At 43.3% G+C, this 236,564-nt stretch overlaps 3 protein-coding genes across 17 annotated transcripts in view; all 3 read left to right on the top strand.

Annotated features, from left to right (window-relative positions):
• Window positions 1-9,549: 9,549 nt before the first annotated feature.
• On the top strand, window positions 9,550-18,090 carry eno1a (enolase 1a, (alpha)). 2 transcript variants are annotated; one of them, XM_026154183.1, is made up of 12 exons: window positions 9,550-9,632; window positions 11,673-11,767; window positions 14,105-14,200; window positions 14,677-14,735; window positions 15,107-15,176; window positions 15,494-15,627; window positions 15,774-15,996; window positions 16,368-16,565; window positions 16,932-17,133; window positions 17,214-17,322; window positions 17,423-17,481; window positions 17,573-18,090. In XM_026154183.1, exons 2-12 carry the CDS (start codon window positions 11,683-11,685, stop codon window positions 17,634-17,636), a joined length of 1,299 nt encoding a protein of 432 aa, XP_026009968.1. In that variant the 5' UTR covers window positions 9,550-9,632; window positions 11,673-11,682; the 3' UTR covers window positions 17,637-18,090. The 2 variants fall into 2 exon arrangements, with proteins under 2 accessions (XP_026009968.1, XP_026009966.1); XM_026154181.1 differs by lacking the exon at window positions 14,677-14,735 and adding an exon at window positions 14,321-14,379 and having other exon boundaries at window positions 9,575-9,632.
• Window positions 18,091-20,828: 2,738 nt separating this feature from the next.
• rerea (arginine-glutamic acid dipeptide (RE) repeats a) lies at window positions 20,829-151,293 on the top strand. 9 transcript variants are annotated; one of them, XM_026153750.1, is made up of 23 exons: window positions 20,829-21,167; window positions 54,780-54,860; window positions 80,058-80,568; window positions 88,155-88,225; window positions 112,782-112,887; window positions 115,374-115,470; window positions 117,090-117,194; window positions 124,950-124,998; window positions 125,982-126,106; window positions 128,024-128,123; window positions 128,813-128,911; window positions 135,834-135,914; window positions 144,713-144,875; window positions 144,998-145,090; window positions 145,634-145,833; window positions 146,012-146,173; window positions 146,268-146,381; window positions 146,477-147,855; window positions 148,493-148,715; window positions 148,816-149,536; window positions 150,322-150,492; window positions 150,602-150,782; window positions 150,891-151,293. In XM_026153750.1, exons 3-23 carry the CDS (start codon window positions 80,202-80,204, stop codon window positions 150,922-150,924), a joined length of 4,641 nt encoding a protein of 1,546 aa, XP_026009535.1. In that variant the 5' UTR covers window positions 20,829-21,167; window positions 54,780-54,860; window positions 80,058-80,201; the 3' UTR covers window positions 150,925-151,293. The 9 variants fall into 9 exon arrangements, with proteins under 9 accessions (XP_026009535.1, XP_026009539.1, XP_026009538.1 ...); XM_026153754.1 differs by lacking the exon at window positions 54,780-54,860 and adding an exon at window positions 28,974-29,019; XM_026153753.1 differs by lacking the exon at window positions 54,780-54,860 and adding an exon at window positions 28,971-29,019.
• Window positions 151,294-167,887: 16,594 nt separating this feature from the next.
• Window positions 167,888-236,564, top strand: part of samd11 (sterile alpha motif domain containing 11) — an 82,674-nt gene continuing 13,997 nt past the window's right edge. The window contains exons 1-10 of one of the 6 annotated variants that reach the window (XM_026154762.1): window positions 167,888-167,918; window positions 168,919-168,974; window positions 169,827-169,887; window positions 170,741-170,840; window positions 173,355-173,462; window positions 202,567-202,658; window positions 214,693-214,868; window positions 224,643-224,752; window positions 231,811-231,903; window positions 235,025-235,189. In XM_026154762.1, coding sequence (XP_026010547.1) covers window positions 202,587-202,658; window positions 214,693-214,868; window positions 224,643-224,752; window positions 231,811-231,903; window positions 235,025-235,189 — 616 coding nt within the window. In that variant the 5' untranslated portion in view covers window positions 167,888-167,918; window positions 168,919-168,974; window positions 169,827-169,887; ... (1 more) ...; window positions 173,355-173,462; window positions 202,567-202,586. Of the gene's footprint in view, window positions 167,919-168,918; window positions 168,975-169,826; window positions 169,888-170,740; window positions 170,841-173,354; window positions 173,463-200,180; window positions 201,425-201,486; window positions 201,709-202,566; window positions 202,659-214,692; window positions 214,869-224,642; window positions 224,753-231,810; window positions 231,904-235,024; window positions 235,190-236,564 lie in introns of those variants that run through there. The other 5 variants (XM_026154761.1, XM_026154760.1, XM_026154759.1 and 2 more) reach the window with 5 other exon arrangements.

Raw genomic sequence — 236,564 nt, 5'->3', positions numbered from 1 at the left:
TTATCTTACCTTTATATGTGATTCTGTGTAGCTCAGATTTAAAATATTACTTAATATTCGTATAGGATTTTTTTTTAATCTGCGCAGAACTAAGGGTCTACAGACCTTTCTATTGGCCAGACAGAGTCTTCCCTTGAGTCGTAAAATGGTGCAGAGATCACAGAAAGTCTCTATCCCTGTGCAGAGAAGATTCATGCACATGATAGGCCTGTAAAACTTCAGCTTCAGTTGTTTTTTTTTTAAATTTAAACTTTGCTTCCTGTATGGATAAAACACAAAAAACAAATGATGCATTGTGTTATCTTTAGACAGAGCCGGAGCAGCTGTTTATCCTTGTTTTCAGTCTTTGTTCTAAGCTAATGCTGCCATTGATCTTCTTAAACAGTCAGGATTTGACCTGTCGAACAAGGTTAAGATCAAAGTATAAGGTGACGTAAGTTAAGAACTGAGAAGTAAAACTGATGAAAAAGAGACCTCAGAATGACACAGATCTCTGCACTGGTAAATCTGTGTGTGTGTACGTGTGTGCCAAGACCTGATTAAATTACAAAGTGATCAAAGGACTCACCTTGATTTAAGACTTTCATTGTTCCAGGCATATCCTTCCTCTCTGGACTGCAGTCCGCAACCTCTTTACGGCCTGCACTTGATTAATACCAGTTGTTTCCAGTGTTTGACTACCAACACCCAAAGGCTGATAAAAGATAGTTGAGGAAACGGAATTGACCTTTACGGGTGAAGTAGCTGGGGAGGTTTCTACTCAGACAAACACTGAGATCATTAAAAAAAACCACAGATACGAAGCCCCTCAGGTCTTTACTTAAACACACCAAGGCTCAGAAATGAAGCAAAGCTGTCCTCTGCCACAGTAAATCACTAGGTTTATCATTGCCTTGAGGTAAATAATAGTTGTTACGGTACTGGAGTCTAATGATGTAATGATGTCCAGAGCAAGCTGGTCATTTAAAGCTTACATGTGGAGAGGGTGACATGAAGGATTCGGCTGTAAACAATCTGTACATGGAGGGAGTGAAGAAGTAAAAAGCTTCAAAGTCACATTTATTCTGGGTATAATTATTTAAATATGGGATAAAACTGCAGGCATCTTTGTGCACTTTACATTTCAGATACGCATATTCCTTCCTGTTTTCAAACTCTCCTGACAAGCCCGCCGTTAGGTTACAAACCTGAGGACCTGCTGGTTAGTTGTAACCACTAACTTTGACTTTACTGTGTATACAGTCACGTGAAAAAGGTTTTACTGTACATATCAATACTTTTTTTTTTAAATCATCTTGTCCTTACAGATGACTTAAGGTCCTAAAGCTGTTTATATGAACAACAACATATGATCTATTCCACCTTTACATTATTTATTTAAAAAAAAATGAAACCATAATGCAGAAGCAGTGTTAAAAACGATTCAGTAGCTTGCAGAAACACTTTAGCAGCAATACATTTTCTGTGTGACTTTATCAGCCTCTCACATTGTTGTGGAGGAAATTTGTTCTCTCATCTTCACAGCGTTCATTCAGTTCATCAAAGTTAGCAGACATTCGTTTATGCACAGTTCTCTTAAGGTCCCACCACAGCATCTCAATCGGGTTGAGGTCTGGACTTTGACTATGTCATTGCAGCAATCTGATTCTTTCAGTCATTCTGTTGTCACTTTGCTGCTGTGCTTGGGATCATTGTCCTGTTGTATGACCCAATTTCAGCCGAGCTGTAGCTCTCAGATAGACAGTTTCACATTTCTTGAAAAATTATAGTTATAGATATACACGGGAGTTTAATGTCACCTCCGTGACAGCTGCTGTAAGGGGGGTTGTGATAATCTGTGTTTGCTTTTCTCCAAATCTGGTGCTGTGCACTGTGGCCAAACATCTTTCACCTCAGCCTCGTCTCTCCACAGGACATTGTTCCACAAGCCCTGTGGTTTGTTGAGATTTGCCAATTTTGCCAACCTAAGCCATGCTGTCATGCTCTTTTAGAGAGAAGAGGCTTCCTCCTGAGAACTCTTCCAAACAAGCCATACTTGTCTTTTTCCAAAAGTCATGAACTTTAACATTTAAAATGCTAACAGAAGCCTGTAAAGTCTGAAATGTAGCTCTTTATGTGTTTTTGCTGGTTCGTCTGACCACGGTCTAACCTTGGGGTGAATTCATGAGGACTTCCTCTGTTTTGAATGTTTTCCACTTATGAATAAACATTCTGGCTGTTGAATGATGCCCTTATAACCCTTCCCAGACTAATGGGAAGCAAAAAAAGTCACTATTGTTGTCTTTGTTGGTATTGTGTTAACCAACACCTGAATGCTTCAGACCTGCAAACTTCCAACACTTCTGATTTCACAGAGATGCTCACAATGGCTGCACCTGGCTGCTACTTACCCTCTAAATTCCTATGGAACCAGGAAAGGTGTCTCATATAAGCTGAGGCAGTGTGTCTACTAATCAAAAGATCAGTGCATCAGTCCTTGGTTCCTCCCTGGTTCCTCCTGTCCATGTGTTGAAGCATCTTCAGACATGCTACTGAACTTAAGTTTGCACCCAGTGCATCCATCTGCATGTGAATGTTAGATAAAAATGCTTAGGTATATACAAAAGCACTGTATGAATGCGTGTGTGATTAGGTGAATTAGATTTGTAGTAGAAGCTGCTTTGAATGCTCAAACTGAGTAGAAGGGTATTATGTAAATACTGGTCCATTTACCGTTTAGTTATTCCCATGGCTATTTTTCATTTTACACTAGGTTTTGTTAAATCAATAATGACACAGTGTAACACATCATGAAGATTTTATTTAACTCATTTTAGAACCTGGTAAGGACCAGACTGTATTTTCATTATGTCCTGATATGTCAAACCTTAGAATTAAAAGAGGGTGTACTTTCTTTTTTACATGCATCAGGACTACCTAATGCTCTCTAATGCTGTTGAAACAGCTGTTTGACGGTTCAGCAGTGAGCAAGGCCACATGCTACCCTTTGTGTATGATATAGGAGTATGTTAATGTTAATTTTTATCTTTTATTTCTTGTGACTTCTTCTTTTTTGCATCTTTACTTTGTCTCTCTATTTGTGGCTTCAGCTCACACATACATTGTTGTAAAATATGTGTGCAGAGAATGGTCTGTGTCTTGTTCTGCCGTTAAAATTTTAACCGCGTTTTCAGATTGCATAATCATCTTAAAGAAGTCAGGTGTTTGACAAGAAAATGCCCCGCATGCCATACTGCTTCACGTGTAACAAGGTAGCGCAGGTGAAGACGTGCAAAATATTTGATTTGAGTTGTGCAAATTAATAAATGACCACCGTTTTCATTCTCTTGAAGAATGGTAATAAAATGAGGATTCCTTTTAGACACTGGCCTATCAGATAAAAAACAACAAAACAGAAATGCAAACTCAGATAAGAGGGGAAGTTAAGTTACTTGAAACCACACAGTTGAATGAGTATGAGATAGTTATGTGAAAATATATTTGCTAATGGGGCAGCTGTGCAAATGGAAATAACATGGTAGAAAGAATCAACAGGCCTTTGCACAAGGAAATAGCACGGTATAGGAAGAACGAAGGCGTCAAGTCTTTATTTAACATTTTCAGCCAGGCTCCACTGAGCATGAAGGCTCTTCCCCAGTAAAACCCTGCTCACACAGATCCACTCGCTCATACCTGGAAGCTGCCCAGTACAAACACAGTCTGAGTCAGCTCCACTTGAGCAAATTCATTTAGGTCAGCTCAGCAGTGGCAAAACTGAAGATGCCTTCCTCTAACCCTGAGATGTCAAACTCGGACCAGACCGGTGACCGGTGACTGGTGAAAGTCCCCTTTCTGTCAGCGTGAAGAAGTTTAGCTACACATTTAATCCCTGACGTATTTGAATATAAGAAAAAGAAGGGCACTTCTTCGTTTTTCTACATGATAAATAAATGATGCTGTGGTAAATGAAAGAAATGTGTCAGCATTCAATTTAATTCAATTCAATGAAACTTTATTGATCCCGAAGGTTGGCCCCGAAGGAAATTGATTGATTCAAATTGTAAAAACGAAATATTTAAATATACAGAAAAAGAGAAAGTATCAGTTAATTCGTAGAATATATCTGATTGTTTTAGTGTAGACCCAGGGTAAGAAAACAATAAACAAAACAGGAAATTTTCTGTCATTTAGTTATTTATCTGTTAATTAATTACTTTGGTGTAGTATGAATGACCATAATCGAAGGTCTTTATGAGTAGGAGAAGCTTCAAAATCTATTCAAATGCAATTACAAGTTTAAAAAAAAAGTTTATGCCCTCCTTCTTATTTTCCAAAGCTCTGCAGTGGGCTGGATTGGCGTCTTTGCCAGGCAGATTCTGGCCCTCGGGTCTTATGTTTGACACCACTGTTCTAGCCAAGTCTGTGGTTTGACAAACACTGTTTTAATTGTGTGTCTGGAAGACATTAAACTGCTGACGTGCCCACAGATCTCACTCTTCTCATAGCAGTGGATATTCTACGTCACTGCAGAGGTCACCTCTTTACTAGGGATTTCTTGGAGTCAGAGGATGAAAACAGCTCACAGGAAACAAAATAGAGCCAAATGTACAAGAGAGCTGGTTTAGTACAATAGCAAAAGACCTATCATGCTTCATGAGCTTCTTATTCATTCTTCAGCGAACTATCCTCACAGTGTAGAGAGCCTGGGCTTAGGTTGTGGGAAAACATTTAAAACTGGCATGCAGAAACGATCAAAAGCATCAGTTCTCTTATCACGCTTCCTCACTGCCAGGTGCAGCTCTAGAGAGTGGCAGTGCAGCTTCCTCCCACCGTTTCACAGGTAGATGGCAGGAGAGAGGACAGGAAGCCTCTGTGACATATATATGCAAGATGCCACCAACAGGTAGAGATGCTGCGCCCGATCAAGAAATAGTCTGCCACATTACCATAAAAAGGCAAAGTCATCTAACTCTTGGCAGGAAGTAAATAAACAGACCTTACTCTCATTTCACATTTCACACACTAAAATGCCACATCTTCCCCTTTTAAGACTGAAACTGTGGCCTAATGACCAAATATAAACTTTTAAAAAGCTGCAATTGTTGCAAAACTATTACAAATCAACCTTTCTGAGGAACTTAATTGTAACTAAATGCTAATAATACACCTGTTACCGATGCATAGGTTATACACCATTTATTATTAAAGAAGAAAATTTGAGTTTCTGGGTTTTACTGTTGATTTTAAACAAAGTTGATGGACTGAGTAGCCGCTGAGTAGTTCTGAGGAATCGAAGAGCTAAACGGAAACAGGAAGTGAAACAGTCAACGAGGGAGAATATCACAACCTGGGTGTCCAAACACTAATGAGTCACCTCTGGACTTAAAAAAAAGTCATGGCTGAATCATTTTTTAACTCTTTCAAGAATTATCGTGCCCATAATTATCCTCTCAGGGATCAGTGTATACAGAAGTCTTGTTTCACAGTTTGAGCATTTTCTGATAAATGAGGAAAACTAATGACCTTTGAACTGTTACAGGTGCTTTCACTGAAACACCTATAGTGCTGTGCAAAAGTCTTGACCCACCATCATTTCTTCATATTGGAAAATGGAAATATGTGCAGCAGTTAATTAAGACATGCACAAGCATACATACAAATACAATATGTAAGGCAAAAACACAATTCTAAAGAGCTTGTAAGTCAATATTTGGTGTGACCACCTTTATTATGCAACACAGAAGCTCTCATAGGCAAGGTTTCTTGTCATTTCTTCCAGCGACTGCACTTCCTGAGATGACTGAAGAAGGTGCGCCTCCCCAAACCCATCCTTAACACCTTCTACAGAGGCACCATAGAGAGCATCCTAACCAGCTGCTTCACAGTCTGGTATGGAAACTGCCATGCATTGACCACAGAGCCCTCCACAGGTTTGTGGGGACCGCTGAGCACATTATTGGCAGCTCTCTAGTCTACAGGATATTTACACCTCACACTGCATTCGTAAAGCCACTAGCATCATGGCTGACATCACCCCTCCCTCCAACTGTTTATTCCTCTTCCATCCGGGAGATGACACTCCAGCATCAGGAGCTGGTCGGTGAGATTGTGCAATAGTTTTTTCCCCCCAAGCAGTCCGGCTCCTGAACACCATGCTGCCTCCTCCACACTGGACTCTCTTCTCCAGACACTTCTTGGACTATATAACACTCTCCTCTCACTTCCAATACTTGCACTACTCTGTATTGCACTGTTCCACTCTGTCTCTGTACTATTGCATTTATTGTATTTATTCTGTGTACTATTGTATATATTTATTCTCATTCTTTTCTATTTCTTATTCTATTTCTATTCAGGCACAATACTGTTGTACTTATTCTTAATTTATCTTATTTCTTTATAGTTGTATATATGTAATTTTTATTTTTATTTTTTCAGTTTGCACCTTTGATCCAGGAGGACGATATTTCGTCCCATTGTATACTTGAGTGTATATTGTTGGGTTGACAATAAAACTCTACTCTACTTGACTTTAAGCAGTCTTCAGGAATATTTCTCCAGACTTCTTGAAGCACATCCAAAGCTCTTCTTTGGTTTTTGGCTGCCTTTAGATGATCCCACACTGCTTCAATAATGTCGAGGTCCAGCTCTGGGGGGAGGCCTATCCATAAATTATAGACTTCCATTGTGTGTATTTCTATAATGGTATGCTTTTACTGCATGCTTGGGATCATTCTCATGCTGAAAAAATTAATCTGTTGCAAATCTAATGCTTTCCAGATGGTATTGCACGGTGGCTCATAAATGCACAATAACTTTCTGTGTTCATAATTCTACCAATTTTGACAAAATCCCCAACACTACATGACAAGGCATCCACCTTGTTTTACAGATGGTTACAGACATTCACTGCTGTCAGCTCTCTCGACTTTCTTGGTATATATTGAGAACAGATTTGATTCATCTCACTATAAGACCTGTGGCTACTGATTTTTTTAGCCCAGTTCTTGTGTAATTTGGCATACCTCAGCCCTGCTTGACTTCCATAAGAACAGCTTCTTGACAGTCACCCTTCCACTGAGACCGTTTCTGATGAGGCTTCAGTGAACAGTAGATGGATCAATTGAAGGGTCATGAATCCCTGAGGTCCTGTGTCAGTTCTTGATGACATGACTCCCAGATGTTTTTCATACTCAGTTGTCTGCAAGCCATGCTGAGATAAGCTATGTTTTTTTGGCTAACACTTTTTTGGGTTTTTTTCTTTTAACACTTTTTTGTTAGAAGAAGTGTTAGCCGCTTCTAGCTACTTCTCCCAAGATAACGCAGTCTGCGTTATCTTGGGCATTTTTTATAGATTCGGCAGAAGAAATGGAAACACATTATGTTTTGGGCTCCAGCTCCCATGCATGGAGTGATGGTGTGTTCTTGTGACAGGCTGCTAGTAACAGGGTGCCTAAAGATACAATCTAATATTGTTTTCTAGCTAAATTGTGTGTGTCGCGAAATCAATCAATGCAGAGCAGTGAAACAAACCACAGAGGCCCCAGAAAAGTGCAATCAAACGATGAGTTTATTAACACACAGGAGAGAAAACATCAGCATATGTCTTCTGACAAAAATACATGTTGAGAACACTTTTAAAGCAGTGAGGTATCCGCCCCTCCATGGCGTAAAAATAGGTTAAAGACGTTAGTTACAGTAAATGGTACATCTTAGATGGCAATAAACAGACATAGAACTTCTCATTTCTATAACACCTTCCAAACAAGGCAATAACTTCAAGCCTTCAGGGTGTCTGAGGGCTGGTTATCGACTCCAGTCATCTGTTACCAAGTAGAATAAAATGCAGTTGGAAGCTAAATGAGTTAAGGCCTCAGGCCTGACACATTTCTAGACTATATGTGCATTGTAAGCATGTATTGCAGTTATCCTTCTATGCTCCAATCTTTAACACAATAGATTGTGAAGACATCGCGCCTCACAAAGCTCACGACCCTCTGTAGACTGAGCAACAACTCTGAATGAGGACAAATACTATGCAATGTGTATGAAATACTTCTGGCCGTACCAGCATTAAAAGTTAACATAATGGAAGGATCCTTAAATGAACATCTTCAATAAACAACTTCAACCCAATATCAATACTGTAAGAAATATTATTAAGGGGAATAATGCTATAAAGAATGTTATTAATGCAATTATAATGATGCAGGTTATATGGCAGCAATAAAAGACTTTCTGTATCTCCACGTGTGTTATATAAACACAGTACTGGATAAGTTAGGTGAACAGCATGGTTTAGGTACCTTTTTATGCTTGAATGATGGGTTAGTGTTAATTGACTTAGCAAACAAACAAAAAATACTAATCTGAAATGATAAGGTGCAAGAGTGGGTCTGAAAATGAATTTAAAAAAGCAGCCAATGTCCAAAGGAAAAAATGTAAATGCCTTCTGAAAGACTGGAAAACTACTGCTCAAGATTTCTTTTAAAAAATTACTGGCTGCTTGGAAGTAAAATGTTTTCTTGTTTTGTTTTTTTAAATAAAGGCTGGCTTAAGACTTTTTTTATTTTAGAATTTGAAGTCTTCTTGGATACAATTTCCTTCCATCTAACGTAAATAAATGTCATTCACAACTGAAAATATCTGCTGTTCAGTATCTGAGCAGCAGATGGCGCACTTGCACATGAGTGCCACACTGACCGTCTCAAGGTCACTGCAGCAGGCTCTCACCATCACGCTCTGATCTGTCATGGGTGCTGCATTCCCTCCACTGCGCAGCTGCATGAACCCACGTCGTGAAATGACGAGGAGTCACAGCACAGACGTGTGGGGGAAACCCGGTACTCACTCATTCATGCCGTGATTCATTACTGCAGTCTTGATATTGATAACTAGTGCAGCCAATCTTTTAAATGTATACTGTGGATATCCAAGTTTACACCTTCTAACTCAGTGCCAGGACTAATAAAATCTTCAAAAAATTCTATATAGTTAAGTAAGAAGACTTTCAGCCCTGATGGTGAATTACCATTTCTATTCTGAGGTGCCTGCTGCAGTCTCTGTAACCCGCACGATGGCTCACTGTGGACTGGGTCTTGTGTAAAATGCATGCGCCCCAAATTTGCCATTCATTTATGAAATCCTTGTGGGGGAAAAGTCGTTGCCAGGAAATGTGACCGTAAGTGACGTGTCCAGCAGCGAAACACCCCACCGGAGATCCCTGCCTGCTTTTCTGCACGTACTCATCTCTGCGTCATCTTTCCGCATTGCAACCGACTCTTTCATTCTCGCAAAATAAATAAAAATAAATAAATAAATAAATAAATTTCCCAATAGACATCTCTATTAGAAACGCACACTTTATCGTTGACTGTCTACATGCTGATTTTATTAAGGTGATGCTGAGGTTTTAAAACAAATCCGCATCCTCTTCATTTTCAAGGTCTGCCTCCTGACGGTGGTGAACGTGCGTCGCCTCTCGCAACCGTCTGCACTCGTGAGTGAGCTCCAGCCAATGGCGTTGCGCCGTTTCTCAGTTTCTTCCTGATTCCATTCGCTTATCATCCAACCCGAAGCGTCACGAGCGCCTTCTCTGCCTGCCCGCACCAGAGAGAGACAGCTTCGTCCTTGCACACAGTTAGGCCGGAAAGGTAACTCATTTCAATCTCTTTTGGCTTTTTATTCATACTTTTAAGTCATTATGATGATGTTCGTGATTTAAAGGGCCTATTCTAATGACAGCGTTTATTAATATAAAGTTTTTTAGTTTTCATATCATAGTCTAAAGAGTGCTCTTCATCCTTGATATCCTCGAAGTCTTGTCCTTGTGTTAGCTTACACTTCGGGCGCTTATTTCTCATTTATACGCCCACTCATTAAACCCCATTGATGGGTCGGTGGCTCACAGGCTGGAGCAGTTTGTAGCCCACTGTCTATTTTTAAACCACTGCCGTCAGCTGGCGAGATGTCTGTCCATTTAGAGCTGCAGTGTGTGGAGGAACAGGGCGTCATGTTGCAAGCCCAGCTTCCTGCAGCCTGTGTTTGCTGTTTGTTATTAAAGAATCACTTTTAGGGCTGTTTTTGCCTGATAACCTCAAACGTGCGCCACTTCAAGCATTCTACGCTGGCTGAGGCTGTGGGTAAGCTACCAGTTGCTTGCAGCAGACTGGAGGTGTGTCCACCGAGTAAAGGAAAATTACCGTGTGTAGCAGGATTACACGACCTTTAATGTCTCATTTTTCCCCTTCAAGTCAATTTGAGTCATTTCTGTAGCCTCGTAGTATTTTTATGAATCACTCACTCGGTAGGTTATAAGATTACTGATGCAGCTTTAAAAGTTTTTTTCAGGTTTCAGACTAGTGTATATGTAGGAGGCTTGCAACACACATCAAGTTTCAATCCTTAATTATTCATTTTTCTCCAGGTGCCATTATACTCTCATCTTACATGTTCGCTCCCGGAGTTTGCAATGACCGTGCACCAAAAACAGCAAGATTACCAAATATTAGCTATTCACGTGGCATCCACTGCTTATTATATTGCAGAATTTTTGGTAGCTACAAATATGATGATTAGTTATTTGCTCCAAGAAGGCTAAAATGTATGAAGTCATATCAAATATACTTTCTATATGACTAGCTGTCAAGAACCCAAAGGGTATTTAGCCTGCATGAGGATGGATGATAATTGATGGATTATCCAGTTGATAGCATTTTGTGTAACTCGAGAAATATTAACCTTTGAAGAAAAAAAAAAACTAACATGCTGGTAAAACACAGGAAATCTTACCAGCGACATGCCTATTTAAAATGGCATAAATCTTTAATTTGGTTAGTCAAAAGGTCCCCAGAAGTTATATAAATGATTTTATGTACCTAAAGATTTTTTGTAGGCACATGCAATTGTGCTTCATCACTGTCACCTCTGGTAAATTTCCACACAGATCTCTGGGGACAGAGGATTTTCCATTGTTTCTGCACTCTGACACAGCTTTCCAGGCTGAACTCGGGAGTTCATTCAGGCACTCAGTATGTGCAGATGTGCAAGACAATAATTGGAATTGGGGCACGTTGGATAAAACCAATGTAAATCAATAGTGCTGCAGGCATCATGGGCAAACAGTCTCTCTTAAAACCTTCTCTGACCTCTGCTCCTGAAATTTCACGAGATAATGAAAGGCTCCATGAGATTAGACCACATCTCGTGCCTGTAATATCATTGCAGTGAAAGCAAAAGAAACAAAAAGAAGTCAAATAGGTTTTCTGCTAGGTCACTCTCTTATTGTCACGTACAGGGATTTTTTTTTTTTTTTTTTGCAAACATTTTGCAATGCTGTTTTATAGTCTGATGTAATAAGTAAACTAAAGGAACCCATACAGATTTTCCTCACTGCAGTAGCCACGCCTGTCTGCTATTACCTCTGCCCTCGCAGCCAGTACACATCAGTTTAGGTGGTCTGCACAGCCATATACTTAATTAGAGAACCATCGAGAAGATTTATTGCTGTTTTCTCTGAAATCCATCTTCAGATTATTTACTTGTTATTGTGAGTGTGTCGCCGTGTATCCCAAGTTTATTGCCACCTCTCTACTCAACGCTTTAATTCGTAAGTAGAAGCTCTAAAGGGGCCCGTCTGCTTGACCTGTGAAGGAGTCCTACACTAATCCCTCTTACATTTGTTTCTTCTGCAGATCCAGAATCATGTCTATCCTGAAGATCCACGCTCGTGAGATTTTTGACTCCCGTGGCAACCCCACTGTGGAAGTTGATCTTTACACTAAGAAAGGTACTGTATGGATAAACTACATGCTTTCTTGGACTCGTTTTATATGAATTAAAGGCTTAAGAAGAGAAAGGTTCTTTTATACCTTGCAGCTTGTAAAACCTGATCTTCTAGTCAGTGGTGGCACGGCTCACAACCTAACGTGCATCTACAGTTAAATGCAAGACATTGTGAAGCCTTTGGCTGTGAACCACATGCAAACAGCTGCACTTGTCATGTCTATATTATAGTATGAGTACTGACTCATAGGCTATGCTGGAAAAAGTAAGCAAAACGTTTTCCTAACAACTGTTCCAAGTAAGGAAAGGAGACTGAGTGGGGCTTGTAGTGGTGCCCCCACCTTATGAATAAAGATGTACAAAATCTCTACAACCTGCTAAAAACCACATCTGACGATTGCAAAAGCATACCTACATGTTTCACAACCCTTCTGGCACAATGTTCTGTTGGCACATAAGACAGCAGTTGAACTTTTGGGCAAAAATATCACGTTAGGAGTTAAAGAACGATGAACACCCAATACAAAATCCTTATTCCAGCTTTAAAGCATGGTGGAGGGGGCCTCACAGTCTAGGCCGGCTTTGTAGCCTCTTGATGGACCACATTTTATGAGTAATCCTTTCAGGAAGTCTGGTGACGTAAAAGGGGGACTCATAAACCCACTTTCAAATGCATGTGTTTAACAGGTAAATTGAAATCGTGTATAACCTGCACATGAAATTATTGTCTGCTAACGTGTGTATTTAGGCAGTCAGACCAGCAACTTGGTAACCTACACTGTTGCCGTCTTCAGAGTGGCCCTCGCTGGATCAGATCAGATGATGGATGTGTGAAAATAGCTCCTGTAAAGTCACACTGCCTCTGCAGCGCTCTGTTACTGTAATGGTTCCTGTTTGGAAGCAGTTGTAGCTCATACAGTAGGTGCTTCTGGCAAACCAGCGAGTTGAGTTGAATCTTCATTTTATGTAAAGTACAGGTGTCAGGGAAATTAAATCTACAGTTCACGTCCCTCTCCTTATTGTGTACCAGTTAAGATAGTTAAGCTGTTGACCATAAAGCATCCAAACGCTGCACTGTTCCACACGTATGCTGGAGGTTGAGATCAATTTTATTTTAACTAACTAAAGGGCCTGGCAAGGGTTTGAAGTTTTTTTTGGCAAGCTATTCTGTTATAAGAGCTCAAATAAAGGAACAGCTCAACCCAGTGAAATGTCCTGAGAATTTTAACGAAGCAACCTGAATGGTCATTGACACGGAAATGTGTGAAGCCGGCTACGCTGCCTTGAATGCACTGGTTTGAATAGATTGTCTGCCCTTTTCTGCTGCCCTTCTGTCTCTTCATTAGTTTTGGATGGTTGCTACGTGCTCCAGTTTACTGTAAATAGCACCCTTATTCTTCTTGGGCCCTTTTAAGTCCACCAGACTTGTTTTGACATCATTAACTGCACAGACCAAAGCGAGCGTGCTGCACCCAGAGTATGTCGGTCATAGTAACCGAGATGTGTTTTTGCACTGTTATGTAACCAGCTTCACAGTCATATTAGATAACCCACTATGCTTGTTGCCCATCATGCCATCTGTGTGATGGGCTGTTGGCACAAAAAAAAAGGAATTCACTTTTACTGTAGGTACTTGAAGATTTGCTGATTCATTGCTTTTCTCTACGGCTCTCCTTTTTATTGTGTTCAGCCAGAAAGCTGTTAATAATGTGACCTGGATATTTGGCAGCATTCCCCAAAAGCATCCAGGTGATGTCTTGATGCAGATGATTCGTTAAGCTTGAACTCACTGCCTTGACAGTGGCTGTGTCCTCTTGTGCTAAGCCCTAAATCCCCTCAGACTCACACCATCATTGCCGCTTCACAGAGCAAGCTGAATAGATTTTTTTTGCTCTGCTCCAATTTCCAATCACTTGGGTGAATCTGAAATGGCTATCCTCTTATATATGGGTGTGGCTTGCTATCATCCCACAGATGCACTGCACATGCTCAGTTGGCCATCTGGCTTTGCCTGTTACATCACAGATTTTGCAGCACAGCCGTTACAACTTCCTCCCAACATGGTTTATTTCATTTTGGAGCAGGAGACGCCTTTAGCTGATACTCACTGCTGTCCCTTGTGTACCAAGTAGCCCCTCCTCTGCACTTGTTGTCCTAACAAACATGTTCCTCTTTGTGAAGACAGCATGTAGAAAGCACAAACCCAAAGTCAGGAAGTATGGTATAATGGTGAAATCAGATTTCAACATATGTCAAAGTCCAGGCAATCTTTTGTTGAATATCTGTGACGTGAAATAGCACTTAAAAGTAACAAATGTGAAATGTCCTCTGTGTCTCCAAGGTCTCTTCAGGGCTGCAGTTCCCAGCGGTGCCTCCACAGGCATCTATGAGGCTCTGGAGCTCCGTGACAATGATAAAACACGCTACATGGGCAAAGGTAAGACATCTCTATTTATTTTACAATCTTTTGTGCCATTTCCACTTTACATTCTGCTCTCTCGCTCCTCATCTTTTACTACTTCATTTCTGATTCCTACATCTCTCTCCCTCCTGTTAGGAGTCAAAAGAGCAGTTAAATATATAAATGATTTTTTGGCCCCTGCATTATGTAACCAGGTAAATAAAGTGTGGAGTAACGGAGTGACTCTTTACATATTGCCGTGCACAGCAGCATGAAAAATGAGTTTGGCTTTTGGAAACTAACCTCGTCGGGCACAAGCAGATGATCACAGATCTAAGAATAAAGGGAAAAAAATAAAAGAGCAAAATAATCACTGGGTAAATTACATTTTACCACTAATTGCTCACTCACACACTGTCTCATACAATTGGATGCTCTGTGGTCATCTGTCTCGCCTACTCTGCATGGTCTTCTTCTGTCTGAGTCAGTCATGGTCTGCTTGTTCCTTGCAGGTGTCTCAAAAGCAGTTGACCATATCAATAAAACTATTGCACCTGCACTGGTTAGCAAGGTAGGACCATTTATTGTTTGACTAATATAACTGTGTTCTAGTGTCAAATGAATTGTGTTAAGAAGTTAGAAATGCAGCAGTAAATGAAAACACAAAAGTGTGTTATTGGTAGCAGTAACTGGGAAATGCATAACTGTATGCACTGAACAGTTTGTTGTGACTGAATTCTACATTAACCTCATGATATACCCAAAGCATCTATAAACCCGTCTATACTAGCAGAACTTCAGTAAAATAACTGACATGGTTTGATTACTCTAACATCTTTGTAGTGTGATCTAATGAACTATTGATTTAGAAATAAACCAGTTTAAGTTCAGCCTCTTTCCCCACCCAGTCCAATTAAACCTGTCATGTTGTGTTTAATCCAGGATGTGAACGTTCTGGAGCAGGAGAAGATCGACAAGCTGATGCTGGACATGGATGGCACTGAAAACAAGTGTAAGATACCAGTGTACTTTACAATATTTTGTGAGGACACATGTATAAATAAAAATATTTAAAGATATTTTTGGTAAATATTGGGCAGTGCATAGGACCATTTAAACAGTATTTCTGCTCCAGTGATGGTTATTTGTTTGTAACCTCCTGAAAGTTTTCAGTATGGAATTGCATATATTGTGTTTGGAGATTTTAATTAAACAGTGTCTAAACCTCAAAAATCCAAAAATGCTCTCCACAAACAATGGAGAACATCACAAGCTATGTCTTGACAGTATATATTATATTGTGAATTATTTGTGTTTACTATTCTGCAGCTAAGTTTGGTGCTAATGCCATCCTGGGCGTCTCCCTGGCTGTGTGCAAGGCTGGTGCTGCAGAGAAGGGCGTTCCCCTCTACCGCCACATTGCTGACCTGGCTGGCAATCCTGAAGTCATTCTCCCAGTTCCTGTGAGCGTCATAGCACAATTATCCAAGGCCTTTTACACTTTATTGATCAATAGGCCTCATAGACCATTAATATCTAATTCAAAGGGTCATTGTATTCATCCATGATTGCATTAGGCTAAAAGCTGGTCCTCTCTGCTTCCTTTCAGGCTTTCAATGTCATCAATGGTGGCTCCCATGCAGGCAACAAGCTGGCTATGCAGGAGTTCATGATCCTGCCCGTTGGTGCTAGCAGCTTCAAGGAGGCCATGCGTATTGGTGCTGAGGTCTACCACAACCTGAAGAATGTCATCAAGGAGAAGTACGGAAAGGATGCCACCAATGTAGGAGATGAGGGTGGCTTCGCCCCCAACATCCTTGAGAACAAAGAAGGTTAGAGAAGTAATCAGCTATAACAGTTATTTCACACAGAGTAAATGGTTATCTTTGCAAACATTTAGAGTCAAAAGTTGTTACTGTACACCTTGAATATTCCTAAAGGGTGTGTCTTGAAAGCATTGAATTCTTAGAGCTTCCAGGAAAGTATCTCCACTTATGTCACTGCTGAAGTTGACATACGGTTTCTAAATTAAGGTCTCAACTCAGTACTGCTAGCATGAGCCTCCAGTGTCAGGTCAATGTGCTGATATGGCAGCTGTCCTAGTTGTGCAGAGCTTTCAGTGGTGACTCATTTTTCAGAATGAAAACTTTGATTTAATTGTCGACAAATGCAGTCACCCTTTTATTGTATGTTGTTTTATCAGCTCTGGAGCTGCTGAAACATGCCATCGCTAAGGCCGGCTACTCCGATAAGATCGTCATTGGCATGGATGTAGCTGCTTCTGAGTTCTACAAGGGCGGCAAGTATGATCTGGACTTCAAGTCTCCCGATGACCCTAACCGCTACATCTCCTCCGACAAGCTGGCTGACCTATACAGGAGCTTCGTCAAAGATTACCCCGGTGAGTTTTAAGTAGATACTTTTTTGTCGTTGTTTGTTTTGTTTTGTTTTATTCAGTGAGTACTGCTCCATGACATTTGAATCCTCATCAGATCATAATGCCCTGTTGCAACTCTATCCATAGTTGTTGCACATGAATGATGTATAGATATGCTCTGCATGTCTATGCAGAGAATCATACATGCCATGCATCTGCAAAATGCATTGTACACTGTCGTCAAAAGCGGAGCAGTTACAAACTTGTTTCTGCTGCCACCAAGTGGCCAACAAAGAGAATAACCAATTTAAGGTTTTAGGTTTCTGTATTTAAAAAAACCCTGTCAGATTAGCCTTTTATTGACTGAATCATTAATTCCTATCCTAACAGTGGTGTCCATTGAGGACCCTTTTGACCAGGATGACTGGGAGGCATGGACCAAATTCACAGCCAGTACCAGCATCCAGGTTGTGGGTGACGATCTCACCGTTACCAACCCCAAACGCATCTCCAAGGCTGTGTCTGACAAAGCCTGCAACTGCCTGCTGCTTAAAGTCAACCAGATCGGCTCCGTCACAGAGTCTCTGCAGGCGTGAGTGTCCACAGCACTGCAACACAATCCCACTCATTTACATAAAAGTATTAGTTGGCTTATTGGGTCTTCTCTTTTAGCTGCAAGATGGCCCAGAGCAATGGCTGGGGTGTGATGGTCAGCCACCGCTCTGGAGAGACAGAGGACACCTTCATCGCTGACCTTGTGGTTGGTCTCTGCACTGGACAGGTAAAACTATATCTTGTTGTTTCAAAGCTGACTTTACACTTAGTCAGGTAGTTGCTTGCATGTTACAGACTTGCTCTTATGTGTCTTTATTCCTTCCCAGATCAAGACGGGTGCACCTTGCCGATCTGAGCGTTTGGCCAAGTACAACCAGCTCCTCAGGTGAGTCCCTTCTAAAAACATGCACATTACCGTTGTTGTTTTACAGTTACATGGAAGTCCACTTTAACCAACCATGATCACTGTCTTTTAGGATTGAAGAGGAGCTTGGCGACAAGGCCCGTTTTGCTGGCCAGAACTTCAGACACCCCATCTGAGCTGGTCTTCCTCCTTGGGCCTCTGTGTGTTCATTGCTCATATATAATCCTCACACATACAGTATACGCCACACTAGGTTGCCTACCCTGTTAAAGAGAAGATGGAGAGAAACACCACTGACATCTAAGGTCTAAGTCTGTGGCGTAGGGAGGGGACAGCACGTCCCAGTGAAGTCACAGTTCAGCTCATCTTCAATCTCTGCTTTAGTTCCTGAATAGTGTTGGTCCTTGTGTTTTTGTCTGTGTAACTGTGTGAGAGATTTTTGTTCAGCTTTTCGTGAGTTGTAGTGAATTAGGTCCTCTACTGAGTAAATGAGCTACTGTAACATTAGTGAGGCTCTGCTCTAAGCATTGGTAAGACTGTTGTATGTGCAATGTATCGCATCTGACGAGGTCTTGTGTTGATGTACACGTCTGCAGAAACGTGTAATAAATAATATAGTTTGAAAAGTTATTCTGAAGTTTTAATTTTGTTTCACTTAAATGCTTTATTATGAAATTATTAACACACACTAAATGCACAATGGCAAGAAAACTCCCTGAAACAGTTGTGAAATTGTTGCCACTTATGCTTACTGCATCTCATAATGATGGTCACTGTAACAGTTCATTAATAATTCATAACTTTCCTTCAAAGAAAGTCAGAGCATCTACAGTAAACGGCTTGTGCTCCATAACTGCTCCTACCTATGTGGCGTAATCTGAAAGCCACCAAGAAGGCGAAATATGAGCCCAGAGCTGTAGGGCGCCATTTGTTGTCCCCTGGGTAAAAGAATCCAGAAGCTCGAAGCAGCCTCTTTCTCTACTGAGCCTTGCCAAGATAAATGAGACTCTTTTCACCAGGGGTATGGTACCGCAGGGGATTGCCAGCTGGGTTTGTGCCACACCAATTTACTTTGTGTGAGCCCTTTCTGAACCTGCTTCCATTGTTTAGGTGTCACCAAGGAGATGTATTACAAATCACTGATACAAAGACGCTACCTGTCACACATTGCAGACTCTGTCAGCTGAACCACTTGGCAAGAATTGCGTAAGTTTAATCATTCTCACACTTAACCTTAAATAAATGTTTTTCACACAAAGTTAATCCTCTAAGAAAGTAAATGTGGGAGACTGTAAAGTGATATTACAGCGTGAATTATACCCAATGTTTTCCTTTTAGACCTGCTCCCTCTAGTGTTCAGATGAAACGGTGCACCTTTCTGAAAAAGGTAGAGTCTTGGCACTCAATTAAATTCAAACGTGAGCACATGAAAAGTTGAAAAATTAAACAGTGTTAAGCCAATTAAACAAAATGGCTCCGTGTTAATTCCAATTTCAAAATAAATCAACTTAGTAATTTTCATTCAAACGACAATAACCCCTAATAAATTAAAGTTTTGTAGCATCACATTTATTTAGGAAAGAAAAAACTGTTTTATATTCTAAAAGCAAAACTCATATTTGTTCTGAGAAAAAATAAACAAACTTGTGGCTTCAGATGTAGCTGAATTTAACAGTAAAACTAATGAGCATTAAATGCACAGGACGCATAACTGTTAACTCTACCCGACATGAATTAAACTAAACTAAATAAATAATTCCAGTTCTCCAAATACATAATGTGCAGGTGTGGAGTGGACAGCAGCCCAGTGGAGGCAATTATATGGGATTAAACTGTGTTAATTTTGTGATCATCTCACTTGAAGAGTTATATGTCTCTTTTTTTTTTTTTTTTTACCTTTAATGTACTCTAGAATTAGTGTTGCATATGATCATATTTTCTATTCTATTCTAGTCTAGTCTAGTCCAGTCCAATCTAAAACATAATGACAAAATATATATATATATCCTAGTGCAGCTTTTCTATAAATGCATATAGTTAATCTGCTATTATTCTAAAGTCCTTACTGTATGTTATAGGGTCTAACGAGATATTCTATTCTGTTGTATTCCATAGTTCTTACCCTAAATTCAATTATTACAAGATGTGTTCTACTCTACTCTGTATCATAGCCTCTACTGCTTATTAAAGTGTCAGCAGCAGTATAATATTCTATTCTATTCTATGCTAAAAAATTATTATAATAAAAACTTCTTATAGTGCAGCTATTCAATAACTACAAATATTTACTCTGTTATTATTCCACAGCTCTTTCTGTATATTTAAGTGTTGAAAGAGGTATTCTATTCTATTTTGTCCTCTTGTATTGTAATCCACAGTTTCACTGTTAATATTCTACTGTACTCTACTCTAATAATAATAAAACAATTCTAGTAAAAATTTCTCCTATTCTATAAATGTATATAGTTACTCTGTTATGATTAAAGTGTCTAAAGAGCTATTCTATTCTATTCTATAATTGTAATAAGAACGTCTTCTACTGATGCTATTCTATGAATATCTCCAGTTACTTTTTTATTTCTTTCACAATTTCCTTTGTAACAACAAAATAGTAATCTTTTTATTCTATTCTATTCTATTCTTAAGCAGTTTTATAGTTTTTTCCATATTGCTGCTATTGAATTTTGTTATTATTCTACATTTTTCCTTCATGAATAAAAACAGAATCTAATGTAACCATTCTATAAAAGTATATAGCTACTTTGTATACTTTCTTATTGTTTCACAATTTCACTGGCAATAACGAAACATAAAAGTAGAGTATTTTCCAGTATCCAGACCATTCTGTACTATTCTATTCTATTGCGAAACCTTACTATTGTTGCTTAAGTGAGATGTTTAAAAACACTATAACAGTGACAGACAAACATTGTATTCTATTTTCTATTCTATTCTATTTTATTTTGTGTATTTACACTAGGTTTATATCTATACAATACACAAAAAAGTCATTATTATATATATTATATTTTATTCTTATGCAGCATAGTATCAAGCTGTTTATCAGTTCAAGCAAAAAGTATGTGCAAATAAATGGTCTGTCAGCATTTTGTACTGATATAGTAACTGCCAAATTGTAGTCTTCCATTTCTGTCTTTATTTACAATATGCTTTATAATGTAACACTTAAATTATTTAACCGTAAATTAATTTGTCCCCATTTGAATTCTATCCTAATTTTCTGAGCTAAAGGATGAAGATGGACCAAGTGTTGCTACAGAATAGACATCCAGAGGACTCCCAGTGTCGCTGGATGTTTCCAGTTTTGGCCAGTGGGTGACGATATTTTACCGGTTGAACTTTGAGAACCCCCCAACTGTTCTCACCCCAAGATGAAGAAGGATGCTGTCATGCTGAGTGCCTCTCACATACACTAGTCTGAGCATCCCGGCAACGATTACTCTCTTTATTCTGAAGTCCATCATTTATGACAGCGTTATACCAAACGTGGTTCTCTCGGTTATAGCTATATAACAAACGATATACAGGTGGCACTGCAGCTGTTGTACTACTCTCTGTAGTGGCGACACTTGGCTAACTAACGTTGGCTAATTGCCCCTGCTGCTGTTGCTGCTGCTGCTGCTATTGTTTGTTGTTGCAGTCTCTCATCAAACAAATCACAGATGTTGTAGATCAAGCTCTTTAAGGTAAGTGCTGTGAGCTGCAATCAGCAGTCTTTTTGCATTTGATGTTCATCAGCAAACGAGGGAGAAATGACACAAATTAACGGAAGAGTATGTAAACGTTGGACTGTTAACGTACATCATCGCTTGGTAGCTATTTGGCTAATTTGCTTATTAGCATTAGCTAGCTAGTTAGCTGATAGACTTGGTTGCCCCTTGCTGTTGGTGTTGCTGGTTACTATGAACTAACATTAGCGGCTAGCGCCAGTGACTAGCACTGATTGGGAATGCCAGCTAGGAGCAGAGTAATGTCTGGATACAAACAGCTCGTTGGCACCGGTTATTACAGAGCCCGTCCAGTACACACAACACGACTTTAATTTATTAAACACTTTGTGGTATGACAGCACAGATAACATCGCAGTACCCCATAGCTTGCTTTTCCCTGTTTTGAAATACCCAGTGTGCTATGTCTTTTCCAGGGAATAGTCTTAGCCATTCAGCTATTGTCACTAGCCCTTGGAAACGTTAGCCAGCGAAGCTAACTAGCTGTCTTTTGTGTGTTTTGACTTGTGCTCAATTGTTGTTATCTAGATCGCAGTTCGTGGTTATTTAGGAGTGTGGTCTGGCCTGGTTTTAAACACCGGATGAGAGCACATTCGTGCTGCTGTGAGAAAATGAAAGATGTAATCTACACTGAAGATATTTGTCAACAAATACAACAGCCAGAAGTGGGTTTAAGACTTCACTTTCTCCTGAGAAACTTGAAAGCATTTAAGAGACTACATCAGGTGAAGGTTTCTTGGTGTTTGGAGAGGTCATACTTTTTGTTTTTTATCAGGGGGCATTTTGTTTTTTGCAGCGTTAAGCCAAAGTTTGCAATTGCAAGTTTGAAAATAGTAAACAAACGAGTAGTGTTTGGCCACAAATATGTTGCACAATTCCTCCTTGAAAGGCAAGAGTTTCCAAATATTATGCAGTCCATGCACATTTTACTACCTCTAACTTTAAAAGAGAAGAACCAGCAGGAAAGTGTGTTTTTATTTTTATTGAGTGCTTGTGACTCATACTTGACTCTTTTACCTCACTGACTACACAGCCCTGAACAATTGAGGGCTTCACAATGCACGAAGAGAGCGCACTATAGTAAATGATCAAAGGAGTGTGAAAATTTCGTTTGCTCTGTAAATGCTACGCTATTTTCAGTCCACTGAAAGAGTCTAAATGAATTTAAGGACAAAACCTACGTTTCCTCACTTGTCAGAGTGGCACAGTGTTAGGCTGGGCATAGGGAAATCATCAATAAATGATCTGATATCCTGATAGCAATGCACTGTAAAACACACCCAGCACCACGTTAAGTTTAATGGTTTTACAAAGCTTGGTCTGGATAGGTTTTGTTACTTTGCTGCCACCACATCTATCCAGTCATTGCAGCTTGTTCAAGTCTCCTGATAGTGACGTGACACTGAACATAGAGGTCAGACAAACTTTGTGTGTTTGTTATAAACAGAGAATTTAGCAATAAAGCAATCTCAGATACAGCTATGTTGCCAGAAATGATTTGTGTCTATAGAGCATTACTTAAAGACTGAAGATTATTGTTGGTCATGTCTTTAGGAAAAAGGGGGAAAAAACTGGGATTTTGCTAATCCTTACATCTTGCATATTCCCATCTGATGTTTTGTTGGCTTTTCCTGCTGCCAGTAGCTTAGTGGTTTGTGATTTTCTTTAACTACCACTTAGCCTGTAAACTTGCTAGGCTAGGGTACAGAGGTCTGCCATTAGAGGCTATATGTTGATTACTACTTCAGCGCCGCTTTGGCTGAAAAGCACCTTAATGTTTGGTTTATGGTTTTTCTAAAACAGTATGTTTTAGGTCCGGCCAAGAGAACAATTCAGAGTAGCAGAAGGCAGAAGATTTGTGCTGTTCCTTTTTTGATTCTTTCTGTCATGTTACTCGCAGAGCTGCTAAGTGGTCAGGGTGTTTTATAGTGTTTCAATTTGAGTGGGATCTCAGGAGCAGCAGTGGGTAAAATTACTTGGAGTCACCTATCCAATGACACACCCCGTCCATCGAATGTTAATCTAGCTGTGTGGCTGTAGTAGCAGCAGCAGCAGTGCCAGCAGAGTAATGATAAGAGAAGTGTAATAACCCTGCTATTTTCCTTTAATGACTAATACGCGTTTGAGTAATGGCAGCTTCCTGCAAATAATGTGTGGCAAAGGCCAGGCAATGCTGAGGAAAAGCCCGTTTCACTGTGCTCTGACGCCTCTTTTGTTGGATGATCTTTCAATACACATGCGCTGCAATTCAGTGTTTACATGCCGTGCTCAAACGGCATCTCGCTGTTGTCCTCTACTTTGTCGTATCTTCGTGAATCCCAATAAAGAAGGATTCTCCAAGTCTTGTCTCACAGCCACTTTATTGTCAGTGCTGGAGGTTTGTTTCTGCCGTGCTTGACGCCATTTGAAGCTGTCCATATGTGGCTATCGTGTATTTCACATTCAGAAAGGTTGGGGTTGTGTTTCAAAGAGGGGTGATTAGGCTGATTTATTGTTTTGTTCGAGGCCGTTCTGCTCAAGGGTTTCATATACAGTATTTGATTATGCTGGCGAGAGAGGTTGGTAAGCAGCGAAATGTCTTCTTTTAAAGAGCCGGCACAGGAAATGATGTGTAATCAAGCATCTACATGACATTTGTAATCAAGCAAGTGCATTGCCTTGTATTTATATTCTAATGACTGTGCACACTTGAAGCAGCATTAAGAGGATGCAGTGGACAAAGAAGGCAAGTGGATAAACTGATTTAGCTTTTTACTTTTACAGTGCTTGATATCAGTTTCTTTGCAAGATATCTGGTTGTTACATAGAAAATTAATGCTCTGAACAAAGGAGCAATGTTCGCTCAAAGACCGCTTGATGGGCCATTCAAGTGCTGTATATTCATTAAAAATAACAATCTGTCAGCACTTACTGACAGCACGCGCAACAAGCCAAGCTCTCTTTATTGTTCTCCGAAGATGTTTTTCAGTTCCCGTGCCAAGAGCTGGGTAATTGGCTGTAGCAAAGCCTTGCATGTGTTGTTTTAAGATATTGGACTGACACGCACAGGGCACACTGGCAGAAATGAGGCAAGCACACTCCCCTTTCCTCCTCCTCCTCTTGTTCTTCTTCCTCCTCCTGGCTTCTGCCAGCAAGTCAGAGGAGGCAAGATGCAGGATGTTGTTTTGTGTTCCCTGACAGCTTCCCTTCACCTCTCATAAGAGGAGATCCAAGCACGCCGCATCATATCTCATCTTTGTTTGATTCAGGCCTCTGCAGCTCCACAATTGTGCCAAGGAGATGGTATCAGCAAGCGCTGCTCGTGTTAACAATCGTGAGCTGTCTTGCTACATACTGCTGGTGGTATTTGATGTGATCAAATCTGCTTTCTGCACAAGCTCAGCCGTGGCGAAGTTGGTCTCACTTCATCTTTACAAACGCTGTGTGTTTCTTATTGGGCTGGGTTTGCGTTGACTCACATCTTAATTAATCAGATATATTTTGTCTGGTGTTATTGCTAAGCATCTCAAGATATGAAAGAAACTTTTCTACATATTTCATCGAGCAACTGTCAGTGCACTTTGTGCTTAATGTGCACAAGTGGTTGGACAGTGGAATTTGTAGAAATCGACTGGAAAAGGAGGCTTTAGTAGTATATGGGAGTTTTACGCATTTGCTGGTTTCCTGTGCGCGCGCCTTACTAATTACCATTTAAAACGCAACATGTAGGGACAGGCCTAGTTTGTCACTTTATTGGCAGGACCTATTAATAGCACTTCATGCAAAAAAAAGAAGTGTGAATTAAAAAGGAAAGTTAAAAAAAATAATAGTCAGCCATTTGCCATCACAGTAAAGGAGGAAAATGAAATGGTGTAGGATCAGCTGGCTGGCCCCTGAGGAGAAGGAGAGGGGGGGGGGGGTGATGATGATGAGGAGGAGGAGGAGTACTTTGCTGCTGTGTGTGTCAGTGCTGATTAGGTAAGAGATTGCCTCATGTAATGACACGGCATGGCGCTAGTGGTGCAGAAACACAAACAATGCATACCAGTGTTTTTTACTGCGCACACCCCCTGCAGCCGCCTGCCTGAAGATGTTTATATAGACATATACACTCTAACCAGAATATTTCAACATCTTAGACAGAACCCCCCCCCCCACTCCCCGCTCCCTTTCCAGCGACACGCACATTTATTGCATCCGGGAGCCGATAGCCCTCTTTTCTTTTGTAGCACAGATGAAAGATGGGGGTGATTAAAGCAAAGGGGGCACAATGGAGCCTGTGCGGTTTCTCGATCAGTATATGCTGTTAGTATTGACAGCATTTATTTAGGCCTACATAACCCGCCAGTTTTATCTGTTTCTATCAGTTTAAACCTAAAGCAAAACGGAGCATGTCATAATTTCCTCCTGCTTGTGACGGTTAAGGTTTCTGTAGATGTGTTGGACCTATTATTATATACACAAGTGTGTACAGGGTTTTGATTCATTAGCTTGGTTATTAATAAATCTGCTTCAGGCTTAGATTCAGCATGATGTATCTTTTGATAAAATGTTATGAAAGCATAAAGCAAAAAAATAAAACCAGACAAAAAACTGATTATGGTAAATGGCCACTACGTGATACTTATCAGGGAGCCACTTTGATTAGCTAGTCTAAGTGATGCAGTTGGTTTAATTGATTGTTTTATAGAGAGATGTGTCAATAACAGCTGTCTGCTGTCCAGACAAACATGCTTTTGTCATTAATTAAAAGTGGCCGTAATGGCTCGTTATGCTGTGTTTTTCTGCACAACACTGGGTATGCAGGACATTGATTTTCAACAGTGTGGATGAGACAAATTGCACATAGATCTTTTTATAATGTGCTGGCTGTGCCGCTCTGCCTCTGTGACTAACACAGATATCGCACTGATGTTGCGGCTACGGCTGCACACGAGGCACAGTTTGCAGGGCTGGAAAGCCTGTGAGTGATGTTTTAATGGAGACGGTCACGCAAGTCAGCGGTGATCTCAGGGTTCACACTGCCATAAGGAAACGACCCGGGTGACATTGTGGCTCTCCGCTCTCCTGTACACAAGATGCCTCGGGTAAACTGTGTCCTTGCTTGCCCTTGCAGGTTAGGAACACCTATTGAGCCTGCCGAGCCTTCAGTTTAGACACTGGGACTTTGAGCTGGATCGACTGGGTTTAAAGATGGACATCTTGTCTCTGTACCCCAGTTCCAGCAGCCGGCACAGAGAAAATGAGTTCTGAGGATTGGGTTTAGATTTGCCACTGTAGCACTTCCACTCTGATACACTCTAGCTACCATCAGGGGAAGGTTGTCAGAGAGAGCGGGAGCGAGAGGGAGAGAGAAAACAGCGAAGCACAGCAGTGCTATCTAATAGATCAATTTGTAATAAATCTGTTGCCTCAAGCTGTTGTTGTTCGCTTCAACTCAGTAAAAGGTGTCTGCGTTTCTCAGGCAAGAAAATGCTTGTCAGGCTGGGCATACAGAGCTATCAGTGAATAAGACGCGCCTAAAGCACAGTAAATCATTTTCTCTGTGCTCAGTTTACATAGGTCGAACACACGGCTCTTATCAGCGCATTCCATTGGCCAAAAAAGGAGGGTTATGACCAATCAATAGGGCTGAGCGCTGAAATCAGGAAGTAACGCTCCCCTCACATTAAATTTCCCCCCATTATCCAATATGAACCATTAATCATGATGAAGGAGCTATCGATTAGGCTATGAGCCAAGGTTGGTCAATTTATTTGCCAAAAGTCATTGAGTCGGGGCAAGGATGTGTCGACGAAGTGCCGATTTACAAAAACCAAGCGACAGAATTAAAACGACCCCATTATTATGACAACAGTTTGATCTTTAGGGTAACAAAAGAGCAGGCCTCTATAAAAACCACATGGGACCTCTCCGGCTCCTCCTCCACTAGCAGCCATATGGACCGTACTAATTGTGTTTTACGCCAACCATTTTCACCGATCCATCGGGGACTTGTGGAAGTGCTGTAGCTATAATGTCACCAGCAGTGGGCTGGCTCATGAAAGAAACATTAGCAAGCAAGATGAGAAGACAGGAAGGCAATGCACTGCAAGTGTACACAATTATTGATTTTATTCAAATGGAATCTGTGCTTTTCTGTTCAGAATCCGATGTCTTTTTAATAATGATTTCTATTATAGCTTTCCCTAGATGGAGCTTTTGTTTGAGAGAGGCATTCAGTTTAGTCTCACACTTGCACCTTGTCAGAAGGTGAAATCTAATATCTAGGCATGTTGCCAGTGTGTAAAGATATAGCTTTAAAAAGGAGACTTGTAATCCCTTGTATTATCCAGTTTACACCATAAATATGTTTTATCCAGTGATGTGATAGATTTGTTTGTTTTTTTGCACAGGGGTGGGGGGTCGGGGGTTGTGCTGAGCACTAACAGATCATCTTTCACTCATTTTTGTTTTATGGCTACACAAATGCTTAGGTTGAAGTATTTCCTTTGCCCTTCAGGCCAGGGAGTGGTTATAAAGCGTTTAGAGTGCCAAGTGTGACTGAGGCAAATCTGTGTGTGTTTTAACGTGTCTGTGGCATGCAATCATGAAAAGGGCACATCTATGGAAATTAGATCCCGTGAAAGAGGGGAGGAGCTTTGGAGCGGTGAAGGTGGGGAGGAGGGAGGGGGGAAAAAAACCACACTCTCGTTTCATTGTGTCCCCTCTAACAGTTTTCTTGTAATTATTGAAATTGATGTTTGCTGTGGAGCTGTAAATCTGCAAGATCTCCTGTTAATAAAGCGGCAGAGGCAGCCGAGCCGTTAGGCTGGGAAATAAAAGGTAATCAAGCCTCCAACATCCTGTCCCTCGCCCCAAAATGAAGCAGCAGAAATCCTAATTAACTGAGAGGATGAGGAGCTCTTACTACACTGCTTGGCTAGTCGATGCCAGAGCTCTGTGCTATACTGTAATGAAGATGCACTGCTAGTTTCCCCCAACCTCTCTTCTTTTTTTCCCCTCACTCTCTCCCTGCCTTCCAGCTCTCTCTATCTTGCCTGTGGTATTTTTCCCTCTCCTCAGCTCCTTTCCTTCTCTACCTCCTCCTCCCTGCCTTGTCTGTGAAGTTGTGGATGTGACCATTGCTCGGAGTGAGAGGCGCTTTTTGTAGCCTGGAGGTTTCTGGAAGTCCTGCACAGGAAATCGGTGAGCTAGATGACGGCCTCTGTGATGGTTATTGCTGCTTATGTAAAGTGCCGTGAGAGCGAGGGAGAGGCGGCATTGATCTCGTCCCACTGATTTCATAGATCCTCTTTAAGATGACAATACAGTTGTCTTTCTGTGTCATCTTCAAGTGCTCCTGTTTTTCAAATCAGCGATGTAGCAAATGACTCCTGTCATCAGCCGCACATGCTCAAACGGCGTCGTGTCAGCTTTGGGGAGCTGAAAGTCAGGTCAAAGCTTGCTTTGCACATGTGATTTACTGTATTCAGTAATGTTGTTTTTTTTGTAGTTTTTTTTTTTTAAAATTTGGTTTTTTTTGCTCTGTAACTCTGGTATAAAGCAGCAGCAAGACATGCTCCTCGAGGTGAATGTCATGTTATTAACATCTTTGTTTTTGTGGAAGAGTGAGTGATCATCGATTGTCTGAAACCCGAGCTTTCCTCAGCCCTCCTGCCAGCTACTCTTCACTATTTACCTGTAAACTTGTCCTTTTGTCTCTTGCTTTGTCTGTTGATGGCCTCAGAGCTCTTTCTTTGTCCCTACCCCCTACCCCCACCCTCCCTTGTTGTACCAAAGCAGCCCAAAAGCCTCCAGGGATGAACAGACAAATAGAAGACAGCTACAGGTGAGGCTCCGTCCCTACATTCTCCCCATCTGTCTTTCTCCCCTGTGAGCACTCTGCCAGACAAGTTTTCAGGCACTCAAAAGCAGCAAATCGACTCACTGTAGGATTCACTGTCACTTAGTCGAGCTGGGGCACAGCAGCTCACTGGGAGGCCGGTTTCTCTTCCTTTCTCCATTTCGCCACTTCCTCAAATGAGGAAAACGATATTTGGCGTGGTTCTTTGCATAGCCGAGCTCGATTCCAGCTCCTCGCAATCCTGCTTTGTTTCTTCGTTTATGCATTAGTGTGGCGCTGCAGATGACAGCTTGATTAAGTGCTTGTCACATCTCAAATAATTCCAACTGGATGGGTCCAGTCAGCTGCGCTCCATCTCGATTTGCTCCGGTTAATTTTAAACAGCGCGACTGACGGGCGAGATGGTCGCACGCCGTCGCACGGATCCCTAGTCAAAGTGGTGGACGGTTTTGTTTCCCGTGCACATGTTTCATGATTGCGATTGAGCACGGGGAGAGCGCCGTCAAAGAGTTTCAGTCTCTGCCTTTTTATTCTTGGCACAAAGCAAACGATCTGCTCGGCACAAAGCCAGCAAAAACTCCGGTAGAGAAAGCTGGCATCTGGCTTCACATCGTGCGTGTGCACTCTGATGCATCCACGAGAGCATCGACATGCGCCCTTGGTGTAATGAAAGCCAAAAATTCTCATAACAGTAGGAGTTTAAATTTCTCTCCTAAGTGCAGCGGCTTGCTCACAGGGAAGAGATTCACCGGCACCTCTGACAGCCCTCAGAGACCCTTTCCTGGAGAACCAGCAGTCCTCCCTTTCTTCTCCCTGTTTCCCTCTGTATTTAGCACTCAGCCTTTTCCTCTAATCAACAACAGGCTTGTGAAAATCTCTACATAAAACACACAGTGCTACTTTTTTTCCCTTTCTCTCTTTTCTTCTGCCTGATTCTTCCCCAGAGTTCTTTTTTTGTCTTGCCTGTGTAGCTGCTGCTATAAAGAGGATGACAACAGGCAGAGGAAACTAAAAGGACGAATTGTCTTTACCTCCCCCCCTTTTTTTGCTTTTCACTTTATCACTCTGCCTCGCTAATGCAGCTGCTTACATTACACGGGGCTCGTTCACTTTATATTTGCTGTCGCAGGGAGATAAAGACGATGAAAGTGAGAAATATACGTGGCAATCTTTGGGAATTTAGCTTAGGAATGTGGATACATGTAAGAAAAGAGATCATACTGGCTGGTTTTTTTCTCCTTTTTTCAAATGTGTATTTTCGTTTTTTCTTTTTTTTGTTTCATGGGTAAATGGAGCTCATGGGGCACGGGAATCGACAGGCGCGTTTTAATTGTTTGTGACATGTGAAATGAGAAACAATAACGTGCGACTACTACAGGGCCCATGAGATTACAGTCTGGTCGGCTGCTTAAAGGAGTGTCAGAGAGATGCATTACCACATCTCTGTTTCCCTTTCTGCCCTCTGAGCCATAAACCACTCACAAGCATTTAGCCAGCAGTGATTTCTCCTCCGCTCACCTCCTCACCCTGTTTTGTGATCCTGTGGAGAGCATACCGTTAGAAAACCTCCCAGGCTTCCTAAATGAATCCTCTGTGTGTCTGTGTGTCTCTGCTTGCAGCCTTGGTACTCGGCAAATATCTGCAGCACCACCTGATTTGACTTGGTAATGGGGCATTGATGAGTCTGGGGGGAAATCGGGGGGGAGAAAGAAGAAGGGAAAAAAAAAAGGCACAAAATCGTACAGCCCCAAACCCACTACAGTGAGGCGGCACCAAACACGGCGTCAGTTTCTCAATAGCAATTGACAGAAATGGAAAAAAGAGAGGGTGAGGTAAAAATGGAGGACTATAGAGATATAGCTGTCATCTGTTGATGCCTGCAGCTGCCTGCTATTGCTACAGGGGGAGAAAAAAGCCAAGAGGTGGAGATGAGCTTCAACACCCAGGCTTCAACTCGATTTGTTTTTTTGTTTCTGCTGTTGTTGTTTTGTTTTTTTTGCCTCCACTGTCCTGAAAAAGCAGGTTTTCTAAGCAGAACAGCAGATTATTTACATCCTTTAGCAGAGCTCATTTCTCACAGAATACTGAGTTGTGTGTGGAGGACATAAAATGCAGCCAAGCCAGGCAGAGCACAGGAGATAAAAGCAAGATCGCTTAAGCACTCTCTGTTACCTCTAAAGCACATTTCTATTGCTGTTGATGTAGCCACTAGTCTAATAATTCATCTTCCCTAGTCTTTTTTTTTTTTAAATCACGGCTAGCCTTGTGCACACACACACACATACACGCACACGTGCCCACACACAGTAACCGCTCTCAAACACAAATTCCCCTCTCTGCTGAGGGTAGACCCCTTCTAATATAAAACAAGCAATTCAAAGACGAAATGCTCGTCATCCTGCCGTCTCACCACGGCCAACAGATGAGTAGTGCTGCTAACAAAAAGCAGGGACTGACTGCGCCCAGCTCCCTCGCAGGGGCATCTTGTCTATGTTATCACTCCAGCTAGTGCTGCAATTAATATTAATGTGCTTTAAAGCACGCTCCAGCAGCCCCGCTTCCCTCGCTCCTCTCTCGTTTGCTCTGTGTCTGTGTGTGTGCGCATGTGTGTTTGTTACTCAGGAGGAAAAGAGCAATAAAGCCAGCATGGGATAAGAATCTAGGCAGGATATGACAGTCCTCATGTCAGCTGTCGTAGAGCTGGAGGGATATGTGGATAAAGACAAGAGATGAAGCTGAATCCCAACCAGCCAAACAGGCAGGTAGTACGGCTTGTAGGTAGAGGCTTCGAGTGTTCACAGCGGCTGGGCTGGGGGCTGTGCACAGCCTGTTTATTTAGTCATGTTGTAATAATGCTTGACCTTTTCTTTCAAGTCCGCAGGCTGACCTTTAGCACCTTACTCCTCTGCAAATCACACACACACACACACACACACACACACACACACACACACACACACACACACACACACACACACACACACACACACACACACACACACACACACACACGCAGAGGGAGAGTGAGACAAGCACCTCCTTTGCAGGGAGCTTCATGGTCTGCCAGCTCTAGGAGTGGATTGTTCCAAATTAGTATGCATTAGGTGGTTAGTGCAAAGCATTTAATTATGCGAGATGGCACTAAACTGTCTATGTTATGATTAGCCCAACACGTTACAACTTTAATCTCTTCATCCCCCCCCCTCTTTCTGCGGGTGAAGAGGAGATACATTGGGGGATATGTGAGGTGGTGGCTTATTAGGGATAAGTTTATGATTTTTCAAGTCTGTCTTAAAGCAATGCTGATTTGCCTGTATTCTCATGAGTGTAGGTGTTGATCTCGGTAACAATTCCCGCTCTCCACTTTGGACCTTATGCTTTTCCCTGTAATGCAGTTACACTGTAAGAAATTGGGGGTAAATTGCATAGCCCTCTTTCAGTGCACATTAAATTCCTCTGTGGCACATAATAAGCCTCAACAGTCCCGCTATGCTAAATCTAGCTGGTATCTTTTTAGAGTTAATATCTATTTAGCACAAATTTCCTCCATTTTTGTTTCTTAAGTTGGCTCCCTGTGGAGCTCCTGTGGGAGGACACTTTAAAGTAGTTCTGTTCTCATCACTAACTTGGAAGTCAATGTATCCAGCAGATGTGATAGCATGAGTAGTTTTTTCCATATTTGTAGTTTGGGACAGAAACAATTAAGTAATAATGTGTCTAATTGTGTTTGGAGTATGGCTGTGTGACGACATTACTAGCTGCCCGTTACGCGGCTAATACGGTGGGTGTACTGGCGCTTTAAGACCTTTCCATTTGTTTGCCTTAATTTCTTCTTTTATGACGTAGTATTTTTATGTGCTTTTATAGGGGCTCTATAGTGTAGTGGTAATAAGCAGACGGTAGCTGGTTTGATCCTCGAAGGAGACACAAGCCCTGCTGTAGTGACCCTGCTTTGAATAAGGGAGCAGCCAAAAGTAGCTTTTATTTTTTTTGTGCTTTTATCTGAGGTGTTGTGAAAGTAAAAGGCGATCTCGTAAGACGTTCCTTAGAGAGATCAAGAGTAGGGCTGCCACGATTAGTCGACTAGTCACGATTATGTCGACTATTAAAATCGTCGACGACTAATTTAATAGTCGAAGCATCGTTTGAAGCTTTGTAAGATCACAAAGGACGCAGGAATGAGTAGTAGGATTTAAGAGTGTAATAACGGACTGAAACAGAAGATGGCAGCACTGCATGTACAAGGATGCCAGCTGCCGTTAAACCCCGAAGAAGAAGAAGCTGTGTCCCAGAATTCATAGCGCAGCCCAGCGCAGTTGTCAACAATGGCGGCAGCTAGTTAGTTTTAACTTTACTCTTATTATTCTTTCTGGGTCACAAAAAAAACGTTTAACATATTTTCAGGCGAGAATGTAGCTGTGTAAACCTCAAATATCTGCTCAGTTTATCAAGACACCACATATTTTCAAAAGCGCTCCGACGTTTTCGGAGACGTCTGTTACCCACTAGCTCGTTAGCTAGGCGGGGGCAAGGCTAACTAGAGCCGTGAGAACACCGGACTCCCGGCAAATCGTTTTCAAACCCACCGCCGTCTTTCGCTAGTCAGGTTAAACATATATATAAGTCACTTAGATAACTTAAAAATGTTATTGTTTGGCTTTCTTTAGTATTTTATTTGTTCCTGAGTAAATCGGTTTGGCTGAGATTAAAGTTATAGTTTTTGCACAGCTAAAACTGTCAAGCAGACAGCTCATTATCAGAAGCGTGAGACGCTGGAGTAGGGTTGCCAACCGTCCCTTAAAATACGGAATCGTCCCGTATTTCGAAACAAAAGTACACGTCCCGTATTGAGCTAATAAGGGACGCACTTTGTCCCGTAATACAGTGAGAATCAAAAGTAGTCTATAAATGTTAATGGAATTAACGCTTTGTTTGAAAACATAATTCCCAGCCCCTCTCCTGCTTTGTGACCAATGAGCTGACAGCACACTTATGACAATTCGAGTATGACAATTCAGATTACCGCTCATCTCATTGGTCGAGGAAAGGTTGCTTACGGAGAAAATACCGGAAGACAACAGATGACCACAACAAGAAGCATGGCCAACAGGGAAACAAACGCCGACACGGCGGTGCAAGTCTCGGACGACAGTACACCTAAAGCTGGGCAAACACTGTGCGATTTTTTTCAGTCACGTTATTCAGCTCCTGCTCAAACTGCACGATTGACTCGCAGGGGTTAGAAGTTGGTAGGTCACGATGCAGGGTCTCACACTATACCGCCCGATGCTCTGATGCGACCTGAGTGCTCACACTGTGCCTCCATAACACGAAGGTTATAACAGAAAATCTGTCGCGCTCTCTCTCTCTCCGTCTTACACTCACACAGACACACACACCACCACCATCAACTTTGCTAAATTGCTAATGAAAAACATGATCAGGCAGCTGTGATTGAGCAGCAGTGTAAATCCAACTGTTTTCACGGTTGTTGTGGTCGTGATAATTTTGTGATGCCACATCGAAAAGGCTCGGATGAGCTTTCCAAAGTTCTACAAGTTGTGCCTCCATCGCTTGTGTCCAGATCACACGCTGCACAGCCGTGCTGCTCCATCTTTTACACCAACGTTTACGTGTTTGCGCGCGAGCAGTGTGAGTGGCTGTGATGAGACCCTCACGAGCGATTGATGATCGGGAGCTGGTCGTGAGGTGTTAATCACTTCTCGTTACCCCACGTATACTACACGATGCACGATGAAGGCCAAAATCGGTCAAAAATCGGCTCAAAATGGGCCTAAAATCGCACAGTGTGAGCCCAGCATTAGAGCAGCAATGTTTGTTCCCCTCAGAGAAAGGGAAGAATGGGAAAAGGAAAACACCTGGCTGGAAAAAGTTAATATGGGCATGTGCAATGAATATCAGCGCTATGTGGCCAGAAGTGTGATAATATAATTTATTTTGTGTAATAAACAACTGCAAGGATAGATGATTACAACAAATAGATGACTAATACATAAAAGTAATACATAGATGAATAATGATGATGAGTTAAGATGCGTAATCATGGGAACAAGCGGGTTTACAAACAGGAGCAGCTGATTAGCATTAGAAAAGCTGAAATAATATTTCAACTGAAGCCGATTGTACTAAATGCACTAAATGTGCACTGTTACAAGAATGTTTTTCTTTCTATTGTTTTCTATTATTTTAAGTTAAGCAGGACAGAGTTCTTTTAAAAAAAGATTTACTTATATTCTCAAAAGTTAAGCATGACAGGCTTCTGTTTAAGAAGGAGACCTGTTTTATTGTGTTAATGTTGTCATTTTGAGCTAAAAATAAATGGCTAAATGATCATTTGTTTCACATGTGTTCATATCACAAAGAATACACATCTACTTAAATCAAATTCAAGTCAAAGGGTTAAAAAAATAATTTCACACACAAAAAAAGAGCTAGAAAATTCACCACACTGGGAAGGGTGAAGACAACTGGGTCGCCCGGCCCTGGCCACGAGGTGTCCCTTATTTATTTTTCAGGGAGTTGGCAACCCTACGCTGGAGAATATACTCCGGTGTCCTGTTATATTTTAGAAAGCAAGGAGTTTATTAAACTTCACCGAAACAATCTGCAAATTTCATTAAAAATTAATAAACTACCATCTTGTCTTTATTTTTAGTTAGCACAAACACTTAAAGCTGCAAGCTAATGATAGTTCTATAAGAGCAGATGCTGCTGGTGCAATAAGCTGTACGCTGTACGTCCAATGGATGATGATCTGATTAGTCGACTAATCGCAAAAATAATCGGTGACTAGTCGACTATCAAAATAATCGTTTGTGGCAGCCCTACTCAAGAGCGGACCGTGTTGCTACTGTTGGAGAAAACTGACATAAATACACTGCTGGCACAGCTGAGCTGAGCTTGGAGAAGGATTGCCACAGCAGGAGAGGTGCTATGAGAAGAAGGCTGAAAAGCACAGCTATGTCATCATAAGCTGACCTACCAACAAAGAAGAGAGTGTTAAGTGCAAAAAACCCCCAAAAAACTAGATGTGTTGGTAATTATCAGTCAGCCAGCGTAATATGGAGAAGTAAGGGCGAGATGTTGCTAAAAAGGCCGCAGAGATTACTTTCCAGTTAGCAGCTCATTTGTTACATTATTTGCCTCACTTATATAGAATCGCATCTACAGTGTCAGTGAGTGTATCTCCCAAGAGCATGTATTGATATGGTAATCGAGAGGTTGTGATCTTGATCTATTTTTGTATAAATCTCTTCTTAAATTCCAAATCCACACTTGACATCAGTTCTCTTTGTAACATGAGTGATAAGTCGGCCAACAAAACCTACACGTGGCTACTTTAAGGTGTCCATCCTCCAAGCTTGGCAAGGAAGAAATAGAGGGGAGTTTTTGCTAAATAGGCTGTGTTTCTGAAATATTGGCATTTTACCTCGGACAAACTTGGCAGTGCATTCTGTCACCTATTTCTTAGAGCGTTGTTGTGTTCTGGGGAAAAACCTTTGGTGCCCAGATGGAGAGCAGCGGAGAGAGTCACAGCTTCTCACATACACGTGGGTACATCAGTTTTATTTTAAGTCACAGAGTCTTGAAAAATCCCATCCTTTAAGAAACGCTGGCATATTCCCATTAGATGTCACAAGTATCCTCACTATCTCTGCAGCTAATGCTTTCTCCCTAGAAGGAGTTTGGTATTTCGCTTGTCTCCCCTCCTTCACTCCCCCTCAGATACTTTGTCAGACGATATTGAATCAAGCCTTTTATGTGTGTACGTGCATATCCCCGCTCTCTGTTTTCACTGAGCCGCTTTTCATGGAAGGCAGGCCTTTTTAATCTTGGGCAGCAGTGGCAGAAGCAGCCTGGGCAGAGTCGGAGCGAACCAGGCAGCCATCCAGCCAGGCAGTCAGTCGCTGCAGCGGAGCCCCAGCAGCTCCCCGGAGGAACCCATTATACAGGAGAGATATCAAACCATGAATCATTTACGCCAATCCTCCCATCCCCTCCCTTCACCTACCTTTGCACGCAGCCCTGACGCCCGGCCCCGGCCGCCTGCTTGCCGCTGTCTGCATCATTAATGAATGATTATTGCATTTCATAAACATGGAGCTACAGTAATTAAAGTGTTATCGATCCCTTCCACGTTGACTCCAAGGTGAAGAGAAATGTTTGCGTGTCCTCCACTTACACATTTTTTTGTCACAATGCTGGGTAGAAAAAGTCCTTCTAGGAACAATAGGCAGTGATTTATTTAGCCTGAGGGCATGATACATATTTTTTTTCTCTGTTTAGACACTTGAGATGTAGTCTTGAATCAGAGAGGATGATGAAGATAGAGCTGGGTGGGGTTTGCGGGTTGCCTCTCATTGTGCAGCGTGTCGGTGGTGTTGGAGTGTTTTCCTATGTTAGTGTTTGGTGTTTTGCGTAAAAGGTGGAAGGACACGGAGGTTAATGTGCTGGAAAAGAGTGATTTAGGTCAGTGGTCGTGTCTGCATCTGTCACTCTGACAAGCTGGCGCTTTAGGAGGCTGTGTGGTGTTGAATAAAGGAGAGAGTGAAAGACAAGTGAGGAGAGAGCCGGCTCTTTCAAATGGAAAAGAGGAAAACCTGACTTGACTGTGATTTGCGCTCTCAGCGACAGGCACAGTGTTACAAGCAGCCGTTTGATATAAACCTAATCAGTTTCGCCTCTTTATTGAGGATCAAGACAGTTAAAAGTCTCTGCAAATAAGTGCACGTGTCCCTGCCTCCCTTCCATCTGTTTTCCTTCCTTACTCCCTCTGCCCTGCTGTCATTTCTCCCGGTCATTTTTTCCTCCTCTCATCTCATTTTCACCATGCTTGTCTCTTTTGCATTCTTAACATCTTTCCACTGTTTCCTCATTCCTCAGCCGCCACCTCCCTCCCCCGACCGTTTCAATCAGGAGGGCACTTCAGCGTAAATATCACAATCGCTTTAGGGGGCAACAATTGTGTAATTCTAGACTGATAGCGATGTTTAAAATAACAATTTGGCCAATAGCAGTGGGAGACATTTGTTTTTTTGTTTTGTTTTTTCATTTTGGGTTCCTCCTTTTGTTTGCGGGAAAAAATGAAATCTCGATTATGAATAAATAACTGTTTGAAAGTATTTCGATCTATCTCTACATGTTACAAATGTGCAAAACTGGATCTCCAAGGACACACAGTATGTAAACACAGGCCACAGTCAATAGGCTGATGTCACTTATTTGACGTCGTTCCAATCAGTGAAGAGAAAAGAATGGAGAATCCATTCATTAATGAATGGGATGTTTGTTTGTTTTGGGTTTTTTTTTTATGCTGTGTCCCCTTTAGCTGTGTGGATTACATGCAACTTACCCTCCATAGTTATCAGTAAAATTTCCCTTTCCATTTCAGCACCTAAATGGATAGTTTCCCTGGAATTATTTATTTTCATAGACGCAGATTTTAATAGGCTCTTTGTTAAAACTAACTAAATGTTTATTCACAGCCGTTGTTTGTTTTCACCCCCAAAAAAGCGCTAAATAAAGTCATCACAAATACGGAGTTGTTAAGGACGACGTACAAATGCGAAAAGCAGATTGATCGAGCCATTAAGTGCGAGATAGCCCGGTTCAGCAAGCTCGTGCTGATTAGTAGCCTTTTCTCCCTGCCCTGTGCCTTGTCCCTTTTGTTAGTGAGCCACATGGCTCTCTACAGGGCTTAGTCTAATCAGTGCTAAATATTCAGCGGTAGCCCGTAGCCTAATCAGGCAGAGCATAATCATTGTCAACCAATTGCATTCCTCTTGACCTCCCAGATGGAGGTAAACTGCACAGCCTCTCCATAGCACCGCCTCAATTACTGCAGTAGTAATGGTGATAAAGAAGAGCACAAGCTCAAATGAAAATGGCTGATTGATGTGGACACACATGGCTCATATTTGGATTATAAGGAAGAACATTACGGGTGTTAGGGTCACAGTCATGGTGCGGGATTCGAAACATTGACCAGGTATTTCGTGAATTTTTGCCCTGTTGTGAAATACGACAGCATCCCCAGGGGTCTTGCCACCTAAAGCACAACCCTCTTGTTCCTCCTCTGCTGCAGTGTCAAGGGGGTGGGACTGTATATCTAAAATGCTCATGTGTGCTGCCTGTGACTGGCCCTCTTATGCTAGTGACAGCTGTGGGGTCAGAACAAAAAGCTGTCTATTTCCGAAGCCGCCATCCCTCTTCTTTCTCAGACACACACACACAAAGAGAGAAAGAACCAGTTGGAGATTTGCGGAAATTGCTTGTTTTCACTGTTGAGGCATTCATCAATTATGGCTTCCAATCAAAGAATTAATAATGTTTCAGTGTGATTTGTTTATATTTTAGTTTGTCTGATTAACTAAAAAACTGAAACATAATTTTTGTTAATAAAAAATACTCACATTTTGAGAAGGTGTAATGTTAGTTGATGAATTATAGTTTTTTTTTTATTATGCTTTAATACATTGATTGATTTGTTTAAGGACTTTGAATTTATTATTTTGCTGATGGGCAGTTCAGAGCTCTTCTTGTTGTCAGGCTGCTCTTCAGTTGTTTCTGTTGATCCAGGCTGAGAGCATGAATAGAGGGATGTAACTAATTGACCCTGGCACCTTAAGGGGGCTGAGGTAGAGTTGGGGAGCAGGTGCTGAGTGGGTTGCCCACCGTCTCTCACGCCGGTCCTCGTCTCAGCGTGCGTATCCCCGCTGAGCACCAAACACTCCCCGCTGACCGATTGGCTCACACGGCTCTCCGTAAGTGCAATGATGCTGGATGCCTTAGCCTGCGTGAGCAGCATAATACCGACTAATGCCTGAAGGAGCGCTCTCCCCATTTTTATATCACCGCTTCCCTCAGCTGCTGCTTAGCCAAGCCTGGCCAGTGCAGTGCAGAGTGGAGCTGAGTGCCTTCCTTTTCTGCTCTCACTCTGCTCCGCCTGGCAGTTTATTAAAAGGAATACTAGCTTTTTCCTCGCGCCCGGGTGTTTGATTTCGACAGCAGCAGAAGCTGTCACGGCAGATAAAAGGTAGCGGGCGCCAGAATTACGGTGCACACAGCATCTGTATTTACTGCGTCATTCTCCCTGCCTCTGACAAGGGAGGAGGAGGAGAGGAGGAGAAAATGGAGGACAGGCTGCTGCGTTCATGTGTCTTTACATTGACATGTCTCATCAGGGAGAGAGGTGGACAGACAGTCTGCAGTGAAGCCATCAATCAGCCCTTTTCAATACATCTGTCCAGTACACTGTAATGCTCACACATAAAGACTGACAAAGGAAGGCATTATTGGTTCTGTTGACATCTTTTTTTTTTTTTATAAACCACCTTTCAGATGGCTTTTCAGATGGAGTAAAATAGCAGGGTGATTGCAGTGTGCTGGCTAAAAATGTCAAGGAGGCAGTTCTGGATTGATATGATTGCTGGCTTGTTGCTTTGAGTTTTGTTTTTTCAAAATTAGCAAGCACACAACACAACGGTAAATATAACAGCGATTCAGCTATCTTATGCATTTGTATAATGAGAGGTTCTTTGTTCTCACCGCGGGTGTCGTTGATTCCTCCGACGCCGCCACTTAAACCTAATCAGTTAATTGTGTAAAATGATTTATTTTCGACTTCAGCTTTTGTTTCTGAAAGTATTCTCTCTGTGTACCTCTCCTTGAAAACAACTCAACGGAGAGATCCATTTTCCTGGCTGTATCCCTAACTGAGGCTGTGGGTCATGCTAATTTTTCATCGGCATCATTTCATTGAGCTTTAATTAACACAACAAGGATTCGGTGTCCTCCAGTGTCATCTGCTCAGACAGCTAATACAAACTCATTATCTCAGCTCCCTCTAAAACAGTACTGTATTACCCTGCATACTACTTGGGCATACATAAAAAAAAAAGAAGAAAACCCCCCAATACTGATGTATTCATCTGTGTAAGATAAGGGTTTTAGATCATGTCCTGTTTTAACCTAACTCTGCTTTAATACATTAGTATCCATGTGCTCGTTTGCTTCACCTGCTTCAGCAGCTGTCTGTCTTCTTCATGCATCTCGATGCTGTAGCCTGTGGTGACAGCAAGACTAATGTATTCACGGCACCGCCACGGTGAGAGGCATTACTTTACCTCTGCTTAATTGAGGGGAAACTCCCCTGACACCTGCTTAGTACAGCACTAAGCTGGGAGAGCGGCCAGACTCAACCCTAGGAGCATGAGGCCACTGAACCCTGACTGAGAAATAACGCAACCCCAGACCACCCAGGGGCTGCCGAGGGAAGAAATGATTTAATAATACTGATGAGATATTACACCGACTCTTCCTCCACTGTCTCCCTCTCGTTCGCTCTCATTACTTTTTACCTGGTGAGGGAGACAGCTCTGACTCTGTGCCTGAAGGTGTATTTAGATGGGGCTGCTAAATATTTCAGACCCTGAAGACAGAGACTCTGAGTAAAAAGAAGAAGCAAAGAAGGGAGCAAGAGGGGCAAAAAAAAAAAAATCCGTGCACAGGGGTTTGACATGGATTGTGGAGGGAGGTTAGGGAGTGTAGTCAAGGGCAGTCAGGGCAGGCCTGTAATTGGCTGACACTGGAATATAGCAGTGGATTTGTGTGTGTGTGTGTGTGTGTGTGCCTGTGTGAGTGTGCAGTCAGGCAGTGTCTGAATACTGTAAGGCCAAATATATCGCTCCAGCCAGACTGCATTGCTTTCAGAGTGTTGATATGCTGCCATCACCTTGCACTAGAGTGAATGTTGATCTCAAGTACAACAGACACTAATATTATTTTCTTTGGGCTCACATACCAAACTCCCCCTACGTCTGGAGCCTTATAGGCAGGGTGCCATCTGAGACTCGGCATGACAGCTCGACTGAGCTCCTGCCTCGTTTTTAATTGTCCCAGGCCCCAGGGGCTGCTGGGAGCTAGCTGGGCGGGGCTGAACATTTTCTCCAGGGGGATGTGGAGAGGTGGGTGACAGAACACTCGCAGTGTCAGATGCAGGTGCAGAGAAAAGAGATGGAGAGGGGGCTGACAAGCTAACCGTGGGGAGCCAAGTAGTGGGAAGCCATTCACTAAAATGAGAGAGGAGAGGGCTTTATATAAGAGGAAAGCTCACAGGAGGCATCCATTTTCCTGCTCCAGCACCGCTGCACACACAATATGTATTATCCGTGCAGTTATCAGCTGGTCTGTTAAATGACGTTGTTGCTAGAATTTATGTAAAGAGCACAATATGGCCGCGGCGTTATATCAACAGTACATTTTTACAATGTGACGTTTAGTAGCATTACTTATTCAGAGGATGAAAAATGTGCTCCCTCTTGTGTAGTTGTCCTGTCATCATGACCCAACACTGGCTGGTGGATCATAATCTTCTATTCCCTGCTATGGTTCAGCTTGGTGGTTGTGATTAGGCCTGGAGTGAACAATGTGGCTTCAAGAATTGCAGTCATTTTGAGTAGAATCACAATTCATGACCTCAATCACAGTTCTCACTACAGATGTAGTTGAAGCCATGTGATCTTACATGTGGTCTTTGCAGAAATGTTGCTGTGTTTAGTCCTTTTAAATTGGACTGAATCTGTTCTCCCCTTCAGTGCAGTTTGCTTGTGCAGTTGTGAACATGCTGTCCGTAACCAAAACCACTATCAGACCATTTGGAGGGCATGATCTTGGTCTGGTTTTAAACTAACTCCACAGCGGTTGGTTTATGGTGTGAATGTAATCTGACACAACTGCAAAATGAGTGCTGTCAAAGTGCCAAATGCCTTCCTATAGTCAAGTATGCTTTACATTCTGGGATCTGGCAGGGTACCATAGATGAGCAGGGTACACAAATAGTCAGTATTGGCTAGAAACTAGCTATAAATTCTCCTTTTTCTCCGTTAGGCCAGCTAGCTCGTGATTGTCTATCATGCAGTCATGGAATTGGTGGCGACATACCGTCTTTGAAACCGTAACTGCTGTTGTACATTAATAAAATAGGAATAATACATTTAACTGAATAGTATTTCTGTAATTGACTAGCTAGGGCAGCAATGTTTAGACATCTAGTCGACCAGTCATGCACTTTCCTAATTATATGCAAGTATTTTATTTTGAAAGTTGGCCTGAGCTTGTTTATCCTTACCTGCTTAGGAGTCAGAGGGAAGTCCAACAAGCTAGGCTTTTTTTACATTATCTGGCTGGATGAAACCTAAAACCCCAGTTGGAGACAAAGAGTTTCTCAATTTTCTCTGTTAAGCCACACTTTCTAATTCAAACTGCCTGTGTGGTCACAAAAAGTGAGGTTTTCATACATCACGTGAGACAAAATGATCCCTATGAGTGTCACCTACTCTGATGAGAGATGATATCAGATGATGATGATAAAATGTTGATAAAAATCTATAGAACATAAAAACATAACCATAAAATGCAACACGGTTATGTTTTTATGTTTTATGCTGTAAATAAGATAAGAGATTAAAGCTCCAGAAAATTGTTAATCTTCAGATTTAGTTCAGTGATTTAGCTTTCACAGCTGCCGTTTATTTCTACGTTACCATCCAACATCATAATGAAGGAGATGTGGAAGTCATTTTAGTTTAGGGCTGTGCGATATAACGATATATATCGGATGATGATATAAAAACGTCTATCGTTTCATTTTACGCTATCGTTTCTTTCGTGGTGTCGCAAAATAAACTGTTTACGGCAATATTTTTTCATGGTTTTGATGGTCACTGTAGTGGCTATATTAATTTCTTAAAGTTCTCTCTTTCTCTTATATTTTATATAACCACACTACGGACGGACAAGCGCCTGTTTTTATGCGTTGTGGTTAGCAACAATGACGGTAACAGCATCGCGTGTCCGCTTGTTTATGTTCCACATAAACCTTTCACAATAAAGCTCAAGATTCTGTTGAGACTTTTCAAAAATATACTGAATCACGTGAAAGAGCAGATTATTTCCGGATGAGAAGTAGAAAAGAGCCGTCAGGTGCTAAAAAATAAACCTTAGACTCAAACGTTAGAACAGACTTTTCCCCGCAGCACGCCGTGTAATAAATACTCACAAAGAAAACGGCGGCCGTTACAACTTATGTCTAAAAATGTATCGTTTCAGGCAGTGGTTAAAACACTCGACTCCAGCTACACGATGCCCAGCTGGAAACACTTCCCGCAAGTCGAGCTGCCCAAGATTCACAGAATTTACAGAAAATGTTACATTTTTGTGATTTATATCGTTATCGGACGATAGAATTCTTATATCGGGATATGAGATTTTGGTCATATCGCACAGCCCTACTTTAGTTTGTTGGCAGATCAAAATGAAAGTAACTGTATTGATCGCACAGGTCTTCTTGGTGTGTGTTCTTTCTTCTAGTAGATCACATACCAAAATAGGGTTGTTGCTGGCCAGGCTGCGTCAATTTACAGAAAAACATTCAGAAGTTGTTGCAAACCATTTGCTGGGCACAGGTTCAAATATGTGAACAATTTTCTCCATTTACATTTTTTTGATTATAATAATTAATATGAGATTATTAATTTGAAAATGCTCCTTTGGGTTCCGGGAAATGGTCACAGTAGGCTCTTTTTTTTCACAACAAATCAATTTATTGATGAAAATAATCTTCATCTTAATTGATAATGAAAACAATTATTTGTAACCCATGTGTGATTGTGTAATTGGCTACACTCATATAGCACCACAATTGAGCCTATTCTCCAGAAGTATTTTATTAATTTATTTCTTCCCGTTTTTATGCTGCGCACCAAAGCCCAGTAAATATCTTTGGACTCCTCCTCCATGTTATGTTGCAGCGTCAGTTTCTTCCCAGTGCTCAGCCTCATACCATATTTTTCTGTGATGTTGCTACTGCCTTGCCACACATTCTGCAAATACACCGCAATTTGTACTATTAATCTGGCAGCTACATGAAAGCTGAGTCAGATGCTAGAGCCTCTTTTTGTCAGGCAGTTTTGATTGCTGCAATACACTGTCAGCTCCAGTTATGATTCATCGCTCTATTAAGGTGAACATATATCCAAAATGCTTCTGAATAAGGCAGTACATGCCTTAATGTGATTACACTTCCTCTGACTTTGACCGTATTCAGGTTAGGTTAATTGGAAAAGAATGTCTACATAGCAGTTTATTGTTCAGAGTATTGTCCCTATTGGGTAAATTATTGTACAGCTACAGTCCTTGTAAATATACTCGTTGAGCCATTGAGGTTTTTTTTTCGTTAGTAAATCATTTGAACAATTGCAGAGCTGTTAAGGGCTGCTGGAATAAAATGTTGTGCAGCTGATAGGAAGCAGTGGCATGAATTCGGGTCTTGCTTTTCCTTTGCTGCAGGCACGGAGACGTCATCAGCCCAGCCTCGCTGGGGTCAGAGTCTCTGTAAATAGCCCTGAGGGGATTCAGGCTGCACTGATAGCATACCTGCTGTTACCCTGAGACGTTATCCAACTGCATGCCATCCCAAGCCCAGGCTCCCTCCCAGCTGCTGTGCTCTGCTTTGCATTGTTCTGCAATACCTCACACAAAGATGGAGTGGGGCCATTATACCTCTGGCTCTGTAACGCTCCCTGCAGACACACATAAACATACACACTCATGCTTGCTTACACCTACACCAACAAGCACGCACATAACTGCAGCTATTCACATTTGTCGCTGGGTTTAGGTCTTCATATGTTTGTCATTGCACATTGCAGGTACAAATCTTTGCACAGCCATATGAGACACCCCCCCCCCCCCCCAACACACACACACACACACACACACACACACACACACACACACACACACACACACACACACACACACACACACAAATCACACTGGATTGGGCTGTCACCACAAAAAGCTCTGCAGCGGCAGCGCTGGCTGGCTTTTTCGCAAAGGGGTCAGAGTGGACTGCAAATTACAGCTGGTGGCCAACCACGGCCTGTGATGGGTCTCAATGCGCTGTGTGTTTACCCACACACCTGCACCTCCTCGGATGGTAGAGGCGGCGAGCACAGCCGAGAGCACACAGCCATTTTGTAACACCTCAAGGAACTCTCCTTCTTGTCTCCCTCCTCTCTCTGTATGAGGAATAGATGAGGTGGTGCCATTAAGTGAATTTGCTGTTATTTCCCCAGGCTCTTAGCTGAAGATGTCAAACCTCAGCCAGTGAGGCAGCCAAGTATGACGACTCAGGCAGAGGCTTACACACACAAACACACACACATACACACATTGCACTCTGCTACGCACATGATCAGCTTTCATGCTTCTGTGTAATTTATCAAATTGCTTGGGCATGTGATGAATGGGTCTAGATCTCAAAAGGAAAAAAAGGCATTAGGTTTGCATTAGGTTGCTGTTTTCCCCGTGTAACTGCTTAGAATTTAATTACAGTCAAAGGTAAACATCGTATTCACATTTTCTGAAACAATAATTCTGTAGGCCTAATTGCTTTGTAGTTTCACAGACTACACTTGAGCGCTTACACGAGGGGAATCAGCTTGTTAAACAGAAACCGCTCAATCCCATTACATATACTGCAGACTGCTACATTCTTAGTGTGTGGAATGAGCAAGTAGGCTTAATATTCTCTACATTTTCTCACAATTGTCCGCACTCACACATCCTTACTGTAGAAGAGGCTGGTTCTCTCCTGGTGATTTGTCACAGTTCCCTATTGTATCACACACCGCCTCTCCTTCACACTCCAAATCCCCCCCCCTTCTTTCTTTCTTTCTTTCTTTCTTTCTCTCTCTCCCTCCCCTCCCTCGCTCCCTAAATCATTTCTTTACATGTGTGTGGGTGCCCCCTCTTGCTGTGATTCTGATACTTCATAACGGCAGGAGGAAATTGAGCTGACCTTGAGGCTGCCGAGCTCCTTTATAATGCTGATGTATGGGGCCGTGAGCGCAGGCAGCCAGTAAGTGAGAGGCATGTTTTTATTTGCTGGGGAGCAGGGCCCAGTGTCAGGACACATAACAAGGTTCATTTCTCGCCCACTCGAGCTAGCTAGTACGCTGGGAAGCTTAGTGTCAAGCATTCAAGTCCACTAGGTGTGATTTAACTGCATTAGCCTTTGTATACTGGAATAAGTTGCATCATGCTGCCTAAAGGATGATGATAAGCAGACCCATGAAAAGAATTAACCCTCTCCCCTGGATATACAGAGTTCTCTAAAATGTGACTTGCATGGGAAAAGTGTTACTGTTGACAAGACCCTTAGCTCAAGGTTGAAGTAGAGATGATTTCATATTGGATTGTGTCTTTCTTTAGGTGAGTACACAGTGGGCAGTGTTGTAAGGGTGATGCTATCTGTTTGTGTTACCTTTGGGTTGTTGTTCATGTCATATTATTATCATTAGTTGTTCAGTGTAGATGGCCCACTTTCCTTTCTTCAGCACCTCTCTGCTCATCAGCGCAATCAGGTACCTCCGATCACACAATCCGACTGCTCTCAAATTGTTGTCATGATTGAGACCAATTCAGGAGCAGGAAACAGCAAGAGGGCTTATGATTTAAGCATGAACACTGTTCAGGAGGTGGACCTGATGAATTAATAACTGCAAAAAAGAGATGAAGAAATAGTAAATGCAATGCAAAGCCCTGCAAAAAAAGTGAAAAAAAGATGCATTTATATTTTCTAGAGTTTGCTGGCTTTAAAGTAAGTGAGGAGGGAGGTTGTTACATATAATTTGTTGCACGTTGTAACATAAATGAGGGTTCCAAACAGTGTTAAGAGATGTAAGCAAGTAGTTAAAACACATTAAAGAGATTTCTATTGCTGTTGTCTTCCACTCTGACATGGGTGTTTAATTCTGTTGTTTGTTTTAAACTTCCATTGTTGTCATTCAAATTCTTTGGTTTTTGATCAGATTCTTTTATTTTCAGTCAAATTCTATTCATTTCATTCTAATTCAGTTGTTTTCATTGAAATTCCGTTGTTTTCATTCTAATTTTACTCTTTTAATTCAAATTCTATTGTTTGTTTTAGAATTCTGTTGCTTTCATTCAAACTCTGTTCTGTACATTCTAATTCGGTTGTTTTTATTCTAATTCCGTTGTTTTCATTCTAATTCCGTTGTTTGTTTTAAACTTCCATTGTTTTCATTCATATTCTGTTGTTTTCATTCAAATGATATTGTTTTCATTCTAATTCTACTCTTTTATTCAAATTCTATTATTTGTTTTAGAATTCTGTTGCTTTCATACTGTACATTCTAATTCTGTTAATTTCATTGAAATTCCGTTGTTTTCATTCAAATGCTTTTGTTTTCATTCTAATTCTACTCTTTTTTTAATTCAAATTCTATTGTTTGTTTTAGAATTCTGTTGCTTTCATTCAAACTCTGTTCTGTACATTCTAATTCCGTTGTTTTCATTCAAATTCCGTTGTTTTCGTTCAAATTCTGTTGTTTTCATTCAAATTCCATTGTTTTCGTTCAAATTCCATTGTTTGTTCTCAAATTCTGTTGTTTTCATTCAAATTCTATTGTTTGTTTTAGAATTCTGTTGCTTTCATTCAAACTCTGTTCTATACATTCTAATTCCGTTGTTTTCATTCAAATTCCATTGTTTTCGTTCAAATTCCATTGTTTGTTCTCAAATTCTGTTGTTTTCATTCAAATTCTATTGTTTGTTTTAGAATTCTGTTGCTTTCATTCAAACTCTGTTCTGTACATTCGAATTTGGTTGTTTTCATTCAAATTCTGTTGTTTGTTTTAAACTTCCATTGTTTTCATTCATATTCTGTTGTTTTCATTCAAATGATTTTGTTTTCATTCTAATTCTACTCTTTTTATTCAAATTCTATTGTTTGTTTTAGAATTCTGTTGCTTTCATTCAAACTCTGTTCTATACATTCTAATTCCGTTGTTTTCGTTCAAATTGTGTTGTTTTCATTCAAATTCCATTGTTTTCGTTCAAATTCCATTGTTTGTTCTCAAATTCCGTTGTTTTCATTCAAATTCTGTTGTTTGTTTTAAACTTCCATTGTTTTCATTCAAATTCTGTTGTTTTCATTCAAATTCTACTCTTTTTATTCAAATTCTATTGTTTGTTTTAGAATTCTGTTGCTTTCATTCAAACTCTGTTCTGTACATTCTAATTACATTGTTTTCATTCAAATTCCGTTGTTTGTTCTCAAATTCTGTTGTTTTCATTCAAATTCTGTTCTGTACATTCTAATTACATTGTTTTCATTCAAATTCCGTTGTTTGTTTTCAAATTCCGTTGTTTTTATTCTAATTCCGTTGTTTTCATTCTAATTCTGTTGTTTGTTTTAAACTTCCATTGTTTTCATTCAAATTCTGTTGTTTTCATTCAAATTGTGTTGTTTTCATTCAAATGCTGTTGTTTTCATTCTAATTCTACTCTTTTTATTCAAATTCTATTGTTTGTTTTAGAAATCTGTTGCTTTCATTCAAACTCTGTTCTGTACATTCGAATTTGGTTGTTTTCATTCAAATTCCGTTGTTTGTTTTCAAATTCCATTGTTTTCATTCAAATTCTGTTGTTTTCATTCAAATTCCGTTGTTTTCATTCTAATTCTACTCTTTTTATTCAAATTCTATTGTTTGTTTTAGAATTCTGTTGCTTTCATTCAAACTCTGTTCTATACATTCTAATTCCGTTGTTTTCGTTCAAATTGTGTTGTTTTCATTCAAATTCTATTGTTTGTTTTAGAATTCTGTTGCTTTCATTCAAACTCTGTTCTATACATTCTAATTCCGTTGTTTTCATTCTAATTCCGTTGTTTTCGTTCAAATTGTGTTGTTTTCATTCAAATGCTGTTGTTTTCATTCTAATTCTACTCTTTTTATTCAAATTCTATTGTTTGTTTTAGAAATCTGTTGCTGTCATTCAAACTCTGTTCTGTACATTCTAATTACATTGTTTTCATTCAAATTCCGTTGTTTGTTCTCAAATTCTGTTGTTTTCATTCAAATTATATTGTTTGTTTTAGAATTCTGTTGCTTTCATTCAAACTCTGTTCTGTACATTCTAATTACATTGTTTTCATTCAAATTCCGTTGTTTGTTTCCAAATTCCGTTGTTTTCATTCTAATTCTGTTGTTTTCATTCAAATTCCGTTGTTTTCATTCTAATTCTGTTGTTTGTTTTAAACTTCCATTGTTTTCATTCAAATTCTGTTGTTTTCATTCAAATTCTACTCTTTTTATTCAAATTCTATTGTTTGTTTTAGAATTCTGTTGCTTTCATTCAAACTCTGTTCTATACATTCGAATTCCATTGTTTTCATTCAAATTCCGTTGTTTTCGTTCAAATTGTGTTGTTTTCATTCAAATGCTGTTGTTTTCATTCTAATTCTACTCTTTTTATTCAAATTCTATTGTTTGTTTTAGAAATCTGTTGCTTTCATTCAAACTCTGTTCTGTACATTCGAATTCGGTTGTTTTCATTCAAATTCCATTGTTTTCGTTCAAATTCCATTGTTTGTTCTCAAATTCTGTTGTTTTCATTCAAATTCTATTGTTTGTTTTAGAATTCTGTTGCTTTCATTCAAACTCTGTTCTGTACATTCTAATTACATTGTTTTCATTCAAATTCCGTTGTTTGTTTTCAAATTCCGTTGTTTTCATTCTAATTCTGTTGTTTTCATTCAAATGATTTTGTTTTCATTCTAATTCTACTCTTTTTATTCAAATTCTATTGTTTGTTTTAGAATTCTATTGCTTTCATTCAAACTCTGTTCTATACATTCTAATTCCGTTGTTTTTGTTCAAATTGTGTTGTTTTCATTCAAATTCCATTGTTTTCGTTCAAATTCCATTGTATGTTCTCAAATTCTGTTGTTTTCATTCAAATTCTATTGTTTGTTTTAGAATTCTGTTGCTTTCATTCAAACTCTGTTCTGTACATTTTAATTACATTGTTTTCATTCAAATTCCATTGTTTTTATTCTAATTCTGTTGTTTGTTTTAAACTTCCGTTGTTTTCATTCAAATTCTGTTGTTTTCATTCAAATTCCGTTGTTTGTTTTCAAATTCTGTTGTTTTCATGCAAATTCTTTGGTTTTTGATCAAATTCTGTTCTTTTAAACATGATGGTGACAAAGAGACAGTAGAAAAACATATACAATCATTACATTGTTTTGACTTTGTTAGAAATGTTAAACTGTTGTTTGGGGCTTTGTGTCCAGCAGTAGTGGCTGTGGTTGACATTATGAAGAGCAGAGGGAAGCTCACCAGCCCTGCCAGTTTAGTTCACTTCTTATATGGCACAGATCCACTTGCCTAACCCCATGTCTGGATGCCGCACTCTGAAAACAGGCAGGGACCCAATTCATTCACAGCCCATCCAACAGCACATCGACTGTGTGCGAAATATGTTTCGGCAGCTTAACAGCAGCAGACTCATCAATTGATCCAAATTTTGCCGTCCATTGATCTTGGCACACGGTGGGTCGAGATAATTACAGTGCATGTATGATAATGATATCATTAGCGGCCCGTGGTCAGTCTATTAGGACAAGGGAAATGCGAGTAAAAACAACCCAAACCATGCATAGAAACATTTGCGCTGCCAAATGCTGGGGAGAATGGTCCAAATCTGCTTTGCAAATGCCTCCCTGTCACTCTCCCGACTGCACCACAGTAACAGTAGCGTGGTAAAGAGGCGGGCGAGCCTTCTGGTGCTGCTGACTGGCATTCTGTGTGTTGATGAATGTGGTGGCCTGACGGCTCAATGTGCTTACCTAATTGGAGCAGCTCTGCTGTCACACCGAGTTTCTCCATGTCTCTCTTTCTCTCAGTCTCTCTCGTGTAGTAAGAGCAGCGTTCTACTTGGTTACACACCTGTGTTACCCAAAGGTTAATAGAGCTATCTCCCAATACAAACCAATCACCAGGTAATCAGTTTCATGCGCCTCCATAGGTGGCTAAGGGCACGCATGATGACCAGAGCAGCCATTTTGAATGAGGTTGTCAGGTTGCTGCAGGTTGCCAAGCAAGAAAAATGTATTGTACATATATTGTAAATATAGGCTTTATCCATGTTTTGTGTAGCTGTAAAGGGGAAAGGAGTATAGTGTGTTTGCTTTGGAAGCCCCTTCATATCACAGCACAATTGATGCCCACCTCGTTGTGTGTGGAAATAGGGAAGTTGCAGCTCAGGCTATCTTTGGTTTCTTCATGTTGTATGTGCTGCGTATGTTTCTAAATAGTGTTTTTTTATTTTGTGTGTGTGACAAGCATGTGGCAGAGGGCCAGAGACGCTGACATACTGAGGGGTGGACTAAAGTCATGAAAGCAAAGCGCTTCTTTTTGATGTCATCCTGCTTCCGAAGGGCCATAGTGGTCAGAGGGGATTTGAGTTTCAGCACAGGATTTTGGGATTTTCGTGTCAAAAAGGTCGCGTCAGGGTTGAATGAATTCAAGTGTGTGTGTGTGTGTGTGTGTGTGTGTGTGTGTGTGTGTGTGTGTGTGTGTGTGTGTGTGTGTGTGTGAGAGAGAGAGAGAGAGAGCAACAGAGAAAGAGAGAGCATGCATATTTAGCTTTTAAGACTGAGAAGAGGCACCGAAAGAAGAGAAATCCTGGCGCTATGGCCGTCCACATCAACCCATGGTGCTCACAAATAATAACCCTCAACTCAAAGAGCATGGAAGCGATCTTGTTCTCACATGAGCACACATAACAATATATAGGATTGGACGTTTCTAGGCCTCTTGAGCTTGTTTAGTTCTCTCTGCTTTGTTGTGGCTACTCAGAGAGGCTGGATGAACGGGCAGTTTTTTAAAGGAATGATGTTGCATGCCTTGTGCTATTCGAATACATCCTGTAGGCGGAGACATGAGCAGATTAAAATGGGGATGGGTTAGTCACAGACTGATTTTAGAGGCTTTTAAAAACCAGGCAGATAGATGAGCCCATGTGTGTATGTGCGCGCACACGCTTGATGCCCACATTGTCTGCACCGTGAAAATCCCAGAGTTACTGAAGAGATTGCAAAATCAATATGGGCTATTCATACATGAATCTAATCCTCAGATTTACTGCCATTTAATCTGTGTATGGCAGGGCTCTGATGCTCTCTAATGCTGTCAAACAGATGCCCCTGCTCAGCCTTCCAGGTTAGGCTGCACCTGATGACACCATTGAGCCATGGAAGCAGGCACATTTCAGCTTTCCTCAGGTGGCAACTATTACATGAAGACTGGCATTGTAGCAGCATGTTACATAAAAGAAAATCATACCAAATGTTTAAAACAAACATGTTTGACCCCAAAATCTTCTTTGGCAAGTTTGATCTGGGAGCAAATATAAATATTACATGCTGGTCCGGGTGGTTATTGAGTGTGTTTTGCCTCCCCCTCCCCTCCAAATGTCAGACAACAGCATACCCAGCTTGCCGTTCGACAGTGCTTATACTGCCTTGAATAGAAATACTTTGTTTTTTGAATTTAAAAGAAATAACACCAGGTGTGCAGTGAATAATATCAAACAGACCATTTCATTTCATGCAAGCTGAATTTAGGAGGAGTATTACATCAGAGGCGAGGAAAGAAAGAGAACAAACAGAATAATTGTGCACGTGGGGTAAATATCTGGGGGTGTCGTCTTGTTTTGTTCTTAATTTGCCGTCGATACACGATTGGTTCGAAAACCCAGCCACTCCCTTCCAGTAAAGCACAGAAGACAATGAACATGTGAAACAGTTACTGTTGTCTCTTATTATTCTAAACAATATTGACAAGTGTTCCTAAATGATCCTGAGGAGATTTGCATGTGTTTTGTGCTGAAAAAAATAATATGAGGGAAGCTACTGAGTCATATCACGTAAACACACCGAACACAGTTTCTGTAACGCACAAAGAAATAATTGCTATCTTTTAATTAGTCAATTGTAAAAAAAAAAAAATTCATAAAATTAAGACGTGCACCTCAGCTAGTCAAATGAATTTTTTACCCCTCGTCTTGCAGGCACGTACGCGGGACGGACGTGCAGACGTGCATCTGCACACACGCAGCCGCCTTTGCGGCATTAAAAAGCATACGTTGGCACGAATTTGGCTTGCGTGCGTGTGTGTGTGTGTGTGTTTTGTGCTTCTACGTGTTAAAGAGAGTAAATGCAGGGAATCTCTCAGTGTGCGGATGCTGAATGTGAAATGTCAATGTTATTGAACAGGTGCTGCGAGGCAGAGCTGTGATGTTTTTATTTCCAAGCTCTTGTAGAGCGAGGCAGAGTAGAGAGGGCTCATGGGATAATGGGGGAGGTTCAGGGGTGGGGGAGTGTGTGTGTGTGTGTGTGTGTGTGTGTGTGTGTGTGTGTGTGTGTGTGTGTGTGTGTGTGTGTGTGTGTGTGTGTGTGTGTGTGTGTGTTGCAGGCATAAGTGCTTAGATCTGTGTGCATCCAGAGTGGTTTGTTGGGGAAGAGGGAAATGAATACTGGCTTAGAACAAATGCTTACAATCTCCACATAGAAAATGTGAATGGTACTGCAAAGCACTTTGTAAATGCTGGTTTTAAAATGTGCGGTACAAAATAATTAGTGTCATTATTACCATGTTGTACAGCTTCATGGCTTTCGCTGGCAACATTCGCCGCATGTTCAACATGACGGCAAAGATGGCAGCCATCTTCACCTACACATACACCTCTACTGTCAATCTGCTATCACCTCGTTTGTTCCATTTTCACCTCATTCATACTTTTCCCCTGTTCTCTCTGTGTGTGTGTGTCTATCCTCCCCCACCCCCTTCCAGTTTTTCTCTTGCAGACTGTCGTTGTGTCAATACTTGTTGAAAGGAAGTGTGGCAGTGAGCTAGGAGGTGAATGCAGTCAAGGTTAGTCAACAATGCTTTGTGACACTCTAGCGTTGGCGAGTGCAGTGTTTTTTGCTCTGCTCTAACCCCCCCCCAAAAAATGTTCTGTTCCTACCCCACCCACTGGACCTTGATCATGTTCTCTCCCTGGCCTTTGTGCTCTCAGCCTGATACCTCTCCATCATCATCTTCATGCACTGACCTCCTCCTCCTCCTCCCTGTTTGCAGCCATTTTGACTCTTGCGTTCAGTGCTCCCGGAGAGAACGGCTCAAGCCTGTCAGCGCTGATTCATCCCTCAGTTGCTAGCTCACGCCAATCAATTCTCGTGTTTGTGTTTTGATCCATTATTTGCTTTTTTTCCTCCCCTCTCCCTCTACCTGCTGTATAAGCAGGTCTCCTTTGTTTGCAGCTGCTTTTTTGCCAAACTTACACCTTCAAGCTGCCAGTCTGTCTGTCTTTCTTTTTTTTAAATTGCAGTTTCATCTGTGATTTCTTTCATTTGAATTCCAGAGAACGCATGTGAAAATGCAATTATTGTGTCAGTTTTTTGGATTCACTCTCGAGCTATTTAACAACCAAAAAAAAAGAAAGAAGAAGAAGAAGAGGTGCGAGATGTCCACAACAACGGTGGAGAATCCAGTCGTGATATGATGGAGGGAGCTGCAGTTCAAAGCCAGCTAGCAGGTTACTTAATGAGTTTGGTAATTGGCTTGCTGTGGCCTCCGCGCATCCCTGCCCTCCTGCTGCTGATGTGTACAGGAACAGAGAGAGCTACAGCTTGCACTCCCTCGCTCAAGCCATCTATATTTCCCCTCCATCCACCGCTCTGGTACAAGCTGACTCGTTGAACTAAAGCTGCACAAGCCCACCACTGTTTATTCCTCGCCGTTTGTTCCCCACTATAAAGAAACTTACAATTTTAGGCTTCCAGTTTGCTCAACATTGAATATCAACTGTCTTTCCAACTGGGTTAGCATCTCATATCCCTGTCATGTATTCACAAATGATTTGCAACATGTTATCTTCTGATTTTAGCACAAAAAGGACACTTTTTGTTCCCATCTCATCGCAATTGTACATCTCATTTAGCACTAGTCTGAAATCACAGGGATAATAGCTGGAAGAGGAAAATGCAGGATGACCTTCATGGTTGAGCAGTGATTGAGAGAGAGGTATAGGTTTTAGTCTTGGTTGCTTATTGCTTTGTTTGTACCGAAGATTTAATGCCTATAGGGGAACCGCATTAGTGAGGCTAAGCTAATATATATCCTTTCTAATGAGAAAGCTTCCCACCTTTCTAGCGATTCCCATTAATTTCCATTTTGTAGCTTTTAAAAAGAAATAAATAAATCCGCCGCACATTAGTAAATGTAGCCATCTCTTGTTGCAAGTCTGCTGCCAAGCGTTTTATCTACTCCCTCTGTGGAACAGTGGATTCTGAATGCTGTAGGGGTTGGAAGGCCAAAGCACAGCTAAGTGGCTCCTCTTGACCTCAGCACTGATCTCCAAACTGTCTGCTCTGACTGCACACAGACTGATTTTAACCGTTCGCTCCCACAAAAAACAGTCTAATCTCATAACACAGCCTCAACACCCTGACTGTGTGCTGTCTCTTTGAATAACACATCTTTTTCTCACCGCACCCAGTGCTGACATGCTGACCGTACATTTGCCTTTGAGATTACTTCTCTCTGCTATTATTCATGCCAAATGGAAAAAAAGGAAAGCTGTGAAAAATTAACTTGAATGACTTTAGATGCTTGTTACTCTGACTAATAATGGATGTGGTTATTCTAGTTACCGTTATGTATCCGTAAACTAGATGGCTGAATCATTAGCTTACACACTGAGAGAAGCCGAGTGTGACCAGAGGAGAATAATTGATTTCTGAATAAGCGTCGGCACTGGAGGGAAAAATACAGCATTAAAGGGCCATTGTGCCATATTGAGCATACACATGTCATGAATTAGCGTGTGGAGTAAATGTTTGGTTTTACTCATAATGAACGCTGGCTCACCTCCTCTCTCTCACACACTCACTCCAGGATCCTCCATAGAAGCAGCATGAAGCTGTACCTCTTGTCACTGTCCACAGGGTGGCAGTGTATGGAGGTGAGACTGCCATGTGCTCTGTGTGAAATGGAGCAGTCGCTGGCTACCTCAGACCACACAGTAATCACCCCCACCCCCCCATTTCTTGCTTTCACGACCACAGCGGACTTCATTTGCTCGTGCCGATCACGTTTAATCACAGTTCCACTCAGGAACAGGTTCTTCCGAGTCGAGCAGCAGACACATGTGCTGTTTGTTTATCTTGCCGTGTTTTTGTACACAAAAGGATTTGCCTGAAATGTAAACTTCCTCTTTTATGCACCACAGCCTTGCCTTGCCTTGCCTGCCTGCACCCTTGTCCCTCTGTGGCCCTCTTGGAAATATAGTCTCATTCCTCAGAGTCTGTTCTCAGTGCAGCCACGGCAGGCTGAACTGCTCTTTTATTCAGATGAATGAGGCCCTGTTTTGCCTGGAGAATCAGACACAGACAGTCCATGTGAGAGCTCGAAGAATGTCTGTGGAAAATCAGGGACTGTAGCATCTGAGGTATTACACACGTGCGTTTGTTTGCGACTGCGTTGAATCTGCTCTGTATTAGAATCAGATTTTACAGCCATGTAAAGACTTGAATGATCTGATTTTGTAATAGTTTCACACCCCGATTTACTCTTACCTTGGCCCTTTAAAAAAAATGTCTTCATTTCAGCAAGCTGTGATCTAATGGAAGCTGCGGAGCGCTCTTTGTGTGAATTCAGACAGGGCGCACTTCTATTAAAAGCTGTTTTTTTTTCTACTCACACATTTATCAAAGTCTGCAAATGAGCAATCAGTTAGTGCTGTATTTTTACAAAGAAAAATGCTGTGCTGTCTCCCACCACCATTTCATCAATTTATCTGCCAGGTGGCAGCTACCCCCATCTGGAGTAAGGTTTACTTACATTCATTTTTTAAATATGCAATACTTTAACCAAATGGCTGCTGCAAGCAAGTTTCACTCTCTTGAGTAGCTTGTGTAGCTTGGCAAAGAGATTAGACATATGTAGCCTACAAGTGTCTTGGTTTTCAGAGTGTTGCAAGGCTGCCAAATGTGACTGTGAATAGCTATGTAAACAAGATAGCTATGCAAGGCTAGACCTTGCTCTGATTGCCTAAAGTGAAATACCTTTCCTTGGCTTCTCTCACATTTTACAGCTGTGTTAATGACAGCAAATAAAGCCTACTAGGTAGCAGCTTAATTACTAGCTGCCTGTTTGGACTAAAACCAACAGACAACTTGATTTTTCAGTAAGTTGTGTCACCTTGATAAGGCAGTTTACTCAGAGCAATGCGTAACCTCCGTTTCCTTTGCAGTTTTTTTCCTCTAATGAAAACATCCTCTGTTGAGTGCTATTCTCCTCAGCTAAAGCAACAACCTCTAAAAATCTTGAGTCTTGCTATCCACAAGCGTATAGTTAACCATATTTAGTTGAGTAATTTCCTTGAGTTACTTTGTTGGGAGATTGAAAAGGATTGTTTTATTGCTTCCTCCCCTCTCTCAAACCGCTCCAGGCAAAGTCTGTGCTTTAATTAGTCGAGCAAGACCCTGTTTTCCCTTTGGATTCCCCCAACTTGTAAAGTGTTCTCTTCAGAATCTATGAAAGCTAAAAGGGGCAATGAATGATTTGAAGTCAGCCTTCTTTTGGGTTCGCCTGCCAGCTCAGAAAGGGGAGGGGCTTTCAGCACTCGCCTCAGTATGAGGAACAGTAACTTGAAGCAGCAGTCACACAGAGCCTTTGTTCTTTATGGATATAGTACGTGTGGTGGAGACAGTCACTGCTTTAAAGCCCCCATCTGGAAGAGCACTGTTCGAATATCTAATACAAGAATAAAGGCTCCTTTAGATAATACCTGCCTAAGAATGGTAAAATAGTTACAAAGATCAAGCTAGCACATCCACTTTGCCTCCTTTTATTATGTGCTGGGAGCGGGGGAAGTTAGCTTGTTACACAGTAGAGATTTAGTCATGTGTTAAAGTCGAGCCTCTGAAGCACACCCCCACCAGCACCAGCACCACCACAGCCTTACCCTCTTCCTGGTGTACAAGTATTGTTTTCTTCTCTAAATCCCTTTCCCCCCCCCCCCCTCCTTCAACTCGTCTGCTCATCCCTGGTGAATGTATTAAATGAAGTTACTAGATATGAGTGCTTAAGAGGCCAAGGCCTCTGAGGCTTGCCAACTATCTCACAGGCTTGGCTCAGTCATCCATGTCACTTTTTTCTGTTGTTTCAGCTACTGGCTGACTTATTTGTGTTGCTGAGCACTTTCTCCCCCTCTTCTGTCTGTCTCTCTGTCTCCCCTGCTCTCCGTTTGCTGCCTGAGTGGCTTGTTTTTGTTTTGTTTTTTTCTTCTCCTCCAGCACAGAGAAATCAGGCTAAAGCAAACAGTTTGTGTCAGCCACAGCTTTTGTCAAGTATTCATTTTTAATGAGGGTAAGTGGCTACAGAGTCCTATAAACCATAAATGGAGTAGACAGACCGGGGAGGGGCATGTGGGTCTTTGATTCAGTGGCAGTCTTTTTGTTCAGTAACACTTGTACTAATTGTGTTTGATGTGGTTGAGGGAAAACGTATTTCAAAATGATAGCTTGTGTTTGGTTTAATGTGCTGTTTTGTGTGTGTGTGTGTGTGTGTGTGTGTGTGTGTGTGTGTGTGTGTGTGTGTGTGTGTGTGTGTGCGTGCGTGCGTGCGTGCGTGCGTGCGTGCGTGCGTGCGTCATCATCCACCTTTTCTGGTTTTCTTAACTTCTACTGAAATTCTTCTCCTCTGATATTCTTTATGAAGGGAGTGTTATAGGAAAGTGCCATTTTCCCCCCTTTTTAAAGCGGCTCTGTTAAATTTCATTGCCTCCAAATTCAAAAACAGAGACCAACCTGATTTTGCTCTGTCGGGATCGAAGGCGCTATAGCTGTAGAGAGGGGCGCTCGGGGAAAAGGTATTGTGATGGGCCGTTTGAATGCTGAACAGAATTGAATAGACACAGTCAGCTTCCCAGATACATGCTTAGGCCTGTAGAATGTGGAGTGCTTTGCTTGTAACTGCACCGGTTGTCTCCTTTCATTATCGGTTAATGGTGCCCAACTTGACAGAGCCATGTGATAAACAGAGGAGCTGTGAAATCCTGGAGGTGGAGTTCTCGTCCGCCTGATAATGGGATCTCATCTGCCGGGGAGGGGAGCCTGCCCGGGCCAGCCAATCCAGCTTTGCTTCGCACTGCCTTCAGAGTGGATTCGCTGCACTCGCCCTTCACTGCCGTCTTGGGCCCAACTTAAGCCTTGCGCTGTGCTGGGAATGGTGGCATTTTGAGTCACTAGACTGAAAAATCTTTTACGCTTTGATTTTGTGATAGAAACCGAGGGAGACGTGCGTTTCCATCTCCCCATCCATCCTTCTGGACCCTCTGAGTGTTTGTGCGTCTCGGGGAAAGGAGGGGAGACTGTGTGTAAATATCATAAACACTGATCCTGTGAAATGTATACATACTGTGATGAGGGAGGAGCTGTGGCTGCTCATGGTATTGGGTTTCTAAGTGGTGTGGGGGCGGGGGGTCAGGACAGTTGCCTCAGGAGCTGGAAAAGGTTTTTACCAGCACTCTGTTACACAGCAGAGCCCACCACCACACCGCTGCCATTGAAATGAAGACGACCAACGTGGTTTGTAGCACAATGAAGAGCCCCCTGCACACCACCCCTCAACTCAATTTCTATCAATCCTCACTGCCTGTCTCTCCTGCTGCCCATGTTTGTGCCAAAGAAACTAGCCCAATGCACTATTTGCTTTAGTTAATTGGATTTTTTTTTTTTTTTACAGTGATCCAATATCATGTTTAAGACAATGAAAATGTGTCAAGCTACTCACTGGGTGAAATGAAAATTATCCTATTAATTTACAAGGTAACACAGTCCATCTTTGTGTCACTGCTCTTCCCAGGTGTGTTAGTGTGCCGTCAGGTTTTAATGGCAGCATTTAGATTTAAATAAAAAAAAAAGGGGGGGGGGGGGACTAAATAGTGTTGTGCGTTTTTTTTGTTTTTTGTTTTTTTACCGTGAAATTCAACAAAATGAGCGCAGGGACCTTGGAAAAATGTACAGGTTTACCGTTAGAAAAATAAAAAAAAAAAATAAAAAAGACCCCCCCCCCCCCTGCAAAAAAACGAACTATGGCTAATGGACTAGTCACATTATCATCCCTGCTTGTTTCTGCCTTTTTAACGGGTGGGGTGACTAATTAATTCATTATCCAAAAATGCAAATGAGCTCCTACAAACCCGAGCGGCATCCACTCACGTCTCTCTGGTGTATATTCTGGAGGGGTGGGGAGGGGGTGCACGTACTAATGTTTTCAGATAGAAATCAGCGACCTGCACCGTAAGGATGGCGTTACATGTAGTTATTTATATATTTGTGTCACCGTTTAGAAAAGGAACGTGTCAGTGCCGCGTGGCGCGGGAAATGTGGGCTATTAAGCAATTATTTACAAAGGCAGCGCTACTGCACGCTCTCATTGTGTCGCTTTAGTGTTTCAGTCACATTCCCCATAAGCGTTGTCATTGATCGCTTGGTGATGATGATGATGATGAAGGTCGTGTCGGGCTACTTTGGCCGCCTTGCACCTCGCTTCCTGATGCGCGCGCACGCACACGCATCGGTGTCCCCACGGCGCTGGCATCAATCAGCAGCCCCCAATGGCGTCCCCCAACCACCCACCAACCCACCCCATCTTTGTCCATGACGATTATTTGAATCCAGTCCATGTTTTTGTTTCGCTCGGATTTTTTTTTCCGCCTTTTTTTTGAGTGTGGTCGGCGTAATTCTCCTTCACTAGTGTCTGGATAAAGAAAGACTAGGTCAGCCATGTGGATGCGTCTGTTGAACAGCTGAAGAGGGGGAGGAGGAGGGGAGGAAGAGAAGAGGAGGAAGGGGGGAGGTTTACAGACTCGGAGGGAGCGTGGAGTGTGTGCATAGGAGGAGAGAGAGAGAGAAAGGGGGAGAGAGCGTGCGCGTGGTGTGTGTGTGTGTGCGAAACGGAGAGAGAGAGAGAGAGCAAGATCGTGGTGTGTGTGCGTGTGTGTGTGTGTGTGGAAAAAGGAAGCGGAGCCTGTTAACGGCGAACTCGCTGGTTTCCTACCCCTCGAAACAAGCGCTATGTTACTTTGCTTGTGGACACTGTCATCGACAGCAACAACAACACGGCCAAAGGGAATAGGAGCAGTTTCGAGGGGGGACTCGCTAGCGCTGTAGTGCCTTTGATCGGGCTCATTCCGGACGTGAGCAGCCTATCAGTAAAGTGAAACCGTCTTTTGTTGAAGCAAGTGCTCGCCTGAGTCCCTCCGTGCGGGTGGCGTTTTCTTCTTTCAGTGGGGGGATACAAAAAAAGAAGAAGAAAAAGTGTCCGTGTTCGCCTCGTTTTTGTCCCGGGTCTTGGATTAAGTCCAGCTGGCTTGCCTTTTTAAGTTCGGTGGGTCATCCTGGGCAAGGATCGCGTTTTGAACTTGTTTGCAGCAGTCTGTGGGACTCCCAAAGAATCAGCAGACTGGCGGGTGAGTAGTTGAATACAAAAAAAAAAAAAAGATTGTAGGAGAGTTGTGGTTGGAGGGGGGGGGGGGGCAGACTGGGAGCTGTGTGTGTGTATCTGTGTGATAAAGACACTGGATTTGGGCACTAGCAAGGCGAAAAGCCGGGTGGCACACGCACAGTTTGAGTCTGAAATGCCCTTATTTTTGTTTATACCCAGAGGAGGAAGTGTGACCCCCACTCAACTGTTTTTGAGCTGCAAAGTTGTATCTCCTGTGGACTGTAGCAGACCCCCACAACACAACCTCCGTGACCCTGCGGGCACTCTAACAGTAGTTTCAGCAGCTAATGGGTTTTTTTTTTAAGTGTGAAAAATGAAGTAAACAGAAACTGGGCTTGCAATGCAGTTTTTGCTGCCAGGGAAGGAAACATCAGACATGTGGAAGTTCCTCGTGCTCAAGCATTTTAGCAATCAATTAACTTTGAGGAACAACTAAAAAAAAAAAAGAAAGACCAAAAACAAAAGTTGCATTTTTACAGGAGAAATGTCAAAATGAGTCTCAGTGAGTTGGTCGTACATACATTCTGACTAGTGGGATTTCCCCTAGTGTACATTATAGGCTCGACTGTTGGATTTTCACTCTTTGTCATGTCATAAATTGGTAATCCAGCTGTAATAATGGAGGCTAAGTGGAGCGTTTTGTTTTTTTTAAAAGATGGGGGAGTTTACTGTCTGTGAGAACGGCCTTGCCAGTTGCAAACTATGGAAGGACCCACCAAATTAACTTGATTCCCCCCCCCCCCCTTCAGCACCCCAGAGGCTGTGAACTCTGGCTGGAGCACATGCAGCTCTCACTGTGGGGGTGGAGGTGGGGGAGGCTCTGGGGTTGAAAAGAGCAAGGGGGGGGTGGCTGGTGGGATGTGTGTGTGTGTGTTTGTGTGTATGTTCAGGAGGTGGCAGCTTAGGATTTTAAAGCAGACTACAGTTATTTGTCTGAAAGGCAGCTTATCCACTGTTTTCGAGTTATGGCAGAGGGAGGGGGGGGGGGGGTTACTTAAACCGCTGTAAATTGGTCGTAGTAAGTCTGGGTGTCAGAGGCTGAATCCACTGGGTACTTGGGCACATAAGCACAAACACAGATTCAAATCAAGGAGGGGTGGGGGGGAGTGAAGCGGTGATTGCCTTCATTCTGCGCTGTGTAAAAACAGTCCCTTCCTGGAATCCTTCTGCTGGATTTTTGCGCTGAACTACCACATAAACTCAGAGTTGCATTGCTAATTGCGAGGAGTTAATCTCTACCACACCAAGCTTCCTGTGCCTGTTTTTTCTTTTTGGTCACCTTGGTAGCTAGGAAGTGACCTCTACCTTAATGATTCAGATGCGATTAATTTGCTTGAGTGGGACGACAGCGTATTTGTGATTAATGTATGGCACAACTGCTTTAAAAAATCATGTGAGTGAGAATATGGGGCACTGAATCAGGCACAAGGTGCAGGTGTGGTTAAAAATTTAACAGCGTGTCTTGTTCCTAGTGTTCCTTTAACTTGTAAATCTCAGCTTGCCAGTCTGTTAGTTTCCCGTGTTTGACTCGATTTGTGATTTTGATCATTTGATTTTGTTTATGACCGGTCCTACTGCCACTCTGTTGATGATTTTGAGTTGATTTCACTACTTTTAAGCTTAACTGCACCACTAAAACAGGCCAGAAATATTATCCTGAGCTTTTTTAAAAACGTAAACCAATGCCATTCATTAAGATGGCCCACCATATGTATTATTTTATTATTTCAGCAGGGTTGGGTTTAGTCCTTTATGCCACTAATGGGCCCATTTCTAACTTATATACGTCTGCGTACCATGCAATCACAGTCTCAGCCTGCACTCTCATGTGGGAAAACTTGCATAGTTGGCCTTTGTGAACACATTTTAAAGCGGCGTCCTCTTCACTTCCCCAGAGGTTAGGATATCCATTTAGTTTCACTACTTGTGGACGGAGCGAAAGAGGAAGTGGTCAGACCTCTTAATGGAGTTGTACACAGGAGCCTGAGTTGTTCTGCAGTGTGGGATTTGTATGGAAAGAGAGCGCCGAGCATTTCACAGCACTCAGGCTGTTATCAGATGAGAGTATAGCAACCTAAATCTTAATTATGTACACACCGCCTTACTGCTGTCGGTATCATTTCAATCTTGTCTATTTGCAGTGCTTTATACTAGTGTTTGTGGGAAATGAAATCTGATGTGGAATTTGATCCGAGTCCGCAGACTGTGTTGTTTGATTCATGTAAACCAGGGGAAGCAGGTAGCAGCGTGAGTCACCGCCGCCGCCACCCCCACTACCCCACCGCACTTTACAAACACAAGTCCTCACTGCTGACAAGGTACAGAGAGCTAGTAAACATTCAGCTCACATACGGGCGCGTGTATGAGTGTCACCTCTGAGGAATCTGAGGGGCGATATCCAGATCAAAGAGGCTGTTTCTGACCATGCAGAGAGAGAGATGCTTCATAGAGTGAGGCTGTAACGGCTGTCTGGTTGCTCAGAGGCGGCTGAATGTTTGACAGGGCATTGGAAAAATGTTATTTAATCTGCTCGCATGATGGCCCTCAGTGGGATTGCACCACGCTGTGTCCCTGCCCCCTTTTTTTTTCTCCCTCTTCGGTGTCAGGATGATGGCAGTTGCTGGCTGCTAGAATTTAAAAAAAGAAAGGGAAAAAAAACCACACACTTTTGAGGTTGCTGTATGTTGTTTTTTAGCATTATGATGTAACGCATGAAGAATTAGAGAAAGGCGAGTTGTAATTGATGCAGTGTTGGCGGGCCTATCATTTTCTCTCTAATGAGAAAGTCTGCTGGGGTCTTGATATGTTTTCCATTCGGGTAATAGCCTGAATGACTCAACTGTATTCCTTTGTAATTACAAAGAAAACGATTCAGTTGTTATTATAATAGGTTGCATGAATGAAAACACATGTGGCCTTTGACTCCCTGAAAAACAAACTGTTGTGAGATGCTTATCGCTTAAACATAGGTAAATTACATCTCCGTTTTTTTCTGAATGTGGGCTCAACTGTGTATATCTTAGGCCACATTAAAAGCATTTCTTGCAGTTACTCTCCCACTTTTGACCTCGACAATACAGAACAGCAAGCACAGGCTTGTTAAAGAAAAGCCAGGTGGAAAATCAATGAAAGTCCTAGCTTTTCCTACCATTTCCACCACCCCCACTGCACAGAAGCAGACTGGAGGTTTTGAGGAGCGATGATAAATCTCTCCAGGACTTGTGGAGTTTTTTAGACAGGTTTCATTTCTAAATGGATCGAGCTTGCTTCACCACTTCGCAACCTATTGTCCTTGCAGATAGCGGTGTACTGGTGACTCATTAGAATACATTAGCCGCGGATTGACACAGTGCACATGAAACAGTGGTACTGGAACTGCTAAGGAGGCAGTACCCTCTGGTGGGTGACTACTGAAATGGAGAGCAAATAAGGACTGGAGAGGTGCTTTGATTGTTCATAGAAAATTCCTTTTAATTTGTTGTGTGCACAGAGGAAAAGCCGATATCTTTAATTAACAAAAACCTCAGGAGCCAGCGATGAGTGAGAAATTGGGATAATTGAAAATAGGCCCTATCTCCTTTCCTTCCACCCTCCCTCCTCCAGCTCTATGTCTGTACATCCTTAAAGCAGCTGAGCCCATCAGAGGGCACTTTTCGCACATGTTAAGTGGGGGGACATCTGGCCTTGTTAATTCAGTGCATGGCCATAAAGTGGAATGGCGGTCCCCACAGGGCTGCCTGCTCTGAACACAGTCAGATGGAGCCTGTGCGTCCTCTCTATTTCCCTCGTCCTCCCTGTTGACTGTCCCTTTGACACCAGCTCGGACACTACCACAAGAACATCTCCGCAATCTTGATATGAGCTTTAATCACCGCTGATGTCTGAAGGAGATAAAGCGACAGCCGCACAAATCTTTGCATGACAGAATACTAAATTACAGCACGCCTGGGCTTTATTGACCAATCCCTGTTCTTATTTACTTCAGAACGTAATACCGTGTAACATTGTTTTAGGCACCTACCCCCAGATAGCTACTCTATATTTATTTTTTAGATGAGATGTTTTGCATTAGTAGCATGTATTCATAAAATCCATGTGCTATTGCCACCTGATGTCCCCGCATCCTCTGGATTAGTAGCAGCTAATCAAATGACACCAGTGGGGATGCGTTAATGCTGTGCATTCATATCCTATTTTAGTGAGTAAACATTAAATGTGTTTAAATGTATCACGGCTTTATTTATGCATAAATCTGCTATTAAGTCTGAATTATACATTAGCCAATGAATAATGCATCAGTGCCATTCCTTAATGATTACTTGCCAGGCAGCGAATGGTAATATTTGCTGATAAATTTGCCCATTGATCTTGCTCGTGTTTAACCAAGCTTGTAGAGATGATGTTTACTCCATTTTATGTTGAGGATGCAATCAAAAGGAGGCTAATTTATGTGTGTGTGTTGCTGTCTTTTTCTAAGGAGATGTCTTTTAAAAATGACAAGAGAGCCCTAAGAAGTTTACGTAAAATGTACACAGTCTTAATTCTCTGAGCACTAAATGTTCGTTTATTCTTGTTTCCTCTCACATCTGAGTACGGTGTGTTTGCATACTGTTCAGGGTTACTCTGAGGATGTCTTGTTTATTCTTAAACCTCCACAGATCAATGTCCAATTCCGTCTTTTGTCTTTGTTGGCTTGTAGCCATTACATGATGCTCCGTTCTTGTTTTAAGTACGAGTCTAGACTATGTTTGTTGCACTGGTAATTCAGTCCGTACTTGGTAGTGGTTCTCTATTGATACCGTGTCTTTTTATTGGCGCTGGTCTTAACAGCCGCACCGAGCCAGATTATTGGCACATTATCCTCATAATGCTCCGAGTCTAGCATTGCCTAAGCCTTCAAGCCTTGCAGCACAGGCTGTTACTGTGCAGATATATTGCTTGTCCACACAATGAGAAAATATTGACTTGTTGTCACTCACTCATTTGATTAGTTGTGTGGGTGATTCTGCTTTTCATTTGTCACCGTGGCAACGTAAATGGGGGGGGGGGCGCACAGCAACAGACTCTTTTCTTTTTTCCTGTCCTGTAAATGAAGCACTGGAGCATTGCAGACTATCACATCTGGAAAAACTCTGAGCAGGAATGAATGTCTTTATCACTCACAGTGTATCATTGGCACTTGTCAGCTCAGCTAATATCCACAAAAAGCCCAACATTTGACAGCTTTTCTCAGAGCCGAGTGTGCAGCTGTGTGGGAGTGATGTACTCCAGAAATCTCACTTTGATTTTGCAGCTCAGCCGAAGGAGAATTATCTGTATATTCGCGGCGTTGGCGAGTAACTTAATTTTCTTTTGTCTGTAAAAGGAGCCAGCTTTATGCAGGCGGCTGTTGTGTGCGTGTGTATAAGCCAGGTCATAACAGGAACACCTTACATTTAATCCAACAGGATTCATCAGTGGCCTTGTTCTTACAAAAATAATGAGCTAGACAGTGAGGGCTGCCCCAGGCTGCGTGTAAGGAGATGATCTCCCTGAACCAGCAAATCATTCTCTCTTTTTTTAAAAGACAGGCTAATGACTATTCTTGATGTCTGTCAGTGATTTAAGTTAACTAGCGTTAATTCACAGAAAGATCTAAAGGGCACGATTGTCGGGCTGAGTCGAGGCAGCCAGTGAGAGGCTTTTGCTTGGGCGGGGGTAGTGTAATTGTTTTTGCTGGCCACGATTCTCTCTGGAAGGGATGACTGCACAACTCAGATATGTAAACAAGAAGAAACTGAAAGGCAATATGCTGATACCTTGTCTGTTTTCTCTTGATCAACCTAGCTTTTGAAATGAAATTTCTAAGCTCTACCCAAACGCTCATAGGATTCCGCTTGGCAGTAATGGTTGTTTCACAAACCTGCATCTGCTCAACTGAGCATTTCAAACATGTAAATCGCATGTGGAAAATGGAGATCTGGAGGAAATCATTAACTGTGACAGTGCACAATAAAACAAAGAGAGGCCGAGTTAAAGACAGCAGATGCTCAAAGGGTTTGATTCTGCTTATTGGAGCATGACACTTTTAGTGCGGCAGAGAATCTCATTGCGTTTGTCAGAGACAATGATACTTGTCTTGCCAGTGCCCTGCCAGTCATCTGTTCTCCAGAGGCTTTCACTGTATTCATTAAATGCTTATGCTTTTATCCAAACTCGCATTTCTTCGTATGCTCACACCTGCTGTCATTTTTGCTCACAAAATCAGGCTGCTTGTTTTCCAGCAGAAGACAGCTTGTAATGTTTATCAGACTGTAGATGCGTAGACTTCGACTAAATCTGTCCTGAACATCCATGTTTTTAGGCTTCCAAACTTTGTTAGGGAAGGGGGAGTGGGGATTGGGCGTTAAGTGTTGCTCTGCCTGATATTGTAATCACAGCCAAATTATGCACAGTAAGAATAATGACTGTGCTGTGATTTTTAATATATGTGTAAAGTGATCACATAAAGAAAAGTCTCAGCTTGTATACTCAAGCTTTTATACATGTCTGCATCTTAAAAACAAAAGCAGAGAATATCCAAATCCAAAAATTGGAAACAATGCAAGCCCAATAAATACATTGTTGAATACACCGCTACAGCCATAACATTTTGAAAAGGCAAACTGAGCATTTTTTGAGCATGTGGGATTTTAATTGTTCTACTTTATTTTTAAAATTTCTATGTAAAGCTACTTGAATTCTTTCCCCTATAAATATGACTTTTGCCAACATCCCCTGTACTCTTAATAAGGCTGATTTTTACATTTCAGTATATGTCAGTAAAGACATGGTTTGATCATTGTTAGACTAGTTTCCGGGTTTTTCCAAGTGTACCTGCATAGGCAGAGACCACGCTCACCAGCTTTTAATGCACACCCAGTCATTTGTTCTGTAAGCAAACCAGAAATCGACAGAAACCAGAAAAGACAGAAACTGCTTCAAGCGCTTCGAGGGTTACTGTTAGCTGACTTTTAAGCGTAAAGCCAACTAACAGTAACCCTAAAGAGTTAAATGGCATCTATTGTTTGAAGTAATGCGACAGTGCAGTCAGTTACATTTTAAAATGAAAATTTCTGACATTTAAATGGGAACTAATTTTCAGTCTTCAGTCTAGTCTTAAATGAAAATTACCCAGCAGCCCACTGCACTCGTGGTGTCACAGCTTCACGATCTAGTATAAAGAGGGAATAGACAAACAACTCATTATAACAGAGCATGTATACCGCTTTAGCTAACGTCATTAAGGACTTCTTCTTGAAACAAGGAATTCACGCAACACAGCCACTGGGATGGTGCAGTATTATTGGGAAACTACAGGCTACTGCAGACTAACAGGTTTTATGTATTTATCCAGGTGATTTAAGTGGGTATGTGCTTATTGTGGTTGCTGTTAAAAGTTAACACCCAAGGGTCATCCCACTTTGCAGTTACTTGAAAATAAAGTAAATTTAACAAGCTCATCGGTTTTTGTATGTGGGTGTACTGGAGATGATTAGCTACCTATATCTTATAAAGGGGGAAAAAATAGATTCATGTAATAACACAAACCAGATTTTTTTCATTGTTAATATCACTGATTTGGCTCTCCTACGTTTATCTCTTGAGTGCATGTTTTATAAATAGCAAAGCAGTGGAATGCTGCCTTGATAAAGTCTGATAAAGTTGAACTTAAGACCCATCAGGAAACAGTCCAGTTTGCAAACACACAGCTTTTTGGGGTTAGTGTTTGTGTCAGCACAGGGGCAAGACTGGACATCTGTCTCCCAGTGATCTATAACGCCCACAATCCCTCCCACAGACTGTCGGCTTTGGCACTCGGGCCCTACACCGGTTGCTGTAGTATGCCCAGCCACCCACAACAGTGGCTGATCTCGCAAGTATAACAAACAGCAGGCTAACAAAGAGGATAGAAAGCAATAGGACACACAGCAACAGAAGACCTTAAGAGCCCCATGCCATCATAACTCCACTTCAAAATGGAGGCCTTTGTTCTGAGATTGTTAGAGAGGACATCATAGCAAGGTAGCAGCACATCTTTTCATCCTCAAACACACACTCACTCCCACTCACTCACAGCCTGCTGTCGGTGAAGGAGATCCTCTTCCTGATAGGGCTTCAGAGAAAGGTATTCCTCTGGGACTGTTGTTGAAGGATTTCTACAATTCTGCCGTGCACTGATTAAAGGAACACTTGTAGATAATCCTTTTAAAAATAGGTCTTTGTTGTGGCAGTGGAGGAGTGAGTGAGAGTGCGAGGGGCAGAAAAAAAGGCCTAGATTTGGATTTTTAAATGGTTATATCACCTTGGTATCTGCCACTCTGCTAAGATAAATATTTAATGACAGGGTGGCTGAAATAGAGCTGTTACAGACTGCTGGTGAGAAATTGAGCTTCTATTTAGAGCCCATACTGTTCCATAAAGTCATGCCATTGGTAGACAGCCCAAGGTTATTAGTGTGGTATGAGAGTAGTGTGTGTTTGTGGTGCGCCTGTGGGCTGATGAAGAGTTCTCACTCTTTTCTTGCTGCAGTGATATGAAGGAGAGAAATGCACTCGGTCTGCTATTGAACATTCACTCATGAATCCTTGATGGATTACATGTGTGTGTGCACGTGTGTGAGAAACGTCATTGTTGTGGCAGCAGCGCCGCAATCTTTAATGCACAACAGGAACGCTGTCCAGGTGCACCACACTTGAACTACTTCCAAAACAGAAACAGCTGCATGTTTTGCCCTTTACTGCCTCAGATTTGCTCTGTTTCATTTCACATGATCTCTGCCCTGTGGGTTCTTGTTCGATGTCATTCACGTCATGCAAAATTGATTGCAAAGGTTTGCATCGGTGCCGAATGCAATGAAGTTATTGCAGTGTAAAGACAGATTTCCCAGCATCGATTCTCCTGACTTTACACTTTAAATCTCTTGTGAAAAAGAACCTTTCAATTGACATCAGTCTTGGCTTTAGAGGTTTGGCCAGGATTATGAAGTGAAGCCTCTATTAGGACTTGAATGTTACTGCACAGCTCATTTAAACACTGATCTACGCTCTGCTTGATTCATCCTGTTTACTCATTACGTGATAGCTGTGGTGAAAGCAATTACTTTGAGCTTTCAAGTACCTTGCTTTTGGTCACACTGCGGCTCTTATTCATTTCACTGGCGTTCCCAAGGCCCCGAGGCTTCCAATCAGCCCAGTGAGTGGCGTGCACTAACATCTTGCCTCTCTACGTAGGAAATAGGTGGGTAAACACAGCAGAGTCCTTGAAGCACTTCCCATTGCTGCTATTGGATTACCAGCTGCCTTTCCGGGCCTCATATGCACAGATGAGCGCCAAGATCAATGGAGCTCTTAGTGCGGCGCTAATTCGATCAGGACTGGCTTTGCCACTGCTGATCAGAGATTTTTTTTTAACTTAAAACAAAAACGTAATCAAGTCGAGCCCATGTCCGATAGCCCCATATTTTCAGCTCCTCCAACTCCCGTAGACATCAATCAGGAGGCGTTTCATATTCATTATTGAATTGTTGGGTTGGCTTGCTGAGAGAGAGGTGTAGAGATGGAAGCAGTGAACTGCTGTGTAAAGCGATCCGGCCGGTTTTCGCTGAGTGTAGCAGGAATACTGCCTTTTCTCCAACAGAGCAACTGGGATCATAAATAAGCTAAGAGCATGTTTTTAGAGGGATGAGGCATCTCCCGCGTTGACAGTGAGCAGAGAGAAAGGGTTGAAGGGCATATTGACCCTCTTGTTGTGGAAAGCAAAAAGCAGACTCTTACTTGCCTCCCCTCCCTCCTCCCCACCCTGTTCCCCATTAATTATTGTTTGATGCTAACAAAGGAGGGAGGGGGGCACGTTATGAAACATAATTATTCATTGCAGCATTTCCCCTCGACGAGCCTTATTCCCCCCTCCCCTCGTGCTCAGTGAAGAAGCTGCCAGGGCTGTCAATTGAGTACAGCAGGCAAAGATGTCCCCTCAGCCTTTTAAGGAGGGGACAGCAGGGAGCAGGGTGAAGGACGCTATTTGCCCCAGTGATATATGAGGAGAGACAGCAATATATGTAAGGAGCTGCTGAAAGAAAGATAGAAGGTCAAGGCACATTACACTCCAACCATTAAACTGGCTGAGCACATAGTCTGACCCGAACTGCAAATACAGTTGCTCGGGAGCAGCAGCAGCAATTTTTTGTTTATATATCTACGTGGTGCGTGTCAATGGCCTACACATTTCAGATTGACACGTGTGTATACACACAGATGAATGCAGCACTGTAGTGAAAATGCTCTCAGTGGCTTTTTATAAGCTCGCAGATGCAGTGGGAAGCTATTTTAACAAGCGTGTAGCTGCACAAACCTGCCCTCCCTAGATTTTCACCAAAGCGACGGCAATGGCAGACGTGTTTAAGACCGTTTTCCTATGCATGAACAGAGCATATGCTGTATTTAAACAGAATGCAAGCATGGGATTAGGTAACAATTGTGTCTCATAGCACTGGGGTAATTTAGTGCAGTGCACATTATTATTTCTTCCCCTGGTATTATTTTATTGAATATTAAGAAGGCAAGCTGTTCTTAAATTTTATGCTCTTGGCACAGGCAGGTAGTGTTTTTAATGTCATCAATGGCCCGGCGACAAGAGGAGAAGTCTGCAAGGCTGCCATGGTCAAAGCCTAACATTAACATTCCTGGAATATTTGAGGATTATTCGCATCAACTCACACACACACAGCCAGCTCTGTTCACCTTTGGTTTAGAGGAAAGAAAGGGGAAAAAAATAGCGGGACCATAGCCTGCCTGAGATTTCTGGTGTTGGCTGGTATTTTTAATGCGTCATCGTTGTTGCACTGTGGAGGATGCCATGCGTAATCCAATGTATTGCAATTGTTATGTATTGGGATGTGGGGCTGAAAAATATTCAGCTTGTGTTGGCTGGAGGCATAGCACACTATCAGTTGGGGATCAAGTCTTCATTTCACACATGAACAGGCAGAGTTAATCTCTGGATCACTACTGTACACCGACTAATGCCTAGCTTCTATTCTTAAATTTTCCCAGAGGCCCATTGTTCCAGGCCCCTGCTGTTAATAATCTTGGAAAATAGTTGCCTTCTGTAGCTGATGCCTTAATTTAGGGGAAGACCTGAGCATTTGCTTGTGTTCCAAGTAGTAAACCATGCAGGTCTGACTCCTCCATGCTCTTTAAAATTAATTGTGTGTATTTGTAGGCTACCTGTGTGTGGCAGGGTGCACTAAAATGCCACTACTGCAAGAGGCCCAGTCGCAGCCACTGCATGTTTTATGAGCTGTCCTCAGAGGATATGAGAGCTCTGAGCTCAGATCCTACTTGTTCCAGCACTGTTTTCATCACTCCTAGCCACTTCCCCCCCCCTCCCCCCCACTCATGCCTTTTTTTTCTCCTTTTTTTTTGGATGAGGGAGACTCATCCAAAAGAAGGCAATGTTAACAACACTGCCCCATCTGTGGGTTTAGTTTAAAAAAAGTGTGGTTAGCTCTGTGGAGGCTTCACAGATTCATCATTCATATTATTCTCATGCACAGTACAGAGGGTGCTTTCCCCTCCGCCTAAGATCACTGGCTTGCATGACTGAGATGGTGGATGACAAGGTTGAATGCCACACTGAATATTGTACCCCCCGTCGACTGCTTTCTAAATCTTTTTCTTAAACAAACACATTTCTAACCTAGGAAGCCTTCCTGACGGTGCGTATTTGCGGCGCTTATACGTCAACTGGCTGCATGAGTTATGGCTTTGGCTCCGAGGAAGCTCAAATTAGCATGTAGGATGCAAACAAAAGCGAGTTCTATTTTTAAAGAGATGAATGCTGCGTTTTATTTGGTTTGTAATGGCAATCAGTCAAGTGTTGGTGTTGCGGCAGCAGTTGGTGGTTGGAGGAGAGGTGTTTGCATATAAAATAATAGCCCTGCCTAATTAGAGGTAATACCATCCTGTGGTATCTCGAGGTGGAGGTGTTTTTTTTGGCTCCGATCATTATAAGACACTGAAAGGAAGGATTGTCCTCCACTACCCCACCCCCCATCCTCAGCCATCTGCTCCAGGATGGAGCAGTTTGCCACCACACAGCTAAATAATTTAGGCGGAAAAATGGTTTTGTGTACTGACCTAATGGCTTTGTTTTGGGGAGCTATTCTTTAAGACATCCTTCAGTGCCCCCCCTTTGGCCTGTGCTGTCAGTTTGAAACCTCAGAGCTGTCTTATCTGTCACTCTTATCTATTTATGTTAGTTTTTCCTCAGTGTTGGCACGTCACTCTGTGTGGCATAATGATTAGAGTAGCTGGAGGATGTAGGGCAGCCGTATGAATACATTTCCTCCCCTCTCACGCTCATTTAGACTACCAGTTGGAGTTGAACTGATGGATAGGATCGTTAAGCTGATGGGCAGATTTCGGGAGGAAGAGTGGGGATATTTGATTCCTGAATATCAGAGGAAGTGCTACATGATTGAGTGCACAAATATTAAAATTTTGAGAGTCCTTTCAGCAGTTCACAGAATCTCTGTTTATTTATTTATTTCGTTTTTTGCTTTCCCAGTAATTCTTTTTACTGTATACATCTGTTTGATAAACTCATGTAACTCATTTTCCCCTCTGCTAGAGCTCTGTTCTGTTTTACAGAGATAAATGTTTGAAGAAACACACATTTTCCACTACAAACATTCTGAAATGTGTCCCTAGTGTGTATTTATACCTTGCTGACCCCATCTTTACCTTTGGGCATAATTTCTATTAGGGCACACCCCCCCCCCTCCCCCCCCCCCCCCCCCCCCCCCCCAAATTTGTGGGTCCTTCACCTGAGGTAAGAGGCAGTAGGAATGTTTTTGAATGTGGCATTTTTATTCACAGTAAGAAAGCTGCTCGCACGACAGTAGAGAAACTCAATTAGGAGCCACGTTCACCCGAGCGCTTTCTGCTGCCACATACCTCACATTCCCCTCCTCGTGTTATCACTGACACATTGGGAGAGTCTTTTACAGTCCCGCTCACGATTACATTTCTCAAGAGCGCTTCATTTAAAAGAAATTGGAAGGGTTACACCGGACAACCTTGGCATTTCCCTCAGGAGCCGTGTCAGAGCATGATGCTTCATGAAGCAGTCAGCTCCAGCCAGACAAACGTGTCTGACTGAGAGGTACTATGTCTTCAAGTAGCCGGTATAAGGCTGCAAAATGAAGCCCCCGCTCACAGACCCTGCAGATAATGGACATCTCGGATTGTGGAGCGGCCCCCTCTGAGCTATTTGGAGCCCTCACGGAGAGCTCACAAACAGGGACTAGAGGGGGATTTAGCCTTCTTTTAGAGATGGAGTAGAGGCTTAGACCCTGTGGAGCACACAGTACGATTCTTATGTCTGTGGTTGAAAGTGCCTTTGAGTTGTTGGACAGAAAATGTACTTTATTGGTATTTTGCCTTTGAAAGCTATTGTTAGCCCAGAGAGATCTTGAAAATTGTCTTGTTTAATCTTTTTAGGCATTCCGAGTTTATTGAACACATCGTCATTGTGCATGAGAATCATTTCTTGTGCAGCAGTGCTTTGCTTCTCAAGAGTCTCTCCAGGCAGGTTTTAAATGTTGATGTTGGAAAGCCCCAAGCTGTCTATCTCTCTCTGTTTTATTTTTTTAGCATGGCTTTTACCTACTAAACTAACCCCGGATGCCGTCTAAAAATAGAGGCTTTGTGAGCGCAGCTTTAGCGGGGGGGGGGGGGGGGGGGGGGGGGGGGGAAAGATGTGGTTACTCATCAGTGAATTGAAAAACAAGTAGAGCAGACAAGTGTCTTTGCCCTGCCAATGTGAACTAAAACAGAGAGGGCCTCAGAGAATACAGCAAGCCATGATTGCACCAGGTAAGACAAAGCAGGCAGGGTGCAGAGTCCACAGTGAATCCCTTATGAAGCGGCCTGCCCCTCGCCTCCAGCTGAGCCTTTCATTGTGTGATGTTGTTTCTAGGGGGGCTTGGATGGCAGTTTAGATTAGATCGCACTCAGTAATGGATTGGAGCTGATGAAAACCTGCTGCAGCCCAACATCGCCATGGCTAGGATCCCTGCACTATTCAGGATCTGGCTGCTTTATTTGGATCAATTTGAGTTACCCTCATTGTTAATAACCCTGTGTATATTCATGCTAACATTGTTCTCCTCTAATCTGTATTCATGCGAGTATTTCATTCAATCCCTTCGCAAAGCCGGCCCTTAATCCTTGCCAATCACATTTTGCTACTTCATAATTCTCCAATTGAATATGCCATGAATGACTTTTCAGTCCCTCTCCCAAAACTGACTCTATTACTATGTTGGTATTATTGTTCATAGATTCTTTTTCTCTCTCCGTTTTTTACATTTAAATGTAGAAATTCATGTTTTCTCCATTTACTTTATATGGAAGACAATCAATTACTTAAATTTAGTAGGATTTAAAAAAAAGAAATCCTACAGCTGTATATGCCGTATAGGAGCTCAAGAAGAACATGCTAATTTACTTGTTTTGTTGGGGGGTTTTTTCCCTTTAAACAGGTTCTGATTAAAACTACAGTGATGAGCATGGATTTGGGTAATGTGGGTTTGTTGGGAATGAATAAAACATGGCTTTTTAACAAAAAAAAAAAGGCTGTTCAAGGAGACCAAGAACTGGGGGGGAAAGCTATGTTTAGTAACAGAAACCTGCTGTGTGGCCATTGTGGGGATGATGTGTTAATCGAGCCACAAACTGTGTGGTTTTTCAGGCCAGAGGTCTCATTTAAACAGGCACGGAAAAGAGTAATGTATTTGAGCGGGGCGCCTCTGGCTCCTAGCCCTTGACTCCATTGCAGTAATGTAAATGGTGGATTAGGTGCCGTTAGCTGGGACCCCCCACCCGCCCCTCCCAAACCCTACCACTGCCCCCCCTCCTTCTCTTTTCCATTAAGACAGCTGGTATCTTTCAAAGGGTCCTGGCCCAGTGATTGATGTGTAATAGCTCCAAACCTCACCTGCCCCCTCACAGCCTTATTCATCGGCCAGGCAGTCAGCACTGCTTTCTGCTAAGCAGTCTGTTTCTCTGCTAGCGGGTGTAGAGCCAGCTCGCTCCTCACTTTCTCATTCTTTTCCCTCTCAGCCATCAATACATTATGACTTCTCATTGTCACAGCATTACTGCTTTAAGCTGACTAACTGCTTTTTACTCACTCAATTTACTCAACTTCAATTATCTGCATCAAACTAAGCAATCGGTGAGCTACAAAATGACCACAGAGAATTGAATATCGTTAGCTTCATAGAATAAGTGCCTAAGTCATTGGACTAAGTCCAATGACTTAGGCACTTATTCTATGAAGCTAACGATATGTTGTTAATCGGTGCGTTTCAACACATTTAAACATGTCATAGTGAGTCTGTGTGAAGACAAAAGTACACATGTGCACACACACAGACACACACACACATATATATACACATATATATATATATGTGTGTGTGTATATGGGAGTTTTTTTCCCCTTTAAGAGTTAATTAGTATAATTATGTTAACATAAGCAAGGTAATTGGAGATAAAGAATTTGAGGCAGTTCTGTGGAGTGTATCCAGATGTAAACTAATAGCACCTAGATGTTAAAGGTACTAACTAGGCTTAGAACTGCCTCCGACTTCAAAGGAGAACGGGTCAGTCCTCCATTTGCAACAGTTTAGTCTCCTTGCTGGTTTCAGTGGAAGAGGCTTATGTTACTGATTAGAGGAGAGACGAGGTTCTTAGCTCATACGCCAATTCTGGCAGCCCTCAGGATTAGAGCTGTGCTATCAAATACTACCTTCATTAATGTTTTCGTGTACCTCACACCTCCAAAACACGCTGCCGGATATAGACACAGGAGAAAAGGTGTGTGTGTGTGTGTGATCTGTATTTTGACACACCATCTCGGGTATGTTACATTGGCTGTGTGTCCTTGCATGCACATGCCCGTTGGAACTCTTCAGAGCCCTCGTGTCTTCTGCGTCTGCTAATGTGTGCGCCAGCAGCCCAGTGGTCGCTGTGGTAACTCATCATTAGGTGATTAATGGGGCTGTGACGAGGCTGCAGTTTAATCAGGCCCGGTGTTTGTGTTGAAGCCGACGACAAGAGCAGCTGCCCTGTCAGTTGGTGTCTGCTCGCGAGATGACAGCACCCGCTGCTGAGGACTGCCGTTGTCAAATGTTCTTCATTGTAAGTGTGTGTGTGTGTGTGTGTGTGTGTGTGTGTGTGTGTGTGTGTGTGTGTGTGTGTGTGTGTGTGTGTGTGTGTGTGTGTGTGTGTGTGTGTGTGCGTGCGCCAAAAGCCTTTCTTTCACCTTTTGCTTTGCTTCTATTCTTCACCTCACGTTCTTTCTGGCTCTGTCAATAAGCACTCGTCCACTTCCAGATATGCTTTATAAATTCTAACTCAAAGCCTTCGTTGCTTCACCTGCCTGAATCTGTATCCCTCCCTCATTTTTCACTCTTCGGCTTCCATCCGGTCATCATGACCATGGTATAGCGAGTGCTGATTGCCTGGTCTGATCCCTCTGGGGGCTGTAATAACTATTTCTAGTTAATTTGTTGCAGTGGGGGGTAGTAGAGGGGGGGCAAACACTGGCTTTAAATGAGTAGCCTCCTTCCTTTGTAGGCGCTGTGTGCAGAGGCTGTGTGGTGCAGACAGCGTGCTGCTTCAGCTTTGCACACTTTGCTGTTTATGGAGGATTTTTTTATTATGACGTGGGGAAAGTGGTGGCTGGACAAAGATAGCTGCAAGTGGCTGAGGACCAGGCATGGCGAATGAGTGACTCTGCCTCGATCCTCTGCCTTTCCTTACCCAGTGGATTGCTGTATCCTTCCCTCCAGAGCTGTCGCTTCACATTAACGCAGCGGTGACTGTCAGCCAGGGCAGAGGGCTGGGGTGAGGGAGGAGTCCAGTAAGCCAGCAGAATTGAGCCTGGTGTCAACAGAAACGGTCTGCAGAGAAGCCAGCCTGTTAACTCTGTCATTGAGCTTTATGCTGCAGCTTTCCCGTGGCCTTATAAACTACAAACAGCGACTTCTGCCAAAAGAAAAAAAAAGAACCCTCATAGCATATTATCTCAGAGGAATTCTGTTGGCTGGCAGCAGCTTCTTTACTACCTTATTCAGTTATGACTTCCCTTTAGCTCATTGTGTTACAAATACTCTAGCCGCGGCGCTTGTCTTCCTGTTGTTCTCTTTTACCCTTTAATAAATCTGTTTTAGCACCTTTCTGAAAGCGTGGAAATATGTTAGAGCAGGAAGCTCGAAGGTTTTGTTCTTTCATAAAGCTGCTCTGTGCTCTCCGGAGCATACTTGGCTGTGGAGGAGAATGCCAGCAATTACTGTGATGCTGAGAAGAGTCGGCAGAGCAGCCTAATCTCCAAGAACTAATGTTGCGTTTCTTACCCCCAAAAAAGGTGTCATCCAGTATTGAACAACACTTTTAATGTTGTTTGTATTTTGTAAAAATGGTGGTTATTGATCCGAGTTAATTGCGCTTCTTCTTTTCTCCACAGCTTTTCTGAAACACTGGGGTTGTTGGAGTGGCCAAATTTTCCCTGGATTTGACTGGTAAATTCAGAAGACTGAAGCCCAGGCTCACAGTCTACCTTTCACGGAGGCCCAGCCGTGAGAGGACTGAGGAAGGCACGTGGCGGATCATGACGGCCGATAAAGAAAAGGAACGGGAGAAAGAGCGGGACAGGGACAGAGACAGGGACCGGGACAAAAGAGAGGCCGGCAAGTCCCGCCGGCAGGATGGGGACCGGGGCGACCGTGAAAGCGAAAGCTCTCGGCCCCGACGCAGCTGTACGCTGGAGGGCGGGGCCAAGAACTATGCAGAGAGCGAGCACAGCGATGACGAGGACAACGACAACGGGAGCACCGGCGGAGGCAGCGGCACGGCCGAGGAGGCTGGCAAGAAGGGCAAAAAGAAGATGCCTAAGAAGAAATCACGCTACGAGCGCACAGAGAACGGCGAAATCACATCCTTCATTACAGAAGATGATGTTGTTTACAGACCCGGAGGTAAGTCCCAGGAACCCTTAATCTAGTTGTGTGAGCCGGTGGGCTGCATTCATCAGCTTGGCTACTAAATGATTAAACTTTCCCAGGTCATAAGCCCACATTTTCGAAAGCATACTTCACTGGATTTGTCAGATGCTGTTTGCAAACACACCATTAAAATTTGGCTCTTCTTCCCTGAATCAAGAAGTGAGAAAAGCGAGAAAGCAGTGGTGGTTAAGCAAGCTCAAGTGTGAATGAACAAAAGGACCCCTCTGTGATGCCCATAAATGTCCTGAACAATTCAGTTTAATATTCGTTATGCAGCATCACTTTACATTTTACAACAGTAACCTCATGGCGTTGTCAGTGTTACAGTTCCCTTTGAGCATGCACAGTTGGAGATCATGCTCTAATACAAAAGCATCCTCTGTTAGAGCCAGTGCCCCATCATGACGGGTTTTAGGAAAGCCTGTGCATGTTTTTGCATAGCTTAGCTTCAGCGTCACTTGCACTTTTTAACATAAGCCACTTTCTTTAGACTAAGTTTATTTTAGGCATAGGGGAAAAACTGACATTGATTTATCAGTGATTGATTCTTGTCACCTCTGCTGCCATAAGCTGCTGAGGAATTGCAGATTCTCCAAAGTTGCAGTTCTCCAGCAGCAGAAGTACTCCTTCAGGCTAGAGGCCAATGCATCATACAATCAATTCCAAGTTGACCCACTCTGAGCTTTGTCTTGAGCTTAGTCAATAAAGCAAAGTGGTGCTTCAATAGATGATACGATAGAGACAGCCATGATAATGATTTCATTCCAGCGCTGTCTGACTCACTGAAAATATGCTATCTCCTCTGGGGCCAAAAGGTACTCTACTTTCTGGGAGAGGATTTTTTTTCCCGAGCTACGGCGGTATGTCTTGAATATGTCGAATAAACGAGGATAAAAAGAGAAGCGACCTTTTTCGTGGCTGTAAACACAGCCCATCTTTTACTTGCTGTTTAAATTAGTTGTATTAGAGGCGGAAATGTCAGCACTGAGTGACGGAAAGAAGCCAGGCTAACTAGCTGTGTCTTTTACACCGCTCACTGTTATCTTGCCTTGCACCTAAATCATTGCCTTCATGCTTTTATATTTCTCTGGGAGCTTGCAAAAGGTCAAGTACTGAGGGAGGGGAGTGGCCCACTCTGCTCGGGTATTTAATGGGAAGATGTAAGAAGTTACAGCGACTGTGTTAGGCTGTCTTCTTCAACAGTCTACCCAAACCACACGTCCAGAATCATCCTCAGGCCTCCTTTTATTCTATTTCATCTACTAAACAGATGAATTCCAGTAGGTGCAGTGAAACAGCCAGACCTGCGCTTTCAGCCTAGCTGCGTAATCCGGTCAGCTAAATTATCTCTGCGCTGGTATCAGTGGAAGTCCTCAAGCAAGCAGTCACACTGAATCAAGCCTTGTTGTTGCTCACACTATTTCTGTCTCTATCACTCTGCGGAGGTCTCCACTGAAGCCTTTTTTACTTGGCATTTCATGTTTAATAGAGAGAGCACCGACGCTGGGTCTCATAGTCGACCATGCGAGGTAGGGGGCGGGCTGGGGGAAAGGGGTGAGAAAACAAAAACAGAAGCAGTCAGTTATATCAATGAAACATTCAAAAGGCATATAAACAGAGTCGACCGTCTCAGTGGATTAGCTCCTCCGAATATTTATATTTCCACAACCGAGCGAACAGCACGGACAGGGTCTGGTTGATGTGGAATATTTATGTTTCCTGTCCTCTCCTTCTATTAGTTTGACATTTGTGGAGTGGCCTGAATGTCACAGCCTCCTCGCATCATGTAGACTGAAGCTGTTAAGATTGGTTTAGATTAGGAATGAGCCACGATAGGGTAGTGACGGCCCCAGCGTCGGTACACTCGTTTGTAATTTACCTCCTGTTGTCAACATGGAAGATCCTCCACCTCAGCAGCCGACTTCCTGCTGTCTCCTCTGCTTATTGTTCAAGTGACAAGTCGTGTTTGTGCACGCGCGTGTGTGCTCGCTTGTGCGTGTGTGTGTGAGAGTGCTTGTTTCCTACAGCTTGGTCATTGGTAGCAGCCTTCTTGCAATCAGATTTGATGTGTGCAGCTTAGGCAGGCACAAAGCCTGCAATGGATTATGCTTTACTAAATGTTAAATCCCTTTATAGCCGGCTAGTGACACACAATATGTAAAACTGACCACCCTCCAAGAGGGATTTACGCCACCCCAGATGTGGGGAGGGGAAGAATGTGATGGAGAACAGCGCAGAAAGCGAAAGAAATCGTGAACCAAAATGCCGTTTTGATTGCTTTTGTCACAGGGGAGATTTAGAAACATACAGGCCTGTGTTATCACATAAAAAAGAACAGTTAAGCTAGTATTGAAACCATCTCCCTACTCCTGGTCCTCAGCCACCCTCCAATCTCTCTGCTTAGCCTTTCTATCCCTTGAAGATGGGTTCAGGCAGCTTAGCGCACATCGATTGGATGGGGAAGTGCAATCGGCCAGTAGGTGGGCCTGCAGCTAACTCTAGCTTTGCTGCTGTTGTAAAAGGAATGGAGGAGTTTGCCTGGTGGTGTCCAGGGGACTGTGTCCCGGGCCATTTGTATGATCGGCTGCTGGGGTGAACAGCTAGCTCGAGCAGACATGCCAAATCGATCTGTACCCTGTGGCTGAGCTCGCACCACTTCCCCGGGCCCAGCCAGACACCTCCAAAGCCTGTTCTCTACATTCATCCACATCCCCACCCTAGATTATAGATCCTCTCTCTAGAGATTATACACACTGCTGTGGTGGATCAATAGAAGACACCCTAGAAGCATAGAAACAGTGCGCACACATACATAGAATGCTGATAACCAGCATTTGTGTACTGAAAAACATACATACACACCCTGTCACATAAAAAGGCATACTTTTAACAGTTGGAAACATGGTTCCTATCTCTGGCAGACACACACCATACAGTGGAGCTAATGGAAACCATCCCCCCTCCTCCTTGTCCTTCTCCCTCACTGTATGTCACACAACATGGCTACTGCAGCAGAAACACTTGATTCATTTTAGTCATTTTTTTTCTTGGCAAGTGTAGATTTGTGTAGAAGGTGAATCATATATGCAGAAAGATTGAGGCTAGACTGAGAAACACACTGTGTGTGTTGAAGGATTTGTTGATGTGGGCAACTGGCACTCCTTGCTGCAGTCACCACAGAACCCTGGGGTCGTATGCTTACATGTGTGTTTGTGAGTCTTGCTGTATCTCTGTAACGCACAAATACAACCAACAGTTGTTCTAAAGTTTGAACAACTGTTGGTTGTCCCACAAACTTGCCATGTTCTTTATGTTTATAAGGGCTTCAGCTATCCTTTTCAAATATACACTCATTACCATCAACCTGTTTTAGCTTTGATTGTGCAAAGTTACTATCCAAAATAGAACTACCCACACTGATCATTACATGTCTAAATTGTTGTCAGTATGAATCTTATTGGGAAACCAGGAAGTTGTGAATCTGTGAATGTTGGACTAGTTTTTTAGAGCCAAGACAGCCAGTGTAGTACAGAAAAGGCAGCACAACCCATCCGCTACCACAGCTAGCTGTCGATCAGTTTGCAGTTTCCATTCAAGCTAACATAGGGGACAAGCCCTTGGAGTCATTTCATATTGAAACATAGCAGTGTGAATCTGTAGCCTGTCGTTAACTGAACAGATCTATTTTTAAAAGGGCCCTCTCCGCTCTCCCATCTCTCCCCACGCTAGAGACTCTGGGAAAAGGGCTTTTTAGTGAAATCCAACCACCTGCCGACTGCTAAATGAGAAAGCGTGGGCTAGCCGAGAGGGAAAGGAGAGGGGTGGGGGGGGTGGTGGTGTTGTCAAAGAGCTTCTGTTCTCCCCTAGGAGCTCAGTCAGCTGTAGGCCTGCCCTATTGTAGAGAGCTGATGGTATCGCTTGCCAGGTATTTCCCACTGCTTTTCCAGTGAGAAGAAGGGAGACTTGTTGGGCTGGTTGTTGAGACGAGAGGAAGGAAAGTTGGGGAAGAATCAAGTGTCTGTTTACCTTCAGGGCTCGACTGCCTGTTGCGCACCCCGCTGAGACTAGCCCAGCAGGAAGTGGCCTTGGTCATCAGCTGGTCTTGCTCAAGAGAGCTGCGGTGAATCACTAGTTGCACCACTCTTATCTTTCTTCTATCTATATTTCGTCTCACAGCTCTGTACTTTCAGTATTTCATGTTGTGTGTTTAATTTTAAGATCAGTAGGTTCAAAGAATATTGTTGGGGGTGGGGTTGTTGCTGTCATTGTTGCTAGCTTTGCTAAAGCCGCACACATCTTCATTGCCCGTTTGAGCCGAGCACCACTTCTGACAACGCAGGTGCGTCCTGCCTCTTGGTTATCACTCACCACCTGCAAGCACGGCTTAAACAAACAGTCCCTTTTTGATTTAATAAGCCCGTCTTGCTTCCTAAAATATGCACCCCCCCCTTCCTCCCCTTACCACTGTTTACAAAACACTGGCATACATGGCTGTGTTCACAATGTGACCTTTCCATTGTTGCTGGCTCATAAAAGAAATCCAAGCAGATATTATCTAAGAACTCCACCTCCTACCCACCCCCACCTCCCCTCCTCTGCTGGAATGCTGCAGCAAATTAAACAGCATTTTATTTGCTTGATACGGAGAAGAGAATAGGACATGCCTCCTTTGCTGAGGCTAGGTGTGTTTTAGATTAGACATGCTTGGCAGCCATGAGAGAATGGCTGGCTGAACAATGAAGTACAGCTGAGAAAAAAAAAGACTGAGTGTGTGTTTGTGTGTGTTGTGAGGTTGTAACAGTGAAAATTCAGCCGCTTGAACTCAGCAGGTACAGTTTAAACGGAGAAACAGCCGCCACCAGGATCAGGTTTCGGTGAACTGCACTCTGTTACTTCTTGATTATCTCCCTTTGTCGAAGTATCAAGCTCGCGCTCCGTCTCTCTCGGCGTTGCAGTCAGCAGTGGATTCCAAGCAGAAAGGCGTAAACGTATGGTTTTTGAATGATTGAGCGCTCATGTGCAAAAAAAAAAAAAAAAGCACCGCCGTGGCTCTCCTGCCTCCTGTGAAGCCTGCATCCATTCGCCAGAACACACTATAACCCTAAAAAAAAAAAGCCCATCCCCCACATGGACCCCCGCCTCTGTTAAATACCTCGCCCCCTCCCCTTTCTACTTCTCCACTTGAGCGAGGAGACCCATTTCCAAATGCACAAAATGGCAGGAACGTTTAACCAAACCAGGCAGACCCCCGGAGGAACCGCTTGGCCCGGTTCAGCCTTCCTCCCCGCCTAACCCCCCACTCACCCACCCAAACCTCCCCGAGCTCCGTCGCCTCCTCCTTTTTGTTCAGATGACAGAGTCTGAAGCGTTAACTTGGATTTAACTTTCACATTCATTGAGATTCGTGTTCGAGTCAATTTCAGAGAAATGCCCTTGAGGTGGTAGACTTTTAGTACCCAGGATGAATTCAGAATGTGCTTTTGACGCTCGAAGAATAGACTCGCTTGCTGTCTGTGAATGATTAAACTAGATCCCCGTCTCTCTCTCTCTCTCTCTCACTCTTTTTTTTTTTGCCCTCCACCTATCTTTTTCACTCTTGCTGTCTGTTCTTTGTGCCTGTTGATGCACTCTGGGGTGCAGACTCGGAGATCTGGCCTCTCTAAATGAATGTGCTGCCGAGGTGAAGGGACACTAAACCCTAATTCCCCCGATTTGACTCCTCCGAAACATGTCATCTCATTCAGATTAGTCTCTTTTGTTCTCTGCCCTCCCCCCACTCCCTCCATCCTGATCCTCCCTCCTCCACCTCCTCCTCTACCCGTTTCTCTCTGTCTCTTCCTCTACACACACACAGACACACACACACACACACAGTGTGTTGTTCACAGATCACACAATAGCACTGATGGATATTTTCATTCATGTTATCTTGTAAATGACTTCCAGGGATGGTGTAGAGGAGGGGGGCGGGTGGTGGTGGAGAAGCATGAAGAGGGCAGTAGTGAGAGAGATATAATGCGTCACTCAGAGCCAGCAAGGGCGATAATACCCCCCCCCCCCCCCCACACACACACACACACCCACTTCCCCCTTTTAGAACAGCTCATTCAGCCTCCAGCAGATAACAAGCCCACCCCGAGGTTACATACACAAACACACACGCGCGCACACATAGCTTTTCAAAAAACAAAGCCCATGATGTCACAGGCGCACATGTACACAGCAGCCCCCCTCTACAAATGGTGTCTTGGGTGTCAGAGTCATTTAATGTCTTTTGCCACCTCTCTGTTCCTCTGCAAGCGGTAAGATAAACCACAGCCCGATCGATAACTCTGTTGACACAAATAAATAACAGATGATGGCAGCGTCGGTCGCTGAGAGAAGGCGGCTACGCGATCTTTTGTTAGGGAAAAGTGTGGCGTAATACTTCTGTGAGGAGCAGCTCAGCAGGTGTTTCAGCGAGACGAGCGCCAGCCATTTGTGTTGTCAGTGTAAATGTTGTCGATGGTGGCGTTCTCTCTTTCTTTCTTTTCTTTTTTTCCCCCCATGAGTCAAAGCTCACAGAGCTGCGAGATATCGCCCTCCTTCATGGCTGTGTGTGTGCATGCGAGTTAATGGCAGCAGAAGCGTTACACTTTTCCTCTCCTCGCTGCTCCAATTGGTAGGAGCACCGACCCTGGGAGCATTCAAGTAGCTTTTGTCACACTGCTTCCGCGTGTGTGCGATCTGTTTCTCAATCAATTAAGTGAATGGCTTTTGATTGCTCTGCCTGGTATAAACTCCTGTTTTACACCAAAATAAATCATTTTACACTCAGTTTGATCACACTCCTGGTTTTGTGTTGCAGTTAAGAGCCAAAGGTGACTGTTATGCTAATTTGACTTTTGTGAATTCACATCTCTCGCTCTCTCTCAATAATCATTTAAAAACCTGGCTGTTTCTGGAAAGTACTGTGGCGGGGTGAGCAGTAACCATTAGCTGTGTCCCCCAACACCACCACCTCCTCCTTTTTTTTCTCCTTCCTAACAGAAGTGGCTGTGTGTTTTTTGTCCTCTGCAGCGTGAATGTTTTTGTTAAGGAGATGAGAGTTCATGACCTGGCCATACCACCAGTCACATTCAATTTAGCCACGCAGCCAGCCGGCCCAGCTCCTCTCTCTCACACACACACTTTTTTTTAATTGGTTTGTTTCTCTCAGAGTAACCCAGAGCTAACTGTTGGCTGTAGTTGTCATTTTAGTAAAAAACAAGTCACAGTGAAGACTTGAGAGGTGGGATGGGGTTAAAGCTAGTATTGCTCACTGGTGTATAAATGGAGTGGAACAATAACATAATTCCCCTGGGGCGTAATGTTTGCTTTGGAAAGGCAACCTTGTAGCGCTCCAAAAGTCCTTAATCCTATTACTCGCATTCCAATTGAATTTGACTCAAGGAGGAAAAAAATGTCTTTTCAGCAGAGGTAACAGCACACAAAATAATATATTACTGAGTCTGGCTGCTTAAAAGCATGAAAGCTTTGAGAAGTGTGAACATCTCCTGTTTTTTTTTTCTCACTTGCAGATTGTGTGTACATTGAGAGTCAGCGGCCCAACACTCCCTACTTCATTTGTAGCATTCAGGATTTCAAGCTGGTGAGTAGATTTCTTTTTATTGTTCCACTTCCTATCAGCCTATTTCATGTCCTCATTTCCTCACACCAACCCATCCATACATGGCATACAAGGGAAAGCATACTATTGTTGAGAAGAAATTCCAAAGGAAATCGGGGCAAAGCTGATTAAATTTACATAACAGATCATACTGAAGTGCTGATGGATTATATCATCAGTTTGGGGGTTTTTTTTTTTGTACTGGCAAATAAAAATCCTTCAGCGAATCTTAAACACCACTAACCTTTGCAGTCCACTGGCAGTGTAATAATGCCTGTAATGGAAATATAGATGTTAGTCGATGTGGTTAATTGATTTAACGAAGGAGACCTTCACCGCTTTTCAATTGATTTTTTTTTTCCCTTTTTTACGACCTAATGTGGCCAAATTGCCTCTTTTGCTGAATAAAGAAAGAAATTAGTTTTTAATTTGCTGATGAGAATAGCTGATTCATCAGGCTCGGTCACTTTAGTGAGACGGTGCTTGTTTTCTGCGCAACAGGACACTTAAAATTCATCACAGCCACACACACATACTCACACTGCCTTCTCCAGAAGAGGAAGTTGAGTTCATCCGTAATAGATTTGTTTTTGTCTATGCAAATAATAAAATAAAGGGCACAGTATTATGGTTTGAGAGCTTCAGTTAGTTTGCTATATGGTAATTGCCTTTAATGACACACTGCACAGTTTTAGAAGGAGTTTCACGACTGGGTGCAGATTATCTTTTTTTAAGTAATTTGTAATTTGATGTAAAATCCTGGATTGTCTTATTGCCACACTGTGTCTTTTTACACTAATGGCACCAGTGGCTCACCCCATGCTGGATCTTTCCTAAAGGCCGATGCACCCAGAAGATTGTTTTCTATTTTCGGGCCAACCTTCAAATGGAAATATTTCACTGAAGCTTGAAATTCATTATGAAACTGAATTTGAATGTTTTTAATTGGTCTTTTGCGTGGCATTCGACTGCCGCGAACAAAAAAGCGGAACTCATTTCGGTCCAGGTTTGCAGTAATGTGACCACTGTTTATTGGGAAAAGACTCTTGGAATTTGTAATGAATGGGTTTGTGTTGCCTTTTGAAGCCACGGCAAAGCCTCCCAAGTATTACCTGTTTTTCAGGAGATTGGTTGTCTAAGCAGAGCACAGAAGACTTTGGGAGGGGAGGGTTGGGCCAAAGGAATGGCTGTTAGAGTCAGAGGCCATACTTGGTGCTTTATGAGACAGGGGAGTGGTGAGGGTGTGTGTGTGGCCTAACATCCACCGAAGGAAACCAGAATTGAGATTCTAAAGTAATATAGATAAACATTTTGTGCTTAATTTCGCACTTTTTCAGTTTTAGGTGGGGTGGATTCTAGACAGGTCACCTGTCTTTCACAGTCACAGCTAATTCACTGAAGCTTAAATACATGTTTATTTGTAAAACTGGCCAAAAATAACAAGAAAATGCACAGATGTCTATTAAGTTAGGTAAACATACTGTACTCATATACCACCTTTCTGTTCAATTTGAGCAGCCAAAGTGCTAAAGTGCTTTCCATTCACACACATTCATACAAACGCTTATTTCTATGCCTAAGCCTTGCCTAAAATTCACACACACAGACACACAAACACACACTGGTGGATGCTGTGAGGGGCAAGGCATGAAGACTACAGTAGCCCCTCTTAACCGCTACATGTGGACCAATTACTTGTTTATCTACACGTTTATGGATTGTTTATTGAGAATATATGAATTCTAGTAAAGTGATCATTGTCTTTTAGGATAATTACACACACTTGCAAATGCTTTTGTGCTCAATGGGAAGCTGAGTGTAGAAGGTTTTTCAAGGTGAGCTGCAGGCCTTGCAGCTAGGCCCCACAGCAGCGAGGCTTTAATCGGATTGCTTTCAGAGACTGCTGAGGATGGCAGGAACCTTTTCTTATGAACGCATGCACACACACTCGCACGAACACCCACGCACTTGCACCTTGATTAAGAGCGCCAGAAGAGGTCTGGGGCAGGCAGAGGTAATTGTCCAGGGAGAGAGGCAGAATGCTAGCTACATTAGCTGACCTCTCTCTCTGTCTCTCTGTCTCCCTCTGTGTCTGTCTCTGTCTCTCTGTTACTCCCTCCCCCAGTCCGTCTGTAATTAATGAACAGCCATCTGCATGCCTGTATGTGTTTGAGCAGACTGTACCCTTGTCCTCCTATGTTAAGACAACAAGCCCCCGCTGGCTCTCTAAACACGTACAGCATTTTTCAGTGAGCTCACTTTGTCACTGAACTACAAATCACACACACACACACACACACACACACACACACACACACACACACACACACACACACACACACACACACACACACACACACACACACAAAAGAAAAAAAAAAAGCCAGGCTACATTGAAAACTCGTAATCTCTGTTTGGTAGTCTAGCACACAATCCTCTTTTAGGATGATGGTTGATTTAGGTTGTAATTGCACGTTTGTATAAACTACCATCTAGCTGAGCCAACCTCGATTCTACCCCCGTCACCCTGCGCTCAAAACTGGGGCACAGAGGCCTTGTGCTTTTGGGAGAATAAAATGCTCCTTCACTCATTCGGCTCTTTTGCAGAACATAATGGTCAGGCTAATCTCATTTCCTCTCCCTGCCACGATATATTGAAAGGAAGAGACAACAGGCAACATGAGTCGTATAACATCAACTGCTTCTCTTTATTTCCCATCTCCTCTCTAACCTCCCTCCCTCCTTCTGCCTCCAACCCCCTCCACCACCACCACCTTTTCTTGCTGCACAAATTATCGATCACTCCACCCCACCTCTGCGTGGTGGAACAGGGCTTTGGAGACACAGCAGAAAGGGGAAGAAATTTTATTGGTCCTGAACCAAACAACCTCATCAATATTGCCCTTCTCGTACCTTTCTCCTTTTTCCCCAACTCTCACTTGCCTTCCTCAGTCTTTAGGCCATAACAGTCTCAGTTGTGTACTTTATCTAATGACCTGTGAATCCAATTAGTGGGGTGTAGAAATCCTGAATGCAGCCATCAATCTCTCCTGCACGCAAAGAACAAGGATTGAAGCCGGCCTCTCTGTTTATGTATTTCTTATCTTTTTCTCACTTGGCGTTTTCTCCACGTCGAGGTGATTCTGAGCCTGTTCTCATTACATATATGTCATCTACCCCTTTTCCACACGCATACACAAACACCAAGATGTCCATTCAACAATAACACATGCAAAAAAAAAATCAATTCTGCGTCACTTTTAGGGTCATTGTGGACTTGGAGGGCAATCATTTTTGCCTGACTCGTTTAGTCAACAGTGGCAGCTTTGGTGCCCACTGCAACCCCTGTGACACATTGATCCATCCATATAGAGTTCCACCTCCTCCCTCCCTCCTAACATGTCTGCCAAGATACGGAGATGAGCAGCAGCGGACTGTTTCTAAACCGTTAGAAGCGGTAGTGGCGTGGCGAAGTGTTAAAACACTCTTACAAAGATGAAAATCTCTGCCGCCCACATTTCAATTATTAAAAGTGTGAAAGTTTGCAGCAACATTAGTAAAACTCATCAGTTTTCGAAAATGACAAAAATTATTTGCAAAACTTGCAGGAGATTAAAAAAAAAAACAGAAATAAATGGTGGCACGAAATTGTGACTTTAAATGAATCAAAGAATGATTGAAATGTTTCGTTTAAGGCGGGTAACATGGCGGGTATTGTAAACGTGCATCACAGTGCATTCTCTCGGATGTGATTAGTTAGGTCAATTAAAGGCCTGCAGTCCTTTAGGCTGTTCTCCCACAAGGGCTAGTTTCTGTTTACACCCAGTGCCGTGACCTTGTAATGTGTTACAATCTATACTGGATGAAAGCAATGCAGGGAGCTTGCCAGATACAGACTTGTGTGTTTTTTATCTTGTGCGTGTCTGTGTGTGCTTGCGCCGCATTTCTATTCTGGTCACGCAGCTTGTATTATGATCATGTACTTTGATACGTATTAATCTTGTTCTCACGCGAGTCGTATGTCGCCGTGAGAGAAGAATCGAAGACAAAAAGCCGCCTGACAGAAACTGAGCGCTGAGCAGTCTGCAGCCATATCTGCCCATTGACCCTGACTTCACCAATCCATCCTGCTCTTCTTACCTCAATTCTCTCCTCTGTCTCCATTTCTCTCCCTCTCACTCTCTCATCTGTCTGTTTCTACACTTCATTCCCCTCCTCCCCCCATCGTCCCCTCTCCTCTTTATCTGCTGTCACTCACCTCCCTCCCTCCTCCCATCCCATGTTCAAGCCATTGTGCTCGTGTCCTCGACGCTCATTGACCCTCCCACCTCTCCTCTCTGCTTGTAGCTAGCCTTATTTGCTGTTATTGGCCAAGTCAGCTGTGCCCCATCCTCCCTCCCGTCCTTCCTTTCCCTACATCCTTCTCTTTCCCTGCCAGCAACCCTGTCTCCCTCCCTCTTTCGTTAATGGAGTGATTGCAGCGTTTCTCCCTCGGGGAACAAGGGATTGAGGAGCCCAGTACACCAACACACAAACATACAAACACACACACACCCTCACAGTCTTTCTCTCCCACTGTTAGCCTCACAAACAAATGCTCATCTCCACCCCTGGATCTTCCTGCTTATGGACATTTAATTAGATGCCACGTACAATGCAATTATCTTGCCAGGATTCGTGCTCATATGTTGCAGTCCTGATCAGCTACAGTACAGAGCACACTGTATTCACTGGTTTTCATTATGTCCCGTCATTTAGCAGCAGTGTAAGGTTATAACCACCCGAGATTGAGTGCGCTCTGTTTCGTCTGCGAGATGTGCACAGGTTAATCTGCGACACGCTTTATGTTCTTTGTGTTTGTCCAGGGAAAACATGTTGTGATGTCGTGTTTGTACAGGTCTGAGCACTGTCAAGTAACACGTCAATACATGCACTTGGCATGTGTGGATGCGCATTACTGGAGATAATGATGTTAAGTCTAAATGATGAGATGTGTCGAAACCATAGGTGTTTCTGCAGAGGATAACAGATTGCATAGGAAGCGTAGCTTATTCTGCTGTAAGGGTTTAGCTTTGCACATGGGGTGATTTACATCTCCTCTCAGTGTCTAATCTCTGTCTTTACGGTTAATAAATCCGGTTTGATGCAAAGAAATGGCCCCAATTTGTTTCGACATATCACTCGCGTCATCCTCTTTTATCATAGAACTCTTACAAATAATGGCAGCAGTATTTTGAATTATCTGAATGTATGTGTTTAAAATGAAAAGGATTCTTTTATTTAACTTCATTCAAAAGCATTTTGATGCATTTTCTCTTTTGTGATGCTGAGATGATATTGTCTATTTCCTGAACCGGTTGGAATAATTAATTGGCGGGCCAAAACATTTAATTAGCAAAGAGCTTGCAAATTAATGAGGAAAACTCTGCATTTTCACAGTGTGACACGGTTGTTTGTGGGACTATTATAGAAAATCAGATGCGTGGATGTGCTGTAATATTTTAATGATGGCACAAAATCCCATCTCAGTTTTAGTGCTAGATTAAAAAAATATGAAAAAACCCATCTACCAATGCTAAAGGTGCACTGCAGACAGGGGTGCAGATTTAGAAGCCTCTAAAGCTCAGTTAGTGGCACGTGTGTGTGATTTAATGAGTAAATCATTTATTGTTAAGCTTTACTATCTGTGTAATCGGGACACATGCACCGTCTGTGTGTGGGTATTCACATACATGTTTTCTTTAGATTGACATAACAGTTAATGTGTCATGTTAACAACATGTGTATACCTTCTCCATAAACACGCACACATGTGCACACCAAATGCTAATTATATCTCTCACAACTGATCCCTGACTGTTTTAGCTGCTGTATAACGTTCAGCCTTGGAAAGTGCTTCCTATTCAAAGTCCATAATTAAAAATGTTTGATAAAGATGCAAATTTATGTGCATAAATACGCATGCTTAACATGAGCACTTATTAGGTTTTCTGTGGACCCTGACTACAGTCCTAATGGAATCCAAAGTGCTGAGAATTAGTTTAACAATGAGATCCACGGGCTAATTAGCTTGCGGCTAGCTCACATGCACATATTCAGATCCGTGGGATATCTGTAAGTGTATATGTGCTAATGGAGCTTGCGACCGTCCCCGCGGTCCATCCCCACATGTGCGGTGATTCAGTGAAAGCAAGCATGTCAGACTGTTGGTGCTGAGCCACCGAAATGACAGTGGGAGGTTTACTAGACAGCCATCACTACTTGTCTCTTGTCACTGCCTGGAAGGCTGAGCTTCCTCTTTTTTTTTTTATCTCCTTTCTCCCTTTGCGGCCACCCTCCACCCCACCCCCATCGAATATTTTGAAATGCAATTATGGATCAGTGAGCACCACCATCAGTCGTACTTCTTGTTAATATTTATTGAGTAGAGCAGCAGCCGCTGCCATCTCTTGAGAGAGGGGCGCTACAGTCATTAGGGGCAATTTTGTGTGTTTGTGTGTGTGTGTATATATTCGTGTGTGTGCTTCTCAGCTCTTCCTTTCATTCCACAGTCCACTCAGCTGCTGTAAGCGAGCTGCTACATTTCTCAGGCATGAACATGTGGAGGTGCACTCTTTCACAGTTGCATGGGGCTGTCTTAAGTGTGTGCTTGTCTCTGTGCTCTCTGTGAGGAAGCAGCTTTGACAAGGGCATCTAGGCGTCTACAGACATGGCCGGCCAGGCGAGCCTGCTGCAGACTGTGTGATTGAAGCATCCTGCCTGTAATGTTCCCCCATTGAGTGGCAGCCTTAAAGCAATACAAGCACAACACAGCAGCTATTAAACACTGAATGGCCATTCACTTCCACTTGGCTGCAAAAGGGAAACAAAGCAGGATTGTTTGGGGGTTTTTTCTATTTGGACAAATTCTGCTCAGATTAGCTATCTTCATTTGACAAATGGCCCACTCCCTTTCCTCTCCTTGCATTTGATTATGACTAGACCCAATGAGCAAAGCATTTTCTGCCACTGTTTTGGTACTATCGTGCCACTTTGTCCATTGTGACCATTTCGATTCATTCTTCTGTTCTGTGTGAGGTATGAGGCACCCTATCCCGTTCCCTCCATACTTCACTCGCGTTTCTCACGCTTGAATTTTCATTGAGGTGAAGCCATTAATGTCATTCTCTGGAAAAACATTAGGTCATTAAGCTGCCACGTTGGTGACCAGCTTAAAGCAGCTGCTCTTTCTGTTCATGTATGCGCTTACAATTTTTGCAAGACTGACAAGCCGTAGTTCTACTCTGGTGTCGGTTTGCAAGCGTGGTGCATTTCTCAAATCAGATGGAGACAGGCATGCGTCTCTCTGACAGCTACAGAGCCCCGTCTCTGTTGGGAGACGGGTTAGATTGATTGTCCACACCAGCGCAGTGATGAATAAATAAAGCAATACAAATGGCAAGGTTGAGATAACAACACATTTCAGGCCCAGCAAGTGGAGCAACTGGGATTGAGCTCTCCTTGTGGGTATGAAATGAAACCTGCCCAACCCTCTGCATGGCTCTTCGACTCTTCTCTCCCTCTTTTCATCTTTTTGGACAGATAACACTTTTTTCTCTCACCCTCACTGCCCTCGCTGTGCATTAGCTAAACGCTGCTATGGAAACTAGTTGTTCAACCAATAGGATTATCTCTTTCTCTAGGATAGAAGACGGGAGGGGAGTGAAGTAGACTGAAATCAAAATGGGGTTTGTGTGTGTGTGTTTTTTTTATGAGTGGTGATTACTTTCCCAGATGGGGTGTGGGCGCAGCCTGCGGACAATGGGGGGTTGGTCGGACTGAAGGGCCAGGCCAGCGGCCGTAACATTTTCAGAAAGGCCCAATCAATAGCCACCTCTGTGACCCTTCACTGCTAAATAATTCAGCAGAGAAGCCTTTTGACTACTTTACCCCCCCACTTTAGAGTCTAATTTGTTTACTCTGACCGGCTTGGCCTCATGCAAAGATTTCATTTTATTAGTATTATTTTTTTCCAGGGATAAATGACATTTGGGACCAACATTGAAAATCAAAGTGCTTTTTTCACCTTTTGTTGCCACCTTGTTAAAATACTTGGTTGCTCTGCTTCAGACACTTTTCCTCTTTAAAAAATTTTTTTAGTTGAATACAATTGAAAACAACTCTGATTTCTTTGCATTTTCATCACATGAACTGAAGTCACCATGCACTGGAGTTTAGCACCACACTTTATCTTAATAGCAAACAGACACTGCTGCCTTCTCTGCTGCTGACTTTGATGAGAAAGCAGGAAAAACAAATGCCCTTTTTGGCACAGAAGCCTACAAAGGCAGGCAGATTTGATGCTCACATAATACACAGGACTCCCAACCTGGTGGTATGGGAAAATAATGGCAGCGCCTGTTTAATCACTCAACCAAGGTCTTCCTATTGAAAAGAAAGCATCCTCCCCCTCGTCCTCCATATGGGGCTGCACACTAAATTAGAGGGTGAAGGTTTCTTTGAAGTAGGCTAATGTTCACAGCGTCTCGTAACCACTGGGACCTTAAATTGTAGATAAGACTCTTCATTCTGTCTTTGCTCACTCATCATTTCCATGGATTTTATTTTTTCCGTGTCACCTTCCTGGTCGCTGCAGTGAGTTTTGTACTTGGAGAATCTCTTGTGTCTTCCTGGCCACCCAGTGCTGAGTGTAGTAACCAGACACTAAACACATTTGCGTGGACTGGTCAAGCTTTAATTGGATTGGCCTCTGCTCTGAAAACGGATGGCTAATTTTACCCCCACCTCCTCGCCTTCTCCTACATTACATTACAGCTACACACACCCCCACCCCCCGCCACTCTTTTCCCTTTTTCCAACATTCACTTTTCCCCTCCCTTTCTCAGCTTAAGGAGGTATCTGGCATGCTTCACCACTGGTGCTCAACTTAGCTCAGTTTAATTTCCAGCTTGTCCAATGTGTGACATGCCAATAAAAAAAAAGAATGACAGAGAAAAGGAGAGAAAGAGGAGGAGGAGGGGCGAGAGAGTATAACGCTGTGGAAGTGGAGATTTACAGTGGTATCGGGTTCACACGCTTCCACCAGGGCCCTATCCCCCCCCCCCCCCCAATCTCTATTAAAGAACACATGGTGCAAATTAACTCTTGCCAGCAGAGAGAGCAGAGGGAGGAAGGAAAAGAGGGCAAAGGCATCGGTCAGAGACAGGGGAAGACACGAAAAGAGGAAATTTCAGGGATTGCCGTGAGGTCTGAGGAATGTAGCTTTTCGTAGCTTGGATCTCGCTCGCCTCGCAAAGCTGTTAAAAACAAAACAAAAAAAACAGTGACATCACCACAGGCTGTCATCTCCAGCAGCTCCCCTGCAGCACCACAGCGATCTCATACAGACCTTCTGACACTTTGTACATGTGCTACAGCTTGAATGACTGCTAACTCTGTCCTCCATCTAAAAATGCTTGTTGATCTAATCCAACACAACTGGCTGACATGTGCTCGAGCTTTGATCATTAAAAGGGTGATGTTGGTCTGTTTGACAAGTCTGATTCAGTTTCTTGAGAACAACTCAGTCGTTATATGCGAACAAACCTAGAGACCAGAGAGTTTTACCAGACATATTATCAAGATTTACACACTGGAGGTACTCCATAACCAACAAATAAAACACTGGAAGGGCTCATGGTTGCAGCTTTTGCTCTCATCGAAGGATTTTAGTAGATTTTGTAGAAGCTTTCAAACCATAAAATGCACCAATATGCCCGATGATTGACAGAAAGGTGACTGCCTTTGCTCGCATGTACAATAGGGCATAGAAACAGGGTTGAAAAGCATAGATAAAATGTGTTTTTCCTCGTGTTTCAGGTAATGACAAATCTGTGCTGGTCTTTTCTTAGACACAGAGGGGAGGATTGTGTATTTTCCATTCTGTGCGTCATATTTCCGCCTGCAGTGGCTGCGGCTGGTGCTGCATGTGCTTTGATGGGCAAGCCTAAATTGTGTTTGCCTGTCTGTCACCACCAATGGATCACATGGACTGAGGGAACCGCAGCTGCGAAGGCTCGGAGACGCTTCACCACACTTGCACACACACTTCATTTATCCTGCGGATAGGTGTTTGTGCCTTCTTGCGACTTGTATCCACACACAAAACGTTGCACACTTCATTATTCCTGCATTGTGTAACGCCCCCCTCCCAAGTACTCTGCTGTGCTTCCCTAAAAAACAGTCCAAACCTCTAAATTCTCCACCATCTCCTCCACTTGTCTGCTGTCTGGCAGTACATACCTCAGACTCCCTTTCTCTCCTTCTCAGCAGTAATCTCTCCCAAACATCATCCCTACTGAGATTTCACAGTACTACCAGTTTATTTTATTGTTGCCTTGATCTTAAAAAAAAGAAAGAAGAAGAGTATGCTACGAAGCTGTATAAACAGTGTCTGTGATGGTAAAGACATTTCCTGGCATCAAAGGGCCGAGCCGTGCTATCCCCTCAGTAGCTGTATTCATTTCCCCTCCTGCCACGCTCAAATGCTCTTTGTTCCTCTCTTTATAGGAATGTACTTAACAGTTTGGCAGTGTTGTGTTTGTGAACAGAGCCGCCTTTGTTCCAGCAGGCAGTTAACACTTGTGTACAGAGTAAAGGGAGGAAAGTCTGCGTTATTAAGCCCACTGTTAAATTAGCCTAAGCACTATCTTAATGAAATGATAAAAAAAAAGAAGTACAGACCTCCCTTAAGTCTGTCTTTTTTTTTGTACAGTTGTCAAATCCATTACGTTTTATCTAGTGGCTTCTCCCCTATCCCCCTTTTTAAAGCCAAGCTTCTGCCCTGCATAGGAATCTGTGTTGGGAGCTTTATCTGACATGCTATTTAATTCCTTCTCTTGCTTTTCTTTTTTTCTTTCCAGAGCTAATTGAATCACGTTTAAATTACATTATTTTTTTTAATCCAGATTGAACAGGCAGCGTGCTTTTATAGGGATAATGCAGTCAGCTGTGTAGACTCTTAACTGCACCAACTAGCTATCGAGCTTAATAGCCCACTTATAGTTTGCTATCGTGGCCAACCCATTTGCGACTGAATACGTCTTCTTATATTTTACCTTTCTCACCTTATTCCCCATTCTTTTGTCTCCTCTTTCCTTTCTCTCCTCTGTCTGGCCCTTGTGATTCATCTTGTGGCGTCTGTGCATGTTGGGATGGGGATGATCTGATGGCGGCCCAGCACGAGGGCATGTAAGAATTAGCTCACAGACCAGCAAGAATTAAAAAAAAAAAAAACACTCACTGTCTTCCTCCCACTTCTCTTTCCTCCTACCTTCACCTTCCTCTCCAGGTGAAACGGAATGATTTAATGCGCGGCCCTGTCACAGCAGGTAATGGAGTTGGCGGATGAGTGCGGAGGCTCTTTCCATCAGCAGGCGGAGGGTGTGAAGGGTTGATGGGGGTGATCGAGACCCCCCGTATGTCTGGGGTGTGCTCCTTGGATAGACGGCGACCTCTCGTCCTCTCCTCCCCGCAGAGCCAAGAAACGCACATTTACACCAAACACACACCTCATTTCTCCAACGTCAACCTCGCAGTGGAGCTTGTGCTTACGCCGTTTGAGCTGTAGACTTTTGACAGGGCCGGTGGGGGACTGATGAAGCTCGCTGTTAACAGATGGCTGACTGTCTCCTGGAGTACTTTTTTGGCCCAAAACGTCATCTCTAAAGATGCCTCCCTGGATCATTAGTGGGGTTTTTAGATGAGCCTACTCACAGCGATAATGAGACGTAATGTTATTTATTTGTCAGCTTTAACTGTTTTTCTTATTTGAAAGCAGCTAATTGATTGTGTCATTCAGTTGTAAGCGAGACATTTTCTCTAAATCACTTTGACCCTGTCTACGAGGTTATAGTTGTAGTGCAATACGAGTACTAATCCAAACAGTGGAAGGTACAGGGGAAGAATATTGATTAGCTCTATTGATCACATTCACACTGTCCTTGTTCCCCCCTCCCCTTTTGTCTTTATCTTAGTTTTGATTGTGCTTACCTGTTAATTAGTCACAAATGTTAGTGTTGATATTTAAATGTTTATTGATCTAGTACTTTTTAACTTATTAGGAGGGGAAAAGGCAAAATTAAAAGCTGAATTGCTTTATTCGCTCATATGCATTGTGTAATAATTGCAAAATCATTGTTTTTGCATCAAAAAGCTAACCCCTTCATGCTCTCCTGCTCTGTTCAGTTTCCGAACAACAGTTTAAAAGATCTTTTGACCATTTCAGATTGAATTTGTGAATTCAGCCATAACCCGGCATATATTAGCATATATAGCATAGCTGGGGAAAGGCGAGATAGGCTGTGAGCTCGGCAGTCATACGCTGTACATCTCTGCGCTTGGCTTTGACTGGTTTTTTCGAACAGTCTGCTTCTGTTTGTGCCCTCAAATGCAAAAGACTTGTTGCCCTTGTGCCAAGAAGCATTGTCAGCGCAGACTCTGATGGAGTGTAACTATGCTTTTGAGGCGTTTGGTTCTCTCCTGCATTGTCATTAAGAGCAGTGCCTTTTTGTGTGATGCATGAAACAGCTGTGTGTGTGTGTGTGCGTGCGTGCGTGCGTGCGTGCGTGTGTGTGTGTGTGTGTGTGCGTGCGTGCGTGCGTGCGTGCGTGTGTGTGTGTGTGTGAGAGAGAGGGAGAGAGAGGGAGAGCGCCCCGCCCCTCAGACTCAGGGAGAGAGAGAGATCTTTTCTGGATTGGGAATAGCATAATTGCATCACAGACAAATCTCTTAATCTTATTGCAAATTAGGGAAAAAAGTAGAGTCGGGGAGACCAGTTGTGCAAGGTAATGCTTCCGTAGCATTGTGTAGCAATCTATTATGTAGCAATCTATTTTCTGAATTTCTTTAATGCAGAGAGCAGAACTGATTAGGTCTTAGCTTATCAATGATTTAATAATTAATAATTTAGCTTCAGGCTGGTTCAGTATCAGGTTTGACTGCCCATCCTTTCTAACATCCAGTCCACCTTGGGATTAAGCAAAGATATTGCTTACCCTTAAGAGTAGCCGTGGCTTTTTTAGAGACACTAGCTCAACTCATTACACAGCAACAGCTAGCCATAATTAGGTGCAAACTGTTTGCTGCTATGCTAAAATGCCATTTAAATGCCAAATGGCAGCGAGGGTGCGTATAATATGTGGGATCTCTGGCCTGTTGGTGTAGACACTCCTCTGGATTGTTGCTGCTGCCGGAGAGAGGTTACACAGAGATAAGTGGTTGTTCTTGCTGCATCAGCCCACACTGCCTACGTTAGCTCATCGGCTAGGACTCCCCACCTCAAACCTTTCGCACTTCACGCGCTATTGTTAGCAGAGATACTGTCTGGTCAATTTGAGAGGGTTGGTTAACAGATTAACGTCCAAGCGTGTACAGACGAGCCAAGAGCTCCTGCTGCTCGTGGGTTTTTAGGCGGGGGCGCGACTTCATGGCTGTCCATTCACACGTGGGGAGATATTTTTATGCTCAAGTGGACACAGATGAGCCGAGTTTGTGATTAGGTATTTTTCTTGTGCTGTTCTAACACCCACTCCTAGCTGTTTTATTTCACTGTTTTGACTTTAGTAGGAGAGCTTTTGGTGTGTAGCTGGTGAGTGCAGCACCGCAGGCCCATATAAGGAGTGTGTATGTGCTCCGTGTGGCTCTGCACAGAATCACAAGGTGTCTGGAGTCCAGCTGTCAAGCCCTACCACAGCCATCTTTAGCACCAACCTGACAGAAAACACTAGAGCACAGTCAGCTTTATGCCAGATGGCTGGTGTGCTATGCTAACATGCTATAACAAAGATGTTTATTATGGTAATATGTCATGGTAAGCTGGCAGTCACTGGGTTTGATTGAGTGAAAAGAAGCAGTGTTTTCACTGGGCCGGTGCAGCAGCCGCTGAGCTTTATAGCCTTTAAAGTAAAGCAAGGCTACATGTCCCACATCCCTACCGAAGACTAATGTGTATGCTTGTGTGTGTGTTTGCATCTCTGTATGTGAGCAGCGTGTGTAATCACTCCTAGCTGGCGGGCTCGGAGGGAGAGGTGGAATCAATGCAGTGGGCTATGAAGAAAAGGAGGAGAGGGAAGGAGGAGGCTGATCAATATCATAGCAGCAGGGTGGGGTAATATCCACTTCATGCAGAGCCGCCACAAACGGGGAGGATTGTGGGAGTGAAGCAAGGGGACACAAAGGAGAAGGCGAGAAATGAGAGAGAAGAGGAGAAGGAGTGGCAGTGGTAAAAAGATGCAAATCTCCATGGCGCCTGTAAACAAGAGGCTCTGTGTCAATCACCAGATGAAGTGGCACATTTAGCATTCTCCTCTCGCCCGCAACCATTCCAGCACTGCTGGGGATTGTTTGCTTGGCAGCTGGCTGCCCATTGGTCTGAACCGGGGGGACTGGGCGTGGCTGCGTGGTGATAACGCATGGGCTGCCATGGCAATGATACCCACTTTTTTAAGAGAGTCATCAATAACACCCGCCCCGTTGTACTTCACATACTGTTAGTCAATGTCTGCTGGATCATTCCATCATAAGCCTATCATATCGCTCTCCGCACGCAATCTGTTACACGCATCCACTCTGTTACAAAAAGCTGGCTTTAAGAACACCTAATCACACTCTACCCAAGGACAGGTGGGTGTCAGACACACCACCAGCAACGCTGGCTGAAAAGTGAACCATCTTCACACATACGAGCTGCAGAAAGTGAATCTCCCTTTATGTTGCTTTGTTGTTTGAGGTTGCGTGCGGCCCACCAGATCTCATGCCAATGCTGATTGCACGGTATGGGGAACTGTGTCTCCTTTCTGCTTGATTTAACTTCAAAGCTGTGACTGGGCTGAGCAGAGCTGGCTTCGTATTGCCGTTTAAAGCTGGGAGACAGGATGTGATGGCAGACAACTGAACTGTGCACTGTAAACGGACGCTTCCTCTGCGGTGGGTAGGAAGTCCCCGCCAAACCATATGGTCACACTGGGATGCACAGATCATCTGTGTGAGTGTGTGTGTGGGTGCATTCCTTAGGTTCTCTCTCCATGGGGTTCTGAATGTGTTTGTCCATTTATTCGTCTTGTTTTCCTGTGCATAGTGTCTGCCCCTGTACATGCTGTTACAACTAATTGCATTGACCTGGCTCCTCATCTGTCAGAGCATAGAGCCGTTTTTAAGGTGGGGTAGATGTGTGTCTCATTTCAATGATGGCGGCGGGGCTAAGTGAAGGGTGAAAGTGAAGTGAAGAGGTGACTCGCAGACAGGAAAGCACTGCCTGAGACACAGCAATGACCCTCCCACCACCCCCCTCTCTCTTTTTGGTAAACAGTCATTCTCCTCTCCTCCCTTGACAGAGTGAGCTGAGGCGCGTAATTCCCTCGTCTACAGCAAAATCTTTTACCTTCCCTACCCCAGTCTTGGACTCTGCTGCACAAAGCAAATGCTGCTTGAGCCTGTGTGTGTGTGCGTGTGCGTGTGCGTGCGTGTGCGTGCGTGCGTGCAGGTTCAAAGTATGCCTTTTGATTTACAGGCACATGCAGATAAATGGGCGGAGAAGGCTTTGATGTGCCTGGGTTGCAGAAAGTAGAGATGTTGGTGTGTTGTTCAGCCTCTTTGTCTCACCCGCTCTCTCCTCTCTCTCGCTGTGGGTGCTGTGTTTGGGTACGTGCGAACGATAACCAGCGTGTTTGACACGCCGCTTGTCATGACTCTGTTGTTTTTCCCATGTTCTGCATTAGCGAGCAATTGTTTACTTAACCGTGTATGTTTTATTTTTGCTGGAGTTTGGGAAGTCAACCGCAACACGAGACCTCGCAAAGGATCTGCAGCTCTTAATTCGCAGGGCTTAAAATATGCCTGTTTGTTCCTATTCAATCAAGACACTTTGTTGGTTGTCCTTGCAGAACGGCCACCCGTTATATCAATGTCACGTCAGCTGAATGTTTTTTTTCTTTTTTCTTTTTTATCTTGCATTTAAATAACCTAACACAGTGGAAGAGGAGTTTAAACTAAACGATCGATTATGAATAAAAAGGTGATGCATTGTATTGAAAGTCTTCACCGAATATGTAACGTGCAGACAAAAAATCTGAAGGTGTTCAGGTGCTCAGTTAATGCAGATTAGGATGTAACTTACAACTCAGATCAATCATTTATAGATTCCTGCATCTTTTATCCTGTCAACCGCGTCAGATTTCTCGCCATTATTCACTTACATTAAAGTCGCAGTGAATTTATTTGTATTATTTTACACTAGATTTAAATGGAAAGTAATTCTAGCCAGCTAATTTACATTTTCCCCTTTCTTATTAACTCAGCCTACCTTCAGTACCTTCGGGATGATATGATAGCAAAGCATCTTTTGATTTTTCTTGTACTTGAAAGTTAAAAAAACAAACCCGAGTTAATCATGTAGGAGGAACCTACAAAATATTTAGCTTTTAATACTATTACAAAGGTCCGGTATTTTCCATCAGACTCCTTAAAAGGTGTCGGATCCATTTGAGGAAATGCATTTTTATGTTTGATGCATTGTAATGTGCATTTTAGGCATTTTTTAAAAAACAAAACAGCTGCATCCCTATCACTTTAAATTCATTGCACTTAAAAATACACGCAGAGACTCCAGCCCATAATCATGTTACAATATGGCGGCTGTTCTTGTCGGTCTAGACGAAAAGTCGTGCAGCACAGCTCCTTCTAGCACTGGGCCAGCCTTGTTATTGCAGCTGTGTTGTCTACAATACATCTCTTGTTGCAGCACAGCAGGAGGCTGCTCAAAGCTCCTGGCCTCTATGTGGGTGTGTGTGTGTGCGTGTGTGCACACATGTGTTATAATCACATTCCTCCCCAGCTTTCAGACATTTTCTCTGAGTAGCCTTTTGATTTTTGTGAGCTGTAACTGTGTTTGGTGAAATGCCCGTAATGTATTTAAGTCTTTTAGCGCACATCTGATAGCGTTCTTCATTTGCATCCACCCGGATATATTGTCTCACACACACACACACACACACAATCACAATCACACAGAGTCAGGTAATTTGCATGTGATTATTTGCATATTGTACAAAGCAGGCATGCCTGACAGACCACCCACTGCTCAGCTAGTGCGGCATCTGGCTGATACACTGCTTACATGATGTATTACTGATAGGGCCAGTGTCATCACTAGAGACTGACAGACAGGCAAGGTCACCTTCAGACCGAGATAAAGCAGGGGAAGGGAGCCGGAGAGATGGATATCTTTGGGAGCAGCGGGCATATAAAAACAAAACAATCACAAGTGCTTGAGCTTGCGGTGGTTTAAGCTGTCTGTCCGGTTTTCACACTGTGCGTTAAGATCTGTTTTTGCATGCTCGTGTTAATACACTCTGCTTGTTTCTCTCTATCCATGGCTGACTGTCGCCGCTCCGTCCACGTTTGTTCTTTTAAATGGATGCAGTTTTGTTTGCGTGTGCATGCGGAAATGAGATTTGTATTGCAAGAAGGATCATAATTGTGCATTAACGTGCGTTTTCTGACCATACAGACGTGCAGGAGGTGCCTCAGCTTCTTGTATCTGTGTCACTGTCACACGCTCTCCCTCTAGACGCTCCTGATGGCCTGACAGCTGCTCTCACATAAAGACCTCCAAAGCATTCACATGAGCACACACTGCGTCAGTCTTTGAAGTGCTACAAATTTGTACACACGCACAGCACCTTTCTGACTCCCCAGTGCATTGTTGAGAAGATATACGACCCACACGCACACACACTACGTGATAAATTTGTGTGTGAATTATACCAAGGCGACGGGGGTGGTGGGGGGGACATCGATTAGCACTGGCTTAAGCATGCCTTCTCATTTCCTGTCTTCCATTACAGCACTCAGCTCCATCTCTGCCATACCCTGCTCAAGAGGCTGCCACTGGTCCTCACACATACACACACACGCACACGCACAGACACACACATATGCAGGGTTTGGATTAGCTTGCTGGGCAAACGTCCAATATGACAAATCCACACACACACACAGTCTGATAGTCATATCCTTTCTGCGCCCCTCTCTGTGAGCATTCCTCCTCTCTTTCTCTATAGCAGCAGTCTAGTAAGTATTAGTGAGATGTCTCATTACTTCACCAGGCTATGCTAACAAGGCACAGCTAACACAATGGATTACAGGGAAATGAAACACCCGGCGGTTTAAAGGGTCTGCGCAAGAAAAAGCCAGTGTCCTCTCAAAACGTCAGCATTCCTCCCTTTTTTCTTCCCTCATTGTGTGTTTGTGTCTCTCTGTGAATCCTGACTCACGGGCATTACCTTGAGACCAGACAAGTCTCCGCTCTCTTGAGAACATCCCAGGCTATGCACAAGCACACACACACATACAGGCACGCTGGCGAATACACTAACACGCACAGGGAAGCCAGGTATCAAAGCGAGATGGCTTTGAAGCGGCTAAATGAAAGGCTGAAGGCAGAAATGACAATGTTTTCTGGCAGGCTTTAACTCTATGTCTGGCTGAGAGGGAGAGCTTGGGAAATAAAGTCAGTATTATGATCTGAACACTGAGATATGAGCTCTCCTAACCGCCTCCATCTGTCCTCCTGCAGCCTGCGTTTGAAGTCTTACTCGGATCTGCATTCTAGTCTCTACCCCTGCAAAGCGCTGCAAAGATTTCTGACTGTGCTAATGTGTGTCTCTCTCTATGTGTGTGTATTAGCATTTAGCCTAAATCACTGAGCATAAGTTGCCAGGTGCTCTTTGACTGTTTTGTGCTGTTAGTGATCATCATTTTATAACCCCTCTCTCCCTTTGACTTTTAACAGTGCTGCTATCTGCACCATCACTTAACTTGTGTTAAATTTCCTGGCTTAAACTGACGTGAAACAGAAGTGTGTTGGAGGCAAAGACAAATATTTAAGTTGGACGCAGCTCGGCTGTTTTATGCCGCAAACAGCCAGCGCTAGTGTTCTCAAGTCTCACTGCCTCTCTCTTTCTAGAAGGAATCCAGCGCGATCCTTTAAAGCAGATATCTTATTATTCCTGCTATTAGTTTGCTGTATTCCTCGAGGACACATTTGAAATAAAGGAGAAGTGAAACAGACTGTGGAGCGAAGCAGAGGGTTGGAAAAAGTTGTGAACCTCAGTGTCGCAGTCATGTGGGGTGCTTGTGACTCTCTAGTGTGTAAAAGGGTGCCTGTGGTTGGCAGTATGATCCACCAGTAGTGGTCCTCAGCCCCGAAGTCTTAATTAGTATCATCTGTGAGCTCCGCGTGACTCATTCTTCTTCTTCTCCCCCCCCCTCCCCTTCCTCGATTCTCTGCTGTGTTTTTTGCCTCGATGACAAGAGGACCTGTTAACATCCTCACATGTGTTGCTGTATGTCATCAATTTGTACGGCGACCCGGCCAGCGAGTCCATCGTAAAGTGATCTAAACCCTGTGGGCTTGATTCTGTGAAAGTGGGTTTTAAATTTAAGACAGGCATTCAAAGGCGCGCACACACACACACACACACACACACACACACACACACACACACACACACACACACACACACACACACACACACACACACAGCGAAACGAGAGCAAATCTGCCCACTCTGAATCGGCTAATGCTCATCCAATCCAATATGGAGCCGGGCTGACAGATGGGCCCAGTGTGTTCAAAGCAGAGGGTGCCGATTTAATATCCAAACAGGTCAAGCCAAAGAGAGGCAGAGAGAGAGAGACACCCATGTGTAGGCATGGTGTAAAAGGTCCTGCCAGCATCGCCACCACAGCTGGGACTCACCTTGCCCCTCCCCCACCACCCCCCATGCCTCCCACACAATCTCACACATTATATATTTAATTATTTATTCATTTTTTTCTTGTTGCCAGGCATACAAGAAGGCTGTGCACAGTTCCGCCCAACAAATGTTGTAATCAGCATTTGCTTAGTGTTATTATGTGTGGCTCAGAGAATGAGGCTTGAGGGGCAGAGGCTTCCTCCAAGTAGCCAAGTGCACACGGTGAAGCCCATAAGGAGAGGAGGATTGAAGAGAGGGATCCTGCTGCTGCTGGTTCTGACAGTCTGATTTAGAGTTGCTTTCTCTTACCTCTGACACAGAGTCCCAGCCTGCTGCTGCTGCCGGCTTGGGAGAAGAATAGAGGTGCTTATCCTGAAAGCCTGTTATTTGTGTGTGTGTGTATTTGTGTGTGTGTGTTTGTTCACACAGCACGCTAGCATTACTTTTTAACAACCTCCTTTGTCAGTCACTGAGATGTCTGAGATTGCGTGAGCACAGCAGATCTCTTGTACCTCACAACTGCATGTTCACACACATGCAATATATATATATATTTTTTTTAAGTTTGTCTGTGTGTGCCGTCCAGATGGAAGTGCTTATTGAGTGCTGGTGTGCTGGCAGATCTCTCCGTCTCAAAGAGAGCGGGAAAAAAAGAGGGAGAGGAAGAACGAAAATGGGGAAGGGAGAAAAGGCGAGTGGAAAACCCTCCCAATCATATCCATCATCTTTGTGTGCTTGCGCGAGTGTACGTGTGATCTTCCCAGCCAGCTCTTCCTGCCTCCCCCTTCTCTAATCTTATCATGTTGGAGCAGCAGATTAGTCCTCCCAGATCCCATCTCTGCCTCCAAATGCCACAATCGCCCTTTTGTTCTTTTGGTTGTGCTTTATTTCCCCTTCCGACAGGCTAGGTGAACACTCCAACTTTATGCCCTCCCTACCATTTTATGTGTATGTGTGTGTGTCAACACCAGTACCAGCCCTGATCTCACATACTCGAGCCTCCCTTGTCCTCGGGGCATTCGTTAACTAAGCTGTTAGCTCAGCAAGCCTGCTAGCTTAGCTGAACTGCTTGACATTCCTTGCTAACACCAAGCTGCTGCTGCTGCCGTTGCTTGCATGACCTCCCCCGTTCCCTCCCTCCCTCCCCTGCCGTCTCCTTTGTCTGCGGGTTTGGGATATGTCTTTCCTTCTTTACTTCTGGTTGCCACCTCCTGCAGGAAGTCATAGATCCTGGCTGGTGTTGTCGCCAGTGCACGAGGGGGTGGTCACTAACAGGGTTTGCAGAGGAAGAAGTGTGTTTGAAAGGCAGAGAAAATAAACAGAGGTTTCCTGTTAACGAGGTGCGCTGGGGGCCTGTCGTGTGGGAGAAGGGAGGATCTGGTATTGTTTAAAGCAAAGCTCTAGTGTTACAGTGGAAGGAGGAAGAGGAGGAGGCGGCGGAATTGGGCATTAGGTTTGAGGGTTACAGGTTGTAACAACGCTCTCTGGCTGCCATATTGCAAAGGCTGCTGTGAACAGTCGCGAGAGAAGCCGGTTGCTGCTCAAACACTTACAGGGATTGGGGGTTTTTGGGTTGAAAAGCACTGCATTGATTTTACACTCTCGCACTTGAAAACGCAGACTTAATCCCGCGCTCTCCGATCTTTGACTGATTTTTCTCCTTCGAATAACGGAGCTGTTTTGTTTTGTTTTTTTCACATTTAAAGCCTTTCCTTGTAAAGAGAAAAGTCTGCCCTCTGTGTATCCCTCTTCTCCCAGTCTTTGTAGCATTGTGGTCGTACACAGGGGCCCTCGCTCCAGAGTTGACTGCACAAAGAAAACTGCACAGCCATTATGGACCCAAGGGGCCAGCCATCTTTAGCTAGTCAAGGGGAGAATTAACTGGCTTGTCTTGTCTTGACTGCTTTCAGGACAGTGATGAATGCACTGATTCGTTTTTATTAACAGTAACTCTTGCCTCTTTTATTTTTTTTTTAGCTTGTTCCACAAGAAACATACTTTATGTTTTCCTAATAAATATCCTTTTTGAGAAATAGTTGAACCCCTGTCTGTCTGAGGAGTGCTAAAAGAATGCCACAGGCCAAGCTGAGCCATGGGAGGGAGGGGAGGTGCTATTGTGTTCAGCCCCAAAGCATGACTCTCAGATTTATATCACCTCAGTGAATAAAGGGGCAGTCTTGTACCCTGCGGGTTGCAGTGAGGAGGATAGTTGTGATTTTAAGTGAAAAGAAATGAGATGGGGTTTTTTTACTGCTCTCACCTTAATCTGCCTCCTTTCTCTCTCCTAATTTCTCCCCTTCTGTCTCCTCTGCTCTGCTTCTTCACCTCTTTCCCTCCGCCTTGTTTCGTTTCTTTCTCTCAGTAAGTCTTTTGGCCTCTCTGCAGTGAGCGGTACTCCCAGGGTTTAGGGCCTCAGGAGGAGGGGGAGGGCAGGGCCATGTTTAGCCTCTGGCAGGACAGACAAAGATGGCCGACACTGTGCGGGGCTCGGCTCTCTACAGGCAGCGTGGAATGCCTCTAATCAATTCAGCGTTGTGGTTCTTATGTTCTCCCTCTGTCATTTTCTGTGACAGGCTTAGCAAAGCCCAGACAATGCGAGTAGTAGTTCGCGCGGCGAGTCTGAGCTGTCTATCATCTCCCTTCATTTTCTCCCAGTGTTATCTACTCATTTTTCCACCCCGCATGTTTATGGAATTGTGATAATTGAAAGCTGCGCTCCACTCCCACTACGTGCTCCATATGTTGCACTCTCAGAGTCTCTCTCCGTCTCCCTCCCTCTTTTTGCCTGAGAGGGCTTAACGCCGCTGTGAGCTTCATAACAGCAATCTGCTCTGGAGAGTGGCGGCTACTCTCTAGCAACGAGGATACTGATGATAGTGGAAGCAACATTTGGTCTCTGCTTTGGTTGGTTTGAAACAATGCAGGCTAATGAATGAGACATACAACCTGCGCTTTTGTTTGTCTTCTTTTTCTTCTTTGCATCTTCTCCGTCTGCCTGTGCCTTTTTGTTTGCATCAGGCTCTGCATTTTGTGGGTTCTACAGACAGAAAATGAGATGTTCGGGTAGCACACCGGCAGCATTTACAGTCTGCCTTTAAAGTATTAATTATGTATAAGCACCGGATAACTACTCGTTCCGCTGTGGCAGGCAGCCCTGTTAGTCTAGAAGGCAACTGTGTCTGTACATTGGATAGACAAGAGGTATGGAAGGGTGGGCTGACTGCTTGGAGGGAGGGGGAGTGGCATGACGTCATTGCACACATTTCTACACACACAGTACGCCTTACTGCTGGGGGGGGGGGGCTGTGTCTTACTCCATCAGTGTTGGATCACAAGCAGTGTGTGTGTGTTGCTTGTGCGATGTTGCGTGCATATAATCATCCAGAGCAGTAAATGCAGCTGATTTGACTGCATGCCAGCTGCTGTTTAACACGTCCAGGCTCACTTACTCACTCATTCCTCCTCCCTGCTAAAGGTTTGAGAAAGGAAAAGAAATGAAAAAACAAAAAGTGGTGGAGTGAAAAGGTTTACAGTGGAAGAATGGCGTGGGGGGGGGGGTATGGAATATGGAAGGAGTGGAGAGAATGAGAAAACCAGAGGTGGTCTCGAGGTTTAAGGGGAGGTGATGATTTGCTTGGCTGCGTGTGCTCTCAGTCTCCTCCCCTGTGACATAACAGAACAATGTACTCCAAAGGCTTTAAGTATCTTTACCCTGACCTCATGTTTCTTGCTACGCACACACATATATACACAAGAGCCTGGAAAGGGTGGATGTTAAACTGTCTGCCTTGGATTACTGAAGTATCTTCCCCACCTTTTTATTTTCTCCCCTTGTGGTTTTTCTCCTGTACTCCATTGGTGGTGTCGGTGCAGGTGTCTCGGTCTGTTAGTTCAGTGCAGTGCAGCAGAGCCCCTAATAAAGATGGCTGGGGCCAACAGGATTGTGTCGCAGTCCAGCACCCACCCTGGCAGTCTCTCTAATGTTCTTTCAAACCACTGTGACGGTCAGTTGGGTTTATGTGCAGTCACAATAAATATTTTATAACATGAAATGAAAACAGTATTTTGCCCTTTTCATCCCTCACCTCAGCACTAGTGTCAGTCTCTACCATTTTCTCCCCACACCTTCCCCCCCCTGCTGTTTTTTTCCCTTCCCTCTGTGTGTTTTCATTGACTCACCCTGTGGAAAGGCTCTGTTCTCACCTCAGTGCTGCCACTTGCTGGCCAGCTGAAGGATTAAAAGAGATTTGCTGACTTGCATTTTATCAAAGAGCCAGTGGGTGGCAGCACATAAAGGCATAGAAAACTTGATACTGTACATGTGCATCAAAAAGCTTTATAAAGCCCTAGTAGTGTGTTAAATACATAATGGCTCATTAGAGTATTATCATTAAGTGAAGTGAAATCAAGGCAAAGGATTGATTTGCACAAGGCATAGGTTGAACACTCATCCATTCCCCGCATGGTTCCTCTCACTCCATACTTCCTCCAGCGACGGCCATCCCACTGTTTACTTTATTAAGGCTCTAAATGCCCCACAATCCGTTTTTAATTGACTTGGTCTCTCTGCGTGCGTCTTGGCATCAGCCTGTGTGAGCCATAAACGGTGCATCTGCACGGCTTCGTTCTTTGCCAAAAGGCCAATTTGTGACGTCGTAATCAAACAGAACGATGTCTGTTTATCTTAGCGTGGGATCTTTTTAGTCTCCTGCTCACTCACTTTGTGTCTCTCTGTGTTGCAGAGTAAACGGGACCATCTGCTGATGAATGTGAAATGGTACTACCGCCAGTCAGAGGTGCCTGACTCCGTCTACCAGCACCTGGTGCAGGATCGCAACAATGAGAACGGTGAGGCCGCCGATTGATCGTTTAAACACACCTGCACATGTGCACATGTACAGAACGTGCACGCAAGAGAGTAAATCCATTTAATTTTCTGTGCTGTTCCTCCTCTACAAACACACACACCTGGCTGTGCTCTCCGCGCTGTGTCCCTGGCAGCCGAGCCAATACCGTGGCTCTGTGCTGGTTCCCTGGGTAACACTGCTTCAGGCCAGACAGCAGCACAGTGGAGTGTTAATAACCCGCAGTGTCATGTGGCCCTTCAGTGTACACGCTCTCAACCCAGTCAGTGCCAGTGGACTCATCACACTCTCAGCACATTCACATCTACAGGAACACGAGCCTGCCAGTGATCTGCAGCCACTGAATATCAAATCCTGAGAGAAATTTAACATTGTTGGAGTAACGGGTGTCCTCGCAGCACTCTAATGCATTGTTTTTAGATTTTTATTAGTATTTTTTAAAAACATATTTTAATTAATGAAGCCATCAGTCATACATGCAAATCTTTGAACGGCCTGCAACAGGTAAATGAGTAATTGTTTAGTTATATCACTAAACCAATATCGTATCATCCTTTTGGATTCAGAGTCAAAACCAAAGCCAGTTCAAAACAAGTCGCCTCAAGGAGCTTTATACTATAAGGTAAAGACCCTGCAGTATTAGAACACCCAAACATCAGATGACCTCGCCCTGTGAGTACGCACTAGGTGATGATTGGAAGAAAAAAGCTCCCTTTGAATAGGAAGAAACTTCCAGCAGAACCAGGCTCAGAGAGTCTCCTCTGCTGCAACCGGTTACGGGGTGATGGGAAAAGGAAAAAGGAGGGCATAGAGAGAAAGGATAAAAAAACAAGCCAAAGGAGAGAGAAGGTGAAATTCAGACGGCTTGAAAGTGCTTATCAATACATTTATCAACACAAACTCTTACTGTATGCTCAACTGTTTATCCAAACTTTAAGCAAATTCAACTGGTAAACAAAATAATGAGCTCACGAGTTCAGTTGTCAGCCTTACTGTTTTGAAATGTAATAATTTATAACAGCTTAGTCCTTAGTTGTTCATCTAGAGCAGGGGTGTCGAACTCCAGGCCTCGAGGGCCGGTGTCCTGCAGGTTTTAGATCTCACCCTGGGTCAACACACCTGAATCAAGTGATCAGTTCATTACCACGCCTCAGGAGAACTTCAAGACATGTTGAGGAGGTAGTTTAGACATTTAAATCAGCTGTGTTGGTTCAAGGACACATCTAAAACCTGCAGGACACCGGCCCTCGAGGCCTGGAGTTCGACACCTGTGATCTAGAGTGTTTAGCTAGCAACTTAATAGATTTGTCTGTTACTATTAGCTAAACATAAGCTACTTATCCATAATGTAAAGTAAATCAGCTATTAGCCATAGTTTTAGCTCCGTATTTCGTCCACGGTTCCACACTATTACTATTCTAATCATTCCCACATTTCTTTGGGGCTTTTTATTTTTTATTGGTTTATTATTTTTACTTAACTTTTTTTTCAGTTGAAACATGTTCAAACCCACTCAGTAGTTTAAGTGTAATTAAAGAAACTAGCTGACCTATTCTCCATGTACCCCATGGCTACATATATCTGTGTTCTCTGTGTTCTTTGACTGTCAGAATTGAAAATGTCAACTACTCTACTTGGTTTTATTGCAGCAAGAACTCTGTGTCCTATAAACATGGTTGAAGTTAAATTAGTTTTGTAGTTAAGTGTTACTCGGTGTTCTGAACACTTTGTCGTTGCACACAAGTTTAATTTTAGCCTTTTAAATGTGCGTGTTCCCGGAAATGTTTCTCAGCCTGATTATAAACTGCAATTTTCTCTTCAAACTGAGATAAAATAACACACCTCACCTGTTGACACATCCTGTTCACAGTTGGCAGTTCTTGTTAGCCGGAGTGCCCCCAGTGGCTCGGTTTTCTTTGCTTCACAGTACAATCATCTCTACCTTTACACGCTGTAAAAACAGCCTCCTAACCAAACAAAAAATCCAGATAGGATCAGGGTTGCAGCTAAGTACGGTGTTGTGCCATTTTCTTTTTCTACGATAATACAAGGATTGTGCCACACAGTGCTATACTATCAGCAGTCTGTCCTGGCAGCAGGGACTTGGACTATTAGAATTGATGTCACAAGGCTGGAGCTCACTGGCCACAGCTCAGGTCATTTGTCAAAGACAAGTCCCAACTTCCTCTTGTTGCCAGTGATGCATCGTAACTACCATAGGGGTCATTTCACTCGAGAACTGAACATTATGCTCTCTTCTGAAGGGATAGCATATTACTGGCTTTATTGAATTGAACTATTTATTGAATTATGGCGCAATATTCCACAGAGGTGCTTGTTACTGTGGGTAAACACAGAATTGTGCTGATACTTTTGTGGTTTACAGAGCTACTTTATCTCAAATCATTATTTTTGTCACAGATTATGTATATGATGTAGACTGACCACAGGCACTATTCCCTCCTGCAGACTCTGGCCGGGAGCTGGTCATCACAGATCCAGTGGTCAGGAGTCGAGAACTCTTTATCTCGGACTACGTGGACACTTATCATGCTGCTGCTCTCAGGTAAACAAACCCACACACGAGCAAACAAAACTGCACATAAAGACTGGAAGCTTTCTAAACAGTGCTACAGAAAAATGGAATACTTTCAGCACAGGCTTCACAGGTTTTTTCTACACCGAGATTTCTGCTTCTAGAGCTCTAGTAACATCTAGGCTATTACAGTATTTGAATTTATAACAGTGTAACTGGAACAGCTTTTATTTGTGGATTTTGGTGCCTTTGTATACAAATTACAGAACTGTCATTCAACTTTCGTGGCACTTTCTGCTATGATTTTGTGTTTCTGTCAGCAAGATAAAGATAATCTTATGCCTTTTAATCAGAAATTGGAAAAAAGAAGAAGCAAATATTATACTTTTGCTGACTAATTCAATGGTAAAGCAAATCAGTTCCCTTTTCTTTTAATTGAAACACTGCTATCATAAAACATATGGCGGGTCTGAACCAGACTCAGGATATAATATAGTGTATTTTATTTATCCCTTTGCCTTCTGAGCCGTAAACCTCCATTATCCCCATATTTCTGCCACCTCTCCATGAATAATTATGTTGCTCTGATACCAAATTGCTTTATAGCACTACACACTGAGCTATTTCATTTTTACAATCCTAAAGTGATCATATAGCATGCTTTACTGGTTTTAGCAGGTGCTGCTAAAATAGAGCAGATGTGTAAAGATGCAAAGCCATAACTGAGGCACATACCTTTATGCTGTTGAACATTAAAACACTGATTAAAACAGCTCTGCATCAATACACACCTGCACAAGCTGCTAGAGAGCAGCCTATAGCGCCTCCTCTGTATATATTTAATGTCTTTGGAAATGCTCGCCGACTTAATAATTTTCTTTGTCTAGAAACAAATACGCTTTGTTCGGTCTTTGTCCCTGCCTCTTCCTCCCTCCTGGCTGACCACCCCTCCCCTCCTTTTCCCTCCTCTTCCCCTTTCCTTTAATCAAAACCATCTGCAAGCGGTAAAGCCATGTCTTCCAGAAACCACAGATTTTAGAGAAAATTAGCTGCAACTTCTCCTACACAGAGCTCCCTTTGATTTGTCTTTTTCTCTGGGCTTTAGATAAACGGGAGGGAATTCCAGTGGGATGCTGTAATGCCGCAGCTCTGAGCTCTCCAAAGACGGCTCTCCTTAGCACCCTTTAATCTTTTCAGGGGGAGGAAGATACTGTTTCTCTGCAACGCAGCCCAGCTACATATGGCTGTGATGTCTGTTATTTTGATAGAGCCAGACACCAGGGTGCTGGAAACAGGAAATGGCATCAAGATGTGGTCAGAGCCGTGGCCTCCACGGCTCACTGGGGGGTAAACGTGTTAGGAGGGGAGACAGGCAGGTTGAATTCCTTTTCCAGATCTCTGCGTCTGCAGCAGATGAGGCAACGCTGACATGTTCAGCTGGTGTTTACGGCTTAAATAGCCAGAGCCTGATATTTCACCGCAAAAGTCAGCAGGTGCTGACAAGCAGCAGATACCTGCTGTCGCACTTGTCCCCTCCTATAGGCGAACATACCAGAAGCCTCTAATTAGGGCTACTTGTGCTCATGCTGGGGTGTCACTTTGTCATGTTGGTTGTTTTTGTCTAATAAAGCCTGTCTGCTCTCTTGCAGGGGGAAATGCAACATTTCCCATTTCTCTGACATTTTCGCTGCCCGGGAGTTCAAAGCCCGCATGGACTCCTTTTTCTATATCCTTGGATATAACCCAGAGACCAGGTGAGCTTACCGGCACTGATGGTGCACCCGTCTTAATTCTCCCCCAAGCTCTGAAATTCAGTCAGCCCTGCACAACACTGACACCACGTTTATTAAATCAGGACAACATCGAGCCATCAGAAGTTCAGGTTGACATCCTCAGCATTTTTTTTAACAAACAAAAACTAAAATCTAAAAATATTCATTTTCACATCAGAAAAAGAAAAGCAGCAGGTCTCCGGCCTGTTAGGTCTGCAGTGATTAAGATGACTACACAATTATCAATGTAGGTGACAGCTAATTTTATGCTAACCGATGCCTGTATGAGGCAGCTCATTGTTATGTTGAGACAAAAATAGCCATTCATTATAAAGACACTTTGATGCAGCTAATATCGGATGAGGCATGTTGCTGGGGTTTGCATTAGTGTTAAATAACTTGCTAAATAATACATTCTTAGCAAGCTTACGCATGCAGGAGCTATACAGAGAAGCTATTTTTACCCCACATGAGACCTGAGGTCTCTACTTTCTTTCTTTTTTCTTTTTTTTTAAAAAAACGTGTAATGTCTAATGATGACGAAAAAGAATGATCCCGATGTGATCCAATTATGGGGAATGAGCCAGGGAAACCCCCCATGGTTTGTAATTTTATTGGGAATGTATCGATATTTTTCATGTTGCATGTCAGGTTTTAAACATTGATCTTTTGCGTTAAAATTATGATTAGAATCAAGATCCTGCACGTTAAGCGTCTGATTAAGGTTTCACTGAAAACATTTTGATATGCCACTACAGGAAAGGTACGGGTGTTAAATAAGAAAAATAATGTTGATTGAGTTTCCAGATCTTGATCCTTGTGCATCCTGGAAAACTAGAAAACACTCTTTAAAAAAAAAGAAGAAGACAAAATTCACAATATTTATGTAGCTAATTAAAATAAAACATATTTTCATTACACGCAGTTTTGTATGCTCAGATAATAATGCCCTAATTTTATGTTAAGCACATCAACATATGACAAAGCGGAGCCTCTTCTGCTGTTTTTCTTCTGTGCATTAGATTATGTTTTGGAGTTTTGCAATGACGGTTGTCTTGTTCAACCACATAAACACTCCTCACTTCTTCATTCTTTCAATCACCTTCTGGCAGTGCTTATCCACAGGCCTGCTGATATCCAGGTGTGTTTCTCCTTCTGTGCAGAAATGTGGGTTTGCAGAGCCCCTAAGACAAGAGGCAAAACAAATCAACAGATTACACATTATGATTGTGCTATATACTAGGGGTGCAACAATACTCGTATCGATATTGAACCGTTCGATACAGTGCTTTCGGTTCGGTACGCATATGTATGAACAATACAAAAATTTTTTTTTATTTTATCAACTTTCCTTCTGACGATGCTGTCTGTGTTGAGCGCTCAGTGGATCTGCGTTCCACTACTCCGCCTAGGCTGCACTGTCGAGCGCAGATCCACTGAGCGCAGCGCAAGCTAGCAAAACAGAAGCTAAGCTAGTTGCAACATGGCAACTGCCTCAACGCTACCCGAAATTGAACCTCCCCCACCCTCATTCAGATGTGGCGTTTGGAACTATCTTGGTTTTCATGTGAAGCATGACCCTGATGGTAAGCGCATCATGGACAAAAGTAAAACAGTATGTCGGATGTGCCACGCAATGCTCAATTGGTGGGAACTAATGCGTTAGCGCAGTTAGCTTGTTAACGTGTTGACGCCGTCCAGTCCCACGCACGGGGCGATCCGCGGTAACTCGTTAACGGAGATTTGCCGCGTTATGGCGTTAATGTCATTTTAACGAGATTAATGCTACAAACTTTACCTGAGTCATTTAGACAGACGTTAGCACATGATTCTCCCTATGGGGACCTGATATGTTTAATATGCTGCTGAGAATATAGCCCAGAAGAAGCGTATAGTATAGCTTTTATTTTGGAAAGAGCCATTTCTCTGTAATAAACTCTTTTCCAAAGATGAGTGATTTCTCGATCAGATAGATTTATTTTATTTTTTAATTATTTTGTTGTTTCAGCAACATTACATTTAAAAACTGTACTTTTGAGTTAAAATATATATTTATAATTTTAATAAATGACAAATTGAAAGACATAAAAAAAAATTTGTATCGAAAAAAATATAGAACCGTGACACCAAAGTATCGAACCGAACCGTGAATTTTGTGTATCGTTGCACCCCTACTATATACATGTCCACAGAATGGTACCAGGATATCCCCACATGTATTTATGGAGGCCTTGTCTGAATCATAAATATCAAGTCAAAATGTTCTGCTTGCATGACCCCAGTCATATTCAAAATGTTATAATAAGAATATTATCAAAATATTTGTCAAACCGTCTTTCCATACGTTTTCTTAACCGCACATCAGGTTTGCAAGGAGGCTGTCGTAGAACATGAGGGAGGGGGGACACTGCATGAAGTTTTACTAAGTGTCATAACTGAACACAGCAATGCTTGGAAAGTCGATGCTACATCCTAACGCTAGAGGTGTATAAAATGAAACACCTGGCCACCCAGTCTGCCTTTACAAACACTGTTGAAAGAATGGGTCGTTCTGTAGAGCTGAATGAATTTGAGCATGATGCTCTGACATGATGTCACCACCGAAAGGAGTCAGTATGTGAAATTTCTTCTCTTGGAGATCTTCCACACGTAGCTATAAGCGCTATTATTGCAACGTGTTTCGGAACCAAGAGGAGCTCGGCCGCAAAGTTAGAGTGGAGACCTGAAGCTCATGGTGCGTAAACGTCTCCAACACTCTGCTGACTCAGTAACTACAGAGCTTTAAATCTGAACTGGCATTAACATCAGCACAAAAACTGTGCACCAGGAGCTTCATGGGGTCGATTTCTAGCACAGCGCTGTGTTTCAGTAGTGCTATGCAATACGGCAAAGTTTTAGTAAATATAGAGCTAGTATTGCTATTACCAATTCCAATATTGATGGGTATTGTTTAGGTTTTATCCAATATCGCTGCCAAACTGGTACTTTTGAAACGATGCCGGTGCTTAAACGGTGCTCGAACGGTGCTCGGACCGGTGCTTAAAGAATGGAGATCACAAACTTTGTCCAAAAACCTCTTATGTTTTCATTTTTAGCAGTCTCTTTTTTTCCTGCAAAATGATAACCAAGTTAGCCTTTTCTGTTGATACAACATACCTCCTTTGGCTGGAACCAGTGCTTAAACAATGGAAAACACAAACTTTGTCCTAAAACCTCTCATGTTTAGCTGTTTTTTTTTTTGTAAAAAGATAACAATGTTAGCCTTTTCTGCAGCTATAGGGCATATATGGTATCACTCTATCAAATAAGAAAACAGCTGCATGTAACTACGACGGTGTTTGCTAGTTCACCTTACATGCATTAATTTAATAACGTGGTTAGCCTACTCAACGTAAATTACACACGAACAACATTAAGCTACTCACCCAGAGAAGAACGGCTGCTGCTGCTACACTGGCAGGGCTAGGGGCCAGGACTCTCCTCTTCGGGTTCTTGGGGGGATGTTGCTAACTCCGGGTCCGATAACAGGCACCACACCCGCAGTAGATGTGCCCGGTGTGAGGTCTTGCAGCAAGCTATCAAATACGGTGCATTTTTCGGCTTTTAAAAAAACGCAATGCGTCGCCAGGTGTTTCATCAGATTCAAGGTGTTACCTCCTTTGCACAGTATCACCTTAAAGCACTTGTTGCAGGCTGCTGAGTTTGCATCTTTTGCTGTGAAGTACAGCCAGACTTTGACCGCTTCGCCTTGGGCATTTTTAATCTGTAGCTCTGCTCTAAAAGAACGTATGTACCTGGACCCGCCCACTATCCTTGCAAAGGTAAAGTTATTGGCTAAAATCGAAAGTGTATGACATCTCAAGAAAAAAAACAGCACCGAAATGTGCTTTCGGTCTGGTTACTACCGTTTATGTTAGAACCAGTGCCATCATGGCACCGGATACCGGTGTATCCCTGTATAGGGGTAGGAGTATGTCATGATTTGAGATGAATCATCATTAATCTGCATAAATCACTGCGATTTCACTGTGTACGAAACACACCTTTTGCTCTTCCTGCATTTTGACATTATTTATTTATTTATTGGAGACCTGTAATGTAAACGTGTCCATCTCTAAAACACTTTGGATCCAGTTCTGTTGTTTAAATGTTCTATAAGCTGTAAATAAAACAGACATGACAGTCAAATCAAAAGCGTTCCAACGTTTTTCATAGTTTTTCCAAAAAACAAAACAAAAAAACCCCCCAAACAATTATTATGAAGCACAATTCAGTGTTCTACATACTGAACTTGGAGGATAGAAACAAAGTATCGATCCTATCGGGCTAATATCAATCAGATACTAATACCAGCGTTGGTATCGACCCGCCCGCCACTATTTTTCTGTTACACTTGAATATTTCAACTTTTTTAATATGTTGGATCTCTTGATCTTCACTTTAACTGATGCATTTTTACGCTGATGCCCTTCAGTATAAATATAACATTTCTTTGGACACGATGAGCTTTTTCATTCATTCAAGTGCACGAGTACAAAACGAGAGAACCCCCCTTGTGTTATTATCACTGGTTGTGCGGGGAATGCCTCACGTGTTGCAGTGACAGCTGTCCTTGTTGTTGGCACTGATGGTTGCCAGCTGGGAACCCCCCTCCATCGGGGCCCCCTGTTCCACTCTCGGTCTTCCGCTCCCTTCCTCCCTCCTCGTTTGGTATTCCGAGCTCGGCGTCTGCAGCATTGCAATTTCACTCTTGTTTATTATGGTGCAGACATACGAGGAGAGATGAATTCCGTATCCCGCATGCGGCTGTGTCTGCCTGCCTCTTAGTGCGTGCGTGCGTGTGTGAGGTCGCAGCACATGCTCAGTAGTGTGTGTAGAGGAGCGAGCCGAGCTTGCGACGCTGTACGTGCTGGCTGAGGTCACAGCACAAGCTCAGTGAATACCTCTCCGGGAGCGAATGCGTGGTTCTCCATTTTGAGCACCTAGGAATAGGTGTGAGAGGGGAATTAATTTCAACCAGCGTTACACACACAGTGTCAGCACCCCCACCTTAGGGCTCGATGTCAGAAATGGACGATTTGTTCAGTCCCCGGAGGTAGGTTTGCGATCACATTGTCGCGCTTTCCCCGTGCCATTTATCGGTTGCGAGTGCGCGAGTGTTAGGCTCGTCTTATTTTCATGGAGTCGCATTCCAGCTGTCTGACAGGACTGTGTGATGTGTGTGAGAGCCGTCCGCGCCGCTGTCATTGTGTTAACCGGCTGTGTTTGTGTGTCGGTGGCGGGGGAGAAAAAAACCGAGTGTCGGTAGCCCGAACGCTTCTGGACGCGCAGGCTGTCACCGCAGCCTCGCATGCCGTTACGCGTCTGGAGTCGCTCCGCACCTTTTTGTGCATGCGCTTCATTCAAGCTTCCGATAAACGCACATTGTCGGGGTGTTCATCCGCAAGTGTGGGGCTGGTGAACGTGCTGCCGGTGTGGTTATATGGTGTGCGTTAAGACCAGCAGAGGCTTCCCTGGCTCCATTTTGCATCTCCTGTTTACAACCGGGATGATGACATGGCGTATGAAGCAATGCCGGGGAGGGGGTGCAGGCAAAGCTCAGACGGCTGTGCTGCCAGCTGCGATTTACACAAGCCTACCGATCACGATACCAACAACACCAACTTGAGTCTGCTGCTTCTTCTTCTGTTTTTTTTTCTGCTGCGCTACAATTATGTCAGTGTGCCACAGTCTAGCTCAGCGATTGGCTGGAATTGATGGCGGAGGGGGCGGGGCTATCCTTGATTGCACACAAAGTTGCCCAGACTGTCACGTTGTTGTTTTGGGTTTTGATAAGTAAGCCTGTAATTACTTGACAAGATTGTGTGCTAATGCTGAGTTAGAGCAGAACTTGTTGTAACAAGTGGCCATGTTTTCATAGTGTTTACTGTGCTAGGCAACAGGCTTTGAGCTGCTTAATGGGGGTGGGGGGTCATTATTAGTGGGTGCAGTGTTTTATGAATACTCAGCACAGCTGCCCAGATAGTGCTTCATCCATCCATGCCTTCCTTTGTTTGCTATGAATAATTGTATTAAGCTGATGACCAGGATTTCTCAATAAGTATAAAAATCAGCTGCTGGATGCATGATTAAGGAATGCTTGATATATATGCATATATTTTTTTATCACAGGCATCAGTGCTTGTGTTGCAGGCTTGCTTTTGTTTAAGAGTACCTGCAGTCTTTATGGAAACTCCTCCGAGCCTCCTGCTGCGATCTGTATTCTGCCTCCTCTCTCAGGACCTGCGCAGCATTAAAGCACGGCTGTCTTCAGACACACTGTTCTCATTCTGGAGCACAGGTCCTCATTTGTCATCCTTACTGCCTCCTGCCAAATGTGCCGTGGACCTGGCCCGACTGCACATTGTCAGAAACGCGTTTTGTGAGAACTTTTTTCACTGTGTGCAGGAACACACTCTGTAAATCAAATAATTTTTCTTCCTCTTCTTTTTTTTTTTTCTCCCTTTGTCATGCAGGCGTTTAGATGTGCAGATGTGGATGGTATATCTGTTCTGCTCTAATAAATCAAAAGGAATGGTTATTGTTTGTTCATTGTTCGCCACTCACAACTGTTTGGGAAGTTTCAGGCATATGATGGTGTCTGAAACCCGGCTTTAAGTGGGATTATGAAATTGTTATGAAACCTTTATAGTCTTATCTGGAGTGCTGATGACGCAGAGAACCACCGTATTTCATCTTTATCAGCACTATTCATCACTGTAGCTGCCAGTTTCTGAGTGCTTTATATTTAGTTTGTCTTATTCGCTGAGAGCGTTGGTAATAAAACCAAGTGAAGTATTTCGACATGTTTCGGAGCGGCGGGTGGTGTTTTGGCAGCTGAGGTTCGGGTTTTTGGAGTGTGCTGGTGTGGAGGTTTTTGGCAGATCATAACATCTATGGATGGATGTGGATTAAACCTTTAATCGGACTCTCCTGTCTGAAGGGATCTTTTTAAGAAGTGGAAACAGGCTAAACCTGAGCCCGTCGCAGGGTTTGCGTGGTTTGAGGACTGTAAAGAGGACGGGAGGATTGCGGCCTCTCGAGTTTCCTCCAGTGATGGAGTGCGAGCTTCTCTCAGTGCAAATCACGCTGACAGATTCTGGGCTGCTCTGCGCTCGCTTGTATGAAAATCGGCGCTGTTGCCTAGGCGACCGAGGGGAAAAGGCTTTTCAAAAGGAACATCTTGTCATTTTCTTTAATCCACTGCAGCTGGAGATTCGGTACACTATTATTAAATTGCAGTTGCTATGGCTACCAACATTTGCACCAGCAGCCGTTTTCACCCTGCATATCCAGAGCCAGTTTCCCCTCCACCTCCACTCCCCCCTTCTCCTTTTTGGGGATTCTGTTTTATTGCTGCATCCACGTTATCATGCCTGCAAATGTGCACTGCTCGGCTCGCTGTGCAGGAGCAGGCGAGCAGGAACCAAATCTGTAAACACTTTGTACTTTTTCCCCGTAAAGACTTCCACATTTGAAAATAAATGAATAAATACAGACCATCCCCACTCTGTTGGATCTAGTCTTGGTCATGAGTGGTTAGATTTTTATTATCGTCAGTTTGTGATTTTTGCCGTTTGAGCAGTTGTTTAGTTAATTAAACAGGATTTGCAGAGCTGACAGATTTCTCACAGCCGGCTTTTGAAATGGTGACGTGTAAATATTTTGTTTCAATCTGCTCTCTTTGTTTCTTCTCAGGCGACTAAACAGCACACAGGGGGAAATCCGAGTGGGACCCAGTCACCAAGTAAGTCATTGCTCAGCACACACATTAATGTTCGAACCGCAGGGCTTCACCTGAATAAGAGACTAATAATTGCATTATTCGATCTCTGGGTGGGAATTATGTGTTTAGTTTTGAGATACTAGGGTTTTTTTTGTTCATCTGTTTATTTTATGTGAACATACACACACTCTCAGATTGAGCGCCTGATATCCGGCTCAGTCGTTGCAGCGATTATCATATTTCTGTTCACCGACTTTGTGGCTAGATTCAGAAAAGTCTCGTGTTCAGTACTGCGTCACAGACGTAAGTAGTGGTTTCCAGCAAAAACTCAGAGTTACAGTTTTTGCAATAAATACAGCACAGGCAGCAAATGTAACCAAGCTTTGAGAATTTACTGTTTAATTACTTCAGGAGATCCGGATTTTAGAGAGCACTAGTGTAACAGTCTGTGCCCTTGTTTTGCAGAATCATTGTGATTTATGCATGTGTATTATTTGACAGATTAAAGCTGTATTTTACTGTGTAGTCATTAATGACCGGCCTGCACTTAGTAGGACTCACAGCACCAGTTATTGTTAATTTTACAAATTTTCTTGAAGCAAACATCACGCGGTTATAAATCTTTACATGTTGCCTGGGAACATTGGAATGAAATTACTGATTGGATTAAGTTTGCATGATTGTTCACAGTAATGTTTGCGCCTGCTGGTTTTAGTTGTGCTGAAACTCTACAAAGTTGTGTGTGTGTGTGTTACCCTCCCCTTAATGTCAGGTATCTTTACATAATCCCGTCTTAAACTAACACCTTCAGAGTATTTATAATTCGGTGTCATATATACTGTGTATTAAACTATTGTGACAGTAGCTTCCTGCCGTCCCACCACTCAGGAACACACAGTGAAAAGTTGATGACAGGCGGCTGAAAGAGGATATTTTCTTCAAGCCTGTGTGCTATTTGTAGTGTGACACCATCTGTCTCTCTCCTCCTCCGTGGACCTAATTAGGCCAAGCTCCCGGAGCTGCAGCCTTTCCCCTCCCCTGGTGGCCAGGCCGTAACCGAGAATGAGGAGCTGGTCTGGATGCCAGGGGTCAATGACTGTGACCTTCTCATGTACCTCAGAGCTGCAAGGTGAGCCCAGAGACACACAGGGCCTCAGACTTGGCAGTTATGCAAGGTCTAAAGCTGTTGGAGGTTTTTCACACACACACAAAAAAGGGGGGAAAAGTGATTTTTAAATTGACCTCTGACCTACAAATATGAATAAAATACTCTTTGTCAGTGAAAGTAAATGTCATGATCATGTCTCTCTGTCCAGGACCAATTCCAGGATGGGAATTGCTGAAGTCTCAACATTGGTATTTTATTGCTTTTTATTAGTGTTGCCCTCTGATCACGTTCGGTATCTTGGGATGCAATCGGTCATCAGAGCTCGATGGGATGTTGTTCCAGTTCCAGTGATGTGTGTTGACAGGTTTCTGTGTCAGAGGCCACAGTGTAATTAATCACCATGCCACCATGCCAGACAGCATTGCACAACTTCCACTGAAGTTTATGTTTAGCCTTACCTCAATTACACTCGGGTCCATAATATTTTGGCCAGTGAGGTAATGATCATAATTGCTGCCGTGAACACAGGTGTTGTCATAAAAATCAGTACATAACAGAACAAACTTTGATAACAACACCAGTGTTTACCTTTTTGCGTGATTCAAGAATTTCAACAACAATATTTTGTTAATGATTTATAAACTATGACGTGCGAGTAAAATTTTCCAAAGCTGTTCATGTTTTCTACAAATGAGGTGCAGCGCGCCCACGAGCACGCCGCAGGTGCCAGCAGTAACTTTTGTGAGTTACGATCTATTTACGGTTTCTGTTTTAACATTTTTTAAATGTCAGTGATACTTTTTACTTGGATAAATGAAGGGAACTATATAGAAAAGTCATTTTGCCACAAACTGCAGCTTCGCCTTACTGTTCTTTCTGGCTCAATGTGACTTTTTTTATTATTCATGAGAGATGTGTTTGACAAATTACACTCCAACAAGTCATTTATTTAGTTTAAATTCCCACAATCATTTGTTGGCAAATACCAGAAATCAGTTTTTCGCAGGCGATTGCTTTTTGGCACGATACCGGCAGCGTGCCACCCACAGCAGGTTACACAAATGAAGAGGTGCACGACAAGCTGAAACTACAGCAAAATGCATCTCACTTCAGCAGCACTGATTTATTCAGTAGATCTACTGTTTAACACTCCTTTTTTCTTTTTTTTGAATATCTTTATTATTTCCTAACAAATGAGGCAGACATAATATCTGAATTCGATTCAAAGTGTTGAAATTATGTTTTGTAGCCTTTCACTATCATTTTAAATGTGAAGCCCAGTGAGATAGAAGTCCTGAAAGACCACAGAAAACAACTAAACTGCATGATGATTAAATTATTTCCATGGTTACAAAAAACAACTTTGTAAGATGTAACCGAGTCAAGAGCTCAAGTAGGTTGGCTTATCGTCAGTCTACAGTCTAGAGACGTCTTCGTTAATGCACATAGAGTTTAGGATAAGGTGCAAACCACCGGTTACACTCAAGAACAGGGAGATCACATCAGACAAGCTGTTTTATTTAATACTGGGTTAGTTTGTCCAGTTAAATTTTATACATGGCCCCCTATTATGAATATGCGACTTTATGAAAATGGTCATAATTCTTGAAGGGTTAATGAAATACTTTTGTTAAACTGCTTGAATTAAAGCTGAAAGTCTGCACTTGAATCACATGTTTGTTTGACTCTAAAACTTAATCATATAATTGCAGATATGCACATAAATGGACTGCGCGATCATGTTTGTTCAGTCAGGTGACCTCTGTGTTTCAATATTGAGGTAGTGTGCAGGCTGTTTATTCAACATTATGTGGGTAGCCACGTTTGAATGGCAGGAACTGTTTCCAGGTGTCCTCTGCTTATGTTTGTGTGGGAATGATTAGCTAGATTTGTGGCCTTTCCTTTAAAAACGTTACATCATCTGTGTCATGTCCACAGGAGCATGGCTGCCTTCGCAGGGATGTGTGATGGAGGCTCAACAGAAGATGGGTGTCTAGCAGCGTCTCGAGATGACACTACATTAAACGCACTTAACACTGTAAGTAGCCTTGCAGCAAGTCTTAATACTGCGAGCCGAGCGTGCATCACAGAAAATGAACAGAGTTAACGATGAATCGCAGAGATTTGTACGGTGCGTTCAGTGTGCAGTGATTTGCAGTGATAAGTCCTTTTCAGCAAACCCATCCTCAGGAGCCGGCAGTGCATTAGGCATAACGCGAGGTTTGTCCGTCGGATTGATAATGAATACTGGAGGAATTGAGAGCAAGAAAGAGATTATAATCACCATAAACAGGGCATCTATATTCCAAATCTATAAGCTGGAAAATTAACATAGCGGGCAGGTCACTGTCTCTTGACCTTACTCTCCATTTGCAATTCCAATGAGTGATGCTTGTTTATTCTCAGAGGAAGAGCTCCAGCGCTGTCTGCTTCGCCCAGCCGAATGTGACACAAAGCTTAAAAGAAGCACGGCAATTGATTTTGTCACTGTTATTGTTGTTATATCTAGGCTGGGGTCTTGGGTCTTTAGTGTGTAACATCCCTCTCATTTATAGTAACAGCTTCAGTCACACCTGGATGTAAAATCTTTTTGCGTTGCTTTCTGAGCTCATTAAAAGGTGCGGATACTACTCAGGTGCCCTTAGTGAGACTGGTTGTTTTTTTTTAAAAGCTATGTTTGTTTGCTTTCTCATTTATTTGTTGTTGTTGTTTTTTCTTCCCCTCTAGCTTCACGAGAGCAGCTACGACGCCGGCAAGGCTCTGCAGCGTCTGGTGAAAAAGCCGGTACCCAAACTGATAGAGAAGTGCTGGTCTGAGGATGAAGTGGTAAGAGAGCCATTCTTTTATGTTGTCACGCATTAGCAAACGCGTGCTGATCTAAAAATAACACGGGCTGCATAAATATTAGTTGGTTTCCACAGCGAGCTGCTGTTTTTGTCATTTCATTTCACTCTGTGCGCCTCTTGTTCGTCTGCCGTTTGACTTTAGAGGGAGCTGTTGAGACTCTTGGCCTGGCCTCACAAAACATCAGTAAAAACACTTGTCAGTTTCCAGCTCCTCCAAGGCTCAAGAGCAGCTGCATCCTGTTTATCACCCACAGAATAAATCTTTAGCATAGAAGCCTGGAAAAGGGGGAGAAGAGGGGAAAAAAGGGGGGGCTGGTAACGTTTGCCTCCATTTCAATTTCGATGTGAATTTCAGCACAGCTGTTGAAGGGCTGGGATCAGAAAATGGCAGCCCTTCTCCCTGATCAAACACTGCATCATGAGTGGGAAGGAGGGGAATGAAAGCGCCAAATTAGACCGTGTCAGAACGACTGAGCGCTCCGGCTTTGGCCTTGATGCGTTATGACACACTGCGCTGCATGTTTGTATACTCGGGCTCTTTTAAAGATAACACTGCTGAAGGATCTGACTGTAGATCTTAGAAACAAACACCCGCCTCTCTCGCTGAATGGCTGCTGTTAGTCGTTCCTCCTCCTCAATGAATCAGCCTTTCCTCTCGGTGATATTGTTTTCGTAATCCTGACGCTTGGCAGACTTTGATTCCAGCTCGTATCCAGTGGAAATGAATGGGCGTCGTTTGTCTTGTAATCAAACACGACGGACGCGTTTAAATTAAACCCTCGGCCCACGGCAGGGCCGCGGTGGATCACAACAAATTAAGTGAGCCCTCCTTTTTTGTGGACTACTTATGAGTTTGCCTTTTATTTGTGCGTTCGTATTTACACTTGCCGATGGCAGGCACAGCTGTGCAAAGGTAATCAGAGCGAGGGACGGGGCGCGGTGATGGGAGGCTTTATTGCCACACTCGACCACAGCGGGGTCGACCACAGACCACTTGTCAAAGAAACGCTGTCTCGGCAGCAGGAGACTCAGACACTAAAACAAGCTCACAGCAAATCATTTGGGCAATTTGAATAGACCGAATATTCCATTACAGTCACATCCATTATTATGTACATATATGTGTGTCTGATTGTGTTATTTTGCTGTTCCACTGGGAGATGATGTGCTGAAACCGTCACCCCGCTGCTCTCTGTGTTCTGCTCCATTCACTCATTCATTTATACGGATTCATCTCACCGTGCTGACGGCGTTATGTAACAAGAGCCGAGGAGCTGTTGGGGAGTCCGGTACGCAGCGTCTGCCATGTTCTGTCCCGAAAGCGTTTTGTGTCTGCGGGTGGAGGCAGTCAGCAGGATTTCACCTGCAACACAGCATCTGCCGCCCGGGGGGGAAGCAGCATCTTGACTCTTGGCCAAGGACACGGCTTCCACTGATCTGATCACCACTTGTGCCTTTTCAGCCCTGCAGCCTTGAGGGACAGGTGTAAATGCAGCTCCAACCTTGACGTACTCGCAGAAACCAGCCCTGCTGCTCTTCATTTATTCATCATCACCCCCGTCGCTCTTCTGCCTCCTCCACCTCCTCCCTCTTGTATCTCGTCGCCTCCAGGACTGGCTTCATTATCCCTGCCTGTTCTTTTCTCACCCCAGCCATTCTCTTAGAGATGTGAATAAAAGTGACAGCAGGGACCGCTGAAATGACAGAATCAGCCTGTCTGCGGGGTCACTTGCCACCTTCCCTTCCTCCCTCTTTGACTCACATCTCCTGTCCTCCGTGTGATTACGGCTGCAGCAGCATATACTCCTGGACCTCGTCTCAACCTTCTAAACTTTGAGTGAAATGCGAATAATCTCCCCCCCCCACACGCGCACACACACATTCAAACGACAGGACCGCTGCCACAGTCATATGTTTGGCGTTTCATTACAGCTCTGGACGAAGTGACAACATCTCAAAGCAGAGTGTCGTTTGATTTTTATTGTCCTCTCGCAGGAACAGAACATTATTTCACTCCAGAAAGATTTGTGACAGTCAATCCCCGAACAATCCTTCACCGTGACATTATTAGTGCAACTGTCAGACACCGGAAATCCATCACCTTGACGCCAGCGCCAACCAAAACCCTTTGACGTGTGACTAAGGCGATGACTGCAGATTACGCCCAAGAAAAATCTCGCGTGTTTATAAAATAAAATATGAAACTGTAAATAATTTATCAGAAACATCTACTATGCGGTCTGAGCTCGTTGTAGCTGTTTCTCAGTGGGTGGTTGGGGGGCGCGTGTGGTTGATTTAACCACAATTGCAAGATTTGCAATCTTCTTTATACACAAATAAATTTTGGACTGAGCTTTGAAGTTGACTCGTACCTCAGTGTTTTCAGGCTTTACTGGAGACTTCCTGCAGCTTCAATTAGTTGTTACTAATTTAGTAATAATAATTAATCGTAAAAATAAAATATGTTCTGATTATTATCATTTTATTTGATCGAAAGAGGTAACATTGAGCTGATTTTAGTTAAAGTTATTCATTTAGATCCACTGTGTGTCTGTAGAATTCAAAGGAAATCCAGTTGTTTTATCAGTAAATTGATTCCTCTGCACCTTCTGGCCCTTCAGACTTTGCTGAAGGTCATCATAATGAAATGTGGCTTCACCCGAGGCTGCTGTCATTCCTTCTAGTAAATAAGCGGTGCTAATAATGCGCCGGCCAACAGGAGGTGCCCTATAAACAATCAGAAGCAGCAGCCGTGCCGTGTGTGTCGCCACGTCACAGATAGCGAGGCTGATCTACGACTGCTGCAGGGCGGGAGGTCTATTCCTCAGCCAGCTGCACTCTGTTGCGGCTTATCTCCGGCTGTTTCTTGGGCTGATGGATGACTGGAGCAGGGCCTCCGACAGCAACGAGGTGGGGAGGGGGGGAACGAGGGAGAAGAGCAGAGTAGCGGCCCCCCAGTGGTAGAATACAAACCTGCAGAGCCGAGCTGACACCCAGCAGACAGATAAAATGCAACACACCTCCCTGTTTCCCGTGCCGCAGGCTATGTTTAATGTCAACAGCAAAATTTATTCCCTTTATTGTGCCAGCAGTGTGTTTCTTTTATTTAGGAGACGGTTGTTGTTTGATAACTAAGTAGCAGGCAGGATGGGTGTGTGCTGGAATTTCCTGCCACCTTTTGTGTCACTGCAAGCAAAAGAAAGCAGTGGATGTTGCTTTGCTTTGCAGAGGATCAGGATACTCTCACATTTGTTGTTTTAAAAAAATAAATAAATTGAGGGCGGGGTGACTTTTAGGTCTTTTACAGAAAAGTTAAGGCTTATAAAATATACTTTATGGTTGTAATTGCGGGACAACAGTGCAAATTTTAGCATATCTACATAGATTGTGCTTTCTGTGAGGTGTCTGTACAAAGAGGATGTGGGTAGTCTCTTGTCTGTCAGTGCGGTTCCCCCTATTCAAGACTGTTGTGATTTCCTTTCTGCTCACCAGGCCCAATGTAACGGGCTGATGTTTCATAACAGACGTGTGTGTGTGTGTGTGTGTGTGTGTGTGTGTGTGTGTGTGTGTGTGTGTGTGTGTGTGTGTGTGTGTGTGTGTGTGTGTGTGTGTGTGTGTGTGTGTGTGTTTTTCTTTGCTTTTTGTTTTTGGCTAGCTGACTGATTGCCCTCAGCCCTCTGGGTTTATTCGCATCAGGCTCGGAAAGGTCAGCTTTTAACAACAAGTCAAGTATAATGACTCCATATTGAGTGGAAGTAGCTTTGTTTGCTGCTGTGCTGGTCTTGCGTCAGTGTTTTTATGGAATGACATTTAGCGGGAATTATGTCCTGTGTGTGTGTGTGTGTGTGTGTGTGTGTGTGTGTGTCTGAGTCTGAGCCTGTCTTTGTGATATTATCTTTGCGCCCATGTTTGCATTTATCTTAACCAGTTTTACTGCTTCGAACAATCACCTCTCAAGCAGGAAGTGCCTGCACGCAACAAAGGGCTATTTAATGCCTTTTTTCTTTTCTTTTCTCCTCCTTATTTTTCTTATTTTACGTCTCCTCTCTGGGCTTACAATAGTGCACTGTTGGACTCGGGGCGGAAACTCGGGGCGGGTAAAAAGCGCCAGCGCTCTGGAACACGCTCAGAGAGAGACGCCTGTTGTTTCTGCACAGCGGATGGCTATTTGGTAGCGCTTCCACCACCCAGCTGCCCCCCTCTCCCCTTCTTGCTCACTCACTCACTCCCTCTCTCTCTCTCCCCCCCCTTGCTCAGCTTGCTCTGCCTCTCCGAGCCCCTCCTCTGCCGCTGTGTTGCCTAGCAACCAAGGGCTGGAGCAATCGGAGCAGGGGCAGAGCGATTCGGGGAGCAGATTGGCAGATGATTTATTAGCTGGGCTGGAGAGCAGTGAGCCCAGGCAGCTGAAATGGAGCCTTAAACTGGAGCCGACATGTAGAGAAGGGAGGAGGGAGCCAGCGAGAGAAAGAAAACGAGAGGGAGGGAGAGCACGCATGCAGCTCCTCTGTGGAGATGAACGGGCGCACTGAGTAAATAGTACAGTTGGGGGGGAAACATAATTAAGGTGACATAATTAGGACAGATGCAGGCTGCACGGGCAGGTCTAATTGATTTTTGACGTAGAAGCTCTGCAGGCTCAGGTAAAGCTGAGACATGGAAATTTATCCTCAGCACCACCTCACCCCTCATCCACCTTATCATCTGGTCTACCTCAGGTTCAGGTTTATTAAATATTTGTGAATCCTCGGGTAGTTTTCCTCTTGTTTTTCCCCCGCAAACATTTGTGAAGCTAATACTTCAGCTGGTTATTTACTCGGTTTTGTCAGCGCCTGTCAAACAAACCCTGAAATAGGCCTTCCACCGGTGCTCTGTTGCTCTCTAGACTGCTTTTGAGTGACAGTGTAAATAGTAATCTCCCCCTTAACCCCCTTGAGTGGTCGGAAATTTTTTTTTTTTTTCCCGTTGCATGTGGTGCTGATGTTAGAGACGGCTCCATCTACTGGCTAATCAGCCGCTACACCTTCAAGCTGATGAATGCAAATTAGCTGCTGTCTCATGACACTTACAGGACAGGCCGTTTTGTTAAGCTGTCAGCTGAGCGCGACTAGCTTTTTGATCAGGCCCTTTTGTGTTTGCTTGTTTAGTCTGGTTTAATTTCGACCTGTGCCTTCTTTCTTTATGTTTTTGTCTGCACAATAACAAAGCAGAGCTGGAAAATTTGAGAATATCAAGTTTGCTTGTGTTAAGGACGTAAGTATAGTAATTCACAAAGCTCTCTCTCGCCTGTAATTTTCCCTGAAAGACAGTTGTGCTTCGCAGCAGGCTGCGTTACTTCTGTAAATTTGGCTTTTGTTCCCCCACCAAAATGAGGTATGTAAACAATCTGTGGTTGCATAACATACTGTACATGGCATGGAAAATGAACTCCGGACAACACAGGAGAGGCTCCATATCTGGTTTTCCCGCCCACTTGTGTCCTTTCCACCGTGTCCAAGACCTTTCTCCACACAAATTGTGTCAGCCTGGCTCCCCTCTCAGGCGGGCAGCTAGTTTTGCCTCTGTGCAGGCTCACTCCATGCTGTAGTTTCCTCACAAGGAAATAGAAACCTGTGTAGTTTCAGTCGCAAGCATTGGCTTAGGTTTCTGTGTGTGTGTGTGTGTGTGTGTGTGAGTGAGAGGGGTGGGTAGAGAAGTAAAGCTTGCCCATTCAGTGCTAGAGGCTGAAATGAAAGCTGTGCCTAACACTAACATGAAGCACAGGACTCCACTTCGGGTTTTCCATCCTGCTGCAAACCAGAGGCTCTCTTGCAGAAAGATCACATGTAAAGCCTTCCCCTTTGTAGTGGAAGAGCAGAGAGTGACAAGCTATTTCTTTCTTGTTAAAAAAAAAAACATAAGAAGAACGACGTCCTGTCGGAGACATTGTGGATTTACCCCCCTTTAATTTTCCCTTTACCTGTGGGTGGACGTAGAGATTTGTGCTGTGCTCCCCGAGGACTTTTCTCTGCTTTTCTTTTTTTTTTTTGCTGGAGTTACTTGGTGGAAACGGTTGGCTGAGATCACTGTGGAACGGGGCTCGCCTCTGGAGCAAGAAAGTAAATCTGTTGGTTGTCTGCTTCGCTGGTTATGAATGTTTTTCAGCCGTCGCTTTTTATGGCTCGCAGTCTGTGGCTCTTAAAGGAGAAGAAATATATGTAGGTTGCTCTGATTTTTGGGGGCTTTCCGACATTGTTTTTTCTTTTTGTTTTTTTGTGCTCACATTGAGGTAAGGGCTCTCGTTGACGTTCAGTTTATTTTTAATGTCAGATTAAATCCAGTGTCACAAAGTAGCCTTCTCTGTCATCGTGTAGTTCACCTCACTTAGAAAGAATTCTTTTTTTGGGGACATTTAAATTTTTCTGGGGTTTGTTAGATTGCCAAAATATAACGACAGAATTAGAAACGGAGTGCCACGCACAGAGAGGCATCTTCAAGTTTAGCTTTTGACTTTGAACTTTCACTTGGGAGATTAACAACACGTTTGGCACGTCTGCTGTTGTGTTTGTTTTCACATTAGATCGTGTTTGTCTAACTGTATGTTCTGCGCTCGTGAAACGACGAGCTTAATCTCAGCGTCTCTCCCTGCCTTGCCTGTCATTTCCTCTCTGGTTTTGCCCTGACATGGCTGTGTTTGCTCCGGAGTTTAAACGGCTGTAGAGGTTTATAAAAAACACAGCAAACCTCAGACGACCGCAGACTAGCGAAATGAAAACAATGTTCTTTGTCGTGGTGTTAAGCAGAAAACTTTATTCTGTGGTACTTTAGCTGACTTAACATATACTCACTGCTCTCTTTTTTTTCTTTCCCTCTCCCCCCCTCTTTCTCTCGTTCTCTCTCTCTTCCTCTGTGCAAAAAAATTGCAGAAGCGCTTCATTAAAGGGTTGAGACAGTTCGGCAAAAACTTCTTCAGGATCCGGAAAGAGCTGCTGCCCAACAAAGAGACGGTAAGCTCGTTTATTTCTCTCTGTGCCACTGATACAAAAACAGAGAAACTGAAGCATTTGCAGTTTCCTTGTAAGTTACAGAAAGCAAGTTTTAGTTTAATGCTGTGAGGCCTTATTGTTAAGAAGCGCTGCTTGCCAACAACTCTAGCGTAGTATTATCACATCAGGCTCAGGGGAAAATAATAATATTAATATTAAAAATACTTGTTTGCACCTGAGTGTAAACCTGAGCTTAAATGTACTTCCCAGGCAAGTTACACACTCAACATTAATTAGCACCCTCTGTTAGCAAGTAGTAAACAAGTAGTGCAGATGTGATTTGAACCACTGTGTTTACAGCATATGTCAGCTCTGTGGAGAAGCCTGCTTTATCTCATGTTTGTGCTACAGTGCTTTATTATTAGCACTTGGGATTTTTCCTTTCCTTCTCTTGGTCTTTCAGCCATTTTCAGAGCAAACTAAAGGGCAATGCGATGTCTTCCACTAGGATTACAAAGCAATAAACGTGACTGTTTGAACATCAACAAAGTTACATTTGTGTCTGGCCTGGTAGAGAGAATCAAAGGCCATAACTTTGATTACTGTCATTTAATCAAACCTAAGCTAGTATTTTTTTTAATCTTATAAATTCAGAGAATTGTTTCCTTCTTAGCTGATTGGAGAGGAAAATGTTTGTACACTCCAAACTTTTGCAACTGGAGATTATTGTGCCTGCGGTTAGAGGTAGCTTCCTGTTGGTTGTATCGTATGCCTCCTTTAAACAAAAGCTTTGTCACTGACTGCCAAAGTTGTTTTGTACCTCTCGCACTTTGTAAATGTGTTATTTATGTACATAAGCAGAGGGAATTTCCTCCTGTCAGCAGCTCCCTGCTCTTCGTGCGGGTGTGTGTCGTAATCGTTATTGAACGTCCGTGTGACCCGTGCCACAGTACAAACAGGTCAGATTCAGGCCTGGCAATGATTAACAGCAGCTCACCTCGTTCAGTGTGAACTTTGTGTTGGAAACAAAACACAGAAGCCACACTGTTTTTGTGCTTTTACTTCTTTAGATATAAAACCTCGTAAAGGGCTCGACCTGCATTTTTATTTTGCCTGTAATTGGCTGCAGAGCGAACAGGTTCATGTTGCTTCAAAGCCTTTAGACTCGGCTGTTAAATAATTCTTAGATATACATTTTGATTCATGAAACAGTGCAGACTTTGCTGTTTCTGCGAGGCTGCTCCTGCTGGAAGTGTGCCGATATAGTGCTGACACAGACATCAAAGGAAAATCAAAGGTGTTTGTCATACTTTTCATCTGCTTCATTTCCTCGCCTGCTCTGAGGTGAGGGTACGTCAGCCCTCCTTTTCTAAAACCCGCAACATATCCTGTAATATTTTTACACCCCAACTCTTTAGTGTCGTCTCCTTTTGTGCTACTTTTTTTTTCATACTTTATTCCTCAAAACCAATTTGAGTCTCTTGAATAAGAGATTAAAGTGTATGAATACTGTTTCCTCGCAGAGGGTTTCTTCAATTATTTTTACTGGTTTTGAAATATATGACTAGTCCAGTTGATTGGCTATAAAGGAGGTATTAATGCACTTCAACCTGGAGGGGGGAGTCTATTTGGCAGGAGAGGTAATAGACCTCCTCCAGGATATGGGCCTGCCACCACCACAGAGCAGAGAAAGATTAATTTTTCCCCCTGCAAATGGAAAATAAACTGGCCTTTAAATATGAAAAGATGACTGGGAGAGCACGGAGAGGGTAGTAGCGTCCTATGAAAAAAGGGAGTAAAATGGGCATTGGCTCAAAAGAGCCAGTAAAGTCTGTGTTTTCACACAGACTTTACATCTTTGCTTATGACTGAGCTTGTTTTTGTGCTGCTTGGCTGATCGGAGCAAGTGCCAGCTAATACCCGGAGGAAAGTGCCCATTTATTTTCTCCCTCCTCATTCCCAAATCCCAGATCTCCAGAACATGAGAACAACAATATCTCTAGATATTTTAGGTGTGGGAAATAACAGAGATTTTTCCCATTATCTCCAGTCTCTCTCTGTCTCTCTCTCTCACACACACACACTATTCCAGTTGCATGAAAGAAGATGTATGAGTCCTGAGCGGAGCGCACAGCACAAAGCCCAGAGGTCCGGTACCGCGCGCCCGGCCCTCACTGCTCCTCCCGCTAGCTCCTATTAGCCGCGCTGCCCCTGAAGCGTCAGCACGGCTCGAACAGCCAGTGCCAAGGGTAAGCACCCAGCGCTGTGTAAACACACCAGGCCCGACTAGCACTCAGGAATGCCTTATATAAAGTCACATAAAGGCCCACAGGGGGAAGTGGGTGGGTGTGTCGCCTGACCGTCTGCAACTGGCCACCATTTCCTTCACTCACGAGAGGACGTCATGGAACACGATCTGCTGCCTTCAGTGTTTAAACAACCGAATATGCTGAAATGGTAGATCACAGATAACTACGCGCCTGATATTTTCACTGGGAGCGTTTTCATAAAGAACATCAACAGACGGTGTTTGCCAAACTGATTTAAATCGGCGACTGCTTAGTTTGCCGTGCAGCTCGACAGAGAAATCGACAGCTGAAAATTAGATCAAATTAGAGAGTTTTGGCCCATTTCCTTGCAGGACCGAGCCCAGACGACGTCACTGGTGGAAAAGGGTACAGCACGAGCAGCAGCAGATTGCAAATGAGAACGTATTGCAATACCTGGGCTTTTACTACTTTAAAGACAGACTGTTTTCAGTGTGCAGACAACAGTGTTACTCAGCAAAGTAAAATATGCATGACAGCGTAAAAAACACTGATGTAAAAGCAACTCATGCCTGAAATTATATTCAGTACAGGTTGTCTCTTTGCGTCCTGTGAGATTTTAAATTGCATGAAAACACTGGTAATTTACTTACTTCATGCACACATAAGTGTATTATACTCTATATTTATAGATCAAGAAAGTGTTTCACAATACAACTCAGAGCAGCCTTAATCTAATAAAGTCAGTGAAGCAGTGTAAAACAATTTACAGGCATAGGACAAAAGCATCTGAGTGTGTGTGAGAGCTTTCTTTCCCTACCAGCTTCCCTACTGGTTTCTCTTTGCTCCATGTTTAAATATTTAACTTCATAAAGGCCTAGCATTATCACCAAGACGACTCCGTAATTGTAGTTCGGTCATATATATTAGATGGTGGTGTCGTTTTAGTAATGTTACTGCCCAGAATGTCAGCTGTAATCCGTGTAGACGTAGAGGGCAGGAAAGGTGGGGGGGGAGATAAAACGCTAAAACTGATTTGGTGAGACGTTTTTATGCTGCTGGTTCCTGCTTTGTTTTTGGCACAGAGCACATTAGAAAAGCTAACACAGGTGAAGCCACAGTGTGCGTTTTCTTCTTGTTAACGTCACGCATTGAACAAGCGCTCTCAGTCAGCAAACAGTTAGCATCCAACACCAACTGGTGAGTTTATTGGAGCTTTAATTTATCAGCTTCCTGCAGTTTGTTATCATTCTAGCGCGTGCGCTCATTTTCAGGTCCACACAGAGATGCTAGATCTGAGCTGTATGTCTGATTTTTAAAGGAGGCGATGTGCCGAGCGCTCCTTACAGCATCTTCTTCTCTCGGAGAAAAAAGGAACCACTCGGTCCCCGAAGGCCCTGTCATTTATGGGACGCCCAACAGGAGAACGGTGTTCCCAACACAACCTCACGCAGCAGATGTTTGCCCCGGTACAATCTGTACAAACGTCGCATTGAATTCATTGCCATGTCCTCAGCTCAGCAGCCAGAACCTCGGGGATGAGTGTGATTATAAATACTTAGGTTGAAACACTAATTAAACCAGCGGCAAACTACAGGAGCCTGGTCCAGTTGGCAGCAGCTGTCGGCGGTGTGACAGAACAGCTTCCGCGTTTGGTAAATGATATAACTTGTTTAGGCAGTGAAATCGCTGCCGGCTGATGGAAGCTCAACCAGCACGTATTGATGTTCTTTTAACAGACCACAGGCAATTTAGCGCAGCTGAGTGTAGGCAAAATCTTTTTTCAGCCTAATAGACGGAGCCCAGAGAGCCAGAGCTCCTGTGTAATTGAGTTCTTTGGTAGGCTTCATGTTGTGAGTTTTGTTTTTGTTTTTTTAGGGGAGGGGAGACTAGCTTATCAGCAGAACACGCAGGATCGACCCTCCAGCAAAAAAGGCACTGTTGCCATCCAATCTGCTTTCACTGGCCAAATCGCTTACAGCAGGAAAAACACGAGTGCTGATTCTTCAGCATGTGCATCCCTGACCTGTGAAAGCAGAGCTTATTCAGTCATTCTCCGGCAGAAAGGCGCTGCGCAGCAGGGAACGGCTGTCTATTTAGCCGCCTTTCACATGCACCCCGCTCCACCAGCCAAGATCTTTTCACTATTCAGTCTTTCTTCGTTTTTGAGGCATCGCTATGGTGTAGGTGTGTTTTTGAATTCATCACATACTGTACATGTGCCTAGTAGCTTAAATATTTGGCCTTGTCATTTAGTTTCACACAACACAAACACAAATAAATGACGCAAGGAGGGAAAGTGTAGTTTGGTAACGCTAAGCACTAATAGTTTTTATTCCACCTGACATAACGATGTTTTATTTATTATTGGAAATTTGTAAATCCAGAACTAGACTCTGGTGTCACTGGCTGCATATAATATAAAAAGTTTGGAAGCGCACATTTCTGTCATCTTTACCATTTCGGCAACTTTAATAAAAATCCTGATAATTTCTAAAATAAACTTTCACTGAAACATATTAAATGGGACGCACAAACCCACTGAAGCACATACACGTTCATAAAGTTACGCCCTCCAGTTACATTCATGGTGAGGATGATGGCGAAGTCGCACACGCTCCAGACAGTCTGTCATGGGCGACGGAAGAGTTGGGAGTCCACAGGTCCAGCTCATGTATAATTAAGCCCTGGCTTGATTTAGCTCAGAAATACTTCCCCTTTCACCTTACTGAAATGAAGCAGGAAGCAGTCCTCCCTGCTCTGACTGCAGGCTGTGGAGGAAGCAGGAGTAGCGCAGGTTCATGCTGCACTAATGGTTGTTTACGCAACTCGCTGTCAGCCACCAGAACCTAGAAATCACACGCTCCCAGCCCTCTCTGCTCCCCGACCGCCTTAAATTTTTAGCAGAGATTTTTATTTGCTGTGAGATTTTCAGGACTGGTTTGTGGTTGGGATTCAGTGTTGATTGTCCATTGTTCTCCGCTGCTGGCTTTCTTTTTTTCTTTTTTTTTTATATTCCTCCCTCTCGACTCTCCTCGGCACTCAGCCCTCCCCCTCCTCGGCTCTCCCCTGTTCTCTCCTCCTTCCCCTGCTCTTGCCAATAACGGCCTTAACCGTTTGGCTTCATGTCAAAGCAGAGGCCTTTTGTGGCTCTGTCACAAATCTGCCAGGAAAAACAGAAACCATCTGTTCAGGCCTGGGCCTGAGAGGAGATGAGGGTGTAAATACACGAGTTTAGCCCTCGCCCTCAGCTCTACCCGTGTACATACGACCACCGAGCTCACCCTCAACCAGCGCTCCCACCCACAATTACACTGCAGCCTAAAGTGGTTAACCCTTTCAGTCAAAATCTGGCCTCAGGAGGAATTTTCCTAATTTCGTCACCTGCTAACCTCTGTTAGCAGCTGTTTGTGAGAATAATATTACAGTAAGGTTAAAATACAAAAGTCACGCATCTCTATATGCATGCTTTATGAACTCGAACTGCAAGTATTTAATTTAAAGCGATAGCACAACAATCACTATGAACATATTTTTTTAAATAACTGCACATCTTTATGTAGATGACCATTTTAAGTGGCAGTAACTGGAACGGAAGGCCTGAGCGCCCTGATATGAGGGTAAGCCCTTCCCTTGCTGGATAATCCACTGGCCAGAAAGCTCCTGCAGATGGAAGCAGCCTAAAAGGCCTAATAATACTGAGCTTATGTTGTCACTATCTCATGTTCTGCAAAGCAGCAGCAGCACACTCTGTGCCGCTCTGCAGCGATTTAGTGGACTAGGGAGAAAATTATGCTGCAGAAGCCTTGGGACTATGTAAATTTGTCTTTCAGCTGTTTTAGATGCAGGTTTGTTTAGTTGTTTCTTTTATGGACGTGTTAATTTTATGAAGGGAGGGGAAAAAGACATGGCATCAGTAGGTAAAACACAAACCTGCTTCCACAACGGCCAAACGGGGAGAATAAACTGCGAGGTAACTGGAGTTAAATTGTTGCTGCGGGCATGTGGCAGCATGATAAAGTGGCTCTGATGCAGAAAAGTCTTCAGTCGGTGTGAGAGACGGGACTTGCACAACTTCAGAGGACCCAAATCTGTCAGTCTCACTGTGACACAAATGTATTGCACAAAGCTTCTCTCACGTGCAGCATGTTCACATCGGGCTGTTTCTCTGCACAACACGTTCACTGTGCTCACAGTCCTTCCTTTATCAGTGCGACTGCACTACACAGTTATTACAGTTCTATGATTTTGAACGAGCTTTTATTATTATTTTTATTTTGTTGTGATTTTTTGCTTTGGATTCAGTCTTGTTTCAGTTAGTTTTCAGTGCAGGTTTGCTCATTTCAGTTTGAAGCGAGATTTCGGAAAGTCACCACAGATATAATTTTTTTTTAAAAACAGGAGATTTTGAAAGCAGTTGAGTCTTAATGGACATGTATATCAAAGCCTCATAAGGCAAGTTTTGGAAAAAAACAAAAAAAACACCGAACACTAAAATTGAGGATATTTTCTCTTTATTTTCATTTTAGTTTGAATTAGGTTCACAAACATCTATTTTTTTTAATTCATTTTAGTTACCTGCAACCTAGTTTTAGTTAACCATGCTATACTTGCTGCATTCAAATTTAAAATCTGTGTATATTACAGATATTATTGTACTTGCAGACATTTCCACTGCATCATGTTTGTACTGAATTTGCTGAACTGTGCTTCTTGTTTTCCTCTTTTTTATTTACATCTAGCTGCACCAGCTCATCACCACACCTGTTAATTCCCATTCAAAAGCCCAAGTTAATGTTTTCATTAGCCCCTGCCTAATGTAATGGTACTTGACACAGCGTAAGTGATGGAGAGGCAGGGTGACCTTTCCTTGTGTCTGCCAAGCTGTTGCTGAGGCCGTGTACTTGTCAACCCGCAGCGAGGAGGCAGAGAGGCACTGCTGAGAACAGTCATTAAGCACAGAGCAAAGCCAGCGCTCGGCACCACTCGACACTTTTGATCTGCACATTTCAATTAGATTTCACATCAGGATGCCCGCCTTCTTTCAGTTAGCACCTGCGCCCTTCCCCTTCCCAACTGGCTGGCAGGTTGAAGTGGGAGGCGCACAAGAAAGGCCACAAAGTTCTGTCGCCGACTGAAACGGCAGCAGCATAATGTAGCTTTTAGGTGATAATATAATCAGTATCCATGTGCTTTTTTATCTTAAAGCCCACTGCATGTGGAATCCATCCACCAATCCAGATAAAACCTCCACCAGCTCGTGGGGTTTGAGACTGTTTTCGGCTGGAGCAGTGGTTTTCCTGGTGTAGTGCCTTAATTTACCCTGAAATGTGAGGAGGTTTCATTGAGCTCAGACACCCTCAGTAAATGTTTCCAGCACTGCTTTGCCTGATAAGGTGGATCCTGCAGGCTCTGGTAGATATGAATTTCCCCTAAGAGTTACATTGTATGTGTACGTGTGCTACGGTTCACTGGCTTTATTTTCTGTTTTTGTTAAAGTGGGGGGGGGGCTTTTCTTAGCCATTTCATCAAATCACTTCCTCCTTTTTCATGTTTCGCTACATTTTGATAGACGATATCAGGCTGTTGCTGAAAAGCTGTTAATGCATTTCAGAGAGTAATGGTGTGACTAATTAATGTCAAGTTTCTCGGCTGAAGCAGAGAAGGAAAACAATCAATAGCCATTAAACCCTGGGAGCTTTGTTGAACAGCGGTTTAACAGACCTCAGACAGTGGCTGGGTGCCCTCGGGGCTTTTGAGATTACAGGTGACTTACTGCTCACCCTGCGAACACACACTGCACCTTTTGTAAATTTGTTATAGAGTCAGTGGAAGATGACTAACAAGTGAGAGTTCACAGCGAGGCAGAAAAGGCGAAGCTTTACAGGAAACTACATAATTGCCACCGACTCCTGTTGCCAATTTTTAGGGCTTGTGTTTCACGAGTGTGGCAGGAAAGCTGCAGTTAATATGCACAGGCTGCCTCAGCAAAGTGCTTTCTGATCCATGATTGCATGTGTTAATGTTTCAGTTGGGTATTGATTTCCTGACGGCCTTTTGTACACTGGATTTATCCGCCCCGCTCGCTGGCAAGCGCACCCCTCCGAATGTTTGATTAAAGTTCAATTGACTCTTCCAGTGAAGGGGCGAGGAGCCATTTCACTCCCTATTTGTAGCGCCAAAGCTCTGCCTGACATGTTCTTTTGTTCCCATTCAACCTCCTGCCACCCAGGCAGCCACCATTGCACTGATCCTAATATCCCTGCATTCAGTGAGTCTCCTGGCCTAATCCTGGGACAGACAGGGCCGCAGCACAAACATGCCCAGCCAGCTACAAATCCTGGCATGGACTGACCCGCTCCATGGCCTTTCACTGTGAAACGCAGCACCCACTGCTAATGTGTATCCTCCACAGATTTCATTCCACCTAACTGCAGATATTTCACCTCTTTGCAATCAAAAGTGAATCCTCCCCCTTATCACAGACGCTCGTTTGCGTTCCTAAGATGTTACTGCCTGTTTTAACGGTGCCTGTTTATCGTCTTCTTTCAGGGAGAGCTGATTACTTTCTACTACTACTGGAAGAAGACTCCCGAGGCGGCCAGTTGTCGAGCCCATCGCCGACACCGTCGTCAGCCCGTCTTCCGCCGCATCAAGACACGGACCGCCTCAACTCCCGTCAACACTCCTTCACGCCCGCCGTCGAGCGAGTTCTGTACGTAGCTTTGACGTCATGGTGGCAGCTGGGAGGAGAGGGGACGGCCTGGCCTGACATATACTCGTTGGTCGGTAAAGAGATGTATGTGACGTATCTTTCTCCTTCCTTCTTCTCTCTAGTGGACCTCAGCTCAGCCAGTGAAGATGACTTTGACAGTGAAGACAGCGAACAGGAGCTAAAAGGCTACGCCTGCCGCCACTGCTTCACGACCAGTAAGATGCCACATCTCTTTTTCGTGCGCACACCCGTCATACGGACTTGCTTGGCTATTCCCGTCCTGTCTTGGGATCGGTGTGAGCCCACCCAACACAGCACTGTGTGACAGATGGGCATCAGAGTATGTCAGGACTAATTTGATCAAATCAGACATGAACCCACAGCTCGTTCACTCTCTCCACCTCATTATCCTTCCCCCTCTTTGCACACAGCTGGCTCCCATCTGAACACGCTGACGTTTCTGCCATCCAAGCAAGGGTGGCTAATAACTTGGCTTTATAGTGTTAACCCATCAAGCTCTTATTAGTAGATTACTGGGAGTTTAAATGGGGTATAAAACAGGGGACAGATTAGACATTGATTTAGCGCCTGTAGTACAAACATTTTTATTCTGTTAAATATTGAAAGGAGAAATTATTTTAAGGTGGTGCCTGTATTCCTCAGTATTACTGCAGGTTGTCAGATGATTTCTGTGTGATGTTTGTGCCTCTCTGCTTGTGTGACTGTGTTATTTCACAACTGTAAATGGCTTTCCTCAGCCTCCAAGGACTGGCACCACGGGGGCCGCGAGAACATCTTGCTGTGCACCGACTGCCGCATTCACTTCAAGAAGTACGGTGAGCTGCCCCCCATCGAGAAGCCCGTGGACCCTCCGCCATTTATGTTCAAACCTGTCAAAGAGGAAGAGGATGGACTCAGCGGGAAGCATAGCATGAGGACCCGACGGAACCGAGGCTCGGTGCGCCAGCTATCCTTCTATTTTCACTTTTAGGAACCATACCCTGAGATTTATCCCTGGAGCAATCCAGACCCAGATTACAAAGAAATAAGCTCATAATCTCAAACCAAATGTTTATTTTATTCAACGTTTGAAAGTTTTATAAATTGGGCTAAATTTTCCTTCGTTCAAACTACAGATGTCGACGCTACGTAGTGGTCGTAAGAAGCAGACAGCCAGTCCTGATGGCCGAGCCTCACCCACCAACGAGGATTTGCGCTCTAGCGGACGTACTTCACCCAGCGCAGCCAGCACTGACAGCACCGACAGCAAGACGGACTCCATGAAGAAGCCAAGCAAAGTAAGTACAGCAGAGAGTCGCTGACCCCTCGTTTTTCCTTGCATGCACCTCTGTAATGTATACTTTCTGTGTCTCTGCTGCTTTTGCTCCACAGAAGATTAAAGAGGAAGCTCCTTCACCTATGAAGAGTGCCAAACGGCAACGGGAGAAAGGAGCTTCAGACACAGAGGAGCCCGAGAGGGCCAACGCCAAAAAGTCCAAGACACAAGTGAGTCTGCTTGCTTGTGTTATCTCTATGTGTTATGGGGAGGTTGTGTAGTTGGTGTGCTGATGCGCTTCCTTTCTTCTCCTCTGTCCCCACAGGAGCTGAGTCGGCCAGACTCGCCTTCAGAATGCGAGGGAGAAGGAGAGGGAGAGGGCGAGAGCTCTGATGGGCGGAGCATCAACGAGGAGCTCAGTAGTGATCCTAAAGACATTGATCAGGACAACCGGAGCTCTTCGCCGAGCATCCCGAGCCCCCGTGACAATGAGAGCGACTCGGACTCCTCTGCCCAACAGCAGCAGCTCCTGCAGAGCCAGCACCCTCCAGTCATCCAGTGTCAACCGGGCACCTCAGCCGCCTCTTCGGCGCCCCCTCCACCCACAACCTCAGCCCCCTCACTGCCTCCGCAGGTCTCCCCTGCTGCAGCCTCCAGCTCTCTACCTCCCCAGCCTCTGCCCCAGGCGAGCCCAATGTCTCTAATCCAGTCAGGAGCATCCCTGCACCCTCAAAGGCTTCCCTCTCCACACTCACCTATGACTCAGGCTCCGCCTCCTGGCCCCCCAGTTCCACCTCAGTCATTACCCAGCCCGCATCACGGACCCATGCCTCCCATGCCTCACCCGTTGCAGCCGGGCCCCTCACACATGGCTCACCCTCACTCCATCACCCCTCAGGGATTCCCTGTGGGTCCGTCTCAGGTCCCACCCCCGCCGGTCTCTGGCCAATCACAACAGAGGGCTCACACGCCTCCTTCTCAGTCCCAGTCATCTTCTCAGAGCGGCGCCCAGCCTCCCAGAGAGCAGCCCTTGCCCCCCGCACCAATATCTATGCCTCACATCAAGCCCCCGCCAACTACACCCATCCCTCAGATACCCAACCCACAGTCTCACAAACACCCGCCCCACGTATCGGCACCTCCATTCCCTCAGATGCCTTCAAACCTGCCTCCGCCTCCTGCCCTCAAGCCTCTCAGCTCTTTATCCAACCATCATCCTCCATCAGCACATCCGCCTCCCCTCCAGCTCATGCCTCAAGGCCAGCAGCTTCAGCCTCCCCCAGCCCAGCCTCCAGTTCTCACCCAGTCACAGAGCCTCCCACCTTCAGCCAGCCACCAACCTCCTCCAGCTCCTCCTCTGCCACCCTCCGCAGCAGCCTCACATCCCAGCGGGCCACCTCAGCAACCTTTCTCATCTCATCCTTTCAGTACAGTTCTACCTCCAACCGCCCCTCCCCCATCATCATCAAACTCTATGCCTGGCTTGCAGCCTCCTTCTTCTTCGGCTCCATCCTCTTCCATCTCCATGCCACTTCCTGCCTCTGTCACCTGTGCTGGCCCGGCCACAGCAGTCCCACCCATGCACATCAAAGAGGAGCCTTTGGACGAGTCGGAAGAGCCAGAGAGCCCACCACCCCCGCAGAGAAGCCCCTCCCCGGAGCCTACAGTCGTCAATACGCCCAGCCATGCCAGCCAATCAGCACGGTACGTCTGTCAACAGCCTGAGCAAACAACAGAACATCAAACATCTGTAAAAGAGAAAAACATACACCTGCACAGGTGGCTGTTTATCAGTAGTCTGCCTGTTCTCTTATCAGGGGATACTGATTAGCTCTCCAACAAAGAGTCGCCCTCAGGTTTTAAGTCTTTAATGTAGGCAACTAATCAAATGTCCTCTGCAAAACAGGCATCCAAGGCCACAATTAGCCTCGAGCTCTGAGTAGCTGATGGTTCGGAATTATCAGAGATGGAAAACAGGGAGATTAATTACAGTGAGATGGAAGTGTATGAAGCATCCGAATATGAGTACGTGTTGCTGCCTCCCGCTTAAGTGACTCTCAGACTGCCAATGAATAGCAATGAGGAGTTTATTATAGGCTCAGCGTGGCAGGAAAAGTGAATGCTGAGGGAGTTTGTTTGCTTTTAAAACATGGACTAATGCAAGCTAATACCAGCGGTGTTTTCATCATTTATCCTGCCATTCAGTACACAAAATTTCACATGGATATGATGATCAAACCTTCTTTTATCAGTTTTTTTTTTTTTTCCTCCAAACAAATGTCAGTTTATGAACGTAAGACATTATTTTAACGTTTTTATTTTTGTGTCTGTGTTTCTACAGTTTCTACAAGCACTTGGACCGGGGGTACAACTCGTGTGCTCGGACCGATTTCTACTTCACGCCCCTGGCTTCATCTAAACTGGCCAAGAAGAGAGAGGAAGCTCTGGAGAAAGCCAAACGGGAAGCAGAACAGAAAGCCAGGGAGGAAAAAGAGAGAGAGAGGGAAAGGGAAAAGGAGCGAGAAAGAGAGCGGGAACGAGAAAAGGAAGCTGAGAGAGCCGCGGTGAGTGGTGTAATCGTTCTTTTACTTTTATGTTTCGCACTGGTTTCGTTAAAAAAAATAAAAGTAAGAAAAACTAAGCATGATGTTCCTCTCCTCACAGAAAGCCTCCAGTTCATCTCACGAAGGCAGAATGAGCGAACCTCAGATGGCCGGCCCCGCCCACATGCGTCCACCCTTCGACGGTCCCCCGACTACTATTGCAGCTGTGCCTCCCTACATTGGCCCCGACACACCCGCCCTACGCACCCTCAGCGAGTATGCCCGGCCCCACGTCATGTCCCCCACCAATCGAAACCACCCGTTCTTTGTGTCACTCAACCCCGCAGACTCGCTGATAGCTTATCACATGCCCAGCTTATACAACGCTGACCCAGCCATGCGGGAGCGTGAGCTTCGAGAGCGGGAGATGCGCGAGAGGGAAATCCGCGAGAGGGAGCTGAGGGAAAGGATGAAACCTGGTTTTGAGGTCAAGCCTCCAGAGATGGACACACTCCACCCTTCCACAAACCCCATGGAACACTTTGCTCGCCACGGGGCCATCACGTTGCCCCCCATGGCCGGCCCTCACCCTTTCGCCTCCTTTCATCCCAGCCTGAACCCATTAGAGCGTGAGCGGCTAGCCCTTGCGGGGCCCCAGCTGCGCCCAGAAATGAGCTACCCAGAGAGGCTGGCAGCAGAGAGACTCCATGCAGAGAGGATGGCAACAGTGGCCAATGATCCCATCGCTCGTCTGCAGATGTTCAATGTCACGCCGCACCACCACCAGCACTCACATATTCACTCCCATCTCCACCTCCACCAGCAAGATCCCTTACACCAAGGTAAACGAAAGCCCTGCTTAATTCATAAATGCATGACAGTGAAATTAAAAACTGAATTTAGAAGCTTTAATTACAGATGACAACTTAAGAATGAACAGATACTTTATTTAATTAAATGTTTGAAGACCAAAAGTAGAGCTCTGAGTCACTCACAGGTCAATTTAACCTGTTATCACTCTGAAATAAATATATATATTGTATTTTTGGTTATGTAGTATTAATTACTACATTTTGATTAAACATAACAGATGCCAGACTGCTTTTTGAGTTCAGGAAGCATGTTGCTGTTTGAAATTTTGCCATTTATCTGCACTTATTCTGATGTTGTTTAAAAGGAAAGAGATGTTTTGACAAAGTTGTTGCAGTGAAATGAACAAATGATATATTGTATTAAGTATCGAAGTGAGCATATCTGTCATGGTATTGTATCATTTATATATTTATATTTATATACATATATATATATATATATAATATGTACTGCACTAATTTGTTACTCCTCTCATTAAAGACTGAACAAAGGGACTTGTGATCAGTGTCACTGTAATGTAGTGTACATCACTGACAGGCTGGATGACAGGAAGTCATATCTTCCTTAAGTTACTGACAGAGCCAACAGATTTTTTACAATGGATAAATATAGTAACGTAGTCCCTGCAGTCTTTAAATCAACCTTGAGGAGTAACGTTACATTAAGCTGAGTATCATTAATGTCTGTAGCATGCTGTGTGATACACTATCTTGTAATGAGTGTACCCTGAACCTAAGACTCTGACTCCCAGAAGGTGGTGGTGAATGTCTTGTGTGTCCTCCAGGTTCCGGCGGCCATCCGCTGGCAGTAGATCCCCTGGCCGGACCTCACCTGGCACGCTTCCCTTACCCACCCGGCGCCATCCCCAACCCTCTCCTGGGCCAGCCGCCGCACGAACACGAGATGCTGCGACACCCAGTTTTTGGTAGGTTCTCAGCCAGTGTTGACTCTCCTTACTCACATCTATCAGTCTGAGCTTCTATCATCTATCAGTCTGAGCCTGATCACATTTTCTGTGTTGGGTCTTCCTCCAGGTACTCCATACCCACGGGACCTACCAGCAGGTATTCCACCAACTATGTCGGCGGCCCATCAGCTGCAGGCCATGCACGCCCAGTCGGCCGAGCTCCAGAGGCTAGCCATGGAGCAGCAGTGGCTGCACGGGCACCATCACATGCACGGAGGACCACTGCCTGGCCAGGAGGACTACTACAGGTAGTTTATCCTAATTATTGTTGTAGTCGGGTTTTCTGAGCATGCTTGATTATGTTTTGTTTTTTTGGTTTTTTTTTATTTTAAAACATTGCTCTTTTGTCCTTTCAGTCGACTGAAGAAGGAGAGCGACAAGCAGCTGTAACGAGCCGAGGGAGGCGGCGACTGACAGGTGCAGGACACAGGAAGTTGTTACAGAGCAGTTTCAAAGAGGCTCTTCAGGATCCTCTGAACACTTTCAGTTTTGACGAACAGAAAAAGCCAAGTGAATCGTCTGAGATTTCTCCTGAGATTTTTGTTTTTGTTCATGTCGAGGACCTTTTTTCTTTTCTTTTCTTTTAATTATTATTTTCCAAGACATTGACTTTCTTTGGTATATAGCCAGTAGTGACAACATCCTCAAGACTCCTGCATGACAAGCTTCCCTGATGTTTTTTTTGTAGGTGCTAGAACAAGACACTGTGCTTATTACAAAACAAACAAACAAAAAAAAAAAAAGAAAAAGCCGAGACCGGTCAGACCATTTATGGAAAAATAACAAGTGCTATCTTAAATTCAACATTTATTTTAATACATTGTTGGAGGTTTTTCATAATTTTAAGAAAAGCTACAGCATGGTGTTTTTGAGTCTGTAAATAGTATATATAAACATATAATTATTATTATAATTATTATTATTACTAGGTGTGGACTCCAAACCAAGTCGTTTCAACCTCCAGTTATAATTGTTTCAAAGCATTATCCCTTGTTTCAGAGGGGAGCACCATGGCATTATACGAGCAGTTTCTGAGAGTTACGGTTGCGTTGTGACGTTCCTCTGACATCACTGTGTTTAGATTTAGCCACACATGCACTATGTAAACCATCAGCCTGTCACGCCAACCACATCCATTCATCGCCTTCCACGCTCGGCCGGTTGAACTCGGCGTGTGGACTTTTAACGATGGGGGAAGCACTTGAAGAAGTGACACCGTGGTCGCTGGCGCTTCTGTGGAGTGCACGCTGAGGATGGAGGGAAGATATTAAAAAAAAAAAGAGTTTGCACTGAAGGAGCGTCCTCGAGCTCAGCTGATTTTATCCATTTTGATTGAAATTACTATTTAAGAGCCAAATGAATCCTCTACTTTTAGGATTTCTTTTTAAAGGATATGTGGTCACCTGAAACATCGGCTGAATGAAAGAAATTTGGGGGGGGGAAATTGCTTTGATTTTTTTTTAAACAGTGTTCACTGTAACAGGAGCCTGACAGGACTGTTTTTGTTGTGTGAATGAGTGGCTGTGAGTCTGTTCTAGTTTGTCTTCTAAATGTCCCCCCCCCCTTTTTTTTCTTTCCCCCGTCCCGTCATCGGTGTTTGTTGCAGGGCTCAAATCCGACTGAGCCATCCTCCACCTAGGCTGTAATAATGTTCACTGTGACACTAGAGGGGGGCCTGCCGACACTTGACCTCCAGGAGGTGTAAGGTCGATGATGTTTGTGCGTGCCTGTGTGTGTGTGTGTGTATTTTTTTGTACGCCTTGGTTCCTTAGGGATACACATGGCCTTCTGAGGCCTCAGAGGTGGTGTTTGTTTCTGCCACTGACTGTTACATGTAGTGTTGACCCGTCATTACCAGTGCACACGAGCCCACGTTTTTCTTTCTGTAGCCCATGACACAGATTCTGCAATTATTCCATGCACTAAGACTGTTTGACCGTCATGGACGATTTTATTTGATTTTATAATTGTATAATTTTATTTTAACTAATCAAAGAAACTGTACTTGCATTTAAAAGCGACCATATCGTCCTATGGAGCACTATCATTTACCACACTCGCGTCTCTGAAGCTCTGACAACAGCCTGTCCACTCTTGTCTTTCCATCGCCCACCAATTTATCCCTCGCCCCACCATGTCTCCTCACAACCTACTCTTCTTCAGCATCATCATCATCATCTCCTCCTGACGATCCCTCACCTCCTACTCCCTCTTTTTTGTGTCTCCGAAGCCTTTGATGTTAAGTGTTGTCAATGGTTTAGCTTCTTGTTTCAAAGCGGCAATAGCAGAATGTAAATTCTGACTGCTAAGATTTATATATATACTGGTATCTTGAAGCTTATTGTATATATGAGTAGTCACCATGGGATGACACAATGTAAACAAAAAAGTAGAAATAATAAGAAAAATTGTGAGTCCTGTGTTCTCTCCATTTGAGTATTTTGTAATTTTTTTGAAAAATTTGTGGAATTAAAATAAACAACTACGTTACACCACAAGACCGCCTCATCTTTTTTCTTCTTCACGCTTTCTTTTTCCGTCTGCACGTGGTAGGTTTATTTTATTTATTTATTTTTCTGGAAGCGACGCGCGAAATCCAAGCGGGAAAGAGACAGTAATCCTGTTTTAGGGGTAAACTATTTGGATTATTGCTCAGAAAGAAAGCAGGAAGTGCTCTTAATTCCTCTTGTTTTTGTGTGTGTGTGTTATTGAAATGTAATTCTGCAGCTGAGCAGACGGGATTGTTGCCGGGTCTGTTTCTACATTTGCTCCTGAATAAAGGATTTTTTTTTCTTCTTCTTGACAAGCTTTAAAAAAAAAAAAAGGATACCTGCTTCTTACATTTCTTCACCCTTCCGTTTTCTCAGCTTCACAAATACTGAGCTTTAATAGATCACCTCAGCAGCAGGTAGTGAATCTCAGAGCTGAATATTGCACTGCTTTGGTATAATAACATCAAAGCCGGGCTAAGCCAGAAGGAACACCTACTCAGGCTCAGATGCCTTGCTATCAGCGGGGCAGGGCTGTCATTTCATCCTGTGTGTGGGGAGTGATAGACCGGCAATCTGTGATGGTGTGCCGCAGCGACGGGTGTCATTTTGAGAGGGAGCTATTATTCTACTGCTGCTCTCTGAAATGATGCCCTGTCCTCGGGAAAATCGAGGTTCCTTGGATGCTGTATCCCCGGGCTGTCATGTGAGGAGGTGCTGCTTGTTGTTGTTGCCGGCTCGCCTCACCTCCCCATAAAACACAAGACGTCAGAGCCGAGCAGCACTGGCTGGTTGAATTATTCATCCCCCCCTCCTCCTCCCTCTCCTCTCCCTCCTCCACACCGGCGATGGAGCGACTGTGACTTGTGTCAGCTCAAATCCTTCTCATAATGCTGTGTGTACCCCTCAGGCAGGCAGAGAAGGGGGATAGGCAGTCTTGAAACATTTTTGCTCTTTCACTCTGAGCAGCAATATGTCTTGTGCTGTTCTCGCGCTGTTCTGTCTGTTGCAGCAGGTCGTGGACACAGAGCCTCCTCATCTCCACCGTCCTGCTGTCTTTTTCTTTCGCTCCACTGGGCCTGCCTGCTGCAGAGTGTGATGCTCGGCGGTGGAGACGAATCTCCGCGCCATTAGAGCATTCAGTCGGAAGGTAGCTGGGTTCATTCTTCCGGGTAGCTTTGCAGCAGCCCTGAAGCTGAGCAGGACCCTGTTTATCTCAAAATGAGCTGTGGTGACATAACAAAAAAACCCTTACAGCTCTGCTCCTGCTTTTATCCCTCATCCACTATCTGGAATACATAGACAGGAGACATGATACTGTACATTTTCTCTGTCTGCTATCCAGCCAAGTGCCATCACTCTCTTTAGTTTTATGTGCATGTTCCAGAAGTTCCTCATTCACATTTGGGCCACCATTCAGTCATTTCAAAAACAGGAAACCTGTAGTTAGGATAAAAAATAAATAAAGCCTCGATGAATTGAGCACAGCTGTAGGAATTTGATGCATGCAAATAATAATTAAACCCATCTAAAATGCAAATGAGGTAATCTCCAACAGACATATGTGTAATTTATTTTCAGTCCTGCATTTCGGAACTAGCTGAATATTTATGTGGATGGCACGGCCAAAAGGTTAAAGCGAGGTTTTATGATAAAACTCCAGAATGAAAACTCTGCAGCAGAAACTTCTGTCTCTGCTGCAAAGCTGATGTGAGGGGAGGAAAAATGAGACTGATTTTATAAAGTCCCTTTTTTAACGTACCTTTGATTTATCATTTAATCCCCCCCCCCCCCCCCCCCCCCCAAAAAAAAAAAACCAAAAAAAAAAACAGCTGACTATTGCTGATTATGGGAGTCTGTTTTTATTTGAAACAAATGGTTGGATGTGCAGCACGGTGGTCTGGTGGGTAACTCTGGTTAACCTCATCATCAAGGAGGTCCACCGTCCGGCTGGGGCCTTCCTGTGTGGAGTTCCCTGTGGGTGCTCTGGCTTCCTCCTATGGTGCATACATGCTTGTTAGGTTAATTAGTGATTCTAAATGAGGTGTGAATGTGAGCCTGAGTGGTCGTCTGTTGGCCCTGTGATGGACTGGCGTTCTGTCCATGGTGTACCCCGCTCCTCACCCTATGACAGCTGGGACAAGCGCCAGCCCCAATGTGACCCTGAAAGGGGTGGATAGTTTGATAATGGGTTTACATAAAAGTGCAAATATAGTTTATTTATTTATGTTAACCAATGATGCTCTTGATCCCAAAGTTTAGAGGGAGATCAGAACTCTGACTGGATGAGAATATCTCACCGACTGAAGCCGAAAACCTCCTTGGCTGCTTCAATGGCTGGTTTTTGGGGTTTTTTGGACGGTTGTGATGCTAAATAATGAAATGCTATCCAACTAATTTTGATGTATCTTTTCTAAATGGAAGCCCAATGTTGCTCCTGCAAGCTGTGAAGTCATCAGTGAACTCTTTCACTATCAGGACTACAACCTTGAGCTCATACATGAGGTCGATCACGTTGCAGCTCCTTTTTTTCCTGCTATAATTTTGATAAAAGGTGAACTCCGTGAAGATTTAAAAAGGAAAATTGTAGATTTAGAGCAGATTCCATGATCATCAGTTCAAACAATAATATATACAAGTCCAAATTATTCAGATTTGTCACCACATTGGTTCTTTTTCCATACTTCCGTAAACTGTCACCCTCAGACGGGAGGAAATTTGTTATAATGTTAAAGATCAGCCCAGGAATCACCAAGGATGAATCCTGCCATGAGCTGGAAAAGACCAGCGTCACTGTCCACAGTGAAGCCAACTGTATATCTGCTGACCAAGAAACAAGTTCCTGCACCAAAATCAACACCTTCAAGTTGGACTGAAATTTGCAGCTGTCTACATAGAAAAGCCAAATGCCTTCTGGAGGAAAATTTGAGCTATTCTGCAACAACGACAAGAGGTATGTTTGGAGGTGTGAAGGTGAGGCGTGCCAGCTGTCAAGCATGGTGGTGGTAGCACCATGATTTGGGGCTGTTTTAATCAAAAGTAACATTTTAAATCCAAAACGTCTTCACATTTCCGACACACTGGGAAATAATCAGGGTGTTTCCTCCACCGCTGCTTCAGACTTCTATAGCTCACCTTTTTTTTGTGCAACTTTACTGCAGTTAATTTCCACATTAAAAATTCATACGACCCTCTCATAACAAGCCTGTGTTGCTTGTTAGGTCCACTCAGAGCAGCATATAATTTATGATAAGAACAAAGGAGCTGTTCTGCACCATCCCAGGAGGATCCTGCAGGCCTGCATACCACAGCATCATAACCCCTGTCTTTTGTTAAGAGCTTGCTGCCGTTTTGACCAACTTTAACGTTCATTCGCCGTGCGTGTGTGTGTTTATCTTTGAGTATCTGTTTGCGTTGCTGCCTGCTGTGTGTTTGAGGCTCAGGCTGGAGCTCCCATGCTTCTAATGATATCCTGCCCTCACATTTGTGTCATAGCCGATCTGGATTCCCCCTTGTCTGCACCAGCGGATCAACCCACTGGCCTGGTTTGTGCATTCCTCACTCGCCCCCAACACACACACACACACACATAAACGCCCTCAGCAGGCCTCTGCGCTGACGCCTACCACAAACCTCACACAGACTGCCTCTCCTTCTCCCACACTCGTTCTCCCTTCTGTCTCTATTGTCTTGAATTTTATTTCAAGGGAGCAGCCTGTAGCCAAAGTCGTAGGAACTCTTTGCTCAATAAAGCGTGCCAGGTTCGGGTCCTTGTTGGCAGGAGAGAGACAATGTTAAGCTCACACGCTAGACTTCCAGGCTCCTCTTTATTGTGTTGTCATAAAGCATGCAGCTGGCACATACTTAACGTTCAGTGGGACTCGGGGCTGCCGCAGCACACCGAGCCTCGGGTATTGCCCTTCCAGCCGTCCCCGTGCATGTTTCTTACTGTGGCGTCTGTACACTGTCAGAGTCGCAGAGACATGACATTTCAGCTCCTTCAGAGCAAAGCATTTCACTTCGCCATTCACCCAGTGGAAAACCTGGGAAAATAAGAGCCCTGCCGAGACTGCAGTCTACCAAAAATGTCCTCTACTGTCATCTCGGACTAGTGGGACAGTGCAGGGGATATTGGTTCTTCTGGCAGTGCACTCTGTCAAATTTATTTTTCAGATGAAAATAAAGACTTCAGGCTGTGATCTGATTTACTTCTCCTCTGCTTAAAGGGCACAGAAACCCAGAGTGAATTTAAGACACAGCCTGCATACTGCCATGTGGCTAACCCGAACCCTTTTAATGGGTTTCAAATCCCAGAGAACTCAAAAACAGATTCGTTTTAGTGCAGCATTTGTAAATAAATTCTTTTAGTCCTTAAAGCAGAAAGTGCATAATAAACCCCGAACTGCTTTGATTCTGTGCAGGAGCAGCAGGTTAGTACATCAGTGCTTCTTGATGAACTGATTCTGCTGTTGTTGCCGGTCACAGGGTTTGTAACGCGTCCCTGCAGCCTCATCTTTGACATAAACACAGCAGTGTACTGTTACTATTCATAACAGATTATTCACACAGTTTTTAATCTGAATGCACAACTACAGAAGTGTGAATGCCACACGGCAGACACACCTTTATGCTACTAAGCAACAAACACAGATTACAGCTGGGGGAGGACGACAAAGCTTATATTCACTGTGCAAAACTCTTGAGCCACCCATTATTTTTTATATTTCACTAGAAAAATTGGACATGCACTCATTTTTTGTACTGTTACTATGGAAGAACAGCAAATAAGGCAAAAACAAAGTCTTGACAATCCTAACTTTCTTTTTTGCTCAATCCAGGTATGCTTTTACTGCATTATGCATTGTGCTTGGGATCATTTTCATTCTAAAAAAATGCATCCCAAACCACAACAGAGCCTCCACTGTGTTTTATCGATGGCTGTAGAAGAGATTTACACTCCATCAGACCTGTTGCTGCTGATTTTCAGTCCAGTTCTTGTGTAATTTTGCTCACCTCAGCCTTTTCTCTCTGTTTTCCTCCTTTAAGGCTTCTTGACTGCCACCCTTCCACTGAAATCATCTCTGATGAGGCTTCAGTGAACAGTAGATGCTCAACTGAAGGGTCAGATACATCTCTCAGGTCCTGTGTCAGGACTTTGATGGATTTTTTCCTCTCTCTTTCAGATACAGCTCATCTGCGGTTAAGCCCACCACTTCTGCTTTTGTCCTCAATGTTTTTAACAACACATTATCTTTGATAACATACTGTGTTATCTTTGGCTTTTTTTGTAGATTTAACTAAAGAAACAGGAACAAAGTAACAAAGATACAGTTTACAAGTTCACTGGTTCATCCCTTGAGTTAGGTGCCTTGTTATGCTTGAATGACTCATAGGTCAGTGTTGAGTAGTCCACAGGACTGGACTGAACATGAGTGAAAAAGCAGCCAGTGTCCAGAGAAAAACTTTGAAAGCCTGAAGAACTGTTGCTCAAGGCCACTTTAAAAATGACAACAAAGCGTGGTTCTGTAGAAGCAAAACACAAAAAAATGAGGGTCGGTTTGAGATGTTTGCACAATACTGCACTGTATATCATCCATATCAGAGTCAAATCAAAGTTAATAATTTAAATCAGAATTAACACCAGAATAAATCTCATAATCAGAGACAGGAAGCTAACAGCATGGTCAGATTGGGGTCACATTCAATCCTCTTTTTCAGGTTTATTGACTTGATTCAACTTCCTGCCATCGGAGCGGATGTTTGTTAAACCTGATAACAAACTATTTTTAACCCAGTTTTGATGAGCACAGTCTTTATAGACATATCACACTGTCCCACGAACTTCCTGTTTTTTTTACATGGTGAACAACAGCCTGTCTGATATCTCAGGCAGCCAGCTACTGGTGACCTGTTTACATAACATCAAAATGCTAACATACCTTGAATGTGTGGTACATGTAATGCTTGGAAATACACAGATGTGAAACAAATTAAAGGAGAATGCAAGTCAGGCAACAAACTGGCAACCAGTCCGGGGTGTATGCTACCTATCCTATGGCAACTGGGATAAGCTTCAGCCCTCAGCAACTCTGGACTGGATATGGACCGATGGATGAATGGATTGATGGATGGAACGCCCAAACCAAAATGCTGATGACTGTAGTTAAAATCTGGGAGCTGTGAAGGCCATTATACTCATTAGACCAATCAGTGCCTTACAGGTGCGCTACTCATCGTGAAAAGCACTACTCCTATAAGGATGGAAATATTCCATCATAGGATACAGGTGACCACCCAGAATTTTCCTTTTTCCTCACCTCTAAGGTGATGGTTGGACCCAAACCATGGTGCCTAAATGTCCCCCACATATCCCTGACAATCTGCCTCCATCTTTACACTCGAGCTCTTTGAATAATGTGTGAAGTAAAACTTAAAGCGTTCTCTGCCTTTGTCTCATTTCCGTGTTTTGAAGTCCATTAAAATTTAACATGGTGGTACATTAACCTCAAACCTTTACAGTCATGCCCACTCTTTTACTCTAAATGTGTTGCCTTGACCTTCAAATGATAGCTTAACTCTACTAATAGGCAATCTTACCTCCTTCCTGCCCAGGGTTCAGCAGAGCTTTCCTTTGCACAGACTTAAAATGATGAAGGTCACAGCATCGCTTTACCAAGATGAGCTAAATGTCTTCTTTTTATATATAGATGCTGTAGTCTCACCATCATTGAACATATAAACCGGAGAAGCTGCTTACAGGCAAACTGTGGATGGTGCTCCAGGAATGTGGCTCATTTACCGCGGTGAGACTACCGCGGTAAATGAGCAGTTTTGCTATAATCTGGCTTGTTTACATGCTATATTTTTCATATATTGATGTCTAAAGAAAGACATAATCTGAAAAAGGAACAAAAACAGTAAAATTCATAGAAATAATTTGGTTTGCTGTGCATCTTTTCTAGACAATAATAGTCATACAAAAGCAGATTAGCCGCTCAAACCCACAAGATCATGATTGTGAGTTTAAGATTAATTAATAGTGTTTCCTAAAGGTGGATTTCTGCATTTGGACTTGAGCATTTCTGTTAAGCAGCTACTGAAATATCTTCTCTGCAATATAAAGGTGCTTTACTAGCCAACACAGCCACAAAGCTTGTGCCTGTCCCACACATAAAAGGTGCTTATTGACAGCATTTTCTCCCTGTAGTCTGAGCAGGGGAACAGCACCACTCTCCCCTAAAGGAATGCTTATTATTGTCCTTACTGTCTGCTGTGCTGAGCTTGCTATATGATCATCTCGGTATAGATACATACTCCCTACTCCCATTAGGGCTGTAACCAACGATTATTATTAGCTTTTTTTCTCTTCCAGGAGTAAAAACTGTAAAAATTCAGTTTAGAGTGAAATAAAGAGCAAAGCTGCAAATCCTCACACAGACACTTTTCCTGATAAATCAAACCATAAATGTGTTTTATTTTGCACAACAGATGTGACTCTGGGGGAATCAGGTTGTCATTAACCGACTGGCCTAACATGCTATAGAGCAGCTTCACAGTCTCCCATTATGCAGACAGCGCGTGTTCGACCCTGGCCTGTCATGCTTGCTGTGGTGGCTTTATAAAAGCCTGCCTGTCTATGGGTAGCAACAGCACCAAAGCTAAATAAATCACAGGCAGTAAATGGCTTCTACTCCTTAGCAATTTCCTCAGCTATCATCAGTCTGTGGGCCAGGACTGATAGTATGCTGTCAGTCGCCTGCTACCATGGAGAAGCCCGCTACTGGTTTTTCCTGTGGTGTGGCAACTGGTTAGCCTCACCTACTGCTGTGCTAAGGACTATAGCTAGACTAAGAAGGGGGCCTTGGGGCCAAATAAGGGCTCTGGGGTGCAAGTGGGGCTACCACGCTGCGGCTTGGGGACAAGGAGCACCCTGACCTTGTGTTTGTGCTGTAGCCGACCCCGTGATAGATGGCGTTGCCAGTGCTTTCACCCACTGCGCCGTGGGGCTGTCCACTTGCCCTGACACAGATGGATTGGCCTTTGTTTTTTTCCCCTCACCTCTGCTGTGTAATTAATCTTCAGTTGGAGTCCATGGAAGAGAGTGCTCGGCCACTGTGCTGGCAGATAAACTCACCGGCGGGCGGGCAGCAGCAGCCTTCAAGGCCCCGAGGACAAGCACCACCTCGGAGATGGAGAAAGAAGAAAAAAAAAAGATGTTTAAATGCATGCTGCCCCAGGCCTCCTCGCTCACCTTGGTTATCAAAAGAAGAGGAGGCGAGCACAATATTTGTCCCTGCTCCAGAATACAATTTATTCTGGATGAAAATAGCATCTCTGGGAAGATTCGGCAGTAATAGACCATCTCCAGCACCACTGTCATCATATATTTTACACCGAGGCCTGGTTTCTCTCTGCCTATTGCCTTACCCGCACCACACGTTTTCTGCTTCATTTCACAAGATAATAAGACTGTGGGCTGAAATGTCTTAAAGCAAATGGACATATCTGTGCTACTATTTTTTTACGCTCTGTTTGAATGTGTAAGTCAAGCGGCTGCAAAGAATCCACATTACACTGGTACGGGTTTGTTTAATGAAGGCTGCGAGCATAAAGCGGCATTTTATGCCCAATTATAAAGGAAAGAAAATGTAAATCATCCATTTTTCTCTCTTACTGTTACATGAAACATCTCCTAAAAGTGCAGTATTATAGATTTACTTATATATTTACAATATAGCTTAGTCCCTTGTTTGCTTTTACCACAGATTACTAGAGTTTAATATTTGATCTGATAACACTATAATAAGTATAACTGAGTGTAAATATTTATGCCATCAGTGTAATGGCAGAAACGTTGATATCTCTATAATGACTCGAATGAAAACGGTTTCTTTTAAGCGTTGTGATCCAGGCGGTGTTTGTGATTTGAGTGTAAAATCCTCCTTTGGGTGAAGTAGTGGGCTGCTAATCACAGGATGTGGTTAATCCCTTGGCTGTGGAGCTTTTCACCAGCTGAGAGCAGCGAGGTTATGGACAAGCTGAAGCCCCCTCGAGATGGAGGTGTGAAGCAAATCCAGGCAAATCACTGAGCCTCGAAATGAGCCATACAGAGACAAAATAGAAGAGCTATACTGCCCCCCCCCCCCCCCCTTTTTTTTAATTTTTTTATTTGCGCGTGTGTGAAAGGAAAGTCTTCATAAAGCTGTTTTTAATACTGTGCAGAGGGACAGGTCAATTTAATGAGGTGATGTGAAGCCTGGAAATGAATAGTGTTGTGATATCCTGCAGCACAGCAAATAGAGGCACTGGGAGCCATTGAGCTCCGGAGCCTGAGGCACAGGACTGCAGAGCAAACAGGCAGTGTTAGTTCACTAAATGATGCGGAATGGATGCCGGATAATCACCACACTGCTCATAAATTCTCCTTTAAAGGCACCTCGTAGAGCAGCCTGAGTGCATCTTCTTTATATAGCTTTACTTTAGGTCACATGATCCAAGCATATGACAGCGACGATGCCGTAATAATCGGGATTAAAGTGAATCTAATGAACAGATATAGCACGTCAACGCGCAGCGCTCATCCCGATTATGTGTTCTCGTGTTGAACATTTCTGCGGAGCAGCCCCCGGGGTTACGGAGGAACAGTGCACGGCTTAGTCGAGCCCTCCTCCCTCCTTTCCTCCCTGCACGCCCTCCACTCCTGTGGCTGGCTGCAGATTTAATGGGCTTAGCAGCTGTTGAGGAAAAGCAGTGAGGGCTTGTGGCATATGCTCTGGTTAGAACAAAGAGCAGCGAGCTCGCCACATGAGCTGCAACTGCCTGAGCTGAACGCGGCGCTGGCACAGGGGCTGCACTCGACCATTAAACCGTTTTACAGCTTGTGCTCGTTCAGTTTATTTGATTGACGTTTTTGTTTTTGTTTAGTTAAAGCACTACTGTGAATATTTTGATCATTTCCCTCCCATATGACAAAAAGAGCTGATTTTGTTTTTAGATTTTTTCCTTTTTTTTTTTAGGTGTTTGTACGCGAGGCAGCGGTTAACCTTCTCTTTGCAGTGGGTGTGTAAGCCTGTTAATTCATGAAACAAGAGCAGAGCATGGTGTATTTCAAAGGTTCTTTAAAAGGCACTTGACAAGGCCGCCCTCTTCAGGGAGCGCTGTAACCCGTCCAGCACATCTGCTTTCAATGTGCATCATGATGTCATTCGGAGGGAAGGCGGTGCAGAGAGTCCTCTACTGGAAATGCACATGTATGCCTCTGTGTGGAAAAGTTTTTCTCTTATTTAAAGTGTGGCTTTCTCCAGATGGCATGTGCACCAATTAATGAAAAATTATTAAAGTTTCACTCTGATTTTCTTCTTTTTAAAGCAGGAAAAGTCATTATTTTTCCTTTTTCAGGCAGATGAACACTGAGCTGATTTTCTGCTCGGAGTCTTTTTTTTCCATTTGATCTGGCAACATGCTCTACTGCTGGCCGCAAATATGGTCAGATTATTAGCTGTAAACTAATTAATTCTGGCAAACATGTGATCCTCAACACTCACACACTGATTCTGTTGAGTGTTGAGCTGCAAAAAAAGGGGGAGAAACCAACTGCCTTGTATCTGTATTCAGATTCAAATACAGCATGCTCTGCACATGCAGATGGCATGAAGTGGCTTCTCTTCACACACACACACACACACACACACACACACACACACACACACACACACACACACACACACACACACACCCTGCCCATGCAGTGTGATTACTCACACAGCTAGCAGATGTAGTGGAAACAGGCCAATGTAAGTTTTATTGCAGCATGCACGCTGTGCATACACGAGATTTAGCAGACAATATGTGTAAACACTGATAAGGTTGTGTTTGTGTAGTGTGTGTGTGTGCGTTTTGCTGGGTTTCCTTACTGTTAGCAAACACGCTGTGGAGCCACGTTCTCCCACTCGCTGCTGACAGAAACAGCTCAGCGACTTTTGCGTGGGAGGGAAATGTGGCAGGTTCGCTAACTGTCTGTGCTCATAACAGTACAGTGTAAGGTGTCTAAATCAAGAAGTTGCTTGCTTGCTTGCTTGTGTGTGTGTGTGTCTCTAGGTGTGTACGAATAAAAGCAGGCAGTGAAAGATGTCTCTTGCATTGCCTGCTTGCCCTCATTAAAGGAAATATGTCCCTGCGCAAGCAGCGCTCCAGGGAGGCAGAAATGTTTGAACATACCAAATGGCTTTCAGTGAAGCAAACTAAAACGGTAAACACTTGACATTGTGGCAGAGAGATATGAGAAGGCCGGCTGTGAAGGGGGAGGAAGGGGAAAATGAGAGCGAGCGAAGAGGCCACTGGGTGAGCGGTGGCTTATCATGCGTAATCTCCACCAGTGCTGCTCGTCAGTCTCGTCGTGGCTGACCTTGTCTCGAGCGCTGCTGTAGGCGTGACCCTCTATCCCAGCGTGGCTGAGCGGACCTGTCACACTCTGTTTGTCCGCGAGCCTCTCCGCCCGCCGCGCACACATACCCACTGGCCACGCTGCTCCTGCGTACGCTTCGCTTCCCTCACAGCGTAACACCATGAAAATGAGCTGAAGATAAAAAGGTTGCACAGAAAAAAACCCTACAAGATCACTTTCACGATTCTATTTATTGTACTAAAATATTGTTTAAATCCAAAAAAGGCAGCTTAGATTTTAAGCGCACACAGAGTTGAGTGCACTGTGCATGGCGGGTTGGTGAGACAAGGTGGAACAACAGGAATTAAAAGCTAAATAAAATATAATGCATTGCCCTCACTAATTTCCCTTTTTATGACTCTAAATGGCTTGTGGTCATTTTTGTACACCATCTAAACCAAGTTCTTATTTGCCACTAGCTTAAAGGTAAAACTTTTAAACCCTTTTAATGTCAATAAATTCTGCAAAGTCTGCCTTTCATTTCTGATACCCTGTTTAAGCTACTCAACCCCAAGCAGGTTAATCCCCACCGAAGATGTAAATCTTAAAAAATGTTAAGTGTTTGACTCTAAGCTGCACATGCACATGCTTGGATATATTCATAATCTCTAGGATTTATGGACAATAAGAAAATATACTCCGCTGACTCATACTTTGAAAGATTAAAAGTAGCAGGTGGTAAAAGGTTAATTAGGCATAAAGATATATATTTTATTTAATAAAAATAATATTTTGCAGTTCCTGTCCCAAGTGGAGGAGTTCAAGTATCTCGGGGTCTTGTTGGCGAGTGATGGGAGAAGGAAGCCGGGGATCGACAGACGGATTGGTGCTGCGGCCGCAGTGATGCGGACCTTGCACCGGTCCGTCGTGGTGAAGAGAGAGCTGAGTGTAAAAGCGAAGCTCTCAATTTACCGGTCGATCTACCTCCCTACCCTCACCTATGGCCACGAGCTGTGGGTAGTGACCGAAAGAACAAGATCGCGGATACAAGCGGCGGAAATGAGCTTCCTCCGAAGGGTGGCTGGCCTCTCTCTTAGAGATAGGGTGAGAAGTTCAGCCATCTGGGAGGGGCTCAGAGTAGAGCCGCTGCTCCTCCACATCGAAAGGAGCCAGCTGAGGTGGTTCGGGCATCTGACAAGGATGCGCCTCCTGGGTGAGGTGTTCCGGGCATGTCCCACCGGGAGGAGGCCCTGGGGCAGACCCAGGACACGCTGGAGAGATTATATCTCTCGACTGGCCTGGGAACACCTTGGTGTTCCCCCGGAAAAGCTGGAGGAGGTGGCTGGGGAGAGGGAGGTCTGGGCTTCTCTGCTTAGACTGCTGCCCCCGCGACCCGGCCCCGGATAAAGCGGAAGAAGATGGATGGATGGAATATTTTGCACACCCTAGGTCTTGTTGGTTATTATTAAGCGTAATATTGTGGATGTGCTGTGATCCCCTAACATTAATCTGTTGGAAGTTTATCCATATCACAGTATGAGTTAATATTCACATTTTATAGTCTTAATTTGGTTTTAACCAAAAAATAGTTATACCTTTAGTCATGAAGTTGTATTTGGTTCATTTGAATCAGTCTTTTCTGACATAATTATGATCAAAAACTTTGATACTTCGCAGCCTTACAGACTTATTTGTGTCACACAGTGTCACTGATAAGCAAAAAAATTCAAACAATTTGCTTCACAAATTAGTTGCAGTCACCTTTTCTGCTGAGCCCCACTTTGTTTGTACCCCACACCCCACAATTCCTTTTAATCATTAAAAATAACCAGTTCAAATGTAATTTTACCAAATCATATTCATTCAAAGTAGTTTCATGTTTTTGCCTGATTTGTATGTGCCCCACCTGCAGTTGTTCTGTCATCACGGGAAGAGCAATTATGCAAATAGTGGTCCTGCGGTGTAGTGGTTCACATATTTGCCTAACAAGTGAAAGATCTCCTGGGAGGAGACACCAGTCCCTGTGGAACAGCATTAGGAAGGACATCCAATGTAAAATCTGCCGACTCAAACATGCAGAAACCTGCTGGCGAACCCTTGTGAATAAGCAAAAATCCAAAAATAGATTATGTATGTAAAAACATAGTGGTTGTGCTGTTACATTGAGAACCTATACAGCCATATCTCCATCTTCCAGGTCATAACAGTCTTGAGCGCTTGAAAAGAAGGTGATTGGACTTCGCCTCTCATCCAAGAGACCTCTTCACTTCTAAAACGACTGGCGGAGAGTTCCAGGTATTTAACCCTTAGAGGGGGCTGTCACCTTGGAGGTGAACCAGAGGGTCACTGACTTACTATTATGTCATCACATGAGGCAAGATGTAAAAAGTTACAAACAATATATTTATTTGTTCTTTTAAATAAAAAGTCTTCATGCCAAATGAATCTTTTTTTTTCCAAAACACAAATTTTGGAAGTGGCTTTAAAGCTTTCAACTTCTGGTAATTTAGGATCATTTCAGTGTTCAGCAAAGGTTCTTCCAAACTCCAAAACAATATTTAATTTTATAACGATGGTTAACAACCAGTCTTAATGTTATTGTTGTCATTTTTATGGGTGGCTGACCAGAAGATGGCGACAGAGCGCCAAGGTTGATTATATAAAACTCAAATATTTCAGCTGGACAGAAAGTCTAAATAGTGGATCCACTATTTAGACTTTCTGTCCAGCTGAAATATTTGAGTTCATCTAGCATTTTTACTACAAAATTTGTAAAAATCAACTTACCTAATAGTAGTATGTGGAGTTACCACTAACATTGTTCATGCAGTTTTGTGCTTTTGTGATCAGAGAGTGTCCATTGTAGCTGGTGGGAACGAAAGATTGTAGCTGAGGAAGTGAACTGGCTACCTATTAATAAGAAATAGGACATGCAGAGGATGATTCCCTCACTTGTGTTGTTGAAGCTGTTTCTGATCCGGATTTTGATTTGTGCATACACAGTCAACCTGATTCAAGAAAGATCTAAAATATAAGAAGGTAATAGGGTAGATTAATTTTGTCAGACTTCAACAAAAGAGGTGGGCCAATTATTTGATTTCGGCCCAATTTACAGTTTTTTGGATTCTGACTAGACCTAGTATTAAAATTGTTTTTGGATTGTGTTAGTGGACTTTTAACTTAATGAGCTAATGCTGTAAAATACTCTTTTTTCACAATAAAAGCCTGTAGTTTTGATATTTGATTTGTAGAAGAGGTAACATTCTTGCTTATCATATATTTTCTAGTGCAAAAAGCATTAGTTGAGTTTTTAATTCAATAATTTCACCCCTAATTAAGCATACATCCCAAAAGGGTATTTTACACTGAAAGCAACCGGATGTTGTTACATTTGGTAGTAGGAAGTCAGCTGTTTTCCTGGCAGCATCCCATGACAAACAGAAACCAAAGACTGCTCCCGCTTTCTTTTATATACAGTCTCTATTTTAAACGGTTAAATAAAACAGTGACCGGTAAGTAATGATGACAGTCACGGGCATTTAACTTAAAGTTAATAATTATAATGTCCTCGTTAAAGAGACAACTAATCTAGAAAGTATAAAATAACGTTAGTTAGTTACCAAATGCAAAAATGGCTTCTAGCAATTAAATATTCGATAGCTCTTAGCTAACGCTGCTAACAGTTAGCTGTCTAAAACGCAGCTGTTTTCATGTCTTTAGTATGACACTTTTTAGTTGGGTAATCTAATGCAGCTATGGTGTTTTACCCTGTTAGTTAAACCATAAAATTATTGACATTACAACACATAAAATTAACTTTTTAATTACTAATTGATACCTTTCCTAGCAGTGCTAGCAAGCACTAGGTACACTTCAGTCAAAAGACTTTGTAAGAAGTCCTCTGAAACTCCTCTAAATGTAAAGATTGCTTAACATTTTTTCAAGATTACAAAAAACATGTCATTTAAAATAATTCTTACCACTAATGAAGAGCTTTTATCCAGTTTTGTGCTTTTAATAAATAGATAAAGTCCATACAAACACTGAAGGCTGCACACATACTCAAAGAGCTACATCCAGCTATATTGTAGATATGCTTGCAAAGGTGTGTGAGTACAAGAAAACAATTATTAGAATACAAAATGTTAAATTTGCTTGGATGAGAGGGTCCAGCAGTAGATCAGAGGAATAGGGAAGGATTTGTCTGTGTGTTTTAGTTTGGCTTAGCTGTAGGCTTGAGAGTGTGTGTGTAATTGTGTACAGGGAAAGGAATTTATTGACACTGGGGGTCTGCTGTCATAAAAGGAGACAGGAAGCTACAGTTGGGGGTTGCTGATGCTTGTACCTTTAATAAAAGTTCATAATTGCCATAACTTGGAAGTAGGTTTGCAGGAGACTCTCCACATGCTTATCTGTAAATGTAAGACAACAAGAGGCCAATGGCCCAGTGGATGCAGAGTGGGGGTCTCAGTGTTTGTAATATGTTAACTGTGTTTTGTATGTTGTCTAAAGGAATTTGGTGTAGATTGGGTGAGGAGATTACTTTTATGACCAGCAGGAAGCCACAGGTACAGACACACACACCCACAGTGCTTTAACTGTTACGCACCCTCACCTACATGCACACTCATTCACGTGCTCGCACATACATGCACAAACACAGTTTTCAACACACCATGGGGGTTTTATGATGAGGTCACTTCTATAAAGCTGACTGTAACAAACAAAGGAGTGAGAGATCTGCAAAGGGACACCAGCCTTGCACGTCTTCCCTTCTAGAAGATGCATGCTTAACTGAAGATGAATAAAAGTTTTGTAAAATGGCTACTGAGTCCGGTGCCGTCTCTGGATGCCCGAGGAATAAAAAAGAACCAGGGTGAAACTGATTTCGTAACAGGTGTCACACAAGCCAAGGAATATCAGATTTCTTCAGATAATACTATTTTTCAGGCATTAACAGGTGGGACAGACTAAACACTTGAAATGTGCAAATCTGATCTCTTTGCAATTAATATTCAGTGTAAAGCTACCCTCAGTCATGAGAGCTGCACACATACCAGGATTAATCAGGGTAGATCTCACAGGTCAGTAATACTAGGTTGTAAGAGTCTTGCAGCTCAAAACCCACCTGCACAACAATGCAACAAAAGCTTTGACCTCTACAAATTATGCTGTGCTGGCATGATTTGGATAACTATTCAGATTTTTGTATAATCGCTATTTTAAGTTTTAATCTAGTTATATTTCTGACAGTCAGCAGCACTTGATTACTTCCACTCCATTTTGTGCTTGACCTAATCCAGGTCTGTATTCAGTGATGGATTAGCCATCTAGTAGCTAGAAAACATGAAAATCAACAACAACAACAAAAACCCCCATGAAATTAAAGCTATTAATCTTGTTTGGTTGTCTTCTTCTAGTATCGAGCATCAATCCAGGATTTCATGGATTTCGTATAAGAATAATACTAGTTCACATAAGGTATGCTAATATTTATTAACATCTCCCATTATGTGTTTTGTCTAATATATTTATCATTCCAAAACTACTGTAGATTCCTGTGTTTCAGTCCTCTGTAAATGTGGCCATACAAATATTGCAGTCAAAGAAAAGCTGCATATTCTTTATCTGCCTGCTGGGGGTTGAGCTGTCTGCTTGTCTCCATAAGATGGCGCAGTAGGCACATATTTTAGAGTTGGGGTCTAGTTTGTGTCTTCGTTTTAGGGTAGGGAGTAGACAGTAGATGGTGCTGGTGATTTATTATATTGGGGGAAAATGTCTAAATGAAGGATTAATTATTAAATGTCTGAAATGTTTGTGTTAATTGATCACAAATTTTGAGTTTAAATAGTTTTCATTATCAACTTTATCACTACTACTGAACAAAACCACTTCAGAGGTGTAAATATAAGTTTAGACTTACTCTGATTTGACTTAACAGGCTTAACCTCAAACTTGGGCGCAGCCAGCACCCTAATCACCTTCAGCATTATAACTCAGACAAGAGAATTCTGAAATCTTCATACACTGAAAAAAATAAAATGTGTTAAATGTAAATAATCAAATGTACCTCAGTCACTTACCAACTGTAACAGACCTGCAATAGCTTGCTGAGGACAGCTTCAGCGTGGCCACAGAGAGAAGAACCACTATGCCCGAGGGAGGATTATAGTAATTTCAGCAAAGATTGGACTGTAGGAGAAGAGCTGGGTGGAATATGTGCATGTGTGAATTTGCATGTATATGTGCATGTGTGCATGTGTGAATATGGGAGATTGGGGTCATCGCTGACATTCATTATAATGAAGTCTTCACCCTGTCACCTCTCCCACAGTTGCTAAAAGCATCACACCCAATCTGCACTGGTTTCGTGGGAGGAAAAACCACGCAGAAGTGCATCACACATGGCCTGAGAGATAAAGGGCTGTTATAAGGTACTGTTTGACACAGACAGTAGGTGTGTTACTACAAACAGTTTTTTTTTAAACCACTTTGACATTTGATAGATGGCCCTGATTATCCCAGTGCCTGTGCATTTTACAAGAAAACTAAATGGATAATCCAGGTTTATTCTTAGTAAGCCTGATTATGTTAAGCTAGCTTGCAGTGATCCCAGGTAAGAGGGCTCAAACAGGTATTTCAGGGCTTAAAGAAAGAAACATTGTTTTAATTTTGTCTCCTTAAATGTGAATTGTAACTCTTTACTCCTTGAAAGCTTACTAGGAGAAACCACTGAAGCACTTTTTGTGAACTTGGTGCTTACTTCAGGCCTTCTTATAGAACAAAATGAGTGACGGTAGTGAGTTTGGCCTCTGCCTATGCAGCTACTGAGGTGGCAACACTCAGGAGAGGAGAGGGGATGTCGTCACATTTCATCTTTATGGGGAAAAAGGTGAAGAAGAACAAGGGGAAAGCTCAAGCTAATAGAAATGAGGTAATCGGTGTCAGATCAGCTCCCTTTTATATTTATATTACATATAGACCTGTTTTTCCATTACCACTAATTTTATCTCCCCAATTAATTAAATTAAAACAAAAAAACACAAGTGTTGATGCTAATCTTCATTTAGATCTGTCTCCTCAAGGCCTCTGAACTCTGAATGGTAATCTTGTATAAGAAATTAAGAAAGTTTGAGCCGTCGTTTTGTTGTCTTTGGCTCAGAAAATATCTGGAAATGCTTTCCATTGCTCTAGTTGTGCGCTTGAGTAGAACTAAGTTTGCTTCTTTGTTGGGGACTACTGCCAAGCTCTTCCCTCACCTCTCCTGAGTGTAATTTTATTGGATGCCCACTGCTTCTCTGCCCTTTCCCAGACAACTTTGTCCATGAATTGCTTTAGACTTGAATGAGCTCAGTGTCTCCCTATACAAGACCTCACTAGCAACTAAAAAGTTTGAGTAAAAAAGTACTACAAACTTGTACTAAGTCATATAATATATATATGATGTCAACCTTCATCATATATATGAATATACTCAAAAATTAGATCTAACTCCTGGTCCTTTTTTTCCCCCTAGTAAATTGTATACAGTGCTCGTGATTGGGTATACTTTAAACCATTGCTAAAAAGAGAAATGTTGCCTTCAGCCACCCAATATTCAAATTAACACCAGCAGAATAATAAACCTGGCAATAATATTGATCTCTTGTATTCTATCTTATTGTTACAGAGGGCTATTTTCTTTTACCTCAGATTATCTGATGACTATTATTGTGTTGTAGCATTTCCCCAATTAGCCGTGTGGGGCTGAGGATAGAATGAGTAATTCCAACAAACGTATTTATTTTTGTTTATATTTTCATCTGTGGAAATATTGGGTGTTTTTGTGTGTGTGGGTGTCTGTGTATGGCTGCAGCCATACATTGCAGAGAGCACTCTTCTATGTGAGCAAGTGTGTACTTGTGTGTTGCGGGTGATGTTGACTTCCTGAGGCTGATCACCACCTTCTTTCCCAGCGTCTTGTTTTTGCCCATCTCTCCGCCTTTGTGGAAGTTGTGTGGGCACCCTCTGGATTGCCTCACCGCCGAAGCATGCCGGACCCTGTTATCCAGCTATCCATCTGTGTTATTGATTTTTTTTTTCTTTTCTTTTTTTCCCCCCTCTTTGTAGAGTTTCATCTTTCCTCCACTTTTCTGTAGAGCGATGGAGAGGGAGGGAGTGTGAGAAAGGAGGGGCGAGCGAGGGGGCAGAGCACAGATCTGAGAGGTGGGGGTGGGGAGGTGGAGGGATGGAGCGTTGGAGGAGTGGAGCAGCGGTGGGGCTTCTGAGCATAGGGGTGTAAGAGGTTGGGGTGGGGGGCACTCAGCCTGGACTATGGATGAGCATAGATGGGGAGAGAGAGAGAGAGAGAGCCTCTTGAAGTGTTGAAGCTTCTCCCTCTCTTTCTCTTTCTCTCCTCTTCGTTTCTCTCCATTCTCATGGGAGCATCCCCCCCCCTCATCCTTCTCCTTCCTCCCTCCTTCTCCAAGGCGCCTCTGGTACACACGCTCCACTTGCCACCCCCCTCCTCCTCCTTCTCTTCTTCCTCCTGCCTCTCGCTCCGTCCGCCTGCCTGCCGTCTCTCCATCCCGGGGGGCTCGGGCAGTGCTGGCGGCACAGCCGTGATTTGCAGGAGATTTGTCTAAGTGAGAAGCAATTAGTGCGCCTAAGCACCGCTAATGTATGCACGCTGGGGCCGCCCCTCCTGCTTGGCACTGCCAGGGCCAGGCCGAGCTAGGGCATGGTTTACCTTCTACATAGTCTGCACTTCTTCCTTTCATCCGGAGCTGTCATCTTGCTCCAGCCATAACCCGGTGCTTGGTGATCTATGACCATAATGTGACTTAGCAGGCCACTTAGCTGTGCTACTGTTTACCACATCACTTTATAGCAAGTATTCAGAACTATGTATTCTCCAAAAGGTGGCAGTTTAGAGTGGGGTTGTGAACCTTCTCTCTTCTAATCTTCAGCGAGGTGCATGGAAGTCACTTCTGTCCTTCATCTTCTCCCACACAAGTTTCCACTGCAGGCTCGGCGGAGGCTTCAGTAAACCTGGAAAGTTAGGTCTGTGAATGATGGTGAGTGGTAGCATAATTTGAGTGTGGTTATCCATCCACACATTAGTGTACACACTCAAATGAACACACACACACATTATAAACACTTGCACAACAAAGTGGAACAGTGGTGGGTGGTAGGATTCCCTTTGAAACCTGCGGTGTAGAAAGGCTTGTTTGCGATCGAGCATGCATGAGGGACGTTTCTGCATGGTGTGACTCTCCAGCTACTTGAAAATGAACTTTGCCCTTTTCTACATGTTCACTCTCTCTTAGTCAGACAAAAACAAGATTAAGTCTGCTCATCCTTGCGCCGGTGCTGACTGCCTTCCAAGTGGGAGCCTACATGGACTGTGGGTGGTTTTGAAGCAAAGTGCTTGTTAATTAAAGATAGGCTAATTACTGGCGCTTCTTAGCCTGGCTTTTGCGGCGCTGATAAGAGGATAATCCCGGAGAGAAAGGCGTAGATCGAAGTGGTCCCGGGTAGACCAGGCCTCCTGCTCGACTGGGCCGGAAGAAAATAAACCCCCCATCCTTCCAACCCCCTCCTGTCCTCTCTCTTTTTCTTTAAAGAGCAGGCCTTGCAACCAGAGTATAGAATATTCAAGCAAGCTGCACTTCAGCTGGAGGAAGCCTACATAAAAGGCTCAGGGACATTAACCATTGCTTGTTAGGCTGAGGGTTTCTGAGTCTCATTTTTTACATCCACAAGTTTAGCGTTGGGAAGTGTTTTAAAATGATCGACTGACTTTTATTAATTCCTGTGTGGAAATTCGTTTGTTGCCTTTTCCCCATGTGAGAAGGTCGCATTAGCTTCAGAGTTACATGGGCTACACATGGTGTGATTTACTGGCTTTCTCACAGTCACATGAGCAAGTTGGATGTCTGTAATTTGGTTGCTTGTTTGTGGTCAAATAACTATATCCATCCTCATTCCACATACATGAACACACACGCACACACACAGAGTCATGTAAATAATCACATTTATAATCCGCCTCACATTCAGATGACTGAAAGGTTGCATGACCCAACTATCATTCACGTGCCTCTAACCCATATTTTGTTATGGTGAGCTAGCCATTAGCACTTGCTGGGCTGTTCCCATATGCTGGGCCTCCACAGATCTATAATTCAGAGGTGGCAGATGTCCCCATGCAATATTCATGAGTGCCGTTCCAAGCCAGGCTAGCAAGCGAGCTTGCGGTAGAACCGTCACAAGGTCCCTGAATATAGATGGTGTGTTCGATGTTGACCCGCGAGTGCACCTTTCCCGCGACTCCTTCATGCAAATGTGCCACAATGAGATTCTCATAGACGGGGTTTTAGCAAGTCACTCTCTCAGAGAACCGATAGCATCATGGGGTTTGGAAGGGACATAGGTGTTGTGGTGATGGTCTTTGGTTATGTATGAATAATTGTAGGAGTCACGAAACAGTCTTTCTTAAAGGGGCACGCCATTGCTTTTAAGTGTCATTTCAGTTGTGAAAAAGTTGTGCTGGGTTTTGACACCAGTCCCATTAAGGTGTAGAGTCAGTCAACATATCAGTATTTTCTCTTAGCTCTTGTAGTATCCACCCTATAGCTGCAGATAGTTTTGGTTTTATTCATCATGGTTTTGGAGCAACCTTTACTGAGACTTCTGATCTCACTCATTATCCAGAAAGTAATCAGATTTTCTTCAGTGTCACTTTGTTGTTGACTTGGTTCGTGTATAGAAGCAAGAGTTAGAGACCATCTAAAGATGGAAATTGAAACCCCGTTGCTTTAAAATGAATGAGTAAAAATTGAAGTTGCTTCTACAAAGGTAAAAGCAAAATCAGATGTGAACATCTTCAAATAAGACTCAGAGACACCTGCTTCTAAGTGAGAAAACGTAGCATTTTATACTTTTGTTCCTCATTTATTCTTATTGCATGTGGGAATATAAAATACAGGTGCTGAGAAGGAGGCCGCATTTTGTGTGTACGTGCATGAGCACGAAGGGTCTATGTAAATCACACCTACATACCTGAAGAGACAGCAGCGCTGTGTGCTGATATCCTCAAAGAGTGGGAGATAAAACACACAGGCACCCAAGATCACAAGCCGCCGCCAGCTCCAAGCCTGGCCGGCGCTGAACCGGCAACTCGATACCTCCTCCGGAGCCCTGCGGAGGGGGAGTGGGTGTGGGAGAGAGGCTTCCATAAAGTCTGGTCGGCCGTAACCTGAGCTCCCAGCAGACAGCCACGGTGCCTCGCAGTCAGGCACGGAGGAGTGTGTGTTCGTGTGTGTGTGGGAGAGAGTGCGTGTGTTTTGAGATGGGATGGGTGACATGCTGCCACACGCTTGTTACCACGGTTGGGATCAGGCCTGTGTGCGTTTGTAGATTACAAATACTCTTAAACCACTCTGAAATTCCTGTTTCTGTGTCAATACATCGATTTCTTTTTAAAAATGTATTCATTTTCTTACAGCGACCCCTCTTCTCTCTGAAACTGATATAGACCATGAGATGATGGGACCTTTGTCACAGAGTCACTGAGCTTTTCTTCCCTTCAGGCTTCAGGCTTTTCTCCAATATCCTCCCTCTTTACCCTCAGTGAGCTTCCAACGTGACTGTCATCCAAAAGCATCTGAGATGTCAGTGAGCAGAAAACTACCGTCGGCTGCCATCTTGCTTGCTTTTGCTGCCAGAGTGCTGCCCTTTACAGATGTGAGCTCAGTGTTTGTGGTGCAGGAGCGTATTTGAGGTGAAGGAGAAGTAGTGCTTGGGGTGGGGGGAATAGAATGTGCTTGTCTCTGGGCTGGCAGAGGGACAGGAGCCTCTTGTGCTGTAGCGGTGGGTGAGGAGGTTAACTGAGCCACAGCAGAGCCAAGATGCTGCCTGGGATATTGACAGGTTGGAACCTGAGGGCTCCTGCAGGATAGGAACACACTGCCAGAGGCTTGGTTACCACCACTGCCTGCCTGCCTCGGAGGGAAGGAGGGGTGTTAGGAGAGTGGGCTAAAAGGAGGAGCAGGAGGAGGATAATTTGGAAAGTGTAGATATAAGACAAGAGTCTGAAATTTCTTCCTTCTACATGGATACAAAAAATTGGATTATAAGAAGGGCATGACTGGAGTGATATTTTTGCAGTCATTATTGTATTGATGAGAATTTTGCGTTTGTAGAGTAAAAAATCCCAAAAGCAAACGCTAAACTGCATGTAAAACCATTAAATTGATGTTCCTTTAAGGGCTTAATGATTCATACAGGCAAAAGCCCTCATTTGTTACTTTTCAATTACATTTCAATTGGAATAATATGAATTTTAATACATCGTTTTGTGAATCAATAGCACAACCAGATCACATCTCTGCTGAAGTAGCACTATTTTTTTGAATACTCGCCAAGTCCCAGAGATTGGAAAACAGAGTAAAATCTGTATTAAAGATTTGTTGTGGTTCCACCATCTTTGCGTAGCTCCGCTTTGCTGCTTTCACTCGGTAAGGAGCTGAGTTTATGGTCTGTGTGGTTCAGGGTCATTTGCCATGGTAACAGTGGACCAGGTCAGAAGGTGATTGGCTTAGCTGAGAAGGGTGCTGGCGGCTGTTTGTTGATTCTCTGATAGGGGTGACCTACCCCTGACCTCCACACAAATCAATACTGCCTCCTTAAACTTTCATTTGTCCTCATTTGGTCATGCTCACCCGCGCTTGGGAGCAATTAAAGTGTGTCTTTTTAAATCTAGAAAAAGCACGGCTTTACCGCAAACCGAATTTAGATGGAGACATCTTTATGCACTATTATTCATATATTGAAAGTTGCAATGTTACTGTACTCTTAAGAAGCTCTAAGAAAATATTGGTTTGCTTAGATTTGCTGTATGTCCGGGTTTTTACGTCTGTAGCGTAATCTAAAATAGAAATGGAAACTGGCCTGGCTCTTTTTTTTTTTTTTTTTAAGAGTAGGCGAACAGAAGGTTAGTAAATTTCCAGTCACATGGTGATTTCACAGAATGATTTTGTGTTCTGTTTATAGAGAATTTGCGTGGTACAGGGAGTCCCTCCAACGCAGGAAAGCCTTTGAGAAGCTCCTTCCTGTTTCTTTACCTCCTCTTCATTGCACTTTTGTTTCTTTCTCTCCTCTCACCCCCTCATTCTCACTTTCACCACCCGTAATCCCCGGTGTAGCCCACGAGGTTACAATGTTCCTCTGCATGGCAGCAGGGCTGTGTGGGCTCCTTGTTGTTTTTGTTTTTTTTCTTTTGTTTTTTGTTTTTTTCTTTTTTGCACATCTCACATGTATTTCTCCATTCTGGGTTCACCCTTTTCCACTCCCCCACAAAGGGAATCACCTCACTGGAAGGCGTTTTTGTTAATTATGTGGGCAGTTACACTGAAACATTATAGTCATACACAGAGTGAGTGACATAACATGGTGTCATGACAGGTCAAAAATACAATCTGTGCCTCTGAGCTTGTTTGTGACCGTGTGTCAGACTCAAAGCTTCGATACTTTATTGCTGCATCAGTGTAACTGGCAGGAAATTGCCTCGGTTCAGCTTAAGGTACGAAACATAAACAGCATTAGATGTTTGCTTTACAGTGACGCACGCACAACTACTGCTGAGCAAATTCTCACTGCGGATTGGTTTCAAGAAAGTATTACTATGAGTTTCATATTGGGAACAAAAGGCTAAATAATTTCTTTTGTAAAGTCACTGTCCTGTTCTTCTAGCTCTTACTTCCATCATATTCGTGGTTTTAATATAGAACTGGCTGCTATTATTCATAGAAAAAGATACAGTGTTAAGTTTCATGAGATGAGTAATGTTTGCTTGTTATATAAATGTGTGATGGCATCAAAACATTTATTTGGAAATGCCACAGATTATTAATGTAACTCTGGCTATGATGTCATTACCCCTTCGTTTCTGTAACAGACGGTCTGAAGCCAGAGTACAGCCTCAAGCACTCTTGGCTCGTTTGAACATAGAGTAGACGTATGCGTCTGTGTGTGACCTACAGTGTATCATCTCAAGAGAGTTTTGCTGTCATGCTTGTTGGGAGGGGTGTGTGCGTCGTGGCCGTGGCTGCGTGGAGCAGCAGCAGCACAGGAAACGCGTCAAAGCACTGAGAGCTAACTGGAACCAGATGTTTGAGGCTACCGACCGGGGGATTCTTGCTGTGGAACAAGAGCGTCAGCGGGGGAAGTTCACTTCCCCTTCACTGCCTCGCTATCTTCTCTGTCTTGTATCTGAAGCTTTTCTTTTGTAGTCGTTTCCTTATTTATCAAAATTGCTCTGTGTTTCTGCAGTTTGTGGTTGAAACGGCTAAAAGAGCGTAAGAGATGAGCAAGATGACCAAGAAATTGACTTTCTGAGTACCCCACATATCGAGGGCAGTCACGTCTTCCAAAATTATGTGTAAACCTAAAATGAGAAGGTTCAAAGAGGATAGAAACTAGGGTTTGCATCAACAGATACTTAATTTATTCACATATTTGCATTTGAGCTACAGTATGTTGCAGTTATTGGGTTTGAACTGTAGATATCGCACAACTCTACTGATGCAGCCCAGTGCACTTTACTCGTTTTCTTTATACTGCCCTGCCTTATAGTAGTGGAAGATAGAGCTGCCCTGCTCTCTATGCCTGGGAGCATTGCCTGCTCTCCTCTGTTTCAGACTTGCAAACATACGGTCCACCTGTGCATTTAACCACACATCCATAAAAACTGAGAAATATAAACTTTTTATTTACTCGAGTATAACAATCATACATGGTACTCAATGATGACCAGTGCACTGCTGGTGCTTTAAGAGCACGACTCCAGCTTCTTTCCTGGTGTTGGTGGATTCCCTGATCCAGGCCACTGGATAAAAATGACAAACCAAATACACCCAAACACTGTCCTGTGGTGACAAGTGTTTGGTAATATTAACTGCCTATTGATAGAAGCCATAGCAATAACAGGCAAGATGCTGAAGCAGTCATAGAAGATAAGGTAAGATGACTCTATCAGTTTTTGGTCAGAGTGATTTTCTTTGTTGGTCGCAGGTGATTGGGCCCAGCCTGAAGGTCCCATAGCTGTGGTGCAGCTTTCGGGTGGCTGTTAGTCTTATCATCACACACGTGCGCCTGCACACAAACGCACGCACGCACACACACACACACACATATACTCTCAGCGTCCCCTCTGACCCCGGCCGTTTCCTGCCCTTGGCTGATCTATTGGCTGATGCCTGCCCTGTGACTGTAGAGGAAAAAGAGGAGGAGAGAAAGTGGCGCTTGTGGCCTGTCCCGGCGAATCGATATCCGTCTCGTATCCGTGAGCTGTGCCTGACCCCTGGCCGACCTTGCTCAGCATTGGCAGTTGGAGTTCGTGGTTTTTTCTTTTTCTTTTTTTTCGGTGGGGTCTGAAAATGCGGGAGGCACATTGACTTTTACCCCGTCGCTAATAAAGGTCTGGGGCTGCAGAAGAGTGTGAAAAGTCCTGAATTAAATGTGCTGGCCCGACGAGGCAGCAACGACGTGTCTGAAAAACACTGAAATAACAGGAAATATTTGGTGTGGCTGCTGTTAATTTCACATTTGGTCAGCTTTTTATATTTTTATATGACCTTTCTTTAACTAGGAAATCCCTGCATTGTTAAAAGTAACATCCTAGGGATTAGTGAGATGTGATTATTACATGGAGACAATGAATAATATCTCATTTTCATGCATGACGTGGATGTTAAGGCTAGCCAATGAATCGTCCTTACCTCCATGCCATGGTCTCAAGAATAAAAGAAAAAATGTAGTAAAAAGTTTTCAGTTTTTATTTAAAATTTTATGTGGATGACTCTGTGGTGCTCCTGGCTGAGATACTAAAAGCCTCTCGGATTGTGCGATTGTGTGTGTGCGTACGTGTGCATGCCTATATGTGCAAGACCCACACAAAACTTGTCTTGACGTTAGTTTGCTCGTTGGACTCAGCCTTGCGTGCTGTTGGTGTGTGCTGATAGAGGCTCCAGCTCCCGGGCTAAGCGGGGCTGTGGGTGCTAGCCGCCGTCGGCACTAATTGAACCCTGCCGCTAAGGTAAGGGGGGGAGGAGGCTGTCAGTGAGAGAGAGAGAAAGAGAGAGCGTGAAAAGAAAAAAGAAGGAAGAAAAAAAATAGCGAGGGCGAAGTGCCCCTGGGGGGTTGGGTCCCTGCCTGCCTGCCTGCCTGCCTGGCTGCCTTTCGTTCTCCAGCTCCTTCCCCCCTCCCCGTCTAAATAGCCGTGCCGGCGCTCCAGGGCTTCCTGTGCCTTATCTGCTGATAATTGGGCACTGGAGCTCCACAGCTCGCTTATGAAATATAGATTCCTGACGGAGGGGAAGGATTGGGGGGTAGAAGAGGAGGTAAGGTGGTGGAGAGAGTGTGCAGGCAGAGAAAAGCCCCTGGACGTATCAGAGAGTGTGGAGCCTTGTGGGCTCCGCTGTGTTGCTCTGGCTCATTTAGCAAACACAGCCCCAATAGTTAGGGCGAAGGCCTCTGTGCTGAGCAGCCCACACTGTCACAGACAATTGAAAGACAATGCTTTGTTCCTATTGTTCGTTGCACCCGCAGGGTTCAAAGAGCTATAAATTGCGGGGGTGAATTACTTTTTCTTTTTTTCTTTTTTTGGTGTGTGTAGTTTGTCGCGGAGCATGTGAAATCTTCTAAGCAATTTCAAACGTGTTGCAGAGAATTGGCCGATACGTAGCGCAGTGCTTGGTGTTTCACTGAATGTCTGCTGGAAATGGTTTGAATGAGTAGCCTGCCCAACTGCAGTTGCCATTTAACCATGTCCTGATGAGGGTATGTTATGAAACGCTATGTGTGCGAATGGGAAAGGATGTTATTTTCCTGCAGTGTAATCGGGATGCCATCTGCAGTCTCATGGGGGAATGTTATTAGATCACAACATGGAGATCAAATCCCAGAGAGAGAGAAAGGAGGGAATACTCTGCTGGGTGCTCGGCACAACATCCCATTTATCCAAGGCTGGTTTTGCTTTAGGCTTTGAGCAAGGTTGTTCATTTGGGGTTTCATTTTCTATGTGTTATCTAATCTTTTTTTTTTTTTGGTGAAATATTTTGCTACCTCAATAGAAAAACAAAATTTCTTCTAGTAAAAAGGCATTTTAATGTGGCAGATGAGGTGAGTAGTAGTGTTTTTTACATTTCATTAGTGAAGTGGTTAACACATTAGCCTAACATGTGAAAAATCCCTAGTTTCAGATTGATAGGAAGCACAAATGCCTGGGAGGGTTGCGTCAGAAAGAACATCCAGCATAAAAGTCTGCCAAATCAAATGTGGGGATCCAGCTACTGTGACAACTCTTTGTGAATATGCTGAAAGCCGCTTGGTTGTGAACTTCCAGAAATGTCCAGAAAAGGCTCATGAATACACGATCCCTGTGGAGATCTTTAAGCAACAGCACAACACTGGTGTCTTCGCTCTATGTTGTTATTTATCTTCAGGTTCATTTAAAAGACACTCACACGCTGGCAGGTGTATGTTTGTCCCACTTACATGATGTGCAGTTGGATTAATAAATAAAGGACTACATGCCCTTTTCGGGTAGTGGACTGGAGTTTGGGATTTAAACATTTTCTGCATGAGTTTTGCGGCTTTGTAGCCAAATACAAGCTTTATAACAACAAATACATGAAGTTTTCTTGTACTCAGAGGGCAGTGACACGGACATTTTTTTAAAACAAGTTCTATACCACTGTGAATGTGAATGTATTATTATTTTAAAAACATCCTCACTTCTGAACTGTGGCCCAGAGGCGGAGAATCCAGTACGCTGAGTTAAGGCCTCCATCATCACATTGACCAAAGTTACCATGGGAACCAACACAGTGACTCACCTGTTACATGTTTTAGTCCCAAATCACCTTTATTTACGGGACACAAATATCCGCGCTGGGTTATGCATCGATCTTGGCACGGACATGCCCCGCTCCTTGTTCATTTCCCTTAGACCACTGGGGCCCTATTGGTCAATAGTAAATGCAACTCCCTACACTATGGGCCAGACAAATTCATTTCAATTACAATTAGCATGGAGGCCCAGCGGCTGATTTATAGCCTTGTTTTCCTTCCCGTGCATTCCCTCGCGCATTAATCACCCCCCCACGCTGGCCCATGTGATCCTCACTTCATCTACCTGCCAAGGCAGCCGCCTTGCCGTGCATTCCTGGATCTCTTTCCCTCCTCTTTCCATCTTGATCTCTTGTCCTCCTTTGCTCTGACTGCAGGGAGCAGTAGTTGTCCTTAACTTTCACCTGACAAACCAAAGAGCGAACCAACGCTTAACTTAGACCCAGGATTTCTGATTGGCGATCATTTATCATGCGCTATGGTTGTAAGGCAAAAGCAATTTAAAGTTGTGGTCTCCCCCATATTTAAAAAATATAAAATTACAACAGAACACCAAAAAGAGTGTGGTGTACAGTACTATGCAAAAGACTTGAACCTCATTTCTTTATATTTTGCTAGCAAAATGGGAAATGCGTGGAACGATTAAATTGAAATATGCAAACATACATATAAAAAGGTTTTTTTGGTTTTTTTTTTACAATTCTAACAAGCTTGAAAGTAAATATTTTAATATTTGGCATGACCACGTTTAACCTTGAACATAACTCTCTTAGATGAGCTTTCTTGTAATTTCTTTAATAGTTAAAGCATAATTCTCTAGGCTTGTTAAAGGAAATCCAAAGCTCTTCTTGAATTTTGGCTGTCTGCAGAGGATCCCCAAGTGCTTTAATAAGTAATGTAGGGGGCCAATCTGTGACTGATAGGAAAATAAACAATAACATACTGTCCAGGTAAGTTTTTACTACATTGGCGGTGTGTTTAAGATCATTGTAATGCTGAAGTTGCATAACAATGACTAATTTGAAACCAAAATTTTAAATTTGGAGTCATCACTCCATAAGAGCTTTTGTCACCAACTTCAAGCCCAGTTCTTGTGTAATTTTTCATACTTCAATCTTTTCTCCCAGTTTCCCTTTCTTAAGAATTGCTTCTTGGCATGAACCATGCCAACACTGGTTCATCCCTTGAGTTAGGGGCCTTTTTATGCTTGAATAATACAAGGGTCAGTTTTAGGTGGCTTAACAAACAGCAACCACAAAAACATTCGCCTGAGAATGGCTAGGTAGAAGAACTGGACTGAAAATGAGTAAAAATGCCGCTAATGCCCAAATAAGTACTTTGGAGGATGTTCAGAAAGCCTAGAGAACAGTCACTTAAGATAATTTTACATAATTATAAAATATTATTAATAACAATTTGAAAGTCTGGCTTCTTGGTACCGTATTATAGAAAAATAAAGGGGTGTCTCAAGACTTTATATAATTAGAAAAACTTGCATTTGAACTCCTAAGAACGCACAATATTTAAAAATCTCCAAACATGCAAGCAGGATACACACCCAGCTAGATCAAATCCTAGGTATTTACCCAACCTGTGCTTAGGATGAACATGCCTATTACATATTTATGGCATTCCAGTACTTCCTGCAGGCCAGAATCCAGGTTTGGAAGTTATCTGTCTTGACTGTGAAATGACGTGATAACCACAAAGCTCTCTCATCCTTCACTTGGCCATTTGGTTACCATCAGGCTGGGATTAAAAGGCCTGTTTTGAATAGTCTGGAAACTGTTTGGGACAGAGCAGCATTTCTCCAGCCTTTTTGTGCTGTGTGGAGGCTGAGTCATCCTTGCACAGACGTTTCCACTGGGATAATGTACCAATTCTTGGTGGCCATGCTCAGTCTTGTTTATACTGCACTGTCCGTGGCCCTGCGGATCTGGGCTCAGCTCGCTTGCTCCTAACCTGCGTCGCCTTCTCGCCTCCTAACTCTATGACATTGTACCTCATATGTTTGTGTGGGTCAGATTGGGGGTAGTGCTAGTGACCAAAGCTGTGGTTCCTCTGTGGAAAGCCAGTGGACTCAAAGTGCCAATAAAAACAGAAGATGGTATGCTGTTCTGGGCAGACTAAACATCTGCTGGGACAACATCCTGTGTTGAGCTTCTGTGAAAGGTGGGTGGTGTTGTTTGAATTTACGTGTACCTAGATAAAAATGGCTTCCACCTTCTCCAACAAAGTGGAAGTAAATGGAAAAAACCCCACAAAAACCCCTCTGGATATTTGTTATGTTCGATTCTGTTCTTTGGTCTAGACTGGACAGCAAACGCTGGGCATTGTTGAGGACAATATGGAACTTTTATTTACATTTTTATTTGTTATGTTTTTGCACCTTAATAGGATTAATTTAAAAAAAAGGACTGCCTTTGTTTAAACTTGCAAGTTTGACCATATCAGTCTAAAATTTTAGCCTGTTTTAAAAAAAAGTTTCCATCACCTCAGATAAATGGAAATTGAGCCAAACTAGCATTTGGCTATTGGTATATTTAATCCTGTATTAAGAATTAATAAGAATTACATTTTTGGTTTTTATAGTTTAAAAACTTTCCAAAGCTTTATTGAATACTTGGAAGCCGATGACTATCCCTGTTTAAAATATATGAGCAAAATAAAACCGAGTGGCCTGAGTGAGAAACTTAAATGCATGTACTCAATGGCCCAAGCAATGCAGAAGCACACCATGAAGATAGAAGACTTTTTTGTTTTATTTATTTATTTTTGATAATTCATGTGACAGGATGACATCTGGAAATCTGTTGTGAAGTTCAAACTAACACTTCCATCAATGTTCTTGATGTCGTAATCCTAATTATTGCCCATAACAATGTCATTTTAAAATAATTATGAATACTTGATGGCTTTATAGCAACTGATCACACGCTCTAAAACAGTTACACTGTATAAACCTCAATCTTGATTTTGGGGGGAGGGGTGACAGTTTTGAGTCCCTAAGCTCTAACCCCTCTAAAAGATGGCTGCAGAGGAACCAGACTAAGAACCTAAATGAGAGACTTGCGTGCATTGTTTTGCTTGATGATTGTATTTGAGATTTTTTTTACTCTACAGGAAACCATTGAATAGTTAATATTTGTGTGATTTGCTCACTTTACAACAATCTACTGTGAACGTTAATCAGCATTAAAAAATTATTGTTGAACCAAATCCTCTGTGGAGTTCAGCAGATGGTAGTGGGAGGGTTTTTCCTGTTTTTAAAATGTCACGCTAAAACTTTTTTGTGCCTTTTTGTTGTTTCTAAATTTTAATAACAAGGCCATTTAAAGTGGGTAGCAATATACTGTGAGGTGAGGAATTTAAAAGCTAAGTGTCACTGGCACAGACTCGCATAAGCTCATGGGACACTTCATTAGTTACACCTTGCTAGTACTGAGTTCAACTCCCTTTTGCCTTCAGAACACACAATTCTTCGTGGCATTTATTCAACATTCTCACAGATTTTGGTCCATATTGACACAGTGGCATCACACAGTTGCTGGAGATCTGTCTGCAGTGCATCTTGCTATCAACCCAAAGCAGTCTGGCCATTCTCTTTTACACTGGATCATCCTCTGTAAACCCTAGAGATAGCTGTGTGAAGGAACTCTCAGTAGATCTGCAGCTTCTGAAATACTCAGACCAACCTCTCTGGCGCCAACAACCATGCTGCGTTCATTCTTCTTCATGTCTTTATGCCTAAATGCATGGATTTTCTGCATTGTGATTGGCTTATTTGCATTATTAAGCAGTTGAATGTGGTTGATCAAGAACTCTTGTTTCACGTTTTCAACCAGAAACGCTTCGTTCTGTGTGAATATCTTTACGTTTGTTAGTAACACAAGTGCGTGGGTTTGTTAGGAACAAATGCATTCAAATGCAAAACGGTACAGATCTGAATGTGAATCCTTGGACTGAGTTCTTGCAGTATTATATGCATTCATGCCACACATAATGAAAATGCCTACAGACAGTTATTTTTATTGATGTGAGCTATTCCCATGAAAGTTAGTTTTTAACGTTATTTTGTGACATATTGTGCAGTTTGTGTCCGCACAGTAATATAATGTTAGTGTTTAGGGTGGGGAGCTTATTTTATCAAATAAATAGAAATGCATTTTATGATTATGACTGGTTACAAGACAAGTAGATTTTTCCTTTTGTTTAATTTGTATGAGTATTGTGACAATAACAGAGTGGAATAAAGATGGAGTTGAACTCAACGTTCAGCTAAACATCAGTTTTGGTTTTCTCACATTCAGTTAAAAATGTGAAAGAAAAATCAGGTTCTTCAAGTTGCAGCTTATTACTCAAATATGTGTCTTGACTTTTTAATCTCCATTCAGGTTGGATACAGGTTTGGAGCCTTGAAAAAAACAAACCCTTTACAGTTTGCTAGCCAATCAAATGTGGTGTGTTTTTGTCCCCGGAGGTGGTGTTTTCCCCTGACCTCTGTGTGACCTCAGCAGCTTCCCTTGTTTAACACATTGAAGTTGAGTGAAGAGGTTCAGTCTTTCGCTGATTCACGCGGGAAGTTAGGCTTCACTGTCTATAAACAGGACCAGAATTTGTAGGATAAGCAGTGAAGTGAGCGGGGATGGCTGAGCTTTAAACAACACAGGTAGCTGCTGGATAAGCGGAGGAGAAGTTGGGGGAGGAGTGAGCGCGCTTCTCGTGCTTTTGAAGTATTTATGAGTATCTTCCACTAAGATTGAACTTTTCTCTCAGAAATCTGAGTGTCAGCTCAGGTAGAAATAATTTCACCCAGGGAAGTTTTAAGGTATTCATACTTTAATAACATTAAGGTTAGCAAGAAACTGACCTATAAAAAGAGCATTGAGGGTTTTCTCTGAGTCAGGACACGCCATTCAAAAAGGGAAGAGCAAGTTTCATGTTGCACTGATCAGATGTTTTATTTGATCCGACTATTTGTTCCACTGGTGTGCAACATCTACTACAAACCTGTTTATGTTTTAGTCACTGGTCTTTCATACACTCAAACACCCTGTTATTATGGTCATCTTTTAGCTGATTTATCACATCGCTGGCCCACTGCGCACAAAACCTTTCCTTCTCTGCTCCTACACCCACACATTCTCATTCACAAACACATTCTCATTTAGACAACCAAACACGAGCGCGCGCGCAGACACACACACACACACACACACACACACACACACACACACACACTTTTACACACAGAGAGAATAAGCTACCCTGAGAAGGGAATGCTGTATTGGGTTTTCTTCAGGAAGCACAGCTCCTCCAAAGCTCTGGTCAGATGAAAGGCGAAGAGCTGTATCGATCGGCCCCGAGCGGGGGGTGGTGAAGCGAGTGGTGTGTGTGTGTGTGTTCTGGCAGGGGTTGGTGGGGGGGCAGAGCCTGTGTCTGTGTGTGTCTGCCTGATGCAGGGCTGCCAGCCAGGCGAGGAGCAAAAGGCCAGAGGGGTACGGGGGACTGTGAGGGAGGGGGGCAGTGAGATGTCGCGGTGGCCCTGTGGCTCCAGCGTAACCCCCTGGCCCCTCGGTGGAGAATGTACAGCACGTACACACGCGCAAACACGTATGCACACAAATACACACACACACACAATGCCAGCGCCAGTCTGCTGCTGTTGATGAGAGCTGTCAGAGAATGAACAACATGGCTATGAGCGAGAGAGAGCAGGCTGGCAAACATGCACAAAACATTTTTTTTCTTCCAGTTATCTAGTCTTACTTTTAGGAGTATTATGAAAAACATTTTTTAGTATCATAACAGATACTGACTTTGAGAGGAAAAATGCATTTTTTTTCTTTCTTGTAAAAACAAAAATTAACAAGTGTTAAATATCATAAATGTAATTTGTTTTTAGTTAAATCTGGAGCTATCTGATAGCAGAGATATGGCAAAAAATTAACTCGCTTAACAACTGTGAAAGTGGACCCCATGTCAGTTTTCAGCATTCTTTATAGTCAGGAATATAAAGCACTGAGTCAGTCTGATGATAATAACTTTAGAACAGCTGAGGTATTTACTTTAATACAATGATCTGGCATCCCTCCCCTTACTTCAAACTTGGGGCAACAGATGGCCGCCCCTCCCTGAGCCTGGTTCTGCTGGAGGTTTCTTCCTGTTAAAAGGCAGCTTTTCATTACCACTGTCTTCAAGTGCTTACTCATAAGGGGTGGTCTAATTGTTGGTGTTTTCTCTATATTATTTTAGGGTATTTACCTTAAAGTATAAAGTGCCTTAAAGTCATTGTTGTTGTTGTGTGGAACCAAATAAATAAACCTAAATTGAATTGGCATTCATGCATTACTTTTCTATTCTTGATTTGTTGTTGAGGATTTTCTCAGTGCTAAAAAAACAAACAATGAAATTGTCTCTTTTTCTGTCACTATCTATAAAGAGTGAAGCTTGTTGGCTATTCTAGTAAAGATAAATAGCTTTTTGACAGAATTCTTGTCTTTCTCTTTGCCTATTTAGCAAAAACAATTAAAGGTGCTACTTTTATTGTGAAATTTAATCTAAACCCAGCCTAAATCCTCATTTCCCAAGTCCAGGTTGGCCTTCTGACTTATGTGGCGGTCCCCTGTTATTCAGTGGACAGACTCCTACTTTGCTTTGGACCGCCATTGCTAATGGTGATCCCTGTCTCACTAAATGATACAAAGGAGCAGTGTCCTCAGCTCCAAATCTTAAATGCCATGTTGGGTTCTTGGTCTTGACAAATAGAAAACGATACAAAATATCGACACAGTCCAAGAGTTCGAGTCAGGACAAGACAGGAGACTTGCAGGAGAGGCAGCTCTGGATGACGTTGAGGACTACCACTGCTGATAGGGAATCTTGAGACAGGACAGGCTGAGACTTTCAAAATAAAACACCCACATATACAGTAGCCCCTTTAAACTTGCCCAACACTTTTAATTTAAAGGAAACAACTGAACTGTGTTCACATGGAGCAAAATACTATTGTTTTTAACTTGTTAGCGAAGTTAAATTCAGTACTGCAAATGTGAAATCTACTTATACTCTTGTTTTTCCTAACACTATTCAACGAGAAACAAAACTACAGCCTGAGATAAGTAGCTTACACCAAAATCCGTACGGAAGATTAAGTTGTAAATCATCCTCTGGGTGTTAGATAGCGCTGCCACGGGCTCATTATGAATGAAAGCAGGTTTTCTAAATAGGTAAATTAAAAGTTAAACACTGATGGGCTATAATTTCACTTCTTAAAATTATGTCATGTGAGCTGCTACCAGCTCACATTACATTGGCTGAATTCTTATCCCTCCATGCGTCTTTTGACCGGAAGCCACCCGTGTCAAACAACCCAGACTCTTTAAAGGCCTTCAGAGACTGTAGTTGCTTTTAATTCCAGATGCATGCAGTTGTTTTTTGTTTTTGTTTTTTAGCTTACAATTTGTACCTAGTATTAGACAAATAGCTGTGGCATACATAAATTCCCGCTCAGTGGCTTATCAGATTCGTTTAAGCCAATGCAGGACCATATGTTGACTTGGGCCCTCTGTGCTTTGTGCCCCAGGGGAGAGATCGGCCAGGGCGGCTCACTAATTGAAATGTGTTGGCGACTCATTGACGTCTCGGCTCCAGTTTCAGGGCTATTTTGAACCGCAGTGCTGATTGCTGGTTTCACATCACACACAGGAAAAAAATCAATAGTAGCTGGGAGAGCTAGGGTTTATTCTTTGCAAGCAGACATTAATGCTTTGCAGAGGAGGGTTTTATATTTATCATTTGTCATTTTCTCTCAGCAGATCAGGCTGAACTGTAAAACACGTCTAAACTGCTGAGACTGATAACCAGCACTGCTTGTGAAGAGTTTCCAGAAAATGTTCCGATTCAGAGCTGCGTTCACACGGCTGACCAGGTCAAGTCACTGCTCGACTTTTTCCACTTTCCCTTAAAACTTTTCTTGTGTTTCTTTTTGCATGATTTCATCCGAGAGAGAAACTCTTGACCCCAGAAGGGGCCTTGTTATGGAAAACAGGCGCCTTAAAAGTATTTCTCTTTTCAGAAGGTTGAATCTTTTGGTGTCTTCCAAAGGCATCAGTGTGATTATATACTGTCTTTTCAGTTTTATTTGGCAGCTCACCGGATAGAAGACGACTATTTCAACATATCTAATTGAGAGAATTTATTTACCCAACATTGTCCAATTTCCACACGCAAAAAAACCTATAATTTAGAAATTCTTTAAATCACTAGTTTGGACAAAGAGTCCATTTTTGGTCCACTGTTAAATCTTGTAGAAAATCTAGAAATATTTAACATTCAAGGGCTTACCTCTTAGATCCACAGCTGCATTGCCATTCATTTAACTTAATGATCTCACAGTGCCTGCCTTTGCTGTGGTGGAAATGGTGACCATTGTTTTGATCTTTTGTTGGATTCCAGAGGCCTAATTTGGTATTAAATTGTGGTCATATATGGTACTGCCCATGTCAATTAGTTCTGTTTTTATTGCATTGTTTGAAATCACGAAGTCGGATCTCTTGAAGGCTAATGTAGCCGACTATCTGGGCTTTGGCTGCCGGCGCTGCTACCCTTCAAACACAGAGTGAGCCCTTTGAAAAATGGATTGCGGAAGAGATAAGAAATAATTTATGTTCCTATCACTGCCTCGCACAAATATGGTGGGGAATACTGTGCCAATAACTCCCACAAACTCAGAGAGGCATGCTATCTTTTACTGCACGAATTATTAACGGCGCTTGGGAGGAAGGGGAGACGCTGTGCATTTTTTTTTTTTTTTTTTGCTAGATAGACCTGGCTCATTGCTCGTCGAGGCTTTCAGTTGAGTTCACCACACAGCATTACAATCAAAGATAAGGACTCCTGCTAAACTGCAAAAAAATGGCTTTGAATGCAAAACTGAATAAACAGTCATGCTGAATTTTTTTAAATGTTATAATTTCCAGCCACATCATAACGTAAGTGGAGGTTTTATTTAAAGAAAACGAGAGGCTGTGAAATCATTATTTTGTGTGTGTGTGTAGGTGTGCATGCTCGGTGTCTGTGTGCTTTTTCTGTGTGTGAACAGGGAATACAAGGAGGAGGAGGGGAGACAGTCCAAAGGGGAGTGTTGAGGGAGGATACTCGGGGTCGGGTGTCCGCTCGCCTCTGTCGGCTGGCGTTGACAGCTACAGACGCTGGTCTAAAATGAGAATCCTCTTGGGCCGCCTGCCTGCCCATCCAGCAAGAAAATAAATCCCATGTGGAAGAGCCGCTGTGTGGGATCACAGACAGCCGCCTGACCCCCCAGATCCACTGGGGGAGGCCAAGGGCGCCGGCACGACAGCATAACCCCCCCCTCCCCTCCACTCCCCAGCCCTCCCCCTCCCCCTGGGTTTAATGTTTCTCCGCCTGCTTGCCAACTCTGAAATTCTGGAGTTACAAGACTGTGTTGATCTCACACTTGTGCAGTTTTCAAACTTATTTTAGGCTAGTTTTTTGGACGACTGTTTGGTTAAAGATTTAGCTTTAGGCCCAGGTTACACCACAAAAATAGCAGAGTGGTCTCTTTGTGTTCACAGGCCAATGCAGTGTTAAAAAAGTTTTAAAAAGCAAAATGAAGGGAAAACATGACTTAAACCGCTTTGAAGAAGCTGCTGATTTTTGTTGCAGGTGTTTAGAGACTGCAAACAGGAGCCAGAAAAGCTGCCGTTGTAGCACTCTGCACATATTGAAAATGCTGTAGATGAATTTTCAATTGGATGTGTTGTTTAGTAGACTGTAATCACAAGAATGCTTTGAATTGACAAATTTTGTGCTTTCCTTTCCAAAGACTTGTTAGAATCTGGCACTTTTGATCTATCATTTTTTTTCTTCCCCCATCTTGTGATTTTTGATCATTTTCTGTGTCTGCTAACAGAGGTAGAGTCAAGGCCTCGGAGACTGTATCCTCTCTGAACGTTTGTGATATTAAATTCCACAAATTCCAATTTAGAAGAGCCAAACTCCCTGCGGTCCCTTGAGAAGTTTCAGGTCTAGATCAAATGAAAATGAATCAGCAAAGGTAGCATCCTTTTACTGGAGCAAATAACACCGAACAGGAACAACTACTACAACAGAAGTTTGACCTGAACCAAGAGGTGCCATACTCTGTGAATGCCAAAAGAACCAAAGCGAGTCTGAAACGTGGAGAAAGATGAAATCGGTATCAAGGGCAGGTTAGGATTTTTAATTTTTATAATGGCCCAGATTTTTTTATAATTTGTTTTAGTCACCCTCTTTTGTTTAAAAAAACAAACAAACAAACTGATATACTCGCTCGATCGTAATCTCCATCTTGCTGATACTAGGGATTGTGTGTCCTTATGCAAGGGCTGTTTACCATTGTTACTCATTTTATTATATCACAGCTGTACAGTGTTAAAAATGTGTTGAAATATAGAGTAGAAATTTTAACACCAATGTGTTGTTGCTGTTTTGTGTTAATTTGGATAACCCAAAAGCCTTGTGTGCATTATTAATGAAATACCAAAGTGAGCTCCTGCTAACCTGTGCGCGGTGTACTCTGAGGATTATGATGGAAGAATCATCAACTCTGTTTCATTAGTTCTGTTCCAGAAATCTGATTCATCCACAATGAGACAGGTTTATTATAAGTGCACCTTTTCCCTCTCCTTTAGCCTTTAGCTTGCTCTTTAGCTGAGCAGCAGCAGCTCAAACCCTCCATTTGCATCTGCCCTGGAAGTGTCCCGGCACAGTGTTGGGCTGTAGGTCATCTGTGAAAGTGTCCTATGTGTGTGATTCCAACACACATTTAATAGAGTTGGGTAGGTTAGGTTTGTACGCACTGTGTTGTTTCAGTAGGTGTATATCTGCCATGATCAGGACCCAAGAAGCGTGATGGATTGTTGGTGAACCGGAGACAAGGAATTGTAAGCAGGATCAACGCGGAATGGATTGCCGGAGCTCTAAATTGACAGGGAGACAGAGCGTGGGTGGGTTTCTGGGTCGGCAGGTGAGTTTCCAGAGAAGCGAATGGGTGTAGAGGGGAAATGCAGGCTGAGTGCAGGTAAGCAGCTCCTCTGGTTGCTGAGGTGGTGCCAAAAGGAAGCAGAATTGTTGGAGCTATCACCAGACTGCAGGTCAGTGGGCTCCCAAATAGACAGGGTTCGGACGAGGTTTCCAGGTAGGTTACTATGGAGAGCACTGAGATATAAGGTAAGTACACTAGTCTTTATTTGAAAACAGGTTTAACACAAAGGCGGTCTAAGTGTCACCATGTTGATGGGGACAGTGCTGAGGAACTGCCGACTGATGACTTCATTACAAACAGGTGCGGGAGGAATGGCTCACAGCAAGAGGTTCAACCCCAGGACAGAAACCACCAACAGCCACAGTAGAACAATGAATATAGGAAGGAGGAAAAGAGGCAGAAAAACAAAACCTTATAACAATATTGTAACATCTACAGACGGGTAGATTAATTAAAACAGTAGCCGTTGTGTCACACGACTCAAATGAAACTGCTTCTATGAAGACTCTGATTAAAATACAGTTTTTTTCTCCTTTTAAAATGGAGCTTGTTGAGAAGAATGTGTAGGTCTACGGAGCAGAGGTGATGAGCTGTGTGACAGTAGAGTGAAGTACCAAAGAAATCTTAGTCTTCATATTCTCTATCCTAGCCCATGCCAAAACAGTCACAGCCTGTTATCTAATACAGGTCTGACATCCCTGGATACTGAAAGTCTTAATATTTCTCCATGTTTTGCTTAAAAGAGCCAAGACCAGCTGTGTGATCACAGTTATGCTAATACAGATTGTTTGGTTCTTCAAAGCCGCAGAAGAACCAAACTAAATTCACTAATCTGGAAATTTGTACTCCGACTAGCGTCACCAGCTAGTCGGATACTAGTAATGATGACCATCAAGTATGTGATGAGAGGAAGGATGAATTGTAAGATGCAAAGTATTCACTGTAACAAGAGCTTCTGCTTGAATGTTAGTGGGAATTTACCGAGATGACAAACGCATAAAAAAAATAACTGTACAGAAAGCAACTGAGAAATGTACTCATTTTAGTTTAGTTATTAACTTGTGTTTCCATCCACTGCCTTGATTATATCAGTTATGTTATTATCATTTAATTATTCACATTTTGACTATCAAAGAAGCTGAGGACAAAAAAAGAATAAATACAAAAAGTATTTTTCAAATACGGATGAAGACTTTTTCTTTCTACTAAGGTGAAACTTCGCAGGTCGCAGAACATTTTAATGTTAGCTGTCATGTTAAAGCAATTATACAAAAGGCACAATTTGGGGGGGAACAAAACTTGAACCCAGCAAATGAGCCAAAATACTAATTCCCTTGTTTTTCTTCAGAACAACTCATAAGATGTGGCAACAGCTTCTATTCAGGTAGCGTAAGCTCACTGAACCTGCTGTTTGCATCATATCACGGGCCTTGCTTTATAACATCTTTATTTAGCTCGCAACTGTTTAGGGGTGATGACGGGAATTCCCTTGTTTGACTCATATGTAAATGATCTCCTCCTGATTGAAGTGATGCATCTCTAAGACTAATGAGTCAGTGTACGCTAAAGGATCCTGATTATAATACCATATTCTCTATACTTAAAATGCTGGTGTTATTATCAGTGCACTACTCACAGCTGGTTCCTCTTGCAGGAAGGGGCAGAGCATCGTGGTTGGGTGATGGCCTATGAGTCAGACGTTTAGTCTTGTTTACGTTGAATAAACCTCCTTGTGGCTGTGACAACTGGTCCAACAGTTGCTTCTAATAATTGAAAAATCCGTGGTCCCCAATTTTTCACTACTTTGATCCATCTAAAACAAAAATGTATACAAAAATGGGGTGTAGCGCTACATCACATGTTTAGGTTAGGCCTATCCAATTGGTTGATGGCACCAACTGGAAATCTGAACTAAGTGACTCCAATCCATGTGGTCTTTGTGCTCTTGCATGATGTTACAGGCTACAGCTAAATGACTATTAATACTAATTTAGTTGGGCAGCATAATAGTGTGGTGGTTAACACAGCAAGAAGGTGAGGTCCTCTTGATTTTTCTGTTGGTCCTGCAGTCAGCTGTGTATAAAACCAAAGTTGTATAACATAAGAGCCGAAGTGAAACCAAATGAAAGGTGTCCACTGGGGCACTTTTTGAGCTGCTTGTGTTATTTTTAAAATCTTTGGTCTGTACTTGGTAAATTGCACTATTTCTCTTTCCTGCTCAGGCACAATTTTTAACAAATCAGCATTTAACCTAGAAAACCATATCAGTCTGATTGGGCTTTGCTGTTGGCATAGACGCTATAAAAGATGGGCGTAGCTGCTGTTTTTGAAGTCCCGTTTTGAAACCTTGAGATGAGCTTTTCTGGTTGCCCAAAAAAAAAATGGATGTGGTAGAGATGGGTGGGTCTCTGTGTAAAGTTACACGCTTATTAGCAACAGTTTGTCAATCGCAAGGCGTTAGCTAATGATTATATGGTTTCATGATCACAGATTATCCTTAATTTAGAGTTGTTTTTTTATTCGCTATGACTCAAAATGACTGACTGAGCTCAAACTCAACATGAAAGTGTTGAGAGGTCAACGCAGGAAGCTGTTTTCCAGTAAACTTCTAATGGACAGGAAGTGTGTTTGAAACCACAGCTGTTGCTCTCTGGTGGTTTTCAGATGAAATGCAAGTTGAGCACACTTCAACATGGGCTTAATTTTTCCAGCTGGGAAGCTACCTGAGTGTTTTATACAGTCTGTGGCTGGTTTTCTTTTTTAGAGGACTGCACAAATGCGTGTCTGTAGGTTGCATGTCCATAATCCTTAACAGTACAGTTGCAATGCAATCGCACGCAAAGGCGTTATCATAAAACTAATGGGATAACATTGGAAGTTTGGGGTATAGGCACTAAAATATGCTCATTTTTAATCAAGGACATTTTTGAAATTGTGAACCTAAGTTCACCAGTTACAGTTAGCAAACAAGGCAGAACATTAGTGAACTTGTGGGTTAAATTCAGGCTAACTGGGTCATTTCCATGTCAAGCAAAACTTAAAATAGTTTAATCTTCCTGTAACTTCCTCTGACTTGTTTATCGTCTCCTATTTTGCCATAGTGGATTTGGACAGGGCGTACTTTGATGCTTTCAGAAGGAACTTTAAATAGTTAATTACTCTCGCCGTGTCTCCGGCGGTGTCTGGATGTGAATGCGGGGGGAGAGACGGAGACGCTTCTGTCTTCTTCCTCTCCTTGTTTTTTCCAGTAGGGGCAGGCCTATATATTTTGCAGCTCATGTCTGAAAGGCTGGCTCCAAGCGCTAGGGGTGGGCTCTCGCTCTCTGATGGTTTTCCAGTGAGTATTTGTCAGGTCAGACTGTGCACCGCCCGGCGGTCTCCGCTCCTCTCCCCGGGTTATTTATTACCACTCTCCCCCGCCGGCAGCGCTGCGGCTCCGGGCCGCTGCCAACAACGGCGCAGAGGCGGAGGCCGCTCTAGGGGGGTTCCCGCCGGACGACAGGGAGAGAGAATGGCTGTAAAACACACTTTGAAGACTGACAAAAGTTGTGCTTCATTAGCCCACACGGCCAAATAAGCCGACCCCAACAGTTTGTGTAAACATCCTTTATGGTTTACAGGGGAGGACTGATCTCTGCGTTTTTGAAGTTTTGTAGACAGCTGTAGACGCTTATCCTCTGCGTAATGTAGCGCTCATAGACAGAATTTCCAGAAAGCAACAGTGTAATTTAGCAATATGAATGTTTAATTTATCATTTAAAAATATTACAGTGATGAAATGTCAAAAGAAAATACACAAACAGTGCAGTGAAGCGGTGTCTGTATTAAGTTTAGTGACCAACCTGAAGAGAAAAATTCAGTAGTGTTAAAGTCTCTCTTGTTCCTTAGTGGGCTATTGGTTTGCTTTCTATGTATATTTTGGGGTTGTTAAATCAGTCGGTATCTCATTTCTAATCTAAGGGTTTGTACTGCAGGCTCACCAGTTTATTCACATGTGAACAGGTGTTTAGCATGAGACTGAGAAACTCTAAGCTGAGGTGATGCTAATATCTCCACCAGTGTTTTGCTGTGCGAGTGCAAGGCTTGACTCATGGTCGCTTGACTAGAGTACGTCATAGCTGAAAGATGCACAAGTGTGCGTCTGTGTAGGCTGCTCAGAGACATCTCAGGAAACACAGAAAGTCACAGAGTGAAGAAGTAGTTGGCAACAAAAAGTTAATTATATCAAAAGAACTAATGTTTATATCATCTTTGTGGGAGGTACTTTTTTGTAGAATCTACAACACATTTTATTAAAGCTCCTACACAAGCAAAGCTGCCTGACTTTATGCCCTGTGGGTTATTTCTACTCTAAATTGGTTTCAAATGTAACAGAATTAACTTCTTTTTTTTTTTCTTTTTAGCTCAAAAGCAACACAAGCAGAGGTAACGCTCTGTTAACTAAACTAAGATACCATTTTACTGTAATATAGCCATTATACATTGATGCTGGGATTTTCTGTTTCACTGTAAATTTATGAGGTGTATGAGCAGGTGTGGGTTTTTCTTTGGTATTTTCTTTTCTATTGTACACGAGACTCTTCCACACTGCAAACTGCAAAAAGGAAGTAAAAAGGTTAAAGGAGGTAGAAAGGTTGAGCAAGGTTTCCCCATCAAATCAAGAGGTTGTTTTTTTTTTTTTTTTTGCATTTTTTTTTATGTAAAACGCACAGGTTGCTGATGGAAAGTTTTACTCATTTAACACCAAACCAATTTTTTGAAGATGTGAAAGTTGAGGTGTCGTCACTAAAGTTTGGGGAACCCCTTGAATGAGTCACATTCAAGGATGGGCAGTGGGTGTAAGTAATGGGTGTCCCCTTTATGACTAGTTTCATCAGGGCTCTCCCGACGGTGCAGCCTCTAGCACCAACGCACTTATCAACAAGGTTTCCATCGAGACATTTTGCTGCGGTGAGGCCCGCTTTGATAAAGTATCAGAGCTTCTAATCTGAAATGCAGTGTTCCACTTCCTAGAAACGACTTTTTAAACATATGCCATAAATGTCAGCAGTTCATAATTAATGTCAGTGCTGCTTTTCGGCGAGCTCACCATCACGTGGAAAGATATGTCGAAAAATGTTTGATTGGATTTTTTTTTTTCTTTCTGTTTCAGGCGAGGCTTTTCAGAGAAGTGATCTCAGGTCACTTTTTTCTTCCTTAGCTGTGAATGTAACATCTGTTTTGGTCTCTTCCTAATCCACAAACCCACTAATTCCATTACTTTTCCCTTCAGACATCACAGCTTCTCATATCCAAAGGGAAAAATGTCAATCTACAGCCTGTCATCATCTTCAGTGAGGTAGCTGGCATCTGTTTTTATACATGTCTGCTGTGTGTTTGCCTGCTTGGTCGTGGCTGGAGGCTTTTATACCAGTTTTGGCCCGGGCTGTGGACTCCGGCCTTCCCGTGCAGCGCTTCCGCCTGCGGTGTGGCGTGCCTCTTTCCTGTGTGTGTCAGAGGCAGTTTGGCCTGATTTATAAGCTCTTGACACACAGCGCTTTAGACCCCACCTCTGCTGCTGGAATGGCTATTCCATGTGTTGGTGGTGGTGGATCCACCTGGGTGGTTCTTCACTGATGGGGGTCAGATGTGGTCTTGCTCATAAGCTCCAGGAGCTCAGGGGAGCCTACCCTGCAGACAGCGTGGAGAGAAAGTGCTTTCAGAACGTATGGTTCCAGGTTTTGGGTTATACTCCAGTTAAAGAAACAAAAGTCTGCAGCAGTGGTTACATATAAGACCAACCTTTTTAAATTTGCTATATGATGATTGAGTTTAGTTCAATTTTAACACTTTTACTCAAACAAACCGCCGTTACTTATGACTGTATTGAGGACAAAATAGTCTTAGACCACAAAAATATATTTTTGGTCCATAATTTGACCTTTATTGCATGTCACACCAGTGTCTGTCTTTGTATTTCCTGTCTACATCAAAACAGAAGCTATATAAAGGACAAAACACACAAAAAATAAGTTTTCCATTAACTTAGTTATTAAGCACACGTCTAACAGCTCACTATTTTGCTGTTTTTGTAATACCTGAAAATGATATCAATCTTGTTTTGCTTTGTTTTTTTATTATAATAAATAGAAGCACAAGGTTAACACCTTCTGTACTTGGTTAACACCAAAAATAGAACATGTAGAGAGCTTAACAGGTGAAAATGTGTTCAGCGCTGAAAGTGGCGGCTCGCATAAAGACACTGCAGCAGGTGTGGCGGGAGAGGGCAGAACGGGGTCATAGTAGGTGAAGTATAACAAATAAGATGGTTGAATTTAGACACCAAAACTGAACACAGCAGTGGCCATGTGTGGATCTGGTGGTCTCTGACGTCCATCCAGCAGTCCATTTCTTTTGTATAGGCTAGGTTAATAGTAAAGGACTACTTTAGAGCTGTGAAATTATATGATGATGAAGTGATTACAAGTTGAAAATGTGAGTAAAACTGGCCTTTTTTGTTGTTGTTGGCTAAAAACAATGGCCAAAGCAAAATTTGGAGCAGTTCCTCTAATAGTGAAGTTTAAAATGACACGAAAGGCATATTTTTGGGTTGAATTTTGCTTCAGTTATTAAATTGTATGAGTGCGATTTTGTGTCAGTGTTCCACTTAATAATTATATGATTGTGAGCTTTTGGGTAAACAGAAGGAAAGAGCTGAAAGAAGTTTAAGAGTTAATTAAATAGGTGGAGACAGTTTACTTCCTCGTGGTGGTTCCTCCATTTTACGCACTGAAGTGCCGTCCCTCGCGGTACCCCCCTCCCTCTGTGTGGGTCTCGCCTAGCCTCCGCTGTTTAAATGGGCCAAGTTGAGAAGCGGCGGAGAGTGCAAATCTTGTTTGGTCTGGGTCTGTGAACTTCAGCGTGACTTCAGCGACATACACAGGGGTTAAAAACTAACAACTCTTACCAAACTTTAAACCGCACCAACGTTTGCGCAGACACTAAGGATTATTAAGTCTCATATTTTATTATTATTACTAATAATAATATTGGGGCGCGTTTCTGATCAGTGGCATATATAACTGTGGTTTAATTGAAATAAAACACGCACTCTTATCGGCTTCTTATTATTGGCTGTAACATTTGGGCTCGTTACATCTCCCCCAAGTTTCCACAACAGAATCGCTTTTTTTTTTTTTTTTTAAGATTGCACTGGCGATTGGTTTACCTCTACTCGGTGGATATTAAAAAAGAAAAGAAAACTCCCACTTTTAAAATTCTCAAACGCTAAGAAGTGCGAGGTAAAACGTGGCCGCTACTGATTAGAGCAGGTAGGAGAGTGTGAGGGGCTCAGGGCTGCCCAGCATGTCAGGTATTAACAGAGCGAGTGTGATTAAATGTGGGAGGTAGGAGCTGTGAGGCTGGCGGAGAGCGCTGCTGCCGCTGCGAGCTGGAAACTACTGAATGGGAATCTATCCGGCAACTTCATCAGACCGCTGTCTCTCGGCGACACGGGACTGCGTAAAACCAAGCGGCGCGTCTCCAAGTCTGGGTCAGCCCAACTCGCAGACGAAGAGGACGCTCAAGTTGGATCGGGCGAGCAGCAGCTTTTCACTTGTTACCGGCGCTCGGCTCCCACTAACATGCCTGCCATCAAGAAGGAGAGGCTGGATGGAGACGACATGGCATTGACTGCGTTCAACCCCTCTGAATACTTGGCCCCTTTAAATGCCACCGCTATCCCCGTGGTGACCCCGCATCCGCCGCCCTACGACCACATTTTCGCCCATCATCGCGCGTACTTGGGGCTCCACGACTCGGCGCTGCATCACCAGCACCTCCACCATCACACGGACGACTTAATGGTAGAGAGGTTCTCCTCCATCCCCGACTTTCAGCCCTTCTTCGACAACGGGGAGCCTTGCATTGAGGTGGAGTGCGGGGAAAACAAGGCTTTGCTTTATATCAATAAACTGTGTCAAGGCAGTAAGGGACCCTCAATTAAATACAGGGGCGAGTGGCTCACCCCCAACGAGTTCCAGTTTGTCAGTGGACGTGAGACTGCCAAAGATTGGAAACGGAGTATCAGACACAAAGGTAAGAGCTGTATCTTCACTTTTCTGAAGGTTCACGGGCAAAGGAGGACACGACACTGTGAATTAGGAGCTTTATAGACGCCGCATAGTGTGGCTACTAACTTGAATCCTGTGGTTCGGTACTGAGTTTTGGAGTGAAAGGGTTACAGCAGTCGGTGCGTAAGGAGACAGATGAGAAAGGGCGCATATCCTCCACATACCCTCCGAGCCTTTGACACAGAGTTTGGGCTGCTCTCACACACACCGAGCCGGGGCTGCACTAGGAGTTGGCTGCACTGGACCGAGGTGAAAAGTTAGACGTAGTTTACTGAAATACGTGACAGTTCAGATATATTGTTTTCTTCCACATTATGAGATAAATCATTCCGCTAGGTGCAGCTGCACTTGTGCATGGGTGTTCACGTTTACGCATTGCATGTTAGATTTGAGGAGACTTTATGAGCCGATATTTTGCGTCAATTTAGCATCACAGTTCGTTTAATGCGACTTATTTGTATCCAGTGTTTCTCATTAAAGCTGTTGACTCATTTTGAATGTTTTTGTTTTCATTAAAAAAAAACCAAGAAGAACAAAATAGCAACAAAACAAAAAAAAAGCAAGAAACCGTTGCCAGTGATTTTTTTTTAGCTTGGCATTTACAGCAAAGTATTCTTATGCAGTAACTACGCTTGGTGCGCGCCCTTTCGCCTCACACTCACGCGCATGCAGGGCTACTCAGGCAAAACTGACACGCATTAAGAAGTGTGTGGGTGGGGGTGTGGGGGGGGTCGCCTACAGGTCAAAACTGATAGTCTTATAGTTTAATATAGCGATTCCTATAGACAGATGTCAGTAAGCTCCTGGCTGGCTCGCAGCCCTGAACAGTGGCTACAGCTGGACACAGTGATAAAATTAAACAGAGAATAGGCAAATCTTTACAGGTACCGACTCTTTCAGGTCTGTGTTGTGTTAATTATCTGGTTATTATTATTTATTTTTGTTATTTATGTTATTTAACATTATTTGTTTTTAAAATTCTGAGGTGAAGAGCTGAAGACAGATGCCATGTTAGTGGGGAGCTTCTCCCATGCTACAGGAGATGAGTTTAGTTGATGGAGGATATGATAGGTGTTCTCTGAAAGTGTCTCTCTTGTTTGTTTCCAGGAAAAAGTCTCAAGACTCTTATGTCCAAAGGAATCTTACAGGTGCATCCACCCATCTGCGATTGCCCTGGTTGTCGAATTTCATCCCCAGTGGTAAGAATATTTCTTTTTTATATATATATATATGTATATATATGTATACTGGTGGCTGCTGTGGCTTTCTGTATGTTTTATGTTGGGTATGGGAACACTACTTGCTGAGGTATAGCTTATTTGTCTTAAAGGTAACTTCTTTTTTTTTAGTGTGTAGGGTTACTGTAGTGGTGAAGAATTATCTCATTGGTGGTGAAGGTTATAACTGGTCAAAGAGCACAGTCGTGGTATAAAAAACATTTGTGTCAAAGGTTTTGTCATTTTCTTTTGCAGATAGGCAATATAATTGTTTGTTTTTCTGCTCAGTTAAATCAAAGAGGACAGTTTGCTCTTTCTCGGCTGGCACATCAGTTTATTTCTGTATTTCTTAAATCGCAAAATCTTATTTAAGGGCTTTGGAGTCTGTACTCCTTTTTGTTTATTATATATTTTTTCCTCTTAGCCTATAGTTGAGTTTGGCGTGGGTCAGAGCTGGAAAAGACATACCAGCATTTATTGGTATTTTTGTTGTCAGCTTTTATTCTACCAGTGGGGGTAGTCTGTAAGAGTATATTGTGAAGCAGTCTTTGTAACCTTGATGGAAGAGACCCTACAGGCACACATGTCAGCTTTGATGGTAATTTTCCTCAGCATGAATATCAAATCCACTTTCAGCCTTTCACAGATGTGGCGTATCAAACAGCCTTTTATTCGGAGGCATTGAGCTGTCCAGGTCTAATGCCTGACGTTGGGTATCAGTGGTCAGGTTCTTCTGTCTCGCCGAGTCAGTTTCCTCACCTGGCTGTTGAACTTTTGTTTGCCTAGTGCCTCCCTCAGGGCTCGGCCAAGGGCACGGTGCCAAACCTTGAGGCCTTGCAGGTGTGTCACGATTATAGCATCACCGCTCTGTGTGTGTGTGTGTGTGTGTGTGTGTGTGTGTGTGTGTCAGCTTTGAGCAAGCACACTGCGGGCTCGCTGCCGCCAAATCTGTTCACACAGGTGCAGAGGGTTTTGAGCGTGAGTGTGTGTCTTTGCGTGTGTGTCTGTGTTTTCTTTCTTTCTTTTTTTTTTTTTTTTTTTTTTATCACCGCGGAGCGCATCTGTTGTCGCTCCCAAGCTCTAATCTTGAGGGAAGGGTGTAAGAGGCTTAGCGAGCTACTGAGCGTGGCTACTGCTGATTATTGTGTGCGAGGCACGCAAGGCAAAGGCGGGTTTGATAAGCCGGAGGTGTTTGAGTGATACAGGTAAACTGGTGACATTTTTTACAGCCAAGAATGAAGACCTGCACCCTGACACATTGAGTTCAGCCAAAACAAATTACCTGAGGGAGGTTGGGGGCAGGAAAAATACACGTCTTATTTTTTAACGAAGGATTTGAAAATGTGAGCGTTTGCTTGCGCTGAGGCTCATTACTGATATCATTGGCTCTTGGCTTGCTATGGCTTGTACAGTTCCACTTCAATTACAGCTGTGACGGAGAAAACTTTGTTATTGACGTAAGCAGAGATATGAGAGCCTTAAGGTTGTTGTTGTAGCCTTTTCTGCCTCTTTCCCCTTTCCTTGGGTTGGTGGTGAAGCCTAAAGTCAAACCCACCAAGTGAATACCTCTATGACACACGCACAGACACACACACACACATAGACACACAGGCTGAGTATGTTGGCAGTTCTATGTGGAGCAGTGAGGGTTAGGCGGAGGAGGGAAGGCAGCGGGACTTGTATGGCCTGTACTGGCGTCTCCCTTTCTCCCCACTGACTCCCCTCAGGGCATGGCAGCCAGCACTCCCTCACTGATGAGCTCTCGCTCTCTCGCACTTTTACACACACACACACACACACACGCGCGCGCGCACTATATGCCTGCCTACTGACACAAATTACCTCATGCCGACATTTGTTTTGAAAGTTTGACGGCTGAACTTTGAGTGATCTTGTTTCGCTATAGGCATGAGGCAAGCCATCATAAAAAAGTGCAGCAGCTGGTGGGAAGACGTCTCACCTGCCTGCACAGAAATCAGGAAAGGTAATTTGCTGCGTCTGCCTGGGCACGAGCTGTTTTAATAACACCACGACACAAATTGGTCCGCTACACTGGAAAGTTTATGGATTAAATATGTTCTTAATGTTGGTGTATGAAATTAATTCCTTTACGACTCGCTGTCGAGGTGTCTTACTTTTCCATTATGTAATAACGGCAAGTTGCTTAAAGGATTCCTCTTTATTAGCGTTTGCTTTTGTTACGGTTATTCATTGAGGTTTTCAGATGCTGCTTATTGAGTGTCTATATAATACTTTATCTTAGCTCTGTGTATTTGTCTTTTTGTCTTTGCGTATGTTTGTGTTGATTTGTATTTGTGTTTCTCTTTGCCTGATACCGGCTGACTTGTCAGCTTGCTGTGTGTGCACGTACGAGTGTGTTTGGGTTCGTGTGTGTGTGTGTGTGTGTCTCTTCCCGGGAGAGCTGGGCTTCCTCTGCTCTGTTATTTCAGCGGAACTGGCGGAGGCCGGGAGGAAATTACACTCCCCTCCTCCGGCTCGTAAAGACCTCCTCCAATCAAGGGCTTCTTTTGCAAAGTGGAATTAAACACGCAGCCACGCATATCTGTACAAGCACGTACACACACACTTTTTTCCGTATAACTTCTTTCTCATTATGTTCATAACACCCATTTTCAGTTGGGTAAGAATGGAGAAGATAATTAAATAAAGTGCTCCATGTTGAGTGAAATATAGGAGGACGATGTGTTTGTGTGATGGCTAGACCGTATCTACTGCGTGACGTGTTCTGTGTTTGTGCACACGCACGCACGCATGTTGCTGATGCTACGTTGCTATGGTAACAATGGAATAGGTCATCAGCTCAGAAGTGTGCAGAAACTGCAGTTGTGCCAAGTGCATAACTTTGGTGCGCGTCTCTCTCTGTGTCTCTGCGACCAATTAGATATGGAGCCTCCAATATGTGCATCAGTCTTACTGATAGAGACATTAAAACCGTAATGTGGGTATGACATACAGAAATGCAATCCTAGTCATATACACACACACTTAAAACCATTTTTGTGGCTCTTGTTGTCTTTCCATCTATGAATAATTCAGTTAAAATAAACTGTTTAATTTAGCAAATTACCCATTAGCTTCCGTTAGTGTCCTGTTCAGCAGAGATGCCAAAGACTGAGAGCTGAATGTGTCTGGCAGTTTGTGTGAACGAGCTCTGTGCTGCTCTGTGGTGGGTGCGGACACTGTTAAGATGCCCCTAAAATAAGTTGGAACAGCTGTCTGTCAACCAAATGTGGTTTGTGACAGTGAAGACAATGGTGATATTTCTTGAAAAACCCTCCTCCTCGATATCTGTGTGTGTGTGGAGTAAAGTGTTTGTGCTTGCGTTCTGACGTGCGATTTCCTCTGATAATTGTAGGCCTGATCTGCCACAGCAGACCTTTGTAGACACTATTGTGTTGCTATCATACGTCTTTCAGTACACTGAAAAGAACTCATACCTGTATTCAACCAAAGAAAGAACATTCACCAGTTTGTGATGGTCTAATGAGTTTCTGGTTATTAATATTCACTTTAATAATGAATTTGGTTGTTAGCTGTATACTTAATGTAAACGCATAGAATGTGTATGTATTTTTTAATGTTACAGATGTAACAATTCAATTCAATTTTATTTATATTTTCCCCTCTTCTTCCCCCCCATATTTGTCGGGGGAAGGAAAGCCACGGTCGTTACCTGTCTGTAAAGCTCCCCTGTGGCGACCTCAGTCGGCGTACAAACACATAGAAAGAGTTGGAGAGAGAGAGGGCGATGGAAAGGCAGAGAGAGAGAATAAGTGAGGAAGGAGGAAAGAAAGGCGGGTGGGGGGGCGTGAGAGGCACGCTTGCACGCCTGGCTGCACCGGCACTGACCTCCCAGCGCCGAGCCTGCAGCCTCCCCTCCACCTCGCCGCCTCTCGCCCTCTGTGCACCTCAGCCCCTCCTCCACTATTCCCCCAACCCATCCACCCCCTCCCCTTTTGCCTTGTGCCGCTCCACTGGGCTGCAACTGCCCGCTTGGCTCAGCGCGTGGGGGCCGAGTGTGCAGGAGAGCATGTGTGCATGTGTGTAAATATATCTCTGTGTGTGTGTGTCGGGAAGGCGTGGGTCTTGGTCGCATGCCGGTCTGTCCTACAGTGCTTTCTCACTTTTTTTTTTTTCCTCTTTCTCTCACATGGCCTTGAACAACCAAGTGTTGCCTAAAGACTGCACATAAACCACAGACGCACACTCGCACACACTGCCATCCACAATCAGATCTATTTTTCAAAGTGCATTTGAACTCATAAGGAGTTGGTGCTTTTGTGCATGATCTCATTGGAGATTGATAGTTCTTTTTGCTATTATCACACGTTTTCAGTACGATATGTGTGAAGGAGTGAACACTACGAGGAGCCACTCAAACAATATTTATTTATTTATTATTAACCAAAATATTGACCTTTAAAGAAACCCCATGCTAATACCTCTGTCAGCACAAGCATGTTCTTACCAAAATTATTCCAAAAGCTTGGAAGATGATGTAACAACAAAATCTTTAGTGAACCATCTCTAACACTATACCAGAATATGTTGGAAAATTCAAATCCCATATTTACTCGTGCTCTCCATACTTGCTTTTAGATCATTGCTCTTGTTCTGTCTGCAAGCCCGATGCTGCTGTGTTATGTATATAAGTATGTTTGTTATTTGGTATTATTTGATGTTATTTTGGTGCGATGGAAATCGGGTCTAAAACCATCTACAAATTTCAAATGGAACCTGTGATACTCATTTGCATCAGTTGCAACTTTTCCTTGATTCTGTGCCTCAGTTAATCCACGCTCTGAAACCAAACAGCTTTAGCTTCCTTGCGCCTTCCCTTGAAGCTAGCCTTCTTTTGGTTGGCTACTCTTCGTAAACGTCTGAACAGGAGCCGCGTAGGTCTTCACTACTCACGACAAAAAGCTGTGCGCACGAGGTGAAACGCATCGTTAATGTCCCCACTCTCTGACATCATACAGAGACAAAATTAGAAAGGGGGAAAAAAAATATCTGAAACAGAGCTTGTTGCTACCAGTGATCACTGATGCGTATACTGACATCATTATTTGAAACTTTGTTAGCATCCACAATTGTAGCCGTGTATGGACGGAAAAAATAAAACGAGCACTTTAGACTCTAACCTGAACAGACTGGATAGGAGCTTCATCTACAAATAAAATTTTGAAGTATTGATAGGATTTGCTTTAAAGAATAGGGTAATGGTTAGGCCGACAAACATGCTAAATGTTAGTATAGTTCTCAGGAACATGTAGCTAAGTCTTATCTTTTAACAGAAGAGCAGTAACAAGTTACTGTAACTGTTACTAGTAAAATATATGTATATAAAATAAAAGTGATGAAACTGTGTTGCTTTTGTGCACTTGTGTTGAAGCATAACTATGTTTTACTCCACTTGTGTAAAGCTGTGAGTTTCAGCTGTCATTTAAAAAAAAAATTGTCTGTTAAGTTTCTTAATGTGAAGCTCACACTAGTCATACAATTATAACCCCACGAGGCAAATAGAGATTTTGTCATTGTCCCTGCACAGTATACTGTGCCTTTGTCTGATTTCTTTCAGTTTTGTTTCTAAACTTGCTGAAAGGTCACGAAGTACGAAATGTTTTTTTCTTCTACAAACGTATGGGGTGTGTCGAAGAACGAAAAAACACCGAAATAACGTGGGGACGACAGTTAAATATCTTTCATGGAACGAACGTAACGAAAAGTAACAGAGCCTGGCAATGAATGTTTTCCGTGAATTCACCAAAGCAAAAGCAACTCCACCAACTCCGTTTTTTGATGACTTGTGACTCCATTAAGAGATTTTACAGATCAGTAGAAATTCTTACAGACTTTATCCTGACTAGCAAAGAAATCACATAAACTTTATTATTAGGTTAGTGGGGGAAATCAGATTAACTGTGAACCATGTAAACACTTTAATCAAACCATTACCTTAATCTGATTATTCACAGTAGTTAGGTTATGCTGGTCGTGTTTGCACACTGAGCGACCTCAGGTTGACCAAAGCTGACAGATTTGTAGTTAATCACCTTTTTCGAAGGTGCACCTGTGAAAATGTCATAACGGCCGTACCGTCCACTGGAATCGGAGGCGAGGAGATGAGACTAAACAAAGTAGATTTTGCATTTTGTGACGAATTGTTTTTCAGTCTCGCGTAAACACACAACAGACAAATTGTTTGTTTTGGCCTTGTTTCAGAGCTCTTATGCTAGCGCGGTAATGACCGCTTCGCGCCCCCCCCCCCGCCAAACCCACCATCCTCATGCTCATCCCCGCCCACTCCCCTCGCTGTCGTCTCCTCATTCCCCCCTCCCCCTTTCCCCTAGTGCTCGCGCCAAGTCGGCCCGCCATCCCGCCTCCACACACACACACACACACACACACACACACACACACACACACACACACACGCTGCGAGGTAACGGCAGACAGGCGCGTGACTCATTAGGCATTCGTCCCCCAGGGAGATCGCTGGGGGGGCGCGTGCGAGGGAGAGAGAGCGCCGCAGCTGCAGGAATGTCACGGGCGGCTTCTGCTCTGTGTGTGTGTGTGTGTGTGTGTGTGTGTGTGTGTGTGCTTGCTAATGCTGGTTGGAGCCAGCGGCGGGGCACTGCACCTTTCAGGAAATAACGCAAGGAGAAAGGGGAGGAAAAAAGGGGGAAAAAAACATACTTATTAGTCCTCTTTTTCCACCAAGTGCTTATTTAAAAGTCTAAAATGAATTTAGAGAGAAAACATTAGATTGCCTTATAATTTCTGCTTTAATTTGAATGCTTTTGCTGTCCAAGCTGTGCTTTAGCTGTGGATGTTAGTCTGCGTTGTTTTTCACCAAGACGGCTTTTTGTTGCTTTTAAGCCATGCACTGGCCATGAATTTATGAGCGTTTATGGCTGCAAATGCAACAGCATTACTCACTGAAATATTAAAAATGTATTATTCCTATATGTTAAAATATGAGTTGATTTCCTGCCTCTTCATTAAATTTTAAATCATTTTAGTGAGCCCAGTAGCATATATTTCAGTACTTCAGTAAATGTCTTCCCACCACACTAAAGACCATATGAGACACAGGAAGTCAGTGCTGGCTTCATCAGTCTTTTAAAGTGACGGCGTTATGTCATTAGACGTAGGTCACTCTTAGGTTAATGCTCCTCACGACTTCGGACAAGCCCCCAACAGTAACAGAGAAACTATGTGCTCTATATTTGGCATATTTTGAGGAGGATCAGAAGTTTTTCTGAGAGTGCCCATCTTCTTCTTCTCCAGTGCAATTCACATTGCCCATTCCTCTCATATTTGTCTCTCTGTGAACCCTGTCCTTATATTCCTTTTGGTCCTGAATGTGGAAAGCCTCTTTCATTAAAATCTCTATATGTAGTAAAGGAAAAAAGAAACTAAACAGTGCGGGTCTTCTAGACTTTTGTCTCTGGTTGTTGTATCGGTGGCTTTGTGCGTGTGCCTACCCATCAGCGAAACTACATAATGCATGCAGTTCAGACTTGTTCCATGTTGCAAGCCATATGTAAATGTTGCCAGGTAGTAAAATTGTAGTCCCAGTGTTTGCAGAAAAGCATTCAGGCTGTGGATCCAAACTTGAAGCCTACACAGTATTGGCCGAAAGGATTGCAAGTGGGCTTAAGTGGCAGTTGGTGCTATTCATGTCTTTCAAATTTTGCCATGGAAATTGCGTTAGCATTCATAGAATTAAGATAATCACTTACAATGAATCCGTTGAGAGTGTTACAGATGGGCGTGTTGGTGTGAAAAGTAAAGATAATGCAGAAATGCCTTGAACCTGCATTCTTAGTAAACACCACTAGGGGGGCGAAGCTGTGGTTGCAAGACTTCCACGCATAGAAGTCTACGCCACGCCAGTAAATACTTTCCTGCTGAGTGTATGACCTCAGTCACTCATTTCGGGTTGCACTCAATTAAAACAAACAAACAAAACAAAAAAAAAAGCATTTTGGTCATTCTAGGGGTCAAAAAGAGGAATTATCCAGGATATGGTCATTGGCTAGTTGATACTGCATCAGTGTGCAGTTTCACAGACAGAACCATCACCTGCGGTCTCATCCGGTTTCAAAACACTAATATCTCGATGACGGTAATGCTACATTTTAGGCTTTAAAATGGGACTTCAGAAACCATTGGATGACGTCACAAACCGAGTGAACAAAGAAGACCGAAATAGTTAAAAATAAAACCTAAAGACACTAAAACTTTTAACGTCTCTCGAAAATTTGTTTTTAAAGCTCATACATCATTATTACAATACGTAATGCAAAGGTAACATGTTGTTTCACTGGCTAAAGCAGTTGTGGCCACCTTTTAAATTAATATGTAATGGAATAATAAATTATTTTTTATATATATATATCATTCATTGAAAAAAAATGGACTGTAAATGATTGTAATCGTACTTAACCTAGATATTTAAGTTACCCCAATGCCTTAAATATGCGGGACTCCCCCAGTCATCTTACAGCTTTTATGATGTAATCCTAGCAGGGTTAACCGAAGAGATTCAATAAATGTAAACTATTAGTCTTAGATCCGCTTCTCATATAATTTGCTTAGTTTGAAAGAAGCTAACTAGTTACTGCATTTAAAAATGTGTTACAATCACAAAAGCTTGATTTAATCCTTAGTTTAATAGACAGCGCTAACTTAATTTAACATGTATGAAGGGCTAGAAAAACTCATGTTTTCTATTTTGAAAAATCTCTGAGAATAAAAACTTTATATTTTAACCTTGAAATGATTTGTGTACATTAAGTTAAACCAGAAGATATTGATTAATGCCAAATATTTATAATTCCTTCAATGAATGGAAGTGAGTGCTTTTGTGTTATGTAGGCTTCAATAAGTGAATGCCATATATAGTAGATTCTGAAGGATGCTCTTGCATCAAACTTCATCTCTTATTATCTCTGACCTGTAATAGCATAATGAACACCTGCACTGCTGTTTGCCCCCAAAGTATCAAACATGCAGCGATCTGTCTGAATCACTGAGAAATTTCAGTTCAGGTTCAGTTAGTGTCGGCTTCACTGCATATTGTGAGTGATTGGCAGAGTGTCTGCGTGTTTCTGGATGTTTGTAGTCATTATAATTGTAATTGTCTATATTGTGCAATTAGTTCATCGTTATGTCCTTATATGCGCGCGCGCGCGCGCGTGTGTGTGTGTGTGTGTGTGTGTGTGTGTGTGTGTGTGTGTGTGTGTGTGTGTAAATGTGAAGCCCAGATATATTTCTTGGCTGGCTGACTGTTAGACAGAAAGCGTGGGAGGTGATATTCATAGAGGTGCTTTTAGTGGGACTTTTATGAGAGACTTTTTTCCATGGCTGAAAGGAGGTTGACCACACACAGTAAGGTTGCCTCAGCTCTGCACACACGCATGTTTGTCCGTGCATGTACGAGCATGAGCGCTCAGGCGCCCTTCCTTTGAGCGCTCCTACGTGGGCTGCCAGGGGTGTGTTTGGCTTCATGTTTTGTTTCAGAGAGCCCTCCCCCGTCCTGCGGAAGTGTTGCCGGAAGCAGTGGGAGCTCACCCCCAGTTCTGCGTCAGTGCCACTAAAGAAAGGATTGGGGCTTTCCGGGAGGAGAGAAGAGGGAGGAAGGGAGGGGGGCTGTCAGGCTGGGTATGTCACGGCCATGTGGGTGGTTGTCACGCACACACGCACACACACACAGTCACAGTCACGACTGCTCTTAGACAAACTATTCTTGTGTACACTCTATTGCTGGCTTGCTCCGAGTAAAATCCCCCACTTTGGAGGGGAATTCTAAGGAATATTAACAGGTGTGCCTGACTGTGAGAGCATGCATGCGTTTATGTGTGTCACGGCGCGGGTGTAGTGCACATGTGTTTTCCCTGACAATGTGAAGACAGCAATAAATAGACCTGGAGGTGGAGAATTTGTATTTGCCAGATGTTTGTGTGTAAGAGAGACAGATGGATGTGGTTGGATCCATAAAGGAGTGATTTATTTATTTTTATTCCTTTTTGGGGGAGGGGTTCACTCTTGGCCCCTCCACTCCTCTTGATTATATATTAGAGCTCCAGCATTCTGGACTAGAAGAAGCAGAAGTACCAGAAAGTGATCAACTGTCCTGAAATAATGGTGCACAACTTGTAGAAAGGTCTGACAGGACAGGAAACAGATGAAAAATCTTTTTTTTTTTTTTTTTTTTTTTAAAGCAAGACACAGAAAAGCAGAAAGGCGAGAAATTTTCAGAAATCTGTGGCCTGCTCATCCTGGGGGATGTTTTCATCTTTCTCTGTCCCCTCCCAACTCTTTTTAATGTGTGCCATTTGAGAGACTCCAGAGGGGCTGCACCTGTTTGCCTTTTGGCTAGGAGCCCCCAAATCCCTCCTTCTGCCCCCGCCTGCCACTCATGCTACAGCACCTCCTGGGATGGATGGAGTGAGGGAAGAAGGGAAATATAGGGAGGAGTGGTGGAGTGTGGGGTTGCATGCCGTGGAAGGGATAGCTGGAGGGCTTGAAGGAGTAAGAGCAGAGATGTAGGCACACACAGAGAGTAAGCGAGAGAGAGGGGAATATAGTTTCACATCCAAGTCCATTCTCCCACACTGGACAGACCTTCCCTCTGTGGAGCTTTCTCCCTTTCATGTTTTGACTCACCACATTCTCTTTTATTTCTGTGTTTTCTCTCACCTTTTTCTCTCCTGTGCAAAACCCACATCTGCTCTTCCTCTCTTCCTTGTTAACTTTTCTTCTCTGCCCTATCGTTCCCTTGCTCGTTCTCCAATTTTCTTCCCTGACTCAGTCTCTTTTACTCTATGCATCTCTCAATCCTCCTATCTAGGTTATTCCTCCCCTCCTCTTTCTCACCCTTCTCCCATTGCTCTGTGATAGGGTCGTGTTAATCTGCAGTGACCTCTTCAGGTCACATTAAAGGTCGCCCAGCTTCACTTCCCGATATCCCTATGGCCATACTCTTGTCTTAATCCCTACTTTGCTCTGCTAACTCCAGGAAGTTTTGGAACAAAATAAATACACGGTTCACCGACAGAGTTATTTTCTTCCCATAGATTTGCTTTTGAAATAAAAACTCATGTAATAGGCAACATGTAACCTTTATCTTTTATTATATTATATACCCCCCCTTTCAACATATGACAGCTGGGATAGGCGCGCGCGCACGTTACATCTGGCTCACTGATATCTGTAAATGTCATCTCCCCAACATGCTTTTCACTCACGCAACCCCGTATCATCACGCTCCCACCTCCGTGCTTTACTGTGGCACTCCTCGCAGGCTGAACCCCGTCTGAGCCGAACGCATTTATCTTGGTCTCATCTGACCAAAGCAGGTGTTCCCAGCTTTTATTGGGTTTCTTTTCATGTCGTTTTTTCAAAGCCTAATCTTGCAGATTTGTGCCAAAGAGCAGGGAAGGGGTTTTTCTTGCACGTTGCCCACAGAGGCTAACGTTATGTAATGTCCTTTGCAGTATCTGAGATATAACAGAGAGTTGGATTTTCATTGATAACGCCTATTCCAAGTGGGAAGCCTTTACCTCTGTGTGCTAATCGCACACTCTCTGCGGTGATTTTAGGGCAACAGCCAGAAAGGCTCTGATTAGCGGCACTAGCTCATTCTGTGCGTTCTGATTACTGCAGTAACTCAGTTTCGGCTGATCTTTAGTCTATCATTTCCTGTGCAGTCTGACAATCAGACTTTCCAAAATTTCTGCCAATTCTTTTTTTTATATACAGCCAGACTTGCAGATAGAAACCCATGGATCGCAAACTGAAAGAAATCTGGTGTTCAGGTCTGGTTTTTTTATTTATTTATTTTTTGACTTTGATTTTCTACTTTGAGTATCTACTTGTGTTTTCATCTCAAAGAGTGGCAACTTTAAATAACTCACATTTTAGTACTTTGTCTGTCTGGAATTACTGAATCCTGTTTTTAAAGTCTCGCCTTTTCTGTGTTTTGCAGAACCGCGGGCGCTTGGCAGAGAAGCGCACCATCCCCCTGCCACCTAACCGGGTGCCCAAGAAGGAGCTGGCCTCCATTTTCAGCAGTGACGACAGTGAAGGCAGTGACCGGGCCAGTGGGGATCATGCTCACATCAAACAGGAGGATGAGCTCCATTACAATATCATGAGAAAAAGGTCAGTCACCTCTGACTTGTAGCTATGACTTGCATGCGGTCGGTTGTTATGCTCTTTTACAAAATTAACAGGTAATTACCCAGAATTTTTTTTTTTTTATTGTTGTAAGTCATATATTTTTACTCAGGCTTTTATTATGTCTTCAAAAAAAAGTACTTTAGTCACCTCATGAAGAAAAACATTAAACTAGTCTTTGTTTTCTTGTTTTTGTTTTTGCCTCTCAGATTGTGTTTAATGGCAGATGGATGTAGCTTTAATAAACTAATAGCACCTCAGGCGTGTTTAGTATTTTTATCAGAAGTGGCTTCAGGATAATTTTGCTGTTAAAGGCTCACTTTTAGACAAACAAAGAGCCGCATTTCAAAAATATATATGCATGGTTTTTGCTTTGGGATGTCTAATGGAAGCTGTTGAGCTTTCACGGCGTTAATTGGTTTGTTAGTTTGCGTTATCCTGCTGCTGCCAAGTCTCGGTGTGTCTGTCTTGAGTTGATATCGAATGACTGAATCACCTGAGTCACTGCTGCCTGTTTCATCCTATACTGTAGCAGCTCGCTCATAATAGAAAAGATAAATTTGCCGTCTTTATGGTGTTCAGCTGATCTAAAGATTGTTTCAAAACGCTTATGAAGTGTTTATGAACAACTCGAGTTAGATTAAAGAAAGAAGTAGCATATGTTGCCTCAAAGACACTTTGGCAGTGGTAAAAACATGCAGTGCAGTGCTTCTATAAAGCCTCCCTGGGTCCTCATCATTCACATGACTAGTATTTTATTTTTGTCAGATCTGGAAGGAAAGCAGGAGTTTTTTGAGTTGTGCCATTTTTATTTTTAAGAAGTAGCTGGTATCACATCATAATAATAATCCCCCTGGAGTATGTTTTAGGCATACATCTCAAATGCTTTCATAATGATTGGGGATGTTTATTCTTTACATTGAGCAAGTTTGTGTGTTAAATAAACAAAAATATTAAAGAGTTATTTTCAAAATGAAGATGATTTCTGTGCAGGATTTTTGGTTTGTCATAAAGTGCGAACTGCTCTGGATACAAGTGAATAATCACGTCTCCATTTTCATACATGCAAACAAAGACGTGCAAGGCTACAATGATGTCATACACCGCCACTGGTGGCGTATAGTCGATGGGGTTAGGAACAAAAACTAAACTGAGATGGAATTATAATTTTTCTCGTGTGTGTGTTTGTTTTTTGTTTTAATTGCCACCGTGGAATTTTGTGATTGCTCAGTATGTACGTAAACTGATTGTGATATTTAGAAATCAGACAGATTATTGATTTAAGGCAGAGCCTGTTCATTGATTAAACCCAGAAAGTCCCCAGCTGCATTAAAGGAGCTTGTGCAACCTCATTAAAGAAAGGGATGTTTTTCATGTCGTGAGATTTACGCGTGACACGGCGGACAGCGCAGCAACTGTGAAGCTTTAAATGGATCCACTAACCTCATTTAAGAGGGCTTCCCCTCCCCCTGACACTTGTGCCGCTGGCGTGTTAAGATGATAATGAATTTAAAGAACACTTATGACTAATATGTCAGGCTTTTACCCTTTGAAAGGCGACGGACTCGCTGGAGCCGCAGCTCCGGTCTGTCGTGGGTATCCGTCTCAGCCTTGCTTTATCCCCCAATGTGGGTCTGGACGAACAGGATAATGGGATGTCCAATCATGGAAATGTGATTTCCATTGACCGCAGCTTCGTAAGTGAGTCGTAGAAGGGTCTTAACAAATTGGATTTGTCCGATGGATGTGAAAAATACAGGGCCTCTGTATACATGTGAGTGTATCTGTGCTGTCTCATCCTCACATCATCAGAGCTGGCGGCAGCACCGTCACACCCACTCGGTTGCAGCAACTTGCCTACTGTAACTGTACTTTAATCTAAAAGAGCACATCAGATGTGCCATGTGGTATTTAACCGTTTGATCCTTGCATAATGCTTCATCCAGAAATTAACTTCCAGAAGGATTACGTTGGGAGATTCTCCCCTTTTTTTTTTTTGACTCAGTTCAAGTTTTTCACTGCAGAGTTGCATGGAACTTGTATAAAGTGTCACATTTTTCACTAAAATGATTTTGCATACCAATGTCAGAAAGTTTCTGACCTTCTCATTTCCAGAATTCATTATCAGACACTCCACCTTAATCTGATTAATGGTAGCAGTCTCTGTCTTAACAGACAATTGTTTTTCTTGGCACTCTATAGATCTGTATTCGTCCTGCTGAATAAGCATAGACCAACTACAGACTGAAGTGCAGCCAAACCACAGAACTAACCCAATAATCGTTATCGCAATAGAACGCATATGGACGTTTCCTGGATATCAGAATGTAGCCAAAGCTCTTATTGTGGTGTCTGCGCTACAGATTGTTAGGATTATTTACACACTGATTGATGAATTTCATCTTGGGGGGGAAAAGATTGACTTTTTGGTTGGTAAAAGGAGTGCAAATGGAGGTCAGCTCAGTGATTTTTCAAACTATTCATCCTCTGCAGCATCCTACCTATGCAGGCTTTATGGCTCTGTAATTACGCCACCTCACTTCCTCGTCTGCTCCCGTCATAATTACTACTGCCGCCGTCGTGTTGTAATGTAGCTCCGGTTAAAAAAGCTTTTTACACCATCAACCTATGGAGTCATTTTTCATAATTTTTCTGTTTTTTTTAATGGCAGGGAAATTTTAAGATTTTTAGCGTCTTACTCGAGGGCAAAACAAAGCCTATCTTAGCATTTGTTTATCTTGGCTATAGATAACAAGGGTTGATTGAAAAGTGCTGACTGAGAGTCTGGATAATTACTTGGCAGCCACCGTGGATTTTGTAAGTTACACCTGCTGACGTCTGCCTTCCAACCTGCAACCTCTGGAAGACAAACTTCTTCATACCCATTATTAGCCTTTGCCAAAACAAACACAAAAGACGCTTTAACAGTTTCTCAGTCATCCACGGCAATTAATTGTATATGCAAATTCTCCCTTCTAGAAAAGAGACGTTAAAGTAATGACAGGGAGGTGTTTGTAACAAAATCAGCAAACATACTTGATAAAAGGGTCATCTTTTCCTGTCTGGTCATATTAGAGCATGCTAATATCCTCCTCGTCATGGAGGCAACATTTTATTTTAAGTCAAAATGTAGAAGAGCTGGCATGAGTTTGAAGTACCTTTCTTACTGTTTGTTACAGGCTGTGGGTGATAACAGGCTGGTATGAAAAAAGCAGCAGGCAGGTGCTTACATTTATGAAGATTAAAAAAATTCTCACATAACTTTGTGGCCCCTTTTTTGGGAAGCATCATTGGCTCATTTGTTAACAGGAGAGCTTTACTTAATCTGGCCAATGGAGAAAGACACTGATGCTGAGTTAGCTACTGTATGTCTGTTGCAATTGACATTTTGTCCTCTGGCTTCATTGAACAACCGTGTCATTGCCTTATGCCAGTAAGGGGTCAGAGACAGTGTGAAATTACTGGAAATGGCTCTCCCCTAAAGCACTAATTAATGAGCTTGGAGGTTTTATAGCTTTTTAGAGGAGCTTTCCGCCTTAAAAAAGGAAGGAAAAAAAATGGTCTTGTTTACATGCCTTTGCCATGGCGACATAGTCGCAGCAATTTAGTAGTTGATTGGGCGTTGGCTAGCAGCAAGGCATTCATTGTTTCCACACAGAAGAGTGTTTTCTCACTGTTAACTTGCTGTCATAACACAGGATGGACAGAAAGATGGTCAGCAGTGTTTCAGCTGTTAGGCTCAGATGTGGCTTGAGATATGTTCAGCTTTTCCACGTGTAAAGATCAAAGTGATTGTGCTGTTATATCAGTGCCAATCAGGTGAAATTAATACACAGAATGAAAGTGTCCTCTCTTGAGAATTACCACTCAAACTGCATATATAAATTTTATTTAGTCCAATTTTTCCTTAAAACTAAAAACAAAAATCTCTCTCCAAGTGAGGAGAGATTTGCATTACAGATGAGAAATCAAGAGTAAATAAAACCAGCAGTTTTCTCAAGGAAATGTAGCATGGCAGACTTGCTGTATATCCTGTTTCCATTGTCTTCCCTCACTTGGCTGCTTTATCGACCTCATGTCAGCGTGTACAGCGGGCGCACAACCAGGAGAAATGAAGCTGGGCTACTCTGACTTATTCATGTATCTGTTTCTGTATTTATTCATTACCCCCTCCACTTGCAGGGTTCCCACTTGCATGTTACCTTTGGATTCAACTGTGGAAGCCTGACAATTGTGCTTCTGCTGCTCACAATAAACCAGCAAGAATCCTGATTTAGACTTGATGGGTCTGAAAGGAAGTCTGTTTTTATAAACTCTTTTTAATTCCTTAATTTTTTCATCATAATACTCATGTGCATGCCTTTCTTCTCTCTGGTTGTTGAATATTACATACTGTCTGGTAGTATTTGAATTTTGCTATGGGGCCACCTGCGCAGGTTGGAGCAGGCTGTATGTTTGGGCTATTGTCTTGAGTAGATGAGGGTAGTAAACCTGCGCGTACCAGATGTTTCATAGCAGTTGCACCCTGCCTTTCTCTCCCGTCTCTGTCTCTCTTGCTCTTTCTCCTCCTCCTACTCCTCCTCCTTCACATCCCTGCTGTCTGTCTGTCAGCACTTTCCCAGCGGTGGTGTGAGACATGGCGTCAGGGTTCCTGGGCTGCCAGCTTCTGCCAGCTCACACTGTGACCTCCAGCCCTGCCACCTCAGCTCCACGTGCCAATGCCACAGCAGGGCACTACTGGGCATTTATACTGAGTTGACTCCCGGTGCCAGCAGAAGTCTTTTCATGTTGTTTGGGTTATTTTGAATAGTACTGAATTGGTAGAAGAGAGCACAAGCGTTTCTTAACAAAAGATAAACTTTTATTCTAATACAAATCATTTCTCTTGTTAAGCTATAAATACATATTTTAAATACTATCTAAACAATATTCACAGAAAATTGTAATACAGAGCACACTACTACACATAGTATACATACATAGTATATACCAGGGGTAGGCAACCTTTCTGATGACGAGTGCCATTTAAAATTTCCTCAGAGGTCAGTGTGCCATATGATTCCATTAGCAATAAATTTAATAACGCTCTACATGAACAGTTACGCACTATATAGAACCACTTTATAGAATTATATTTGTTCGCAGATGTTGGCAGCTATCAGTGAATAGTTATCAGCTATTTTGAAACAAAAAAAAGACTTTTTATCCATGACAGCAAATGAACTGTACAACAGAAAATGCAAATGCTATTTATGGTCTCCTCACAACAATGATAAGAACAATAAACTGGGCCAATATGGCATGTCTGTTAATACAGAGACACACATGTTAATGTGATCTCTGGTCTCCCACTCAGAGACACAGGTCTCAGAGTGTCCAGCATTCAGACAGCTGCCTGAGGACTCATGTGAGAGAAAATCCGCTCACACAGATATGTAGAGTCAAATACTGTCAATAAGGCCTCTGCAATGTTCTGAAGACAGTTAAACTTGTCAGGTAGTGATGTCCAGCAGGTGAAAATGCAGCTCCATGAACACGCACAGCTGTGGATTCCAGCTGCTTCGATGTTATATGTATGATTTCTAACATTTTACGTCAGATAAAAACTTTGGTTGTAAGCTTCAGATAATTATTTAATAACAGACATTTTAAATGAGAATAAGAAAGTATTTCCTTGTGCCCCCCTCTCCCTGTTAATGCCCTACCTGCCCCCCTGGCAAAACTTTGCTAGACCCGCCCCTGCACAGTTACCAGCTGTCAGCTACTTAGAAAAGGATCCTGGTGTTATTTGTCTCTCAGAATCAGTTCATAACTTCCCTTCAACTCATTCATGTCACCTAAAAGTTAAACCTGTTTCTCCATCACAGCCCTGATGATTCAGTAAGGACATCTCCTGGTTTCCTCTTCATGTTTCCCTCTCACCAGATAACCAAACTGACATCATGACCAGCAGCTTTACAGCTGTGGCTCCAGCAAACATCAGCTGATACTAGAAAGTAATATTAAATACATTCTAACAACAGCTGATCAAGCTTAAACGCGCTGCTGTTGTTTAGCGCGACATCCGGCGGTTTCCTCTTTCTGGCGCAAAGTGGGCGATAAATAAACAAGAGAGAAAAGCCGATCAGCTGATCATTGATCAGTTTCATGATTGAAGTAGCAACAGGAGATGGAGGGGAGAGAATGAGAGAAGAAGAGGCAGCTGTGCAGCGTAAAGACACAGAATAACTCCAGCTTTGTGTCTTTTTCCATTCTAGCTGAAGTACGAGACAAACTATGCTCCTTTTCACCTCAACACGAAACGAGTAATATTTTCTCTCAATACGGGACGATTCCGTCTTTTTACGGGACGATAGGAACTCTACTAGCTGACCTTATGAATAAAATAAAGTTCACTATCAGTAACATCATAGCACCCACCCAGCTGTATAGAAACTCCGTCATGCTAGCTAGTACGCAGTACGAGTTACTGTAACTGATTGTAAAAAGTCAGCACAATGAGAATAAACTCCACCTAAACTTGGTTTATATCTGACCCAGATAGACTGCAGGTCATAAATTCTTAACTGAAGTTCAGTTCACCTGACACTCGGACCGGCGGCCGCCTCGGGTCTCTCCTCCTGCCTCCCCTCCTGCCTCCCCTTTCCCTCATCCACCTGCTGGCCTCCACCACTTGCTAATGTTACTGAATCTGTGGAAGCTCCGCCATAGCCACCACCAAACAACTGAGTTATTTTTACACACCGACCAGCATCTGGCCAATCCAACACCTTTCATTGTTTATACCGTTACAAAGAAAAAAAAAAGTCACCGGGCCACCGAGCAAATGCCCGGTATGCCCGATGGCCAGTCCAGCTATGGTCGTGCCATCAGTTAACCCTTCGCGTGCCACAGTTGGCACGTGTGCCTAGGGTTGCCGACCCATGGTATATACTATAATGCACATACAAAGTTATCTGCTAAATAATAATAATGCTAAATAATGCATTTTCCAATATGTTATGTGTTGCACCACACAGCAGATCTTATTTGTCAGATACTTTAGACATTAAAAATGTTCCAAAAAGCACAAAGGTGGAACCCGTTCCCCTAACTTTGAGCTTTACCAGCATCCTTTTTTTTTTTTTTTTATGAAAATGCATATGAAAAGGAAAACTATGGAGCCCAAAACTACTGAACATGGCTTTAAATGCTTTTTATTTAACAGTTTCACATGAGAGTGACTCACTTTTGAAGCCAGCCTCAAGTGGTTACTCTGAGAACTGCAATGTTCTGCTTTATACAGGCTAAAAAAAATAAGTATCATAGCTGGAGATGGATTGTATTGAAATTTAAATTCAGCCTTTGTGGAAGTTTACTGATGACATAAAACTGTCATAATCAATGTTAGTAGATAGTGGTATTTAATTAATGACACACTCTGGCTAACCCAGTGTCTGGTTCACTGTGTCCAGTAACAAAGGAACACTACTGACCAGTTTAGAGATAAGCAGGAGGTGACTGTCTCTGGTGCACGTGGGTGATGAGAAGTCGGCTCATGTCCTTCTTAGCAATCGGGCTCAACAACCGCTATATAACCCCCTCCCTCCATCGTTTCCAAGGCCTCCGTCCTTCCCAGCTAACCCTGGCCTTAGGAGCTCCTTAGGGAGCGCTGACTCAGGTGACTGGGTTTTAAACAGCATCCCCAGCCCCCCTCTCCGTCTTCCACGGCTTGAGAGTGACCTTGCCTCCGCTCGCAGACTGAGCGAAGGAGGGGGCTGAGGGAGGGCATAGGTGGGTGGGGATAAGGCTAGGCCCTCATTAGCCCGAGCTGAGGCGGGACGGCTCAGGAGAAGTGCGCTAATTACCCAACTAACAATGTCCTTGCCGTGCACGGCTTTGAGCGGCCACTTCACCATGGGATAATAACCCCGTCACCTCTCTGAGAAGTTCACGATGGCATTATCACGATCACTTTAAATGATGGACAGAGGGTGGTGTTATAATGCAGCTAACTGATTGATGGATTTGGCTGCAGCTTCCCACAGTAGAGCATCTAACTGCATTGTGCACGGATGGCATGGTTTGGAGTCAGTGGGTGACACAAACGCACAATAATGACCTTTAAAAAACCTTCTTTGGACCTCATTTTCGTTTTTGAAGAAAATCATTGCCCTCACAGACGCTTAGAGCTACCAATTTTAGTAAGTTGCACTCTAAAAAAGAAGTCTGTCATTAGTGTAAAAAGTTTGCAGTCACAGACCAATCAAGCGTCTCCTTGCTTAGCAACCGATGGTGACTGTTTTGTCTGCGACTATTTTCTGAGTCATTGGTTCTCTGTGCCTGAGAGGTGACTGGTGAGGCCAGCAGGGCCAGCATGAGGTCCTCAGCACTACCCTTCATCTTTTCTGTTAGCGTGTGGAAAACAGCTTGGCGACCGACAGCCTGACATTACAGAAGGAGCCTGTAATCATGGGACTGTAAAAACCCAAATCCAGCAGCCGCAAACAGTGTGGCCTCGTCATAGTGGTGGCAGCTAAGAACCATTCACCGCCTCTGTCCCATAAACTGTGCTTGCCGTGTCATACCAGACCCCCTTCATAGATGTTTCTGCTTTCAATAAAGTTGCCAGTTAAGGCTGTAAATGAGATTGCTGCTCACACGAGAGGTTGCTGATGCTGTGAAATGACGTGTTAGGGTTACTGTGAAAACAACACAGCATGTATGTGCAAAAATCTCTAAATCCTCATGGGCTTTGGGACAGCTGTGTGCAGCAGGTATATCGCATAACTATGACAGAAGATATGTAGACTGTAACTAAAAAACACACTCAGCCCTGTACCTCTCCTGCCGCACAAGCTGTTTGCCATTACACTGACTACACTCCACACACCGCGCGGCCACGCTACCCTCAAACGCTAAGCGCCTATTTCCCATCATTATGCCATTTAATGCGATCAGGATGGTAATCAGATTGCAAATGAAATGCCTCCATGACACAGTTGTGTGGGTCCGCTGGTGTGGGGAGTTTAGAAAGGCAGCTGGTGGAGAATTTGAAAGGACAGAGCGGCTCCAACCAAATCTGGGTCTAATCTGTTAACCCTCCTCCTGCTCCTCCTCTGGGTGCTGAAGGGCAGGACAGGGTGTTTGAGAAATTCTTGTGAATAATAATTTTCTTTCTATTTTTTTTTTTTAATCATGTGAGGAACTTAACATTAGTGTAGGCACAAGACTAGAGAAGACTTGCAGCTCCTTTTTTTAATTGTTAGCGCAATCAATGGTGGCTTATACTTGAGGATTTTATACATTCTTATTAAATAAAACCACTCCCAAGCGCGATCGAATCGTTTATTTATCTTAACTATTCTTTACCTGTCTTTGCATATTATTAGAGCGGGTTTTAAGCTGTTAAACTGCTTATGGGTTGTGAATATGTTCATTAATACATCTTAGTGTGGAAGATGAGTAGGGATGAGACCTGAAAGTGCTGGATGCGGTAGTCTGTCAGAGTGTATTACACACCTCAGAGCTAAGAGCCAGTTGACAGGACAGCCACTTGTTGCTGCTGAGTCTGTGTGAAGATGTGCATTTTATAGAGCGCAGGTCTGTCTGTATGGAGGATTTCGGTGGTAAGTCTTATGTGAAACAGTATGAATGCTGAATGCTGCTGCTTACACACTGATTTGGGTTTACTACTAGTTCATTTCTTTTGTTCATTACTTTTAATTGTGCTCTCTTTCCTCTGTGTGTGTTTGTGTGTGTGTATTTTGTGTGTTGCAGTCGTGACACTGACCTCTCTACAATTATCTCCAACCTGCACCACACCAGACAGCACGGCATGCCCGAAGGCCAGTCCGCCTCTGACCACAGCACCAGTACTGGACACACAGGTAGGATCATGATGATGCCTGTGTGTGTGTGTGTGTGTGTGTGTGTGTGTGTGTGTGTGTGTGTTTTAACAGTACGCATTTGTAATGTATGCAAAATGTAAGGTGGCTTCTTTCTTTCTCTTTCTTACATTTGTCTTTCTCTTTCTTCCTTTGCATGTAGGCAGATGATACATGCCCCTTTACACCTCCTAAAACACATGTAAACGTTCCATTAACCATTTAATTTACTGTAATTTATGTGATTGAGGGAATTTAACATAAGCGTATTAGTAATTCCTAAAGGTCGCTCATGTTGATTACTTAATGTTCTTCCCACATTCTCTGCCGCACTCCAGGATTTTTTTTTTTTTGGCTAAACCCCCTGTTTTAAATTACCTCTGAATAAATAGCTTTGTTTGCCATTAATCCAGTTTCATGTGAGCAGAGGAACCATGGTGTGCATGTGCTAAGCTAAGAGCTTTGCTTCCAGCTTAAACACAGAACACAGACCACATTTAATCACAGCTATTTGTCAAGTAGACTGTATGAGGATATTGTGCAGCCATCAAAGACATATGGGTGTTCAGAAAGCCTCTGTGTAAGTCACTGTTTAGAAACAAGTCCATTGTACTGTATGTTTCGCTCACATTTTGTAAGTTGCACTTAACTTTAGTGGCGTACAAGTATGTTTATGTAGTTTTTGATGGTACACTTGCAAAATCTTCACATTATCACAATAATATAAGAAGTTCACTAACTATAATTTTAGGGTTGTTGAAGACTTAAAACAGTTGGAAGGCCTTTCATGTTGAACTAATTAATCTCAAGAGTTTTATTTTTTCTTATCCCTGCTAATTTTTTTTTCTTTTTTTTGATTTTTTGCCTGCAGGTGAAAATATTGATCATGACACATGAATAACCTTGGATTATAAACTTCTATCAGATAATCCAAACACTTTTAAATAAATGCAGTTACCCTTAATTAAATAATTGGGTGCCTTTTTTATCAGTAAAGACCATACCTTTGCTTTGCTGTTACCCGGAGTTCAACCCCTGTCCCTTCTTATCCCATTAGTAGGAGGCACAGCAAGTGGCATAATCACCCCAGACCCAACACTTCCATACTGTCTCTCCGTGTGCTCATATACTCTGTCTGCCAGATTAATTGTCCATACGGTGCCTGCGATATGAGGTAGAGTGGGTGCAAGGTGGGGAGAGTATTAGATTGCTAAACAGCCAGCTCAGCCGGTGTCTTTGGGTCCCTGTTTGGGACAGATTTCCACCAATACACCAGTCTAATCAGCTGTTAAACTTAATGGAGAAATCAGAGCCATGAATGATTTTCCTAATGGGGGAAGACAAGAGGGGATGGAGGTGGGTGTGGGGGCAGCAATGGGGGATGGTGCGCGCACAGTGTGGCCTACACGTAGGGGGTCCAAGACCCTAAAATCTGTCCGCTTGAGCATTAAAGGGAGATTTAACAGGCTGCCTAAGCGGCTCGCTTCGTGTCTGTAAACAAGTCCAATCCGATCAGCCACTGGCTCTAATTCTGTCTGCCAGTGAAATTAGACACACACTCGTTCTCAAACACACAATTACACACAAATAACATGTAGTTATACATCTGCGTGCCTACGCAATATCAACTCAAGTTCAAATTTGCGTCCACATACTTAGGTGGGTGAAATGTACATGAAGTTTTAAAGCAGTGGATTATTTGGCTTTGGGATTGGCGCAGCATAAATGCTTGTGTTTATGTGTTTATGCTGTTGCATCAGTCACCTCTGCTGTTCGACTCCTCCAGAGGTGTTTAATGTGTACCAGTGAACAGTGGAGGGAAAGAAGGGAGAAAGGCAGCCAGGAGGAGGTGAAGAAAAAGTCTGCAGCAGCGAGAGACGGAGATGCTGTGATGGAGGAAACATTTGGAAATAGGGAGCCAGAAGAAAATGAGATGAATGAGTGCGGTAGTGGTATCAAGGGAGGGTAAGCAGCAACTATGGCGGCGGACTGCTCCGTGTGTGTGTTTGTGTGTGTGCGTGCGTGTGTGTGTGTGGGTCAGGAGGAAAGGGAAGCAGGCTTGCCGGGTCGTCTCTGTGCCGGAGTGGGCCGTTAATTAAATCTGAGAGACAGACAGGAAGGTTGCCTCCCTCCCTTCTCTTCCCATCTCCATCCGTCCCTCCCCTGCTTCGCTCTCTCAATCCCCAGCCACTGGCTATTCAGAGGCTCTGTTAGAGGCGGAGAGGAGGGTGGAGGGGAAGGAGGGGTAGGAGGCAGGAGGGGCAGGGGCGCCGATGCTGAGAGTCTGGCTGCCTGTGGAGACTGTAAACCGTGGCTCTGCGGTCAGACCGGAGACTCAAACAGGCAGATAAGGTGTTTTTGGGCCGCCGCTCTCTCTCTCTTCCTCTCTCTCTTTGCTCCCAACACTCAGGCTCTCAAAAGCAGTTACAGCCTGTCGGCGTGTGTGTGGTTGGGGGTTGCAGCAGCGGTTTGGGGCTTGAGCACATTTTTGTGTGTGTTTGTGCATGCGCACCTTTCCGTGTGCGGTTTCGAAAGGCCTGGTTTTAAATGTTTGCTTGCGTGTGAATCTGCAGCCCAGCGTGTTTGTGCAAGGCCTTTTTCTTTCAAACTGATTGCTTCTAAAGTATTACCAGCTAGTTATTACATGATTAGCATAGAAAGGCAATTCTGCCCCCAAAGTAAACATTCCAGGATGTGTGCTTATATTAGCTCTGTCATACAGCGGCTAAAAAGGGGAAATGTGGATAGTAAATATTTTAAAACATCCCACAGCTTAACAGGGATGTAATTGCACTGCCATAACAAAACGCTTTCTCATGGTTTCTCAAACAGACATGCTGATGGTTCTGTCAAGATGTGAAATTCAAGATGACAAAATAAATAGTTGAATTAATAGTGAAAATAGTTTTTTCCTTCATGCCTGGGCGCTTAAAAGAAACCCTGTAGTTTCTGTAGTTGTATTGTTTCTTTCTTTTCTGCTTGTACTTGTGCAAAGTTACACTTGAGCAGAATCAGCAGTCGGTCGAGTTGTGCGTCACAGAAATATTTCTTGGCACTTTTAAATCTTTAATTGCCTTTAATAACCTGCGAATTGCGCGTTGTTTGAATGGGAATATTAGCTTGCATATTTGGGCATGAACTGTTGCCTAGGAACAGTCTCTGTAAGCAGAAGAAGACGGATGAATGCTGGGAAGACGGAAAGATCTGACAAAGAAAGCAATACATTTAAGACTGACAGAAGATATTAGACATCATTTTTGGATTCAGAACAACCTTATTGGAAAAGTTTAATTGAGAAATTTTCCATTTACAGATTTTTTTTTTTCAGATATTTAATCTACTTATGCAATATTATATATAAATGTTTCTTGATGGTTTTTTTCCCTTTCTTTTATATGTTGTGTTTCTTGATTCAGGATGATGGAGTATTTTATTTATTAATCAAACTTATTTTTAATTCTAATTAGTTACTTCTTTCATGTTTTTTTTTCTTTTGACTTTTTAAAAGGAAATTCAAAAATAAATGGTATTTCCATAGAATTAGGACAGACAGTTGTCAGATTAGTTTTGTAGCCGTTATTTTGGGAAATAGAGTAGACAACAAAGCACTCTGCAGTGGTCTTTTGCTAGATGGGTAGCCTACTCAACCTAGTGAGGTGTACCGATGCCTACATATTAGTAATTTTAAAAAACTTTTTTCTGGGTGACTGTCATAGTAGTCACAGTGGTTGTCATAACCGACATTATAAACAAACCACTGGTACTGCTGATGGAAACTTCTCGTGTAACGCCATCTGTTCAGAGGATTCCTACGAGAAGGGACTGACTGTATCCGGCTGAAGGCAGTGAGGACGACAAAGACAAAACCTACTTTTGGTTTTATTTGGTTACATAATTATGATCTCTTGAAAATATCACACTCACAGATATTCATTTTAAGGTCAGATTTTTGGGGGGTTCTTTTGGTTCCATTCCTTTTGGGATTTTTTTCTGGCTCTGTTTGTCCGTCTTTCAGTTTCTTCCATCATATAAGAAAGACGAGCACTTTTTGTGGCAGTTTTCCTATTGGTGAACATTTGCACATGTTGTTGTGGTGCATCCTCCACTCGTGCCAACTCCATCAACCACCCCCAACCCTCTCTCATACACCCCCACCACCACCACACCGCCCTTTCCCAGCTGCATCGGCCCGTAAGCCAATCAATGCCAGGGCTTTCAGGGCCGGCGGAGGCCCCGGCGCACGGAGGAGGGATCAATAAGTTATTAGCACCATTCTGTCAGCTGTAATGTGGAGATTGATCGGGGGGCTGCGGCTGGCGGCCCACCCCACGTCCCCGCCTGTCACCCCACCCCCCCAAGCTGCTCCCTCCACTCAGCCGCCTCCCCCTCCCCTTCCTCGGCCTGATAAAGATGACAGATTAACGGAGTAAGAGAGGAATTAAGGAGTCTGGCTGTCTGAGCTGTCAACGCGCTCCACAGGATGGAGAGAAGAGAGGAGGAGGGCTAAAGTTTGAGGAAGAAGAGGGGTAAAAAAAAAAAAAAGAGTAGGAGAGGAAGGGGAACGTTCTCCTGGCTGATGATTCGCCCTGCTGGTGTCACATGAAAGAGAAGTCGTTTAGGTCCTGCTGTTTCCTCTTTCTCTTTCTATCCCTCAGCTCTCATCTATCTTTTCTCTCAGTGGGAGGAACAGCAGATAAGGAGGAGGTTAACTAGCAAGGAGGAACTGAGGAAGAGGCTGGAACATGGTGTGTTCACATACACGTCTGAAAAAAAGGCAAGACTGCAGATTGTCTGTTGACCAAGAAAAGCTAAAACATGGGGTTATATCATTAGAAGCAAACGCTGTCTGCACTTAATAATTGCTGTATTTTGACAGTCAAAATAGCAGCCTTGAAGGCGGACTAAAACTCTTGACTCCACGACCACTAATTCCTTAGCAATATTAACAAGCAGGTGATAGGGAAAGGCCTAAGGTAGCAAACTTGACTGTAAGCTGTGTTAGTGGGAGTAAAAGGGTTAGTATAGATGCTAGCAGAGCTCAGGGTTTGGCATTAAAAGGGAGCGCCGGTGCTCTAAGAAGCCCCATTTAATTGGCTTTAAAAGCTTTCCGCCCTCAAATCTCGGGCCCTCCGGGCACTCGCTCAGGAGACGCAGTGTCTTGAGTGAGGTCGGCTCAAGAGACGACTCAAGTGTGTTTGATCATGAGAGGCTGTGGGTGTGGGTCTAAGCGCGTGTGTGTTTGGTAGAAGAGGGGCTTTAACTAATGGGGGTTCTCTCTCTCTTTGTTAATATTTCACTAATAGGATAGATGGAGACCTTCGTTTTTTTTTCACCTGAAAGGACCAGTGAAAGAAAAGTACCAAGCGAGATTTGAAAACGAGAAAGAAAAACGGAAAGAGAGATCATAAAAGAGATTGGAGAAAAAGTAGAAATGGTAAAAAGCATCCAGTTTGTGTGTATGCATGCACTTGTCCATTAGCGTTACTCCCTGTGCCCCCCGCCTCCTCCTGCTGTTTCTTTTGGATGGTATAGGGAGTGGATCTCCTCAGGACCTGAGAGGTAACATCAAACACCGGATCATTAGTGAACCTCCTCCCTCTCATCCTTTCCCGCTTGCTCGCTCGCCCTCTCATCAACACCGGCACTCCTTTAGCAGCACAGCAAAGTCCTCAGAGTCCTGTCTAAATCCGTTTTTTTTCCCCTCCTCTGTTTCCCCTTGCAGACAGGAACAGGCACAAGTTTGGCTAATAGGTTAAAGGTCAGAGCTCAGACACCATATCAGCTTTACTCTCACGTACCACCAGCAATATTAATGCTGGACACAGGAAAGAGGCGGAGCTAACTATATTTGCGTGGGTGTTGCGATGATGATGACGACGTGTTTTATTTCTACTCTGTGTTCGTTCTTTCTCCGCACTGTTTACACCTGCTGTGCAAATGATGAAAAATTGCTTTGCTGAAAAAGCAGAGAGAGAGAGATGAACCATTCTCCTTGAGGGAGGGGGGGGAACTCGCCTCACCCTGAAAACTATGCATTGAGATGGGAAAGAGAGAAAGTGGAACGAAGGGAAGAAGAAGTCACTGCGATGGGTTTGGCTGTCTGTGTGGAGGAAGAAACAGAGTTGGAGAAAAATCAGAGATGCATGAAGTAGAAATAAAGAGAGAGAGAGAGAGAGAGAGCGCAATGACAAACGCCTCTTTCCTTCCTGCCGGCGCTGCGTGCGATGTGCTCTGCATCTCCTCCTTCTCTGATAAGGCCTGTATTGATTTGAGGTGTGTTTGTAGGGGAGGTGGCGGGGGGGTGGGAGGTGATGGGATGGGAAAGGAAGGAAGAGAGAGATGAGAGGGGAGGAGAGGTAAGGGGTGGGGGGGGGAGCAGCTCTAGTGGCAGGGGTGGGGACAACAGGGAGGAAGAAGAGGAGCCAGAGAGGTGTTAATGTGAGAGTGAGATGCTCCTGAGGTTCAAACACACCCAAATGACACTAACGAGAGAAGGAAGGGGATGGAGAAATGAAGAGACATGAGGGTTTATGGGAGGTCACCAAAAGTTGTTGTAGAGGTACAAAAACGAAAATTAAAATAAAAACACGTGAGGCAGACATGATGTCAGCTGAGCGGTATTTCTGAGAGGATCTCGTGCACTTTAGTTCAGTCAGAGGGTTTTGCTTCAACATCTGGAAAAAAGGAAGAAAGAGAGAGGAAGGATGGTGATAACACTTGAGGACAGACTGTTGGAAAGAGATTATGGCACAGAGAGACAGAGCCCCCCTCCCTGCTTTAGATAGACAAACAAACACGTGACTAAGGGGGGCAGATCCATCATCCACGGCAGTGCAGGGCCTCTCTTTTCTCTGACAGAATATGCACCTCTCCAGACGCCCGTGCCTTGTTTCACTCATTCTGTTTTTCATCTTTCTCTCCTCCTCCTTGGTTATTTTTCACTCGCACTTCTCTCTCTCTTCTACCATTTCCAAAGCAGCCACCATGCACACTTGTAGAGACACAATATTGAGTCTTTACTCTGGTTTTTGTTTCTGATTGGTTTCCGTGTGTGTTTACAGATGACCTTCTAGGCAAGAGGAGAAGCTTCTCTCCCAACAGCAGCAGCGAGTGTCCCTCTGAAAGCAAGAAGTTACGCAGTGTATCCCCCAAAGGTAGGCAGTGTATTTGTGTGTTGTGATGTTACAGATGTGTGAAACTGTTTGAGGGAAAAAAGACGGAATGACTAAAGAGAAAAGATGGAAGTTGACTCGGCCGCTGGTGAATGTCAGAATGTTGACCCCAAATCATGTTTCTCCAAATATACATGCAAACATCCCTGCAGAGAAAGGTGTTATGGGTGACTACAGGTCACAGAGGCCCACAGAGCAAACGATGTGCCAGATCTCAGTGTGTCACATGCTCCTGGTTGAGATAGGAGCATGTAGAAGCAGCTATCTCGTTCCCCTTTCTTCCTACATATGCACACATTAGAGGGTGCCACCAAAAACGAATAAATAGTTAAATAAAAAACAAAGTTCTTACTTACAAAGTGATTTAATATCAATAAATGAAAACCATTTAGGAGTTTCATTTTTAGCCCTGAAAAAGATCAAACATTGATCACCTCTATATATGTGTGTGTTCCACAAAAAATGAATGAAAGCTGTGATTTGAGGGCATGGGCGCCTGTCCCGTCTGTCATCTTCCAAACAAACACATGTGTACAGTAATATCCTCAGGCAGACACACTCATATGAGCATAAGCATTTGCTCTCTAGGTGAAATTAGCACAGCGTAAATGACGGACCTTGACAAGGCACACCTTGGTAAGACGGTGCTCCTCTGTAGTGCTGCAATCCGGGCGCTGTCCTCTATTATTCATATCTCCCTCGTGTGGTGTGAAACCAGGCGCCCGGCGTGGAGCTGGCACGGCCACCGAGTCTGTCCCTCTGGGCTCCTGACGAAGACTTCCTGACTGATGCATTATACAGCAGGCAAAACCCAAGGGCAGCTCACCACACATCTTATCTTTGCAGACTCACAAGCGCTGTGCATACACTGCACTTCTTATTTGACAAACTAATAAAATCTTCTTTCTGAGGGTTAAAGTATGGATTAAAATTTAGATGAGTGAAAGCAGTTGTGTGTGATTCGGATGTAAGACTGAGCTGTGTCGAGCTCGGCGTGATCCCTGTTTTGACCTTTGGCCACCAGGTGACCTTTGACCGACTGCAGTCCTGCCTGGAGCCTCTTTCCTCTTTCTCTGTGTACAGAAGCACTCATTCGTGGCCATTATCGTCTTACTTAGACACAACCCTGCCTCTGAAAGATGCATGGGTTTGTTATTGGTTGAGAATAGTGTGTGTGTGTTTGTGTATTCTGGCTCGGTTTCCTTTTAAGGCAAATGGAGGTTTGTGTGTTTTGAGTTTGTGTTTTTGTGCCTCTCACAGTGTGTATGGTTAGGTTTCTGGTTTTAAAAACACAATCTCTGTATATGCTTTGCATATATACATACATACATTCTTCCTCTGCTGTACATGCACAAACTGAAACTGAAACAAGAGAAACTGATAAAGCATACTCTGTGTGTGTGTGTGTGTGTGTGTGTGTGTGTGTGTGTGTGTGTGTGTGTGTGTGTGTGTGTGTGTGTGTGTGTGTGTGCGTGTGTGCGTGTGTGTGTGTGTGCGTGCGTGCGTGCGTGCGTGCGTGCAGCCAGCTGTCCAGAAAAGTGCATTTAAGCCTTGTCAAAACATTGCTGATCCTGTGTCTTAACCTTGAGCTCCGTCCACACCCAAAGCCTGACGCGGCACCTGTACGTGGGTTAGTATTTGTGTGTTATCTATGCTAAGTTACATCTTTTTGCCTCCAAGTGTGGTGACACAAGAGATCCTTTAATGACTAATGCAGGTGGAGAACAGACTAAAAGAGACAGACTGTGAGGGTAGTGTGTGGATGGAGCCAGAGAGATTGGATACCACTGTGTAAATGATGTCTGTTTTTCTTTCAGTTGCAAAGTCGGCACCCCCTGCTGTGTTTAGAGAGCAGGAAAACTTTAGACAGGCACAGACTAGTTGCGCACGCACACACGGACGCACACACAAACACTCGAGGACCTTGGGTGGATTAGCTGGAGCTTGTCGGTGGAGACAGAGATGCTTGCGTGTTCGCTTCCTCCCTCACCACCTCCACCCCACCTCCGCTCCTCAGCGCCACTCCTGCTCGCCTGCCCGGGGCCAGACTCAGGTTTCAATAAGGAGGAGGGTGGTAAAAATAACCCCTGCTTCTTTCCTCTGCTTCTCCCTCCTCCACCTCATCCTCTGTCTCCCTTTTCTAACTCCCTAACCACCTTCCTATATCCCCCTCCGTTCTTACCTTAGATCATGTTACTATTGACAGGGAGGGGGAAGAGGGAGGTCAAAGGCAGGGAGATTAAGTATGGGGGACTGACGGCTAGATAGACATCATACACCGCATTGTCTTCGCAACACCCTAAACACAACAGAGAGGTGTTACACACACACGTACCCACACTAACAGTGGTCGAAGCTGAGAGTTGTTTTGTACTGTTGAGTTTTCTGCATTATATACAGTAAGTTTCATCACTGCAGTGTTACCGGAGCTACTGATGCGCTTTGTGTAAGAGAAATTGTGAGTTCATGATGGGGTCAGGCTCTGAACATTAACAATGCATGGCTCTACGCATGTAGCTTCATGTGAAGAGGCTTCCAGTCCACTGGACCTTCATGATCTTTGAAAGCACATGTTCTGACTCATATTTAACATATGCATAAAACTTATACTTGTTTTATTAGGTAAAATGAGAAAATATGACCAAAAAATGCTTAATATTTAGGTATTTCTCAAAGGGTCTAGTACCTTTAAGAACTGAAATCAAATCTTAACTAGAAAAAGTTTGAATCACTATTTCTTATCTGACAATAAAGTTCGCAGTAATGTTAAAGCACAGTGCTTCATGTGTCTGATGTTGAATCGGCTTTTTAGCTGTTGAACTGCAAAATTTCACAAATCTGTGACCTCTGGTTACCATTTAGAGCCACTAATGCTTTGAGGCTGCTAACAGTATTACATTTCATGCAACCTCTTGCTTGTGGCGTGCTCTGCACAATCGTGACATGCAAATGAATGTGGACTGTTCTTCCTATAAATATCTCGTGTGCCACTGAGGTGATAGAAATTTATGGGGAGAGCTTCAGAGCCTGGAGATCAAGTTAAAAGAAATTTCCCGATCAGTTTGCTACTGACAATCGCTAATCCCTCCCCTCCTTTCTGCAGAAAACTCCCAGAGCCCAGGGGTGGAGGCAGGCGGCAGCCACGGCCACATGAGCCCTGAGGAACATTACAGGCGCATGATGTCAGCGCTCAGCGAGCAAGGGTCCTACGAGGAGCAGCAGCAACGCCTCTACCAGCTAGCAAGCAGCATGGGTCTGCCCGGTCACGGTCAGTACACAAAGCTCTGTCTTGCTATTTCTAATCTTTCCCCACTCCACAGATTTTTAAATTCTTAATAGTAATATATATTTAGAAATTCTTACATAAAAGATCTAGAGGTTTCTTTTTGTTCACTTTAATTCAAGCATCTTTTAAGAAACAAAACAAAATAACCCTCCTCCATCACCTGTCGCTAAGTCACTGAGGTGCAGTGCTACCTGGTAACCCTGGAGTACAGCTCTGTGTTCACACTACCCTGTAGCACCGTGCCACGCCGCTGCCATTGTGAAACCCCGGCCACTGAGACGGCTGACATTTCTATTTGCGGTGCTTGCCCACCCAGTGTCAAAGTGTCACTCAGGGTGATTTCTGACCACCCCGACTCTCCGTTGTTAACAACACCCACAAGCCTTCACATGCATCAACGCCATGATTGATCCAGGAGCTCTCATTGGCTGCCTGCCAACCCTCTAAGTCTCACCCAGGAAACCTCTAGTGTGTCACATATTCACTGAGTTTCTATAGACATAAAATTCCCCAGTTTTATCTTGAGGAAACTGGAGTTTGATGGGCGGGGAGGAGAGAAAATGAGAAAAGTTGTTACAGATTGATAAGCTGGCTTCTTGTTCTTGTCGCTGAGCGTGAAATGTTAATATTTTTCTCACATTTTTTCTACAGGATGTAACATTGACTCCGACCAGTGTCCTTTTTTTTTTTTTTTTTTTCTTTTTTTACACGAGTCTTTCTTGCAGTAGTATAAATCCAATCAGTGCTTGGGCCAAATTGTAGTTTGAGCAGCTTTTATTTTTATTTGATTAGTAATGATTTTTAATTGCCGGTTGCAAATCTAGGGGCGAAGCCTATAAAAGCTTTAATTGCCCCCCCCCCCCCCCCCCCCCAGAGTTTAGAGGCAAAATTCTGGGGGTTTTATGGCCCTGGGCTAAGTCTGATCACCGGCTTCCTTTCCCAGAAGCTCTGTCGGTTTTGAGGCAGGCGCTCTGGCGCGATGCTGACATACTCGCTTCCTTTTCTTCACTTCCACATTCCAAATCATTTGATAGTTTCCACATTATCCTTTATTCTGCAAATATGCTTTCTTTGTGCGACCAGCACTTGTGCAGAGAAGAAGAGGCACGGGTAAAGAGGGGAAAAAATTTATATCTATGGAGAGGAAATGAAGAAGGAACACAAATGAGGGAAGAACAAATAAATAACTTCTCCTCGAGGAAGAAATATAAAACAAGTTACAGTTGCCACACACTAAATGAACCCATCACTTAAAGATAATTTCCTTGTGACATAGCACACTCCTGTTTATATGTGTTAGATGCTGTCAGTGGCTGAGGAGCCACGGGCAGTGCAGGCTTTGCTAGTGCTGACAGCC

The sequence above is a fragment of the Astatotilapia calliptera genome, chromosome 20 (assembly GCF_900246225.1).
Source record: "Astatotilapia calliptera chromosome 20, fAstCal1.2, whole genome shotgun sequence".
NCBI lineage: Eukaryota > Metazoa > Chordata > Actinopteri > Cichliformes > Cichlidae > Astatotilapia > Astatotilapia calliptera.
This window is presented reverse-complemented; position numbering and strand designations above follow the sequence as displayed.

Excerpts from the sequence above, each read along its gene's own strand:
- eno1a (XM_026154183.1), top strand. The coding sequence starts at position 11,683 with ATGTCTATCCTGAAGATCCACGCTCGTGAGATTTTTGACTCCCGTGGC. Across the intron at positions 14,736-15,106 it reads CACCTGCACTGGTTAGCAAG|GATGTGAACGTTCTGGAGCA; the intron begins GTAGGACCATTT and ends TGTTTAATCCAG. Across the intron at positions 17,323-17,422 it reads TTGGTCTCTGCACTGGACAG|ATCAAGACGGGTGCACCTTG; the intron begins GTAAAACTATAT and ends ATTCCTTCCCAG.
- rerea (XM_026153751.1), top strand. The coding sequence starts at position 80,202 with ATGACGGCCGATAAAGAAAAGGAACGGGAGAAAGAGCGGGACAGGGAC. Across the intron at positions 117,195-124,949 it reads GGATATAACCCAGAGACCAG|GCGACTAAACAGCACACAGG; the intron begins GTGAGCTTACCG and ends GTTTCTTCTCAG. Across the intron at positions 150,493-150,601 it reads GCTGCGACACCCAGTTTTTG|GTACTCCATACCCACGGGAC; the intron begins GTAGGTTCTCAG and ends GTCTTCCTCCAG.